This window comes from Lepisosteus platostomus, chromosome 1, assembly GCF_059453375.1.
Source record: "Lepisosteus platostomus isolate fLepPlt1 chromosome 1, fLepPlt1.hap1, whole genome shotgun sequence".
Taxonomy (NCBI): domain Eukaryota; kingdom Metazoa; phylum Chordata; class Actinopteri; order Semionotiformes; family Lepisosteidae; genus Lepisosteus; species Lepisosteus platostomus.
The window spans coordinates 11097875-11342894 of NC_142611.1; the positions used below are offsets into that span (position 1 = coordinate 11097875).

Sequence of the window (245020 nt, forward strand, 5' to 3'; positions counted from 1 at the left end):
ACAAATAATAAATTCCTTCCTTAATAGGCATCGATATGCAGGACAGGGAATGCAGTTTGAGGTTGGACATGATGGATTACAGCGTAAGCGAAGTTAGTAAACTAGCAATAAACAACCACAGAAAACAAAGAGCCCCTAAACTTTTGAAAAGATACAACAAGATACACAATTAAACCTTTCGAAAGTTTACAATGGAATCCAAACCTGAAGATGCTGGAGTCCTCAAAGGCTGGAATTTGACATAATGGCACTAAACTAATCAAGATTCCTAACCCAAACTGAGATTAAATCAAAACCTCACCCCACCTGCAAGTCATAAATTCCAGAGGTGTTTGGTATCTGCCACAGGCTTCAGCTCTATACCCAAGGGAAAGCCAACACAATCAAGCAAAGGACTTGAACTTTCCAATAGCTGTGCTGGTAGATGTTTTGTCTCAGTACAGCTCAAAGACCATATAGTTTGCTTGGTTCTAGGAGTGCATGTTACATACTGTCACAGTCAGAGCCTCCAATGCCAAGGCCTCCCAGGTTTACCACAAAGCCTGTCATACTGAATCACATTCGTGAAGATCAACAGTGCAGGAATTCACTGGCAGTTTCTACTTAAAGATAAGGAAGTCTGTTGTTTTTCTCCTTTTCTCTCTGAAGCACAGAGTCTGAAATGCACTTTATACCAATACTGTAACGGCTGTTTTTTTACACCTCAGTAAAACACCTTTTACACCTTTGTGATCTGTGTACAAACCATCACTAAACCTTTCTGAAGTGATTCAAAGACCTGTTGCAAAGTTACAGTATGAGCAACTACTCATTGCATTAATGTGCTGAATTATAAAAACCCACAGTTTCTCCGATTAGCCATATACAGTACATCTCAGACCCCAACAGAGCAGCACAGTTACTCATAGTATACTGTAAAATGGCATAGTCACAGTATGGAATCGCTACGTCTTGCACTCCTTAATGCATATACACAGCCCAGGCAGGAAGGAAGGTGCTTAGAAAGATCTATTAGCCATTTGGAACGGTGTTATTTACTAGCCAGTCACAAGACATTAGGGGACCGGCACAGAAGAAAAGTCTGGAAACACAGGGAATGACAATGACAAATCACAAACTAAAAAAAAACACCGTACGGTAATAAAACGTAAGGAGGAATGGCCTGCATTAATTGAAACTGCAAGCTCTTTGTCTGAGATGCTCCTAAACCGCCATTAAGATTTGCGTCACGTCGCAGGTCCGTCTCTAGGAGTCCGCAGGTGGAGGGAGAGATAAGAGACCGGCTGAGTAATGAGTTGCGCCGCGGCGAGGTGGGCTGGCGGGCGTCCCTCTGCAGCTGACAGCGCATAGTCCACAGTCTGCCCTCTGCGCCCACAAAGACTCCGCCAGCAGCCTTTATTGGACGATCTCGCCGCATTAATGCTGACCCATCCCAATCATTCGGAAAAAGAAGCCCACGCTTATACTTCACCGTCGCAACCACCCTGACAGGGGAGATAATCACTGGTTATACAGTACGTGTCCTCCGCTATACGGTTTAAACGCAAACGCAAGCAGTTACTTGTGTTATGTGAAAGATGACAGATTTGTGAAAGATGACAGTTTTTGCTTCACGTTGAAAAACCGGCTTTCAGTGCATACTGTATGTAGGCAGGACCCTATTCAACATTTTTATTTTTGATGCATTTCAATGAGAGCAATGAAACCCCAGATTTTTTTTTTATCTAATGAGCTCTGCTGCCGCTGTTGTGAGGTTTCCAAGAAGGCAGATGAAGAGCAGCTTGTTTGAGCCCCAGACTGGAAAGCATGAATCAGACAACGTGGTATTAATGAAAGCCTGAGGTAACAGTATAAACCTGATTATAATATGAATGTGTCCTTTAGACCCTTTCTCGTGACCATAGGCAGTGCAAAACTCAGCAGATACCAGCTGAAGTAGAAGAGGCAGCCAGATTTGGTTTTCAGATTACCCACAGCATGCATCTCCAACCCTCATCCCTTAGAGCCCCAGTCCAGCAGGTGTCTCAGGTCACCTTTAAACTACACATTTCTAAAGGTATAGAACAGGTGATCAACTAAACAGGTCAGGTGTTAAATTAAGTAATTTACAGATCATTTTGGACTACAATCTAAGTACTCCCCAGTCCTCAAGGTCCAGAGTTCTCGAAAGTGAACAGATTACTTGCTTGAGGTATGAATATCTTACAGGTGTTGACAGTCTTTAAAAACAGGTTTCCTACAAGCCCAACTGGAATGGAGCTCTTCTGGACTACAGTACGTCTGGAGGCCCCTGGCCTACAGAAATGTTGATTTGACTCCCTTTCTGATAAGATGGAAAAATTGGAGAATGTGCTGAGTCCAGCCTTTGAGTTTTATCTCGTTCAGCGCTGTTAACTGTAGCAGTCACGGTTCAATAACCAAAACCGATGCCCTGCTCTGATACTAGAGTCTTATCAGAAGCTGGTTTGCATAAAAAGCCAACATAATAGTCCTTAGAGTTGTGGCCTCACAGGTCAGCAAATAAACCAAGCTCGAAGCTAGAGGTCAGGTTGGCAGGTAGATTAGGCCTCAGGCTCTTGACCCATTTATCAAAATACTTTGTAAGTAAACTGTACAGATTTAACTGCGTTTCTGAAAGGGGGTGAGCAAGGTCTCTCTGGGAATCGGCTCATTTCCTTTCAGAACTCAAACTCCGACTCACAGCGAGGCTTCGCAACAAAGGCATCTGGTATTTCACACAGTGGAGTCGATTGATGAAGAGGGAAAACAATCCTTTCAATCAAGACAGGCAGAAGCCTCTGTTAATTGACAGACAGATCATCTGTTTATTGAAGCACATTCAGAGTTCAGATGTATGGAGAAGGAACCAGCCGTCTGCGAAGGACTTTACAATGTGATCTGCTTCTACGTGATTCATGTGCATAGAAATGTACATGTATACAAGCTCTCCACAGGGCAACAGAGGAGTCTAAGGTCATTGTCAATGAGAAGACAAGCGATGAAAACTGAGGTGTGCAAAAAAACATCTAACCCCGCAGGCTGGAGAAACTGCAAATTCTATGAACCAGGGAGTAACCTATACCATTTAAAATGCACAGGTTGTCTTGACTGAGACTGCTTACATATTTACACCATTATGCTGCATCAAAGACACAAACCCAAGAGCTGCTGTTTTACTGCTGTAATGGCCTGGACAGGTCTCGGGTTTTAAAATAACTTTGATCAACAAATGATTGAAAAAAAACATTACGAAAAGAAACAAAACTCGTCATAAACATGTCATACATGTCCAGTACCTGCAAAATGTATTTTCTATACAGTATCCACTTCCTCTCTGAAAGACTGCAGATAATTACAAATACCACAGGTGAGTTCACAATTGTCCTTCCTCGGCCACAAGCAACTCATTCTCCATCCCCCAAAAACCTGTAAAAATACATTCATTTCCCTGTTAAGAAATCCTTCCAAGCAGTAATCTGGAGCTGGAAAAGCAATGCAAGACAGAGAAAGTGACACTCTTCAAAAATGTTTTCATTTGGGTGTCAAAACCTGCATCTTGCTACCTCTACAGCCTTTAAAAAGCGTTTAAAAAGTTGAACCATAGCGCTCTGTGGCTCACATTGAGATGCAGCAGATTACCCTGCAGGGCTATTAAGATCATCAGGATCCTTTTACAGTGGCTCAGTGTGCATCTGAGCTGTTCTCAGTACAGTTCTCCAAATACCATGCGCTCCCTGCTTCTGTGCGGCATAACACATGACTGGGTGATGAGGACAAAAACAAGGACAACGGACTGAAAGGAGATTTTAGGAACACAGGCATTGCAGTGCACCCAGGTTATTATGAATAAAACTCACAATCCTTGCAATCTACAGAAATGGAGAGCAGAGGTCAGGGGGTAATTATGGAGGAGTAAACAGTGTGTGATATCGCCAGCTATGGGTTTATAACCTGGTGCTGTCTTTGCCGGACGGATTACAACACAATGCCTGAGACGAACAACATTACAGATGCCCCATAGTGCAACAGCTCATCTCTCACAACGGAATGCTTCTTATTCCAACACTGTGGACAAGTTACAGAGTCTCCCCATACCTACGTTGATTGAGAATGTGGTCAGGCTTTCCTTTTTATTCAGGAATTCGTCCAGTATATCTGGCAGTATGATATTTACGTGTTCTACAGCCATCTCTCCTGCTTACTGTATATCCTCATCCTGAATCACACAGTTACATTAAGCCAATGTATTGGAACATGGAAAGGCTTAGGATATAAGCTGAAAATGAATCTGAAATTAGAAACAAAGAGCACCCAGCCACTGTTCAAGGACAAGATGCCACCTCACACTGAAAATTCTTATTCCTTCACAGTAGTAGTCCCCTGTAGAGCACACACAGACACAGACACACAGTGGTTAGCAGTGTTGCCTCTCAGCACTGGGGCCCAGGTTCAATGTCAGACCTGGAGTCTATCTGTGAGGAGTTTGTATGTTCTCTCCGTGTTTGCGTGGGTTTCCTCCTTGTGCTCTGGTTTCCCCCCCACAGTCCAAAGGCATACAGGAAGGTTAATTGACTTCTGGACATCCTTATTCCTATTGCAGTCAAAATAAAGAGATACTGCATGCTACTTATAGCAGAGATTGAGAACCTGGGTCCAGGAGAAATGAAGAGTCTTTATTGCAGACTGCTGCCCCTGGGCTCACTGCCCATTTAAGATATGCAGGACCATGGTTGTCCTGGATCAGAGCAGGTTTGCGTACGTTCTCTCAAAAGCCAGCAGTGACATCGAGACACGTTGCCGAGATCAAATAACTCGAGATGGATTCTCCTGTGGCCTTCAGTAAAAGCAGACTTGATTCGAAACAGACTGAGGTGCTGCAACAGTTAAAACTGTGAGCTTCTGCAGCACTGAAAATGAGATCACCAAGAAACATCACTGTCTAAACTCTCTAGATTTCACCACGCTGGTCATTATCAACCCATTTTGTTATGATTCCTAACTGGAAGTGATTGGACGTTACGTCTGCTCCATATTTTGAAAGTACTATTCAAGTTCACATTTAACCCAGGGATACCTTGAGTTTTTTGCTTTAATTCCAGTTTGATCCTGTTATATAAGAAAATACTGTTTCTTCATGGCTTTTTTGTTTGTATTTCCTTTTAAAAGAAACACTGTATAATTGTGCAAGTACTGCGATTGTGTAGTCAAGAATGCAATATTGACATCAGGGGAACTAACCTGTACGGAGTTGCTTTTAGTCTGATATATGGTAAGTGTAATGCGTAGATGTTTTGTTAAGCACAACCTACTAGCCTTAAAAAATGAAAGGTAACAACCCCAAACACTCAAGGATTCTGTACTGGCTCTGAATAGTCTCCTGTTCCCCCGCAATCCTAAACTGGATGATGCGATTAGCAACTGGATGGAATGGTGACAGTGCATACCCGTCCATTCTTCTGAGAGGGTGTTCTGACGCCCTCTGCTGGCACATAGTGAAAATACAGTCTTGAAAACTTGAAAGCGACCCACACTGTCAAAACGCAGAAATTTGGAAATAATGCCCTGGTTTGTTATCTCCTACCACAATTTCATGATGTATTATCACCATCTTGGATGAATGTATGCTTATTTTAATGTCGAAAGAACTTAACATGTTACCTTTACTTTTATAATAAAGAATTAACACGACAAACGCAAAGCTTCAGAAAGAACTGAAATGATATGGCCTGTGAGAGAAGTAACCCTTTTTGGTTTATATTTGATGTTTTATCGTGAAACATATGTGTGGATTTTGCTTTAACTGTCTATCCAAGTGCATCTGCTTCATTGCTTGGTTTGTCTTGCCCTTATTGGGCTGTACAGGAGATGCTGTTCAATGGCCCTCTCTAAAAGGCAATAATGCAGCAGATATTTCCTGATCGGCCAAAGAAAAAGAAACAGTCAGCCAGTGTCAACTAATTCATGTCAACTAATTTATCAATCAGCGTACAGTGGTTTACATTGCAAAACACCTTTGAAATTGCTTTTCACAGGACTGCGCAGCAGGGGAAAACACACAAGGTTATTTCGAGGACAGCAGAGCAGCTTTCTGAACTGCAGTGCTCAATCTGTTCTGTATCGGAACAAGAGCCAATCAATACTAACGCACAGCTCTCAGCCATGCTTCCCGCAAGCTGTGACAATGCACGATCGGCGCTCTCTGAAACAAAACTCCCCCGAGCCGGACTGCTGTACAGTTTTTTAAAGACTGGCTCTCGTTTTCCACCAGAAGCGTCACCAACAAAAAATTGTAAAAAATAGAATAAAATAAAAAAGTTCTCAATTGAAAGGATTTCTCTTCCTCAGAGTAACACTTTGGTTGCCATCGCTTGCCATCCTTTGTTTAACAAGATATTAGGTAATTTGATTGGTCCTAAATTAATTATACTGGTACATCTAAATTCCTCATTCTTTTCTAGCCTTCATTGAATTTTAAACCTTATTTCTGAATTGGAGACCCCATAGTTCTGTTTAATTTGATTTATAGTAGTAATCATATGATTATATTCTGATAAATGTATATCTAGAAATGTTCATTTTTGGATGGTCACGCTGATAGTGTTGCAGATGTCAATTAGTTTTCATTTCTAGGCTAAAAGGACCAGGCTCGGAAACTTGTCCTGGAGTGTAGAAACAGAAACTACAGTATGTAACAAGGAGGGGCACTGCATGGCTCTGCAGCTACATACTGTAGGGATCTTATTGACAATCTACTGAAATGAACTCAGATAATTCATCTGGAATCTTCTCTGCAACAACCTGACAAAAGTAATCACTGTTTAATAAATGTTGCAGTTCTTTAAAAGTAGAATTAAAGTAAGCTAAGAAACTGCTGAATTTCACTGTTGCCAATACTTCTGTTTGTGATTACACGTTGCAGACTTCAGTTTCAGCAGGCTGGAGCCCCGGGCATCAGTGAGAATGCTGACTGATGGCTTTTTTAACCTTTGTCAGTTCTGCCTAAATCTCAAACAGTGAAGCTTATGAGGGACCCGATCCAATTATTCCTAATAAGTCATTAACAAAGCCGTTGCCAAATGAATTTCCTCAGTACCAGTGAAACAGGAACAAGATGTCACCAATGGAAAGGATGTGGAAATGTGTTTAAGTCTGGCAGCAGGTGGCAATTCTTTACACAAAGGGTTGTGGGAGTATGAAACAGCCATATTTTCAAAGCAAAGGCACTAGCTTGTTTTAAAAAAAATGCAAACTGGCAAGAGGAACCAGATGGCCTCTCCTCTTGTTTATAACCCTTCTTCTGTGCTTGTGCTTGATTTAGGTCCAGAATCAATATCTCAGCCCAGAAAGAGCCATTTCAGCAGTTTAATTCCCTGCACCATTCATCACAATAGAAGATTTGAGTTCTTTTCAAGAAACGTCCTGTTAAGGACAACAGTATGCACAGTGAATAGTTTCAATACAAAATGATTGAATTCCTCCTATATTGATTAGGCAGCAGCAATATCACCTTCCAACTCACAGCTGGCAGCCCACTGGAGCGAAGCAGGTGTGATCCTGTCCAGTACCTGGATGGGAGACTACCTAGTAAAGCTAAGGTTGCTGCCGGAAGAGGTGTTTGGGGGGGGGCAGTAGGGGGCACTCATCCCGTAGTCTGTGCAGGTGGAGACACCATACTATAAAAAGGCACCGTCTTTTGGATGAGATGTAAAACAGAGGACCCGACTCTCCGTGGTCATTAAAAATCCCTGGGCGTTTCTAAAAAAGAGTAGGGGTGTAACCCCGGCGTCCTGGCAACATTTCCCATTGGCCCTTACCAATCATGGCCTCCTAATAATCCCCATCTATGAATTGGCTTCATTACTCTGCTCTTCTCCCCACTGATAGCTGATGTGTGGTGAGCGTTCTGGCGCACTGTGGCTGCCGTCGCATCTTCCAGGTGGGGCTGCACAGTGGTGGTGGTGGAGGGGAGTCCCCATTACCTGTAAAGCGCTTTGAGTGGAGTGTCCAGAAAAGTGCTACTGTATGTAAGTGAACGGTATTGTTATTATTAAGAATTTAATGTGTCACAACTCCTATATTTAATGTAGTTGATGAGAATAGAAATATTTTAAAAATCATTCAAATTTAACCAGCAATTTTATTCATTCGTTTTTGGTCAATTGCTTTATTTTACATTCTAAAAATAAGCCTCTGTGATAAAAAAAAAGAAAAACTGTCAGCTGGAAGAGAATAACAGTTTTTTACGACTTCATTTGAAATGTTACAGACAGGGATATCTAGGGTGACTGGACAACCAAAAAGTATACAGTAGGTGCTAAAAAGAATCTCTGAAAAATATGCATGTTTAATATTCTCTCATTTCAGTAGCGTTAATAATAATGAGTGAAAGCATTTTGTATTGGAAAGACAGAAATGTATAGAAGCATGTCTGAGGCTCCATAAGATGAGACAGGTTGCTATAAAACCAGTACTTAGTTTAGGAAAGAAATACAGGCTAAAACTGGATGTGTCTTCTGTCCTGCACACCTTCAAAAGCAGATTCAGTCCCAAAATTGCATTTGTGGGTCTATTAAATAGTGTCACATTCAAGGGTTACACTCTAAGCATAAATAATTATTGTACTGTATATGGACGCATTCCATATACACAATATGACAGCCATACAGTTTAGTAACAACATAATATGCTTTTCAAAGTTACTTTACCATTAAATGCAAAAGGCTGCCTAAGTCTAAAATGAAAAATATGTTTATGTAATGTTTAGAAACTTGTGACAATTTATTTTTCATATGAGAGAATGCTAGAACCTTACTTTAGAATAGCTTTTAGAATATCAAACACAGATACATCCTATGGAATGTCTTGCTAATCTCTCGTTCTTACGAACAAGAACCTGTAGCACAATTTGTGAATTTGGTGAATTACATAGCAAACATGTTGTGTTGAATTAAACCTGACAGAACTGACGATGAACATCATAAGATCCCCAGGATGGATCTATTGCCCAAACTTTCAGACTTGGGAAAACTCACTCCTAGAAGTACACAAGTCTTTCACATTGAAATCTTCTGTGCTCCTTGCATTCTGTGTTTTAACTTTATGCCAAAACGGCACATCTACTCCCAGGCTTAGTGGTCAAAAAATTATCATGGGGTTTCTCATAACCCACACAGAGAAATGCCTGCTTACATCCTAAAGTATTCAATGTTTTACAAAAAAAAGTCATAGTATATCATTTTGAAGGGAAGGAGTGGAATTCTTCAATTTTGTATCTGTTAAAGAACACGCAGCAGCCCCGTTCCTGAACTGGGAGGTTGCCTTGGTAACAGCAGGCCTCAAGAGAGCACGTGTGTGTCCTGTCACTGGGGAAACATCACAACAAAAGTTCAGCGCTTGCCCATAAACATCTCGCACAGTGCAGAGTACAGGCCTCTGACATATGTCCACCTTTTTGTATGCTGATTTAATTTCTTCGAATGAATATATGGGAACAAAAACATACTCCTAAATGTTCCAACTGCTTCATGGATCATTTTTTCACAAAACAGACAATGCATCCCTCTGGGTGATATTTAAAAAACAATTGCACCTCATGTCTTCACCTCCTCAACCGCTGCAATCTGCGCCAGCTCCTCAGCTCTGTATGATCTGGGGAAAGTGAGGGTTGGTCCAAAGTACCCTAGAGGACCTATAGCCAGATGCTGAGCCCTCAGGTGACAGGTTAGAGGAAAACCCTACCATCATAAGCTCAGCCTGCAACTACTAATTCATTCTTGTCCGAAGTACTGAACCTCAAGATGTGCAAGACTGAACTTTTGACTGCATCTGAAGTATTGCAAGAGCCATTTCACATGATGAAATGTCCTCATTCCTGTGTGCTAAATAGATGATGTCTTTGTTAATGACATGTCATGTTATTTGCCGAATCGCTTTATACCATAAGGAGTTGTGGGAAGCCAGAGCCTACCTGGCAAGCAACGAGCGCAAGAGCAAGCAACGAGCCTGGACAGGGCACCAGTCCATCGCAGGGCAAGTGCAAGCCAATCATACATGGGGACAATTTGGAGGCCATGGTAAAGGCTAAGGGGGGAAATTTGACCTGGACACCGGGATAACTCCCTTCTCTTACTGAGAAATGCCCGGGGATCTTTAATGATGAGAGTCAGGACCTCGGTTTAACGTTTCATCCAAAAGACGGCGCCCCCTACAGTATAGTGTCCCCACCACTATACTAAGGGCATTAGGACCCACACAGGCCGCAGGGTGGGCTCCCCTCACTGGTCCCGCTAACACCTCTTCCAGCAGCAACCTTAGCTTCCCAGGAGGTCTCCCATCCAGGTACTAACAAGGCTCAGCTGCAGTGGGTAGCCAGCCAGAGCTGCAGGGTGATATGGCTGCTGGCGTTAATTGATTACATGTGCACCAGGAAAACTTTATATCTGCAATCGGGTCACGAACAAAAAAAAGACTTTTAAGATGTCAGTTTCTGCATCAGGAAACCAGTTGTGGGGATCTGCCTATGATTGAGATGAACAGAATTAAGAGTCAGAAAGCAGGAAAAGATGGTTACTTTGGATTTTTTGGACAGGGAATAGAAACAGCACATATTGTACGTGATTTATAATATTGGGCATTTTATTTCAAACATGTCTTCTTTCTTATGAACTCAACCTAAATATTTCTATAGAAATGCTAAAGAAAAATAAAATCCATTTTTAAGTTGTTCTTTATTAGGATTGTTTTATTAGGAACGACTGTATGAGATCCTCAGATTAGTTAGGACTACCAACCAAACAAGATACAGTACATAGGGCAAATAGCTTAGTCTTGTTTGTACCCTTTCTCATATTTTTAAGTCCTTTGGACATTTTCCACATACTGTACAAAACCAATAAGGCTAGAATAGGAGAGCAGGTGTATATTGTTATAGCAGTCTAGTGTTTCAAATCAGGCTGAGAACAATGTCAGTCCCAAAAAAACAGTGAAATAGCATTCTTTCATTACGCATAACACAATCTGAGCCAGCCTTATCCTTGCTTCAGCTTAGAAATCCCAACCTGGCACTCTAAGGTCTTGGGAAAGGGGCCAAGCCATCATGCTCGTCATGTAACTAAGCCAAGATCATTTCTTTCTAAACTGATCCCTGTTTCCATTTTGCACGTAAGGTAATGTTTTCCTCAGAGGTGGCCATTACAACAAGCTAACAATAAAAAGACTGTTATCTAAAATTGTAACCAAGATAATAAGAAATCGTTTTCCAGAATTTTTTTTACAGTTAAAATGAATGTTACTCTCAAGCCTCAGGTGTGTTGAAACGTGTTCCCTGTTTATCAACGGTGATGAGTGATCAGAGAATCAGACTGAAGTAACCAGGACCTGCACAGATCATCCTACAGGACATATACTGTATTCTGTATAGCAGTATTTCATGTATCAGGAACAGTGTATACCAAACTGATACACCTTGTACATCAGCTCTTAGGCTAACTGAACACTACACTTACCCAAGACTATTGCCCTATATAGCACATACGTTTCCAACATTTTAATTAAATCACTAGAATATAAAAACGGTTATAAATGAGGAAACTATTCAGCTCATCTAGCTCATTTGGCTTGTAGTGCCTAACTGACTTTGAGGAAATCGTTCAGCTGCTACCAGCTTTAAATCCTCTTGGGACAAAAAGTTCCTGCTTTGTGATTTTATTGATATGTCACATCAGTCTCGGGATAATTTTATTAACCAAACCATGGGCAACCATACAGTCTTGTGGTTTTGGTGAGAGAGCAGTGGATCTTGTGGTTGTTTAACCACAGTTGTCTCACATACAGTACCAGAAAAGTGGAAAGACAAAACACCATGTCAATAATGTCGAATCTCCTGTAATAGGGCAAAAAGGAGAAAGGGGGAAAAATAATTCAGATTGGCTGCTTCTCGCAAATAGACAGTGAATAATGATTGTGCTGCCAGACCTGTCCATTGTCTATACCAGGAGTGCCAAATTCTGGTCCTGGAGGGCTGGAGTGCTTGCTTGCTTTCTTGGTGTCTTTGCACCTGAATCAGCACCAGGAGAGCAAGCTGGATGGTGTTTAAATGGTTAAAACAGCTGGTTGAGCTCATTTAAAGCTGATTGGGAATGGCAACCTGAAAACAAATCATCCCTCCAGGCCCAGAACTGGACACCCCTGGTAAAGTATAAACCATACTGTATACAGTATTTGTTTAGAGACCAGTCATCACTACTGCAAAGCTACCACGATCAACTACCATTTCTTTAATCACGTTCAGGAAAACTGCCTGTCATGGTTACTCTGTCTCTTTAAATCAGGTGATCTTAAGTGCCACATCTACACAAAACTGGAACACAATTTATGAACATTTCTATTCTCTACTTTGTAATAATCTCCACTGCATTAAGTATGAAAATGGTCTTCAAAGCAATCAATCACTGAAACCCAATTTTACTGTTCATGCACATAGATCACTTGGAAAGATTAGTTTTTTGCCCATAATGTTCACTTTAGTCAGCTACCGTGTGGTTAAATATGTTTAAATCTTCATTTACCCTGTTAAGCGTTTGTTCCTAGGTAAAGCAAAATGTGTTTTGCCAGGTGTACTAAATAGAAATAAGAACTTTTCTTGATGAATTACTCCTAAAGTATAGTTCATTGTCATTTAGAATTGACCATATTTACAATATTGTGTACAATATTGGTCACTAGGTTACAAAATAAACTATTAGTGGTCTTGCAAAGAGAAGAGCAACTGATACACTACCAGGCGCAAGGGAACTGACAGGCTAAAAGAATTGCCTTGAATTTATAGAATTCAAAATCCTCAAAGGCACTGAGAGTCATTCCAGTGAACTTCTTCATAATAAACAGCGAAACTCAAATGATCGGACACAAGTCTGAACAATGTGGAAGTACTGTACATTGAGAACAGGAAGAACTCTTTACGCCAATGGTTGTGGAAGGGTGGTGCCAAACACTAATTGAAGCACAATTAGAAAAGTAGAGTAACAGAACTGTTAGTGTTACACGATCTGTACTGTAGTTGTGTGTGAGAATGAGCACAGCGAAATCTAAGCATCTTGTATCCATTTGGCCGCCTGCCTTGAGGTGGTTATTTGATCATGTGACGGACGAATCCACACAGTAAAATCACTAACTACATGAATGAAAAATTATCAAGTCTCGATAAATTATAAATATGACGAGGGGGTCCGCGTTGCCTGTTATCTACAGTTTATTTTTGACAACATGCACTTATTGGTATTTGACAATATGCATTAAGGAGTTAGGCAATGTTTTTAAAGAATGGAGTGATGACTAAAAATGAAGACCTGCACCAACTTGTATTGCTCAGTTCTTGACAATAATTTAAGCACTCCGTTCCTTTCGTTTAATGTACCGGAAAAAAAAACACGTCTCTCGCAGGCGCTGCACAGCTCTTTCGAACTGGCAAGCTCCCCCGTGGGTATTTGCTAGCAACTTCCAGACGAATCATGCGACCTGGACTGTGCTATTATTTCCAGTCTCCACAGAACTTGCAAACGTGGTGCCGCTTTCTCGCGAATCAAAGTGTTTCTTGATATGAGTGGTGAATCACCGCCCAAGCAATGTTGCTTTCGCTGGGGAGGTAAATCTGCTCTTCGATATAATCTAATTAGAAATTTCCGTCCCCCTCTCCTGTGCGAGAATGGGATAGGACCACTTCTATATGAGCAGCGGCGTGGGCACCCTTTGATACTGGTGATATAAACGGTGGAGCAGCCGGACAGAAGCGCTATTTCTAGCTCGTGTGACGCTCAAGCCCAACTCGACCGCAATGGAGTGGAAGCCTATGGAAATCAACCCTGAGGTACCTTCTGCTGTTACTCGCCTGCTTGCGGCAGACGGGAATGTTGCTGTCACTTGGAAGCACCTTGCTTTCCGAGACGACTGCTCACTGCGCGTTTCTCTTGTCTTTTCAGATGCTGAACAAAGTACGTGCTCGCTGCTGAGTCATTTGTGCATCGAAAAGCCTCTCCGAAGTGTTGCCACTTAGAGCCACCTGCAGCCTGAGCGGATTTGTTAAATGCGTACTCTTTACTCTTGTCATCCTCCGCGTTTATATAAGGGCGTGGTCTGTCTCAACTTGATCAAAATTGAATTAAAAAATGGATTGGGTTCATCCAGTGTCAGAGTGCACGGTTAAAGATTAGAAAAAAATAAGTCAAACGAACGAATATATTGCTTGCGGATATATTGCGAAATCTGATTGTGGTTTAGGGGTTCAGTGTTTTTACGTTATGCGCTGCCTAGAACGCCTATTCGAGGTTTGCTTTCTCCCTCCCCGCCCCAGGTGTTGTCTAAACTGGGCGTGGGCGACAGCTGGCGTTTCGTTGATGTCTTGGGGTTCGAGGACGAGCCTCTGGCCTCGGTGCCGAAGCCATCTTGCGCGGTGATGCTGCTGTTTCCTCTCACGCCTCAGGTAGGGCGCTGGTCGGGGCTCCGCCGGTGACGCGTCTGTGCGCCTCCGACTAGCGCAGTGCTGGGAAGACCTGTCCTAGCACAGGCGAAACAAGGCTTTTAGTGCATCCGAGGGATTTTGTCATTCAGGAGTGTTGGACTGTGGGCTATTCAAACGCATAGAAGCGATTAATCTGGCAATCCTCCGCAAAAGATGGTTATCTGCATCATGCGGTTTTGAAATCGGTTCAGTTCGGGACACGAATCGACAGGGCGTCCGGTTGATGCTATAAAGGAGGATGCGGTCATCCGTGCTAATGGTTTTGCGTATTGATTTTTAAGTATTTAGAAAGCACAGTAGAATGAAATCCTTGTCCAGCGCGGGTTGTGTGGGGTTGATGTTATGTACTGCATGACTGGATGAGTTTCTCAGACCTTAAAATCTTTCAGAGTTGCCCTGTGTGATTCAAAAATAACTGACCCTTTGTCCGATTTCCAGTGTGAAGCCGAGAAATCATTTTTTTTAATTAACTCTGCTGGTATCTTACCGGTCTTTAAATTTTAATATGCACCTACCAAGTGTCAAGTGCAGAAACGACCATAAAAAATCTTGCTGGAAGTGTTTTATTCCTCCCTCTGGGATTTGTAGTTGAAAGGGGAAGCTGGAAGCTCAAAAATGATTATGCAGGCACATCAAGAAAGGAAATGGACTTGGAGCCTAATGTGCTTTTGTCTGGCTTCTATGACCTACATCTGAAACCAATATTGATTGCTTCAACAGCCGGCTCTGTGAGATATTGGTGTTTTGTATCCACTAGGCAGCCTAGAGCTTGATGGTAAGAAAAAGCCATTCAGTGGCTGTACTGGGTTACTGGGACTGCTGTAATGGTGGTAATGCCTTCCTCTCTGGCAGCATGAGACCTTCAGAGAAAAGCAGTCCACAGAGCTGGCTGAGAAGGCCAAGGAGATCCCCAGCGTGTACTTTATCAAGCAGACCATCGTCAACTCCTGTGGCACAGTTGGGCTTCTGCATGCTGTAGCCAACAACAAGGACAAACTGGAATTCAGTGAGTTTTGTGATGGGGGGGGTGTCTAGAGGAGATTGGAAGTAGCAAGGCTGCCCGCTCCTGCTCGGAATAGATTCCTTGTTCTGGTTCGGCCCATTCCGCTTTTCTTTGCACCTGCCAAAGAAAAGTCAAGCTCTGTTCCAGAAGTTTTCAGATCGTGGGGGTGTCCCTTTTCAAAATGCACCCAAGATCTGAGAACACCTCTTCTAAAGATGAGTAGGTGGGATTTTCCCAAGTCAGTATTGACTTGATTCACATGACCGGTTTAAGTTGCACACATTTCTGGCTTATGATTTAGGATTTACAGATGGTAGTTCCATATCAAACACCAGTTTATTTTGTAGAACAGAGGAAATGGGTAGAACTGGCCCTGCAAGTAGAACAGCAGCAGCAGAGCAGTGATTATTTTTCTCCTCTCATCTTGGTTTTTGCCTTTTAAACATTTCCTCCTGCCTTCTAAAATGATTCCCCCCCCCAACCTTGGCGATTGCCATATGACTTCCTCGTGCTCTACTGACTGTTTTGGAGAGCAGTCACCTTGCGTTAACACTGAAAGCTTCCCTTTCTCAGAGAGTGGATCGGCACTGAAGAGCTTCCTGGATACAACCGCCAGCATGTCTGCAGAAGACCGGGCCAAGGAGCTGGAGAAGAGCCAGGTACGTATCCACAGGGTGGAATGTTCTGCACCACTTTCAGCATATCGACGGGTTTTGCCAGCAGTCAGTTCTTATGGTCTCCCCCATACTGGAAATGCAGGTTTTATTGTCTGAGTGGGCACTGGACCCAATCTTTACTAGTTATCAATCAAGAAGCTTACCTTGATTGGGTTAAAGCACAAACAACCTGTAGATAGCTTGCCAACGCTCGAATATTTCAGACCAAACCAGAAGACACAACTTGAAACTAATGGAAAAGCCTATTTTAAACCTAGGTCTGGAAGCTTTTTTTTTTTGCACTTGTGGTTACGTGGAAGACATGATTTCAACAGTCTTGGGTTGCTTAGTTTCTACTAATAAGATCTAAATTTTAGGAAAATATGCTTTGCAAGATTTGACGAAACTCCTTTTCTCTGACGTCTCATGTCGGAACGCCAAGCTCCTGAACTTCCAAGTGAAAATGTCATTTTTGACAGTAAATACAGCAAGGCAGGCTACCAGAAAATAAATGTGCATTTCTTCCAAGACTGACTTGATGCTTGTAGCACGTATTAGTGTTCAACTGCTTGGAGTCTCAGAAGGTGCGGAAGCCATGGGATTTTCCACTGCTCACTTGATAGGCTTGTCACACCCATTTCTGGTTCATGATTTACAGGCGGTGGTTCTAAATGAACACCCGTTTATGTTCCATCTGGGATCTAACAGAATTCAACCTTGCCAGCTTAATTGCAACTTTTTGATTATTGCTTTTTAACTACAGTGTCGTGTAAGAAGTTTTAATCTCCACTTTTCAAATGGGGAGGGTTGCCATAACTTCTATGAGCTCTGCTGGAGGAACAACCAGCAAGTGTATGGACCTGCAGGAACAAAACTGGAGCCCCAGCCTTAAGGAAACTGATACTGTGGCAGTGAATGTACAAAGAAATTCTCCATGGCTTGGTTTTGAAGCCTATTCATGACCCTGAGACCCCTTTAATTTAACCTGGCCTTGAAGAAGCCCTCTTGCTCCATTTTGGTGAACATGCCTGCCATCTGCACACCCAAAGTGGGCATTCTGGGTCTTGATGAAAGTGATTTACTCTAAACTGAAGCATCTGGACACCTCGAATGGCAGTACGGTATTTGTGTATAAACAGGTGGTCCTGCACTGTATATGTACAAGTCCACTAGAGGGCACTACTGCTGTTCTGTAATGGTTTGTCTCAGAGGGGTTCAAAATGTAGTAGTCTTAATTGGACAGGATGTGATGGAGAATCATCTTGTAATTCCCACACATGGCCTATAGTATTTCCAATATAATGGAAACTGGGTGCATGATGGGGAAATGGAAGCCAAGCTATGTTCATATTGGGTTTTTTTTAAAGGTTCTCTTGAAATTCAATCCAAAACCGTATTGGAGAATTACTGTGAATACTCCTTTTCTAAGAATCTGAATGTTTCTTCTCATGACAGGCCATCCATACAGCCCATGATGAAGTAGCAGCAGAAGGACAGTGCAGGGTATGCTTGCTCTTTTTTTTTTTTTTTTTTCCCCTATATGAAATTCACTGAAAACCTTCAAGTTAACCTTATGAGCAGCTGATTTAGTCTTGGTTTCTGTACTGAAGTTACTTTCCTTTTGCGTGTAGTAGGAAAGCTTAAACATGGACTTTGAACATATGTGGTTAGTACTGGATATAGTCTTTCCTTGTATCACACCTCCTGTTAGTCTTCAGGGGAACTGTAGTTGGTAGTTAACTCCTGTGGTGTTATGGCAGGGCATTCTGAAGCGATAGGTTGAGATCTGTTGTCTAACTTGTGACCTGAACATCCCATTAGGTAGAGGAAGATAAAGTGAATTTCCACTTCATTACCTTCATCAATGTGGACGGGCACCTGTATGAACTGGGTGAGTAAGGATACTTATTAAAGGTCTTGAGCAAGGCTTAACTCCACTCCTGCATTCTTGCATCTGCTGTGCAATGGTTTTTACTAGCTCTTGATCTCTGAAATCTCATGGTGGGCTCGGTGCTAATTTAATTCCACTGATGCAAGCATGAATCCAGCAACTGAGCTTGACAACTTGTGCCATCTGAAGATCCTCATTTCCAGGAACATGACTGTGGGGAACCTCAATATATTAACCTCTCTCTGATGGAGGATTAGTAGGTGCTGGTATTAATTAAGGCTTTTTTTTAAATGAACAGTTTAGAGTGACTTCCTCAGCAGACTAATCTAATAAATGCAGTGGTTACTCCTCTGCTGGTAGGCCAGCTTTATGTAAGCTTCTTGACTCGGGCCTTCCAACCACATGAACAGCCAAATGCTGCCACCATCATTGGCACTAACCCAGCTTCTACAAACCCATGTGATAAGCCTTAGTGAAAAGAGGTGTTAGTGGGGCCAGCAGGGGGCGCTCACCCTGCGGTCCATGTGGGTCCTAATGCCCCAGTATAGTGACGGGGACACTATACTGTAAACAGGCGCCGTCCTTCGGATGAGACGTAAAACCGAGGTCCTGACTCTCTGTGGTCATTAAAAATCCCAGGGCGCTTCTCAAAAAGAGTAGGGGTGTAACCCCGGTGTCCTGGCCAAATTTCCCATTGGCCCTTACCAATCATGGCCTCCTAACAATCCCCCTCTATGAATTGGCTACATTACTCTGCTCTCCTCCACACTGATTGCTGGTGTGTGGTGAGCGTTCTGGCGCACTATGGCTGCCGTCGCATCATCCAGGTGGATGCTGCACATTGGTGGTGGTTGAGGGGAGTCCCCATTAGCTGTAAAGCACTTTGAGTGGAGTGTCCAGGAAAGCGCTATATAAGTGTAAGCTATTTCTCAAAACTATTGAACAGCTGACCTGATGGACGCTGCAGTCTTTCAAGTCTCCTTGGAGGCCTCCAGTGGCCCTGCTGTTGCTCTTCCAGGCTTTGTCCGTCCTTAATAGTTAACCTGTGAAGAATGCAGAGCTGGATTCTGATTTCTTTTAACAATTTTCCTAGATGGAAGAATGAGTGTGCCTGTTGATCATGGGGCTACAAAAGATGACTCGTTCATCATGGTAGGTTGCACAGTTTGATTCCTTACCGTGATAAGCGTTTGATTATGTCTTGCGAAGGGGTGACTTTTTAGCAGCGGACTGCATTTCTATACACTGCATTTGTCTTGCATGCAATATAGTGCAGTATAATACTTGTAAGGCCTGAGCTCCACAGAGACACTGTGGAACTGGTATGAAAATATGGGCTCAGCTTTTGGTCTGGGTTTAGTAGTGACTTATAAAGAATTTTAGAAGTAAGATTTTTTTTTTTTGCTGTTTAGCTTTACATACTATACTAACCCATTTGGGGAATTCTGTTTTACTGATGTGGGTTTCTGTGTTGCAGGATGCTGCCAAGATCTGCAGGCAGTTTGTGGAGCGCGAGAAAGGGGAAGTTCGATTCTCGGCGGTGGCGCTGTGCAAAGCTGCCTAAGCCCGTAGTTGCGTGCTCGCGAGGGAGGGGAGAGATGCGGTTTGCACCAAAAACTAGCACACGCGCACAGCACGTAGAGCCAAGCTTGCAGAAGCCTTGTGTTTTGGTGTCTCCTACCAAGATGGGAATTCTTGTAGCAGTTCTTAAGTACTAAAATGTCAGTTGTCCCATCTCTTCTCTGACCACTTCCCACCTTTCCTTTCTGGTGTTGGAATAGTTGTTGAGGATGGGCCTTCTGGAGGGGGGAAAAAAAATGCTAAAGTGCCTCTTTGTGGTTTTGAAGTTGCCGGGGCGGGGGGAGAACATGCTGAGATGTTCCAGTTATGAGTTTCTACCTTTTGAAGGCTGCAGTACTCTGTTGCCTTTCTCGCCATGTCCATTTTGTTCACTTTGTTCCGTGTTTAGCGCTGAGCTGTTGTGGAAGACCATTAAATGCCTCTGGGCAACAATCTGGGTGTCCTGTTTTTTTTATTTTTTTTTTAACTGCTTGGTTTCAGGCATTGCTGTTGAAGCTGGAGCTTTGCCCTTGGCATTTTGGTATTATGCAGGTATTCCAGCGCTGCCATTATCGCATGCAGATTATGAACTACAGTACTTGGATGTTTAGCATCTCTTAAGATACCCAGTCTACTAGCCTCATGTGCCCAGGATGGAATATGTATGCCTTCAGCTAGTATGTTAAAAATAAGTATGGATATACTATAAATTAGTATGTTTGTAACTAGCCATCTCTGCACTGAGGCTTTGGGAGTTGAAATGGTCTTTTTAACAGTTATTGCATGAAAGACCATCAATGTTGTACCAAATCAGTTCTGGAGAAATAATATTCCAGAATCCTGGTGCTCTGGCTCTTACTTGCAGATTGTAATTAAATGAACAAGTAACCAGGCCCAAAAATTTGGATTAATCTAGTTCTTGATTAAAGGGTTCTCGCAATGCATCCTGGTTTATGCTGTCCTTAGTTACAAACCTTAAGTTACTGTATTTTAAATGGGACTAAAGTAAAATGCATAAGGAAAATTAATGCCTATTTAAAAAAAAAAGCCTTTTTACCATTTGTGCTCAAACTGTCTTACCAGGTGCTGTACTTAGTTTAAAAGGCTCTAGCAAAATTATGCTGACATTATGCTAAGATCCTTCATTAATGCTCGGGAGAAGGTACCTCAAGAAGTGGTCAACTGATTAAGACAGCCCCACTGGCCCCATCCAGTGGGGGACTGTCCTAATGCACTGCTAACTTAAAGTGTTTTTGTAAAAGACTGGAAGTTGATGAAAACATTGCTTGTGAAACTCCATGTCACCAGTAGATGTCATTGCATGCCACAAATCAAACTCTTGCCATGAATATTTACATGCATCTCTGGGTATAATTGTGAGTACAGGAGCAGCATTCAGATTTGTTTCCTCTTTGTAGTAAGAGGAGAATGAACTGCAGCATAAATTTTTTTTTAACTGTTTGGATTATCCTGTACTTGTGTGCTTACTGTTCTCTTGTCTTTGGTAATGTCTCAGCTTGCCTGTAGCACCAGGTTGTAAAGCTCTCTCAGAACACCACTACAGCTGTGGGAGGAAAAATTGACCATTTTAATTAAGAAATTATTCTTTGCAGAGGCATGCACAATTGGAGGCCTCCTTTACTGGGTGCTAGGAGCCCTTAATGACCCTGCCCTCTCATCTTTCTTTGTGCTGCTGTAGGATAATCAAGAGACCTTCTGTCCCTGGGTACTTCCCCTCTTCATTCTCGTCTCTGGGTTTTCCTTCCCCCCCGACTTGGTTCTGGTGGTAGACCAATGAGCAGAAAGCGTTCAAGCAACTGAAACCACAGAGAACAGAGTTGCATTTTAAAAATTTCAAAGCCTTTCTAGCACTTACTAAATTTATAACCATGTCTAGTTCTTGGCACCACACTTTTTTTCTAGACATTTCTTGAGCTTTACAAGTAATTGTAAGACATGCTATTGTGATTTTGCTTTCGCAGAGAATGCTTCACAGTTTTGATCTGCTTACAACTCGGAAGTTCTCTCGATCACTGCATTCCTCCTGTTCTTGATCAGTATAGTACAAAAAGCAGCACTGCAGTTATTTTCCTCTGTGAGAGTCTGTAGAATTGGAGTGAAATTGCAACAGTTACGTAAAACCATTCCTCCCGCAGAGCAGATATTTACTGCATTGTTTAATCCCCCCAAAAATTTGCTGCTGTTTTCCATTGCACACTGCTCCCTCATGGTGTCTTTGTGCCTGGACAAATTGCTGTTCTGTATGTGCACTATGTTCTAGAGTTTGGAACTTTTAAACTTTATTGTACTGCAATGACAGCACTGCTACCACATTATAGTCTGATCCCATCGGCTCTCGGAAGGTAAGCAAGGCTGGGCCGGGTCATTTCTGTGATGGTTGACCACTGAGGAAGACAAGGCTGGTGCATTAAATGGTTGTTGGTGGACAAGTAGGTGGGGATCTCCCTTCAAGCAGAATTCAACCTTCGGCTGAAATGGGAGAAAATGTTTGTGGGTCAACAATATCCCAGTGAATCCATAAACCTGGCCTTGGCATTTTATGGGCTAGAGGCCGAGTGTTACATCTGACACAAACTCAGTCAGTGAAAACCATTCCTAATGTCAAGCATAGTGGTGGTGTCATTAGGTTATAATTTTGCTTCTCTTCAGCTGGGACTAGGAATCTTGTCAAGACCTGATTGAAACACAGATGGAGCAAGGGCAGAGAAAGCTGATTCAGACCAAAAACTGGGACAGCAATTCACCTTTTCAGCAGGACAGGGATGCAAGGCACAAGGCCAAAGTTACACTGGAGTGGTTTAAGGAGAAGAAGGTGAATGTACTTGACTGGGCCAGCCCTGACTTGAATTCAATTGGGAATCTGTGGAGAAACTTAAAAACTGTCTGTCCATAAGTGATCCATAAGCACCCTGAGAGAGCATGACCACATCCATCAAGAACAATGGGCACAAAGTACACAAGGCTGGTGAGAAATGGATAAGTCTGGTGAGACTTATCCAAAGCTTAAGGGATACTTTTTCTTCCACAAAATACAGATCTATCAGGATATCAGGATCAGTTTTTTTTTTCAGAAAGAAGAAAACCAGAGTGAAAAAAACAATTATATGAAATATCTAAGACTGTTGCACATAAATGCATATACAATACAGTATGTATTTTGTACAGTATATAGAAACAAACTCAGAACTATACTGTAAGATTAATAATATCCATTTCATCAAACTCGAACACAATTTAGTACAAAAAACTGGAGCGGTCTGTCAGTTCCTGGTCTGGACTGAATCTGCACAATTGTATTTCTCACAGCAGCATAAAGTGCACCATGTACAAATGCTCTGTAGGCGTGAATGGAATCCTTTTTTGAGCATTCAGTGGCAATCAGCTTGGGGAGAATTTAACGCTCTGTGAGTCTGACAGTTGGTTCAAGGACTGTCTTTGCAGTACAGCATTTGATTTACATGCAGGCAAAAGGATCTCTGAGCTACTGAATCTAGCTTCTCATTCATGTATTCACTCAAGCCTAAAATGGCATGAACTCAAAGATGGTAAAATACATTCTGTTTTTCTAGCTACATGAGCAATGGCAAGAGATAAAGGGACAAAAGTTGAGAAAATGTAATATTTGCAAACTAGTGAGAAGCTTCTCCGAGCCATCAGTTTCACTTTATCTAAGCCTGACGGGCCTTCAGATCTTCCATGCAATTACGTCGCATTATTTTCCTATAACTTCTTGGCCATCAGGCATCTCTTTACCAAATCCCTCTTATGTAATATATAATAAGTTATCCTTACACTTATAATACGCTTTTCTGGACCCTCTACTTAAAGCGCTCTACAATTAATGGGGGCTCCCCTGCCCCACCATCCATGCCATCCATGGAACCATCTTGGATGATGCTACGGCAGCAATAGTGCGCCAGTACGCTCACCACACACCAGCTATCAGCGGGGAGGAGAACAGAGTGATGAAGCCAGTTCATACTGTAGGTGGAGATAATTGGGAGGCCATGACTGGTAAAGTCCAGGGGGAAACTTGGCCAGGACACCAGAGTAACACCCCTAATCTTTTTTTGAAACACCCTGGGATAATTAACGACCATGGGGAGTCAGGATCTCTGTTTTACATCTCATTCAAAGGACGGTGCCTTTTTTACAACATAGTGTCCCCTTCACTATACTGGGGCATTAGGACCCATACAGTCCGCAAGGTGAGCGCCCCCTACTGGTCCCGCCCATGTGCAGCAACCTTAGCTTTCCCAGCAGGTACCATCCAGGTATCGGACAGGCTTGGCTTCAATGGGTTGATAGTTGGGAATTGCAGGGTGATTTTCTTTAAAGAAAGTTCAATGGCTTTATGTAATGGATTAGGAAATCTGTGGATTTCTTGACTCTACCGTTGAAAACAGAAGTACATAAGGATTGGTAAGATAAGGAGAGGCACTTCTGCCCATCTACTTTATGTTTTAAGTATTCATCTTTTCTCAGTCCATCCAATTACGTCGCATTATTTGTATCAGTGCGAGATATGTGGTCAGTTGTTTCCCAGGGAAACGTCAAAAGTGAACTCACAGAATGAAACACATATTAAAGTATAAAAGAATACAAATCAACTGGGAATGATTGGTGAAGCTTGTTATTGTTAGAAATAAAATCAAGGTGATTTAATTGAATTTCTGTCTGTATATAAAGAAACAATATGGGCTGCCAAAGTATTTAAAGCAAATCCTGATTTCCATTATTCCACAACCAAACACATCTTCTGAGTTAACTGACATCCGATTACATTGCTTACCAATGACTTTAAAATTCCTATGGCCATATGAGAAAATGAAAAAAAAAACAATAATAGAGTTGATGAAACATAAAGAGGACAACAATGCTAATAATATAAGATTCGTTTTGGATTCATAAAAATACATCCAGATTATAAAATGGAGGAAGAGCTAAACCACATGTACACCTTGTAAGAACATGCTAAATCTATACAAAAGGCTCTATAAATTGCAGTCTAACTCAGGACCCTAGAGCAAAGAGGTAGGAGCAGAGCTAACTTCCAAGCCACACATCATAGTTTTAATAGAAACTAAATAAAAATATCTGATAAACATAATAAAAATCAGAATTTTTCACTTCTGATATAATAATCTGTTAAATATTAGATCAGTTAGGAGAAATTAAAGACTGGCAACACCTAAACAAATAAACAAGTAATATGTTAAATAAAGAGACCTCTGATCCTTGGAGGCTGAGAAATCATTCGGTTTTACAGCTAAATAATAATAATAAAATTATAATTGCTTACACTTCTATAGCACTTTTCTGGACACTCTATTCAAAGCTTTTTACAGGTAATGGGGGCAGCCATAATGTGCCAGTACCCTACACATACACTTCACATCAGCTAACAGTGGGGAGGACTGTCTTTGCAGTACAGAGTGATGAAGCCAATACAGAGAGAGGGATTATTAGGGGGTCATGATTGGTAAAGGCAAATGGGAACTGTGGCCAGGATATCAGGGTAACACCTCTATAGATTTTCAAGAAACACCCTGGGATTTTTAATGACCACAGAGAGCCAGCACCTCAGTTTTACATCTCATCTGAAGGACAGCACCTTTTTACAGTATAGTGTCCCTGTCATTTGGGGCATTAGGAACCACACACACCACAGGGACAACACACAGCATCTCTTCCAGCAGCAACCTTAGATTTTCCCAGGAGGTCTCCCATCCACATACTGACCAGGCTCACACCTGCTTAGCAGCAGTAGTGGTGGTTTGCCAGTTGTGAGCTGCAGGGTGATATGGCTGTTGGCTGTAAAGTATCTCCAATATACTTAATTAAACAAATCAACTGTGACCTGTAATACTGAATTATAAAGCTCTTTGGTTCAGCTTCTCCAGGAACAGAGTTAAAGTTCTCTGCTCAAGCATGTGCGCATCTGAATCTACAGAGTGTTTTAGTGTCTAAGAGAGTGTTGATCATTTCCACCTGTGCGTGGACATTATTACTAGTAACCTATTGAGAATTGTTTAGACAGAAATGAATTGTTTTCTTCCGTTTATGGAAACAGTATACTATACTGCATCTGGGGCAGCACTATTCTGAAACCAATGATTACACAGTACAGAAATAGGTTTAAAAGGGCCAATCAAGCAAGTAGTTTAATTAAAGGGAATTTATACAGGTAATCAGAGTTCTGTAGCAGTCACAGGAGTGGGCAACATCAGTCCTCCAGAGTTTTAGAGCTCTCAATTTTCATACCACCTATTTGAACTAATTAATTAAGTCAAAACAGCTGTTTTTAAGTGTTGGTTAGTTGCAAAGAGAAATGTAAACCTTGCAAGAACTGAATTGGAAGAGTAGAATGGCCTATTACTTTAGAACGATAACATTTAGCTTTGGTTTTCAATAAAAAAAGGTTAATTCTAAAATCAAGTTAAAAATTACCGCAGCTGAAGACTGGTGATTGGCATTTTGTCTGAGAGAGTGCCATGTCTTTTTTTTTGGTGGAATTCCAGCTAACCTTTTTGAACCCTCTTAGATGAAAAGGCCAGGACCGATAACATTGTAAAGGATTCTGTGGTTTGAATTTGCTGCAATTAAGATTAGAGCGCCGGTCAGTGTTAGTTATTGTCAGACTACAAAAAAAAACCCTCTTCACCACTTGCCTGCTTGTGTCAGATTGTACACTACAGAGCATGTGATAACGGGCGGCGGAGGAGGTGGCTGCTAGTTTTGCATTGGTTGAAGGCAAAGCTTCGCTCGTCTGCTTTATTTTTAGCCATTGGTTCGTCTCACATTGCAGTGTGTGTCGATAGCGCCTCACTTCCAGCGGTCGAGGCTGAAGGAGCCGAGCGCAGTGCAGTTTTTGCGGCGGCAGGTAACCGCAGCTTGGAGTGAAAGTACCGCACTAGCGAATAATATCTTGGAGGGGGTTCGGAACTTTCTGCGCACATTTGCTTTGCCTTCCCTGTTCACGCAGGATTGCCATAACAGTTCAATTAGTTCGGCCTCTGCGAAGGTTTGCCAATGGCCAGTACCGGGTTAGACTTGGGGCGCAACCAGCACCAGGACTCGTCTCCTGAACCAGCATTTCAAGAGGCACAGAAATGGATCGAGGTAAGGTTGTTCTTTTTTAGTCGGGAGTTCATTATTTTATATAGTTGACGCGGCCAAATGTTTAGTTCACTGTGTAAGCACTTGTCCCGTTTGATACGTACTGCACACACGAAGAACTCTCTCTCTCTGTGCATTTCAGTAACTCTATACCTAAGGGAACAAGTGATGAATAATGTACGTTCACCTGTTGTAAAAGTGTCACTAAGTTGCCATTTGCTGTGACTATTTGGTTACGTTTGTGCTTTGGCGAAACAATAGGGGCATCATGTGGAAAGGATTTATACCGCATTGCGAGTTTAGAGGGGGACAATCGTCAGACAAACGCGTTTTTGTTTTGGAGAGAATTTGAACCATGTGCCAATCATCATCTGGTAGTACCTTTAACTTTGGTTGTGGCTAGCGTTTATGAATTGCTTTATTTTTGAAATGGTGGGTGTTTTTACTCCACAGTTGGAGTTTACTTTCGGGAAATAAACATACCCTTTGTGATGTCGCATTGCAATTCTCTCTTGATTTTTTCCAGAAAACGTAACCTCATTTCGCGTTTGAAATCTGTAAAATGTCTTTATAAAACGCAGAAAAAGGGGGCATGGTACGTGACCATTGATTGCGTTGTTGTGTTGAGACAAACTTCATGTCCATTGAAGTGAATGAAGATATGGTTACTATAGTTACTCTGGTGTTGCTGTCGACCTTCTAATCCGGTCCATTTCATGCTTTTTGTGTACAGCGATTGAACAGATTCCTTGCTAAACTATGAACTGCAGGCAGAGCTGACGAATAAAAAAAATGCTAAGTACGTAGGCTATATCCACTAAGGCGATTGACGGATAGTACTGGGGATTATATTTTCATTGATAACGGCATCTGTTGTTTTCCTCGCTCCGGTTTTGAGAAGAGACCCAACTTTTAATAAAAGCTACCCCTCTCTCCCGAGAGCTCCCTTTCTGATCAATAATGCGGAACACGGGAGCACAAAGCACTGAACCGATATGCGCACAACTTCCAGATAGAGAGATTATTGTGTGATGACCTATTTTTAATAACGCTCTTCAGCTGTGGTAGTGTTCCGGTGGTGGAGATAACGTAATGATCAAACAAAAGCGCTTAGCTGCTGCTGTTTATTTTTGGGCTCTCTGTCGTACCTTTTTTGCGATGTCGGGGAACGTTTGCCTTTTATGCAACCCATATATTAACCTATTTAGCATAACGTTAACATATACTTGCTATGGGTTAGTTGTCAGTATTCTAAAACCCTGTCCTATATATAGTTCTGTCTCCTCTTGTATTCAGACAGAACTATTTTAATTTGAGGACAGCCTCGACTCTGGTGTATTGTTACAAAGTAACTCTTGTAAGCGTAGACGGTTGTTACGGAAGCATTTACATTTTATGCACTGGTATGCTTCAGTTGTTTAGGGGACCCATAGTACACCTGACTTCAAAACTAGGAAAGAATGGATGCAGTATAGTGGACTGCACGTATCATCTCTGTGTGGTGCCCTTTTACGGACTTCCTATTCCTCTCACCTCTTGAGGTCGTTACAATAAAGATTTGCCCCTTGCTGACTGCCTATTGGGGAGAGAGAGAGAGAGCAAGCCGTTTTTCTGCAAGGTTTGAAAGAACTGAAATAACACTGCTTGTGTCCTCTGGGCAGGTTTTATATGTTTTAAAATAGCTGCTGGAATATGGTTGCTATCATTCACTACCCTAGGAGTGGACAACTCTGGTGCTGGAAGTCCTCAGTGCTGTTGGGTTTATAGGACTTCTGGCTTATAAAGGCTTGTAACAACTTAGCAGGAAGTCTATTGATTTAAACTAAGAGGGTAAAACTTTGCTCGCGGTGGGCTGCAGGGACAGTGTCCCTTATAAAAAGGCTTATAAAGCTTTCAAGGACAAGACGGGTTCCTCTAGGTCTTTGATTTTAGGAACACTTACAGTACATTCTTTTGACTTGGAGAAATGGTATCTGAGAACTTGGCTGTCTATTTCAAGTGCATGATCAGATCTGAATCAAGTTTAAAGCTGCCTACAGATAATCAGTTTAAGATCAAGCGAGTGTGATGCCTTGATTCTGTGGGGATTTGTAAAGCACGGGCAGCCTTGGTCCTCAAGGGCCTGTATTTCCACCTCAGAATTTTACTGTTTTGAGAAAGTGGTTATGTTGGTTAGTTTCTTTTTTCCAGGTTACAAACTTTTAAGGAGTGGGTGGTTTTTGGCTGGCCTTGAGATTCAGTGGACACAGGTCAATATCTCCCCCATGTGAAAATCTTTTTTTAATGTGTGTGTGTGTTGCTTTATTAGCCCTATAAAATTTCTTGCATTAGGAATTTGTCTTTTCGCATACCCCAACTTGCTCTCGATGAGAAACAGACACACAGACAGGGAGAGAAGCTTGGGGTCAGAGCGCGGGGTCAGCTATTGTACAGCACCCCTGGAGCAGCTGGGGTTAAGGGCCTTGCTCAGGGGCCCAATGGAGTAGGATTCCTCTGCCGGCTGCGGGATTTGAACCGGCAACCTTCCAGTCACAGGCGCAGATCCTTAGCCACAGAGCCACTGCTGAGTCAAGTCATGGGTTTTAAGTCTTTCAGCATTCGGGAAGGGTTGAAAAGTACTTCAGAATTAAAAACGAGTTACTTTCATAGTTTTAACAAATGAAAATCTTATCCTTAACCATGTCATTGGTATCATTCCCCCTAATGTTGTTGTGTAACTTGTCACAGATGTGGCGATATGATTTGCTTCTGTAGAAAACTTTGAATTTAATCTTTCTACTTCACCTATTCCTGACTGTTGCTGTCGTCTGTTTGATTTGATCATGGGTTGTTTCCATAATGCATTGGAGAAGCCCATCCTTGTTAAGACCTGTCCCACAGGCCTGTTTTCACCTGATCTGCTTTGAAGTAACAAAAACAAATCGGATCACTTGGACAGAAAGCAATTCAGTCGAAACAAATTAGCAGCCAGTGTTTTGGGCTTCTTCAACTAGTGCCTGTTGATTTTTCTTTTAATAAGTGGAACCTTGTCGTCCATCCTTTAAAGGATTGATGTCCTTAAAGAGATGAATACATTTGCCAGCTAACTGCGCAATGAACTGATGTGTGGTGGAAACTGAATTAACGCCTGAGCTCATTTGCTTTGGAGGAGTATAAATTGTCCGTTTCTCTCGTGTCAAGCTCTAAACATTTCTAATACCTTTGGTAGACCAAAGTGTGGTTTTTCGCTGTTGGAAGATAGAAGTGAGCACTCCTAAACTGGAGGTAGCGTAAAGGTGTGTGTGTGGTCTAATATTTTTCAGAAGTGTTTAACCATATGATTCGAGGGAAGAGGGCCTAGATCAATCAAATGTTTAGATTTGGGATACAATTTGCCAGAAAAAAGACAACTCTTCACAGTACGTCGTCCAAGCAGGTAGCTGTATCAGCATGTGTAGGCTGCATGGAACAAGGAGAGGTTTATTCCATGCTGAAAAGAGAAGAAAGGAAACGCAACCAGGCACCCGAAGAAGGCTCCACAGCCGAAATGTGGTTCTTTTCTTCTCTTTTCGGCATGGAATAAACCTTTACTTGTTCCTTTGCAACTCTTGACATAGTTCTGGTGCTGCGTGTTTTTCACTTTCCTTGAATGTCGGTAGTAACAGAATGATCTAGCAGCACGTTCACTTAAAACCCTGTTATTTTTTTTTAGGATATTAAAATGTGTGTCGGATTTCTATCTAGGGTGTGCAAGCAGAACTAGATTTGGGAAGATGTTGCTCAGCCGCTCAAACGTGTAACTCGCGTATGGTTTCCCTGTCTCTTAAAGCTGAGAAAGTAAGGCTCTAATCCCACAGCTATGATCTTCTTAATCCCCCCTGTTCTTGATTTCAGCACTTCACTGCAGGGCTGGCTGTGTGTTGCCAAAATAATGGCAGCTTTCCTGCCTCTCCATTCCATGAGAGGCGAATTAGTATGCAGGGCTGTAAAAAAACCTTTTCTTGAGCACGACGCTCTGGGATAGAAAAATGAGCAGCCTTGATTTGGAGATGGTATGTGTGGTTGAACAGGAAAACGGGGCGCAGGCAGACCTGGGAAGTCTGCTGTGATGCGCGCCGCTGCTTCGTTGTTGGGGCGAATGCCGCCGCACAAAGCTGATATTTACTTAGCCTGTGCTAGGAGGGAGACGCACAGAAGACACCGTTAGTGCCTGGCTTTATTCAAAAAGTACTAATGGCCGTCCTTTGTACCCCAGCATCTACTTTTATGTTGGTTTTTGTTCCCTGGTCTGTTTTGTGACATCTCCAGCTCCTGTATCCACTGAGGTACTGTGCCTGTTCCTTGAGTAACATGGTGTGCCTACAGTGTGCGACACCCTTTGGTTTGAGAAGCTGTTGAGCCTCTGGGACTGGTATCTCGTGGGGTGGAAATCTGAAGGGTTGGAGGGAAGCGCTGTGGCTCGTGCAGGGTTATTGCATACCTCCAAGGAGCTATACGTGCTTCTTTGTTTGTGTTGGAGAGTGAAAATTACTCTGTAGGGCTTCGTAGGATTAAGTTGAAGTCTCACAAATGGGGTAAATGATTCTGCTTGCAGTGTCCTCTCTCGGAAAAGTGCCTGCAGATATTTCTTTTGCTCTGTGTGTTGCATTTTTGTTTCCTTTAATCCTCAGTAATTTCTTATTTTAAACCTACATGTGACCATTCCTCCTCCTCCTCCTTTTCCAGCAGAATGGATTATTAGTTGAAAGCCTGTTTCACCACAAATATGCCGTTACTGGAGCTCCTTTTTCCTATTTTAGCTCTGTGCTAGCTCACTAAGGCTGGGTCATGATTCAGTTTGATGCTGCCTCAATGGAGTTGTAATCGCCGGTTGAGGTTGTTAAGTGCTTTTGATTATCTTTGTTCCCCCTTTTTTGCGCAGGACGTCTTTGTGTTGAGCAAATGGCAAGGGTTCAGCGTGCAAGGATACAACGAATGATCTCTTCATTCTGTTACCCCCACCCCAGTCTTTGAAAATGTGTGTTGACTTTTGGTTTGGCAGCCCTGTTGTCACTGGAGAGCCTGAAAGTACCCCCACAAAGAATTGTCCACCACGTTCCTGGAGAAGCTTTAAGCAGGAGCAAGAAGGCACTGGTCTGCATTTTTGGGTGAAATTTCCTTCAGTTCACTATTAGTTCTTGTTCTCTAAACATTACATGAAGTAAAACAAATAGCTTCTCAGTATTATAAATTAATACAACACCACAAGGGTGCAGGAGATAAGGAGAAGACTGATAAATGAATGATTTGATGGATATTTTACACAATTATTCTCCTCTATTTCCCTCTGTTTGCCTTAAATGTATTTGATGTATTTTGTAGGCACACTCAGGCCTTTCCCACTCATTAGTGTTTGTATAAAAGTTCAATAATCCATTTAAGATATGTTTGGTGTTGGTTTATCGTTAAACCATAGTTTAACTATTGCACTATGTTTAGTCTTTGTACAGTAGCGACATATGTTTACAAATCTAAAAAGAGTTAACTTGATGAAGAAATATTAATTGTATCTCGACGTATGTGCTTCATAGTTAATCTCAACATGATGTATGGTGGTTTCATAAGATTAAATTGCATTCAAGTAAATGGAGCTCTCAACACTCAAGATTCCTAGGAATTATTTTTAAAAACAAGTATGCGAAAGACAAGTTTTTTCCATTGCTTGAATTTTGCCTACTTCAGAGAGACTCTAGTGAATAAAAACATCTTTACTTTTTTCAGTCATCTAAACCACTTGCCAAACAACAAGTTGGCAACAAAAACGTTATCCAGTCTGAAGCATAACTTGAACAGGAGGCGTCTGCAGGAACAAGAGATTTTCTTCAAGAAATGAAAACATTCCCCTGGGGGTGATAATTGTGATTAAACAAGTCCTTGTTCAGAGTCTTCCTGAGGTGAAATCAACTATATAAATTCAAAACCAGGAGCCATATCAACCTAGGGGTGCGCTCACTCTGCAGTCTGTGTGGGTCCTAATGCCCCAGTGTAATGTGGGGGACACTGTACTGTAAAAAAGGCACGTCCTCTGGATCAGATGTAAAACCGAGGTCCTGACTCTCTGTGGTTATTTAAAATCCCAGGGTGTTTCTTGAAAAGAGTAGGGGTGTAACCCTGGCCTCCTAGCCAAGTTTCCCATGGACCCTTACCAATCATGGCCTCCTAATAATTCCCATCTATGAATTGGCTTCATCACTCTGTTCTCCTCCCCACTGAGAGCTGGTGTGTGGTGAGGATTCTGGAGCACTATGGCTGCCATCGCATCATCCAAGTGGGGCTGCACATTGGTGGTGGTGGAGGGGAGTCCCCATTACCTGTAAAGAGCTTTGACTGGAGTGTCCAGAAGTGTAAGCAATTATTATTATACAGGAAAGGGACCCACTTCTTCCACCACTGAAGTGCATCTTTAACAAGGCTCTGTGCCATCATCAGCCCCCTCTGAAATTTAGACATTGTAAAACTCTGCGTTGGCAGAGAGTCTGGCCTCTTGGCCTGGTGGAGTTATCTGCTGTCTAGGCGCTGTGCATGCTCTGATCCTGCGAGGAACTGAGTTGAATCCTTGCAGGGACAGAGAGAGCTGGACACATCACCACACACACACACACCTGGGTTATACACACCAGTTGTTACGAGCCAGCCAGCAGCCCTAATACAGAACAGATCTGGAGAAATTGCATCATCAATTAAATTGACATGAGAGGAAACTTTCAAGCTAGATTGTACAAGCCCAGAGCAGAATTTATATAGGACGTCGGGGTTAATATCCCTGTTCTTATACAGTACATAGTGTCCTAGGATCATTACTGACTCCTAGGTAGTTGGGATCCACATCAGAGTCCCCAGTCGCCGTACTGGGGCATTCAAAACTCTGGTCTAGAGAGAAGAGTACCATATCCCTGGCCCACCAACTCCGCTTAGCAAAGCGTTTTGACTTGCTCAAGAAAAGAGGATGGGACCCAGATTTATTTGGTTTTGTGCGGAGTGTTAATTGTTTTTGGCATCGCCTTTATCTTTTCACACCTCCCCCTTGTGTGCGCAGCCTTGTCAAGCAGGAAAGGCCTAACTTGCTTAACGTTTTATAATAAGCCTATCGGGATGCAAATGTGTTAGAGCTTAGTGCCGATAAGGCTTGCCACTTGCACCTGTGATCCCTGGATGCTTTTAACTGCTGGGGACAAATTTTATGTTTTCCTTTTTAGAGAGACTGAATGCGTTCATACCGGTGACCTGTATTTCTGCCCTCATGCTATTTTTCTGTCACTGAGCGCATAAGTGTTCTTGCTTTTAGTTGCACTTTGAATATGGATAATCTGTCCGTCTCTGCCAAAATAACATCTTCGCTGCCTGCACCTGTGCTTAACAGAAATAATATATTGCAGTAGTGCTACCAGGGATTCTAGTATCGGAAAAAGAAAAAAAGCTTTATGGTACCCAAATAGATTCTGCACATTATGTAATGGGATATAGAATAAGTATTGGTTTGATAAAGGCAGGACAAGTAGAGGATTCACACAGCTGAGTCCCTAACGAGGCCAGAGTTAAATTACAGGCTCCAGAAGGGTAGCCTATTATGCAACAGCATTGCGCAACACTTTGAAGGGACGTTAAACTTTAATTTTGAACTAATCCAGCCAAATTGGAAGTAGAAAATAGCTTTTGAAAGTACAAGCAATCTTAAAGTAATTTTTCACATGTGCAGTGTATGCCCCGAGCAGCTCATAAACGATTTCCAGAAGTGGATTACTGGTCTGCCTTTACATGTATTGCAAACAGAACTGTAGTGCCCTTTCATCTTTCAGTGTAATCTTATATGAACCTTTTTCATTTTGTATATGAAGTAAATTTACAAATCGGGAAGCCAAGGCTGAAGTGTCTTCTCTTTCACCTAGTGTTTTTAGTGGTGAGGTTCTGCAATTGGTGTCTTTATGGCTGGTTCCGATATTTCACCCTCCATTCATTTCTTTGAGTCTTTTGGAGGTTTACCGTTGTAGCGTCTTACTCACGCATGCCTGAGCTGGACTGAGTTTCTTTTTGTTCTGCTGCTTTCTTTTGGTCAGGGTTATACATTCGCTGCCAGGCCTAGAAGGTTCAGCTAGAAACGGCATTGCTTTCCAGTGACCACATGGAAGAGAGTGTCCGAATACCCTCAGTGGTGGAAAGGACAATGCCATCTTTGCTGAATGGCCTCTTTCACTGCTGGCTGGCTGCTTGTGTTGCTGATTATGCATGAAGTGTACATGTTTACCAATATGCTCTGGCAGAGAAGCCTCATGACTCGGACGTGCTGTTTCCACAACAATGCAGCCTATTTCCAGGCCCAGGGTAGCTGATGGGCACAGTACTGAAGTAATCGCTTTCTTGTCTTTCACCGATGGGTTACAATACTTGATTGAATCTGCAGGGCTGGGGTGGAAAAAAAAAGAAGGCTCTCTCAATATAGCTGTTTGAGCCACTGTTTTGTTTTAGCAGGGTTTGGTGCAGTGGTCCACAGGAGGCTGTGAATGTGGTTTGTCCGATAACCTATTTTTGGAAACGTGTAGAGATGGACATAAAACCTCACCATTCATGTCTTTTTTTTTTTTAACTTCAGCAGTGCTACTTGTACAACTGTTTGCTACTTGCAGCAATCAAGATTGGCCACGCTCCCGAGACACGATGCTCTGATTTCATTCCCTATAATGTACATGCGAGAGGGGTTGGCAGTGGCGTCCTCTTCCTCTGGAGGCTCAGAACGTTGCGATGGGTCTGCATTGGCTTGGAGCTGATGCTCCTTGATCCTTTCTGAAGAAACGCCCCCCGTCTCATTGTTGCTCTGGAAGGGCCGGCCAGGTTCCACGCACAGATTCCTGCGGAAGCACTCCGGCCAGCTGTTAGGCCAAGCAAATTGAACTGGCAAAGCGTCCCAAGTGGAGAATGACTGTGTCTGGCACTTTGGCTTGTCGAGTTCTGTCCTATGCCACATCCAGAGGATTTTTCCTTTTGTTACGCTTTTTAATTGGTTAATGGACAAAAACTCCAAATGCACTTTTGGGAAAATGTTTTTTTTTTTTTTTTTTTTAACCGGTCAGTGGATCTTTTAGTTTTCCTCGGCTCGTTGTCCCAAGAGCCGTGTAGTGCCGCAGAAACACATGCGACAACTGTGAAGCAATTGGCTGCAGTTTTGTATGAATTGGACAACGTGGGCTTCTTGATGAAGTTCATCAATAGGTTATTCCTCCTCTTCTGATTTACCGTGCTGCTGCTGCCAGTAAACGTATGCCACTATTTCCAAGCCGTGCTATAAGTCTGTGCCGAGTTTAAAATGTAAAATGCTTATACAGGCTGTCTGATCTAATGCACTTCCCATACCATACCCTTCAGTACAGGGGTTAGAAAGGGCTGCATGATGTTTTCAAAGAAGTGAACACTGTCTGCTCTCTTTATTGATTTTTCATCATTATCCCATTTGTTAGTCTACATCGCCATCACGGTCCTTTTATTCATCATAACCTTTCCCACACCAGGATGGTACGGGTAATTGCTTTAGAATCTTCACTGGAGCAACATGGTTCACACTGCTCATTCTTAAAATATTGTGTGCATCCATTTACAGTGCCATGTTAAGTTTTAAAATGAGTAGCCTTCACAGAGATGAGTGTGTGCTAGCAATCGCAAAACGGAGCAGATACAAAGACTGCAGTGTCTGGGGCCCCGTGCTGTGGGTCATTGATACGGTATCAGCTGCGAAAGCATCAGGCGGACTTCCGTGTGCCGTATTGAAAACTTTGAGGAAGAAAGTGGAAGTGTGCAGCCTGTGCCGCCGAGGTGTGCTCATTTTAATGTGGCCGAGCTCTGTAGCCTGCTTGCGGCACTGCTTCTGCAGGCCAGGCGTGCCCGAGCTTTAGAGGAAAGGGCCCGACTGGCGCTGAAGGCCGTGGGTGGTAGTGTGAACAGGAAAACCCTGCTGAGCTCTCAGATTGCTTTGCCCTCTCGTCTTCTGACTAGAAAACGAGTCGGCTAGAGAATGTTCCAGCTCAGAGGAGGCTGTAGACGCCGGCCAGTCATGTGGCACGTCGCTAAAAGTGGAAGTGGCGGCTGTTCCTTTGGGATTCTTGGCATTCCGGAGTGGCCATGAGTGCCACCTCGCACACGGGTGATCTGGATATTGGCTGTGGCTCGGCGCGTGGCAGCTCCCTCGCGGTGCTCCCAGGTGCACCCGTTTGACTGCTCAAAGGGGAACTGATGAGGTTCTTCAGCAGGAAGTTGATAACAAGCACGCCTCGTCCTTTGACGGCCGAAACGTTTAAGGAATGTTTCCTAACTCGGTCTGGTCGCGGGAGTGTGCAAATATAAATCTGTTGTGATCCCAAAGAAGAGGAATATTCTGTTTATAGCTGGTATCCAAGCAGCCAGTAAGTGTGACGGGGGTTTCAGGTTCGAATGCCCAATTTAACCCTCGCTGAAATGGTGTTTAAAGATGGGACCGTCGGACTGCTGCGAACAAGCGTTTTCTGCCCGACAACTCTACACGGTGTAAAAGATCACTTTTACTTAAAATAGCAAGTGTTTACCCCCCCCTCTTGGAAATGAGTCAACGGAATGACATCGAGGTTGCTGAATATGACAACCTTTTTATATGAGAGCTGGAAATGCATTTAAGGAATAGGTTAACTCAACAGGAAAATATCTGGAAACCAGTGACTGGTTTCCACAGTTTGTGCCAGTACAGAAATCGCACCTGCTCCTGCTAAATTTGATCTTAAAGTCTGTACCAAACAATGGAAAAACTGCATCACTGGTAAACTGTGTTTTAAAGGCCCTGGCTTACTGTTGAAGAGCATGTTTTAATGTTTGTTTTACTGGCTTGCCTTTTTGAGTCTGCCTACTCTGTAGCACAGCTTTTTCTTACCTGTCGCCTTCTGGTCTAACAAACCTTCATTATGTTGGGTAGACTGAATAATTTTTCTCAGTCAAAACAAGGAGCATCTCTTTAAATGTATTATTTTCAGAGAAAAACAGGGATATCATGCAGTGTTCTGAGAATTCATTCAGTGTTAGTCTTTGCTCCATACATGTTATAGGTAGAAAGCGTGTAAAATATAATTAGTGAGTTCATTTACTTTCAGACATAGCATATAAGCAAGATGCAATACTTCTTGCAAATAGTTTTTCTTGGACCTGTTTTTTTTGTTATGGGTTCATATGGAGAGGTTCATTGTCGGTCATGTCCATCCAAGATGAGATTGTGTGTTTTTTCTTTTTTTAATGTCTCGTCCTTAGTGTTGGACAAAGGATCAAAGTGTGTCTTATTGCAACTGCTAATAAGGAAGCTCCTGCATGCAACTCCACTATCTCCTATGCTAATAAAACCTTCAGATTTTTAATTAGGAGTTCAAATTTTATTATACACTATGCTGTCTTCTTAGAATACATCCATGAGTTGTATCTTCAAAGTGTTTTGTTCCAGAGAGGTCAGGGTGACAGTTCAAAGGTGAAAGGAGAAGCTACAATGCCAATGTGGAAGAAGAGAATGAGCATAGGCCTTTAGCTTGTTTTGTTGGAGCTGGTTTCGCAGTAGAGCAAAAGCTTTTGGAAGGTGTCCTGATAATATCTTTGGTGTCCCTAGATGTAGTTAAACATTCATTAAAATAAATGAAAGTTTAAAAACCTCCACCCAAGTCCAATATGGATTGTTTGCAGACAGTGCAGACTTAGCGAAAGACTCGACACATCTGTCAACAGTCTTAAAACTGAATCTGCTTTCTTTACTAAGTGGGCGGCGTTTTTAATTGTGGTTGGGAGTTAACTTGTTTTAGGCATTTTTATTCTATTGCTTTTATTGGATTAGAAATCGAATGTGACATTTGTTTACTTGTCTAAAGAGACTCTATTCATTAATAACCTCCTGAAAAGGCTGAATCCATGTCTTTTTTTTTTTTTTTTTTTTTTGGAGCAGTGATGACGTGACAAATCAGGATATTTCTTTCAGACTTAATCCTGGGAAGTTCAAATGTCTATAAGAAGCTAGAAAATTTACTGGTTGAATAGGTGATGTACTAGGTTATTTATGACTACTGTAAGCCAAGATGTTTTTGAACAAAGCAGTATGCCAGTTTAAGCAAACGTTTGACAATAACCTTAATTTATGTAAGTGTTCTTGATTAAAGGGTAAATAAATTATATCTAAACAAATGTAGTGTCATATTTAGCTCCTGTGATTCCAGGGCTGAATGATGAGGTTGTGTTGTAACTGTAGTCATACAGTATGCTGACTGGTGTGTTCAAAAACAGCCAGTGGTATTCTGGTCGTGCTGAAGAACCCGTTGTACGTACGTCTCAACAGCAACTTATCAACCTGAATTGGCTCAAATTTAAATTTGTTACCGTTTGTACATTATGTTGGTACATCGGGGAATTGTGGCTCTTAACGGAGAATGTAATTTCTTGGGGTCAGAAGTACTAAGGATGAATGTTTAGATGTTTGTCAAGTATATGATGGGTCCAATGATACAGTATGTGGGGCTCTGTGATTATATTTTTCTTGTCCTTGCAGTGAGAGATTGTGCATCAGGAATGAAGAAATAAAGTTCAGTTAAGCTATTTTGCCTTTCAACAGTGTCCTTTAGTTGAGTGTCAGATGAGGTACAGTACATCTGGTTACAATTTGCAAGCAATGGTTGTGCCCATAGAGACCTTGTCCAAAACACCACAAGAGGTCAATGAATCACCTCCTGGGAGTATACCTGGAGTGAGTGATGTAATGTTAAAAATGCAGGAATTCAAGCCTGCATTGTTATTGCATAGTAATGGGATTCTAAATCTTCAACAATGGGGGGGGAAAATTGATTTAGGATATTTGGTTTGTTCTCCCATGATCCAAGATGTGTGAGATACTGTAATTGTGAAAGTTTCATGGAGAAGTGGCTAAATGACCATTTTGCTTTAGCTGTCTGGCATTAGATGAAACAAAGATGGCTCTATTTTGAGCTCATCAGATGCGATTTGATGCACACAAAGAATCAAGTGGTTAATAAGTTCAGCTTTAATTATATACAGACATTGGCAGTTCAGCTGATCAGAGAGTGTGTTATTGTGTCAGGGATATCTCCAGTGGTTTCTATAAAGACAAGATTAGTTTGGTATAGCCTGTCCATCCTTCAGTTCCAATAAGATTGTTGGCGCACTGTCTCTGAGGACCACTGAAGACCTGGCAGAGTACAGGCTGCAAAGTTTTCATTGTTTTCTGTTTAATTAGGGACGTTCTAAAATCCTATAGTGAGCTTGGATATTGATTTCAGTTCTCTGCCACCTTCTTAATCGTGAGAGCATGAAGTGGAGCACTGTTAAAACGGCACCGCATTGCTGTTTACGATACTGCTCGGTGTAACTGGAGATGTTAGCGATGGACGTAATCACTAAAGGACTTGGGCATCTGTTTCATGTCACAAAAGTTGCCAGCTTGTCTTCAGCTCTCCCCTATTAGAGCCCGACTGGCAGCATCTCTTTCATAGTGTCCTTATGTCGCACGTTAGTTTTCTCTTTATTTGCAAGCTGTGTGGAGCCCCATTGTCAGTTAAACGGAATTGGCGTTTTTTATTTTTAGAGTTGCTCACTCCCCCAACTGCCTCAGTCTGGATCCATAGCTGTCAGTCAGCTCTCTGCTTGGTGCTGTATCGCCACAGAGAGGAGGTGTCTGAGTCAGGACACTTTCCACTGCAAGCCCTACAGCTGCAGCAGGGGGTTTGGCATGGAACTATGGGACTGATGCAACTCTTGTCTGAACACTGCATGCTCAGTCACCTGGCAAGGTGGGTTGCCTGGCACAAGGACAGTTTTGGAAGGGTTAAGACATGATACCAACTGGCCCAGAGAGCACTTAGGAGCCCGAAGCAATTGCCTTGGGAAATTATATTTGGCTAATAATTAGTCAAGATTTGAACAAGTGATTGTATCATTAGGGTGTTTTGCTAACTTGCTCCTTCACTGGTTATGGTTCATATCTCAAATGGGTAGAGAGTGTCAGGCATCAATTCCTCTTTCTGAAAGCTTTTTTTTTTTATATACAGCAAGTTTCAGTCCATTCTGTCATCCATCAAGAGTTACCACTGCTGTTGCATTTGAATACATCTCCCATGTTGAACTTGGTTATACCTTTTCCGTTCGTATATGGCCCATTGTCATTGTCATTGACATTTGTGGAATCAAAATGCTGTTTGCTTTTTCACGGCTGATGACTCGCTGACTTCCTTTTTTCGGTTAACGGCCTCCGTTCCCCAACATTCCAAGTAAATAGTTTTGCTAGATTTTTCTGGATGTAATAGAAATATTGATCGATACCCGATGCCCCTAGAAGCGCCACTTTGGCCCACATCGGTACCCCCCCCCCAAATAAACCCCATTCAGTCAAATGTCCAAGGTTTCTTTCATGTGTTAATCTTAACATAATAATAATAATAGCTTACACTTATATAGCGCTTTTCTGGACATTCCACTCAAAGCACTTTACAGGTAATGGGGATCCCCTCCACCACCACCAATGTGCAGCCCCACCCGGATGAAGCGATGTCAGCCATAGTGCGCCAGAACGCTCACCACACATCAGCTATCAGTGTGGAGGAGAGCAGAGTAATGAAGCCAATTTATAGAGGGGGATTGTTAGGAGGCCATGATTGATAAAGGCCGATGGGAAATTTGGCCAAGATGCCGGGGTAACACCCCTACTCTTTTCGAGAAACGCCCTGGGATTTTTAATGACCACAGAGAGTCAGGACCTCGGTTTTACGTGTCATCCGAAGGAAGGCGCCTGTTTACAGTAATACTGGGGCATTAGGACCCACATGGACCGCAGGGTGAGCGCCCCCTGCTGGTCCCACTAACACCTCTTCCAGCAGCAACCTTAGTTTTTCCCAGGAGGTCTCCCATCCAGGTACTGACCAGGCTTACATCTGCTGAGCTTCAGTGGGCTGCCAGTTGTGAGTTGCAGGGTGATATGGCTGCTGGAACAATACCCGATGCCCCTAAGGTCTTAATCTTCTTCCATAATATCCAGAAAGAAAATGTTTAACCGAACAAAATGGATTTGATTAGATGGTCTTCTTTACTAGAAGCTGGTCCCTCTTTAATTGTTCTCTCAATATTTATTAGTTCAAAGACTAGCTTTATCTGTGTGGACAAGTCACCACAGATTCCCTCAAGATTATGGCGCCTTGTCAGCACTTCATTTTTAAGATGGTTCTAGGTGCTGAATGGAGGCTTGATTTTTTTTTATCGATTTACTTTTAACAAAAATAATGCCTTCTGATTTTTTTTTCTTTTGTTGTCATATTGAAAACTCCTTTACCCTTTCTTTTTGTTACATTCTGTAATTTTTTGTGTCTAGATTTGCCTTATTAAGGCTTGGAGTTGCCTGGCCTGTCTTCTGCTGGGAAAGGCTGTGAGAACAGGGGTCTGCGTGTCAGAAATTGTTTCAGAGCTGTTGGCAAAATCTGTGGTTCATAGATTTCTTACCGAAATCTTCTCTTTTCGTGTTGGTGCAGGCATTACCCTTGAGATGTTCGCCTGTGAGACGGCACTCGTCTGAGTTCCGAATCTCCTGGAGCTTTTTTTTTTTTTTTTTTTTGCCGTGCTGTTATGTGTTTAACCCATGGGAAATTAAACCCAGCTAAAGCGATCCGTCTTCTCAAACCCATAAATTAATTATCGAATCAAATAAGTCTTTCCAGAGTTTTTTTTTTGTGTGCGTTATTTTTAACAATTGTTTGTGATCATGGAACTTGTAGCCTGGGAAAAGGAAAAAAAACAACTTGCTTTAATCCTGCTGGACTAGTTTGGAATTGTGAAAGTAATCAGAGGGAAAACATCCTGCCAGAGATATTGAAATTTTAACCTCATGTTCACCTACGCTGTTTTGCATATTCAGCCTGTTGAGCTTTGCATCATTTTGGAGCGCTGCTCGAGTAGCAGGAAGATGTCATGTGTGCTCTGTTCTCTCCTCAGGCCTCGTTCAATAGATACCAGGGCCCAGATCCCTCTTGGCAGTTACTGGGCTTTTCTGCTGTTGGGCGGCGGCCTCCAGAGTCTTAACGCCATCACATTTTAAAGGCCCCTTCAATCTGTTCTTCGGCGTGTTGCTGTGAGAAATGGGTGGCATTTTCCATTTTCTCTCTTTTTGGTTCATGCATCAGGAAAGTGTGACACACTGGACATGTTCCATGAAAGTAAAATTTATTTTGTGATTTTTGCAAGCTCAGTGTACAGTAAGTCTGGGCTGGATACCTTTGGTGCTTAAGGGCCAGTGCTCTATTGAATTTATTGCTCTGACTTAACCAAATGAAAGTTACCTGTAAAGAGCTTCAATTATTCCTGGTAAATAAGCAATTAGCGCAGTCAAGTAGAAAAATATACAGTACTTAGGCTCTCAAAACTGAGTATTACATATCTTACCAATGATCAGCAATTCTAAACTAATATCTAAGAGTATTTTACAGTTTTAAATCTTGTGTACAAAACATTTTATTGACATGATCTTATTAACTTATGGAAAAGGATGACTGGTTTGGCAATAATTCAGGCAGGGCTCTCTGGAGTGTGCCTTCAGAATTGTTTTCAAAAACCTCATTCTAGGCTAGGATCAGATTTTTTAAAATATGGTCCCAGTTGTTATCTATTATCTATAAAAATGGTCATTTGCCTTTTTTATCATAAATGTCATTAAATGTGCTAAAGCATACGGCACACAAGCACCCATAAGCAACTGACCTTCCCCTGTTTTTACCATGTTAAATTATTTGTACATTTCTCTGTGTTAGTGGGAAAGTATGATTTCTAAATCTAAATGGGGGGGAAAAAATTCCCCTTCAGCAGGTTGCTCTTTAAATCCAAAGTCCATTTAAATCAAGTGTTTTACCATAGTTTGGACATTTTTACTTTGGTAAGAGGGTGCAGCTCTGTTCGACTTGGGATGTTATGTGGTCTGAAAGTTTTTTTTTTATTATACCTCAGGTCATTATTAATTGAGCCGGTTTGCTGGACTGGATCCGTTTAAGCCAAGATGATGCCAGTTGTCAAGCTGTGGTTTAGAGAAACGCTGGAAAGTTCCATGTTAACACTGCTGGTCTGTGGACTGGGGTTGGGACATCGAAGTGGATTCAAGTCCTGTAGAGAGGTTCGTACAAACTAAAATGCTTTGCAGTTTTATTCCCGTTATTAGGGTAACTGCTGATTGGTATCTTTGTGGGAGCTGGCAAATTAATTGTATCTTGTTCCATGTCCCCCCCCCCCAAACATGAACACGTTGGTCTCCGAGTACCTGCCTAGGGGAGTTCGCCGTTAACAAGTGTTGCTCTTTCAGTTCTGCTGCAGGCTTTTCACTGCCTGGGCTTTTTGTTCTCATCCGAGAGAACCTCAGCAGATTTAAATACGGCCCCCCTCCTCCCTCAAGCGCTAATGAGATTACCTCATTTTAATAGGAGGGTACAGTATCGGCGCTGGGCCTTTCAGCCCCGAAGGAAGTACAATAGCAGGATTTCTGCGTGCTCGACTGAGGAGGCCTCGGGGCACAATGGGCGCCTCTATGGTGGAAGCCAGCCCCGCAGCGCCCGTGAGGGGCTGCCGAGCTGGCAGGTAAAAGTGAGATTGGACCGAGCCCTGGGAAAATGTCTCTGATTAAATCTCCTGCTCCCCTGGCAGCCTGACAAAGGACAAGTCTTGGCAGCGCGGCGTACGCCGTCTTGTGGGCCCGTTGGGAGCGCCCTGTGGTTTCTCCCGTCGAGCCAGCGGCGGTTCGGCTCACTTTCGCGGCGCAACAGGCGTTCGCCGAGCTGCGTTCCATTTCTGTGTGCCTGCTGTGCTGAAGTAGCCGCAGCGCTGCGCTGTCCACTTCCGATTTCAAATCCGGGATAGCCGGATTTCTGCTTAAGAATCCTCCCGGTTTGGGGAGTTCCGTTTGGCTTTACGATGTCCAGGGCCAGAACGGTGGGATAATATTCATTTTTCAAATCCGCTGCCATGTCTAGCGGAGGGGGCAAGCTCTCCGGCATATGGAAGAGCCCTGAGTTGCCTTTGCCACAGGGGTCTGGAGAGTTTTAGTTCGCCGGTGGTTTCTTGGCTTTTGGTGCATTCGTCCAGTCGTGTGCCTCCTTTTGGAGACTCCAGGCCACAGGTGGTGGATAGGGGCAGGTAATCTCGCTAGTGCTTGAAGGAGGAGGGGGGTGGGCGTATGTTTAAATGAGAACAAAAAGCCCAGGCAGTGAAAAGCCTGCAGCAGAACTGAAAGAGCAACACTTGTTAGCGGTGAACTCCCCTAGGCAGGTACTCAAAGATCAATGTGTTCATGTTTGGGGGGGGTCAGGACATGGAACAAGATTAATTTGTCAGCCCCTGCAAAGATACCAATCAGCAGTTACCCTAATAACGGGAATAAAACTGCAAAGCATTTTAGTTTGCACGAAGAACCTCTCTACTGGACTTGAATCTACTTTGATGACCCAACCCCAGCACCCTGAGTTCTGAGTATAGATATGGGCAGGGCTGGCAACAGAGATATCCGGACCGTAGGGATCAACTGGCACAGTGCTTCTGCTGGTTGAGCCATCGGACCAAATTCTCTTGTACTGTACCGCTCAGCAGAGCGAGAAATGGACTAGACCCGGTTTATCCCTGCTTATGTCAAAGGTTGTGGTAACAGCTGCAGGCACACATTGACTAGTCCAGGAGCCCTGCAATCTGCTTAATTTATGAGCTCAGTCTGTGCCACGCAGTCTGTGTGCTTCCTGCTGAAACTGTTTTTAAAAAAATAAGAAGTGGCCGATATTGCTGGCTGCTGTCCTGTGCGCTGAGTGACCCTCTCGCAGCGTCCAGCCCTGTTCTGAAAGGTCCCAGCTTGTCTGCCGCAACGTGGCCAGGCATGTTAATCCACGTTAATAATTCTGCTTCTTCCAGCGGTACCGCACAACCTGCTTTTGTTTACTCCTCTCGTTTCATATCTTTCACATTTGCGATTCACCACTTCTAACTTTGACGGGTGGCAGTGCTTTTCCCCGGTTTGAAAAGTGTGTGTGTGTGGGGGGGGTCATGGAGCTATTTTCCCTTTTGTAATGTAAAAACGCCATTGGGTATCTTTCAGATGAGGGACAAAAAAAAGCTTATCACTGTGCCGTGTGACATTTTCATCACCATTCACAACACCTACTCAGTTTTATATGGAAATCTTTTCAGAGCTGAGGCAGGTTTAAAGAACGTGTTAAACCCCGTGTGTGCCGATAACTAGATCATTTGAATGTGTCTGACAACCTTGTTCACAGTGTCTGTGTAGGATGCTGAAACGGAGACATCTAGTGTTATGAAAACTTAATGTATTTGCTGCAGGGCTGCGGAAGCATCAGAATATTAGAGAATCATATCCCCAGTAGTAATCTTAAAATAGGCCGATTGTATTTGCCTGCATTTTTGTTTGGGATGAATTTTGTTGATCAGCACTTGGAAGAGTGCCCAAAAATCTTTATTCCTTCAAAATGCCAAGCTGTTTGTAATTTGTAAACTAGCAAAAGGCCTAGGTCTAGGCTTGCAAGTTGCATTAAGAGATTTTTTAATAAATAGAACACAATCGCTCACACTCAAAGATATCCCGCAATTTCCAAAGTCCCTGGAGTTTTCATTGCTTTCATGAAGAACATTCAGTCTTGAACCCCATAAAAAAGGAAAGCAAAGGAAAGTTAAAAATTGTTGGCCCTTGACTTTGCTGTGCTGAGCTCCATTTCTGTGCAGGATGTACAATCAGCATTCTTCCTTTTGTGCTTTATATTAATGATTTCCACAGGAAATGAAAATTGTTTGGTTTTTTATTAGAATGTTATTGAGACGCTTGCACACCTGCCAAGATCGGACTTTTGCATTTCAGTTTGCTTTTGTAGCGTCCGACTTGAGTTTCAGAGGGGTTTGAGTTTACAGTAAGCAGAGGATGCCCTGCTTCTCCTCCCTGCTTGGCTGTGATGTGAACTATGTCTTCTGCTGTCTAGGGAGACTTGAGTGGAAATTTGTAGTGAGTCATGTAAGCGAGTATATAATACCTGCATTCTCCACCGTTTGTAAGTAATGCAAGTGATGCTGTTTAAAATATTGTACTGCAGAGAAAGTGGAGATCCTCTTGACAAAAGGGGGTCTCCAACCCTTTCTGTGAAGAACCCCAAAACCAGCAGGTTTTATAGTTCATGATTAAGTAGCCTGTTTTTGACAAAACGGAAAAAGATTTTGATCAGTTATTTAATATAGGACCAAACGGATCATCCTTTTACCTTTTAAAGGCCAGTGTTCTTTTGATTGAACAAATTTCTTACTAAATACATCAGTATTTTTTATAGTCTTTGGAAAATTATGACCCGTTAGTCTTAATGAAACTGTCATTCTACAGAACCGTGGTGAGAAACTACAATTTTAAAATTATTTAACGAAAGCATTTTGGAGAATGAAGGATCTGATGATTTTCCTCAAAGTGTCTACAGTATGTCTGCAGTGCCTGTCTGTATTAACATTCAAAAGGGCTTGAACAAGAAGGCATTGTGTGTGTATTTTCTCCAGATGTTTGCTGAGAGCAGCATTTCTTTTTCCTGTGGCCTTTGTCACTAGTGCTAAATGCTGCCTGTAACTGATCTGCTTGCTGGTTGAGAGTATTTTTTGCTCTTAAAACATAGCTGCAGAAATACCCTAGTTGAGGTGCATTGTTTCCAGCAAGTCCAGCACACAGAACGTCATGCAGTCTTTCATCAGCTTGCTAATGAAGAATGTGCTCCCTTATTTGGATGGAAATTTCTTTTTATCGATGATTGATTTAATGCCAAACAGACACAGATGAGAATGACACCTTATCAGAGAGCTCCTACAGTTCTTCCTCCTTGCTTAAGTTCAGTTGGTTATACAACTGAAGGGGAGCAGTCCTGAAACTCCCGCTAATTAACAGAGTTCACACCGAGTCCAAATCCCATTCAGCTTTTGGAAAGCTGAAAGCTTTTTCGATGTGAAATACATTTCCCTGTGATTCAGAGCAAAATCAGACGAGACTGGGGTTAGCTGAGACCAGGACTGCGAACCTCCGGCTTAGAAGGGTCACTAAGTGGCTATTTTTAAGGTGGGTCTGTAAAACGTATAATTAAGATCACTTTATTGGCCATATACAATTTCTTGTTTTAGGAGTTTAACTCTTGTCACATACCCCAACTTGCTCTCCATGAGACACAGACAGGGAGAGAAGCTTGGGGTCAGAGCGCAGGGTCGGCCATTTATACGGCACCCCTGGAGCAGTTGGGGTGAAGGGCCTTGCTCAGGGGCCCAACGGAGTAGGATTCCTCTGCCGGCAAGCTTCCAGCCACAGGCACAGATCCTCAGCCACAGATCCACCGCACTGCCTGCAATATCGCAAACTGATTATGTACCACAGCATCAAAATGAGATGTCAAGCACCAGTTCATAATATAGCATAAGCCATAACGCCATAAAATACACAATGAAGAAACGGAGAGATGGGCAGCCGAGCCTCATTTTGTTATCCTTGGAGCACACTTGAGCAGTGAGTGTGCTGCAGAGCTCAGAAGTTCAAGACCGATCTGTGGGCTAGTGTAGAAGTACAGTGTTGGTGCTCGAACTAAGGCTGAAAGAGAAGTGTGTTAAATGTAGACAGGCTTTTTTGTACCAATAAAAGGTGATCAGAATTTGCACAGTCTTAAATATAATTGTAAATTACCTTTTTTTTTTCAGGCTCATAATCTTCGTCCTGCAGGGCTGATGCATCAGCAGATATTTTCTAGTATTTTTTTCAATTTTTTTTTGTGGTGGTTCAGCTTAGCCAGTAACCAGCTGGTTTAATACTTGCCCTCCAGGACCAAGACTGGACACCCCTGCCAAAGTGTCTCCCAGTTTTAACTTTTTGACTTGCAGTCGGCTGTTCTCCAACGTCTAGTATTTTGGTGGTTGCATAGGGAATGATCTCGGTCCTGTCCACACTGATTTAATGTGTGTTACCCGACACCTAGTCCCAGTTTGAGCTAGCTCTTTCAGGGCATGTTGAATTTTAGGATTGAATACTTGTGTTTTCTGCTGTTACTCACCTAGAGCTGATGTGAAGACAAATCAAAAGACTTTTTTAAAATTTAAAATGAGTACAGTATATTGTTCTCTGTCTGGGGTGCTCAGGCAGTGTGCAGGTCTTTTATTTCTTTGAGTGCCAATACCAAGAGATTAAAAAAAAAAAAGCAGCAGTCTCGGCTGATGCGATGTCAGTGAATCTCGGCGCAAAAGAAGATGACATTTTATGTTTGTACATGAAGTCAGTGTGAAACTCCCTTCTCTCCCACGGTTTCTTTGCTCTCGGTGGTAGAGCCTGTTCTGGTCAGGGGTTTTGGCTGAAAGTAGAAAACCGAGCACCTTCATTCAGCATGTTTCTAAAATCTCCTCAGTTCATGGGCCAGAGACCATATTTGTCATAAGACCACATCAAAGCCATCCTAATGCACTGAACCCTCCACAGCTGTCAGCACCCAAAAAGGCTAGCTTGATACATTTTCCTTACATTTATTCTGTCAAAACAATAGGTTTGGCAAAGTCTACAGGAATATAGGGACAAATTGGGGCTTGAATAGTCTTGCATCTGCTTAGAAGCTTTTTTCTTATTACTTTTGACCCCCAGTGTGGATTACATCTGTGCCGTTTGCCAGTAGACTTTTTCCTTGAAGAAATAATGAAAGTGTTATAAGTCTTTCCTCTATGAGATGAAAAGTGCAATGAGATCAAGTCACTATCATGATCATACAGTTTAGAAATTCTCTATTCATGTACTTCACCTTTTAATGTAAACGACTTCACCTGTAATGTGCATGTGAGTAAATTAGTTTTAGAATTTGTGGTTCATCATTTAAGATGATGGGGAAGAAAGTGAAAACCCACCATTAGCACACTAGCACCCATTTTAACTTCAGTGGTCTTTGTGGAGATCGAATTGTTTCCCAAGACAGCTGGAATGGAAAACGCAAACAAACGTGTACAGTACAGCACTGGGATAAATTTCCGTGCATGTTCACATTGCAGATGTACTGTATGTCCTGATACTTTGTTTAAGGCAAAGGAAAGGAAAGCAACAATTGAATGCAACAGTGTGCTTATTCATTTTAAGGGGTTATTTAACCTTCCTATATTAAATAAAAGCTGACAACATCAGTTATCAGACTCCAGTCTTGTGCCAGAGTGTATGAAATGAGCAAAATATATCACTCCTGTACTTCAGCCTGGCTTGTTTTAATGATTTCATTTACTAGCATGTGGTACAGTATGGGTTGGAGTTACCTAGTGGAGATGTAGGCACCCTGGTCTACTTTTGAAACCCCATGAATCCCCAATGTTTAGAATCAGTCTTGAACACCCAGGAGATCTGGCAAAGATTATGAATGGTACCGTAGGTCCTTCAGGCATCAGACTCCTTATCTTTGAAATTCTGTTATGGATATTCTGGGGGATCCTTGAATATGAAACTTTAAAAACGGCTAGACATATGAGCTGACTTCTGATTTTCTGTCTTTGAGCACTTCAGCAGCATTTCGGAAGCCTGATCAGAAACCGCTGTCATAGGTGTAGAGTTCTTGTACGGATTTCCAGTTTTAATTATTTGACACCCATTGGCATGGGTTTTAGGTTTTAGCTGAAGATTTTCAGATTAACTTTTGTGTTTGAATCTATAAAATTAAGGATATTCAGTATTTGTTCCAGGCTGTGTATATATATATATATTTTTTACACCAGATGATATACATTATTGCTTCTTTCTGCAACAATGGAATCCAGAAATGTGGAGACCAAAGACGGTTCTTGAACTGCTCTTTCTAGTTTCAACTGGACAGAGCTTCAGAGTCTGGATTTTGAAGTGAGGCACGTTGTCATTTTGAATGTGGTCCAAACTGTTCATTTACTGTAAATAACCTGATTTGCAACTTAGTAATTTAACATGATAAAAACAGACTTTTTTACTTTGGGGGGGGGGGGGGAGGGGATGGGGGTAAATTTTAGTGCATTGCTCTTAGAAGGCATTCATTAAACTGCATCGAAAAGCCTTAAATCTTTTGCAGTTCCTTTTTCGTGTTTTTGTGAGTGTGTTGGTGCGTGTGCGTCAGACCTTGTCTGAATTTGGGCCATGACTGGATGTCAGATAGTTTTCATTCGGGGTACAAGATGTCTGAGGTGGTCTGGTTTATTTTACTTTGGCGAATATAGCAATAATAGATGTAGCATCTATGTCTGAACTGACATTGCGGGAGTCCTCTGAATTAAAGCTTTCATTTTTGTTTCATGGATACTTAAACACTGGTTGAAAGGTGAAATTAGGCAGGAAATTAAACTTGGAGCCCTAACAGCCTTAGGACATTTAGCCAGTATAACGCTGGCTGTTAACCTGCAGCTACATGTGGTTTCTCCTTCCTCTTGTAAGTATTTGTGTGCTGCTAAGTCTCTATCTCTTATGTGCTTATTGATTTGGTTCTGTGGCTTGATAGCATGACATTCCTTCAGTCGGTGTTTTTAGGAAGAGAATCCCTACGGTCACAGAGGTGCTGTAAGGTCAGCTACAAAACATGCTATGCAAAGTTATCCCCCTTTTTTTTTCTCTCTCTCTCCTTACAGAGCCCCTTTTCAACAGTTTAAAATTAAAAATGTTTTTTCCACACCCTCGCCGTCTAACTTGGTTGGCATCTTTACACTTGCATAGTTATTTCCAGCTGATTCCGCTCCGAAGCGAGCAGCTTTGAAATTCTCTGGTCTCCTGCAGAGTTCAACTAGGACAGACTGTGCTGGCAGAAATGATTCAACCAGCCTGAAAGAGGCAGTTGTGGAGCTTTTGAAAAGAAGCCTTTTTTTGTACCCTACAGACCCCCACTTGTTCCCTTGGGTACAAATTGGGTAAAGTTAAACCAGCGACGACAGGTATTCAAATGATGTATCGAGTGGCACCTTGTGAAGCTTCATTTCCTGTGTGGCTTGGTTTTACAATGCTTTTTATTCTTTCCTGTCTGCAATTGTAGATGCTGGAGGAGGCATATGAGCGCATCTCGGTGGGAGAGGCAGTGAATCATGCTGGGATATGCCGCCTGCATGTGGTTTGAATATTTTTAGGCTCCTGCTACCTGCTGCACGAGCTCAGATCTGTGGGAGGTTCACCTCAGACCAGCAAGCACATGTGCAGCTTCAGTGTTGTGTTTCTCTTTCTTGCGTTAAAGCCCTAGCTGAGTATCGGCACTGTGTTATAAACCATAAAACAATCTCTGGGGGTAAGTGATGTGGAAATGAGTTATAGAAGATGACCACAGTGCTATAAATGAAGCAGCTTTGAGCATTGTAGTTTTTCTGCTCATTAATATATTTTAGTTTCATTCCATGCGAGTGTGACAGCTGCAGTAAGTAGACCTCCTCATGGATTTTGTCGTTGTCATATTGTAGTCTGTGCTGTTTATTTTACAACTGTGCCAACTGAAACTGTTTGAGGCAGGAGGCCGTCACTATAATTGATATAACTGTGCCTGGGCAGACCTCCATTAATGCCCATGTCTCTGTGTCTCAGAAGGGCATTATGAGCAGCTAATGACTCAACCTTCCAAGCTGTGAAGGAGAGAGCGCTCTAGTGAAATTTTACGATGGTCGTCTTGCTGAACATTTTGGCAGGTTGCCTATGTTAGTACGACACATTTACTTTGCTTAGCAGTTCCCCATAGCTCTCTATGCTACAGCAAGAGCTGTATAAGGACGTCACTTGAAATATACTACTGCTAGAGGTGCATTTGTTTTGGGTCTGTCCTCTCCGTTTTGTCCAAGTCAAATGGGCTGCTCTGAAGGGATTAAATCAGCACAAATGTTGCTCTTGGCACCAATCTTAACAGAGGATGCTGCACTTCAGTGGTGAATGAAGTACTTTCAGAGAAGGGACCTTTTGGGATGAAATAAATTATGATTAAAACCATGTGATAATTTTCCTGTCCAGGTATTTTGCCCATTTGTTCATGAAGTTACTCCAGTTATTTCATAGTTCCAAGCCCTGTTTTAGAAGCCTTAGTCTCTCGTTTTTTTTTAAAGTGCGGAGTGCTCCAAAATAACATTGTGCAAAAAGGATTTTTAAAATTGTTGCTAATCCCGAAAATTTGCTGGAAGGATTACTGTTTGGCAGTCGGAACGTTTTTGAGATTCTGTCTCGATTAGATTTCAAGCCCAGTCTTGACAATGTGACGGCTTTCTTCAAACAAAATCTAAAATACTTTTACGTAAACCTGTCTCATTCCTTTTTCTCTCCTGCCACTTTCAAACAAGGTGATGTTCTAGGGCATAATTTTGAATAATCTGATCAAATCTGTTTGAGGAACTCCTGGTGACAATGCTTCAAAATATGCATGAAATATTAATAAATTATTTAAAATTGGAACACAGTTTGCCAGTGCAACTGGCTCGGTGTCCAAGAGATGGATATAGGTCTTTTAGGTTCGAGGTTGGCAAGTCAGCGGAATGATGGGAAATGCTTCAGTCAGCTGTCTGATGTGGTTGATGTCCTACTGTTTCGTCGTTGAGGGCTCATCTGCGGGTTATTAATGTCACATTAATGGTGGTTTCCGGGCACAGGCTTCAGTTCTCACCATCAAACGCGTTATTTGGAATGAGATTCCCACTTCTGACATTACTCTCCTAATCTAATATTACCACCCGGTGTGCCTGTTGAACACCTGCTGCTGGTGGCTTCAAGCACAATGTGTGCTGGTGTTTGTGCTGTATGAAGCCAGCTGGCTGATGTACAGGTTTTAAGGCCTTTGTCATTGTGTGGAAAACCCATGCTGCCAGATATTGACTTCTTTGTTGTGTTTTCAAGAGCTGCAGGTCTTGGTTGTCGTGTGGGTTGCAGATAACTCTACCAGACTGAAATTCCCACCCCAGAATAGATCAGATGTGTGTTAAAGAGATTATTGGCTTGAATTTGCTTCCACACAACCTGCTATTTGTATCCTTAGCAATGTTCTGCTGTGCCTGAGTGGCCTGTTGGCAGGTGATGAACACGAAGGAACATCAGTTTTACTGTGCTAGACTTGTTTAATGCTTCAGTGGACTGGCCCGGTCTTCTTAAATGGTTACTGAGGGAGACGTCAAGGTATTTTATACATATAAGTTATGGGAGAAAAGTTATACTTCTAAAACTCAATACAGTTTGCAATGAAGGGGTACTTGTAATCCCTTACCTCTTTTGTTTTAATTGTCAGCTTTCTTTGATGGATACGCAGCTCTATAAATGACTAATTTCCAGTTGTCCCTCAGTGAGATGTATGATGTACAGAATCCACGCTAGTTTTGAAATTCCTACTTTTTGGGCCAAGTGTTTAAGGTTATATTATCCCTGGGATTGAAGAATAAAAATGAAACGGAAACCGGTTTTGGCCAAAATATCAACTGCTCACTGAAAGTAAAGGGATTATTTATTCATAAAGGTAACCTTTGAAATTCTTTCAAGGCTATATTTCTCAAATATGATTTTTACTTCCTGGAATTTTTATCGCAACATCTTTCATAAAAGGCATTTGATTCTTTTAGCAGAACTCTTGGGTTTTACTGGAACATTCTGGAAATACAGCCTAGGACAATACAGCCACTTTAGTTTACCTCCTACAACCTCAGTAGCCTTGTCTTTCAAGCCTATTGCTAAAGTGTCCTACTCTGACAATCCTAGTTCTCCGGTTACTCTACATCAGCGATCTCTAGCACTGCAGAACCTGAATTCCCCGCTACTGTACAACCATGAGTTTAAGCAGCAATCAATAATCGGCCATTTTGGATCAAGATGGACGTCTTTATTTACTTGGCACACATTTTAAATGAAGAGTTCAATTGGCAATAATTGAATAAAACAAAGCTGGCACTCAGTCTGCTAACATTAATCTTGCTCTATGAACACCAATTCAAGAGCCTTTGCTTGGTTCTTTTGTTCCATGAATGTAGTGTATTTCTGTTGCTGTCACTGATTTACTGAAAACATGCTGGTGATTCCACTTGGCACTGTATGGTCTGTTGGGACAGCAGTAGCAACAGTAGCTCTGAAGGTGGGCTTCAAAAAGGAGTCCCAGAAGGTTTCAGTGAACAGTGACATGAGACTGCAGATTCGAGGTGAACATGGCCAGAGTTAGTCTGCTGAAGGGCCAGATGTGAACAGTGATCTACATTATGTGAGCAATTCAGGCCATAAATGCTTCAGCAGTTGTTAACATCTGTAATGGATTTAATTCAGTGGATAGTCTTCTGTTAGCTCTCTTCTCTCGATTTTTCATTTTTTTTTTTCCTGACTATTACAGTACATCGCCATTTGTGCTTTTTTTTCTTATTGGCTTCTTTGTTTGAAATGAGTGGTTGACACTGAGTTTTATCTTAAAGACCAAAGCTTAATAGACAGGCTTTACACTTGACTGCCAAGTGCGAAGCTTCACAAGACCAGACTAATCTCTGCTGAGGCCCAAGTGAGACCGAGCGAAAGACTTCTAGAACATGTCAAATATAAAATATTAACACATAAGAGTATTCATGTTCAGGTTTTTGTGTTCTTGTTTCCTAGCTGCTTGTACCTGTAGGAACTGAAACATGATGGGAAGCGATGTAGCCTGACCTACCCGTTAATAACCTGACCACTTATTTTTTTTTAGGTCTGTGGAACTGAATTTTTGTGGGTGGCAGCTTCCCGTGTTGGAAGTGTGGGTCGTAGGTTAAGAATGTGCTGGGATTGGAAGCAAACGGTAGGTTTCCGAAGAAATTGATTTTGCAGCACATGGCTGAAAAGTCATTCAGGGCCTTTTTTTAAAGAAGTGCTCTTCAAGACATTGCCGAGAGGGAGATCGGTGTAGTCAAGTTTCTGTAAATGGTATGGCATTTAAACTGGTGCCCAGTTTTAGTTTTGACACCAGACGATGGCTTCGGCATTATAAAAATAAATCCCAGGCGGACATCCGGCTGAAATGCAGACAGGCGCCCGTCAGCCTCGGATCAGTCTGGTATTCACGGGCAGATTGCTTGCACTAACTGCCATGATGAGCGCTGATGGGGACAGGAGACACGGCTGTATATCGGTTCGACATGGTAGATGAGAATCATATCTGAACGGAGAACTTGGGTTCATCACTTAACAGTTGGACCCTGCTCAAGGCTGGGACTGCAGCATGCAAGGGGTGTGTGTGTAAGGATGGTTGACTTCTGTTTGTTATTCATCTATCCAGTTTCGGACTGCTGCTCTGTTTTAGGTTTGAGGGATTTACATTCACTGCTAAAAAAGGTCTTTAATTAGAGAAGACACTGCAAGTATTTTTTGTCTTTTTAAAATATCAATTTACTTACCTATGCAGACTTATATATTCCCAAGTATTCTAGATAGTCTAGATGTCTTAAGAAGGCCAGGTCCATTCTCAAGGACCCCAGTCATCCCAGTCACAAACTGTTTTCCCTCCTACCGTCCGGTAAACAGTACTGAAGCATTCGGTCCAAGTCCAGCAGATTACAGAACACCGTCTACTGTACCTTCCAGCAATAAGACTGCTAAATAGCCAACCTGCAGCTCCTATAGCAAATCACCTGTAATGGCTACATGAACACAGTTTTCACTGTATTCATCATACTGCACTACTTGTATATATTGCATACACCATGGACACATAGCAGCTCTATTCATATTGAGTTTTATTCAATTTCTATTACATCTATTATTATGTAACCTTAATTTTGTGATTTTTGTGATTTTTTTGTGCTCGCAGAAAAGACATTTCATTGCCAGCAACTACTGCTGCACATTGTATTGTTGTGCATTTGATAAATAAGCTTTCATTTGATTTTGATTTGAGAGATCTGTTCATCGCCACAAATTAACGTTCTTTGTTTTATTTAGCACATTTCATGAATTATGTGATCAAGAGTATTCTGTGGGTATTGATCTCTATAGCTCTATACTCACAAAACTACTGGATCTCTTAATACAAATAGGTACAGCCTGGTCAAGAACTCTTAACATTTTGTTTGAATTTAAATATACTTAAGACAATTACTTTGACAGGCTGCAGAAAACTTTACAGCTGCACATGAGCAGGCCAGTGTACAAAGCTTCTTATACAATCTATACAAGGGGTCAGAAGTCTTGTACCATCATTGGGATTGATGATGCCTACAGTAGTTTAACTTTCTGATCTGAAGTCCTCTTTGACTTGTGAATAAATGTCTCCAAGGCGCAGAGACTAGAAGTCAAGTTTTATGTAGTTAAATTTTAGCGGTTATGGCTTTCTCCACCAACTCCTTGTCCTCGTTGCGTTCTCAGGAGCTGCAGTCTTCTGCCAAGCGTGAACCTCTTTCAGTTTTAGTTTGTGCAACTTCTGTTTCTGGATATTTAGATAATATGCTCAGGTCCCTGACCTCCACTTTCACTTTGGCGTTAAGGGCCCAATTACGTGAAAGTGCAGCCTTAGAAATAAGGCTGGTGCTTGTGTACCAATGGGGATGTGTGGTACCCAAGTTCAAAACCTCCAAACACTTTCTTTGGAAAAACATATCCCCGATTGCATTTTAACAAGACTCTGAATGGCTGATTTATTTTTGACCTGGTATACAGTGGCTTCACAGCACAGCTTTTGAGATGTAGGGCAATCCAGAATCTCAAGGATTTATGAAAAGGACAGAAATACGGTAGGAACTGTGTTCAGCGGTAGACCTTTGTGGTGCTGAGTACACAGAATATCCCAGTAAAATAAATCTCACTTGGTGTTGCAGTGGATGCGTTTGTCGATCTGCTCCACAGGGCTGTTTCTCAGATACAGGCGTTTCCCCCCCTAATGTGGTGCTGCGGCGAATGACTGGAGCTGGGGTGTGCAGTAAGGGCTTGAGCTGACCTATTTTTCAATCTGGATGGCAGACAAAGCATCATACTGGGTCGGCCTGTTCCTCAAGCTCATTCTGGTGCTGGATGGCGATACAGGTAATGCTTAAAATACCTGCACGGGGTGGTGGGAGCATTGATTCTCCGATTCAGATTCGAAAAGCTTTATTGCCATGACTGATGAATTCCAGCGTATCTGCGTTGGCAACATTTAACAGCATTTCCAGTACAAACATATTGGACATTTAAATGAATCGGTTGTGTAGTTGTCCCTTTTGGGGGGGGAAAAGGAGGAGTTGCCAAGTTGAATCTGGTTCCAGGTGGTGGTTGCAGTTATTCAAGGTGGGGTGTGCGTCGCTGTCAGGCCTGTTATAACGCTGTGGTGGAAATTCGAGGTGAGGAGGTTTAAGAATAATAATGGGGTCTTGCAAAATGGCTGTCTTTCTGTTGTGGGACGTTTCCTGTGTGTGCGAGGGCATCTCTGAAAACAGGCCTGGCCGTTTTCATTACTCTGTAGCCAGAGTAACAAAAGTTACTTTTTGGGGGGTCTATGGGGGGCAGCCAGTACGCAGTGAGCCAGGACACCAGATGGGCAGCTCATTGAGACTTAACAAAAAAGATTAACAAATAAGAATTTTCTAATTTACTCAGTCCTTTTTATTGCAGCGTTTGTGAATTTCAGACTGTAATGCTGCATGGAGTAATTTGGCATCCATTACTTGTGAACCGTGTAATGAATGTGTTTTTCCTTCTTGAAATCAAACCATGATCCACCTGGCAGCAACTTTAAATGTGTATGTATATATATCCAGTAGTGTTTATATTCTCTACCCCACATTGAACAGATGTAATTTGCATATTTCTTCACAAAAGCTGTTTAGTGTCTTTCTGCAATAAGCAGAGTCATTACCAGGCTTCCTGATGCTCTTTGCAGTTGATAGCAATATTCTGCATTTTCTGAAGCTGAGCTGGTGGGCTTTTTCTGCCAAATTGATAATCTGCCAAACCTCCCCTTTTCAGGATCTATTTTTCATTAGTTTCTTTCCGTAAAAGTTACTTTTAAATAAGGTGTTTAGATTCTGTTTCAGCAAACCACGCCAGAAATCCGAAATAGCACCAGTGCAGCTCAGAACAGCCGTGGCTGTATTTTGAAATAAAGTCTAATACCAGCCAGGGGCTCTCGGACGGTTTATTAAAAGGCTTATTGCAGGACCATACAGTATCTTTACAGGTCTGCTTAAGAGGCCACATTCCCTTACAGTGACTGATACAGCATAGTTATATTACACTGAATGTGCCACTGCTGTCTTGTGCCTCTCAACGATTGTGTGAACATGCCCCTAAGCCTGATGTACTGACTGGGTGAATTTTTCAAGAAACTTTTACTAAGAAAAATTGTTGCATTAAAATAGTGCATTTCACATTTCACGGTTTTATAATGTACCTTGTGGGGGCTTATGTGGGGCTTTCCCAATAATTTCCACATGATGCTTCCGGTTGTCTGAACTCTGTGGATAATCACATGGAAACAGTTACAGGTATTCCCTTGTGGTTGAGGTACAAAAGAAACCACAACTGTTTACGTAGCTCGATAATCTTGGCGGTGATAGTCTTTTCAATGAGCTGTTCCTAAGTAAAGAGGGAAATTTTTTCAGAATTTGAATTTCTGGAAAGGGTAGAGACAGCGTCTTTTCAGCCTTGTGACCCAAGAGATTAACGTTTATGGCTTACCTTATGGAAAATAATGCCAGTTTCAGAAAAGTAATGTCTGTGTGACAGGATGTTTCGGCCTGTGTCTTGGAGCTGCTCAGCATATTTTTATCCGTGATAAAATAGTCTTTATTTTGTGTCCAAATGATGCACTCTAGGGTGTCTGGTGTGGCTATGCCATCACGGTTCTGTACAGCTGTGCGGGAAAATGTGAATGACTGTTGTTCTCTTACAGTTTGTAATGGAGTGGAACTCTTGTACTGTATATTGCATACTACTGTTGACCCAAGTGACATTGTCACAGGTTCTCACCTGTTGCTCTTTAGCATTTTGCATAGGTTTACCACATAAATTAAGTGTAAATTAAGAGACGAACAAGTGCAAGAGGCACGGTTTATTTTGATAGGGTCTGTACGAGTCATGAAAGCAGACAAGTGCCAAAAAAGCCAGTATTTTGTTCCGCATCACATTAAAAGTATTCATTCAGTCTGATGAAAATCAGACCTTTTTTGTCATTGACATCATGTGAAGCATACTCATCTGCACTCATTGGCCATTTGCATTTTACTTCAGATTTATAACAGTGTAATGTAATGGGAGGTTATGGGTCAACCACATTTACACATTTACAGTGTCTGTCCCAGTTAATGATGAACTACATTCAAATACCTTTTTGTGAAATGATTTGCATGGCAGGTGTGCTATAAGTCCTACCTTAGCTTTTTTTATTTCCCATTACTGCATCTTGTAAAAAGGCCAGGACCAATAAAGACTGCTCTTAAAAGGTTTGGGAAGAAAGAACTCAAGTTAATCAGTTTGAATTTCTATTGGTTTGGGTTTAGATGTCAGTTTGGGATTTTTTTTTCCTTTTGATGCATCCCCCCACTCTTTCGTTAGCGGAGCCCTCTGTTGCAGCCCTTGAGCACAGTGTTCATGTCTTCTGTGCTGATGCCTGTCCTCAGAAGAGGGCATCCGCTCCTTATTCACGTTGTGAGGTCTGCTGTGCCAGGGCAGGGCCAAAGCATTTCGAAGGAGGATGGGTACAATTGCGAGCTTACCAACAGGAGGTTATAGGTCTTGCCTGCTGCAGGGGTTAGGGGTCTGGACCTGTAACTGGAAGCTTGTGAGCTCAGATCGAGAGAGGCGCTGCTATTGTACCCTTGAGCGAGGTGCTTGACCCGAATAGCTCCAGAAAAAGTAGCAAATGTATTTAGCTTTGGATAAAAATGTCAGCCAAATTAATTAGTAAAAGTGGATTGTAACTGTTTGGTCCCGTGGATCTCTTTAATTTCGTTCGAACGAAAATGTGAAAGGGGATTACGAACCTTATGATGCTCAATTCAAACCGTTCTGCAATACAGCTTGTACTGCCCTTCATGATGATGATGGTGATGATCTCGGTGATTAACTGGCTTCCTGTGACCAGGCTATTCCTGCAGGGTTAAAATAGGCTCAGCGGGAATTTGAGTGGCTCAGCCCCGTGTGAGCTTTGCCATTTTTAAAGGTTTCCTGGCCTGACGCTGCCTGAGGATTAGAAACAGGTGTCGGTGGGAAAAGGTGGCACTTCCTTCCCTTCTTAGTCTGATTGGTTTTAAAAAGATTAAACCTGGAAATAGTTGAATGTCACATACCACATGGCAGGATCTATTTTCTAAAGCTTTTTTTATACACTTTAAGCACCTGTTTCTCCATCAGTGTGTTAAAGTATTAGTGGAATGATGGAAAGGCCATTTACAGGTGATGTATGTTTCTGCACCTCATAAAGCCGATGCATAACGAAACTTGAAGTCACGTAGCAGCTTAATTAGCGTTTAAACTCGGAGAAAATAAGAGTGGTTGCATTTTAGCTTGCAAAATACTACTGTACGTGTTCTGTAGAGATATTCATGTACAGTAATTATGGAGGAGTTAATCAACTAAAGTTTTGATGGCGGCAGGACTGTTCATTTTTTCAATGGGAAAAATATAACATTTAAAAAGGCATTTTACAGAAATCCTTGTAAGACCTGCATTGTTACTTGGAAAGAGTTCAACCTGTGCAGCATTGAACATTGGAATCTGCTGGCCTTTTCGGTGGCTGTCTAATTAAGTGTCTGCCCTGGAAACTGGAGAGGTGTGAATTTCCTGAAGGGCCAGTCAATGAATCAATAAGCTGTCTACCACACATATCAGACAAGTGCTTGTGTTCAGAGCAAAGGACCAGTGACACATCGGCCCCAATTTTGCTGTAGAAAGCCTTAAATCATTGGATCGAGACTGTTAAGTCTGCTGTCTCTGGTCTTGTGCCCAGTCCCTGCCTTAAAAGGCCAGCACAGATAAGGGTACAGTACCTTGTTAAAAGGAGAACATTTTGATCTTTAACCTTCATTGCTCAATCCCCTGCAGGAGAGCTGTTGTCCTACAGGCTTCATGGAGAGCTCAAGCCTCTACAGTGTTCAAAGGGTAGAAGTGGAAACAGTTGGAAATGATGAAATTTGGACCCTTTTAAAATCTCAATGGTTTCAAAGTATAGATTATAGATAAGGACTTTTATTTAATTCTTGACATCTAAAACACTTAAAAGAATAAGGATCTCCTTGGGTTCTGTATCCTAAACTGTGTTTCACAGAAGTTTAGTTCCCCCTTCAGTTCCTCTGTTCGCTCAAGGGTGACTTCTTATTTAATGTTTACATGCCCAGATATTAAAAAGTTCCTAAGTTTACTAGAGATTGGAAACCTTAAACCCATAACCACCATTTAGCTGGATCTTCTCCATGGAGTTAGTAAATCTCAACTAGTTAGTTGAGTTGTAGTCTTGTTTTACATCCTTTTCCGTTTTAAATTGTCAAGGATTCTGGGATTTCTTTACCCAAGACGCTGTGTAAAGTACAGTAAAGGTGTTTTGATCTGCTACGCTGACTGTATTGCAGAACTTGAATTGCATAAAATAACAGCATGAACAAAACCTACGTCTTGAAGCTGTGTAGAGATCATGCCTGCTTGTTTCTTTCCAGCTCTCAGGAGAAAGCTAGCCTCTCCTTTACGGCCTTGTGGGAGCCCAGATTTCTCACGTCATAGATCTTCCGTTTTGAAGGACCCACATGTCTGCTTGGCCTCCCCTCTGTTGCCCTGTGACTTGTGTGGGGGGGGCTTGCCGAGAAGCTACAGTGAACCCAGTCTGGGGTGTGATGAGGTCAGACAGCTGGTGTGTAGCTGGCTCTAGGACAGGGCCTGGAAGGCCAGGAAAATGTTACACACGCAGGACTGCTGCCATGTGAGGGTTTTTTTAAGGAGGGGTAGTTGGGCAGCACATGGTAAAACGGGATATTTTAATGTAGTCTTTCCTCTAATGATAGAGGATTTTATTACAACAATCTCGCACATCTTCTTTAATGTGCGCCATGTAATCATAAAAAAAAATAATGCATTAGTCTCTTTCCTTTTGTATCTGGGTTGGGCAGAGTACTTTATTTTTACTTCTCACACTTATTGCCTGGGATATGAAACTTGCTTATGTGGGCTTAAACTGAACAGTACAGTATGTTTTATTCTGCCTCATCGGAACAAAGAAAAGGTTCTAACCTTGTTCAACAGTTCAACGGTGAAAAGGTTATCGATTTTGTTGCAGGTCAACAGATGCTCTAGGAAATTGCTGCCCGTCTTCAAGAGTTCCATTTTCTTTGCTTCTGAAAAGTGCCAGAGAAAATGTTGAAATGAACAAAATTCACAGAGGTTTCATAGGTATGGACTCTGTGGATACATATACATGACGTTTTGTGACAGTTTGAGCCTAAAATACCTCAGTGGTGTGTGTGTGATTCAACAAACAGGTTGGTCGGTTTACACAGGACTTAGAGGAGTAGTTGAACAGCATTTGGTTCTTGTCTTTGAATTTCGAAACTGTTGTACAACTTCTTGGACTACTCACAGGGAAACACCAAAAGAGCAAACAAAGACAAGAACTTATTAATTAATGTTTTGTTTCCAACCAATTCATCTGCCTTTAGAATTTCCATGGAAACATCCCTGAGGGCAGCCAGGAAGTCTGGTATTAAAGTGGAGAATATTTTATTTTGATTAAAAGAGGTTCCTATATGCTTTCAGCAATCGCTTTGGGTGTCATAATTGGACAAGACTTGATATTGGGGAAAAAAAATAGCAGAAAATTTTCATCTATCTTTTCAGGTACATCTAAACTATAATCAGTGGATTTTGAAATATTCCGCGTTGCTTGCAGTACTCTGGTGTGGACAGTGTTTTTGTGATTGTACTCGGTGACTGAGCCATAATTAAAGACCAACAGAGAATATTTCCTGTGTGCCGACTGGCGTCAGGCCTGAAGAGTGCTGCTTTCCCAGTTGTTGATCAAGAGCCAAGGTCCTGGGGTTGTTGTGATGTGGTTGTTAAGAAGACAACTGTTGGTTGTGTATTCGTCAATATCCCACTGCAAGTATCTACATACAGTACAGCCAACTAACTGGTGATATACTGTATCTGCATGTATGCAGGAAATTACAGTAGTTCTAATTATTGGATCTTTCATTATCCTTGTATACCATTTTTGTACTGTCTCCAGGTAAACACAGGTAGCATTTATGAATAAAACCTGTTGTCTGTATAAATATCTACCCCATTAAAACAAATTAGCTGTGGACCCTCATTTTGGAATCTCCATTTGTGAGGCGCTTCGGTTTACGGGTACAAACACTGCTAGCGCACATGGGGGATAAGGAAGATCTTCTGCGATCTGCCCACCTTCAGGCCCTTAGTCTTTTTTATCCAGAGGTTCAACACCAGTTAGAGTAGAATTGCATATCTTGCCCTCAGCCCAGATTGCTTGAGAAGCTACAGGGGTTACTGTGTAGTCGAGAGCTGAGAGAGCACTGGCTGGCTAATCCTACCTTACTCTCCTCGGTTGTTGGCCAAACATGTGCCACCATTTGGGGAATACCGATCTGTATGACCCAGGCTCTCAGACAAGTTTTTTTTTTTAATCAAGACTAACTTTCTGTTTCTATTTGCAACTTTTCTGTAAAGACCAGAATGGGCCCCTCTAATGGAGGGAGAATGGAGTTCTCTATGCTGATTCAGCTAGTTGTATACTGTGTAGGCTGTGAAAGGGATTGCAAGGAAATGGAAATGTGGCCACTTTCAAATCTGTGCATGTAGAAAGAAAAGTAAAAAGCTGTCATGTGCCATATTCCAAATGTATAAACCTTTCTGTTCCTTTGCTGCCTATACCTGCTGATTTGGGTGCTTCTCTAGACTTTGTTACTCACCTCATACACTTGTGGAACATTTGATCTTCTGTTTCCACTGCCTTGAATTGGGTCCTGTGACACAAGTCCTACAGGATTGAAGCTATGTTCCCTTCACTTCCTCGAAGCCTGATCTGGGCGGGTCTGGACCTGCTGGCATGAAAGGACTTCGAGGAGAATCGGGTCTCTAGTGAAAGATGGCACTTGTCCATGAGGTTCTGCCTGCCCCACAGACGGCGAAGGTCCCATCGCGCAATTCACAAGATCAGGAGTATGAATGTGCAATCCAAAAGCAGCTTAAGAGGTCTAATGTACAGTACAAACAGTCCCCTAGGTCTTGTATCATTGCACCCGGGCGAAGGGTTTTAATATGAAGAGCTTTGGGCTGCCTGTTGTGAGGAACGGTGCTACAGTATGCAAGCCTGATCTGCTACATGCCTATTAAGTACAATGCGTTAACACCTGCCAGCATGTCACATTAAGCACTGAGAAGAGTTGTGTGGCCCGCTGGCATGTCACGGTACACTGAAACCAAATGCAAGACCCTTGAGGCCTTCCCAGTTCTATACTGTGGTCATTGTGTCCTCCTCTCTAGACCCAAGGGGCTCACGTCAGGAGGACGTTGTATAACGTTGGAAGGCATCCTGCAGAAGCTTCCCGTGATGATCTGATTGGCGCGAGGGTATGAAAAAGAGCCTGTCATGTGCTTCAGTAATTTGGGATCTCCTTGTTTGCGCGCTGCATTCTAACCAACCGAGGGACTGGGCATGCTGCTGGAATAGGCCTGGCAGTGTATGTTGCCGAAGTGCTAAACAAGAGAAAGAACACTGCTAGGAGTGTTGTGCCTAGATCCACTGTCTGCAGCAAGCTGTTTTACATTCATCCCCACACGCAGCTCTGGGTAACTCCCCACGCAGGTGTCTGGCCAAAACTGCTTTATAAAAGAAGCTCTGAGAAAAATATCTTGAAAGCTGCTTTTTTTTTTAGTATTTTGTTAGAGAATATGCTGAAGGAAAAGGAAATGTACCAAAGCAAATTGTTAGCAGAGATAAAACCCATCAGTTCTGAATCCTTGCATATCAAATATATGTTTGGACACCTGGCTTGTGAATTGGGCAATGTGCCAGAAAGATCTTCTCCTATGTTTTGAAGATTGCTTGTGATTCAGTGAAATGTTTTTAGGCGGCTGTGGTCAAATATCTGGTTCATTTCAGTTCTGAGGTGCTCAAGATCCTGGATTGGCAGTCTGTCTGGGTTACTGTTTAATTCTAGAAACCCCCTTATGGATTTGTGGGTCTGACTGTGGACAAATGCCACTGGAAGTGCCTCTTTTCTACTTGGCCAGCCCCTGTGGAAAGTGGAACTTCACTGTGTTGGAAAAGGCCTTTTACTGAACTGAAGCAAGGTTAGAATGTACATTGGACATTGGTAGTTGAGCTTGTGATGGATTTTTTTTTTACTGAAAATTGAACTGAATCTTCATCTCCTACATACAGTACATATGGATAGTTAAAGCTTTAATGATAGTGGGTAAAACACATAAATAACACTCTATTAATAAATGGATCATGAACTGTTAATTGTAAAAGCAAAAAAAAAACATTAACATTTGATTAGAATGAACACCCGTGTGTTTGTCAGCAGGAGTTATAAAAAGAAACTTATCACATTAACCCAAATTCTCTTCAGGAGGGTTAACATTTGGGACTACTGGCAAAAGCAGTATCCTGTACGAAGACTAGAAAACAGACTAAGGAGACTTGGTACCTCCAACTCCCCAAAAAAGGTATACAGTTTCAAGTGAAATAAATATAAAAGAACAATATACCCTGATGGAACTGATCTATTTTATTCTGGAATTGAAGATCTGCCACAAGTATTCAAAATCCCAGAATCCTTAAAGATTTGACAACGTTCAAATGTATATCCTAGCCTCTTTCACAGAAATGCCTTCTCATGATCAAATGGACTAGACAGGCCAAATGGCTTCCCCTCCTCTCCTTTGTATGTATGCAAGTTCTTACTGGTTAATATGCTCCATGAAAATATTTAAAAGATTACAAGGCCTTAGTTTTCTTTTATTATAGGGCTGATAAGAATAAAAAAGGCTTCCAAATTTTAGAGAAAATTACCTATGTTGATCTCTAAATACAAAGTACCCCAGTTCTGATTTTGCCAGATTCATAGGTTGGAATGTTGTGAATGCAATGCAGCTGACTTTATATTAGAGTATTTTTCTTATTTTGCAGAGGAAGGTTCAGAGCCCTTGAAAGTGCTCTCCTCTTGTGCTGCTTATGAGATGTCAGACCTGTGTAATGATGAATAGTCTTATTTGATGACCAGGGACGGACCACACTTTGCACGTCTGTTTTTGCTCAATGTTTTTTTTTAAACATGCCATGGTGATGTTGTGCAATTTTTTAGCATTCTTTTTTTTTTAGTTGAAAGAACAGCTGGAGGAAGAATAAGCTTTAAAGCTTAATACATTTAACCAGATGGAATTCATCTATAAAGCTTTGTACCAAAAGGTTGCTTATTGTAGTGTCATTTGATTCGTTTACCGAGACTTACTGTAAACACAACAAAGAAGGGAAGGGTTCAGTCTTCATCATTGATGTGAATGAAAATGTAGTGTCCTCTTGTTGCACTTTTGTTCTGGAAAGGTCTCGTTACTTAGATATTTTCATCAGAAAAGTCGTGTTTTTGTTAAGAAGTCCGTTGCCAAATTGGTCCATTCACTTGGCCTGGTCTCGCAGAGCATATTCATACTGCTTGTAGTCTTCAGTGTTGGGCAGTTCTGTAGTGAACTGATTATACCTGGACAGTTTTAAAGCATATTGCTTTTCTTTCTTATTTTTGTTTAGAGAGTCACTGTCTGTTGGGGGGGGGAAACACCCCAGTAGTTTTTAAAAATGATTTAATTGATGTCTGCAAAGCTAGACCTCAAATCTTGACCTTGATTTGTTGAAATATATTTCTTCTTTTGTTTTTCCAGAAAAAATGGCCTTCATACTAACCAGAGAATTCCCCGAAGATCATGTTGTAGCTTCTGGCATTCCTTTATTAAAACCATTGGACTGTTTTGATGCCACCTCTTGATGCCATAATCCTAACCAGCATAAGTGAACCTAAAACTGATGTATGGTGACTTCATATTTGTCTTTTACTGTATTACTGTACTTCATCATCTTGTTGTCTTTAGCCAGACATTGCTTGTGCACTGCATTACGTTGTTTCTCGAACGTTATTTTTCTCGATCTCCGTCGTAGAGATGAGGAATCGATTTATGATTGGGTACAGAAATTCTCGCTTTTGTCCAGCAGCTTTTCTGTGGATCACCTGAATAAAATTTTAAATGAACCTCTTGAGAATATCTGCTGTACAGTATAAGTATATAATAAAATGGTTTAGAAATGCCAAATACAACTCTTGTACCCCCTCTGTTAGCATGCAAGGATTGTGAGTGGTGCCAGCCTTAGAATGAGTTAGCTATTGGTAGTAATAAGTGTTAATACAATGGAAAAACAGATTCCCTGCTTTATCAATGCAAAACATCATTTAAGGTGCTTCATTATAAACTGTTTGTATAGTATGACTTTTTCCTGAATCACTTTTCTAGCTTGTGGTTTTTCTATGTGCAGCCTGTTTACGGATTTTAGACATTGTCTAAAATATACCATAAAAGCGTTGGGCTATAAATAAAATCGGAAATAGTTTAGACAAAATAGTTTGGCTACACAGAGTGTTAATCTCATCTGAACTTTTTCCAAATCTTCCTCGGCCTGAAGAGCCCTGCTGTCCTGTTTGTAAACGTCTCGGGCCTCCTCCGAACGCGAGGAAAAGGGCTCCAAGAGGGACAACAGCTGGGAAAAACTTGAATGGCTCAAGCCATGTAAAAGCACAGAAGTTTGAGCCATTCAAGGTTTTCCCAGCTGCAACCCTTTGGCTGCCGAAGCAGAAAAACGACACGTCTGTTGATCTGCGTGCGACTGTCTGTCTAGTCAATTCGATTTGGTCTTGAAATATCTGGCACCGGATGATGGCTTGTGTGGCACACAAGATGGCCGCCGGGGTCACTGGTGCCGAGTGATGTGGGTAACAGAAGGTGAGGACACTTGGTCTCAAGATGGCCGCAACTGTGATTGACTTTCAAAGAACAACAAGCATACTATGTTAAGGCTTGCTATAAGTCATGTGAAGTGCGTATGTAATTTTTTAATCTTATTTTGGATTCTTTGGGGCTAGGGGTTTGTTGAAGGCACTAACGGAGCAACTGTCAAGCTACACTGAACTTCTTAACTTCTCTGAAAGCTGGAGGATTTGACCTGAGTTGTTAACAGCTTCCTGTTGGCTGCATGTGGCAAGGATAAATCAAGATGTCTCGCCAACAAAATGTCAGGGGAGAAATTAATGTTTGTTGTGCTGTAGCAAGTTTTTGGCTCGTTTTTAAAATGAAGCTGATCGCATAACGTAAATTATGCTATATGTTTTTGTGTAACTACAAAAACTACCGTACCTCCGATTTACTCATCCTTGATTAATTCTGCCAACCAGATGTGTCCGCTATAAACCCAGCTTTAGCTGTACGACCATTTAATTTTCCTTAAAAAATTAAAGACTGAGCTGTAACATAATCAGTTTAGCCTTGTTTATGAAGTTCCATTTTGGCTGTGAAATGTGGTTTTATCCCAACAAATTTTTGTTTTGTTTGTTGATGCACTTTTATCATTGGTAAATGCGTATTAAATCACTCAAAGAGCTAAATCAACCTAAGCAATAAACTTTTTTCTTTTGTTACATTGTGTGACATTTTCCATTAGCTCGCATAGCATTACATTTGACTAAATTTGGATTACTGATGCACAGCTGAGCTACATTTTCTCAGTATAATACCTGAACATCTATTGATTTAAAATAACTTGTCAGTCATCAATGATGTGACTGGACACTGGGGCTGTTTCTGCCATTAGTTGAGTCTTGGTTCCAGCAAACCATAGAATTGTAAACCATCTGTTCACCCTTGGTGTTTCTTAATAGCCACTGATGGTGATCTTCTGCTCTCCATTTTTCAACAAGAATGTTTCTTGACCGTGTCTTATTGGAAGAGATGGCTTAAAGCTACTTGCAGCAAATCCCAGACTGTCACATGAAAATGATAGATCTTCTCATAAGAGAGGAATATTGCAATAAAAATCTGCCAGGAAAAGAAAAAAGTTGCCAAACATCCAGAGTGGTTCTGTGGTTTTCTTTAGATTTATAACAACTATTTGTGTCTTTTAGATGTAGAAAGAATTTTATTATAATAGCAGTTGCTGCTATTATGGAACATCCATCTAATTAAAATATTCTATGGTAAGAGTCAACTAGCTATTTTTTGGTCCCAGAGAACATGGCATTGCTCCTGAAGAAAAAAAAACATACAAAATTATATAAATATTGCACAAAATTATAATATAACCCAAATATTTCTTAGTTACTGAAGATAAATAACCTGCAAGTGTACATGGTAATGATTTAAAATCCTTCATATTAACATCAGACAGCTGTGATATCACAGTAACGGTTTGCCAGAGAAGCTGTCTTGGCCAAGCCCCTGAGAGAGAATGGAAGAAGCAGGTCTTAAAGATGAGATGTGTCTCCCTACGGGATAGTCTGCCCGGAAGAGAAGGCAACCTGTTTTCCAGCTCTCCTCTCCCCAGCCCCTCTCTCTCTCTCTTTCTGGCCAAGCAATGCTGTTTCAGGAGATGTCGTCAAGCTGTGCTATTCAAGGAAAGTAGGGCAAAAATCTTCAGCCTCAGTCATCAATTTTCATATCTTCCCTGCGCCGGGTCTCTGGGGTCTGGCTTTGCTGCAGATACCGCAGTACGGAGCAGAGATTCCAGTTTCGAAGCTTTTGTATCGCACGATTTCTTCCCAGGGATTTATATCAGGTGACTAACTCTGCCTCTCTGTAACCAGTAGTCTTTTGGTTTACAAAAGGACTACTTGGGTTGGACATACTGGCTCTAAGGTTAGTCTGTAAAGTGTTTTTCTGAAAGCATTGACAATTGTTCATAGCTGAGAAACGGCGTCTCTGGCATTTTTCAATAAGTTTGTCTTTTTTGAATGCCTCTGGTTGGTTTGGTCAGGTAAGGTGGGTTTTACTCCAGACCAGTGAGCACATTCTGAACACGCAGTGACCTTGTGCTCCAGATATAGTTTCAGCTGTTCATCTTGGGTCCTAAAACTAAGCCTTAGTTTGTTCTGCTCCCTCAGCTGTTTCCTCTTCCTGTCTCATTTGCTCTCAGGCCTCTCCTGTTAAAAAAGGATTAACTCCACCTCTTCACAATTAAAAGACAGAGACTGGCTATGATACAGACAGGCCATACTGTATTTTGTTCCATTTTAAGATGCTTTTCACAGATCTGGATGATCCAAGCTTTGACAAGTAATTTCCATGAAATGTTCTTTAAAAGGATAGCGGTACAGTTTACACAACTGACTGAAGGTCCTCTGAATGCCATTGACCTTTAAGACCTTTAATCAAGTTGAAAATGAGAATGGTCTTCAAGGGGAATCAGTCTTTCTAATTTTATTTCCCAACAAATTCCAAGAGATTATTTTAAAATAACAATAAGCAGGATTTTAATAAAACGTATTGCTCTACTGATAAGGAATAGGGGGGGAAACCCAGGAGATCTGCAAAAATAAATGTCCTAGAATAAATAAGAATAATACTTCTCCAGACTTGGGATATACTAAACAAAAGACAAAATACGTACAGTGTCTGCACCAATATGAAATGATTTAATGAAATTCTAAATTTTTACTCGTTGCTTTGCTTGGACTCATTGTGGACAGAGATCTGACCCCAATGAGAACAACTTTTTTTGAAACATTTGTTTCCACAAGCAATTGAATAACTCTTCAGCTACTGTACATGTCCATTATTTTTTATACTATACACATCTTTAGATCCAAAGAGTGAGCTATTATCTATGCTTTGAGCCTCTTACAAAAAAAAAAAGTGTGCCGAAGGTTTTATGATAGAACCTTGTAAATATGTACAGTACCAGGCTTCATTTTCAAGCAGAAATGAAAGGTAATAATTGAAATTGTGTGGTCTATAAAGTCAAAGAGACGAGGTCTTACATTCCTCATTCCCAGCACACTCAGATCTGACTTTAAGGACCCCTGGTTACACTGATTCAAACCCTCATGCAAAGGTGCATAGAAAGGTCATCCCTTCTCTGACACTTTGGCAGTGATGGAACCCTTGTGGTCCAGTCAGCATCTCTCGTCTGCAACATTTAAGACAAATCCAACTGCTTGATGAACTGGGCTGAGTTCAGCAAGCCAGCTGCACGAGCCCTGCTTAGAGAAGAAAAGGCTGCCGTTTTTCTTCAAGAGCCCTACTTGGTCTGGTCTTCTGTTATACAACACGTGATTGTTGTGTTGCCCTTCGAGGTGAGTTGCGGTGATGAATAATCATTCGAGTGCGTTTAGGGTGAAAATGTGATGCGTTCTTGTTGACTTACACTCCCAGGTGAATGGCACTTGACAGGCTGGACATCTCTCTCTGGAAAGGTCACTAGATGACATGTGTATTCCTGGCCTGATGGGGAATGCCCCACCAAGGAGTGAAGAGAGCACCATTCTCCCTCGGTTTATTAATCTCGGCCTCTTAGTTGGTGCACACTTGAGGGACCTGTTTCATTTGCAAATGTGTTTCAATGATACTGTAGAGACCTCTTTAATCTTAATTAAAATACATTTTTATTGGTAATGGTCTTTCTGGGCATGGAAAGCAAACACTCAGTTTTGAAGCTGATGAATGGTATATTTTTTGTGCAGAAGTGCTGTGATTTTTCTGTCCTAAAGAAGAAAAGTAGACTGGGGGGGAACCTTCAAATCACATCAGCCTGTCAAGTCAACTAGTGCTCTTCAAAGGCTATCACCATTTAACTGCTTAAATATTGTTGACACTTTTTTTATATTTGGACTCTGGACTTCCGAAATCACATTTTTGCTATGTTCCTGTCGTATTCCCTGTAGGGAATACTTTTTTCACTTCCCTTTTGAAGTGTGATCTTTGCTTCCGAAGTCCCTCCTCAAAATCGGTCTCTTTGAAGTAAATTTCAAACATATACAACATTTCACTCCATGAATAATTTTGCTCTTCTGCATAATATGTATGTTAAAGGTCCTTGGAAGAGAAAACTTGGGATCTTAACAAGGGTGTGTCTTTATGAATTGAAATTGAAACATTTACGTCTTCAGATTGGACACTTCTGTTTTGTAGTGTGTGTGTGTGTAGTTTTATCCAGCTCCATGTAAAATGCATTCATAAAGATGTGACAGTGATAGGCAAATTAAACCTGTGGTACTGTAACTGCCATTGTACTGTATTTATTGAGGTGACCTAAACTAGTCTGTTTACAGGTTGGGAAGATAATGGAGGGAATGATAGCTTATTAAATAGGTTATTTAACTGTGCAAATTAACTTTTTATTGGATACTTTGTTCTATATAAATCAACTCTGTGTTGATTTCTTGCATACTGTAGATGATAAATAGCCTGTTATTGTCTTTATAGGGAGAAGGAAATTACTACTGAGATAAAAGCGCACATATTGGTACTGTATATGTTTAGGTGTGTAGGCTGCAAAGGAACAAGTGATAGGTTTATTCCATGCTGTAAAGAGAAGAAAGAAAACGCAACGTTTCGGCCGTGGAGCCTTCTTTAGGTGTGAGGTGTGGACGAAACGTTGTTTTCTTTCTTCTCTTTTCAGCATGGAATAAACCTATTACTTGTTCATACTGGTATCGCTCTCTCTTTCCTAGCGTTAATCCCACATCAGCAGGGTCCGCTTGTCGGCACGCCAGTCTCCATTTGGTGGTTTGAACCAAATCTTTGAGCCGATGTTGCCATTAACTGCGACGAGAAATACTCCAACCGGCGTGTCGCTCCGCCTGCCGTCGGATTGGGGTGGGGGGGAGGTGAACAAAGTAATGTAGCCAATTCATAGAGGGGGATTATTAGGAGGCATGGGAAATTTGGCCAGGACGCCGGGGCTACACCCCTACGCTTTGAGAAACACCCTGGGATGACCACAGAGAGTCAGGACCTCGGTTTTACGTCTCATCCGAAGGACAGCACTTATTTACAGTATAGTGTCCCCGTCACTATACTGGGGCATTAGGACCCACCTGGACCGCAGGGTGAGCGCCCCCTGCTGGCCCCACTAACACCTCTTCCAGCAGCAACCTTAGTTTTTCCCCGGAGGTCTCCCATCCAGGTACTGACCAGGCTCACACCTGCTGAGCTTCAGTGGGCTGCCAGCTGTGAGTTGCAGGTTGAGATGGCTGCTGGCTCGTGTTTATACTGGTATATACCTGGTAATCTGTAACTGCACAAATTGTATGTACTGTAATCCTTGTACTGTATGTCATGGTGGGTAAAAGTACATTCTTAAACAAGTGCAATTTCTGATGTTTGTGTAGACCTGTCTGTTTGTTATATGGTAGAGTATTTGAAATGCATTTGGTACTGTATAGGCACATGCTGGCTAATTTGTGTGAACAAATTTGTAATTCGTTTTAGTAATGAGTGTATCACATACTGTGGATATTGGCAGGTTGAGAATGTCAGAAACGGGCAGTCATGGGCATCTAGAAGCATTTCACATCATGAGTGATTTCGACCTAAGCTGGTTCTACAGCAAGCATTGGTGTTCTGTCATGGCCATGTGAAAAAGGAAGTGCAATCATTTGGGCTTTTGGACAATGGAATTAGCTGCGGAGCAAGATCATTTCCCCCGTCCCTTATGAGCAGAGGGACAGATGTTTTCAGCTCGGCCTTAAACAACTGTTCCCAACTTTATATTGTAATTCAAAGCAGGTTACGCTTTCAGATTGCACAATCGGGTGCTCTTGTTTATCTGCGCCCAACTGTTATTAATTAAAAGCTCAAATAGTAGTATACATTCAAACCACTTTTAATTCTTTCCTGCATAGTTCTGGCCACCTTCACATTCTTTGTTTTATACAGCAAAATATCTATTTCCTTGCACTGTGTGCTGACGGTCCCTTAAAGAATTAGTTTTCGTCTTCTGGCAGGCATGTGGAATACAGGCCTGCTGTAGATCGTTCTGGTGCGAGCACTGGGAGTGGTATAAATGAAGAAGGAGTGGTCTGATGTGTGTGGGCAACACAAAAGATGAGAAAGCATCTGCTTGCAAAGGGTCTGTTAATTAAAGTTTTATGTCCCCTTTTTAATGGAGCAGATGCTCTTTAAATTTGTTTTTTTATTTGTTATTGCATGAAACATTACATATATTTTAAAAATTAGGTCATTTTCCCCAGATGTCTATATTTATTCAAAACAGTTTCTTAACAAAGAGCCTGTTTCCCCCCAGCCTATATGAAATAATTTGCTCCTCCGAAAGAAGTTGTTTTGATTTGCTAGTAATAAGCCTACAAATATTGTCCTTGATGTCCAACCAAGCGAAATGCACCATGTTAAGTCTATGCCTTAACTATTTAACCTTTCAATTTTAATTTATGGAAAGGATTGCTCCATTTTGAAAGGAGCAGTGTTTGGCGTTGAGTGAGGACTCGGCAGTTATCACAGCACTGGGTTTTATTCATTCCTTTTGGAAGAGGAAAAGTTTGTTCGGTGTTTCTCAGTGACTGATGATGCAGATCCCTGCTGGGACTCCATGCAGTGTAGCTATCCCAGGTAATGGAGCTATAACCAACAAGGGGAGGATACTGATAGTCTAGTCTGCTATCTGATTGGCTGAAGGGAACAAATACCATCGCCTACAGTTCAGCAGGTGTGCATTACATTAGCACAGAGTGTCCTGTGGAGCTAAACTGGCTAGAGTGAAAGATTAGTCCGTAAATACTTCAGTAAAGTGAATTATCTAGATTAGGGATTACTTGTGTAAAGTGGATGAGTTCCTGAATGAGCAGGGCATGAGAACTTGTTCAGATTATGCAGTTGGTGGTTAGGTAAGACTGGTTGTGTTCAGTGAATGTGCGTTTAGGCCCACGCGATGTTTGAAACCCCTATGTGGTGTACGGGTTAAATGTTGTGAAGAGGAGAAGGAATTCTTTTTTTTTTTTTTTTCTGCGCGTGGGTTTTTTTAAAAAGGAAGTTTTGTCCATTCTGGAAGGAAAATGCAGATGTGCTAAAAGGGAAAATGTCATGGGATTTCGAAGTGTAAGTAATTTCGTTGTCCCACAAGATGATGACCGTTCGGTTCTGCTTTTCCACTGGAGAGTTGGCAATTTAGTTTTGCACCTTTCCTGCTAAAATAGTACTTCCCCAGAGTGAAGTTAGTGGCAGGCTGATTCCGATCAGCAGTTCTGCAGCCACCAATTTAAGAATAGTTTAGATAAGTAGATTTTTTTTTTTTTTAGATGTTGAAAAAGCCACTGACTGACACTGCAAAGCACGCTCTGTACAAGGCAATGGGTCTGAACATTTCTGCATTTGATAATCTGCCTCAAAGCATTTGGTTTTAAAACATTGTACAGTACCTTCTGAGAAGCAATTCCACATATGAGAGAATATATGTAAGTGACGGAACATTTAAAACATACAGATGGCCAGTACTGAATGTTCTTATTGTTTTCTCTGTGTGCTTGTGCTGAAAGAGAAATATGCATTCCTATTTTTCCATCTGAATTGTCTTCTTTAGAATGTGGTTGAGGGAAATTAAAGAGCAGAATAGTACTTCAGTACCTAAGAAACGCAGACTGATGGGGGGGAGGATGTATTGTTCAGCAGCCTAGAAGGAGCTCTTAAGTGTTGTTGGCACTGGTTTTGCTCTTATTCTCTAGTCAAGTCTGAAGACATTGCGCAAAGTTTTTCTGAAAAGATTTTCTTTGTACCAAATTCGCAGTGGTGAACCTATTAACGAAACTGCTTCACTCTTGACATATTAATATGTAACATCCTCATTGTCCATTTGATTCAAAATATGTGGTTTTCTCTTCCTCTCTTGCACGTTAAGCGTTTTCCTTACCGTCGCATCTGTCCAAGGCCTGGAGTCAGTTTATGGCAGAGCTGTTCCAGGCAGACTGCACTCGAGCCAAGATGCAGAGCGCCGATTTGGTTCCATCTCTGATTAGTGGTCAGTGGTACGTTCTTGTGCTCAGGGTAGGGTAGTGGTGGTGAGGGCTGTGGTATTGTCTCTGCTCCAAGCGCAGGCGCTCGGCCTTCTTGTGCTCATGTAGGCTTGATCTGGTAATGTTTTTGTAATGAGGTTTGTCTTGTTACCCTCTTTATTGGCTTCATTTCTCCCTTTCAAGTTGTTCCACAAATGCGTGTTTGTAACAAAGTCAGAATGTCCTTAATTACCTTGGTAGCTATGATATTTAAAATGATACATCAGCCATTTTTTTAGAAGGGGCAGATATGGAGCTGTTGTCTAAATGCCAGGTTTGTCAATGTGGTCTGGGAGTAATCAGTGGTTTTATTAGCCAGTTATGTTCTTTCTCTGCACCATTTGTTGATTAGAATAGAGGTTTTCACTAGTAAAGGAGCTCAAAGTGAAGTCAAATTTAAAAAATAACATAGCTTTGTTTGCATGGCCAATGAAGTAAAGTTTTGCCAGTGCAATAAGAGCTGTATTATTATTATTTATAATTATTTGGGAGACTCTCTCTGTTCCTCAGGAGGTCACAGAGGACAGACCCATTGAAAACACACATGAAATTTCTAACATCCCAATCTTCTAACACTGTTGAGGCTAAAAGATTTCTCAAGAATGCCACAACATTATCCCAATTACTTTTCTCCACTAAAGTAGTTCATTTTTTTTTCTCCAAAGTAAGGTTCTCTCCAAAAACCTAAAAAATAAAATTTGAAGGGCTTCAACACCATTTTAAGAACATTTAGCAGCAGAGTTTTTTCAAATGTGACAATTCCAGTAAGGCGACTGAATGTCACCTGTAAACAGATTCCTCTTTTACTGTATGTATTGAATTCACTTGGCGTGAATGTACAAGCAAAGATGTCTTGAAGGAGTGGTGCTTTCTTCTCCTTGGGGGCAGCTGTGAGGGTATGACTTCAGACTGCTGCTGGACAGGGGGAGAAAGCAGTGATCAGTGGTGGGTCAGGCTGACCATGGGACTGGAACAGTCCAGATACTTCATGTAACACATGGTTTTGATTGGAGGAGAGACTGGGGAAAGCCTGAGACCAGGACAGGAACTCTGGATGGGACTTAACACTACTTATAGTACTTAATTAGGATTCATTGCATTATCACCACATTCGGGGATGCTCTCTTGAAGTACAGAATCATTACTTAACTTCTTTGTCCACGCATTTGTGGAACAACTTATGAAGGAGAAATGCAGCCAACTAAAGAGGGTAACAAGACAAACCTCATTCTGTAAAGCACTTGGAGAAGCCTCCTTTAAAGGTGCTATATAAAATAGTTTATTATTATTATAAGGCCTATCTACAAGGGTTAGTTTTTTTTTAATGCAGGAGTGTAGTCTTTTATAGCATTATAGAGGAGTTTATACAGAGTAGGAAAGTAAGAGTCCAGTAGTGTCTGGCATCCTTGCAGAAGCAGTAGTTTCTGTGGATTCTTTTGCTGATGGTTGTGGTAGCACACAAGTGAATTCAATACATACAGTAAAAGAGGAATCTGTTTACAGGTGACATTCAGTCGCCATAACTGGAATTGTCACATTTGAAAAAACTCTGCTGCTAAATGTTATTAAAATGGTGTTGAAGCCCTTCAAATTTTATTTTTTAGGTTTTTGGAGAGAACCTTACTTTGGAGAAAAAAAAAATGAACTACTTTAGTGGAGAAAAGTAATTGGGATAATGTTGTGGCATTCTTGAGAAATGCCAGGTTGGAAATGGATCACCGGGATTGTGCTGAGAGGGTGAGTTTCAATTTGACGAAGCTGCAGTTTTCTTTCGACAGAGAGCGTGAACCACGGGCCTTGCCAGAGCAGCTATCTTTGGTAATTATCCCAGTAATTTGGAAAATGTCCTCTACTGAGTCATTGGGACTGGAAACTGTCAAAGAACCTGACAAACTTCTTTTGTTTGTTGAAAGCCATTTGGTTGTATGTTTTGACCAGTGGGTGGCCGAAACTCCATGTGCAGAATTTCTGAGAAGGCCGTTTTCCGAAGTCCCTCTTTATTTATTTTTTTTAAAAAAGGATTTTTTTATGGAAACTTCCAGTTCTTGCAAGGGGTTTTCAGTCCTTAGGCTGTTTCCTCTAAATCCTGCCACATCTTCCACTTTGTGTTGGGATGTGCCAATCTTTACTGTGATTAACTACACTTATGCATGCTGTTCTTATTCTACCACAAAATCACGGCGTCGTGGCTCTTCTGTATTCAGCCCGTTTTAAGCAGCTCTTTTTCATGGTTTTCAGACAAGTAGTCAAAAATAAAGCCCATGTAACTGAAGTGGTTGTGAGTCTTTTCTGCCTGTAAGTATAAAGTACATTTCAAAGGTATATCCTTCAAAAAGATAAAGATACACAATTCTATATGAAGTTCAAGTAGGGAGCTGCGTCAGCATGCGTAGTCTGTAAAGGAACAAGTAAAGTCGATGTAGAGCTTTCTTCAGATATCCACCTGGTGAAAAGAGGCGTCTCTTTTTCTTTTCGGCATGGAATAATGCTTGTACTTGTACAATTCTATATGGTGACATCAATATACAGTAATAATTCATTTTAAGTTTCAGTGCTGAGAAATAAAAAATATCGCAGAGAACTAAATTTCAATGTAGGATTTGGAATTCATTAGAATGAGAAAGTTGATCAAGGGTCTGAATACTTTTGCAAGGCACTGTATAATGTAAACTTTTATATTTCGGTCGGTGAATTCAAAACCATTTTAAGAATTTTTCAAAAGCAATTCCCTACTTCTTGTAAGAAGGTCCATGTCTTCTACCTTGGTGGTGGGAGCGTCCAGTTTTCTTTCTTGTGGTGCCATCTTTGAGTCCCTGAGTCCCAGTTGACTCTTCAGAGTTCAACTCTTCTCAGTCTGACGTTTAAAGTCTTTTCTCCGAAATGAGACCGAGTGGGGTTTAAAGTCTAGTACAGGCTACTTGAAATCTACTCAAAATCCATTTCTAATAGTAAGCCAAGTACTGTTATGTCAGGTACTGGATGCCTAATGAGCTCATCAGTCTTTGACAAAATGCTGTCTCGTCCGTTTGTTCCCCTGGGAAGTTACACTTGGAGTGTTTGGTTCTGTGCCAGTTTACCACATTAAGTAATTTGTAAAGCTGCGTCAAGTCTTCACCTGCCTTCAATGCTGACGAATTCCTTGAAATAGTTGTATTATGGGAAGAATAAACAAGGCCATTAGCCCATCTGGGAATAATACACAATAAAAAAGGACAACAGCTGTGCTTAAAATTTGCATACATTAGTGCTTATTAATTAAGACAATGTAGTGGATAAGCAACTCTGTAGGCTATTTTATAAGGGATTGAATGGTACCCTTCCTGTATGATAGAGACCTTTTCACTAGCCTAAAAAGGGGGATAAATTTATCTTAGAAATGCTAAAAATGCTGAATTTTCAAATTCAGCATGGTATGAGGATGCCTTGAGCCCATGGATGACAAATAACATTCCCGGCGGGTAGCTATCTCAGTTTTGAATAGGTCCTGTATTTTCCATGGAGTCATCAATAGTTAATGAAAGGCAGTGTTATAAAAAAAAAAAAAGAGAAGCAATTATGCCCGCTGGTGCAGACATCAGCCTTCCACTCTCTAGCATGCCTTTTAATTACCTGAGCTGATGACGCTGCGTGTCTGCATCTGTGGGCGCGCATCATGGTCTGCCCGCGGGCTGGGAGAGTTGCCGTGGAGATCGGGGTACTAGTGCCAAGTCTGGAGGGAAACCTGCCTGCGTTGTAGGTACAGTTGAGCTGGCAGATTCTATCCCCCCTACAGAGCACTCTGATTCTAGGAGTTCCAGACCACTTTAATTGATTTAACCCCCCCCTATAAAATGCATTCTTTGCGGCTTTTTTATGTAAGTGTTAACATTTGTTCCTTTTCCTGTGGGGAATATTTGTTTTCGGAGCCCTGATGTGTAGGAACACAGTGCCATCCTTTGTCCGAAGGAAAACCTGGTTTTAGCTCACTTGCCAAAAAATAATGTCTCCTGTCCATTTTGGGCAGGCAGGATCACTCCTTAATAGTTGTATGCTGGATTCTGATGTTTGAAAAGGGGCAATTTAGTGTTTGTTTCATGGACGTCTTTTAAAAAAAAAAAATTAAATACTGTAACTTTTTTTGTAACTTCCTCAAGTGCTACAGCAGAAACCTGGCCAAAGTCTGTTTCCACTTGGGCCCTATGGTTCATGATTCACAGGGTTGGCTTTGTCAGTGTCTTTGAAGATTCTGAGCACTTGTCTCAGATCCCTTTGTGGCTTAATCTCTTCAAAACTAGAAAGGTTCAGTTCCTTCTGCCTGTCAGTCCGGGTCTTTTCCTTGAGCTCTGGAGTGTGGCTGATTGCTCTTCTCTGGATGGACTCCAGAGCAGCAAATAACGTGTCATTTCTACCATTAGTGTTGTGTGCAATGAATTTAGTGTGGTTTTAAGGCGATCCATTAAAATGAATTGTTTAATTTAGAAATGTTAGTAATTGCAATATAAGTCATTTTAACTAATTATAGTATGTTAATGATGAAATACATAAAGTGCTGTATAAAGATTTTTTTTCTGATATGATATTAAACATTGAACATTGCAGGGGTCACCAGCTGTACATTTTAAACTTATCCAGTTTAATGTACTGTGTAAGCCACCCCAGTGTCTTTCTCTATCCCATTTTCTAATCTTCTCTGTTACCCTTTAGGGATCATGTTTATTAGAAACATTATTTTAGTGTCTGGCTGATCAGGGTAATGTAACTTGCTGTGCATTAGTATCACAAAAAGCGCCGGAATCAAACGCAAATGTTATGGTTTACAAAGTAAACGGGGAAAGGGCTAGAGAAATAACGATATTGGCCTCGGCTAGCTCTCATAGTTGGGTCTTTGTTCTGGACCCAGTTTAGTTCATTTGGAGTGATTCAGTAGCAAAGAAGAAGGTTTTCATTCCAGACTGCAGACCACATGTATTGCAGAAATGATAAAGCTGGATTCAGTGGCTGGCGTGTTTCAGGGGCCAGCAGATCCATTTGAACGTTCCCTGGCCGGCCGAGGCGCCGTCTTCAGTCCCAGCTGGGGGGGGTGAGGTTCACATCGCTGGGAGCACAGCTGGCAGGTCTCGGCTGTGCCAGGGGGTGGGTGCCATTCTCGTCGTGGAGGGCGAGGACCGGTGGTTCGGACAGCTGGCTGTGCAGTGGGTGACCGAGGGGCTCCTTCCCTCCTCCCCAACCCCGTCTCTCTTGCTGCCTCGTGACGTTTCAGGTGTGCCTGTGAAATAAGGCGTTGCAGGCCTTGTTAGCAGTTTTTGTTCAGGCTCAGTGGGCTGCTGGGGGAGGTAGGAGATTGTAGACAATACAGTTAGTTCACATGATCGGGCTTTTGAAAACTTGGGAGGGATACAGTTTTGAGACATTTTCTTTCCGAAGCTCTTCCGTACTGTACAATGCTGTCCTTTTGTGTGTGTGTGTGTAACACCTACACACATTATTCAGAGGGAACATACATTATGCATGCGAGTAACCGATACGGTGAGGATAGGGGGATGACGTCCTTCCTGGTTCTGTCTAACTGCAGGAAAAGACTGAGGAAGACCCAGTGAAACTCGCAGGTGAAAATAGCATCCAGCACCGGTACAGTAAATCAGCTTTTCTTATTGAGAGCATCAGTAAAGGAATGTACTGTTTTTTTTTTGGGAGATTCCCATTATATGGTAAAATACTGTGAGTACCGATTTTCTTTTCTCTTCATTTATTTCAACATGTTAGGCTCTTATTTATTTCTTTGATAAGAAAAGTGTGTTAAGATGTTTTGTGTTTTTTCTGCGGTTCTAGGCTTCACTCCATGTTTGAGACCTTTTTTTCTTAAGAGCAAGTAAATGGAGGCCCAATTAACACAGGCAGTGATATCTCTGTGGGGACTGTATCATAATAAGGACCACCTCCACTTGCCCGATGTGTTGAAAGGCAAATAGGACAACAGCAGCTGGAAGTTGAACAGGAAGCAACTTTCACAGCGTTGTAGTCTAGAAGAAGAACTGCGCTATCGCTTCACACAGTGGGTGAAATTCAGAACAGATCTAGCAGAGTGCTGTCAGTGGTAATGTTGGATTTAAAATATGCCAGTACTTGCCTTTTGTTGTGTTCGGATACATGCAGCAAAAAAGGGCACAAAGAGCATTTCCCTCAAGGTGTCAGAGTAAGAAATAACGTGGTGGTGTTTTATGGATCGGAGTGATATTTAGCAGTATGTTGTGTTAATGGGAGTAAAACACGTTCCGCTGACGGTACTCTTTCAAGCGGTGCAAATATTTCCAAAATGTTAGGGAGTTTTATCCCAAGGTTCCAGCATTTAGTGCTTCTCTGAATTTTATGGCCACACGTTTTCTACGAGTTGTAGGAAAGTTATAAGTGCTTATTTTCCCACTTGCATTAGTTTTGTGATGAGGTGGACTTCGTTTCTTTGAGTTTTGTTTGAGGCAGTGAGAATTTTGCAGTGCAGTGCAGCCCTAAAGGAGGATAGTACTGAAGGGGTTTGCTGAGGAGGCCATAGCGTTTACAGTGTGGATGTGCTGCAGCACATGGTCGCCTAGCAACCAAGGTCTAACAGCAGACGGTGACCAACCAGAAACTGCGTTCTGAGGTGTTTAGAGGGTGCCTGTGTACTGCATTTTCAGTTCTTGTTTTTGATGAAGCACAAGATTACCAATGCCTTTAAGAACTAAGTCATCTAAGCACTTGGTCAGGTTTGTTGAGTAGCCTGGCTTGGTAAACAGGGAGCGAAGACCTGGTGGAAGGCCTGTTACGTTTAGCTAAGTGAAATGGTTTAACTTAACCCTCGCAGGCAAGCCAAATCGTTGATAGTGCCTCAACTCAGCAGGATTTATAAGGCCTCAGGTCTGAGCACCAGCAGTTGTTGTTCTGCGTTTTGGAGGTATGAGCAAGCTTGTGTGATTTTTCTTTTGACTGGGTCTATTTGTAGTCATGTTCTGCCCTCTGTTTAAAGTAAATAGCCTTAATAGGAAAGTACCACTATTTCAGGACCACTTTCACTGGTACTTCTTGCACAGCAGTTTAGAAGTGTATTTTATAGGAGAAATACTCTGAGAAATATATAAGATCATTTTCTTGCCTTAATCCTAGTTTGCAGCCATCGAATTGTTTTTCTGTTGTGGAAGAGAGATTGTGATGTAGAAACGTCTTTTCAGTGTAAAAAAGGATCGGGATTGTTTCTACTAGTTCTGGGTAGCCAGGAAGATCAAAGAGGAGTATTATCACTCTGGGGTTGGGAGGACTCCATGCAGAAGAGAGAGATGTAACAGTTTCCTTATGGTAGCAGTGACTGTGAATCCATGACGGATTGTGCAAGGCAGCAAATGATCAAAACCAGATCTCTGTTACAGTGAAAATCTTCTGGAGCTAGAAAGAAAAATTGGAAAATTAGGAGGCCGAACGTTGAAGACTTTTGCGATGTTGGAATAGTCTTTAAAAGCAAAGGGGGGGTAAAGGACATCCTCATCTGTAAATATGGTTTTTATTATTAAATTACTGTAGTTTGTGAAATAGCAGGTGTGTTTCCTTTTCACCCTACATTCCAGTATTATATAGGTTAAGATTTGTGCTAGTGTTTGCACACTCAGTTTTCAACACATCTCACAGTGCTTTCATTCTCCAGTGGGTTTTTATGTTTTCAGCAAAGGTTGGCTGATTGTGACTTCTGGGACTGTCATGCTTTATTGCTGATGAACTGTAACTAAACAGGGCTGCAGCAGAACAAACCCAAAAGTTTTATAGAAGCAAATTGTCTGCTTAATGAGAAGAAAATACTTCCGTATCTGTGGAGCTGCGCTCCACCGTGCTGCTTGACAAAGACCAAAACAAATTTCTGAATGCAACCAAATATCAAGTGGAAAATCCAAGACTGGCCAAGTCAATCTCCTGTTTTAAATCCAATTGAGCATGCATTTTCCATACTGAAGAAAATTGAAGTCAGAACCTCTCAGGAATACACAAAAACTCAGTGACAACAGTAATGCAACTCAGATTTTTGATTAACTTAGTGAGTCGCAGACGTCATGAAGTTATTACAGTGCCTTAAAGGGATATGCAAAGCATGTGTCCCAGTCCTTTCAGTCACTTGGCAACTGCTTGATTGAGCACACAGTATGATTTTGTTCTCATTGGTTGGAAGGGATTCACCCAAAACAAAGCGTATATTGTCCGTATGCATTCATTCACATTAATCTCATGATCGTAAATATAAATTACTCATCTGTGAAGCAAAAATAACTTTGGCCTTTGCTGTCCCGTTACTGTTTGTCGATATCTGACGTGTGAATCCTCTCGGAGGCTTCTGCAAGGACAGTGCCTGATGTGTCGTTGTGTTCCAATTGCAGGCCGTCACAGGCAGACGCTTCGGCGACAAGGACTTTCGATCTGGCCTGGAAAACGGAATCCTGCTGTGCGAGTGAGTACCCAGAGCCTTCGCTTTCTCAGTACCCTTTCTTTTTAACACCTTAAAAAAGACGAGACTGAAAATCCTAATGTATTGGTAATTCATACATGGCTACACCCCTGTGGAGGTATTGCCTGTCCAAAAAGACAGATAGAACACAATCTACAGTGTCACTTTTGCTTGCATAAAATTTCCTAAATGACGACAAACTATGACTTAAAATTACCATGGTATATATTTTTTACCATTTTGTTTTACTGTTACTACATACTGTATTATTTATCTTCTGGTATTCATATAAATGGATAGATTACTGTACATTATAGATTGTAGATTTGCTATACTGCAAAGACTTCCTCCTCAAGTTGATTGACCTGACATTGCAATTTAAAATAATTCAGGTCTGAGTGAGGAAAAGGGTGAATTTACTTATGCCCTAAGCCTATAAGGGCATTGCAAATATGTTTGACCTAAATAGACCATCTTAATAGACCAGAGAATATGCTTTCAGGTCTGTTTCAGGGCAAAACAGTATTTCTAACACCTGTACTAGTTACTTATTGTTTATATAGCAAACAAGAAGTAACGGATCTTATGAAGTGGGAAAACCTGTTGAGCTCCTTATTTTTTCACCTAGGCAAACAGTGTTTGGGTCTTTCCGTCTTTGTGATTCAGGTTAAAAGAAGAATTTAAAAAGGAGTAAAATTCATTTTAAGCACCTTTTTCAAAAGTAAATCTGACATAACTAAAATCAGGGAAAGAGTAGTGACATGGAACACCATAGGAAACCATACAGTAGTTGGAACAACAGCATACAAGCCAGGCTGCTGCAAGTCCTGGGCAGATTGTACTGCTTTCTGCTGAGTTGTCTGTGCCAGTCCCATACATGCAAAGCTGTGGGGTTTTGTATAAAGTTCCAGGAGTGTCATTGGGCTTTGTATTTATCATAAAGGAGGTGATGGCAAGTTTAGGATCCCATTGTAGTTGTAGTCATTATCTTTGTTGGACAAGGGTTGCATTGAAATGCCACAGAAAAGGTCACGTCCCTGTTTTGCGATAATTGTACTTCAGAAAATATGTTCTCCAGGCGTATCAGTTTCTGATGCTTGTGGTAATTCTATTTGCAAGGCTGATCTCTAGTCATTTCCTAAGTTGTGGTATTCATTCACTTCACAAAAAGCTGTCTCTCTCACTGTGAGGAACAATTTTTGGCTGTGTAGTGAAGACAGAGGTCTTCCATCTGTATGATATTAATACAAACTTTAAGTAGAAAAGCATTTTTTAATTTAGCAGCCAAAAAAAATTGACTCTTTAACTGCCTTTCCTATTAATGCCCTGGAAGGTTCATCGTTTCAGACCTGGTACAAAACCAAGTGGTGCCTGAGGCATCTGTGACTGATGCCACCTGAAATTGTGTCCTCTTACACTTCTTGTCCCATTACTACAAAGTTTCCTCAGACAGACAGGACCCTCTCAGACAGACAGACTTATCCCCTCTCGAGATAAGTTGGTGATGACAGGATCATTCAAGAGAACGATGGAATATACCATTTCTTATTGAAGCCAAGAGAGAGGCTGGGCTTATTGTGTTAATACGCTACTATAAGTGTCTTTTCCTAATAAGTGCATTGAGCACATGAATGTATTTTGATAGAATACTATAAGCTTCACTCCTTCTTACTGCTCTTGTACCAATTAGAAACTCCTCCTTTTTTCTGAGCAGGCTTAGGTTAGATAACTCCAAGAATTAGTTTTCTGTGCAGTTCTAAGAGTACAGTGGAATTTGTCAATGTTTGTCTGTTACAACATGTAAGAAAAACATCCACGTTTTATGCAGGCATCCAAGTGTACCTCTCGTCTAATACCGTCTAATTTCCAATCCTATATCTGACATTGTTGGGCCTGAACTCAGCAGAATCTGGTATGATGAGGCGGGGCTGGAACTGATGATCAGAGAAATTTTCTTTTTTTTTTTCACCCAATGTGTTTGGAAATTGTGCAGAACAGGATGTGGCACCTAGCCATGTGGTAGACAGACCCACTGAAAGGCTTTAATGAAAGCCTCGGATCAAAAGACATCTAGCAACCAGATTCTCAAAGATGTACAATATGGACTCTCTCAATTCTTACAGTTAGTAGTTGAGAGAGGACCTGGTGATTTGTCATTCATACCTACCAGATGCGCTTTGACTGTTATGCCACTCCTCAAAGGTTTTCTTGATTGTTTTATTTGAAATACATTTTAATGAGGAAAGCATCTTTAGGATCGGTTTTAAAAATGTGCCTGGTGTACAGCTAACCGAATGGATGCTCATTGTACCTGAGTTGAAAGCTCACATCAATCTGGGTGTTTCAGCATTTTTCCTCCGATCGAAGTACCAAGCAGCCTCTTTTGTCTGTTCTGTTAGGTGTGCTAGGCTGATTCAAAGTTCCTGGTATGTTACCATAAGCTCCTGCTAGTGCCTGTAGTACCTGCTGGTACCTTGCATTGCTTTCAAAATAAAGCTGGGCTTCAAATCGTTGAACAATAGTTGATTTTGATTCTGACAGCTCTAACAAAACTGGGACATTACCTAATTGTTCCAAACCGACCTCCTGCTGCTGAGCATATTTAGGGCAGACAAGCAGATAAAGGCAACAATCGTAGTGAAGCCACGTCAGGAAACACATGTAGCTGTTTGTTTAATCATTTTCCATATTGACACAGCACAATGAAGCAATGAAGGCCAAATGTTTGGATATTTAGTAAAGCGTGGAAAATGTAAATCCTAGCAAACAGAATATGAAATTTTCTAGTTGCACTAGTCATACACACTGGTCAGTGTATCTTGAGGTCACTACAAGCTGCTCTGAGAAGCTGAAACCAGGAAATATTCAGGCCCTTCTGCCAAAAACGGGGAATTCTCTTTTCCCTGTTTTTGGAACAGGTAAAGGTTTTTTCCATGCTAAAAGGAAAAGAAGAAGTTACACCCCTGAAGAAGGCTACACAGCCAAAATGTCTCTTTTCTTTCCAACATGGAATAAACCTTTATCTGTTCCTTTGCAAATTAAGAGGAGATGAATTTAGGAGGGTTAAGTAATACTTAACCTCCACCGCTGGAACAGGTGTTAGTGGGGCCAGCAGGGGGCGCTCACCCTGCGGTCCATGTGGGTCCTAATGCCCCAGTATACTGACGGGGACACTATACTGTAAACAGGTGCCGTCCTTCGGATGAGACGTAAAACCGAGGTCCTGACTCTCTGTGGTCATTAAAAATCCCAGGGCGCTTCTCGAAAAGAGTAGGGGTGTAACCCCGGTGTCCTGGCCAAATTTCCCCCCTGGCCTTTACCCCATCATGGCCTCCTAATAATCCCCCTCTATGAATTGGCTACATTACTCTGCTCTCCTCCCCACTGATAGCTGATGTGTGGTGAGCGTTCTGGCGCACTATGGCTGCCGTCGCATCATCCAGGTGGATGCTGCACATTGGTGGTGGTGGAAGGGAGTCCCCATTACCTGTAAAGCGCTTTGAGTGGAGTGTCCAGAAAAGCGCTATATAAGTGTAAGCAATTATTATTATTATTATTAATACAGTATGTAAAGGTTTGTGTTGTGACTTCCATTCAGCATTCATGTGTTGCCACTGATGTGTTGAAATAATATATAGTTACTATATTTGTGCACACTGCCTCTGTGCAGCCCTGGGACCTCCCATTTCCCCCAGCTGTCCCTAGTTTTATTTGACGCTATTTAAATAGATAATGAAACAAATCGCACTGGATAGGCTTTGAAAACGTGAGAAAGCGATTCCAGCAGCATGCACAGCCCCAGGAAGTGACATACAGTAGTCTTCCTCTCAGGAAGCCTTTTGTGTCCAGGTCACCTGATCACATTGTTGAGGTCTGAAAGGGATGTTGACCGTAAATTGCCTTGTAAAAAAAAATATATACAAAAACAAAACCGAAAGTGTCCCATTATCAAATACATTCGGCGAAAAGTAGAAAAATGTTGGGAAATTGAGATTTGAGAACTTTCTGGCATATGAAGGATACATTTAGAAAAAATATTTTAACAGCATGCATGTTTTTCAGAAATGATTAGTTCCTTTTTCCTTCCCACAGACGTTTGTTTATACAGTATTTAATAAAATTGATAAATGTACATATCCATGAATCTTTTTAATCAAATCTGGCTTTTATTCAATGTTGGAAATGTTTGACTTGCCCAAGTTGTATCATGAGGAGGAGCTACTGTAGGTGTGTTTTATACACCTCAACCAAAAACCAGGGTTGTCTTCCTGCCATTGTACCAGGGTAAGCCAGACTTTGTACTGTGAGTCTTTGTCATACGGTAGTAACAGTGTTTAACAATAAATGGTGCAGTAGCAGAACAACATTTAGAGTGAAGAATTTCAAATTAAAGACATTTGAAAGAAACTATATCAGTATTTTCCAATAAAAGGACTTTTTTTTAAATGAAAATTAGCTTGCAGAAGCTTAGTTTTAGGTCTCTTCCAAAGGCCAGAGAATAAGGAGGTTTAGTGACTTTGTCAGTACAGCAGGATTATCATGGTGGTGGAGGAACCAAGCACTGAACTGAGATCCTCCTGCTAATACAGTACATCCTTTACCGTGACTGGAGACCAGTGCTTTGGATTTGAGGCTGAAATTAAAGAGTCTTATTTCCCTGCAGGTTGCTTAGCTCTATAAAGCCAGGCCTTGTGAAGAAGATTAATCGACTGCCCACCCCCATAGCTGGACTGGTGAGTATCAATTAAACTAATTTTCTTGTATTTGAAAGCAGGGAAACCTGAAACCTAGGCAGCTTTGTCATTCTTCTTTAAGCATCATGTCCTCATGTTTTCACGCCCTTCATAAACTGCAACGAAAAGTAAATTTAGCTTGAAAATCCAGGTGTGTATTCAGTCCTATCAGAAAGTTATTTATGTCTGAATGCATGATGTGCAAATTGACTTGTTCATGAGTGGTTAGGATTATGTGAGCAGTGATAAATGAGGCTTACGTTTCAATGAGGCGCTTTGTGTAGTTCTTAAGTATCTTCTGAGAGAGATTCAGTCACTTCTGATGCCAGAATCTCTCCAGCTCCTCCAGGTGACCTAGACTACACTGGTAGTACTTGAGATATTCTGTTTAGACTGTTAACCAATCAAATCTTGTGAGGACACTTCCAGAAACTCCATTCTCAGCCACGTAATGTAATCCCATTTGATTTTAGGTTCAGTTACTATTTGGCTAGCTGTTGTCTTAAAATGTCACCCAGATTCATAAGGTCAGCTTTGAACGGTTGTCTTGGAGACATTGTATTCTAATGTCATTTTTTAAAAACTTTTCACTATTCTTGCCTGTGGGTGTGAGTTAACATTTCAAAACACTGTTCTGACAACACATATGGGATAAGCATTCTTATGCCTTCTTCCTGGTAGAGTAACAACCATCCCATTAACCTTAAGATTCGTAATGGCCTTAATGGGAAGAATTAAGTGCTAAAAGATTTAAATATTGTACTTCACAACTTCTGACAGCTCTTTAACTTTACCCATGATGGTGGTACTGAGTATTTTGCAATCATGTCCAGCTTCCTGTGGCGAATCGGTAAATTGTCAGTCAATGCGAGATCCAAAAGCTTCTATAAATTTCCTGAGATTTTGTGAATGTAGCAGATGTAAAAATACAACACCAGAATATTGCATGTCTACACAATACGAAGAAATTGAAAATCGTGCATTTTTGAAATTGTTTTGGTTATGGTATTAATATATTAAGTGCTTCTTATCGTGCATTTTAATTAATACAGGTGAAAAATAGGCACTTGCTTTTTCTTTGATACATCAGCTTTTAGTTCTCCTGTATGCGGTTTACTTGACACAGGAGCAGTATTGATGTAAGGTTACCTAAATGGCGATGTCGTGTGGAACTAAATGGAACATTTGAATTCTTCATCCATGTGTGTCCTTGTGCAATGGCAAAAATTCACTTGTACTTTGGTGCGGTTTCTGGGGGCTATCTCAGGGTTCTGTGGCCACCTGCGTCATTTATAGAATTATATACATCTGATTACATTTTCTGCCAATCAAAATACAACAGAGGTACAGGATGGAAAAAGCTCCATCAGTTACAGCAAGGACTGTGGTAGTTAGTGGTGACAGACCCAGAATTAATGCTCTCCTTCAGCATCATGCTCAGAGTATCAGCATTGATTATTACCTAGTGATCCTTTTCCAATTGGGTTTCAAACTGGTGAAAACTTATTGGAAACCAGCTTCAGCGCTCTAAGACCTGTGCTTGTGCTTCAATCAATATAGAAACATTTTCAACAGAGTGTGCAGCGGGCATCGGTAAACTGCAGTTAACCTCACTGATCCAACAAGGGGAGCATGCTAAGGTTTTTATTTAATGTTTGCTTTTGGTCTGTAAGTTGTCTCCCTGGAGAAAATGGACTCAAATGATTCAAATATCTGCTAATTTGAATGATTTACTGATTTACATTATAACCATGGACTATCCTAAGAGCCATCGCAGAGGATTGTGAAGCATGGTCTCCCCCTGTCTCTAAAGGGTCGTATTGCAGCAATAAGAATGCATATACTCTCTAGGCTCAAGTACTTATTTTTTTGTCATTCCCTCTTTTCCCAAAATAAAATGGTTTATAGCACTGGATAAGCAAAATCCTATTGGAGTCCTAAAAAGCCCAGAGTCTGGCTTGCAACCCTTAGGAAGAGGATATTAAATAGTGGGCTATCTGAACCACATTTCACTGTGTTCATATTGATGGAAAGAAGAAGATAGAGTAGCCATTTGTATCAAAGGAGAACACCTTCTTGGCTCGACATTGGAATTCATTTACCCTACATGATTTTACCTATGTAGAAACAATTGCTGTATTTCTGTTATCCTAAAAGCCTGGTGGAAAGTGAACTAAAGCCTGCAATATGGTCTAAATCTGAGTGCACATTCCCATATTAGACATTATTTGTACAGTATAATCTTTTCCAAGCCCTTTATACTGTATTTCAGTCATGGAGACAGGGGGGGATTACACATTTATACATCTAAAGTGGTGGTGTGCTACAACAGAACAATTACAGGAGGAGTTCAGCTTGACAGCTAGTAATTTCATTCAGCATGTTCAACTGAAGGAGATCCTAAAAGTTCGTGACTAATTAATGTTCCCATTATTCCCTTTTCCTGAAGAATATCCTACAGTATAAGATCTATATGTTACTCTCCTTCCTGGATAATGAGATTTATTTATTATAATTGAACATGAAAATTGACAATGGATTTAAATTCCATCTCCAGTAAAAATTCACAAATACAGTAACTGTGTTTCAGTACATTTTCCATTTAATTACACAGTTCACATACTCAAGTTCATTATAGAACCTTTTTTTCCCCATAAAATCCACTATTGTCAATACTGTGTTTGGAGAACAGTTATATTCATGCCTTCTAGTGTTAAAATCCTTCAGTCTTATTAGACAATTATAGATATCGGCCTTTTTGGTCTGTGACATTGCGGTCTCCTCCAGCAATTTCATGCGAAGGTCTTTTATCTATCGGCATGTCCTTCAACTTTTTCTTAGTTTTCACTTCCGTCACTCTCTATAGTAAAAAGTGAGCTAATTGAATTGGATACTGTAAGCCAGATAAATCCCTGAACCAGTGGTTTAACCTAATGATTGTGCAAACATCATGAAAGTATGTGTATGAAAGTGTACAGGATATGATGAATTAATTTAATAGTATCTTGAATCCTGGTACAGAATATCTTTTTTTTAAAGTGCAATAGTTCCTAAGTTTAAGGAAAACATTCCTCCTGTATTTGTACTGTAGAATTACTTGCAAAAGCATTCATCCTCTGCCATTGATATCTCATTGTGTATACAAATGCTTTATACCTTTTGTCTTTGGGGTCCGAACAGGAGACGTTTTCTAATGTCTTGTTCACAATTCGGGTCATTCAAAAAAATCGATGCAGTTTAACTGGGAGTGGTGCCTATGTTCATTTCGAAGGTTCTTTTTGTAGGATTTGATACATTGCATCTTGATTCAAAACTGTACGAATGAATGAGCCTTTTTTAATATATAGTTGGGGTATCTTTGGAATGGGTGGAATACTATTATATAATAGTATATTTCCATATGTATTATGGATATCATTAGCATGTCCTGTAATTGAAGATGACCAGTAGAGCAATTACCTTTCGTATATATTGCATGCCTTTTTTGTATGTTGGAATTAGGGAAAGTAGAAATCAGACAAAAAAAGTAGGTCAGACAGGATATTAGATTGCAATTACTGTGATGCACTGTGTGCTCCCAGCTTCCGAGCTGGGATTCCTATGGAACCGCACCTGAATCCTGAAAAAAGTTAGAGGCATGAGTCCTGGTCCTTAACCAGCAGTGGGTATACAGCTATTTCCATTGCAACCTGACCACACTAACACTCATTCCATTCCTGGCCTTTCAGAACGTGTCTGCAGCAGTGGAGTCCCACAGGTTTTTAGAGGGCGCTGAGAGGGCGCTACACTTTGTGTAAAAAAAAAAAACCAACTGGAAACAAAAACTAAGAAAAACACCAAGTAGAAACTGCCTTCAAGGGAACATCTGAGACGGGATTTTAGAAACAGACTGGCGGTGCAGCATCTGTGGCAAATCAGTGTTACTTGTTGTAATGGATATTTTGTCTTGGTAAGTCAACTTTTAGATTCAAGAATTAAGTTCACCAGACTTATTTCAGCTATGTGAGTTATGTGTAATTGTTATTTTTAAAGTCTCAAGCAAAAAGTTCAAGGGTGAGTTCCTTTTTGTTTTTTTGTTCCCATCAAGCGGCTCCTTTTCTTCCAAAACCGCAGAACTTTTTACGCTCTCGGTATATTAGCATACTGTTTATCAAGAGCATTCGGCCTCGTGAGTATGGCGACGAGCTTCCGATGGGAAGCCTCTGGCTGGGCAGCGATCGGTCTCCTACTGCAGTGCGTGTTGTGGGTGGTAGACAAAACGCAGAGCTTGTCCTTTACAGGTTTCTCAGGGGTTTACAACCGAAACTATTTCAGCAGGTCCAATTGGTGCCCTTTGAGTTTGAACATTGAAAATGCAACAGGTTTCATTCTGATTCTGTGAGTCTTTGGTGTTCTAATACATTTTCACAGTTGAAGCCTGGTTTTTTCTCTTCCTTCTCCCTGCATAGTTCATTAACAGGGGTCTACTGTTAGAGTAACAGACTAATAGGACTAACAAGAGATGCATGCTTTGCACTGTCTTGGCATCAACTGGATGATCAAAAGATATTGAGGTTCTATTCAGTTAAAATCTGTACAAGCAGCAGCATCTGATGAGCATGCACTGCTCCAAAATAATTTATTAATAAATATATTCATGAATAATTTATTAATACCGTATTTTGGAGCAGAGTGCACATCCAGTTTATTTTGATGCTTTTACCAAATGGATATCAGCCATTTCTTGCTATTGTATTACAAGTCAGTGGACATTTGACAAAAAGTTGTTAAAACAATGGGGGTAAAGAGAGTAAAGCAGTTTTTGGTCTTTATTTTAAATCACTCAGCACCCCTTTAAGTGTATAGTGATCTGATGCGGTTTAACAATTAAACATCTGAAAGACGTGTCTTCATTGAATTGCTGTTTTTCTCCTCCATTAGTAACTGAAATATGGCAGTCAGGTGATCATTCCCAAATCTCTCTCATTTTAAATCTACCAGAGCTTTCATTTGGCCTCCAGTGTGTCATTTGCACCTTTTGATTATTTTTGCTGCAATGGTTTATAACAGATCTGCTAGCATTGTAAATATCATTCCATCACAATACTGTATATCCATGCAACTGTCCATAACCAAAAACTTCAGTTTAAAGTGTACAGTGCTGTAGTGGTCTCAATGTACAAATGCTTTATTTTCTTAATGGAGCAATGGATGTTTCTCCAAGATCTGTTTTGCTCCAACAAAGGGAATTTCAGACAAATGATCCGCAAAACCTAAACTGATTTAGCAGTAAGTGTTTTTGAAATTGCTTTAATGATGCAATGATAACCTAAACATCTCATGTACTGTACAGTGTTACATTATTGAAATCTGCTGCCACCTCTGATGCACCGTGTAAGATGCTTCCAGGTTTTCCAATGAGAACAATGAGACACGGCAGGAAAGAGGAGCACAACGTTCGTGTCAGGTCTCCTTAAGCTCTAGGATCACCAAAGGGAGAGATGCAACGCAAGGTTTCTGATCCATGGATTAGCTCAGATAAAGTTCTGTCTCTATTTAGATTCATCAAGAGATTACTGGTTAACATTCTGATTTACTACTAATCATAAGTCTTATACAGTAGGTCCGTACGTTTGCAGCCTTCTTCAGGAACAATTGCCCAAGACCCTCAAGAGCAGAGATCACCATTCGCTGGTAGACCGAAAGTTTTGATCACTCCTGCCTGCCCTTGAAAAGAATATTTGAAAAATAAACCAAGAATAAAATGGATTTGTCTGACTAGATAGGAGTTGCTTTCTTTAAACAGTTTGGACTTTTTTCATATTTGACTTTGGAAACCTGAGCCACAGTCTGAAGAAAAAACAATCCAGAAAGTGATTGAGATGCACATGTTCAGTTTACTGCTGAGTAAGGGGTGGTTAAGATTTTGGAAGCTGCTCACTTTCACACTGTGCTGAGTTCTTTGGACATGTGCCTGCTTTACTTCAGCACTCTTAATGAATATTCTCTTTCATTGAGGCGCAAGGCAGCCTCATGGAATCTGAATCTTGTTTCTTTTTTGCCCATTGACCCTAAGGTACTAAAAGGCATTCGTTACTGTAAGAGGATTAGCTTTGTCTTCTCTGCACATCCAGTTACTGTGTATTAAAGGTGTCTTTTCCATGTAGGTGTTAGAGTGATCTGCATGTCCTTTCAGTTTGATCTTAGGTGTGATTAGCGCTGCCACAGAGGAGAGAGTGAGAGATTTTGATAGGAGTGCTATTTTAAAGGAGATGGGAAGTTTGCCAGAAGAATAAAGGTCTGAAAGCCCTGGGCTGTTTCTTAAAGTGCAATACCATGACCCTCTGTGTCCTTGCAGACCAGGAGGAAGGTGAAGGACACTTGAAGAAAGTTCTCCCTGAATTCTGAGGAACACACCCCAGCATTAGTTGCTCCTAAGTTTTGCAGGGCAGAAGGATGGAGGCAGGACGTGTGGCCACCAGGATGTAAGGATCATTCTGTGGCTCATGAACCACTAACTTTTAATCTCTCATCCAGTGTGGGGGAGATGCAGCTTCAGGAGCTGTTTCGGCAGGGGGGAAAATATGTGGTGTCAGATAATGGAAACATAAACAACTGTGAACTGCAACACGGGGCCTCTAAGAGGAAATGGACCTAGTAAGAAAGGAAACCCACGTAAAAACTGGACAAAAACATATTGTCCTACTTTGAAGAGAAACTGCTACTGCCCGACAGAGCTGCAAGAACGCTTTCAAGGTTTGCTAGAGCAGGGGCAGGCCTCTGATCCATTGCTTTCCTGATCCTGTTTCTTAAGGATCATCTGGGGGAAAAAAAGACGTGGAATGGATTTGACCCATTGTTGTAGAGCAGGGGCCCCCAATCCAAGCAAGTTTTCCAGGTCCCTTTTAAAGCATCAACTCCCGAACAGCTGTGGGAAGTTGATAAATTGGTCTAGGTAAGGCAATTTGTTTGGTCAGTTGGTTAAAAGCCAAGCTGAACTGTAGAGATACATTGGTCCTCTAGGACCAGGATTAGGTACCTGTGCAGTAGAGGCAATGGCAAAAACAGTTTGTCCTTTCCCTGTGTGTTCTCTGGTTGTTTTGACTTTGGAGTTGAATCCAATTTGTCACTTTGAAACTCCTCTGCATTTGATTAGGGAAAACATAAAAACATGGGATGCACAGCAAAGAGTTTTCCTCTCAAGAAAAGGTGATTTTCCTTGTAGATGTTCAGTTCAGATGGTTCATGTGGTTCTACAGACCAGTGTGACTGATGCGCGCGCACACAAAAATTACTTATGTATAAAACAGGATAGTCTCAGCTGCAGGAAAAATACAGGCTGATGCATCTTGTGTATTGTATTGACTTTGCATTGGGTTTTTAGGATCTGCTGTCTGTGTGGGTTGTTCATGTCAAGCCCTGAAATCTTCAGCTACAGGAGGATACAATGCCCCGCAAGAAGCGATTATGCCTTTATCACCCCCCAGTCAAATGAATTCGCCTTGTTTTCTTTAAGGGTGTTAGCATGACCTGCATCCTAAGTCCATGACATCAGCTCCTTGTGCTGGGGCCCCCCTAGAGAGCTATTCTAACATTGCCCTTGGTGTCAGCAGTAAGAGTTCCGCTGAGTATAATGTGAGGAAATAGCAGAGACCAGTGCCTGCATTTTCATCGTAATTGCTCTTCCTTAGCCTATTTAAGGATTTTTTAAGAGAACACGGGACATTGCAGAAGAAAATGAAAAGTTGCGCTTAATGCAGTGGGATTACAGGAGTGGAATGGAAGTGCTGGTGTGGCCTGGGACGGCTGTGAAGAGTTCACAGTGGTGAGGCTGTGGTACGCAGTGGGAAAGTTCACTGACGGACAGGCCCCTATTAAACTGTTTTTGAAGGAAGTTTGGTTTGGCAGGGAGGCTGTAAAAACATATTGGAACCTTACCCTGCTACTCTGAAGATTCCAACGAGAGACTTTGGGAGCTTTTTCCTTTTAATTAGAATGGGGGTGGGGGTGGGGGAAGAAACGTTTTAAATTATTTGTTTGCTTTTTTTTCCCTGAGATGTCCATCGCAGTTTGTACTATAGCTGCAGAATTTGAATCTGCAGAGATGATGATGTTTGCATAGGGTCCTTTTCTGAAAATCCTGTCCTTTTAAGAAAGCAGCTGGTTGGTCAGTTCTCTCTGAGCTTGTGCCCTCTTCCTAAGACGTTCTATTTGGGGTGAATGAGTTCTCTGTGTGTATGCGGTGGACTGGAGCATCCTATCCAGACGGTAGTTCTGCCTTGTGCTCTGTACATCCATGATAAGCTAAGGGTCCCACTGAACCTTAATGTGAGTTAGGTAGCTTTGAGGTAGTGTATGGATCAATGAACCAAGGACTGACTTTGGCATAGGAGCCTTTTAAAGGCTTGCAAAGACATTAATGCATGTTAAATAAGCAGCTTGTTCTATTACCTATGTTCCGAAATGTTAACGCATCTCTTTTCATTCGTTTCAGATTGGTGAAAGCCCAAGCAGTGCGTGGGCACCTAACTTAACTTTTCTAATCCTCTTTTTTGAAGTGACTGTTGTATAAGTTGTTCAAGCAAAAGCGGCTCTTAACTGCCTGTTTCCGAGGAGAAGCTGTGGATTTGAGTGTCAGTGACAATCGTGTAGATAAAACAACCACCTCTGGGCAAAGTCAGGTTGTTGCAGAAGTCAAGCCACTGCCTATTGGAAAAAGTCAAGTGGGATGAAGCTCGCGTTTCAAGTACTGTAGCTGAGGTTGATAGGCAAGACACCACAAGTCCTAGCAAAATATATACACAAAGCAACAAATGCTTTAATTATATGTTCTAATGACTTAATTGCAATCCGACAGAAGAAAGGTAGAGTGCTGAAACCCAGAGATGAAAAAGGAACACACAAGTGTCTTGTCGTGTCACCAAGGAGGGGAAAACAGGCTTAGTAAGTTGTGCACGCTGTCAAAGCAGCCCAGTTTTGACAAACTTTGACGTGCTTTAATTTCCATTGAGGGTGGGTAATTAAGTCAAAACGCAACGCCTTCTGGTGAGCAAAAAATCAGATAGTTTAGTGTGAAAACTATCTTGACATGGTAGATAATTTGTGCATGACTGGTTACCTGAATTTGTTCCAGTGGACCTCGTGAACTTTTGTCAACTTCTAAATTCCTATTCCAGTCCTCAGTTTGAAACAAGCTCGTTGCTCTTCCAGCAGGACTGTTGGAGAAAGAACCAGGATAACATCAGTCACTTTTGGCTTTGGGAGTTGTGTGTTGTTGCTGGCCGAGTGTCACAGTGGCTCTCGTCACCAGTTTTGCTCCAGTCAGCTGTGTGGTTGACAGTCTGGCTTCAGTGCTGAAGTATTTTGTGTCGGAACTGAAACAGAATCAGCTCTGTTCTTCGTACACAGATTCTCTCCCACTGTGAGAACAATGCAAGGCACAAGGGGTGAGCACAGCAGAATACCTTAAATGTTCCACGTGTCTATATTGTGATACAGCCTTGACTGAGAAGACCGGCTGAAATTCTAGCCTAGGTGCACTGAAAGCAATACAGGACTAGAGGTGACTGTGAAGGGCTTTTGGCCCCAAATTGTGAAAACCCCCCAACTTGTGATTTCTAGCAATACACCCGAGCAGCCGGTAGAATTAGAGGCACATGAATTCTTTATTCTCTGGCACACTTTTGGTGAGAGGAGTAATAATCCAGGCACACATGGTTAAACAAATATTTCTTACAATGACACAAGACAAACCACACTACACACAACGAAACTTACAACACACAAGTTACTCTATGTATGGTATTTACAAACAAGGCGTTTCAGAGGCCTAATATTCTGGTCACCCAGAAAACACCAGACTGCTACTAAGCATTAAAGTCTTAATCCCTACAGAGGCCACATAAGAGATGAGCTGCTTTCTAACCAAGTACAAAGCAACTTGGAACTTGCTCTCTCAACACCCCAGATGCCACAAAAAAATGGGAGCCTATATCTCGATCCATAAAAATGCACCCTAAGCAGGAAAGGCATTTCCAACTGAGGTATCTTTTACCCAGGAAACCGAAGCTCCCTAAAACACAGAATAGGACGCTCTCTCTAACAAGGTTCAAATACTTAACTCCAGTCAGGTTTAGTTTCATGATGGTCATGAAGCAGGGGCTCTAGTCTGGCGCAACTCCTCCGGAGTCCTCTCTCTTCCTGTACTTGTTTATTCCTCTTTCTCTCCATTCTGTGCTCTTAATGTGATCTTATATTGTGTGTGTCTGTACTGCTCCTTGACAATCATTAATCCACAGCTTAACTACTAAGGTAAACTCTTTTTTTCTGCTCAAGGGACCCCCCACACCTCAGCAAACATCCTCTGGGCTTTGAAGTGAGAAGTGTTTATTCTTCCAAGTGTCACAGACTTTTTGCCAAAATCTAAGCGCCACTTCTCAGACACCTAATGCTGTAATAGTGTTTTGATCAAAGGTGTTGAGACCAACAAACCTAAGTACTGTAGGTAACCTCCGGAGTGAACAATCAAAGAATAATTAGAAATGGATTTTCCTCAGGCACAGATACATCTAAACTAGTTACAGCCCTGCAAGCAGCGGAGTACAGTATATATCTTACAGCCCACACTGTGACAAATTACAGTAATGTATCTTCCATATTGCTCTACTACAGTTGCTTTTTCCATTCACCTTGTACTGTAGCACTGCTTGGAAGGATGCAGAAGCAGCAAGGGTGTTTTTAGGCACTGGTTAGGACCTTTGCAAAAAAATTTTCTAGAAATGAAATGCTGACCTACTGCTCTGAACCTCTTGCCTAGTTTAGTGACAACACTTTCCTGCATTTTGAAGAAAACTTCTTAAGTTGGCTGCTCTTTAGTAGATACCTTCAGACTTCTCGAAATCCCTAAGATCATGACATTCTGTACCCCTTACTGTGCCATCTGTTTGTGGTGTATGTGAGTGACCCCAACTTGGGATGAATTTGATACCTTAGCATCACAATAATGAGTTTTCTTCATTCCATTCATCAGTATTGCTTAACCCATGTTTCATTTGTCTGTGGTCCACCTACTGAGAGCTAAGGAAGTTTTTAATGCTGGACACAGATGCATGCCTGTGACTTCTGGGGTGTACAGAAATGTAAAATGCAGGATACTATTTATATCCAAATATCTACATGCTCTGGGTCTTTGTGTAGTTGGTAATTGGTAAAAATGGCTGACCACTGATCTCAGTGGCAGACCATAATAAACTTTGAAAATTATTATATTTGACCTTAGTGATTGATTCATAGCTCAGGAAGACCATGCTACTTAAGTAAGATTGCAACATGAAACCTGACCTCCTACAATGTTGGTATGAGGCATTACTTTCTGGTCTTGAAATTCTTACCATAAATGTGTAGTATTCTCTGTCAACAATGTGCTGTCTGTAGTTTTATTGAGTCTCCCATTTTGCTCTGAAACAAAACAGTGTTGGCTAGCAAATGGAATGTTTCATCCAACATTAACTCGATTAACAACTGTTTACTACATGCTAAAAGATTGTCGTAACTCCTGTAATAGTAGTTTTTACTGGCTGCCCCTATATTAAAGGAAGGCTATGGTTTCCAATGTTGTCAGTTTTTTCTGAAGGACAGTTTAGCTGTGTTTACTAGTTGTGATGTTTGACCCTTGGTTTATTTATTGTGTGTTGTTTTTGGCAGGAGAGAACTCATATTCCTGTCAGAAAAGGAAAGGAATTTATTGTTTGGGTTGGGAAGCTGGCGGCTGAGCAGGAATGAGAGAGATTTGTTTTTCCTGGCACTAGTTTTTTAGCTTGCTTGCTCTCCCTTTTCCCTCATTCTTTTCCTTGCCTGCCTCTCTTTCTCTCTCTCACCCTCCCTCTTTCCTGTTTCTTACTCCTTTTCTCTCTTTATGAAAGAGTTTTCTTCAGCTGAGTCCTGTACATACCTCTGACCATAGTACCACAGTAACAAACAGAGAGAAGGCTACAAATCTCAGCATGTAACTTAAGGACTTTAGAAAAGGTGATGCATCATTCAGTCTGTTCTTCTGGTTGCAGACTGGTTGCTAGTTCCACACAACCCCACACAGTAGAATATTGACATTTGTAGTTTTTAGAGGTCTCCTTCTTCCCTGAAGTTTTCTGGTTTTTATTCCAGATGAGGAATCCCACAGTGTACTGTACTTCATCTTATTAGGATTAGGTTTCCTTCCAGTTTATAGCTTGAAGGGTGCTGTTGACTGTTCCCTAAAGTACTGTATTAAATTCCTCCACTTCTTCAGGTGATTAGACCAGTTGGGTAAACTAAATCCTAAATGTACTTCAGGTCTCCAGGAAATGCGTTTGAGCCCCTGGCTTAAAGTGTATTCCCATGGTTTGACTGGGCAGTACTGTACTTTTTTAGGAATACAAATATATGAACAAAATCCCATTGTAGTCAGACATTATTTACAGTACTTCCAGTCAAAAGAGTATGAAATAATCACAGTGAGCTCAAAGCTTGAACAGAATTTGCATTTTAATTGTTCAGGAGCTCCTGTTCTAGTCTGATTTTGGTCTTACTTGTGCCGCAATATCATTTCTAAGACTAGAGAATTTCCCATACACCCTGCCCCAACGCCAGAATTTTCTGACAGCAGAAGTACACATGGACTTTGTTACATTGCTCTAGTTATACAGTACTTTCAGAAGCTTTCCCAAGCTTCTAGGGCTTGGAGCATGTGTGTTTGATCACAAGATGAAGACGAAGAACATACAAGAACACACAAAGTGCTGAATGACCTTATTTTATTCATAACCTATATAGTGAATTAGGCATTTAGTAATTGATCACATTCAGCTGTTTCTTGAATGAAGTCATGACATCAGCTAGGTAGCTTGTTCCATACTCCTTCAGCTGCTTGGGTAAAAGGTGCCTCCTATTTATTCTGTTTTAAACACACTTCTATGTACTGTAGCATGGAGAACTAGTTTAACACTAACTTATAGTTCAGTCATTAAAAGCCTGTTATCAGCCTAATGGATGCTGGGCCTTAGTGAACTGGATGATCCATTACTAGATCTTACCAATCCATAAGGAAGATATTATTTTGAGCATTAGGACTTGTAGGACATGATTCCAACTGTCTTGTACATCACTGTTTACAGCTCAAGGCACTCACTGGAGCCTACTGTATGTGCTCCAGTGGTTAAGGTGCATCAGTGTTTTTCTCGGGAGGTTCCCGATTTTAAATGTCTGCTACATGCTCATGGTTCTCGGCCCTGAACAAGTATCCATTGATGTTAAGAGTAAAGGAGAAGATTTCAATCATTCAGGCCCACTTGTGATGAAACTGCCTCTGAGTTCTAGGTGGATGTAGAGCCATACAGAGTATTGCTGCTCCAAAAAAGCATGGCATTGGATGAATATTTAGCTTACTATTTCTCATTGCTGAGAGGCAGAAAAACCTAAATAGTCTTCTGTTTGTTGCATGTAAAATCAAAGTTAGCAGCAAAGGATAGTTATTCAATCCTTATTAGGACTTACTAGTGCAACATAACTAGCTTTGGTAAGTGAAGTGGGTGTGTATAGGGTCTTACAAGTCATATCCTTGAAACGTATTCTCTGTAAGAGACCAACAGTATACAGTATATACTGCATATGCTTCAGACAGAATTTGTAATACCATGCCAGATCATCTGAAAGCTATTCTTGTCTACTCTTTGTGGTAATATGATGTTGCATCATATACTGTATGCAAACAGTGGACTGCTACTAATTACCTCCAGAGCCCTGAGATGGCCTGTGATTTGACATTCAGTGCACATACAGTATACGGGCTGCACAAGCTCTGCAGAATAGCAGTGCTCCAGGATAAGAATATCAGTTTTTGGAATGGATGTCCAACCCACCCTAACATCATTTCACCTCTCTTCAGAGCCCAGAGTTGCAGTCTTTAGTTTTTTTTATGCTTTTTGGTTTGCATTTCCTAAAGGAATTCAATTCCATCCTAAACCCTAAATTCATCTGCAAACCAAAATGATATTTCTTGTCCTGTACTCAAGTGTGTTTTTGTCAATCCCATGTGTATAATAACGTCAGTGTGGTAAATTTCACATTTTTGGGACGTGGGAACACAGTTTGTTCCTTTTAGGGCAATGAATTTAGTCTAATTCAGAACAGATTCACTGAAAGTAACCAATAAGATATATAAGTATAAGCAAGAGAGCTTTTAACTAAATTCAGTTTTGAAGAAACATTTATCTGTTAATTCAAACTGGTTATTTAGAGAAAAGAAACACATTTCACTGGTGTTAAAAGCTTTTGAAACCCAATCTCTTTTTTTTTTTCTTGGAATACATGTGCTAAGCAAAGTTGTTTCACACGCTACAGGTATACGAGTTTGAATAAGTAGGTCTAATTCTTATAAGGTACTTTTAAATATCTGTACACTTCAAAGGAGAAGTGACTATTGTGCATCACATACTGGGAGGGTTGAGTTGCATTTTCATTCTTTGACAGTGCTCAGTTTTACGACTAGGTTTGTGGTGAGGATTATCCATTGGATATTATATGGAGACCAGTTAAGGGTATTTCTGGTTGAACCCGAGAAGCAATCAACAATTTCCATTCCTACGCCCAGTCTGTGGTACCTCAATAAAAGGCGATTAAAGAACAACGTTGTCTAGCCCTGAGGCAGGAGGGGAGTAATGGAATGCCCTAATCCAGGCAGGACACCACCTTGACATCTATCAATATAACTCTGGAGACTGGATGTGCATACCTGTCTTGGGCACGTCTCCCAATGCACCAGGACTATACAGTACCTTTTGTGATGGAAGGCTAGCTCTCACAGGGAGTTTAAATAAGTTTCTGGGAATATCGTCACTATAGCTCATCTTGCATTTTAAGACTTATTACTTAGAAAGCATGTTCTGATCCCAGATTAGTGCAGAAATGTGCAACTTTGCAGGACTTGTTAATGCTTTCACTGCTTCTGCCTTAATAGGTAAAGTAGACAATCAGAATTTGGGGAGTCTAACAGCCAAGCCACAGTTCTCTAGACTGCTTTGCTTCTTTTAAATGTTTTTTTTTTCCGCTTGTGGATAAATCATAATGGATGCTTCAAACAAAATTAAAAAATGGTCCTTCATGCTTCTTTTTCGGCAAGAAAAAGACTACGTCCATAATGCACAAGGCAGTGTAGAGTCCTGTGATGGGCTGTTTGCGTAATCTCAGTTTAGGTTCAAGTACAGTAGGTGCAGAAGCAGTATTGTATTTATTTGGCTCATGCTTTTAACCAAATTGACTTAGATTATGCATTTAAACAGCTATGTGTTTTACTGGAACTGAATATAGTGCCATGGTCAAGAGTATAAAAGTAGACCTAAGAGTTCTAAACCCACAACACTCCTGTTATGAGTTCTGAACTCTTAACTACTGCTCTGCTGGCAATATTAATTGGCATTTTCTTCAGTCCTTTTTAACCCACTGTCAATTTGACTAAGAATAAAATTGTTTTTTTTGTTTAGTGTTCCAATTCACATTACTCTTTGTAAGAGTCTTTTTGATGCATTCCATTTCTTTGTATAACCTGACTGCAGTGAAAAGGGTATTCTTACTTTCCTTTTGTCATCTGACATCTCTTTTGTACGGGGCCTCATATCGAAAGAGGAGCAGTTCCTCAACTGATTTTTTTTTTTGTGGTTTGTGAGTCTAAGTGAATTACTAACTGACTGTAAATGGGGAAATAGAAAAAAAAACCCTCAAAAGCATGAAATGTCTTTGTAACACCGTGGAAAATTTTGATACCATTGTCTTCCTAGCCCAGAGGGCACTGAAAGCAGGTCCACTGTGGAGGTAAAACTGGGGCATATCGGGTTCCTCAGAAACAATAGCCTCAGTATCGCAGTGATTACCTGAGTATTTTCCCACTGCAGTGTTGTGAAGAACAACAGTGTGGGGCTGTTAAACCCTTTTTGTGCGCATTTCCTCTTTCCCAGGACAACCTCACTCTGTTCCTCCGAGGCTGCGAAGAGCTGGGATTGAAGGGCACGCAGCTGTTTGACCCTGGAGATCTCCAGGACACATCCATCCGAGCCAACCTCAAGTAAGTGCGCAGAGTGGACAGCCTGTACACTTCCCTTCCTGTTCTGTTAGTCGTAGAAACTCAAACACCACTTTGAGAACTTTGTCTTCAGAAGAGCGGTCCTATGCCATACACCTAAAGGCAAGTTGTGGGCTGGGTGTTTACTCAGTTTGTAAACTCCGAAAATCAAGTCTTACTCGTACTTGTGCCTTATCTCAGTTGAGCAATGGTGCTAGAACACAACTGATTGTGTGAGAGCCTGATATAAACTGAGAGTTATGTGAAACCAAATTAAAACAAAAAAAATCCCAGCTCCTGGAGGCAGCGGTGAAGAAAAACCCCCCGTTTTAAAATGTTGTGCGACTGACTTCATTCTCCAGCGATCTGTAGAGAACAAAAACGCAACAGCGAAGAAAGAACCAAAACAGTGTTCAAATGCTTTCACGGATCTGAGACGAGTATCTGTGCCTCACGGAGCTGTCTGACTCGATTCGTGGCAGAGAGCAGTGTGTGCTCCCTGGGGAGGAGACTGTTAATCTGTATGCTGGCGATTCCAGATCCTGAAATGCTTTATGCCAGCTCACTTCTTTGCTGTGTGTACAACAAGCTAGCCTGCGTAGCACAGATTTAATGACATGCATCAGCTCTAGGAATGCTCCCTCAGAGCCTACTCCCCGGGAAAGTTTTACAAAGGAAAGCATTTTTTTTTAAATTTATAATTTATTTGCACTTGTGTTTATCCTAAATCATCATTGCTGTTATTTCACCAGTATGACAATATACAGGCATCTTCTATGACACTTTTGAATTGTAATTTACATGTGGTGTATTTACCCTGGTTGGTAACATCTCCTGAACTTGCCCTTTTATCCAGCACGTCCGTAACAGTAATCCTTCTTTTTCTAACTGGTCAGATCGAGTGAAGAGGTGAACAGTGTTCCCCGATTTTATCTGGACAAAGGAGGGCAATGTGTTTTTTTTTCTAAAGCAAATGGATTTCTGGGTGACAAGAAAAGACAGACACAATCATTTTCAAATATTACAGGAGACTTGTATTGTCGTTGAGCCTTCTCCCACAATATTTCCCCAAAGGTTTAAAAATCTCCTTTATTAAAAAGTCCTCAAAAGTGCCCAGAGGTTACTCTGCAGAAGTGTTACATAAACATAACCCTCTTTATAGCCTACCCATTTTAGCTCTTGAATGGCTGAGTTATTCCTGTCTTGGTACACAGAAACTGTCCTAGAGTGCTTTCATTTTCCTCGGGCAATCAAACTGGTTCTTCAGGTGGAAGAAAACAAGGGCAAGATGGAGCACATGACAGCGTTCACAAAGACGCGTTCTCGTCAGGTTTATTTATGGTCAAGTGCTGTATTTAATCTGGAATTGCATCGTTTGTCGTTGTCTTCATTTACATAATGCTACTGCTGTGTCCTGCTACCTTAAAATGTGTATCCCCTAAAATACTTACACTTTGATGCTCAGCAGATCCATGTCTGTGGTGTAAGCACTTTCTGTAAGGGATAGCTTCATCAGACTGAAAGTGATACACAAGTCGACACTACTGGGTTAGTGTTGTGGTGCTGCTTTATACTGAGCCACACTTATTATCTTTAGGGTAAGGGTTATCAATTTTAATATGGCAGGGTTCTGTATTTGGTGTCTACACCTGACATAAAAGAAAAGTGTAGAGACGAAAGTCTTTTACTGAGAGGTGCAGTCTTGTCAATTCCTGCTGAAATATTTCAACAATCCTTTCGCTTTTGGTGATATCTGTCAGCTGTTGAAAGGTTGGTGGGGTTGATCTTGTAGGTCTGTCGGTTTCGGAGCAGGTATCGAACACCTGTATTCATTATGTTTACCCTGGAATGAAGACAAGACCAGAAATATGTGCGAGACAGAAATATGTAATACAGCTGGGTCTTGTTGGAAACCTGACTGATCTCCAATATGAGTGACAGGCCATCAGGGAAAGCGCTGATATCATCATAATGACCTCACTCCTCGTGGAATTTGGGGGTTCGGAGGACTTGATAGGATTTAATAACGAGCGAGAAAAACAATCTGCCCCAGTGTTTGTTTTTGTTAACCACACTTGGGAACAAAGGCACAAGGGCCTACTGTTTGGTGAGACACAACAGAAACGGCCATCCGACTGGTTTGCGTTAAAGCAGATCTTTTGCAGTCTGAGAATCGTTTGTGGTTGGCGTTCCACTGGGTGTAACAAAGCTTTCATCAGAACAGCTGCTAGTGTGGAGACTGCTCGTGTTATGGCCATTACATTAACAGTCTTGTATGCCCACCCTTTCATATTTTTCCCCCATAATTGCCCTCTGTGTTCTCAGACACAAGTGTTGAAGTGGTAACAGATTAATGTTACAGTTGATAGCTCATTAGAATACCATTGCCTTTCTATAACGATGGGTACTTTTTCTTTCTGGCACAGGAAAGTGCGAGTTGATCCATTTAGTATCATAGTGTTACCCTTAATTGTTACTAAAGGTAAGGAACACTTGCACATTATTAATTGAATTAATAAAAGGGTAGAATAAAGTCTCATTAAGTACTTCTCTTTTTTTTGTTTGGAAGATTCCTAATTATATTTTTACAGTGTAAAAGTTGTAAGAATCTCTCTTGAGATTTAATTCTTCACATGAAAACGTCTGGGCAAGTTTGTCTTTAAATGTTTTGTGAATCCAGTTTTGAAACATTTCTCTTTAAATGTATTAAGTTGGGGTGTTTTTGAGTATTGTTTTGTCTGATTGGAGACTAGTCCTGTCCTGTGTGCTAGGTATTTCTGTAATAATTTAATTTAATCAGCTGTTACAGTGTTCTATTCAGCATGGTTTGCTGTGTGCTTATTTCAGGAGGACCAGATCCTTACTGAACATTCCTTCTGGATGTCACAGGTGAAATGTGTGAGGCTGCACTCTTAATACTGTGAACATCTGCTTTTCATTTGCCCGCCTTACAATGCAGTGTTCCTTGTGTGGAATCCTTCAGCCCTGCAGGGCACAGAAGCACTGGAACTGAATACTTCATGTTTAAGTTTTAATATGATGAAGTCAACTGAGAGAGCACACCAAAACAGTTATGAAATTAAAAGATCTGAATCAGTAAAGTAGGTTAAAATTAACTGTTTATCTTCAAATATGTTATTTAATAAAAGGAATTAAGGTCACTAATGCCAACTGCCTTGCCAATTAGATCTGGAATTTATATGCAGTATATTTGCGGTGGAGGAGAAAGTTTACTGTTGTAAGAATTTAGTAATACTTTTGGTAGAGTACCTTTTATTAAATAACATCTTAATTCTCTCGAGTCATGCTGTTAGCCAAAGAGTGATGAATTTCATGTCTTATATAACTGACCATGAGAAAAAGACATGCTTTTTTAAAAATAAAAATGCAGTCACACTCCTGACTAAATAAAGAAAATTGGCAATAAGAATCTTAATGAAAAATTCACAGATCACAGTTGCATTAGGAGTAGACAAAAAAAACAATATAAAAATGAAATGGTTACATGCATTATATGTGACCTTTTGGAACAAAACTGTATTGCATATACAGTATGGATTTAAGAGGATGACAGGGCTCTTCACTAACACTCTTAAACATTGGGAGAGTTGAACCAGTAAGCTAATTTCTTTTGGACTGAACCAAGAACAAAGAGCACATTGTGAAATTCAGGATAAAGATGTACAAATTAAGAGAATATGCAAAGCTGGGAATTGTTTAATACGGAAGTGTTTTCTCTTCAAAGAGTAGGATGGCAAATTGTTCAAATAGGTCAGTGAAAGCTCCAAGCTAATGGGCATGGACCAACAGAATGATTGAGAAAATCTGCAACATCTGTTCATCAGTGGACATTAGCAGACGTGGGCCAGGGTTCCTTTCTCAAGAGAAATCATCTAACAAAGAAACTTGTTTGCCAAAATGTGTAGAGAGCCCTGCAGTGTAACTGATCCTCTGGTCTGGTCTGAGTCATGCATTGATTCAGGTTTTCAGAATCCTCACGGACAACCCAGTGGACTTCTTCAGAGTCAACAGTGAAACACAAACCCCAGGACACAAGTGGGAACTGTGTGAAAAAGACTTGAGAGCTGAGACCAGAGGGGACTTCTGTATGCAAAGCAGTGTGGGAATGTGGAACAATTTTCCAGAACATCTGCAGTCTTAGAAGAAGATTTTGATTAATACAAATCAAATGAGGGAACAAGAAGTATTAAGTGTATATGACTTTTGTCAAAGCATAACATGTCCATGTTTAAATTAATATAATGTTACTGTTGTGTTGCCCTATTGGTATTTTTTCCTGAATGGTAAATGAATTCATTTTAATGTTTTGTTTTAGTGTGTATGCATGTCTTGTACCCTAGTAGGCTGATGTTTTTGACTTTCTGTAGCAGGAGAGAGTAAAGCATAGCCTCTCAAAATTCAGAGCCTGGTTTTGAGACCTGAAGGAAGGCGGAATCCAAAGAGCACAAATGATTTGTAGGTGTATACGGGGTTAGGAGTTAGTAGTTAGGAGCCAAAAAGGTCAGGCCCATAAAGGTGAGCAGCAGTTCTTTGAGTTTTGTTCCGAAATCCACATGGATTTCAAGGAAACAAAAACCAGGAGGTAGTCATGCACTGAACAGTTTTACTTTGCATTTTTCTGAGCAGTTGAATTCTGAACATATTGCAACTTTCTCAAATTCTTTTCTTGGCTTGATTATTGTAATGCAGTGGTTACCAAAATGCAGGCATTAGCTTCTCTACATCACTTTGAGATGTACTGTAGATGCATGTGTGTAGTGTGCTAAAGGTGGGGAAAAAAGAACCCTCCAGGACAATGTGAAATTTCAAATTTATGTATCAAAGACAGCACTAAGATTACTGACCTGGGTTCCTGGACAGTTTCCAGCAGCATCAGTAGTAACTAAAAATGACACGTTTGCATAGTTGTTAAAGCGCCCATTAGTCTGTCAGTGTTCAGATGTAAAATAAATGATTGCATCCATTTTAACATCTTATTGAGGATGAGGGAAATACCGTAGTACCTTATTAATGACATGATAGTTGACAACACAAGTTTGGGTATCATCATAGAAATGGAATCTGCTACTATCCCCATACCGTTTGTTACAGGGTCTTGGAAATGTATTAGGTGGGTGAAGTATGGACAGCCGATTGCTTCTCTGGGAAGGACTACAAATCACAAGGTCCCTTGCTCTAGCAGTAATGAGACTTGCAAAGCATGTGACCTTTGTGGATGACTTAAAAATAGGATGCAGAGACGTTGTACGAGTAGACATCAGTGAAAGGGATAACTAAGAGAAACAGTTTTTCATTGGGTAGAAGACCAGGCTAGAGGAAAAATTCTTCTGAGCAGTGAGGAAAAGCTTCTTAACAAAAGGGGAAGAAATTGGTTAGTATCGTAACTTCTGCAAAGAGAGGGTGGGGAAAACTAAAGACGTTCAGCAGTACCAAATTAATCTGGACATTCATGATCTGTCTTTCCCTTTCCTGGTTATCTGCTGTACCTCAAGGTCCTGCCAGCACAGGTTTCCCCCCGTGTACAGTAAATTACTAGTATAGTTGTGAAATAGTCACTTTAAAAAAACTTGTATACTCTACATCACTTGTGATTCAGCAAAATATGGCGCAGTCATTGAAAACCTTTGTGAAGCGAAAAATTGTGGGACCAACAACAGAACCTTGGAGGATGGTGGATGTAACCGACCTTGTTGAGGAAGAACAATCCTGAATTTGAACCAAGCAAGAAAATTTGAGTTTGGAAGCAAGAAAAATGCGCTGAAAGGTTTAAGGAATGCTTTCATTTCTGGAGCAATCTAATGTGGGAATTTGTTTTCTATTGAAAACTGGATGTGTTCATGTCCTTTTACAAATTTTAGCATTTTTTCCCCTTGTATTTTGCAGGTATAATGTAGTGGAACATAGTGAAGGAAAAGAAGTCTCAAAACTCATTTCCAGTAAACTTAACTTAATGAGAATAATATTTGGCGCTTGTGCAGTGTTGACTGTTTATTAAATCTGGGAGGTATGCCCAGTGAAGATAAAAAGATTTGTTTCTGGATTGTAAATTTCTACAAACAAGAAGATAAAGTTCTTCAAAGTCTACAAGCATGTCCAAATTTGTGATTCCTTTGAGCTTGAAGAGAAAAAAAGAAAGATAAACAAGTTTAATGAGTGCTGTGCATTCTTGGCTGTCCTTTTGACCAGTACTGCCTGAAGATTCTATTTTTAAATGCCAAAACAGCATTATGGACTGGCTGAAGGCTGTGCTGAGGACTTCAACATTTTGGACTTCTTTTTGAGTGTTTTTTTTCGAGGGAGGTTTTAAGACTGAAAAAGTCAAACTAAGCCAGTAAGTCTCCTGCCTAACAGTAATTCTGTGCTTTGTCCTCTTCCTAGGGGATCGGATTGCAGCAGAAAGCTAAAGAATGTAAGTACCTTTCTTTTGCTCTAGCCTTTTCCCTGTGTACCTTATGCAAGACAACACTGGAAGCAGTACCTTCTCACACTGGTCTCTGAAGAGCTGGAAAGTGCCATTTTTCATAAATCCCGTTAAAAAGCTGGTTCAGTGTCCACTAAACCTGCCTTTTCTGATTCCAGGTTTAATCTGTAGTGACCTCAGTATAGAGCCACTTCGGTTTGTTTGCCCAGTGGTGTCGCTGTTGAGAAGATGGAAGTACTGTAAATTGGAATCGCCAAATCTTGTTTTCAAATGCATTGTTTTGAATACTATTCCATCTGTTTGTTATAGACATTTTTAAAAATCTAGTTTTTCAAGAGAAAACAAGTTGCAAAATGTGCTAATAAACCTGGGGTGCATTCTGCTTACCATATCAAAACCACAGCTGTTCTTGTGTGTAGCTGCGATAACCTCTATGTGTGCCATGTGATTTATGCTGATGGTTTTATCCAGTTGCATCTGGTTGAGACACAGAGGGTGCATGTACATTATTAGGAGTTCTGGTGTTTCTGGGTGATGTTCAATTGGTCTTTCTCAGCTTTTAGAAAACCGTTTGTTAGAGTTTAGATCGAGCGTTGAGTGCCCAGATGGTTACTGTAATACGCAAGCGCATGCTTGCAGAACTAGAGAGGCTGAGGTTTGAAGACAAAAGTTGAAAGTCATGAAGACATTAGTTAAAAACAAATATCAGGAAAGTCGCAACTCAACCATTTTCATAGCGTGCCCATAGATTTGAAAAAAAAAACCCACAGGGGCTACATCTGTGATCTCAAGGTTTCTGGAAAGTGGTTTAGAAGGTTTTAAACCAAAAGCTGCAGGTGATGTTCCAAGCTGTTGAGAGCTGGCAGGTTTCTTATCGCAGGGCTGGGAACAACCCTGCTGGGAGGTGGCTTGCAGCTCTCTGTTTTAGCTAGAGAACCAGGCAATGAAGTCATAGGTCAGCTATGCACCTACAGGAGTGTTGAGGTATGAGGTAGACTAGTGTCAGCGGATAGCTTCTCCCTGATTGCAGCCTGCAGGTGCCAAACTCTGCCAGCTCATTGGCTGGGGGAGATTATTGCATATAGAGATTACCTTTAGCAACGAGAGCTCTTCTGTGTGGGGTCTGAGTTCCACTCTGTGCAGAGCAAATCTCACCAGCAAGAAGACTTTCTACTGGGTCTTGGGAAGCAAGAACCCCCTTACCCTCTGGGGTTAGGAGATGTTCTGATCAAGGAAGGTGAATGAAGAAAAGTTGATAGGTAAATCAGCCTCTGTCCTGTTTGTGGGGTTGCATCGGCATTTCACTTTTAGATTAATCACTCGTGTAGTGTATTTTTATTCAAGGCTTTCAGCAGGTGTAAGTAAAAAGTGTGCCACACCTGAGACCTCTATGAAAGAGGGGTGAAGGAGTGAAAAGGACCTTACTTTTCCTGTGGTACCTCTCTTGTAACTGATTGTGAGTTGTTTTTTTTTGGATATTGCACAGCATTTAGAACATTCTTATAGCTGACCACTGCCCTGAGTCACACAAAGGAGTAATGTAATGTTTTATTTAATATGCAGTGTTATGCCAAGTTCAAGGCATGTCTGACTTGTGAATTGTAGTACTGTTTTTTTAAGTGTAGAAAGACTTCTGTTACAGTGCTTAATTCCAGAAATAGCATGTGATATGGAGTCTATTCAGACTATTAATTTTGAAACGAGCTTGGTGTGATTTGTTTTGTGTGAAATGGTATTAACAGTAGTGAAAATTAAATATCAGTAGCTGTATTGGCAAGAGTGGTTATTCACACTTGGCTGAGCTTATCTGGAGTTTTTCTTGCTTTACTTCACTTTTCTAGGAGATGTGGTTTTACACTGCAGTGCCTTTTATACTTCATGTTTGGTGGTAGTTGCAATAGATACATTTTCTAACTTTTTTTTGCTTCCATTTTAAAATGAAGGAGATTCATAGCATTTTTTGGATGACCCTGTGTTATTCACAGCTTTTTGGCAAATCTTTTCTCTTTCAGCCTCAGAGCACAAATATTAAATGTGCTGGTAGTTAGCATAATTTTGTTGATCTCCATCTGAAATTTGCTAACGTTATCCGTAAAGGTGATTCTATTTTGTAACATAACGTCTTCATGTGATCTCAGTTATTTTTTTGTTTGCTTTGATGTTCATGCTGTTCACCAAAACACTCATATTGTACAGAGTATGAGAGAAGCTTTGGTGTAAACAAGCCTTGACATTGTGTTGTATGTAGGAGGTAAAGCCAAAATATTTACTGAACAAACGTTTATACTCTCAATATACACCCTACATAAGTGTTGTTTCTTAAAAATAAGGAAAACATTCCTTTAATTTTCAGATGTGACTTTTGTGCTTTCATCAAGAGTTAAATTTCATGCTATGTTTGTATTCAAATGAAATATGTTTTCTTTTTAACTATTTGAATGAGATGTATGAACATCCAAAATAATTACTTTAAGGCATTCTCAAATGGCATCTTTGTTCTCTTGAATAAATCATGTAAGTTTGAAGCCAGCTGTGACATTGGGCCCCCAATCTCTGTTAATTGCAGATGCCTGAATTAACGGACAGTTATGATACACAAGGTCAGGGTTCAAACAGAAATACTTTCCATTGAGAAAGGGGGTGTTCTGCCGTGGAAAGCCTCCTTTGTTTTTCTTCTGTAGTTAACAAAGGCTCAACACCAAAATTGAATAATGGTTGTAAACACAGCAGGTATCAGCTGCTAGAAATACAGTATACAGCCTATTTGGCACCAGAAAATACTTGGTGTCAGATTAAAGAAGAATATGTATATATCCATTTTCCAAGTCAACAGCACCCAGAAGCTTTTCTCAAACCGTGTTTTACAATATCAGAAAATGCTATAGTGTAGGCTGGGTTAAATTTATCACCTGCCAAAAAGAAGAAAAACAGCTAACTGGCCTAATTTTTTTGTTTCTTCCTAGGTTTTGATCACTATTTACTGGTTGGGAAAAGCAGCCAACAGCTGTGCTTCGTATAACGGGCCGACTCTTGATCTGAAGGAATTTGAGGGCCTACTGTCGCAGATGCGCAAGGTACTGCCGGCGTGGTTTTGCTCTGTGTGTTTGCAGAGGGAATTGAAGAGGAGCTGGTTTCAAGTGCACACATTGTCAATTCAAACCCAAGGGCGGCGTACAGTATGTTGCTTGCATGAGCCCGTCTTCATACTCCTCTTTCCTGATTGGTTGTGCTCTAGTCATACGTGAAGGTATGGCTTAGGTGTCCATATCCTGCTCAAGGATGAATCTCCCTCACTTCAAGGAAAGCTGGACGTGTACGTCCTTATCCTTGAGAGGTTAAAGGTCATTCTGGTAGTGCTGCCAAGTGCCCCTTTGGAGAACATCGGAGGAGTTATTTCATTATTGTACATTTATTTCATTAATGCCTTTATCCAGAACGCGTACATTCAAAACAGCCAATGAACTATAATGCATAACAGAATACATACTAAGAAAGGCATAAACTAAAAGAAATGTTAATTGACCCTTGGATCAATTACAGTAGCCACTAACTACCAGAGGAGCTGGATGGGACAGATGCCCTCTTCTAGTTTACAACTGCTCTTATTTTCTCAATTTAGTCATTTAACAACCCAAACCAAGCACGGCACGGAAATTGTCTAGGATGAATCATAGGCCCTAAAAGGGCAGTCTACAGAAACTGAAGCAAAAGCAGTGATACAGCAATTGTACGAAGTCAAGCCGTGCAGTCTGGCAGGTTTTAAGCAGTGAGGCTTCAGAAGGTGGTGTTGAAGCTCAGAAACATCAGGATTCCACGTTCCGTTGCAAGGGTACAAATGTTCCAATTAAGAGGAAGTGGTGTAGCAGATCTCTGGTTCATTAGGTGGCTAGTAGCCCACTATTGCAAGGATCTCAGCCAGCTTTCATTTCTTGAAAGAGGCCAGAGTATTCTCTTCAACTGCTTGGCTAGTTAGCATGTGGAACTTTTTCCCCGATAGCAACGTATGTTTCAAAGAGTCTTTCTGACTCATTGGATTCTGATCACCTCATGGGCTGGTTTGGAAGACATTCGTGGATGGTGGTAGGATGGTTGGCTTTAACTGGCCCTCTTGGGCAAGGGCATTGGTGGGCACTGGAGGTTTTAAGTGTAGGTGACTCCGTCCTTGGCTAGAGTTGTGAACAAGGCAACATTGCCATCCAAAAACTAGGGTGGGATTCTCTTCTCAAGTGTCTATTTGGCATGACATTTGCAGTGCTTTTTCCCCTGAAAAAACACTTTCTGACCAAAATGTTTTCTCGTCTAACGAGTAAGAGTTGATTGATGTAGGCTCAGTACAAAACTGAAAATTTTCCAGTCAGCTGCTGCAGTTCCAGTTTGCTTCCTATGTGCGTTTCCTGCTTGTTAGCTGAACAAGAAGCCATTTATTTTAAGTAGTAAGCGGACAAATAAATTAAGCATGATGAATAGAGAATTACTGCCTTAATCAAACACTTCAAAAACATGCACATAGGATTTGAAGTGACAGTTGCCTGTCCTTGTTATTCTGGTTATGAAGGAGGTACAGGAGCTAAATGTGACTTTTTAAACTTGTAATTTTTTTTTCTCTCTCTTAATTTTCAAAATGTTAGTTGTTAATCTTAATGACTAACCGCCCCACTCTCATACTCGCATGGCAGAGAGTAGACTATGCATGTACACAAGCTCTGAAACATGCATGGGGACAGCTGTCTTCTTTTTGAGTTGTGAGCTCTACGGAGCAAACGGTGTCAGAGGTATACATCTGATGGAGCACTGATGCAGTTCTCACTGGTTAAAATGGGACTCTTGCAGGCTCCTGCCAAGTCAATGGAAACCTTGGCTACCCAACCAATCCTATCGTTGGTCTGCCAGTTGCATACTAGAGCCTGAGAAACATGCACAGATTGGAACTTGAAGTATAGAGTAGCTCTGAGCCTGGGCTATATGTGGTCAACAGGATCCCTCACCAGTAGAGCTCTACAGTCTGGACTTTTAAAGTAGAGAATCACTAACTTACAAGTTAGAGAATTCTGACTTTTTCTGGCATTAAGACTCAGCTTTGTCATTAAAATGACTCCCACAGACATCTCAGCTATCTACATGTTATAATTGGTGGTTTTCTAGTCTTTATCGAGACATATTTTTGGCTGTGAATCTGGTTGGTTTGCAGCAGCAGTGGACTAAACAGTCATACAAAAACATAAATGTATAGTTTTCAGTGGGTTATTGAAATGTGCCCTAATACATACAGAACACATACAGAAAAATATGCTGAAAAGTATCAAACTAGTAGGCTACCATCAAGATTTCATGAAGTGCCGGCCTGATCAAGAAAAGATTTACAAATGCACAACTCTCTAAGAAGGCTTTACATAATGAACAGTTATAACCTGCACTCCCTATTTTATCATGTAAGAAGAAACTCTCTTAAAAATCTAAAAAAAGCTCTGAATTCAGAAATTCTTTTTTGAACTTTGTAAGATCTGTTATATGCAAAAAAAAGTTTAAACAACTTTTTGATGCATTATGTCTGTCAGCTTTACATTACATAATTATGATGCATTTTAATTTGGAGCGCTAGCCTCGTGGATTGTCATATTGATGGATTTCCACAAAGGTGAGAAAATGAGCTCTTTTCTCAGGGAACTCCTTAAAGTATGACCTCATATTAAATTTTGGGGCCCCGCTCTGCTCTCTACCCATACAGCAGGGCCCAAAAAATACACAAAGCTTTTGACAACCAAAGATGAAAGACTAGGGTTTTAGTAATAGAATTAACTGTTTGAACTCAATGGCCTTAAAGCAACTGTAGAGTATACTTGATGAATCAAGACCCCTGGACACTGCTGGCGCCTGTGGCACTGGCAGTCATATCCACTGTCTTGTGGGTGAATTTATTTTGAGCAAGTGCTGTCATTTTAGTTTTTGCCTGCCTGTAATATCGTAATTCAACATTGTAAGTGCCCAACAAGAGAGAGATTGTGGCTGGGGGTGGCTTCCTTTGACCTTTCCTGGGGGGGGGGGGTAGGATTTCAGAGCCCAGCCTGCGTTTCTCTGCGCTGGAAAGAATTTCTAATGGCGGGCTCCTGAAAGGCTGCCATTGTTCTGCGCGCTCCAACCATGCGGGTCGGAGCCACAAGTGCCGCCGTATCCTCTGGAGCCCGGGAGCTTGGCACAGGGGGAGAGGGCTGGTCCCGGTTTGCTCCGAGGAGCAGGAAGAGCCGCCTCGCATAGTTGTCATTGCTGATCGCCGCGCGAGAGAGGCTCTGCTTTCATAACAGGAATTTCTGGGGAAGGTGGAGAGAGGCTGCAGGAAACACTGCCGCTTTATAAGACCGAGCATTTGCTTTTGGAATTGGAGTGGGAGCTTATATGAGCAGGGCTGGGTCTGCAGCAAGGCTGCTTTTGTGCGGAGATGAACCTTAAAGTGCCTCTTCTCTGGGTTGCTTCATCCTAAGAGTGCTGGGAGCACTTTTGTCCTTGTAGTTTGCACTATGAACAGTGGACAGGTATTCAGAGTCTCGCATTTGTTTCACCTGGATGCCTTTTTTTCCCCCTATTTTTTAATCATTGTCTTTTTGTGAGGGAAGGGGACTGAGAACTAATGTACTGTACAGTCGTCTTTTAACGCAGTTCATGGACGGAGAATGCCCCACTACTTTGGAAATGTACGTTACCCCCAGCCGTTTGTAATCTCTCCTCTCTCTCTGTCATCTTTTTTTTTTTTTTATCTGGCGGGGTACCGCGGTTAGGAGGCGGAGGACACGGAGAGCCCGAAGCGCAGCATTCGAGACAGCGGCTACATCGACTGCTGGGACTCGGAGCGGAGCGACTCGCTGTCGCCGCCACGGCACGGCCGGGACGACTCCTTCGACAGCCTGGATTCCTTCGGGTCGCGCTCCCGCCAGACGCCCTCTCCCGACGTGGTGATACGGGGCAGCAGCGATGGTATGAAACCGGGTCGCTGTCACGGGCGCGCAGCAGCAGCAGCAGGACGGCACTCCCGGGTGAATGATGGCAGTGTCCTGCGACTTCCCACGGGAGAAATGTCTCGTGGTGGAGCGCTCACTGCACCACAACATCCCGGTGGAAAAATACAGAGCTGAAACCTTTGGAGTTCGCAAACTGGCAGTCTAGTTGTTTTCCAGGCACGTTGAAACGTAGGTATTCCAGCTGAAGGCTTGAAAGAAGCTAGGGGTTGGTCGTTCCTGAGAACGGCAGGGAAGGAACTCGGGAGACAGGAAACAGCAGCTCAAGGCTCGTGCCCTGCCTGGCTGGTCTCCGCCTGTTGGATGGGAAATAAGTCCTGCGCTCCTGTGATTGTGGAAAAGGATTTGGAACACTAGGAGAAGTAGGAAGGATCTGAACTTCGGTTGTTTATTGCCGGTTATGAGTTTTGCAGTGATGAAGTCCTTTTAAATCTGTGTGTTGTTTAGTTCAATCTGACTCCTTATGGCACTAAATTGGTCAGTATTTACAGTGCAAGGTGGTTTTTCTCCAATCATTTTTGCCCTGCATTTATAGTATCCTTATGTGGTCAGTGAGCAGATCTTTCTCAGTCATGCAGACCTTTAATTCATTGCTTTCATACTGTACGTGTGTGTATTACAAAGGCCAGAAAAGTTGTTTGTTTATTTCTTGCCTTGTTTCTTTTGCAGTCTGGTTTGCATAACATACCTACAGTACGTGATATGCACATGAAGGGGCAGCTGAGATCTCTCATTGTTTCAACTGTATACAAGCATCTGCTTTTTTGTGGTCTTTTCTAGTGCCTAATCCATCTATTGGGTCTGTCTAATGAAGGTTTAGATGAGCAGATGTTGTGATCCTGTGTGCTGTAGAGAGAGGGACTATACAAAACTCAGTATGGCCACCAGATGCCCTTCTTGAAGGGGATCTTGTAAACAAAATTGAAGATTTGCATTGAAATAAGAACACCATGACCTCAGTGCTCTTTCAGTAAGCCACAGAAACGGATCTCCTCAGAAATTATGCAGCCATGCTCAGTACTACAGCAAACTATCTGTGAATATTTCAGCATGGAATAAACCTATTACTTGTTCCTTTGCAGCCTACGCATGCTGACGCAGCTACCCACCTGAACTATCTGTGAATATTAGATGCATACTGTAATACAAATATCTGTGTACTGTATAGTATGATAAACATTGACATGAGTGTGGCTCTTCTAATTGTATGTTTGCTATTCTTTACAAATTAATGTTAAAAATGATAGCTACAGTAGACTAGTACTTGGTTTTTAATGAAATTTTTAATATAATTCAGCTAACTTCAGCTGTATTGTAAAGCGTAAAGCACAAAAAAAAACATTTGCCGTGCCAACAGCATGTGCTTTGAAAGAGAGACCAATCATACATATCAAGTTAAGTCTCATAGATCTTTTTTTATTTTACTATTTTTACTAAACATCTTACAAACAGCCATGTTTTAACAGATGTTTCTAATTTATTTCGACTGCCATAAAAGAAATTCTAATAGAAAATGAAGATATTGAACTTTTGCACAACTGATAGTATTATTGCACTAGTATTAACAGGTTACTGAAAATAGTTCTGCTGTTTCACCTTTTTGTGTTGGAGTGGATAGCAATGATTTTTCAAAGCTCCCTCAAGTATGTTCAGACTTAACTCCAAATGTCAAGGTTACCATTTAAGGTTTCATGTCACTGTCATGTCTGCCTTGTGTTCTGTTTTGCCTGTTTGAAATAATTCACCAACAGTGACAATTGTCGAGGTTGTGATCATTAACAAACTCTTAATTGTGCATCTTTCTCACCCCCACTGTGCATTTAGTTCCATTTTGTAGGATTACAAGAAAATCTTAATCCAAAATTGTATTTCTAGAAATACAAACATTGTTCCTTTTAGCCATTGATCTGGTTTGTCAATGGCTAGTGAAGGCACGTTCAGGTGACTGAGACATACCTGCAAGTCTGGTCAGACCCAAGGTGATTATCCTCCATTCTCAGTGGCGAGACTGGGAACACCATGTTTCAGTTCACTGCTGCCAAAAACACAGTAAGGGGTGAGACTGGAGGCTGTTTTCAGAAAGCTTTTTTCCCTTGAGAAGAAAACCTCACATTGGGAGGGGTTAAAAAAAATGAAAACAAACCTGGAATGCTAATTACAAAGTCCAGCTAGTGGGTGACTTAAAACTGAATTTTTTTGGCTTGGTAACATGAGGAAGGGGAGCAGCATTCACCCCCTAATAAAATGCCATGAAGTGGACAGATCAGGAAAACACGGTACGGCTTTGCTCTCGAGAGCTCAGCAAGACGGTACGGCTTTGCTCTCGAGAGCTCGGCGTGACTATGCTGTCCCTATTGCTGCCTCCGGACAGGGCAGTGGTCCATTAGTGACCAGCATCTGCTGTGGCTGAAGGGATTGCCGAAAGAAGTAACCTGGTGTGGGAGAAGATCTCTACGGGGGACATCGCAGAGCCTGTCTGAAGATGCATTGAGCTACCTCTGAAATCCAGATGTCACACGGCCGTACTGTCTTGCGTGGTAGCTTCAGCAACTGGAGGGCCGTCTGTTTCCAATTGTGTCCCTTGGAGCCAAGCCAGATGCAGCTGACGAGATGCACCTCATGCTGAGTGGTGCTGCGCAGATCTGCAGGGGCATCTTAAACACCCAGATCTTAAAGAGCAGTTCAAAGAACATGCTGGGGAGTGTTAACGCGGGGTTTTATCCCAAGTGCCTGTTCCCCACATGTAGCGTGTGGAGTCGGACCCCAGATTTGCGGTGCCATTTTGGGCACGTCTCCAAACACATAATTCAAACAGCCCAGACACGCCGTAAGCCTGCGTTGCTAGATCAGTCCCCTGCTGTGGGCAGCGTGCATGCTCCTGACGCTCTTGAGTCTGGTGGAGTGATGTCTGTGCGTTAGTGAAATGAAACCTGACACACAAACCCAAGTGCTAAAAATGAGCTTTTTTTTAAATTGGGAGATCAGGGTACTGATTTTTTTGACAGATCCTTTCAGGTTGTGGTTGGTTTAAGAGGCAGCTGTCAGGAGAATTGCTCTCGTAAACACTCAAAATGATCTTGAAGAGCTGGCTTTAATTTTGTATTTAAGACCGGAGTGTTATTCCTGAACATTTACTGTACAGTACCCTTTACTAGATGTGACAGATCTGGACTTCTTCTGGCGATGCATTCTCACTCAGTGCGGTTTTTAAAAGACTGCAGGTTTTGTCCAAGTGTAGGTGAGAGTATGTTCATTATTCACCAAGTTTGGCAGATTTAAATCCTAAAAATTATAATTGCTTTTCTGAGAAAGCACAGTTGACAGCTGGGAAAGTGGGGGTTGATAAATTATGCTGTCGCTGTTCTGAGCAGCTGCTTTGAATATAAGTTTTTTGCCGTCTACAGCATCAACCCCAAAGAGGTTTGTGTATAAATAAACCCGATTTTATATTTTGAAAACATGTTTGCTTTTTTTACCAGACGGAGGAAGCCATTTGTCTTTTCTGCCAGTGTGTTGCGTCTGCGAGTAGGTTGTGTTGCAATGCATCACAGCCTTGTTATGCCACTGAGGAAACACTTATGCACAAGAGCTTGAACTCTTTGATAAGGCTGTTTAAACACCCTCAGACTCTATTAACAACTGCAGGAAGGGAGAGGTAAATATGGTTTGTGCTCTGCCACAAAATGCTGAAACCTCTTTTCTTTATATAAAGAAGTCATTAGAGAAAATGAAATTGAAAAATGTTTTTTTGTGCTGACATTTCAAATCCTTAATTACACTTGCAGGACGGCTGTTGTATTCAAACTCACAAGGCACTAATGTGAATTCAAACAGTTTCCATCTGGGCAGGGAGACAACCCACTTGAGTTCTGAGTTAAAGAGGTGTCCCTTTACAGTTATCTACACTACAGTTTCTGCCCACTGGTGGTGATTTTTTGGCCTTTTCTAAGGGTGTGCGCTAAGCAAATACATAAGATCTTTGTTCCGGGAGTTTTATCTGTCCCAAGATAGGCTGACTGTGTAGGAACTTGATTTTGTGAAAACCAACAGATGTTCGTATTGTAAAATGTAATGCAGAAATGTGGTAAACTCACACTTTGAGAGGTGGACTTGGCACCAGCTCTGTGGATTTTGAGTTTTGGTCAGAGGATCTGGGGAAAAAGGGAACTTTTAAGCATTTAAAATTAATGAAAAGTTTCCCTCACTGTGCATATATTAATTTTTGCATGTTTTTTGCAGTTTCCCCTTTAATTTCACGTATTGCATATACAGTAGCTTTTCAATCCATTGTTTCGAATAGATTGCCAGGTTTTGACTCGTACTGCATTAGGACTGGTAAGACCTCCCGATGACAGTTTAAAAGGAAACATGTCTATCTTTCCAAATTTCAGAGCACATAGCATTTTTAAAACTGCAGTACTTTTGATGTAATATTGGCTTCATAACGCATTAAATTGTCAAAATTGGCTAGGCTGTAGCACAACTCGGCTTGTAGTTTTCAATTAGTAGCCCTCTTGCACAGATTGTATGAGCTATTTGTAGGTCTCCAGTAATGTTTCTTTTCCTCATCCAAGCCTGGTACAGTATATGATGAATGTTCATGTGGCATTGCTTTAAGGAAAAAAGTGCTCCGTTTTGGTTTTCTCCAGAACTTAATACTAATTATGCAGAAAAAGAGAAATTGACTCTTTACTTCCTTTTTAGATGTGCTTAATGTCCATCAGTTATATTTTTATATTTGTGTAATTGCAAAAGATGCTTAGAGCTTCGTTTACATGCTAGAAACTACTCAGTTCCCCTTTAGAGATCCTTACAGTTTGTGTACATTTCAAAAGCACTCTGCAACTCGATGTGGTGGTTTGGTTATGTAAAGGGATTAGGGTATTCTTTGCCTTGAATTTGCTAAGCTGAGGGAAAATGACCTGCTACAAGGTCAAGGCAGTCACAACCCTGTGGGAGGAGAGAACCAAAGGGTTATTATAAGGTTGGCCATGGGTGTCATGGAGGGGCGTAAAATGAAAGATTCTGGGACAGAAGGATTAGGGACCTGTATACAGTATATATAGAGGAGAGAAACCACAAGTTAGGCCGGCGGCACCCAGTGATTAGTGCGTTCCTTCAAACTTTGGTTTGCTCAACTGTCTTTCCTTAACTAACATTTAGAGAATGAATTTAGAGAACATTTAACAGAGGGGTTTGTGACACTTAGTGTTGTGGGCACCACCATTGATAGCTTCCAAGGCTGCTTTCCTCTCTTAGTAACAGGAATTGGAAGAGACCAGACAGGAGAGCAGTGGCTGGCTTGACAGGAGGACCGATTGGCTGAAAGAACAACCTGCACTCAGGTTTCTCTTGACCAGCACGGAGGAGCTGTGCCACAGACGAAGAGCGAGCTCCCTGCAGGTTCCCTGCTGCAGAGGCCACAGTGCGGGTGGCATTTGGCCTTTTGAGTTCAGCTAGCCCTCAGACGAGAATGGTTTTCCTTGAACCGTTTCAACAACATGGTTTTTGAGCTGTAATTGACTGACTGCATCTTAGTCTAGACGCTTTAATGCTTAGTGAAGTATATGTGGTTGAAAAGATAAAAGGAATATATTTCTTGTTTGCCTGCAGCAGTTAGTGTTTACGGTAACAGCTTAGCTCTGCAATTGGTTTGTGAAGATTTAAGTGTGGAGAAGAGAGTTCTGAAGAGATGCAATAACGAAGAAATGGTACTTTTTCTCATTAGATCACAAAAATGTCCTAACGTAAGATGAATAACAGCAGGCTGTTTTGATTTTTTTTTCTCCTGCCCTTGTCGAAATGTGTGATGAAGGAGTTACTCCTCCACAAAAAGTGTCGGCAGCTTTTAATTCCAAGGCCACTCTTCAGAATCTGAGTCTTGTCAGGGTCAGCTAAGGAAAGGGTCTTCTGTGGAAAAACAAGAAAGGGGAAAATTATAGTTTGTTTCAGCCAAGCTGCATGTGTAGGTGTAACATAACAATTTGTATCCTTGATAGGAAGGTCTATTTTTATTTTCTTTGTAAAGGCTAGAGTTATCATCCAGGGAATTCAATTAAGAAAGTTCTTATTCTGTGTTTGATCTCTCTATAATAACAGAGCAACTGGTTAGCCTGTCAAAGAATTTACCATTTTTACTAAAGATCATTAGAGGGGCTGTATATTATAATAGAAAAGTGAATAATGGGTGTTTGTTATTATATAAACCTCCTTCTTGGCATGACCTGAGTGTGATCTGTTTTATTTTCCTGTTTTGTATTGTGTGCTCTGTGTGGTTCTGTCCTGCTGTTGCTTAGGTAAATTTCTGTCCAAACAGGTGTGACTTCTGAAAACACTCTACAAAAATTAAACTTGTCCAAGTGGGTCAGTGTTGGGCTAAATGCATGGAGCTTTTGCAGTAAAATCTTGTCAACATCCATGCAGTACATATTTGGTAGTGTTGGATCTTTCATCCACGTTAAACTGTCACTGTAAGCATTTTATCATAAGCATGTCAAATGTTTTTCCTTTGTTTCAGGGAGATCGCAGCAAGCCTGACATTTGAGCACATGGCAGTTCTTGATCTCTGCTTTGGGACTGACTGAGTGCAGACTAGAGTAGGGGTGGTGACCAATGTCATGCATTTTACAGGCAGCTTGTGCAGTATTGTTTGCCAGTATGAGCACTGCTGTGCATGATTTCAAATGGTTGCCTTCAAAGCAGATCCCGAGTCAGTCTTTTGCTGAAGGTGTTTGCTGTATCAGATTCCCGTTGCTCACGAGTAAACTAGTGTAATTTTGGAAATTATACCCCGAGTTTCATATTAGTGATATGTTTAATTGTAGCATTCTAAATTCAAACATGGTAAAGTTGGAGCTTCCTGTCAAGTCTGTAGGTTATTTGCCACCTGGTGGCTGGTTGTCAAAATTACATCTCAAACCGGGTTAGAATGACCCTGATATCACTACAGTATGTATTTAAGACTCTCTGTGTTTGCGAGTCCCAAGGCATTATGCTTTGTCCTTAAATAAGGATTGTGACTTGGTTTCTTATAGCATCAATGTCTGATAATATATAAAAGTCCTTGCTTTGTAACCCAAGAATCCATTATCTTGGCCACTATAAGAGAACATTGTTGCCCCAAGATGATAACAAGATGGACAGATCAAGCTGTGTTTTGACTTTGGAGGCACTGATTTTAATAGCTGAGGATTCGGGCTGTAACTAACCACAGTGTTTTTTCTTTTAGCAGAATATACACTTTCAGAGTGTGTTTACTGCTTGCAGGAAGAATCCCTTACATCTGTTAAACATCTTGGGGAGGAATTCACATGGCAGAAGAGCTTGTTTTATAGTTGTGCATAGTTGAATGGAAATAAATTCTGTTTCATGTAAAAAGCTGAAAAATAAATCTTTGGAGATGTCTCGTGTATTAATGCATTTCATTAAATTGAAATCCAGGCTTTGGCAATCAGCCTATTTTAAGTGAGAAATGCCAGAGGTTTTTTTTACAGCAGCTCTTACCAGACTGCTTAATTTTATATTGCAGTGAACACCTTGTAAACACTTAAGTAGCTAAAAACACATTTTTACTGCAATTTGCCATTTGTTGTTGTAACGTGTTTGGGTTGTTTTTCATGGCTTGTTAAAAAATCATCACCTCATGCTAAGTTTGAAAAGATTTTTTTGGGTGGAAAATTGGATAATAGTCCTTACCAAAGGGTGTACTGTGGGCCAGTAAAAAGTTGCAAATGCCAAAAGCACAGGACATTTATTGGGTTTCATGGTGAAACCATAATGGGAGGCAAATACTGGGATTGCTGGTTCAAGTACAGACCCGCATCACCTTGCTGTACTACTGTATATTCAGTTCAAAATCTGCAAAAGAAGCTTGATGCTGAAGACGTTTGAAGACTTTTAAATGTAGCAGTTAGTTAAATTCAGTCACTCCTGAACCACTTGGGCAAACACCAAACCCACCAGGTCAAAAGACCAGCCCCTTCCAACCAAAGCACTCTTGTGATGTCATCATAACCATCTCATGTGAGGGTTACAGTATGTAACTTCCATCTTAAGCAGAATTAGACCACTGCATTCCTGTCAAAATCAGTGTCCAGCTTTCGTTTTCCACGCCTTGCTGGGCCCTAGATTTCTGTCCATTTTAATATCTTGTTCTGTGCCTTATCTTGCACAGAGATGGTTGAATTGTCTAGCCATTTGAATAGGAAAGATGCTTCTCTAGGAAGCCTGTAAGGAATCAAGGTTCCACGTACAGTGTCACTGTATCCGATGTTTTCGATTTAAAAAACTAATAGGATACTTTAACCTCTAACAGTGGAAACTAAAGGCACAAGCTTGATCAGATGCTGTGTGATGTTGGAACGCAAGACATCTTGCAAACCAGGAGGCCATTTGAGCTTGTTTTTATTTTACGGATTTTGCGAGATGGAAATGACAGAGCATATGTGCTAAAAGTGCGCTGAATGGATCTGTTCTGCCACTTCTAATGTTTTGGTTTGCGGCAGTGCGGGCCTACCATACTACAGAATTGTAGTTGCACCGTTGCAGATGTAGACATTGGCCAATGTCTCTCCATTCTCTTCCTCTCCGTGCAGGCCGGGGTAGCGACTCTGAAACCGACACGCCCCTCCGGAAGATACCCGATGTGAGGAAGGATGACATGCTTGCCCGGAGGACCTCCTACCACGAGCCCCGGACCGTGGTGCCCTTCAACCAGTACCTGCCCAACAAGAGCAACCAGAGCGCCTACGTCCCCACGCCGCTGCGCAAGAAGAAGGCCGAGCGAGAGGAGTACCGCAAGAGCTGGAGCACTGCCACGTCCCCCATTGGCGGAGAGCGCCCCTTCAGGTAACGACCCCCGGGCCGGGGCAGTACCGGGCACACACGCCCCCCCCGGGGCAGCGGTCTTCCTCCTGGCACGGCGACTCTGCCGCAGGCTGGTTTCGTTAACCGCAAGCTGAGAAATGCGGGTGTCAAATCTGGGGGGAAGCAAAATGTGCTGGTCAAGGTTTAAATCAATAATCCCGTTTCCTGTATACATTTGTTTTTTTAAAGGTGCTTTCTCGCTCTCCTGTGTGAAAATATACTTGTTGATATAAATGATCTTCCGTTTCCAGGGTAAATGGTGCTAAATGGTGTGTGAAATGCTGTTTCGGTTGTAATTTTTGAAAAAAGTCCAAGTACTCATTTTACTGGTTATTTGCCACCTGAGGTCAATGGCACTACCTTTTATAGCACAAAGTACTGCAGCCTTCAAAATCCTGTTTTTCATAATGCAGATATAACCAAGACATTGACCAAACTTCTCATGTCATGAAGGGCCTTCACCTGACTCGGAAGAACTTTTCTGGAAAGTTCTTCTGTTTGTAAGTTACGTATGGTCTGTATATCCATTATGTTTGGAGTCGTAGACCGTGCAAATTCAAGATGGAAGCTGTTCTCTAATCGATGTCTGGACATCGGTGTGGTTCACTAGGTAAAATGCGAAAATGTTTTGTGTGAAACTCAAGTCAGGCGGATGTTGTTGGTTTTTTTTTTTTGTCATCTTTGTGCGTGAAGGTGACATGGTGCGCTTCTGTGACGGAACCCCGATTGTTTTTGCGTGATTCGGCGGTCACCTCAAGACTCGCAGCCCTGTCACAGAGGGTTGTGTGGGAAAGAATGAATAAATTTGTGGGGGGGAAGATGTGAAGTAAACAGGGCTGGTGCTGAAAGGTCCTCTCTGGTCTCTGCTTCTAATTAGAGGTCTCGGTAGCTGCCAGCTCTCTCTGAAGAGCTGCTGCTCAGCCTGGCTTCGTCCTCCCCTCGCACAGCCCCACAGCAGTTAGCACTTCACTGAAAAGCAACACACTCAGCCATGGCTGTGGGCTGTGTGACAGCACTCTGTCCACCCTTCATTTGCCCTGCTGCACCCCGCCGACTGCTCTCTGGAGTCGGATGACGCGACTGTCCTGGGAGGTTATTTTAAGTCATGCCAGTGAAGTAATTGTTTCATTTTTCCCCTCTTTTCCGCAGTTCCCGAAGTGTGGCCATGGTTATTCAAACATGAATATTTATTTTAGTACACTTCTCCCTGGCTTTCTCCCTTCGTGGATTCCTTGCTCTTGGTCTTTTATTGCTCCCTCTAAAAGTCCCTCTTTCAGCCGAGTACAATTTCTGTGCTCAGCTTAAATGATCTCAAGGAAGTAGTGCGCTACCATAATAGTACTTTTAATATTTTATCGTCATTTACAGTAATAACAGTTTTAGAAATAACTGAACAAAGTAGCATAATATAGTTATGGATTATAGTGCTTTCCAGGACACTCCACTAAAAGCGCTTTCCAGGTAATGGGGACTCCCCTCCACCACCAATGTGAAGCCCCACCTGGATGATGCAACGGCAGCCATAGTGCACCAGTAACGCTCACCACACATCAGCTCTCAGCGGGGAGGAGAGCAGAGTGATAAAGCCAGTTCATAGATGGGGATTATTAAGAGGCCATGGCTGGTAAAGGCCAGTAGGAAATTTGGCCAGGTCACTGGGGTTACACCCCTACTCTTTTCAAGAAATGTCCTGGGATTTTTAATGACCACAGAGAGTCAGGACCTCAGTTTTAGGTCTTATCCAAAGAGTGGTGCCTTTTTACAGTATAGTGTCCCCGTTACCCTGTCGGACCTTATGCCCCAGTATAGTATCTTTCATGTTTACTTCTGCTGTGGTTATTTGGGCTGCCTTGCGATTAACGGTTCAATCTGAACTACGCAAAACAGTACGTAAGTATGCTGTTCAGAACTTGCCTGCTTCCTGAAGCTGTATACTTGTGCTCCATAGACCTGCGCTCTTTCTCGACGCACATTGAAGTTTTTTCTTCTCTTTTTGATGCAATGGGAGCAAGGGATTGTGGTGAGGCACTGACTTTCCTGGACCAACTTTTTGCAGTCCATTTTCTTTAAAGAGCCAGCTAATTTTGAAAACTTTTTTTCAGTGTCTCCTTTTATTCGCCTGAAGACCCAGTGAGCCATCGATTCAAATTTAATTGAAGCTTTGTTCTGTTATTTCCTTTTGGATTTCTCACACCCATAGTAGGATATTGGGGAAAGAAAACAAACAATACAAGATGCTGTTTAATCCTGGCTCGGGTTCTTATCTGATTTTAAAGAAGAAACAGTTTAGGGTCTGATCTTGTTCCAAAGAGAGCAGAGGAATGTCTTTGAAAACATTTTTGCTGTTAAGCACTCAAAGACCAATTTAAATGAGCCAAATTCAGAAATCGTACAGGACGCTTTACGAAAGGGGTTTCTCTTCTTTTGAAGTGGGGGACAAAAGCAGATGTTTTCTATTGTTTTCACTGAAAGCCCTTAACATACTTAGCTGGATGGATTGAATTAGTGCTTTAATGTTTCCACTCTATATTTCATGTTCTCCACTACCATGAAACCAAGACTCTCGGGGGACCGTGTTGGTGTTTCACCTCATCATTCAGGAGGTTTTTTTTTTCGCTCCGCCCTTTCCATCTTCTTTTGATTACTACTGAAAAGCAATTTCTAGACAATTCCGGGATTGAATTGTTGCCCGAAAAGGAGTTAAACTGTGCTTTATGACTCGGCAGCCACCCCGAGACAATCCGCGAGGAGTACTGCGAGAGATCTGTGGGCCGGGAGGAGACGGAGGCTGGGGCCTGGCCCAGAGCCAGGGGCGCCGACCCAGCTGGGGAAGGCTCGGAGGGCAGTGGGCCGCACCAGTGGGCCGGGAAAGATGAGGAGGAGGAGGAAGCGAGAAAGCTCCAGAAGCTGGAAAAGGCAGGGATCAGGGTGCTGCCTGCCAGCGCGCGCTACGGCAGGTCAGCAGGATCGGCCCTGCAGCTTCTTAACCACTGACCTCGCCTGGGGTGTGTGTGTGTGTGTGTGCTGCTTTTATGGACACTGAGTTGATTAACAGCAAGTAACTGTTATGCCCGGTACTCCTGCGTGTTGGAGGCAACGCCAAAGGGTTGGGATTTGTCACAGAGATATGTCGACCACTAAGGCGAATTAGAATCCACTGCCGTACAAGATCTTTTGTTCTCTTCCTTGAATCTGTGGAAGGACGCATCACTTCCTCTTTCAAGCTGAAGAAAAAAGTTCACTTTGCATTCACCTGTGCCCAGACTACTGAGGGTGCCTGATGGTCTCATCCCTCGAGCTCTTCTTAGCAGCCTGGACAGGGGATTTATCACTGTGTGGCTAAACTGAACTTGAAATCATTTTACTCTTGTTTCTTCTCTTGGTTCCAGTTTAATATAAAGCAATTCCAGCTTAACACTTAAGCTAGAAGGGGGGAAAAAGACTATTTCACTTCTAACGGTTTGAATTGGTGCACTGCTTTCTGTTTGGAAATGTTTTTTCCCCCCCACGATCACGTGACCAGCCGCAGGAGAGCTCGATAGAAAGACAACTCCAACCGGTGTCAAACTCTACTACCAGCAGGATTGCAATTTCTTGGTCCGCAAGGAGCTTTTTGAGAAATGCATGCATTTTCCAGTTTGGTGTTCCGTAGCAAAGGCTTTGATAACTGTGCATGACCTCAAGGGTGCATCTGCAGTTTTAAACATTTAGGATGGCTTGAAGGACGGAGCTCCCCTTTGTCAAGCAGTGGAAATGCGCTTATTATAGTCCGAGAACAGCTGGAAGAGGAGCAAGTGTAGTGGAGTTCCAGTGGTCTACATTTGAGAGGTGTAAGTTTCAGGTCTCAGTGACTCCTCTGAGGTTTTCTTGTCTAGACAGTGCCGTTCTTGGCATTATATTTGAATGGCTGTAAATTTGAACACATTCATTTTATTGAACTAATAATTGCCCAGACAGGTTGTATCGCTTGCACCAGAGATATGGTGGCGATTTAACTTTTGCCTGAGGTGAACCTGTTTTTTTTAATGTATTTGGAGGAGTGCTTATTATTTTCTAGCCCACCTTTCTTTCTTGTGGCATGTGGTGCCAGTGACCATTTGTCAGAAATTGACAACTGACAAGCACGGTTTTGTTTGTTTTGCCTTGCTTTGTAAAACGGTTCGTTACTCAACGGTACGCACGTGCAGTTGGAGTTGCATCCCCCCCCAACGTTTGCGGGTTTCAATTTTGCCTTTTCAACTCAACCACTGCTAGCCCAAAGCCAGTCTGTGAAGAAGCCAAGCCCCCCACCCCTGACATTATCCTGAGGCGGGACAATGACTTTCTGAAGCACCAGGAGGAGAAAGCCTGGGACTCGGAGGAGGAGGAGGAGGAGGAGGAGGAGCAGCGGAAGGTCCCAGATGTGGAGAAGGATGACCTGGCCTCCAGGAGAGCCCGCATGAACCAGTTCAAGCCCAAAGTCCAGCCCAACCAGTTTCTGCCACAGCTGTGCTCCGAGAAGGACAAGGAGAAATGGGAAGGGATCAAAAGAGCCTGCCAGCAAGTCCAGCTGGACCGACAGCAGCAAAGGGCAGCCAGGTGTGGAGCATGAAGCCATTCCTTCTATTCCTCCTGCCTGCAAGTTTCTGTTACTCCGTAAGAGCCAATGGATAATTGATTGTGAGAAAATGGAGCTGTTTTGGAGACAGTTGTTGCCGAGTTGGTATCTGCCTTGTGCATCAGCGAGTAAATTCAAAATGTATGCGCACGTCCTATAGGCTTGTACAGTGAAAGCCATTCCCTTTCATGTAGTTGTGTGAAAGCTGAGAGATGGAAAGCTTTTCACATTGCAGCTAAAACTCTGTAGTGAAGTTATGCCGTGTGTCCGGGCTGTTTCTGGCAATCTGTAATCTGAACAAGGCTCCTTCTTTTCTTTTTATGGGAAACACTAAATCGCAATTAATTTAAAATCCACCATGAACCAGTGTTCTTGGTTTGCAGTTTTTGGAGCAGGTTGTGGTAAGCTTGTAGTTGGCAGCTGACTTTCCCATCACCTTTCCTGTTCCTTGTGTTTTGTTCTCCTGTTGTTCCTTTCCGTTTTGAGCTCACCTGCCACGTCTTTGTTTTTTCCCCTCTCCTTTTCCCTTTCCTTGTAACTGTCGCGTGCGTTGTTGGCCGTGGGCTCAGTGAGATCGAGGCCCGGGCTCCTGAGGCAGGGGACGACCTGTCACGGAGAGAAAACGCTCTCCTCCCGCCGCAGCACAGGGACTCGGAGGGAGAGGCAGGGAGTCCAGCCACATCGCCCCATGTCCAGAGAGATGACCTGGCCAAGCGGAGAGCCCAGAGGGGCCCGGTGCCACACAAAGAGCCCCAGGCCTTTGTCAAGGCCTCCATTACCCAGTCTGACCTGGAGAAATGGCAGAGGCTCACACTGTGCACAGACACCAGGTGCCCCCATCTTTGCCCTTAAACTGAAGTGCTTTTCACGTGGTAGCGTAAAACTCTCCTGATGTGATGTGTGGTAGACTTTTTTTTTTTACTTTTTCTGCCAACGTATGCAGGGAATTAAAATAAGTAATTGCACACAACAAAATGCAGCAGTACAGTTTTGTTTTAATGGATATAAAACTGTGTGGCAAAACATTAGTAACCCACTATAGAGACAAATGCCCTTTTCGTTTGACAATCTTCACATTTTTCCCCTGGCTATACTGTACTGTTTGTCCTAGTTTCACTGTGAGCTCTGGTATTGAAGGCTGTTCTTTCCTGGTGTCCAGCATAGTAATGAGTCACGTTGTGTTGTCCAGTTAAATACAATAGTACTTAGATGCCTGGCCCATTAATTTGCCTTTGAAATAATGCAGTTCATACCCAGGGAGCTTAAATTGCCTCTAAAAACTTGCATGTAAGTGCTACAGTTCTAGAGCCTCTTCTTAGTGTTATCGCAGGAATATACAGAATTTGCCCATGAAGTTTGTAAGTGTCCTGCACAGTTACATTGTGACAACCAACTTGAATCTTTTATCAACAGATCTAATTTTTAATGTCATTAAAGTGATATCTACCTTGAAATATCTAATGTTGAGTTGCTGGGGGCGATTCAGAGCATGTAATGTCTGTTTTCCTTCATTCTTGTGACTATGGCAGCATTTTGCAAAGCCGATGACTTTGTAGATTGAGGCATTTTATTACTTTCTTTTGAAATTTGGGATAGGATTAACAAGCTGTGATGAGGTAAAAGAAAATGTGAAAATTGATCAAGTTGATAAGGTAACACAAGCATCCCACTTGATTCCTCTTAAATTCCGAGCAGATTCATGTGACTTGTTAACGACAACCTGCTTGTCCCATAATGTATATATATTTCACATTGTGGGTCATCAGAGCTAAAATCAAAAGGGAAGGTCCCTGTAGCAAATCTTTCCAAGTTTAATCAAAAACTCAGTCTGTAATTGCAGCGGAAAATTAAAATGAATATCTATAGTCGGACGACTTTGAGACAAAAAAATCATATAATCGGTTTTCTGTGAAATGGTGAGATTTGACATCACCAAGTTCTTTATTTAATGTGTGGGCAGGATGGTGTCATTTTCAGAAGGTGAGGGTAAAATAATATTTTCACCTGTGTCACTTATTCCCCTCCTCTGTTTTACAAAATGAAGAAATTTCAACTTGACTAGAGCTCTTGGGCCTTGTTTCATTTCCCACCTTTCACTTCGTGAATGTGTATTCGTATTGCCCCTTCAGTGAGAGCGAAGCCCAGGTTCTAGAGAGGGAGAACCCCTGCCTCCAGCTGCAGCAGATAGACCCAGCTGGAGGCCCGGCACCAGTACCCAGTGCCCAGAGAGATGACCTGGCCAAGCGGAGGGTCCAGAGGGGCCCAGTGCCACATAGAGAGCCCCAGGCCTCCATTGTCAAGGCCTCCATTACGCAGTCTGACCTGGAGAAGTGGCAGAAGCTCACACTGTGCACAGACACCAGGTCAGATAGCATGCTCGCAGACTGTGCTGCTGGTGGCTGTGAAGGTACTGCTGACATTGGTGCCAATAAGCAATTGAGCAGAGTGTGAAACGAGGCCTGCCAATGTGATGAGCCTATTGAGAAATGCAATAGGTGGGCCTTTAAGCTGGTTTTGAAAAATATAATTTACATTAGATGTCAGTGCATTTAAAAGACCAGAGACTATCAGTTATTGCGGACGACAGTAAAATTGATGAAATTATCGCCAGAGCTGAAATTCACAAACAGAAAATTATTTTAAGCAATTTTAGGATGGGGCTTTACACTGAAGCACGTAAGCAACTGCTGTTTTACCTAATGTAAGTTGAAAAGGACATCGATTTTGGAAAACTAGAACATGTCACAGTGGGTCTTGTTTCTTTTCCATTGAAGATTTCCTGAAAGTTTCAGATAACTCCTTTGTTTTTGTTTTTTAATGCGGTCTATAATTCTTTTTATTAACCATCCCATGAACTTGCTGAAAAAAGTAATTTGGGTTTTACTCTAACCGTCTGGATCCACTGGAAGTGTGATCCCATCCAGGTTTTACTCAAACCGTCTGGATCCATTAGAATGTTGTTTTTGAGAAATGATTATGATTCACTCTGACAGTCATGGTCACCTTAACTGCTGAAAATAGTGGCCCATTCCGTCTGCTGCTTTGGCAATCAAAAGCTGATTGGCAACAGGAGTAGTCAGTGATTATACAAATTATAATTGTGTATTGGGGTAGAAAGCAAACATCTGCAGACTTATATCCTAGATGATTGTGCTTCTGCTTCACATTCTGAGTGCATTCAGGGTTAAAGACAGAATAACCTGTGTATCAAAGCATGATGTCTATGTTTGTGAGCTGCAAAGCCATTGCAGAGAGAGGGACTGGGAGTTCTGTCATTTTCTGCTGCATTAGCTGCTGTTCCTCGACTGAGGATGTCTCGTCTGCAGTGTTTTGTCCCAGCCCACGCTGGCAGACAATTTTGTCGAGCAACTTGTGAAGAAAGGAAAGGCCCAGCTGCAGCTTTTTCCTTAGCGGGCCTTTTTAAAATGGGGTGGTGTTGACAGGTGCTTCCTTTTTGTGACCATTGTTTTTCTAGATACATATACAGCTTCATGGGATATTTATGTACCGCATTGTTCTATAAAGAGAAATGGAAACCATATACGTTGTAGGCAAGAACAGGAGCAATAAACTTAGGACATTGAGAGGAGCAGGTTGTACGCTAGTCAGGGATGGTTCACTAACACCAGCGGAGGTGTTAAAGGTGCATCACTCTTTGCTTCAGCTGTGAGGAAAGAGCTGTTTCTCTTAAGTTTTAAGTTGTTTGTCTTTCACAAAACTCCTCCTCAAACCCTTTTGCTGCGTCTGTCCGCACAGTAGCCGTTCGTAATGCTGGAGCGCTTTATTGTGTGGTGTCAGACATCCTGCCAAAGGAAGCTAACCCCCCCCGCCCTTGTCCGTCGTCTCTCGGTGCTGTCTGACATGCTGTCCCCTGTGCTCCTTCTCTTCCCCTGGTCCAGCGAGGAAGCTGTCAAACCAGTTTGCCAGGCTTGTCTTGACAAGGCCCTCCCTACCGTCCAGGCCCAGAGGGCCGCGCTGGATGACCTGGCTGCGCGCCGGGCCAGAGCAAACAGAAAGGCTAGCGCCAGCCAGCCGCGCTTTGTGCGTTTTGGCCCGGTGACAGAGATAGATCAGGAACGCTGGGAGCGGCTCTGCATCGCCAAGGCGGGCGATGATGAGGACGAGCCGGGGGTGAGGAGCGAGTCGGAAACGCTGCGTCGGCTACTGTCATCTGCCGCCGTGGCAACCCCCTCCATTGGACTTGGCTTTCCAGGAGATGACAGGTACGCACTTGCTGAGGCGCAGGACAGGCGCGGAGCAGGACATGCGCCATTTGGACTCTCAAGAGTGGCTGTCCCCGAGGGTTTTAGAAAAGCCTTGTGGCCAAAGAATTGTCACCAATGTCATATTGTGGTGAATGCTGACTCCCAGGGGAGATTGAATTCCAAGTTTTCCTTACGATCCGTTCCCTGAAGCATTTTAGATTCCTTGAGCTTTTGCCTCTTGTACCAAATACCAAAATTCTCAAAAATTGGATCTTTTTTTTTTCCCCACTCGGCTTAGTACGGAGAATATAAAAATATGGATTCTTTTCATTTTTTTTTGGTGCAGAAAAGAGTTAAACTCGAGTGTCTTTTGTTATTTTCTCTTTGGGCTGAAAGGTTATGCAAAATCACTTTTCTAAGCTCTTAGCAAGTATTTGTGGAATACTTGGACTCCCTGGTCACAGAAACATAGATCTGTGCCAGCCTTTTGTTTGTTTTAATTTTTTTTTGTGAAAGTTCGCCTTATAGTTGCTCTTTTGTATCATGTATATTACATGATTTTTTTTCTGTCAAATTAACCCTAAATGAAACTGAGGTGTTCTACAACACGTTAAATGCCAAATTCTGTTTAGCTAGGTCTTCATAATTTTATACCCGAGTTTGCAATGTTTTTTGATTACTGCAGTGGTTGGACATTTTAGAAACGTGCGATCTAGAAAGCTGGGAACGAGTCTTTTTTTTATGCTATAGCAACGCATGACCACTTTGTGGCGTTTCTGGATACTCTGGAGCTTTGCGAATAGGGAAGAATATGCAGTTACAGTAGCGGCGCCTGGCTTTTGTTCTGCATCGTCACCCTGTTTTCGTTCTCTCTTCGGCTGGTGTTGTGCTGGCTGCCGGGTACGGGCTACAGCAACTCCGCAAAGTCACGCGCCCCTGACCCAGGGTCCGAGCGCGCTGCAGGGGTGGGACCTGTGGAACCTGCCTGTGAAGAAGAAGAAGCAGCAGCAGCAGCAGCAGCAGCAGAAGAGAGGGACAGGCAGCCCAACCCTGAGAAAGACGACATGATGGCCCGGAGAACAGGGGTCTTTCAGAAGACCGGCAGCCCGGCGTTCTTTAACAAGTTCCTGCCCCTGCCGGGCTCCCTGCTGCACAAAAAGGACAGCCCGTCCGAGCCTGTAAGAGGGAGCAATGAGCAGAGGTGGGACAGACTCTGCACCTCCTCTTCCTAAGGACTTGTACTTGATTCTAACATGCGGATTTTAGAACTTAGTTCTGCTTGACTCCTAACAGTCTGAAAGTGTGTCTTCGATCAGGCATGATTCCCGTTTGCAATAAACTAAAACCAGCAGCCAGCAACTCTCCCTACAACTCACAGCTGGCAGCCCACTGAAGCTCAGCAGGTGTGAGCCTGGTCAGTACCTGGATGGGAGACCTCCTGGGAAGAACTAAGGTTGTTGCTGGAAGAGGTGGTAGTGGAACCAGATGGGGGCGCTCATCCACCAGTAATGCCCCAGTGTGGAGATAGGGAAACCATACTGTACAAAGGCGCTGTGCTTCGGATGAGATGTAAAACTGAGGTCCTGACTCTGTGGTCATTTAAAATCTCAGGGCATTTCTTGAGAAGAGTAGGGTTGTTACCCCGGTGTCCTGGCCAAATTTTGCCCTGGCCTTTACTAATCATGGGCTCCTAATAATCCCCATCTATGAATTGGCTTCATTACTCTGTTCTCCTCCCCACTGATAGCTGGTGTGTGGTGAGTGTTCTGGCGCACTATGGCTGCCGTTGCATCATCCAGGTGGGGGCTGCACATTGGTGATGGTGGAGAGGAGTTCCCATTACCTGTAATGTGTTTTGAGTGGATTATTTTTATTAAACTCATCTCCTTTCAAAGGTTCCTTCCTGCTTTCAAACCCCAGGCTTGCAGATGAAGAGCTTGATAATAACAAAAAGGCTATCTTCACAGCTGGATGCATTGTGTTGAAATGTAGTGGAGAATTTATAATTGGACTAGGTTTTGTGTATGGAACAATGGTGTTTTTTCACTGTATTGAATACAAATTGCCTGGTTTGAGGAGCATTCAAAATGATTTGTGATTACATACTTCTAACCCATGACTAATTGCATGCTCATATCAACATTTGTGGACCAGTGTTCTGTACTTAACTGATTAATAAAATCTGAAATTGGTAATTTCCTGACCAATGAAATATTGACGCTTTGCGAGTACGCACAGTAGGGTTACTAGTTTGTGTTATGCTTTGCTTTACTGAAACAGCTTAAATTCTGTTTCTGTGAAGCTAATTTGAAAATATAAAGACTTTAAAATCTGGGCTACCGTGGCATCCATTTAAGAACACCAGACCCTTTTGCTTGGTTTAAAATAGAAATCTTCCTTTCAACCTTCCCCTTCCCCTCCACTCCACTGGTTTGGTTACTTCCATGCTGTCGGCTTTTATGCACCTGCTGGTTTTCATTCTTCCCAACTACATTACCTATTTTGAAGACTTAATTGAACTACCAAGTTGCTTGATTGGGAATTTTTTTTTGTACTTGCAAAACGCAGTAGTTAGAAGGCTACCTCCAACATGTTTGAGTGTTGGAACTGTAGTTTTGTGGATCTCCAGTACCCGTTTTGAGAACCCCGGTTATAAAGCATAGTGAAGTCCGCTGAGGACTCGCTGCTGGAAAGCTTCGGCTTCTCTTTCTAGGTTCCAGTTTCTTTTCAAGGATAGTGATGGGGAGGGCGACAGATACTGGGGTTTCAAAAGGAGGCGGTGATCTTGCATCTAAACACTTTGAGTCCCTGATTCCTGTGACCTGCAGGATGAATCTTCTCAGGTTTCCTAGGTTTGGGAATCGAGGCGTTTTGTGGTTATGGGTTGTTCTGCATTCTGTATGTTTTTAAATCTTGACTGCTTGACTCTGTGTGCATTTTAAAAGCAAATGGTCTCCTATACCCCAAAATGAAAGTTTCTTCAGGATTAACTGTGCTTTTTCCTTTTCTGAGTTGTAGGCATAAGCTTTATTATACTATGTTGACATGAAGGCTGTTGCTCTTAGTGTTGTGGGGGATTGTCAGGAGTGGAAAATGTCACTATAGGCAAGCTACTGCATGTCCAGAGTACTCCTTCTGCATGATGCAGGAATGAATTGTCATTTGCACTTTTATTTACACTTTGTGCAAACCATTTTTGTTAAAGGTCTTGTAACAGTGGTTGCAGCACAATATATTGATTGTATGTGTTTCCACCCTTGTTTTCATGTCCCATGTCAGTTTTAAACAATACTGTGTTCTGAGGTAGAAGTTGTTTGTGAGTAATCCACAAACTTGGACTCTCTTGGACCGCTGCCTGCTGAGAGATGTCAGCATAGCTTGCAACTTCCAGTTCCTCCTCAGGCTACGTTGTCTACATTCCCTGTTTTTGTGGGGGAGGATGTAGGAATTGTGGGAAGTTGGTCCTTAATCCCTCATACATTTAAAACATTCGATGTATTGGTTGTTGTTTTTTTGCAGGAAGAGGAAGTAAGGTGGTCAGGTTTGGTCTTTTCTTTTCCGTTTTTGTCTTGTACCTCTCGCGCCTTTTCCCCTCCTGACCCCCGGTGTATAACTGCGCCGTTTTCTCAGCAGTAGCTCCGGCCCGTCGTGTTCAGCGGAACTCTGCCGCCAGCCGCCAGCCGCCAGCGGGGCATGCGCCGTTCCCAAGGAGAGCCCCGAAGCTCCCTGGAAGGCCCCCCAGGGAAGTGAGGAGGAGTTGGGAAAAGACAGCTGTTCGGACCCAGGGAAAGAAAACCCAACCGAGCCTTCTCCTGGCTCCCCCAAACAAGCAGCCCTGATGCCAGATCACTTCGCCCCGGTCCCTGCCTCTCCCCAGGCAAGGGCTCTGAAGGCTGACGCCGATGAAGGCAAACCAAGCAGAAGGCCGTCTTGGTTAGACGATGACCTGCCGCCAATGTGAGCTTCCTATGATCTCTAACGAGGCACCCTGAGCCTTGATAAAGACGTTTGTCTTAAGTTTTTGTATCATCCCCTAGTGGAAGTTTTTTTTTTCCTGCTCTATGGCCATCTTCTTTCCAGAAATTCTAGCTTTTGAAGAAAGCGGCTAGGTCAGCCAACATATCGGGACCTTTGAATTTCATGTAGTTGTAAATAACTGCTAGTCGTCACTTAATAAACATGATAAGTACTGCTCCGCACTACGAGTAGGCTCTGAAGGTGAATTTAGCCTTTTGGTGCTCTGTTTCTCATTCTGGGATGTAGATGCTAAAACCAGCATTCGTCCGATTTCCAGAGAGACCCATTCAAACCACCTGCTGCACTTCTTGCTTCTGTACATGTCTTGATTTTAAAATAATTGAATAAGTGAAATCTCATTCAAAACAGGACTCCTGTTGAGTATTGTGATGGTAACATGGTACAGTGATGCTTTTCTGGATATATACGTGGACTGGTGCGACAGAACCTGCATGACTCTTCTTTGCTAAATGAAGATGTTTCCCGAATCTCTCCTTGAAACACTATCAGAATGGATTCTGTTTTTGGTTTTCTGTGTCCACATTCCTGGAGGAGAACGCGCATGTTTTTCTCTTAATCTCGCATGTGACAAATCCCCATGCTGTTTCTTTAGCATTGACGTAGACAGGCAACTCCAAAGTTCGGTTTCCTACCAACGTATTCTTGCCAAATACAGTAGCGGCACATCTCCTAGTGACGTCCTGTCTCTTGCATGGGTTACCAATGATTGAGGAATATCAACCTTGTCTCACACCAGTCCTGTCCCTGTGAAGGAACTAAACCATGACCAAACCGACTCCTCCAACTCGACTCTCATAAGCTCGCTGCATGGAACCCGTGTTCGGTTCTCGACTGAGTTGACTTGACTCTTTTGAAGCATGTATTGCAGGTGAAGAGAAGAAACCAAACCTGCCGAGACTTTCCTAATGAGATTGTGCATGAAGCCTGTCCTCCAGTGTGTCTTTATTCTTTCCCAGCTAGCCACCATTTAAAAATGGGCAAAAGCATTCCTGCCTTGTGTACCTCTTGCTATTTATTTTTTGTCTCTCCAAGCCATGATTTTTTGTTGCAGTGCACATAATATCCTCATACTAGGCACGTAAACCTTCTTAGCACCTCCAGAAAGTAAAAAACAGTAGTGCTGTATTAAGACTGTCATGTTACAGTATATCACACCATAGTGAACATAAACACATCTGATGAACAGCTGCATTTCACTATGTAATGTTTTGCATTTTTGTGTAGTTATATATTATGCATTTGCTTTTTGCATTAACTGCTGTTGTCAGGTTTCTTTAATGCTATCCATCTTCCAGCAGATGGTATGTTCAGTTAAGAACTATAAATTATAAATCCTCTGCAGGTTAGACTGTTTGGTTATTACATCAGTATCAAGCCCTCACTGCTAGAAAAGAGATTTCTCTTTGGCTTTGTGTGATCCAGGATTTATGCCGTCACCCCTTGCAGACAGATTAGAAGATAAAAACCGTCTGTTATTTTCAGGGAAGACTAACTCCTTCTTCCCACATTCCTGAGGTGTGGCATTCAGGTTGTGCAATCCCCTTTCGTTGTCACGCTTGACCGCGAAAGTGGAAAAAACAGCCACCATGATGTTGCATTACAGATGTTAAAGAGGTTTATAATGTGCTTTTCCTGAAGTTGTAGTAGCCTGATCATCTGATCAAGATTTAATCATTCATGAAATTGAGAATTCATGTTCTTGCAAACAGTTAAGTTGTTCTAGTGGACTAACCAATTCATTATGACAAACATACAGCTGTTATTGCACTGTTGTTTGGAAGAATGCATTAGAGAAAATTGATTCCCTCCAGTAAGCAATCCATGTGCTAGAGTACCATCACTAGACTTCAACTGTTTAAAGCTTTTCTGATTTCATGGAGTTCAGACTTGCATGTTACCCTTTCCTGCTCTAAAGATGTTTATCCGATTTGGTCATGTTTTTGTCATGTCCGGTTAAAAGAAAAATGTTTTTTAACATGTGCTAAATGTTCCCTTAAGGATTGATGTACTGTCTTCGCTGGTTTGTGTGGTTTCTTCACCGTTTTGTGAACTTCATCTGTTTTTTTTGTTTGGTTTTGTAGATACAGCCACAGAGCTAGTGTGTCTGATGATGGAGAGTAAGTCATTCCTTGTTTTTCAGCTGAGTGGAGCTGCATGTGTGTGCCTGTTGCTTCCATCTTACATCTCTAACCTCATGCCAGCCCCTGCATATGTGTTTGGACCCTTCGCCATGGTTCTTTAGCTTTGTGTTCCTTATTGCAACAAAGGGTATTGCTTGATGGCTACAGTAAGCCTCTTTCTGGGTCTGCCTGGAAACCAAGGTATTCATAACCAGATGGGGGTCAAGTGGGCTGTGATAACTGATGTGCCACCGGGACTTTGTTAATCCATCCATAAGGCGGGGAGGTACAGTATTAATACTCCTTCCCATGACGTTGATTTGAAAATAAATCAAAATGCTTTTGTCACGTTGCTATTTCGCAGGATCTTGCAAATCCTCTGTCCTGCTGAATTATTGCAAAGTGCCTTGCAAGTAAAAAATATTTTACCTTAGTGTGTCACTAGGATATCAGGTTTTTCCTGATATTCACAAGGGAAGCTGTGGAGTGCCTGGCTTCCAGTAGGGATGTTCCCAGTCATCAGAAGTGTACGGTGTTGATATAGTGGAAATATGACTGGGGTCAAAACTGTGGAGTGCCTTGCGGGTCAGTAAGTTGATTCTAAAATGCCCACAAGGATTTATGAGAACTGAGAGGAGATCCACGGGAATTAATGTAGGGCATGTGTCTGTGGGGAAGGAGTGCAAGTCCATGCACAGAATGACAGGGGTAAAAGATTGCTGTAAAGCTTTCGCCAAGCTGTTGTCTGGGATATATTACCCAGCTGCAATGATAAACCAGAACACGTGGCATCCTTTCAGAAAAGGACAAGGTCCTCGGGTCAATAAGGAAACAAGCAGCATGTGCTGAATTGGGCTCCTCTTGGCCTACTTTGTTCCGTTGGATTTTGAAGTGGCGTGTGTTTTGGTCACTCATTGTTATCCACAATGGCTGGCCGATGCAGTTCCCACATGTTTGTCATTTTAATTCAGCCTTTTCGCTATTTGATAATCCGGTGATCCAAATTGCTTATACAATAAAGCTGATACTCAAGACCAGTTCTGTTTAGGCTATCGGATGGCTTCCTGGCCACCTCGATTTCAACCATCAGCTCTTGATAGTCTAATAGCAGGTTTGTGATGCTTTTTCATCAGGAAGGCCTCGAGGCACTGAGGGATAAGAAGCTTTTTGCACTGTTTCTTTAACTTTGGTCTGTACTTGTTTTTCATTGTCTGCATTTCATCTCAGCATCTCTGTGGATTAAGCTCCTAACAGGCATGCAGCTGAATTGCCTCTCTCGAGACGGTTCCATTACTTTCCGTTTAGTTACTTACAGTATTCTTTCTAGAGTACGTTCTAAGGCGCTCTGGGTAAGTGTTCCACTCACTGATTCTAACGCCAATTTGCTTATTAACAGTTAACATATGACAACTGTTAACTGGCTATTGTTGATTCTGGCCCTGCTGTTGCAAACTGAGCCCGACGTTACGGTTTCGTTTATTTTGGAGGAGTGTTTTTTTTTCAGATGCTTGCACGGCCCCTTTGGTCAACAGAAGGATTCCCGGATGAGATGTAGTTAAAATAAATAAGGTTTCACTACAGTGAGGTCTCGGTTTATTTTAGGTGCTCATTTTAATTCCAGATTCTGTCAACAAACTCTCATTACCAGGAAGGTGGGTGCTGCCAAAGTTCTGACAGTGTGAGCTGGAATGACAAGTGGTCTCTTTTTCGATAAAGCATGACATTTAGGCAGGGTACAGTAATGCTCAGAGAACACTACAGCAAGGTTATCTTTTCAGCAAAAAATGATTGATTTATGTGAGATCTTGATTTGTTTTTAAGGATAGTAGCTGTTCTCATCTATAATATCGAACAACTAATCACATAGATTCTTTAGCATAGAAGAAGGCAATGCACTGATTTTGGTTTCTTTTACCATTAAAAGTGAGCACGTGGCTCAAATTGCAATTTTTTTAAAATATATTCATGATCCATTTTCTTGCATTGCAGATAGCAGAATAGAAACAGCTTTTATTCATTATGGAGTCTTTAACGGTCTTAAATGAGCGATGGAACAAAAGGTTATTTATATAGTTTCTCTGCTTTTTGGCCGAAGGCCTCAGCGGGGGTTTGGCGAGTTTGCCGTTGTCCAGCTTTTTTTGGAATCCGAGGTTTGTGGTAATGAGTTTTCCTGTGGCGAACGTTGAAATTCCGTCCCGATCCCGTTATGTGCAGAATGGTTTTGCGATTTAAAAGTTTTGCCGTGGCGTTTCGGATTTGCCCGCTGTGTGGCGAGGGCAGCTGCTTTTACGAAAATGAGGATTGGATCTCTTTTCCAGCAGTTGTGGGTTTGTAGTCATGTCAAGTCAGTGTCATCTAGAGCACGTTACACTACAGCACTGCCAAGGCCAACACGACCAAACTCCAGCGTCCTCCTCCTGTTTCTTTTTTCTCTTCACTTAATATTTCACTCATCCTAAACTAAACATTGCCGTCTTGCAGTGCAAAAATAACAAATATTTTGAAACAGTGGGATAGGTCTGATATGGATGGATAAAAGTTCAAAGTTGAGGCAGGCTTTTATTTTTTCTTGGCACTAGCTCGAGGGGAAACAGGGCTGAATTCTCACAGTTTTGTGTTCTTTTGGTATTCTCAGGTCTGGGTTGAGATAAATCTGAAAAGAAAGCTCCTTGAATTTGTGTGGTTGTAAAAGTGGGTTAGCTTTACTCAAGTAAAAAACAAAATCTCCATGATGCAAACCTGTTTTGGCTTTTTGTGGCTGAGCTTTAATTTTAGAAAAGCCAAAGAATGCTCTGTGTCTCCTTGCAGCTTTAAGTCTTCGGGTAAAATATTACATTCGGCAGCAAATTAGGATGTTTTTTAAAAAAGGCTATTTGCATAAAACCTTATAAAACTGCTACTCTTGTTTCCCAAGGCATGTTCTCTGATTTCAAGCATGCAAATCAGAGTTCTTCTCAGGCTAGCTCACCGCTTATAACGTGTAGTGGTCTCCTCTCCTTTGTGAAAATAAGGAGCAGCATTCTCCCCCCACCCAACCCCCCCGAGAGAAGTGCACGCGCTCCAATTCCTCTCCCGCCTCTGTGTTCCAGGAGCGTGAGCATGATCGACATGAGGTGCGAGGAGGAGGCCATCCTACAGCCACACAGCAAGGCCCGCCACGAGCTCCTGCACAACCTGCACAACAAGCTGAAGGAGGAGGAGGACCAGTGGCAGGATGTGAGTACAGCCCATGTCTGACAGACAGACAGGCAGGCAGGCTGGTATAAGCTTAGGCAGGCTTCAGGCCAGGTCACTGCTACACCATGGCTTTAAAAAGCACAGCGACGTTCTTTCCCACAGTTCCCCATCGGTTTGTACCATACTCCTCTGTGCTTTACTTTGCCTGTGCCTTTTCTTGTACTGTAGTTGGCTGACAGTTGTCGAAAGTGACTTACCTTAACTGTGTAAATGAACGGCAAATGTATTTTACTGGAACAGGTGACGTACCTTACTCAAGGGTACAACAGCAGAGTCTCACCGGGGATTTGAACCCACTGCCTTTTTATTATGGGCCCAAGACCCTGACCACTGCTTTCACCAAAATATGCCACAGGAAACATGTGTAAAGTGATCACAGCAAACTTGCCTGGGTGGCTTCTCAGCTCCTGGCCTTCTCAGCTTGGTTGAGGCCAGAATACGTTTTCTTTTTTTTTTTACTATTCTTTTATTTTCACAGTGAAGGGCTTGTTTGAAATTTTTTCATGTGTATCTTTTAATTCGATTTTCTAACTTATTTGCATGAGATCAGGACGCTTGTAACCTGCTCCTGAAGAACCTCAATCCAGTTAGACCTGTAGGTGAGGCTCACAGTTTTGTCTGTGGGAGTTGCAGCATCCTGTTGGTGCTTTGAAAGTGGCATTTGTGTCAAGAAGGTCGTGTTTTAGGGAGTGTGTGTGTGTGTTTATAAGGGTGTAATGTTGCAGAGGGTCAGATAAACCATTTGACATTTGGCTGTCCGTTAAATTGGAGACAACTAGGGAATACAAAAACTGACATTTCTACTTTTTTACCGAGGTAAATCGTGCCAATAAATACTACAGTATGTACTAATAAGAATCTGCTGCCTCTGGACATTCTTTGTGCTCATCCATTGTTTTCAGATCCTTTTTCGACAACATTTTGTTTTGCTCAAAACCGCAGGGGATTTTGAGAAGTGTTTCCGATTAAACGCTCTGGGGATGTTTTGTAACCCTTTAGGTGAAGAGTCACTTGGTAGAACCAGAGGGAGGTGTAGGAGAACATGGTGTAAAAATCATAGTTTGACATGTACTGTATGTAGACTTCCACCATGAAGCAGAGTGTAGGGAATATGAGTAAATTCGTGAGATAAACCTGGCAAAGCCGTGGCTCAAGTTAAAGCTGACTGATGTACCTGGGGTTCGTCTGCAGGACCTGGCACGCTGGAAGAGCCGACGGAGGAGTGCCTCTCAGGACCTGATTAAGAAGGAGGAGGAGAGGAAGATGATGGAGAGGCTGATGAGTGGGGAAGGCGGGCTATCGGAGAGGAGGAAGAGCATCAAGACCTACAGAGAAATTGTGGAGGAGAAGTATGTGAACAGCCAAGGGGCAGTGCGCTTCATATTACTAAACTAATCCTTGTGGTTCAGATGCAGCCCTCAATCTTGATTTAAAATATTCCTTTTCTAGTGGGTAAAGAGGTGGTGTTGTATTTTAATAACAATGGCCAACAGCTGAGTCATAGCTGAGCTACTTCCTAAGCCCACTCAGAAAATGAAAAATAAAATACAAAGGTCTTAGTTAACTCCGATTCAGTCTAAACAGTACATTCTTTTTTTTTTTTAGCGTTGTTTGTTCTAAAGGCCTTTCTGGTTAAGCGAAGGTGTGGGCCGTGCTTGCCTGTGTGGTAATGCCTGCCTGTCGTTGCCAGGGAGCGCAGGGAGAAGGAGCTCCACGCGGCCTACAGGAGCGCCAGGACCCCCGAGGAGGCTGAGGCCGTGCTGCAGCGCTACACCCAGCGCTTCACCATCAGCGAGGCCGTCCTGGAGCGCCTGCAGCTGCCGCGGTGCCTGGAGAGGAGTGTGTCTGTGGACCCCAGCGCTGGCTCCTCCTCCTCCTCCTCCTCCTCCTCCTCCAGCTCCAGCGCCATGAAGTACCTGCGGCAGCAGTCCCTCCCGGCCCCCAAGTTCACTGCCACCGTGGAGGCCTCCGTCTCGGGCGTGCCGAGCCAGCGCCGGGCCAGCTCCCCGCAGACCTCCCCCACCCGCGCGGTGACCTTCAAGACCGTACCCCTGCTGACCCCCAAGCCTTACTCCCAGCCCAGGAACTCGCAGTCCGGCCTGAAGTCACTCAAGGTGAGGATTGAGAGCCACCGCTGATCTTGTAATAATATAATGAATTCCATACACTTCTATAGCACTTCTCTGGACACTCCACTCAAAGCGCTTCACAGGTCATGGGGACCCCTCCACCACCACCAATGCGCAGCATCCACCTGGATGATGTGATGTCCAGAAAAGCACAATATAATTGTTATATATTAATATTGTCATCAGCATTTAGATGTAAAACCTAAATATTTCTCAGCCCTCAAGGATCAGATGTCCTTAGGTGGTGCCACTGTTTAATATCACATATCTGAGCTAATATTTCACAGATTTTATATCAGAAGTGGAAAAACTCTGATATTTATTTTATTTATGAGATATTTCTTTTCTATTTAAAACTATGATGTGTGTGTGCCACACTGGCTTGGTAGCTCTGCTACTTCTTTGCTCTAGGGTCCTGGGTTAGACTGCAAATTATAGAGCCTTTTTTTTAAATAGATTTAGCATCCTCTTACTGGGTGTACATGCGGGTTAGCTTTTCCCCCATTATATAATCCGAATGTATTCTTATTAATCCAAAACTAATCTGATATTATTAGCATTGTTGTCCTCTTTATTATGTTTCATCAGTTATATTATTGATTCATTTTTTATTTATTTTCCTCATACAGCCGTAGGAATTTTAAAGTCATTGGTAAGTAATGTAATCGGATGTCAGTTAACTCAGAAGATGTGTTTGGTTGTGGAATAATGGAAATCAGGATTTCCTGAAGGGTGACAGGTTTTTACAGTCAAAGAGAGACTGGCTTCATCCTTACTAGAACTGAGCTTCCTCTGGAATGCTATGGCAATGACCAGTTCACCTCCACTGTAAACTGTAAATTGGTGGCGGTGGAGGGGGGAGTCCCCATTACCTCTAAAGCGCTTTGAGTGGAGTGTCCAGAAAAACGCTATATAAGTGTAAGCAATTAATGAATTAAACAAGGTGGAGAAATGAGGATCTAATTCTTTCAAAAGAAAAAATGGAGGCAGTCCGGATTTGGGGGGAAAACGATCAAACTGAACTCTGGTCAGGACAGTGTTGAAAGATCTTTATTTTTTAAAAAACCACATGCTTGCGCTATGAAAGACTTGGCTCAAACAGCAGTCCTCAGGGATTGATTGTTCAGTCAGTGCTTTATTTTTTGGAAAGCCATCCAAGACCATTGATTAAAAATAGGAGCAAAAAAGGTTTGGTTTTCCTCTTCTTCGCATTTTCACTCATAAATTGTCTCATTCCTCTCAAGGCCTCAGCAGTCTTGTGTAGCTCCTTTGCTACAGGCTAAGGGAAATTAATTTAAGTCCGTGGCGTTTTGCTCTTAATCTTTCTGCCTCACCTCTCTGTCTGCTGGAGTATGTGAAAGCTTTGAAATCACAAAGACTTGAACACCAGTATATCTCGTGTATATGCACATTGTTGGTTTTTATTAGTAAGCTCAAGGTTTGTGAATGCTCTGAAGACTCTCAAACATGACCCAGGGATGCAATTGATTTGCTACACAAGGCCTTAAAGTTATCTGGATGTTTTATAGCACATCCTTCACTTTAAAACAAGTCTATGACCAGGATAAGGCGGATGTTTGCCAATTGAAGCAGCTTGGGTTGCTATGTGGTGGAACCATTCAGAACCACGGTCTTGTTTGATGCATAGATGCCCACAAAATGTTTTCAAAATCCTAAGAAAACCACTGTATTCTCTTGCCACACAATGTGCCAAAGCATATTTCCTGAGTGAAAAGCAGGTAGAGGATCAATAGAAAAATGCATCTCCACATACAGTAGGGAGTCCATTTTATTTTTGGTTTAAGACTAGGCACTGCAAAATCTAGACTCTTTACAAAGGTGTTTATCAGGGTTAGATTAAATTGAAGTAAAGACACTGCTGTTGCTCCAGACTCTTGCCACAAGACGTCCAGAGCCCTTCCTCTATAGTAGAGGGGCTTGGGTAGAAACAGCAGTGCAGACAACTTTAATGTATACGTTCAAGACATACTGTTCTCTCTGTGCGTTTGTGGGTGTTCCAAGCCATTCCAAGCCATTCCAGGCCATTCCAGCACAGCTATCTCATATTCAGACTTGTAGGTCCCTGCAGAGTAAATGGGAGCCCATTTAAATACAGTGGACAATTTATCATTTATCATTTTGTTATTGAGGTTATGCCATGCGTACATCTGAATTATTCTGTTTTTCACATCAGGATCACAGAGAAAATATCTGAGTTCATGTGACTTTTTTTGTACATTTTTTACAAAAATGTGCCAATGTGCTTCTCTGGTGGAACCAGGATACACTCACTCTAACTGTTGCACAGACTCTGAACCTTGACAGCAATTCACAAAGTGTTATAGGTAGAACAAAAAACCTACTGCAAAAAGTCCTGGATGATTCAGGCTATGATCAGAATTAAGGCTTTGTTGCTAACATGTAATTAATCTACATTATCACTTTAGTGTCACTCTGTTAGTACAGTGTTAAAATGATTCCATTCTTAAATCCCTTATAAATGGCATGTGCTGCCTCTAAGGCTTTGCTGTGGTTTTGGAGTCTTTTCCCCCTTCCTAAGTTGTCATGCCCTGCTGTTTTTCTTTGTTGCCCAGCTGGACAGCTTGGTGCGGGTGAACGGAGAGACGGGCGAAGTGTTCAACAGAGCCGAAGACGAGAGGGACAGCTCACCAACAAAGAGTCTCTCGTCCCCCACCTCTCCGCTGGTTTTTGAGAGCACCACCAGGCTAAACCCATCCCCTGCGATGTCCCGGGAGAGCCCCAAGCCAGAGACGGCGGCAGCCACGCCTCAGGGCAGCGTGAACGAGGGCCCCGTCCAGCCCACCCCCCTCGCCCAGACAGAATCCCACTCTCCGGTCGCAGATCCCAGGATCTGCTCTCCACTCAAGACACAGGAGAGCAGTGCAGCGCAGAGCAGGCGGGCTGAGACACCGGACGACTCCACTCCAACAAGACCGACTTCTCTTCCTGAGGTACTCCCTTCGTTTCTATGCCATTCCCATGACTTGATTCTTGTTATGCTCTGCAGACCAAGTTCAGATAAATGGTCTGGTAAAAAAGGGAAAGAGCTTGCAACCGGGAGATGACTGTTATTGCTGAACAAGTTACTGAACCTGATTGTTCTCTTAAGATCAGAGTCAAATCAAGATCCCACTGTCCACTCTAACTCTAACTTGAATTGTTCACCTTAGTGAGAGCATCTGCTCGATGAACATCAGTCCACTTTGTCTGAAATGGGGCTAGAAAACGCAATCATACTGTAACTCCTTTATAAACACCCCACAGCATGCGCAAATATTTCAAGCATGTGACAATTCAACATGGTTCATAAGGAGATCTAGTTTCAGCCAAAATCTAAGGGCAGAACTGTAGGTGGAGATGAGTCAAGTGAACATGAAGGAAGACGCCACTAAGGATTTATCTCGATAAGGACTTTCTGCAGATGCAGCTCAGTAACAGTAGTCCTAGAATGTTTGTGAATTGTTGTATGCTATATGCAAAATATTTTTAGGCATATTGTTATATTGTCTTGCGTTATGTTATGAAGGAGTTATGATGGGGGTGTTAACCCTCAGTCAAGTAAAGCTTTAACGGAATATCTTGTTGATACTGTAACACACCCTATGTAAGAAATACATTAAGAACAGTTGATTATTTTTGCTTTGCTGGAAGGAAATAAAGGTGTGAAGCAGGGCTTTCATATTGAAATGCATATTTGTAATCCCTTTTTAATATTTCTTTTAAATAGACTATGCTGGAGCTGAAGTGTTCTGTCCCCTTGAAGTAGTGCTTTAAGGGAGAAGAGCTTCCATTGTGCTAAGAGTCTTTTTTTTTATTGCGTCTCAGGAGCTTCAGAAAGAAAGTGCTGCATTTGAAGAGGCAGGTTTTATCCCAGCTCCTTCTCAGGAGGAACTGAAGGCCGGGGTTGCTGGGGAGACGCCACAGAAAGGTCTGGAATTGTCATGCTCTCACTGGTAGCTAAGAGAACAGTGACATCTAGAGGCCTTTGTAGTGCTGGCAAGCCACGCCTGAGACAAGCAGTGGAAGGCTGCTGAAGGCTTATTGGAAGCTGGGCTTTTGTTCCAGTATATTCTGAAAAATCGAGAAACAGTTGCTCCTTATCCATAAATGCCTATAGTACGATAAAAGATTTCTTCTATCGTTTCGTTGCCTTGAGCCAGGTGTGAAATATTTAACAGGACTTTCAGTGTGAGTTTACAACCCTATCTGTGCCTCACATTTTGCCTTAACAAACATTCTCTGCCTCAGCTCTTCTTCTGCTTGCTATCCGGGCAGGTCCAGCAGGTTGATGTCTGTGGTGTAATCTGAAGGAAGTTCCGGAAAGGGGCAGTAAGAGGGGATTTGAAACCCATTTGGGTGATTAGCCTTTAAATCCTCTGCCATTCCAACCTCTGTTTGCTCTCCTTTCAGAAGATCAGTGTGTTGAGAAGACAAGCACCTATGTGAACACTGTAGCGATTGAGCAGAACTCCATTTGTAAGACTAGTCCCACTGAAGAAGGCAAACCAGAGCGGCCCGCAAGACAGAGTTACCAGACCACAGTAGTGTTGAACGCAGTGCAGGTAGGCATTGGGATTTGCACTTGAATCTGTCTGCAGGCCTCTGATTGCAGAAATAAGTCTATAACACACTTATGATGGCCCTGGCATTTTGCAACCCTAGTATAACGTATCAACTGCAATAATACCCCTGTGCTGACTCACTGCTAGCATGATCTACTGCAGTTTACTGAAGTTAAGGGATTGTGCCTCACAGTAAATGAGCCAAAACCCAGTGCTTTGCTTTAGAATGTGTGACATTGCAATAGGTGGACGACCTGCATCATGTCTGTCACCTGAACAGTCAGGTGACCGTGATTGGTCATGTGACTGTACAAAACCAGGAAGCACATTCTTCTAAGAGCTCTCCAGTAATCTGCTGCCTGGATGTAGGGAGCAGGTCCTCACCCAATTCTCCACTAACTTTTGATGGCTTAGGTGGACTTCACAGTATTATGTATAAATCTGCACATCCATTGAATTCTGCATTTTTACAAAGCGTTTTTTCACACTGTGTTTATTAACATCTGTACATCTTTGTGTTTATAGTTCCCTATGCTATTTTCAAGGTGGTAAATACGTTTTTTTAAATTGTGAACATTTAAAAATAATTGTAGGGATAAGTCTGTAGTACATCTTAATTTTGTTTTGAACATGATCCACCAAAAGAGGGCGCTAGGTCCCCAGCCCTTGTGAGAAGGTTACGCCTGCACTTATGCTCTTTTTCCAGTAGGTTTTGATTTTAATCCAGTAACCTACTCTTCTTATGGAGCAATGAATTAATAATAAATAGAAAATAAAATTATTAATAAAATCAAAAAATGGTACATGAGACTTTTTTCCAAGTTAAATGCTTATAAAATGACATTATAAATAGTCATGTCAAGCGAAGGTTATGGTAAAAACAATATCAATAAAAATACTTCACACAATTATGCTAACAATCAACACTTTTCACCTGGAGATAAGCACGTACTTTTCAGTCAAAATCAGTGGCATTCAAGAGTAATCATCCTTCACACTTTTCTCCTCTTGCACTCCAAACGTCTTCCAGGGCTCAACCCTATATCATGTAAAACAATTGCTATACTCTAAAGACGACGTCAATTCCCATTTCAATACGTTTGGAGAAAATAAAAATGAAATTGAATAAACTTTATCAAAATCTTCCACCAAACATTACACCTGCTTTTGTCACCATTAAGAGCACTGTGTCCATAAGCGTGTATATCTAATTCTGCCTCAGTGTCTGTATTTTTCTCTCCACGAAAAGCTTAGCCCAGTAGATATTTTCAGGAATGTGGTATGCTTGGTGTAATTGTAAAAGATATCCAGTAAGACACCCTGTGTGTTCTACAATGGATGGAGGTGTGCAATATTCTGTCAAATTTTGTCTTTGGAGTTCTGCTGTAAGAATATATGAAGCAGTCTGGAACTTTAGACTTGTGTATTCATAATCATTTCCTCATAGCTAATGAATCTTGGGATCTCATGCAGATGTTTCTTGCAGACTCCAAGGGAATCTGTGCAGCAAACATTGCTGGGAAGCTCATTCCAGACATCCATCACACCGGGTGGCTGACTTCTTCCTCTGAGCTATACTTATGACTTTGATAGTCGTGAACATTCTACGAAGGCGCCATTTACACGTTAAAAGCACTTTCGGTTTTGCTTCCCGTTTACCGGTCACAAGAAAGCTGACCAAGTATCTTTTTATTCATTCAGCTTGATCAATCACCCAATGACAAACACCAGCAAAACCGCGAGGAATTGGTCACACCTAAGAGGACAGAGATGCCTTGCCCCAACACTCCGTCTTCCTGTGGGCCTGTGAAGCACCGTAAGACACCCTTAATTACTCCTGTGTTGGGCTTTTTCGGTTTTAACCTTGCTCCAGCTGTGCCTTCTGTCATATCAAGTTACAGTTTATCAGACACGGCATAATTCAGATACAGTGCTCTCCCTGAGCTGGAAATAGTCTCAGCTGTGTCATAGTTTACTTGAGGACGTCATGGATGAAATCACTTCAAGTTTGATACAGTATACTACAAAAGATAGCCAATTTCTCAGCTGTAAGGATAGTAAAGACTTGCTGAGGAGTAGATGGAGGCTTTAGAAGCTTTTCCCCTTAACTATCCTTACAGTCTTTAAACCTATACTTAAGCCATGATCTACAGTATATACTATTATTTATACTAAGTATATATTACCATATACTAAGGATATAGTATATTACCATATACTAAGGATATAGTATATTACCATATACTACTATAAACCACAAAAAGTGACCAAACAACGGTAGATGTTTTACTGATGTTTCCTTAAGGTAAAACAATTCAGAAGGAATTGGAGAAGGCAGCTGTTGTACCCTGCCCACTATACAAAGCGGTGTTATATCAGTTGTTCGGTTGTGTGTTAATTGGTATAGAAAAAAGCCAAAGAGTAGAACAAATTGAATATCACTGACAAAGTGTTCAGGCAGGTTGACTCTTCCCTTATAGGAATAGAAAATTAAGCACCCTAAATATTATATCTCTGGCAGTGGGGCATATATATCTCTGGAGGTGGGGCACAGCTGACTTCCGGCACCAAAGCTTGGTCGGTCTGGAGGACCAGTCTGATAAAAGTATGGTATCAGGGGAACCTTCCAGAGAATGGATCGCACAGAATAAGGTGGCAGGAACTGCCTGTATCTGAACAAGCTTTTCAAATAACATTTATCTCCTCTAACTCTGGTCTTTTTCAGTCCCACGGTTTCATTAACCACAAACCACACTCGCCTGTCAAGAGCTAAAAATTGATTCTTACTCTGTAGAATGTAAGAAACCTTTCAACCCAACCCTGTTGAATACTTGCTGGCATCTGTGAGGATGCTGGCCCCCAACATCCTGTGACCTTTCTGTTTGATCCCCCACCCCATGTGTTTAAGTTTGATCTGTCTAGGCCATCTTTCGCGACAGAACTCTTTTATATTGTCTGTTTCCCCTTTTTCCCCAATTCGCCTGGCGCTGGGCCCTCTCGTGTAGAGGAGGCTGGCAGTGCCAGGGTCCCGCCCAGGGTTGTGAACTCCTGGATGCGTTGGGAGTTCTTCACCCAGCCAGGTAAACTACACCTCAGTGACTGCGCTCTGCCTGTACGCTGCCGCACCAGAGAGGCTCATGGGGCTCTTTCCTGGGAGGGGCGTTGCTGTTAGCGGTGAAAGTCCATTCACACGGGCTTCCTCGTCTCGCTGTCCTTCGTTTCGTCCTGTATGGAGGGTTTCACGTGCGACTTGTCCAGGCGTGATGCTGTGTACGACAACATTCCTCATCTGCACTCTGAAGGCTCCCTGCACCCCTGGTCTCTTCACATTATATACACCTGGATAATGTGGTTGATCTAGTTAGTGTTTTGCATCTCTTCTCAGTTCTCTGTAATGTCTGTCTTTCACTTGGTATTTTAACAATGTGTGTATTTACAACCAAAAACATTTGTTCTTAAAATAATAGAGCATGATCTATCATACCATGTACTGGAAAACAGGAGATTAAACAGGGAAATCGAAGGGCGATAAGTTGCATCTTAACATCTCTTATTCACGCCTACTGTAAACCTAGTTCTTTCATTTCAGGCAGTGGTTCTCAGTCTTGGTCCTGGAATATCCCCGAGTCTGCTAGATTTTGTTTAATCTGGGCCCTTAATTACCAGTGCTAAATGAACATGTAACTTGATAGAAACCAGAGTTTTCGCTTCAGCAACAACAAAACAGACTTCCTTATTTCTACAGCCCTTGTTGGCAGTAAAGGATATGATATGCTTTCTTGGTTTAGACTGTTTTCTGCTCTTAGTGCTGGGTTTAAAAAAATCCCCTAGTTTAATGTGTATTATTTCCAACAACTGGAGCAATGAACAGCAGACAGAGATACCTCTGAGATGTGCCGATTTAAGTGTGATTCCATTACATGATCTATTGATGAGCAGTAATATTGGATCCATCTTTGGTCATTTTGGAGAGACAGTTTAGGGTATTACAAAAGAAAGTTACACAGCTCTGAATGATACCGTTATTATCCACATTTGTGTTTTTTTAATAAGAAATTTAAAATCTGTTATTTTTATACCCACCTGGTTTGGAACAGCTGCAAAGCCCTCGAGAATGAAGAAGCTCAGACAGACCCCTCTGTCCCTTGCCACTTTTGTGCCACTTGTCTTTTAACACCTCAGAAGCAGTGGAGCCCCCTAGGGGTGGTTCTGCGTCAATTGGAATCCCTGACCGACCGCACCTGTAAGCACCAGGAGGCTACAGGGGTCACCAAGATCCAAGCAAGAGCCCTTGCAGGACTAGATCAAGGACAAATCAGGCGAAGAATCGAATGATTTGTTTGCATATATAAAACAGTAAGGAAGCTTTTCCAGCCATTGCAATTGTACTGGTCCTGAAAGGAACAAAAACTTTGCAACACAGGATCAAATGACAAATAAATGGACCCAAATAAAAGCCAGCACCTGAAAAACATATACATCAACAGCACATCGTGTTTGAGTTCCTTTAAAAACCCATACAACAGCCATACGCTCTACAACGGAGAAATCAGGTTACGGTTTGGGGACCAATTTTTTCAAAAGATTGGAAGTGTATTCCGTGTTTGAACATATCCTGCCACAGGGAATCTGCAGGTGCATTTGTGTCTGGGAATGTTTGTCTGACTGGTGCCTTTGGTTTTTAAAGTTCCTACCTTCCCTTGCTACTTTAGTAATCTGTGCATAAAAGTAGCCATTGTCTTTTGCTCACAGTAGACTGTCTGCTTTGTGTCTGGGGTTCTGCAGCTATATAGGCCTAGCATCTTTTGCTACTTAGATAGATCTTTGCTCTGCATCAGCTTTCCATCATGTCTAGAAAAGTTATGTAGCTGAATGGACAAGTCATCCAGGCAAGATGACTTGTCTGTTGCAAATCTGACAATTAACCATGACAATTTTGCAAGCAAAGTATTTGCAAGATCGCTGTTGCCTTGTTTGGGTGATTTTTTTGTCATTGCATTGTTTGATGTACAAATACCAGCCCCAGTTACTGCTCAGAATTAAATTTGCTTTTCTTTTCTGAGGAAGGTGCTTAATAGGTGCCATAAAGAGCTGGGTTGTAGTCTGTTCAATGCTTCAATACAAGGTTTGTTTTGTGTGTTTTGAAATGCCAAATACGTGCCAAGTATGAAATGAGACAAAATTTTAAAGCTTGTGTTTCAAAGTGCGGTGTCTTCCAGAATGTTTGCAAATATGTCCCGTTTCTAGAATATCTGAAGTATAGATAACTGTAACAAATTGAATTTCATTTGGTCATTTTGGGCTGTTAGTTGTCACATGGCTGTTTGGCCAAGGTGCTGCCCTTTCATACTCGGTAAGCTGGTCGTGTGGTATTCAGTCTTTAACTGAACAGCTGCTGTTGCCGAGATCCAACTGATGTCTGTGTTCATGTGTAACTGAGTCTAAGTCCGTAATGCAGTATTTCACCATAATGAAATTAAACTTTTAACTTTTTTTGTCATCTTTTCACAGAAGACATGGAGGATGAAAGCTCAGATGTAAGTACCTTTTTTTGTTATATCATTCACGTATATCTGTTCATATCTATCTGTGGCTGGAGAAATTGTATGTGGAGAGCTGTAACTTTTGGGGTGCTAAAACATTTCATGTTGATATTTCATTTGGCTGTAATGGTGTATTTTAGTGGAGACCAGATTTAACACCCTGCATTAGGCATTGGGTTCCCAAATCCTGTTCTTGGAGAAGCTGTTAAATTTGTCTACTTACAGTAGGCGCGTGACAAGCTGGTTAAGCTTGTTAAGAGACAAGTTGTAACAAAAACTGTCCTGTTACCGACTTGTTTGCTATTGTCAGTGGCATACAGCGCTGTCACCAAAAGCTCTGGTTTTGGGTACTGTTAAGATTCATCTGTCTGAGGAAATATGCATCCCACAATGTCACATAAGGAAAAGGAAGCCAAGAGCTTTCAGGCAGAGAACAAACAATATAGGGAGGAGATGGTCGAAAATTATGTACATGTCTGAATCAATTCAAATGCTTTAAAATTTGAATAAAAACAGACACCATAGGCAGACAGATCATACAAAGCCTACGAGCTGCAAGCAAAAAGGACTCAAGCAAATTCAAAGAAGTTATAGTTTTCCACCACTCTACTTTTACTGTACTTTAAAGAAACAAGAAAAAACATGTAAAACCCTCTGTTGAGTGCCTTTAAATAGTGTCCCAGAGTAAGACAGTGTCTTAATTACACTGAGGACTCACAGTGTGATTGTTACTCTGCCTGAGGAAATAAAGGTCACTCTTATTTAGAGTAAGACTGGAGGAAGAACTGATCAGCCTGCCGATGTCCCTTGTTCCAGTCCTACTGTTGTCTTTAACCCATGGTTTAAAATAAGTGCAGCTTGCATCACATAACCAAAATGAACCCCAAATCTTTCAGGCAGAAAAGAAACCACACAGGGAGGAGACGCTCCAAAATGATGTTGATGTCTAAATCGCTGACTCCACTAGAAAAACAAAATCTTTTGTCATTTGCAATGGTCGCATCAGCCTCGACCCCGGTTATACCACCCCCTGCTAGCACGGGGTAGCGGAAAGCACCTTTTCGATCACGTTCCTTTCTCCCGGTGTGGCCCCGTCAGATCCCAGCCCCTCTGTTAAATCCGCCCAAGCACACCGACTGCTGGTCGTGGGACCCCGAGGAGGAGCGCAAGCGTCAGGAAAAATGGCAGCGAGACCAGGAGCGCGTGCTTCAGGTATCTTAACACGGCCCCCCGCCCCATCCCCCTGCACTGCCTCGCCAGCCCTGTGTGCTGTCTAACCAGTGCCATTGCGCTTGCTGCCGCCATGTCGTCTTCTGCTCTCGGCCCCGGAGCTTGCTGCCTGTTTTCGAGCGCTGATGGGAAGCAGGCCGCTGTCTGTTTCTCTTTAGTTCAGGCGTTTTTTTTATTTGTTCAGACAGATGTTGTGTCGGATGGGTACCTCACACTGGATTAAATCTGTTTGGGCTTTCCAGTCACGTGCATAATCTAAATGTCGTGCAGGTGTGAGTTTTTAACCCAGCCAGTGGAATGTACACTGCATTCTTTCTAGGTATTTCTGATGGGGAGTTCTTTCTCCCTTTTTTGTTCCCTCACCTCATGTTACCTATTGAAGTTTTTAAAAATGTCGGATCTTATTACAAACCAGCCTCCGGACACATGTTTTCTTTAGCTCTAAGAAGTGCAGTGCCAACTTCAGAAAATGTTCATTCCAATGATGTGTGTGGCAGTACATTACAACTAACTGATCGTCACGTTTTACTATTCGGTATGTTAAAAATGAAACCCATTTAATAAACCAATTACGCAATTCAGAATCCTGGGCTGGGCACCCAGCAGCTTAGCAGTGTAGCAGGGAGAGGTGTGTGTTTTCTTAATCGTGTCTTAGCTGGTGTTAATCGAGGAAGAGCTTGGTCTGGCCAAAACCAGCTGACCTCAAATTAGAGTGGATTTCTTGCTCCGTGCTTGATTCCTATTTTTTAATGGAGTGTTAAAGCAAAAACGAACTCTTAAATTTTATCATGGAAAATGAAAGCAGGCAGCATTAAATGCAGCTCATTTGACCCTTTTAGACATTAAGCAGTTAGAATGCTAAAAAAAATAGGAACAAGTAAAGGTTTATTCCATGCTGAAAAGAAAAGAAAGGAAACACAACGTTTCAGCTGTGGAGCCTTCTTTGGAGCCTCACTCCCAAAGAAGGCTCCACAGCTGAAACGTTGTTGCCTTTCTTCTCTTTTCAGCATGGAATAAAACTTGACGTGTTCCTTTACAGCCTACGCATGCTGACCCAGCTACCCACTTGAACTAATAAAAAACTAGACCTCTGTTAAAATATTGCTCAAGGCCTGTTTTGGAGAGCTTGCAGGTATTCTCTCTCAGAGCTCATATCTTCTGCTCTTATAAACATTTGCTGCATTATACCAAAGTATAGCAAAGCAGAGAAAAGAACGATTCAATCACAGTAAAGACAGAACAGAGAGATGTGGGAAGTAATGATTCAACCATGTGATGATCTTTTACACATTGTACTGAATGTCTGTAAGTATTACTTATAGTGCCAGAAAGTATTACCGCTGTCCAAGAAGCAGCATCTCCTGTACTCGTTTGAATTGTTGCCAAACAGGCAGTTCTAGGTGAATTGTCATACTATCATGGCTCTTGTCTGCTGTACGCTTGCATACGGGCTGTTGAAAGCATGAGGCTGTGAGTGTTGGCGCTCAAGGATGAGGTAATATTTGCATGGAGAAGCATGGGCTCTGTGTCACATTGGGGTACCAGTTGTTCCACCCTGTTTTACAGTTTTATACAATCCGTGAGTTCACAGAACTGTTCTGCTAGTAGCAGTCTTGAATTTAACCCTGAACGTGATAGTCTGCCATAGAAATCTAAATTTGGAAATGCTCAAAGCACACAGTTCCACTGGAGTGCGTCAATGTCAGGGATGTCAGCTCTGAGGTAATTATGGCAATAGTTTTTCACAATATCCTTTAATTAGAGGATTGGAATAACTTTCAAACTGTAAAAACTTAATATCACAGTGTTGGATTCGTGCATTGTTTCATAATTGTAATCAAATGTCTCACAGCTTTCCAGATCGCTTGATGAATTTACTGTGTTCCACTGAACACAGTGTGTTGTGCATTAAGAAATGATTCCTGGACTTCAATACATTCTGCATTGTCAAAGGGAACTTTCCAGGACTCATCCCTTGCAGTTTTCGTTCCTGTTGAGCTCTCAAATGATTTGTTTAAAACCTTGACATTGGTAATCGATTCCTAAATAGTCTGAGAGATTAAAAACATCTGGAGGTTTCATGTTAAAAGATCTTACTAACATTTAGTTCAATTAAAGCTTCAGCTAACTTGCTAAGAGCTATTCTGGGGATTAAGACACGAAGGGTTGAGAACCAGGGCTGGAAAACGTGAACATAGTAGCTCGCTCTCGGAGTACCATCAGCCCAAATATGTATTGAAGCTGCAGGCAGGAGTTTGTTTCCAGAAAGATCTGTATCCTTGGCGGGGGGATTATTAGAGACCTGTGCCGTGGTGCCTGAAGTCCAGGGAGTTCCAGGTGCAGTTTGGACCATAGTTCGTTTTCCTTGTCTTTGTGCCCCCTTGTACAGGAGAAGTACCAGCGTGAGCAGGAGAAGCTGAAGCAGGAGTGGGAGAAGGCCCAGAGAGAAGTGGAGGAGGAGGGGCGCAAATACCACGAGGAGGTGTGCCAGTCTTTCCACGTTTTTATATCGGAACACAGTGCTGCAAGACGGGAGAACGTTGAACGTTGACCCTCTGAAGCATGCTGGGCAGAGACAGGGGCTCTCTTCAGAGCGAGGAGAAATTAGTCAAGTTGTTAAATTCCTGGAACTCTTAAGCTACGATTGCTTGAATTACTTAATTCAATCAACACAATTTGACTTATTTCTTTAAGGTTGACAGTTTATTGGGCTAAATTAGTGAAGGCCATTAGCAGAGCTGAAGATTGACAATACTTAACTTTTACTGTGCCCTGATTCTGTACTGACAGGAAACTACCCAATGGGCTAAGATTGGCCAAGTGGCCTGCTCTCGTTTATAACCTTTTAAATTGTTTTATGTTTGAGGAGTCTAAATGAGGCACTAGAGGGCACTGTTTACTTTAGAGTCTGGGCTCATTGTGAAACATAGCATTGTTAGAGGGCTCACTGTCTCAACAGATGCATTAGGAAAATATGTGAAACAGATTGCCGTCTTCTAAAGGCTTTTAAGGACCCTGATAGAAGACCTATATTTGCCTGTCATAAAATTGAATGTGGTAGGCAGATATTTTAATATCTGCACAGAAGATATTTTCAGTACTCAATTATGTTAATTTTAAAATTGCCCTAAGAATACATTAAGGCAGTTTCCTTGTGAATCCTGCTTCAATGCCTATATTGCAAATACAGAAACAGCAGTTTAGGATTTAATACCCATTTTCTTTTCCTGCTCCACGAGACATGTCTACATGTCTCAGACTGATTATTCTTAGCTCTCTTCAGCTTTTGAAATGTAGGGCAGAGTTAGATATTAGAAATGGCCCTGTACTATACAGTATACTGTGTCTCATAACTGCCAGAGCTGAATTAGGTCTGGTCATATGGATACAATCTGGACTTGTCTATGGATGTGTTTAAGTGAAATTATGGACATAAATAATTTAGTCTCGCCTTCTTTTTTAAGCAGGAGTCTTAAACCTGCATCTGTAATTGAGTCATAACTGTATTTTAAAATCATTTCAGTAATTTGATTATTAATTATCCATTTAATATATCAATTTTGATTTGATTTTTCTTTAGAGGTTTTTAAAGTTTTTTACTGAGGGTGAAGGTAGATTTTTAAGTTTGGTGGCGATATTTAACTGTTTTCTAAAATGATCTCATACACCTTATAATAATTAATAATAACATTTCCCCATTACCTATATAGCACTTTGAGTGGAGTTCTTTTCCTTCTTTTGTCCAGAAAAGTGCTATAACAGAGTGATGAAGCCAAATCATAGATGGGCATTATTAGGAGGCCAATGATTGGTAAAGGCCAATGGGAAATTAGGCCAGGTCGCCGAGGTAACACCCCTACCCTTTTCGAGAAACGTCCTGGAATTTTTAATGACCACAGAGACTCAGGACCTCGGTTTTACATCTCATCCGAAGGACAGCGCGGTTTTACAGTACAGTGTCCCCATCACTATACTGGGGCATTAGGAATCACATGGACCGCAGGGTGAGCGCCCCCTACTGGCGCCACTAACACCTCTTCCAGCAGCAACCTTAGTTTTTCCCAGGAGGTCTCCCATCCAGGAACTGGCCAGGCTCACACCTGCTGAGCTTTGGTGGGCTGCCAGTTGTGAGTTGCAGGGTGATATGGCTGCTTATGAGATGGTTTCAGCAGAAAAAAGCAGACCGTGACTGATGAGAGCTGGAAGTGGGGAAATGCTTGTTTAAGAGACGTACTACTTCACCACTACCACCTCCATGGTGAATCATTGAAGAGGTGGTCACAGACGCACTGGTGTCGAAATAGACATCAATTACCCAGCCCAGTGCTGGTCTTTCCTGAGCAGATTCCTCTCGTCCCACTACAGGAACTAAAGATTCTGGAGGAGACGGTGGCCCCTTTGACCCCCCAGTTGTCCACCCTGTCACCCCCCGACTGTAGCGACCAGCCCCTCCAGCCGCTGGACCCCGAAGGGACCGCCGTGAGGTCGCTGGCCAACTGGGAGCGCAAGCAGGAGCTCCTGGAAGTCGGGAAGCCAGCCAGCCCATCGAGGGAAACCGTGTGGGAGGTAGGCGGCTGTTTGTTCTCCCAGCGTCGTGCTTGCAAGACAGCAGCTGGTCTGCTAGGATCTCTGTACGCCGGTAGCTGTTCTTTACAGCTGGGCTGTAGATCTCAAGCTTGGCACCCAGAGAAGAACTTTCTCCTCTCCTCATGGGCTCTACAGTTCTGAGCATTTTACAGCTTTTGCTAACTGAAAAAAGTGCATTACCCTTTTGAAAAGAAATGGAACAGGAATCAAAGGAATGCATTGGGTTGCTGAAGTTTACTGTAGAAAAGGGTGAGGTTTTGCTTGTAGGTAGTATGATCTTCAAAGATGAAATGAGAAACTCTGAAACTGGCTACTTATGGAAAGACTTGAGTGTTTAAAACATGGTTGGCACACAGCACTCGTCCTTTTTGATCTAGATAGGATCAGCCCATCATTACATTTTTTACCTCTGAGAAATCAAGCGCCTACACTCTGAAACACTGTGAACTGCCCACCTATGGAGATTTTGAATAGCAGCTGTATACATTTTACATTAGTCATTGAGCTCATTAGCATCATTATCGTCATCATTCCTATCCACAAAAACCCTCATTTTGAATACCAGCTCTAATCCAGTGATGTCTGACCACAGATGCTCTCTGTATCGTTGCACTTTGCAGTTGCCGCCATGCTTGTGTCTCTTTTAGCAGAAGGCCAAGGAAGAAGAGACTGAGAAGGGTGAAAAACAAAGGGACAGTGGGCGCCAGAATAACGTCGGGAAAGAACAGAAGCCCGAGGCTCCTGCGACAAAGCCAGAAAGGTGTGTGTGCTTATCACAATATGAGCTCTGATTCTGCTTACTGGCTTCAGTTATAAGGTCCTACTATTGTGATTTTACATTGCAGGGCTAGAGTGGGCAGTCCTGTAGCTCTAGTGTCAGTGGGTTTACTTCAAAGCTGGGAAGATGTATAATTGGTCGCATTAAGCCAGTAGTGAGCCGATTTGAGGTGGTTAAGAGCCATATTGGATTGAAAAGATGCAGGCCAACACATCTGCCCTCCAGGACCAGGAATTTGAGCCCCCTGCGGTACACAGTGAGACAACCCAGACTAAAGGAAAGCAAAAACCATGAAAATCTGACCAGAAGGAGGCCGAGGTGTGCCACCCATGAAACCAACCAAAACCCCATTCTCAACCTGCAAGAAATACACAGGGAAACGCAGCAGAAAGTCTGAATTGGTCGATAATCCCCATCTGGACATGTTCATTGGCTCTGATAGACAACAGTAGTAAAAAGCAACTAAAGATCCTTTGTCAAGCTTATCTCAGTGTCCAAAATTTAAAAGACCTCTTTAATGTATTAATAATTTGACAGAATTTTGTTTTTACTGTACATGTAATGCGAGACTAATTGCTAATACTTGATTTCAATAAGGAGAGTTGTCCACAATCTGGCTATAAAGGAGTTATTTTGTTATGATCTGGTCTTTTATCATTTGTTATCATCGTGTTGAAATCTGACACATCTGCTCACTCCTTATTTTGGATTTCATTTTTCCTCTCGTTCTTTGCAGGTACACTGTACGTTTGCTTGCCTTGACTTTCGGGGAAGTTTCGGCACAGGAGTGTGATTGTGCTTATATGTTTCTTTTCCTTCTTTTGTCTGTAGCTCACACTCCCAAAGCACCAGCACAGAAACAATCGGCAAGCCGAGTCAGGAAAACAGCCAAAGACTTTATCCAGATTCCAGTCAGTCTGCGGTGTCTGAGCTGCAGTTCACTCAGGGTGAGCCTCTCCATCACTGTGTGGGGAAGATAAGGGAACGGGGTCCTTTTGGGAGGGGGATCTCTGTTCAAAATTTCTAATCACAGAAGGAAATAAACTTCAAAACACCTGTGATGCCTCCCACGTCTACCTTTTCACAATCTGTTAGCTACAAAAGATTAGACGGAGAGACGAGGGTACCTGGGGATTCCTAAAGAGTCTCACAGATTTCCCTGTAACAAATTTACTCACAGACAGCAGGATCTCGTGAAGTCATTCAGATCTTTTTGTATAGCCACAGATCAATTTTCAGCATGTGCATGTGCAGTTTGGCCTTAACACTATCAAAGGCACAGCTTATTGTTTTGTTTTTTTTATTTGCGTTTTTTGTCCCCTTTCTTAATCACTATGTACAGCATTCATCGGTTCGGAAAGGTGTCTTATAACTAAAAGTTATCATCACTGTAGTCCTTCACAATCTGCTTTCTAAACCCATTCAACCCTCTTTTCTCTCTGGGTGAATGGAAATGAGCCAACCCCCTGCTCTGTAAACAGAACAGTTTATTCTGAATTGAAGCTTCAAGACTAACATTTCGTCTTTCCTCCCCAGAAGCTTCATGGAGCAGTAAGCAGACGTTAACCAAACAGCCAGAGGACACGTGGAAGAAGACTGCATCCTTGGACCGGAACTGGAACCAGCAGACAATGACAGGAGGCGTGAAAAGGTTGAGTTTCTTTCAAAGGTTACAGTGTTGCACAGGGTTACAGTTCTCCCGTGACTTACCTGTACACATTTTCCAGAGAAAATATACACGGTGTGCAACTCATTCAAGGAGGGTTGTTTTTTTTTTTTTTTTGCCTCATTAGGAGTCAGGATACTCGCGTATCCAAGAGGATTTAAAACCGTATGTGTATACATAAACTCTCGCTTGAGAGAGTCAATTATAGAAAAGGCAGGGAGTATCTGTTCAAGTGTCATAATTCTTCTATTGCTTTATATACATTTGGCACTACTATATTCTTTATGTATAGCTCTACAGGATAGAGGTGACTATATATTCTATAGCTACATGGTGTTGTAAGGACGTGCTTTTAGTGTTCAGCTTGTCAGTTGTATATTTCACTCGTGTCTGACTCTGTTAAACCTTCACACGACTGATGGATTGATCAGCATGGTGATTGAAGCAGCTACCAGGTCCATTGCATTCCTGGATCTTGATCGCCTGTGTGGTTTACTGCAGGCTTCCATGCTGTGTTTGCATTGACTGCCCTTTAGTTAATCACAGTTTTGTGTTTCTTAGGTCTGGATCCTTTGAAAATTTAGGATTAAATCCATCTAAGTCATCCTCATGCTCATCCAGCCCTCAGCCCCAATCACCTAACAGGTACGGAAGAGTCTCATGTGTTGCTGCAGTTCATCTGTGTGTCGTTTTCAAGCCTGGACCTGCACAGTGACTTGCTCTCTGACTGCTGGGATAATAAAACTGCTCTTTCTTCGGCTCTGAATGTATCCATTCGACTGGACACTGGATCATAGCACTACATCTGCTATGTAAATAGGTGACTGAGAAAGGTTCTTATATTTGGTTTTGGTAAAAGATGGTAAAAAACATGTAAAAGATGACTACTTTTCATTTTATTGGTCTTGCATGTTTGTTTTTTAGAAGCTGCTGAGTCGGGCTTGTCAGTTAAGTTGGTTTTTATCCATTAAAAACCAGAAATGCAGTATAAAATAGGTTATTCCATTGATGTTGACACCATTTTTACCTTGGGTATATCAAAAGGACAAGAGTATATTACCAATGAAGAATTAAAACAACTACAGGGACTAGGGTGCAAGTTTTAGTATTAGGCTTACTGAACACATGCAAATTGCATATTGGCTTTTTTCATCGCACAGTTTTGATTGTTGTGTAGCTTTATATAATATGAAAGAAAAAAAGCACACATTTATTTGTAGCAGTATTCTTATAGTTTATTAAGAAATCACTTACTTTTCAGAAAAACCTAGTGTAGGGCTGGTGTCATGAAAAGAATGGAAGTGTTTCTTATACAGTACATTATGATCAAATGATAGTTTTTTTTTAGTAATTTCCCAACATTTTCTGCACTCTTTTACCTGCACCCTGTAAAATTTGACAGTATTCAAGCTCTTAAGGTTCATCATCTTGTTTTCAATAGTGTTTTTGTTATAATTCTTATACAATATTTATGCAGAAAATAAAATGCAGCACAGGTACTAACAACCATGGAAAGAAAAGAACAACAAAGGTACACAGAAAATACAAAGTGTATAGATGCCACGGTAAAAACAATACCTGTGCTCTCATTACAATACGTTAAAAGCAAAAACACTGAAAAACATTTGATTTCAAGGTGCCTGTCCGAGCCCTGAAGACACTTACAAATAAGTACCATTTTTTTAAAATCGCTTAACATAATTATGTTCCAGTAGCTCGCTGGGGTTCTTCCTGTAGTTTTCCAAAATTAGCATTAGGGCCTAGTTGAGCAGTTTTTTTTCAAAGAAGTTTTTTTCTAGAAATCGGTTTTGGTTTAGATGCAAACCAAATGTTCATGTCTTCATCCTTATATGCTTAAAAACAATTTGTCGTGCCATGCAAGTTTGCACAACCTCTGCTGATGCAGAAAAACCTGACTGCCTGCCTCTGAAATTAAGACTGATACAAAATAGCACTGCAGCATCAGTCTGAGAAGAAGATGGGGTCAAGTGATCAGCATTTTGTGTGCTCTGAAAGCAATATGGCCTGTACACATCGAGATCTTTGGTGAAATATGTTGCTCTTTCTTTGAAAGTAAGCAAATGAGAATCATAATTCTAGCACTGTAAGTGCATCCTCTGCATTGCTGGTTGAGAGGACAGAGCCTTCAGGCTAGTGTTCCAATGGATCTGAGATGCTCCTGTTTATTGTGCATAGCAGCCTCTCATTTCCATCTGCTCAGTTTGGGCCTCATTAGTTTAAGGTTTGTTTTGTACGCAGTTTTTTTTTCCTTTCTTAATCAGTACTTTTTTTGTTTTCACTATGTTGGGTTTTATAATGGGCTTTAATTTCTTTCCGTAATTTACATATTTATGGAGATCGGGGAATTACTGAAGTTATTGTTACTCATCCTCCCCCCACTCTAATCTGTTTAATTACATACCGATAGCAAGAAAGCGAATTAATTTTTTGTAGTTATCCTTGGACATTTTCTACCCGAGAGCCCATCTGCATCGTTCCTGCACACATTTTTTTTTTGTTGCTTTGTGAAAAACAAAGTGAATATATGTTTTTGAATATCTGCAGGATGTTTTCTAAATTTCCTGGAGTTGTCGTGAAACGTTTTCCACATCTCTTCCTCAATCAGAAACGTCCTTGTGATTCTCATTTCACCTCAACCGAAATGTTGTAGCTGTAATGTAAACAAGGCCGGGATCTGAAGCCAGCTCTGTTGATGGGCCCTAGAGGATCATGGGGGAACCATCTTCGCTATGTACAATCGGAGCGTAATCTGAATCTGCTCGTTCTTGCCAGGTCTGTCAGCGGGAAGAAGCTGTGCTCCAGCTGTGGACACCCTCTCGGCAAAGGTGCTGCCATGATCATTGAAACCCTCAGCCTCTACTTCCACATCCAGTGTTTCAAGGTCAGTCATCTCTGTGACGGCTAGTCTGACCCCATTCCCAGCCAACCTGAGCCAGGTTGTTCACATAACTGTAGCCTGGGCATCACCTCACCAAACCCCTTAATACTGCTTTTCTGTAGCTCGACATACAGTCGGCAAACGTCTTCACCCCCCTACCAATATCAGGACAGGTCCAGACCGTTTTTATTTAAAACTGTAAAGAGAAGGTTGGGGCACAGATATGTGAAGGAACGTAAATATCAGCAAAAAAAAGAGGATTTAAGAAATGAAAAATACTCATTAAGTATTTAAGTCCAAGTCAAAATTAGTCTTAAGTCCATATGTCATGGAAATGCCTTGCAAATGTCAGCAGTTACTGCTGTTAGGTTTTGGGATAGGTCTCTACCAGCTTTGTGCACTGCCCATTTCTTCCTGACAAAATGCGTCCAGTTCTTACAGGCTCATCGGGAGTTGTTGATGGACTGCAATCTCCAGTCTCCTCATTTATTTTCACTCAGGACTTAGATTGGGCCTCTTGAGAACATGAGCACTCTTTTTGTCAAACCATTCCAGTAGCTTTCAGTTTGTGCTTTGGGTCTCTGGCTGTAAAGTTTCAATTTTTAGTTGCAGATTGCTTGGTGACTCATGCAGGTTGTCCTAGGATTCCCCTGTGCTTTGTTTGGTAATCAGTCAACTCCAGATGCTTTTCATCTCTAGGTCCCTGCTGATTAATAGCTGACATTCATGTTTTTTGTAGCTTTACTGGTTTGTAGAAGTGTGGATTCTAACTATAAAGCCCTATTTGAAGGCGTTCCAACTGTATGCTAAGACGTCAACAAAATGTGAAAACCTTGCAGAGTGGGGATGAATAATTTTCCAAAGCACAGTAAGGTGTTTCAAACTCTGCATTTTATTCTAGAAAATATAACCCTTTAGCTCAGACTGATTTTGGTTTTTCAGGTTTGTTTTATACATCAAAAACATTTTTGACTGTTAAGGGGGAGGGAGCACTTTTGGGGTGTTAAGGCTTTGTCAAAAGTCTTGTTGATTTTTTTATTTTACATTGTCACATTGCAGGTCAACCTGAGACAATCAGAAATTGCTAAGCTCTTTTTTTTTTTTACAGTTGTGGGGTAAATTGTTGGCACCCATGTATCTTACATTAGCTGAACAAAGTTCCGCTGTGTTTTCATCAACTCAGAAGAGTTGAGCAATTCTATCAGGCCTCCTGGAAGCAGCTAACTCTCTTTAGCAACTCCGTTCTGATCTCCTCTCCCTTAGTGTGGCATCTGCAAGGGGCAGCTGGGAGACACAACCACAGGAACGGACGTGCGGATCCGTAATGGACTCCTGAACTGCAACGAGTGCTACATCCGATCCCGCAGTGAGTGCACACCTCCCCTTCAGCGTGGTCTGCGCTGTGCAGAGCCCGAACTGGCTTCTTATAGCTCTGCCTAGATCTTTGTCCAGAACTATTCCATTCATCTTTGCCATCAAAGTCAATTAGTTAAAGGTCGATTAATTGAAAATAGTTCCAGCTGGACTGGAGTCCTCCAATGAAAGGGGAAGTAAAGGCATAGGTTGGCTCGTTTACCACTAATCTCCTTTGTCATTGGAGAGTCATATTCTGCTACCAAGAGTAGTGCTTGTTAGCACTATAACCTCACTCTTTTGTTTCCTGGGTTTGCACGTTGCCTGTGCCTGCACTGGTGGTCACCTGTCATCCAAAAATATGCTAGCTAGGTTGATTGGGGTCTCTTATTTTCCCCTATACAATAGGTGTGTGACCACTGCATTAGACTGATATCCCAGCTCAGGGTAGTTCTGTCTTGCCTGCTATATTTCCAGAATAGGCTCTGTGTTGCTGCAGTCCTTACCAGCATTAAGAAGTTTTCTTGTTGAACCATTTAAACTCTTCAGCCACGCCTCATACATACACACTCTCCTTCCTCTGCTGTAAATTTTGTGTGAGGGGGGAGTCGTCATTGCAGAATATGAACCATAAGCCTTCCTATAAAAGATGAGGTATAATTCCTCTCGATGCTGCATACTTACTCTATGTCCTTTATTTCAGCCAGTTACTTTAAAATGATGCTGGGAAGGCGTTTATTCAGCTGCCTGTTGATTGGTGATTTTAATGTCTTCTTTCTTGTTCTGCTTTCAGCAGCTGGGCAGCCAACAACTTTGTGATGCACCTAACAATCCCAAATTGCGATATCGGTTAAAGAATGCTTCATTGGTCGACACCTGCTTGTCCAGACTGTGTCCAGTAACAGGACGCCTTGCGAGGAGTGTCCTCTGTGAAGAACCTCATTGTATCATCTGGACATTCAGTTTCACACGGGGGATAAAAGGCTTCAAAACAGAGCTTCCAGTGAAAAGATGTTTGGTTTTCCCTCTACCCATCCAACGATAAATTAGCTGGCTGTTCATTTTACATTTCTCTTCTGCTGATTCCCCACTGAACAACACTTTTTCACAACAGTTTTTTTTTAAAGAAATGCCCGTTTCTAGAGTCGGCCTTCATGGTTTTTGCTGTATATATGCCGGAACCCACCAATGCAATAACTACGTAACTCCACCAAACATCCGTAAATATATGTGCAGTTTTAAAAGACTGATCATTCTTAATCGTGATAAACTGACTAAGAAATGGAGCAAAAAAAAAAAGAAGAAATTGGTTAACAAGTAACGTGACTGGGAGAGCACTTTCACTGGCATTTTAATCCCGATTTGCATATCCTGGAGTGAAGCGATATGATTTACAGAAGCAATCAAGATGTTTTGTGTCCACTGACTGTTCAGCCTAATTACTGCACCTTAACTTAAAGCTCTTGGCATGGGTGTTCTCTTCCATTCTGGAGACCAGGCGGTGTGATCCTCACAACTTGACTCCAGCAAACCTGAAGCATCCTGTTGGATCCATAGGACTGAGACTTAAAACTAATAGTGGCTAAAGTGACTGACATTTCAGTATTTCAGTATATAACTGGAACATACTAACCAGAGCAAGGGTAAGCAAGTAATACAATTAGGCTTTTTCAGACAGATGGAGTGAAGAAAATGTCTTTTGAACCCCTACCCACTGATCAAGCATTTAACAAGAAAAGCAAACAAACTATTTGAGGGAAGGGGGTTTGTGTCGATATAACCATGCAATGCCTTAATTCTCCTCTTTTACTGCAGCCGCAGTCCTGCGTTTTACTTCATGAAATTAAGCAGTTTTGATTTAGCGCGCAACTGTGGCATTTACCATTTACAGAACCTGAGAACGTGAGGAATCATGTGACACTTCCCCCCCCAATATCAGAACCCAGTTAATCTCTTTTTCTGGAATAAGTTTGCTTGTGAACCTGGTTTGTTATTAGTAATCTGCCTTAAAAGCGTTTTGCAAAGGCAGCTCACACATGGTTTGGGTTAATATTTAGAACAGACAGTTATTCCTCCACAGTTGTTTTTCTGTGTCAAACCTAGCTGAAAGGCTTGTTTTTGTTTTCTGTGTTCAGACAATAGATTATAACTAAGTTAGCCGTATTTGATCTAAGCCTTAGGGGCTGCGCATGTTAGCTGGTGGCTTCTGCAGAAATAATCCTGTATAGGTTTTTGTATGTTGATCCAAAACTGGTTTATTTTTCTTTTCGGTTAGAAACTCATGCATACTTGATCTTGATGTCATTGCATTGAACCTGTGCCTTAGAAACAAGTGGTTGCACGTTGTCAAATGGTTGAGTCTCTCAGGTGATTCCAAAGATGTCATCCTCTTAGCACCCGAGAACTAAAGGCTTCTCTCTTGAAGCATAAGGGCCTAGAAGGAGTTGTGTTTTCTGGAAGGCTCCAGATGGATTGGGAGGATTTTGCTGAAGGAAAGGTTCACTCTTGTATTTTTGTACGGATAGTTTTTGCTTTCCTTTTACAACTTCAGCGTTTTTCTTCCCAGCACAGAGCCTTCAGAGCCGACCCGCAGTGGCTATTTTCAGACGGAAGTGTTTGTATCTATACGCTTAAAAGGTCTTTTGTACCACTTTGTCACATGGAAAAGATATGTACAATTAAGAGTGCGTCCTATGTTCGCCCTGTAGCCTTTTTTTTTTAAACCGCAAGATGCTTCCTGCTGTTGTCCTTAAGTGGGTGAGTGTGCATATATGTTATTAAATCAGAAGCACAGCTTCACCAGCATAAAACCTCCTAGTCCATAAACTGTTTAGTTCCCCAGACGGAACACAGTTTAGCACTTTGGTGCTCACAGCTGCCAATTTATTCCACCCTCTCCCTGCGCCAGCTCTTTTTGACATGGCTCAGGTGAGGCTGCTTTTCTAAGCTATGCCCGTTCTCCAGAAATATGATATTGGCAGTTGTCTTCGAATTTAGCCCTAAATTGACGCAGCTTGCAGTTACGACACATTCAGTTTATTTAGCTATACACAGTTTGTTTTGACAAATATGCAGTATTCCTAAACTACAGTACCGGTCTGTGTATCGTTATGTTTGCTTAGGTCGAACACAGGTGTGAGTTGAGTGTGTGGGAGGGGCCTGCTGACATACAACACGGTGAAATGTCTTTGGGTGGGGTGTGACCGAGGAAGTGAAAAATGAAACGGAATGATACTTGTGTTTAAGTTCTATATTTATTGTGATATTCCTCTGAGAGAAAAAAAAGAACATTAATAGATTGAAGAAATGTTTAAATGCAGTGGCTTTTATAGCAAATGTATGTTTATAAATAAAATGTTTAAAATTGTTGTGTTTATAATTATTTGAAACCATACCACCCTTTTTTAATTTTTGTTTTCAGCGTGACGTTTATACAAATTTAGGGTATAAGATCTGCTTTGAAAATGCGCGGAATAAGGTGGGCGTGGGAATATCGCCATTTCCCGTAGCATGTTCATGAACGAAAACAAATGCGTTAGAATGTGGGGTTGGTTAACTCTACAGGACTTTTGGGTAGCGGTGATCAAGGTCGAGGCTATTTGTACCTCTGGTCCATCAGCGCATTGAAGCGACACGCCTGCGCCTTTAAAAAAACAGGGGTATTTTATATGCAACAAACGCATCCATTTACATGTTCCTAGCGGGCGGTCCAGCTCCGGATGTGCCGTAGAGGAACACCTACAGTAAGTATAGGTGCAGGTACACAGGTTTGCCACCGGTGGTGTATGCGAGGCTACTCTTAATGTCAATTCAGATTGACACAAAACAACAGAAGTAAATATTTTTCTATAGTGCTGGTCAGACTGAAAAGCACGGGAAAGGTCCCCGGCGGATGGTTTTGTTCGTACGATAACGCTCTCCCATATACAGTAATTGGACAGCACTGAGTCTGCCTAAATGAAATTGAAAACTATTGAATAGAAATAGTAACAGACCTACAGTAGAGTCAGTATCTGCACTTTCAAAGCACTCTTACGAGAATTATAGCTACAGTATGGCTATTTCCCTTTGAGGTGGAATGCAAACTTTTGTCACGTACTTCTTTAAGTGTACTATGAAGGCTAGAGATTTTTGCTGGGTTCAAAGATGCGTTCTTTAAAAAGAAACTTCTCCCCAATAAAGCGAATAGTTCAGGTTTGACAGGATTTTAGCAAGATATAGGCAGATATTAATAGAATCTGTATCAGCTTTGTAACCGCTGTGTTAGTAGTCATGTAGTAATGATTTAAACTACGACTTGTTTCGGGTTAATCGTGTCGCTCGTTTAAAGTGCTCTGTCCAAGGTTCTGAAATATATCTGCCTAAAAAACTCTCTTCAATTTACAAGACCTCCAAGGTATTGTTCCGATGTCCGGTAGATGTAAAATTGTTTTCAACACTGTATTTAGTCATGTCTCGAGTCTGATTGTGGGTCTACTTTTTTAATACTCAAATGTAAAAATTAATACTGCACAGCGTTGACGCGGTTATGAGCGATAGCCCGAAGAGGGCACCCTAGTGTAAAGCAGTCTTAAAAGGATATTTAGAAATGTCGAACTTAAATAATAGAAAATAAACCATTTTTAGAATGATTTTACATTTGATCATTTGATGCAAATTGCCTATTTCATATGCTTCATTTTATTAAATAAGCTAAACTAGATATGTTTCCAGGGGAAAAAAAAGATGAATGGAATTCGCTAACACCTAGGCAATATAATTTTGTATTTAGTATAGGTCTATCTATTGAGTAAAAAAGTGCTTTCAGGCTACATTGATTTCTATCCCGTGGAGAATTATTACATTTTGCGTTAAGAGAACAGCGAAAGAGACTTAATGATCTTATTGCTTTGTTGATATGGGTAACTGAATGAAACATATCTAATTGAAGGTCATGTCTATAATCTATAAACCTTGGGTTTGGGGCAATATTTAATATATATATAATATGTAATATATAATAATATTTACTTAATGGCAATATTTTCTTCTTGAAAATGCACCTTGGTTTTACAGGTGTGGTTATGAAACCCAATATTAAGCACAATAGTTTTAAAAGTTATGTATTATTTAAAAGGTTCATATATAATACTATAAATACAAAAGCTTTTATATAAAGATTGACGTACAAGAATTAAGGATTAAGAGAGCATGTTATTTCCTTTGAAATAATGCAGTATTTCGCTTTCACGAAAGCATAACTATAGTCGATTATATCATCGATAAATATTCGATTTGGAATAAAGAATTTGTTTTCTGTCCGTTTCAGCTAACGAATGATGTTTTACTTGACACTTAAAAACAATGGTCTCTACAAGGAAATAATTTTAGGCAAAGTTTGAGCTATTTTTAAATTGTGTACTTCGTTGAAAATTGTCGGTTAAAATTTAAGTTTGTTGTTAATATGAGCTGTCAGTATTTTTTTCAATTGTTTTGTTTTACATAAATTTGTTTTTACGTCTTCGTGTTCTTGACGACTCAATCACAATGGATTGTACTATGAAAAATTATGATGGGTAGGGTATTGTTTTTCCATGAAAGTTAAGAAATATTAATGAATAGTAATTGTGTTTTATTTTACATAAAATATTCCAGAACAGGCGAATGACCAAATTGTACAAAGACAAAATTAATTTATTGTAATGAATTGTTTACTTAAGGTACCTTATTTAATTTTAAATATCGAATAGAAGATATGGATAGGGAGATAATGGTGGCTGTATAAAGTATTCCGACATTTTTGTAAATAAAGGGGCTTTTAATAGCGTCTTTTAGCTGTGAAATTGTGGGGTATTAAATTCTAGTGTGGTTTCTGACTGGCAGAATGGAAAATTTTGGTGTTTAGGTCGATTTCTTTAAATTTCAGATTGTGAAGGAACATATCACGACAAACTGACAGCGACCCTTCACCGCAGGGCTCGACAGAAAATACACTTCGTGTTACTTTGCTGATCATTTTATTATTAACAACCAAGTTAATGGTACACTTCTGGAAAACTATATGCACATGTAGAAATATTTCCTTTTTAAATATAAGCATTCATTATACCTACATATAAATAATTTTCAAATCCTGAACAAAACATGAGATTATGTTCACCAAAAAAAGAACAAAACGCGAGAAGTCGACAGAAAATGAAGAGTAACATGCGAATGATAAAAATAAATACCATGTTTGAGTCCGATTTGCTTCAAAAGAAATGAACCCGTGATGACCTGTAAAATTTCATAAAGACTCTCCATAAACTACGAGGGTAAACATTTTCTAGGATCAACTATAGTAGACAATTTTATACTTATATTAACACTATACAATCGAGTCACACAACACAGCTGTAGAAAGACACACAAAAACGTTTACGTATTCCTGTCAGTAGTGACATTTTTTTTCTTTGTGCCTTTGGGAAAATAAAAATAACAGTAATAAAATAAAAGTTTTCAAAAAACCGTGAAACGGTGGATATTTTACACATGTTCTACCGGACAGATTGTGGCTACGTGTTACGTTACAAAATAAGCAATCCCATTGAAATAAAGGACTTTTGCACTTCCGACGTCAGCTTTTGCGGTTGTCCCGTCTTTTTGATGAAAGTTCTCCAAATGCCATATTACAGGGAGATGTCGACAACCATGAAAAACGCAAATCTAAATGAATAAAAACCATGTTCTATTTTACAGATGTATAAAAAACTATCAAGAAACAATCTGGCACCAGTAAATAGATCACCGTGTCACAGCCAATATTCCTAACAAAATCAACACAAGTGCTGGCGTTAACCTCACCCCGTCCCCCCAAGAAAAAGTCTCTTCTACACGAAGTCTAATGTCAGCCAGGTCACTGGTTCGCTTCACTGTAGTTCATAACCAGTTTCTTTTCTGAACTGAAGCATAGTGTCTGCCGCTGACATTCGTGCCAGCCCGTTAACGGGTCTTCCTGATGCTAAAGTTTCCCTTTTTAAAAAACAAAAGAGGAAGAGCTCCCGGATTTTGGCATATCCCTCTTGCGTGGGTCACTTAGTCGACAGGTACAATGATACGTGGTGTGTAAAACGTTCGCGTAGCTCATTCAGAACATGCTGCTTTTTACTAAAGTAGCTTTGGTTCCGTTCGGTCTTTGAAGAGACGACAGTACGCTGGCGAACGGTCCCCCTAACGAGTCAGGAATGGAGGTGATTGTGCCCGGGGCGGACGCCCAGCCCTGACCGGGAGCTCCCCCGCCCAGGCCAGCTGCTCCGGAAGATTTAACTTGTTCGACTGCCCCGTTGCCCCCGGTATTTCCCTGTCCCCCAGTCGGACTGGGCCCTCCACAGCTAGGGGTGGGATTGGGGTTGGGGCCAGGACCTCCTGTGCTGTCGGGGTCGGTCGCTTTTGGCTCTTTGCTCTCGTCTTCCCTGGAGTCGGATTTCTTGCCCGAGGAACCGTTTTTGGCGGCGGCGGCGGCCGCAGCTGCTGCCCGCTCCTGTTTGCGGAACTTGGCGCGACGGTTCTGGAACCAAACCTGACGGAGCGAGAGAGGGGAGAAGGAGGAAGGAGAGGAGAAGTGAGATTCACATTTACAAATTCACAAGCAACAAGCAATGCCATCGATATCTTCTTCTGACTGAAAAAGGGACCCGTTTGGCGAAAGTGAAAGCAACATGACCGTGCCACCACCTTGATGAATGGTGAATGATCAGATTTAATTGATAAATACCACGCCAAGAATTTTGTTAAATATGATGACAATACCTTACAATAAGCGTTAATGAATTGTTTAATTATTTTGGATTAAACAGTCATAATAAGTAATGTAAGTCCTAATAATAATGAAACCCCATCTCAAACACAAGGCTCTATTTTTTTTTTCCTGGCAATCGTCTGAAAGAAAGGTATTTGAAGATGTCCCATTGAACACTTGCATTTCCATTAATTTTATAATTACGGCCCAAATGAGTGAGGATATTTACAAGAAACAAGAAGCTAAAATCAAAGTGGGAGTAGCCCGATGATTTGTTGCTAACGCAAAAAGAATAAAAAAAATGTAATTTTCTTAGTCCACGCAAACTATGTCCAAATGTTGAGAGGCAAGGTGAGATTCGTTTTCATGCGGTATGATATATGGTTAATCGCATAAAATGACCACTACTACCACCACCATCAGAACCACAACAATAACCACAACCAACAACTTGGTATCACGTTTATGCCTCCGTCATTTGACATTCTGGAAGAGTACTCCCGAACACCACTGTATTACAAGCATAACAACAAAAAGAAGAGCTGTGATAAAATATCTCTTATACTAACATTGTATTAGTTCCGATGGATCAATAAGTTAAAGACACATATTCGGGGGAAATTAAGGGTTAACTGCACAAACTGTGACAAGAGCGTGTAAAGGAATGTTTTAAAGATAATGGTATCGAATACCATTACTTTATTATTATTATTATTATTATTATTATTATTATTATTATTATTATTATTATTATTATGCGTTACGCCCTTATCCAAGGCGGCTTACTATATAAAAGGTTTACATTAAATAATTCATTTACATTTTTTGACATCATTAACATCAATGGTTTTCATTGCAAGCTGAGCAAACCATGAGCGTTCGCCTAATGTTAAAAAACAAATCGCACACCGGCTTCCTCGTTACCCCACTATGCAGCCCAGGGAGAACAAACCTGGACTCGAGCTTCCGTGAGGTCAATTTTCAGCGCCAGCTCCTCTCTGGTGTAGATGTCAGGGTAGTGGGTCTCGGCAAAAACTCTCTCCAGCTCCTTCAGCTGAGCGCTGGTGAAAGTAGTTCGGATGCGCCTCTGCTTTCTCTTCTCGTTTAAGCCTCCGTGGTCAGTGAAGAGCTTGTAGGGAACTGAAGAAGAATTGAAATAAACTGAAAGTTAAGAATAATAACAATTAAGGAGTTGCTGATATGGTCAACATAACGCCTAAAATGTCTGAAATGTTTGGAAGAAAAGGTCACTTTGAAAATGAAACCAAACACCCAGTTCAAGAAAGACTACCACAGGAAGATGGTTTAAATGTGATCATGCGGTACACCTGCAGTATGAATTCCAGGTTTTAGAAAAAAAAAGAATGAAAATCTAACCTTTTTTTAAAAAAAAAAATGTTACATTAGAAGAAAACACCGTTGCAAATGAACGTAGTCTTTCAGTAAAGGTATTTTCTGAGCATCGCGTTTCTTCGAACAACCTTTTTAAATCGGATTTTATTCCTTCTTCTGTAGATGCTCTGCATACATCTCACCACCTTGATGAATCAATTAAGTATACTGTATCATATAGTTGTTTCTTCAGAATTTGTTCCTAAAAAAGTTTGCAAATCGGTAATAATATTCGTCATCGTTTTCGGTCGTTGCTTCTGTAACTTAAAAGCAGTGCCAATAATGAGCCTTAGTCTTTGGTTATTTAATTATTTTCTAAGCTTTACGTCTCATCGCAAAGTAAATAAATTATGCCTATCATTTTGGCAGCTTAAGATAATTTTGTTGGCGGTTCGGGTGTGACTAGGATAGTGTAACCCTGTAACTGAATTACCTCTTGCCTGCAATCGCTTCTAACGTGATAAATTCTTTCATTTGTGTAAGCAAATTTCGTTTGGTAAATACTAAACACATTTCCATTTTCAAATGTAATCAAGGCTTCCTATATACCGGCGAAGACGCTCGACTGCACCCAAGAAGGCTGGAGACTCTTACCTGCTGCGTACGGGCTGCTCTGGTGGTCTCTGAGCGTCCCAAGACTACACGACCCGGGAGTGAGGGAAGGGCATCCCGAGGTAGCCCCGAAAGTGGTCCTTATAGGATTATACTGAAACCCACTGGCTTGGCTGCAGGAGCTGAAGTCCGCATAGGCTGACGCCAGGCTCGAAGTGTCCATCCCAGCCATACACGACTCGTAGGCAGAGGAATTGAGGTAAGAATACTCCATTTTATACATTGAAAAGGCTCGAGGAAACGTTGCACCAAAAGCGGAAAAAGAAAAAGGCGATGGGGAGGCGGCGGGCGAAGGTGCCGAGACGGTGAGTAGATGTGTACTGCTCAGCGCCTGATTCAAAACTGGCCTCCTTTATACGGGCAGAGCCTTGTTTTATGAAAAGCCTCCTATGAGCAGCCTTGCCTGAGGTCTCTAGAGCATATAGTCCTCATAATAAACTTGGCTCTTTCCACTTGGACAATAGCAAAGCGGTTGGTCTTATTGCTGGCGCTTTTTACATGACAATAACTCATCAGTCTATTGGGCTGGCACTGGGGGACTGAGCTGTCCAACCTCCCTATCATTGATTCCTGCATCTCTAATTAGAATTTAATACCACGCCATTACGCAGCGAGCCCCCTCCATCCTCTCTCCTAACCATCTCCTTGCCCTTTAATTCAATCACACCACTTGGAAATAATGAAAGTTGGGTGACGATTCTCCCTGATCCAATTTTCCCCAAGCTTTTAAGCCTTTTAACTGATCATATACCTTGGGCACAAATTTAGATAGTATTTTTCCCCTTCGCTTTTTTCTCTTTTTTTTCTCTCCCTTGGCTACGAGAGGAAGCTGGTGTCATAGTATAGCTTTCTTGTAAGAATGTTACACGCTCAATTTAACAACAAGCCTACCCCCCGAAGCGCGTGAAATGGCTTGAAAGCCCTGGACAGTGCTAGGACCTGGAGAGCCCTTACAATAGCATGAGAGGGCTAAGAGTTTTTTTTTCTTCTGTGTCTCTAAGAAGACTGGCCTTTTGTAAAACACCTGGCCCAGACAGGAGAAAGCACATTTTATTTTTTAGCAATATAGGCCATATTACGTCCCCTTCGTTAGCTTTATGATCACGTGAAAACATTTCGAGCAAGCGAAGCGCAAACAAGTTTTAATTTGCCATAATTTGCTCACCCACGTACGTTTTTTTTTTTAAATAAAACGTTTATCTACTCTTAATAAATGACTTCCTATACCTTCTCTGGTCTTATTTGGGACAGCTACAAACGTGAGAGCGATCCAATCTGGGCAGTGAGAGAAAAGAAAATTCTGGTGATGCCAGAAAATAAAAGAATAAAAAATTGAGACCGTCCAGAATAAATCAGTGATAGGATGAAGCGAAAACGTTATTTACTGGGTATTTGCTTTAGGAAGTTTTTAACTAGTCTGGCGATTAGAGCTTATTTGCATAGAGCGCTTGCTATAAACACATAGAGAATATTTTATATGATTTAAATGCGAAGGTAATTAGTTTTATTGCATTCATTACTCCCGTTATGTGCTCAGTAACAAGTCAGTAATTAAAGTAACAAACTCGTAAAGTCATCATTGGGGCAGTTAGGCCTGCGATATTTGCCAAGTTAAGTGGTTAATTTTGTTATGGCAACGCTGCGATCTTTTGTTGGTGTTGTCCTTGCTATCAATAGACTTTAGTGTGATTAAATTCACATCTACATTTGCTTAAAACAGTTTTATATTATTCGCTCTTGTTCGTTTCGGGAAACGGGCTTAAGACAGGAGCTTAACGGATACTACAGAAAATGACATTTGCCCATCTCGTCCGAAAAAAAGTAATACATCCGGATATTTATTTTAGCGCCTGTGTTCCTACACTGAGAAATAAATACGTTTACCTTGTTGAGATGTGCTCGAGATAATTGTTATATTTCCTGATAGTTTTATTGCTACGCCTGTTTTACTCAAGTGATAGGATAGGAGGAGAGCTCTCGGTCATTTATAACCTCTTTTTGTTCACAAGTGAATGAAAATAAATGTTCTCCATGTGACAGAGAAAAACAAATTGTCAACTCTAAACGGTTTCTTGTCTCCTGGTCCCCGGCCAGATGAAAAAAAGCGATGCAAAAACATCTGTCTGCGCTCACAGAACGTAAAGAACAGCAAAGACAGATGTGAATCCGAGAGTTATTATCCGAGGTATTCATCTCTGTTTTTACACCATGAAAATGAATACTTGGCCTAGGTTAGAATGACCTCCATTCACACCCCGGGAAAATAATCTATGGTTTTGGTGAAAGATATTTCGTTTTCTTAGCGATGTTTTGTGTGTGTGTGTGACCTGAGGTTATGGACTGACAAAACGGGAAAATGAACTATTCGATATACATTGTCGTATGCAGACTAATCGCATTTTACTCATTTTATATTTTCCGCATTTTATTGTAAAGACATATATAATATATCGGAATTAAAAATCTGTCAAGGCACAAAAAAATGTTTTATGGCGTGTTAAAACCTTTTAGTTCAACGGCGAGAGTGGACAACACTAGAATTTTAAGTGCATTCCGATGCAAAATATAAACCTCACCCTAAACGTATATCATTCGTTTAAACGCGTAATTAAACACGGTTGGGCTGTCTGTGATCAAAGGATGACATAATTTAAATGCATGAGTTTATTCGACAAAAGCAAAAGACTTAATGTTCTGTATAGCTACCGATTTTTTTTTTTGTTTGTTGTTGTTTTGTCTCGAAAGAAAGATAAATGACAAGAAAAGTTTATTCTTCCTTGACATATCCCGGCCCCTTTATGTTAATGTTTTTCTTTCTACACGCGAGTCCTGGCTAAAAGTTGTACCAAATGGTTAATTTAATTATTGAAACTGAAGACCAACTGCTCCAGCAGCTTCTCTCCACGCGTCTGGCAAGGAAAAAAGAAGCCATCTCTAAGAAATAATCTAATAAAAAGCAAAGAGCGGAGAAACCCCTTCTGATTTTCTACTGAGACAAATAGAATTATAGCTATGCCATCGGTTTTTTTCATTCAAACGACTCTTTTGTGCGATTTACGAGGTCTGAATCCACCAGCTATTGATATGAGATCTTTTATATTTTCAACATCTTTCTTTACATTATCAACTGGTAGCCTCCACACAGAACAGAAAAGGACAGAATTGATAAAAAGAGGTCATCAAAATGTTAATATCGAGATGCGCGAACAACAGTCCCGTTGTCAGTCAGGCATTTACACGTAAAACATTTATTACAAAACAGGCGTTTTATTGAAAAACATTTATTGCTTTTCAGTTATAACAATTTTTGTTCATAACATATCGTTAATGACAGGGCGGAAAGAATAAGAATGTAAGGGCCTTTGTGTTAAGGGGCATCATCTCATAGTGAAGATAATCACTGCGGCGCAATAAAACAAAATAAATTAACCGCTAATTCCCAGTAAATGAATTCCGTTTTCTTTCGAAATACATCAAGCAGGACATAAGAGTTTCGGAGATCCTAAATTTCAGTTTGGGAGCCGAAGACAATGGGACTGGACATTTTTAAGCCGAAAAAAGGAACTCCCTGTCTTTAAAATGGATGTTAGGGTCCCTGATTTCTTTGAAAGACGTGAGGAATGCGAGCAGGCAAGGAAACAAAACGACAAACAAAATCTCATTGTATTGGGGTATCAATACAAAAAAAGGCCTTGTCAGGTTTAACATAACGTCTCACTTCAGCGGAATTTATGTGGTGCACCCGAGGCAAAACAATAATTGTAAGGGGAAAAAATCACAGAACACGGGGGGATTAAAATAAAATATTAAATATTCCTCGGAGGTCTGTCGCCTGGCTTTATTAGTTGATAGCTCTATTTAGCACCGAGCTATTTTTTTATCTAAAAATCCTGCAACATACAGATATTTTTTTCCCTGCAGTTCAACAATGCAATAAGCCCCACTGAAAACACAATTATCCAAACATTTCGTTTCGTTTCGTTTCTTTTACTTTTGAGGAGATACAATCCAGAGATATTAATACTCTCTTGAAAAATAAATATTATTGGGATATCCGTTTTCTCCAAAATATGTTTTGTTTTAAAAATCCATATTTTGATCAGTAGATTTTAAAACATAGAACCGTTAATTAACAACAACAACAACAACAACAACAACAACAACAACAACAACAACAACAAACGTAATCATCAACATAATCTCAACAACAACATCAATAATAATAATAATAATAATAATAATAATAATAATAATAATAATAATAATAATAATAATAATAATAATATTAATAATAATAATGGAGGGTGCTGTCCTGAGTCTTAAACCCACAGGTACGTAATCACTCACATGAGATGTGTAGATACTTCAGTATGCGAATAAGGAAATTAACTTAATAAGACAATAAATTTATGGGGAATTGGTATTTTGTTTTTGACGTTTACCTTGTTATGGAGCCGATCTGTATAGGGTGTAGATTTATTTCAGCACCCAGTCGCTTGACTGAAGCTGTCTTGCTTAAATCATTAGGGTGTAGCATGTACTCTTAGAATAATGAAGCTCAACGTGTCTCGCTGAAACTTAATTTTTTCAAAGTTGTCACCGTCTTTCCTGTAGCGTGTCTTACTGTGGTAGCATCTGCTTGGGTTACGGAAACAGGGCGTTTGAACAGACGCACAGATGTAAAGTGACATCTGCCCCAGACAAAGAAGGAAAAAGTAAATTCAATTAGTCTGAGCTCTTTCTCTGTGCAATGTAACTGCCTAAATCTGTACGAAATCATTGCGTATTTCACTACAATGCGGCATTCTACAGAGTATACTTTGAATTCACTTTGTATACACTTGAAATTGATTCATATCAATATGTAGATAATACAAAAGGCACGCAGTGGCATAATAGGTCTTAAAAAGGAGGTAGTTGTTTGTAACACGGGGTTTGTCACTCGGAGAAAATGGTAAATTAAAGTGGTGATGATATTATAGGTTACGGAGTTGACCATAGTCTATCTTGCTTCGCTATTTGTTAGAAATAACAAGATTATTCCAAATAGTCTCTTAGCATTACTATAATTCACCAATATGTGGTAGGCTGGTGAAAATGGCGGTCCGGAAAGAGCCCGTGTTATCTAGCATAGGAATCCGTATTTGTGCTTTTCACCTCTGTATTGAGAGGTTTCAGCTCAATCATATGATTTTGCATCAGGGCATCCCAAGTGACCAAGAGACAAGGGATGGGGAGGATTAGCATAATAATCTCATTCTGGGGGATAAAATTAGCAAACATATTACCCTCAGATGTATGCCTGGCATTGGCGAGATGCCGGGCTTAGAATCAATTACTAAATTACTCTGAGCTCTAAGTCGACATTAACAGAAAGAATTGCCATCGACCGGAATGAAATAAGATCAAAATATGCGATCATTAAATCTCTCGCCAGTAATCGCGAATCTGATTCATAAAATTGTCCAAATAAGATAGAATTAAATTCTTAACGGAGTCCCCTGTCATCGTTTCATCTCTAGCTGTTCAGCATTTGCCTGTGTGTTTCTTTTACAGATGTCGTGAGCACCACAGCGAAGAGCAATCTGTCTTGAAGTTCTGTTGCAGCCGCGGTGAAGTAATTGAGGTGCTGTTTTGTGTGTGTTCATAGTTGGCGTGCAATTCACTTTTATTTTTACACCGTAAAACCGCCTTTCGCATGGGCGTCAGTCAAATATTTTGTTTTTCCTGAAATCCCTTTCACTATGAAATATATCATTTTACATTTCAGATACTTCGTAACACAAGCCGCAGACTGTTTCATTCAAGCTTGTCGGAGCACCGTGCAGGCCGACTGAGTGGGCCTGGTGGTACAGACAGTGACAGAAACAAATCTGCAACTTAAATCATTGATAAACAATTTTCGCATTTCATTGGTTTAGTAATGCTCGCTGTCTTGCAGTTTCAACTTCAGACCCCTTAAACACGCGTTTACAATCATGTATGTGCTCTACCTGTGCGTATTTTAATTGCGAATAGGAAGTTAGCTTTAGTGTTTGGGATACAGGCGGAGGCGCGCGTTTTTTTTTTCTCTCTCTTAGCGTTCCAGTATTATCCCTGCATCAGTAATTGACCATTATTAGCTCTCGGCCTATGTATCAGCTGCCTCTGTGTTATTATGGTTGAATTGAATCGCTGTTGGGGAAGTCAGGGTCAGCGTCATTAACCAGCTCCTGTCTCTGCGGTTAACACACAGAGCCCGAAGGCGAACTGGCTGGCAGATATATCTCTATATCTGCATGGCTACAGGAGGTGAGGAGGTCTAATCACATACATTACAAATGGACAACAAGCTTTTGTGTACGAAGAGGTTTACAGGAATTAACCGATTAGCACCCGCTTGCCAACGCGACCGCGGCGCTCCACATCTCAGCCCAATCAGCTGATGAAGCGATATTTGATGTAAATATTTCCAGAACCTACAGTGGGTGAAGCGGTCTGCTTTAAATAAATTATAATTATACATGTGATCAATCATAAAATATGAAACGGTTGTGATGGTTCGTTATTATCGTCTCCTTGCAACCTCGACAAATTTTAATGCACCGGTACGTAATTATTATAAATAGATACAAGGCTTTATTCTGATTATATGAAGTGTATCTGGGAAAACACCGCAAACATAATAGTCCTAGATATTGGCTGAGATACAGGAATTGATTTTATACACTGGCTAGCATGGAAACAGGCTACATAGACATTATTTAGTTCATATTCGAATAGTCGGGGTGTTTTAAGAGATTTTCACTTAATAGTCTTTAGACAAAAACGAGTCACCCCGGTTTGCTTTTACTTTTACCGTACGTGTAAAATAATCATTGCGCCCAGTGTTTTAGCTAGTTAAAAAGGTTGATTTGAAAAGCTGCAATTCTGTTGTTGTTGGTTTTTTTTTCCACAAACGTGCTCGGCGCTTTCATCGTGAACGCGCTCACCCTGACTGCGCAACTCTGCCTTCCCACCTGCCCTGAAGAAAAACGGTTTGGTTTGTGTGTAAGAGACGGAAAACTGGGAGAAGAGCTTCCCTCCGAATTAAAATTAAAACGTCTTTCGTAATATTGTCCGCTTTGAAAGGATGGTTCTATGTTTGCTTTCTGTGTCGTTGAGATTACCTTTTAGGATTTTATTAAAACCACATAACTTACACAAAAGTGCTTGAACAGAAATTTAATACCACAGAAATCGATCAAATAGTAAACAGTGACTTTCTATTGAAGACAGACCTATAATTTGTATGGCACTTATATTAAAGCGCTCCAATACATTAAATATCGAAATAAAAGCAGACATCATAAGCCATTATCCCTTATCATACCAGTAGACTACAGCATTGCAGAATTCGAGTGAAAACAGCGCTGAATGTTAAAAATGTTCATAAAGCATAATTTGTGCATACAGTAAACGCAGAAAATGTAAAAATACGATTCAGATTTATGGTAAACGTGCAGAAGGGACACCTTAAAGTATTTTAAAATTCTTCACGGCTGAATCAAACACCACATTGTGAAAGTGCTGGGCTGTCATGGAGCAAGTTCTAACGCTGATTAAAATAGGTGTGCGTCAGAGTTAGGTTGGGTATTTATAGCCTGTTCTTGGAGATATGAAAATAACACTCAAGAACACAAAACACTTGACTATCTTGCCTGGTTATTGGTAACAAATAAGAACACTATAATAGTTGCAAAAGAACATAAAAAAGTTAAAAACAATCAATGCCCTGGGAACCTTCAACAGAAATGAGATTTCAATTCAATGTCTTACTAGAAAGATGGTGAATGGGTCATTCCTATCTTTCTTTGCAGAATCTTTAGCTTTCCTTGGTATTTTTTTTTTTAGGTCAGGGGTACAGTATGGACCCTTGTTTAAAGCATCTGTAAAAATATACATGAAGTGGTTTAGATCTGGCTAAATCTTGCTAAACTTATTTCAGATAAAAATGAACCTGCCCATCCAGAGGCATTCAAATGGGGATGAAGTGGTTTCTGGGCTGTCAGGTGTTTACTGGTCAGAAGTATGGGTTCAGCGCGGGCTGGGGTCACAGGTGAAGTGACCCCAGAGGCCTTCAGTCCCAGTTACACCCTCACCTCACTATTCAGCACAATGGGTACCTGTGAGGGCATTTTGACAAGACAGGCTGCATGTTAATAGGTAGGGGGATGGCGCCTCTGTCCCTCCAGTGCACTTCAGCCCTGCCCTGGAGGAACTGTGTGTGAGAGGGGGCAATGTGAGAAAACATGGCCTTTGAATGATTGTGCTGAACTCGTTCTCTGGAGGGGCAAAATAAGACAAGATGTCTGATGTTTTGGCCTTTAAACCCCCCCTAAAAAATGAATGGAAACGACGCAACTGACACCGCCATCAGACCCATTCGGAACTGCAGTCATATTTTGCGATCAAGTTGACTGTGGCCTCCTTGTCCTGCCAGGCACATACAGGATGGAGGTCAAAAGTACGCCAAAGCCAAGAGTATCCCCCCCAGTGCTGGGTCTTCTGCTAAGACATCAATAAAAGAAAGGGCTGCATTTTCTCAGCCCAAAGTAACAATAAATCAAATCTGACCAATGTCATTTACACAGGACAGATTCATTTGTCTTGCACGGCATTCGTTTTTCAATAGTCCATTATCAAACTTGCATATGTCAAAAGTATACAGATGGTCAAACAGAGTCTGAACTCCCCTTAGAACTCCTTCTTGACCGGATCACAGCCTATAGCCTCCAGGCCTGTTATATCTAAGAAACATTTTCCATAAAAATATCCAGTTGGGACAACACTTTGGTACCTAGGGTTTTTGAAACAAAAGTTGGAATACTGAAGAATCTTTAACCGATCTTTGTGTTTCAAGATGTAAAATGTATCCCTTTCTTGAATGGCTGTAGACACTGTACATACTGTATGTGTTGAATAGGATGTGCAGTGCATGTGAAGAAATCAAACTGAAGTAGTTACTAACACTTTGCAGGGAGCATCTGTAACTCAGGGTCACATCAGTGTGGTAAACCACAGCGATCACTATAGTTCAACCATAAGCACAAGAGGACTTCATGCCAGAAAAGAGAGCCGACTAAGATTGTTGTAACGTTTGTAACTCTCATGCTGGGTATTAATGTAGCAGATATTGCAGATGTAAGTATACATTTTGACTAAATTAGTGAATACCATTGTGTCAACATGTACTGTATATTTGTGAGTTTGTAGGTCAGTGATACAAGGAAATGCTGCCGTCTGAAAAGCTCAAAGGACTAATGGTAACATAATGGGAAGAGTCAATGAATCAATTAATTATTTTGCTATTGTCCTTGTGCATTTTCCTGTGATGACTTGCAGAACAAATTGTTTTAAGGTACAGGACATAAGCAGAAGAACACAAGTGGAAACTGACCTTAAAGAAAGAAATGTTTTCAGTTGGGAAAAGAGTGGATCTTCAAAATGCATTTCTTTTAAATTAAATTCATGTCTTTGCCATGGAGAAGCTACATTTTAAGAATCAGAACTCCTGCATTATCTTCCCGGCTGACTAAGAATGCCTCAGTCTGGTGTTTTCATTTGTGTCACTGCAAATCACTATTAATGCTGGAATGATCACATGCAGGCACAGGTTAATCCGCAGATAACCAGTAAACTGCACCTCAAATTACAGACGCAAGGCACCTGTGTCTGAAATTGCACTATTTTAACATTCGCTTTTAAAACCCCCATCAAATCATTTTTTTTAATCTCTAAAGTCCTTGTGCTTGGAAGGAACTGAAACAAGTTGGGAAGGCGAAGTGTAGATTCTATATTTGCCTGTATGAAGAGCAGGAGAGGAAAGGGATAAACTAGCAGAGATCAAACTAATTAATCACACAGCCTCTTTCAACATTGATTAACTCTCCTTCAGTAGCCAATTAAAACTATGCCCATCCAAGCACAGAGCCATTAGCAAAGTAAAAACGCAGAGTGATTTTACGATGGGTGTTTTTTTTTTTACCTTTAAAGTGGCTTGGAAAAACTGTGTGAGGTACACTTTCTATCTGTCACTCCTTCCATTCATAGCTGGCTTGGGTTTGGAGTCAGCTGCAGGCATTTCAATTCTACAGCACAGATAATGTTACTGCAACATAAGCAAATGATGATAAAAAAACGAGAATGATCTTTCGTGTGAAATCCAAAAATAATATTTTGATCCGATCTATATCCCATCTAGGTGATATGCTTCGGTCTGGGAGATTTTGGTCAGCATTACAGCTGCAGGTGTCAAGAAACCTCAGATTTCAAATTATCCCCTCCATGAAAATGTTTCGAAGTGAAGCAATATATTTAATGTGCTAAAAGGAGATCATGTTCTTATTACATGTGGGATGAAAATGACTCCTTCGAATCTATATTTATAGCTTTGGCTCAGATGACAAACTAAGAACATTGCACTGCAGCAAATTAATGTTATTATTTGATTCTTGATGCTTAGAAGGACAGCCTCTACTGTGATGTTAAGTACTGTAATGTACTAAAATAACCACAGAGGAAGTATTTCCCTTCCTTCTGGGAACAGACGTCTTACATATTACTCGAGTAGTATTCCAAGTTCTTTAGGCAGTGTAAAGTTTTGATCCTTATTCAACTGTATCTACAGTAGGTTTCTTAACTTTCCCTGCACAGCCCCTGGACTCCTGTAAAACAGCACTTGAAATCCATATTACTTGACCATGAATATGAAATGCAGATTTCTGATGTCTAGTCTAATGTGAATGTATACTGTATAAAGCCATGAAAAGTTTAAATAAAGTTAATCTAAGACCAAAATCTACACTACTGATCATTGTGATCATTGTGTGGAACTGGATAAGACTACATGAAGCCCTGTGCTATCACAGAAATAAAAGTGACAAACTACTCAGACTGACTTTTGTGAATCCAAGCATTTTCATTAAGACACAGGGGAGAAATTGATTTTTTGATAGCTAAATAAGCAGTGAAATGGGAAATTAAATTGAAGAAGCCTGAGTTGAAATTAAGATTCAAGATAATCACACTTGACTCAGTCCAATGGGATTGCCAAAAAAACATCTGTCACATCTCTTTAATACAAAATATGCTGCAGAAGGAAACTACTGGTATCCTGTATCTGAGTCTAGGTATTTCATCTGGGCATCAAAAGTACAGTTTTCTGTGATTAAACAGTTTTAAATAAAAAAAACTACAAGCGTGAATATTGTTGTTTCCTGTAAATCTTAAATGTAGGTTGGACCAGCTAATTGGATTGCACTCAAAATATTTCCGAGTCCAATTTCTAAGTTTGCAAAGGGGCTTTTGGGAACACGCATGCCTTCCTCTAGACCAGAGAGATGGCCATGCTCTGAAGAGTGCTGCTGTTTTCTCACAAGATGCTTGAAAACGTCATTCTTCTTTTCCTTACTCACCACCCCCTTATTTTGAACCACAATATAATATCAGGTATCACTGTTACTATCGTTCCCATCGACATAACTCTGATATCTGTATAAGCACAATAAATAGTGTCAGAATCTTCCAGTACAGACAAACACACATTTGACTGCCCTGAAGAGCTGAGGCATCACACAATGTTACAGCTGTTTAAAAACCATGTGAAGCCATGTGTTTGTTGATTCTCTCCATGTTAAAAGTGCTTTCCACAGACATCCGGCATTCGGGAGCCAGCGAAAACAAGAGCCTGTCATTTTCATGTAATAAAAAGGCCCTGTATCTGTTGTGCTCAGTGAACAATGTTTTTTTACTTGTTTTCTGTGAAATTTGTGGGATGTTAGTTGGAAAAAAGACAACATGCATTAATGTGTATACAGCATCTATAATATTATGCACTAGCTAGAATGATCTTCCAGTGAAAATGTGTCCTTTTAGCATAAGTTACTGTGCCTTAGGAAATACAAATAGTATAAAACACATTTTTATTTTTTTAAAATAAAAATATTTGCTAGCATACTGTAGCTTACTACCTGCTGAGTCTTTTGATGTGCTATTTTTGCACAGAACGCTCACAAAAATGGAATGTTACCAGATAGATGTCATTGTCTCGGCACACTGACCTTTGCAGCAAGACCCACTACTGACATCACAAACTCTCACATCAATTTACCACAATTGGATGTGGCATCTTGCAGCTAATTTGATTTGGAAAGAAATGCACCTGGCTCTGCCTTTTCCCTATAGATTGCAGAGGTAGCTCTGTGATCCTCACAGATGCCTTTTCTGTGTAAGGTTCGTGTGTTTTCCAAGGTCTGGGCAGTACGTCTCCAAACACCAAAATGAAACCCATTAGTTCAGCGTAATCAGATTACTGAATGTAAAGAGGATGTTAGTCTAAATGCAGAAAAAAAGTTTTAAGATGCATTTAAGGTTGTTGGTTTTTTAGAAGCCATATGCATCTCTGCTGGTGCAATTTTGTTTTGCAATCATGATGTTTTGTAATGTAAGGGAAGCTGTCTTGGATGAAAAATAACATAGTTTAAGAACATTAGGTTAATTAGTTCAAGTAATCTGCATGCTGGGAAGTAAGAGATGAACATTAATAGAGAGGAGAATTGGACTCTGTTGTTTTTTTTCCTTTTTTAATTAAAAAGGTTAAAAAAAAGCTCAGAACTCAAGGAATCATATTTTTGTGCTTTCTGTGTGTTAACATATTTGCTTTTCTAGAGGAGTTTAAAGCTTTACATTAGTAGAGCTTTGTAAAAAAGGTGAATTAAGAAATTCACCCCATTAGTAAATTATGAATATACAATATAATAAGTGTTTTTAAGCAGTGTAACTCATTAAACAAAAGCAGTATTTCCAAGCAGAGGTACAGTATGTGAAGAACAATAATTATAAAACAACTATGTACCTATAATTGTGAAAGTCTTAGAAAGCTTTCACTACTACAGTAAATTTCTTTATTAGTGTTGCTTGATGTACATATCACCACATAAAAAAGACCTTTTCAGACGTCAGCTGGCACAAAGCAGATGATAATCATAATTACAGTAAATCATTTGATAGCTGTGGTTTTATTAAAGTAAAAACAAGCCTTGATTAAAAATGATAGCATCTTAGGCTACTCTTCCTCTTACATCATAATCTGGTGCAGGCTAGAGTAAATCTGGAGTGCGTTTTTATCAGGACACGTGGCACATTGGCAAACAAATGATGTTTTGTATTAGGACAGCGACTCACTCATAACCAACAACTGCTAATGAATCTTTTGATTGGTTGCAACTGATTCTTAGCATTGCTCTGATAAGCCAGTCCCTTGTATTTTTGTTTCTGAAGTTTCCAGATCACCAACCTACCCATCCATTTTCAGTTTAAATTGCAATTTGCAATAATTAGGTAGTGACTCATAACTACAACCCCAGCACCAGCCTGGGAGAGATGAAGGCAGCAGACGCTGGTCTTGAGAGAACTGAAGATTATCTAGTCACATGCTCCCAGATTGCAAAAGGTTTTCATGTTAAGGGAAAAGCATGATTTTGCCCTTTCTAATGCCCGCCAGATTCACAAAGACCAGATCAGAATTGTGGGTTACTAATGCGCAGTGACCTAATGATCCTCCCTGCATGTTACTGAATCCTTAATTACTGTTGCAGTGTGATGTGGAGTGTCCATTTTACATCATCAGGTGGCACAGTCTGGCTTGGAACCAGGAACCTACAAGCTACAGAATACGGCAAGCTCTTGGAGCATTATAGCATGATATCTTGTACAATTGCCAGAGAAAATAAACCTGTAAAAAGTTGTCAGATGGTAACTAATGGGAGGATGTTGTTTAAGTAGCTGTGGAAGCCCACGGTAGATACATAACACTCTACATTTTGAAAAGCTGCTACATTCACATTAATTGGGTCAACAAGACCTGAATGACCATTGACTCAGCCCTGCAGCAGGAATCGGCACTGGCTGATTTTCGTTTTGTTTTGTCGTCTGCTGATTTTGGTCTTTATCAATGTGCAAACAGATTACACTACAAAACTGACATGGTATTGGAATTCCTACTCATAAACAGTTTTGGGCCATATTGAAATAACCAAGATCTCTGTGTTGTTAACTTGTTTTCTGACACCTGTCCCCTGCACTTGTTAAAGGGCAGATGAAGATGTTTGTTCACAGACTAAGGGGTCAATTTGATCATCTGATCCTCTTGTCAGGAAACCCCAGACCTAGATTGTATTAAGGCATTTTGCAGCACTGGAGAATTAGACTAGACTTCATCGAGTACCTGTGTGTTCTGTTGTGTAAGAGGATTACCCTCAAGATGTGGCTCTCTCTTGTAATCCATGTGGAGTCCACAGTTAAAAAAGCAAAGCCTTCTATGTGAGTCTCTTTTATCAAGATTTGAATTGTTTGACAGTGTGAAGCCATACCGTAAATCTGCTTTTCCTCATTTTTAAAGATACCACAGTCTTCAGATGCCAGATGTCTTTGGGCAGAGAGCCAGCAAATACTGTGAAATGCAAAAAGCTTTAATTCACATAGTGTGCAACAGACCTCAGTTTTGTTCATACAGAATCCAAATGAATACTATCTCACACATTACTGGAATCATGTCTCTCCCGAATGCGCCTTACACTCGAAGGCACATGTGGAAGAGAAAGTTTGTAAATGCATAGTTAGAAAGCAGTCCAGTTACTTGTGGTGGGTCATGCAGAGTCCAAAACTGACTCCAATAACAACCTGCCTCTGGTTGCTTTTATTGCCCGCTATGGATTGTTAAGAGACTTCAAGCCACTTGACTGAAATCTCTTGCCAATACAAACCGCACTTCATTCAAGGCAAGGAAATGGGCAAAGACCAACCAGCAGGCAAAAACCAAAGGCTAACTCACCTAAATAAAATCTGAACTGCAACTGAACATGCAGGAGTGGAGCGACTGGAACAATCCAGACACATGAGATGGTAGAGCTCTTCAGACCTGAATCACCCTTTTGCTCACCGGAAGGAAGTATGCATTTGAGGTATGTCAGGTTTGACAAGGTATGCAGATTAGATCATATGTACTTCTCTACAGAAGAACGTATAACTCTGATGTAAGGAAATTAACAGCAAGGCAGTGTCACCACACTCAAGAAAAGGGTTAAAACTGACTGTCATCATTCTGTGATAAACTGGACAGCCATGACCACAATCCAAAGTCTGAAACCAAGCAGAGGTATTTTATCTTTACAAAATGTGTTCTGGGGCCAGAGCAGGGCTGGAATTAGGAGAGCTGCAGCCAGAGCAGTATTGTTGATTTAATTGTAGCTAAATTTACAACAATACATAAGCAAAATATTAAAATCACATTTCACTTTCCCCAATCGGGTTTACTGAAACATTGTGGACTACTTGAGATTGAAACACAGCCAAGAACAAAACTATCTTGGGTACTAGCGGCACTGCCAAGACTCATTGGTCCTATATTCAGCTGGGTAAGTCTGGCTGAAGCACTGCTGTGGAACAGCTCCAGAGCCAGAGAAGAGGGCTTCTATTAACATGGAGTCAGCCTGGATCTGAATTCATGGAGCCACTCCAAACCAGGAACCAGGAAACCCATAAATGTTTCTATTCATATCATGCCACCTAAAGAATAGAAGAGTACGTGATGATGATGTTAGTTTGTTTTGCAGACCCTTCAAAAAGAATCCAAGATGTGCAAGCCCATCCTGTAATTCCCTTACACATTTTTCCAAAAGCTTAGTTGACCTTCTGGTCTTCTGAGTTGGACTGAACAGAATTTCAATGACCAAATATAGTGCAAAAAGACCTGGGAATCATAAGTTGCCCTGAGATGAAACCTCTTGCAATGAAGATATTAACTTCTCATACGATTTCTTTACTGTATAATTCATATATACAGATTAAATGTGGGTATTCCACAGTATGCTTTTTTATTGTAAATCTAACGTAGCCACAAACTTGGCCTTTACAAAAATGTTTTCAAATTTCATTACTTCTTTCAAACATGCCTGTAAAGTACTGGCACATGAACTGTATCTTGTCAACAGTTTAATGTGATTTGACTTCTTGACTGTACAACTGCTGAAATTCTGGAGACCTAAAGTGGTTCTGCTGGGTAACGGACTTCATAATGGAAACATCATTCATTTTGAAGCTGGGACTGGAAATAGTTATAGAAATGGATTTGACACAAATGGATGTACACAAAAATGTTTTGTGCACTTCGCCCTGTGTGTCACCCTGTGGATTCATCCAGACATTACACAGAAAATGCTTCCTATTGATTTTATGCAGTTTTAGATAAATGGGCTATTTATTAGTCCTAAAAACGTTCTCTTTGTGGCCAAAAGAACTAGGTAAAAATGCTGAACAAGGGAGAAATACTGCAAAGCAGTCCATACTGACTTGTGACCTTTTCTTCTTTTTCTGATGAGATATACAGTATTTAAGATCCCTTAAAGCAGGGGTGTATAACTCTAGTCCTTGAAATGTGTAGGTTTTAATTTCTACTTCAGCTAAAAAATACCTAGGTCATGTAATTATTAGTTTACCTTGACCATGTCATCCTCTTTCACAGGTTTTAGGTGCTGGCATTATGAAGACACCTATTAAACCTGCTGGAGTTCACCATCTGGGACTACAGTTGTGTACTTCTACTTTCCTACCTTGTATAAATGCATAAGGTTTCTAAAAAGTTTGAATTGCCAATATTTTTTCATTATATACCTTCCTAATTTAGAATCACCCCATTTTTAATCAACCCAGCTCAACCTCAACCAATCAACCCGCATACTAGTATGGGCAACAATCGGGTTCTTGAATTTGTGTCATTGTAATACTAGCATTGGTTAGACTTGCATTGTCCTGCTTAGTAATTGACACATCCAGACTGAGGTGAAAAACTGTTGACTCAAGAACATCATCACTGTATTGCTGAGCATTAAGAATGCCCACAATTCCCTAAAAGTAGTCTTCCCCTCATTATCACACTCTCCCTACTTCAACAACACAACAGTGTGCATAACACTCACCATGTGTTCTCCACACATGTAGTCTTCTGCAGGTGTGTAAAGGGTCAATGGCACGTTACCACTTCAGATCATCTCTGGCCCATGGGATATGGTGAGTCTGTCTCTCAAATGCCACTGATAACCCTCTCAGTGGCCTCCAAGCATGCCAATCATGTCCGTGGCTGACTTTCCAACTATTCCTTCCTGGAAATTCTTGTGCTGAAGCCACTGCAATCTGAAACTGACAACGCAAGTGGATCACTGGGATGTCACTGGGTCCTGAATGAAGATGGTGACCCTATCTTCCATGATTGGGTCTGTCCCTCACAGAGCTCATTTCCTGCCTTCTCTGGCCCATGGCTTCAATGACATTAATAACAAATACATGATCTTAATTACCTAGGGCATTCATGGGGCATAGTTGTATCTTTTGCAGTTTGTACATTAAGTGAAATTAATCTTTTAAATGGTTGTTACCAAACATTGAACGACTGATATTTTTCTGAAATCAGATGAGTTCACCTCAGTGTTTTATCTTCCCACGGCCCACAGCCAAACAAGGAATCAAAAAATCTTTTGCTCACTATTTAGCACAGAAATAACATTACTCACGTGCTCAATTAGCTTAGGTGACAAAACTTCGATTGTTATTTCATAACAGTCCATGCTTATTCAACGTTTTTATCGATATTTGACCATTGAAGAAGAACTGTCAGAGGAATACTACATCACTCATCGCATCATCACGATAGTACTTTTTAATTTCCGTATGTCCTAATACCACCTTTTATGACAGCACATTTTCACTAGAAACTAATTAGAATAAACCAGCTGATCTAAAATCGAAGGTTATCCAACACATTCTTTCCCTTTCTCAGATGTCATCAGGCTATTGTCATCTCATTTGTAAAGAATCTGTACAGGGTTTTATATAATTTTGCACCTGAATAGATGTCAAATACGTAGTGAAATTCTGTTCCCAATGACCAGTGGAATATGGTATGGCCTGGACATACATGACCTACTGTAGGGCTTTTCTACCACTGCCCTGTAGGTCAATTATATCAAAACACCCCAGTCCCTCAAGTTTTTTTTCTGAGCGTCCTGCACACAACGCACTCATCCGCAAGCTGAGATATGGTTGCCCTCTTCCAATACATACAGCTCACCATCGTTCTTGTTAGTAAACTGAAATTACCAACAATATTTGGGGGGCTCTCTTTATGGGAACACAAGCGAGGTTACAAACAAGAGGAGCCATCTGGCCCACCTAACTCATTCCCCAGTTAGTAGTTAATTGATTCAAATCCCTTGATTTTAATTCTACACTTTCGAATATGTAAGCCTAAAATGTTGTTTGCCTTTTTTATTGCTTCCCAACATTGTTTTCCTGATGTAAGTGATGCGTCAACATAAATGTCCCATGTCTATTTCATAACTATTTATGCTGTCTTTGCACAAAGCAGCAAATACTTGTAAATTTATGTTCTGAATCATTCAAGCCATCCTGTCAGTTTTCTTTCATTTAAATGAATGTTTAAACGTTATTTTTCTAGATTCATCATCAGGACCCGAGGACACTGATTGATTTCTTAGTTTCTTTCTTCTGCCCATTATCTTACATGTTCCCTGGTATTCCCCGATATTCTCTTCTTTGTACTGAAACAATTGCGAACAGATGTGAACGCTTTGAAGTAAACCATCTCTGGTCAGAAATCCGATTAAGACAGCGCAAACATAACCCGGAAATTCAGGGCGCAGGGCTGGGCGATCTAGTTAAAGGAAAATGTATACGTTTTCATCCGGAATTTACAAAAATAGAATTCATATTTATTAGCACTTATCGTTATTTGGGATAGTTGTTATTGTCTGGCTTGTTGGAGATGACAGGGTTAATTGCAAGCTGAGGCGCCCGGAGAGAAACAAGGTGGCGGAACCACAGACTGCACTGACCGGTACCAGCGGGAGAATGACTTTCCTGCCCATCTCGGCTGTCGTTGAAGTTCACAAATCGAGTGACCCCCGAGTTGCTGACAATCATATCTTTAAAAACCGGACAGGGCGCTGGGATACTGAGCACATAACCATGCCCCTGACCCCGCCGCGTTCCTATTATAAACAAGTCAAAAAGCTTTTAGGGTCGGTGCAGCGAAAAGATTGATGGCGCAAATTGGTAGAGAAGAAGAGCAGGTGGTTAAAAAGTAAATGCACCGCTTAATGTGCTGCGAGATTCGTAATTTAATAATTATGAAAAGTACCTCGGAAGAATGAATGGCTTTTGATCGCCGAGACGCAGTTGTATTTATGCCAACGGCGGGACAAACAGGTAAAAGTTTATGTGCCGTCTCTTTGACAGCGCGTAGGGGATCCCGAAACTGTTGAGCAAACTCAAATTCCTATGTACTTTTAAGCATAACATTTATCAAATGATTTGAACAAAAACGCAGTAATTTCCACGTCTGCTGATTGCTGTATATGCAGTAAATCCTATAAGAGATGGGGAAATGAGTTTGAAGTTGTTTTAGTGCGCGGATAATATATTCAAGATGCTTTTATTTCCAGGAAATAGAGATACGGATCATTCAGCTGCATCTACAATATATGAAGGATCTGAGGCAAGAAAGTGAGTAAGTACAATAGTTAGCATTTTATCAGACAGTACTATTATGCATAGAATATATATTTACATATTATTATTGACTTTTGTGTTACCTCTATCACATCTTATTCACAACATTTATCTTAAAAAATCGAAACCTCTGTGGCTGTATTTCCCTATTTGAACATATCTTCACCGGTCTTCCTGGTGACTGAAGGTCCTCATACTGTATATTGTACTTTGCATGATGAGACCTGTCAGCAGTTTAATACGTTTTAAGATTCATTTCATCCACAGAATGACTCATTAATTGAAGCTGAAACTTGCTAACAGGTGAAATAAATAATAACAAGGCGAAATAAATAAGTCCAGTATCTGGATAGATTTTGTTGGAATTGGTCAAGATCTGTTTGCCTTTGTTAATATATAAGAAGTTTATTTCACTGTCATACTACTGCATATAATATTATTAAATTAAACAAAATGAGTTAAAAGAAAGTTTAGTGCACTAAGGGCAGTTTTATTTTAAAGCTCTTTAGGGTTATAGTTATAGTCATCAGCTGGAGGAGTGGAATGTTTATTTTCCAAGTGTGAACAGAAATTCAGATGCCTCTTCCATTCAAGATCATGAATTGTAATGAAATCACTGGAACAGCATCATTTCATGAGTTCAGAATATTCAATATAGTTATGAACCTATTGGATTTTACTCTTTTAGCACAAATCAGTATTGCTTGCTTTTTGGAGGACACCAGGCTTTTTTCCAAACAAAAATACAGGTCGAGGAATGATAATCCCAAATGATCTGAAATGTAGAGGAGCCATTTAATTTTGTACATTTTTAACATCTAAGAGATGTCTTAATGACTTCTTCCTTATCCTTTTTTTGTATATGTTTTGTGTGAACATAAACAGTTTTTGTGATGACAAACGTGACTGTGGGCACATTATGTCACGACTAAGTGGAGCATTCAATACTGTTTGGAGAGACTCCTGTATTTTCATTATGTGGGACTTTTGTCAGAAGACGGATGTATCAGAAATGATGTTACCCCAGAAGAATGAATTCTGCAAATTAAACCTTTGTGTTTGAAAAGGCACATTAGCTTCGCGTCTGGGCTCTGTAGGAGATCCGCTGATAAACAGGGGTAATTGCCAATATTTTATATACAAATGACTCCCCATGCATCTTGTGTGGGTGTAAAAATAGAGAGTGTATTGCGTTCAGTGTTATTACTGGATTTTTTTCAAAGATGCTGCTACCCTTTATGTTGGCTGTAGCCTGTATCAATTTAACAAACCCTGTCACTCACACATTCCCCCAATATCAAAGCCCTGGGTAGTTTCAAGAGACAAATTATTTTGTGGTATCTTTACTCTATTTTTTACTTGACTAAATGCTTTAGCTGTAATATTTTCTCCTACCCAAGGTCGTCTTCATATTTGTATCTTATTACTTTTCTTGTACAAGATTTATTGATAGTTTCTAACAAAAATATGATTTCAGTATATTCTACAGAGCAAAATCCAATATTGCTGCCACCAATTCAATTGCTTTTATCAGAGTAGAGAACAATAAAGAACCCAAAGACTTCGCCCAAGACTTTCAGCTGGAGCGTATTGTTAAAACAGAACTGATACAATTACAGGAAGCAATAGATATTAATTAAATCGCAACATGATTTCTCTGCGATGTACTTTTAAATCTATTATGTGCATTGACTTTAGATATGAAGACAACATGCAAAAACTTATGTAATGTCATTAACAGGGAAGCCTTATTGAGCTGTTTAAAGACAGTTTGCAACCAAAACCTGATTTACACACTAGTAGCATATGAGGTTAATGATGTAGGTAGTTTGCTCAGTGTTTTTCTGACAGTACTGAAGATGATTTATTGGCAAACGCTGGCACTGATGCATGTGAGAGATTTCTTTTTGTTCTTGAAAAATGAAAGATGGATTTAATGAAGTCAACGATGCATGTACCCTGCCTGCTTCTGTAGAGCTAAGTAATATTATTGTTTTTACAATTGTAGGGTCCAGTATATATGCTGGGGCTGTGCAAGACCCATTTGTCATCAACAGGTTTTCATCACGGGGAAAAAGTTTCAACTGCTGAACGGATGCAGGAGTTTAAACAAAGTACCAGGATTTCCAGTTAGTTGCTAGATGGACGTATCCCAGTTGACAAAGTATATACATTTTTTCTTGAACAATTAAAAAAATTAAGAGAAATCACATTTGATCAAATCCAACTCTTTTGTCTTCTGATGAATGCATTGGGAAAAGCTGTATGACCTGCAGTGATATTGATGGCAACTGTAATAATGGCAGGACCGAAAGACAATGCAGAGAAAACCGGCCTCCAATTTATTATCATCAGCGCATACTTTGAAACGCAGTGGCTTCATGCGAGAAGAAATCGGGTGCCATTTCCTCAATTTCACAGGATACAGCAGAGACTAGGAATCTGCTGCTTTACTTTCTTCATGTACGCCCTTGAGCCCAGCTTGATCATAACGCATTCCAGACTGCTTGACTGCACTTGCATTGCCTACTGATTTATCATTCATCCTTGCAAGATTATTGCATGTTTTTTTCTCAGGTCTGGGCACAGAAGGCTGCTTGGAAAACTGTATCTGCACGTCTAAATTAAAGTGGGACAGGTTACGCGCTGAATTACACCTTCTTACCATCTATCCTTTTGCACATTATCGCTAGCGTGTGGGTGATAATTCTAATGTTAACAGTGGAGGATAATATTTTCCCATTTAAGAATTATCACTATTTAATGCTTGCTCGTGTAACTCAGGCTCATACCAGATTGTGTAATGATTCCAGGCTGCTTCCCCCAAATAACACGCCACTTGCCGGAGAAAATGGTAAACAACATTACAAACTAAAAAAGGGAAATAATCTGATTTCGGTGGGGGAGCACAAGCCCGGTGAACGATGTGTGCTTTTATAAGGATGGACAAAGGAAAGCGAAATAATAACTCCCAACTTTGATTGTTTAAATATATTCTGCGATACAGAGCGCTCAGTGCAAGCTGGGGCAGTCGCGGGGCAGGAAGGTTAAGTAGAAGAGAAGGCACAATACTTCAGATTGGCAGCAAACTGCAGCAAGAATAATCTAATCAAAACCAAATTCAATTAGCCAGTCCCAGGGCAGCCTTCCCAGCCTGCTGCACTGAATGGCAGCAGAGCTCCTTCTAGACATTTTCCCCAGTCAAACGCGCAAGATGAATGCAGATGAAATTTGAAATATGAAAATCTCAAATAATTTATGGAAGTTGTCAGGAATCTGGCCTGCTGGTGGGGTAATTTCCTCAGAGACGGGGCTGGCTGGCTCATCATGCGCAGTCTTTCAGAATCTCCCCCCCACCCCCGGTACTTCTGAAGATGGATCCATCCCTTTAAAATGTTCTCGCAGACAAATTACAGCTCATTACAGACAGGCTTGCACCATCCCATTATGTCTGAGGAAATCTTTTTTCATTTGCACAAATTTGCTTGGAATTCTCTTATTTATTCGAGCATCCATTATCAAATCTGGAAATCGAATTAGCCCACAATTATTTTCTGGGCAGGCGGATGTTTCCGGATGTGTAATAGCTTATGACTGCTTTTTTTTCTTTCTTTTTTTTTTCGGAAACAACAACAAAATAAAGGAGAGACCCTATTTTATATCCAACCTGCATGCATTTCTGTATCTCTTTACTTTTCTGTGCTGTTCGGAAGAGAGGAACCGAAAGCACTGTGTCTTATTGTTTTATTGTTTTAAATGCCCTCATACACCCACCGATGACTCCAGTGCCCTTTTGCAAAAGCTTTCTTTGAAAATGAGGTTATGAATGTTGATTCACAAAGTTTCTTTCTAATATTGTCATTGTCCTTTGCGGTGCCACTGTAGGAGATGTTTGTAGTGTCTGGTGAGCAATATATAATCCCACAGTAATTTAACTGATAAATATTCCAGAATTCATTCCTGGCTATTGTCGTCTGTGGCATATAAAGCATTAAGGCATTGAATGTCAGAAAGATGCATCACAGTTCTTCTTTTCTCAGTTAAAATACAGCTGGATTTTATTTTCTCTATACCTTGACTTGTGTGTTGTGTTCTGCGGTCTTGTGAGTTTTCTGGATTTTTTTTTAGGATCTTGAATTTTTCTGTGCCGCTGCACATCTGAAAATGTACTGAACGAGGCAGGATACTTGTTTTGGTTGTATCAAAGCGCAGTAAAGCCAAACTGAGAGACGTTCTAGCCGTTCAGTGCTAGATGAAAACTGGCAGTGGTCACAATAAAAGTGATCTTCCCTGCTCATCGCTTTTATTTTATAAGGAAATGTTAGCCATGTGTGTATAATAAAGATATATGTCGAGAATATGTTGTCATTTATTTATTTGCCAACTCCCAAATAACCAAAGAAAACGTTAAGTTCTAAAGAGGTGAACTGGAGCAAAACAAAAGGCACAAGAAAATAGAGAAGCGTCCATTCTGAGTGCAATGCTGACACTGCACCTTGGATCTAGCTGGTTCAAATCCTGGTTGTGTCATTGGCCACCTGTGGCCAGTAGAAGGGTCTACAGAGGAAGATAAATAAATTTAGTGCTGCTGGGGTCGCATAAGGGAGTCTTGGCCCACTAAACCCACTATCATTCCTTCTATATCCTATTTCTATCATTGAAATCCTTCCATGATACCAGGGACTTTAGAGCCCAGTGAAATTTGTAAAAAAGAAGACCATGGAGGAAGTGTTTATTAAATCTATTTAATTATCTGGTTATTATCTCCTCTACATTATACTTTTTTTTAAAAAAAAGACATTCTACTTCTTTGGCAGAAGACAAGCAAACGCCTCTCACTGACTGCTGTTACAGGGCTATTTACTCATTGAGGCGCAGGCTTAAAGACACAGCATGCGTTTGAAACACTTATTCATCAGTGCTCTTTTAAAGGCTAAGCTATAAAGGCTAATTCTGACTGTATTCTCGGACTGGCATTCCTCAATTCTAAACAGGCCTAACATTGCAGTGTTGCTGGCCAAACCCCAGAAATAATCGATTTGAGGAGAAAAACATTTGAGTTGCCAACGTTTGGGCTGGTTTTTGGAGTTGCTTTCTTTCCCTTCCTGTTGCTGGACAGTCATGTTGCAAGCCGATATGCTTCTGTTCTACACTGTTTATGCAAAATCTCTCTTAAACAACCAGTTAATCGGCTGAAAGAGAGACTCCCAGGGTGTTTACACTGCAGAAGAGTGGGGTTAAAATAGACACAGAAGTCACTGAAGCTAATAAGTGCACATGTTTGACTTTAGGATCACACTGAGTAATTCATTACAATAAGTTAGTATAACATAAAAATAAAGCAGAAATTTAACATGTATTACATTCGGTTGTGTTGTTCTTTAATCCAAAGTAATTTTGCTGTTTTTTAAAAAGAAAACGCAGTGAAGTCTTGGTGCATTTTTACAGAAGTTTGACTATTTCTGTCCATCCTCTGGACTTAAGAGCGCAAAGGATTAGGTGGTGGTTCCATGCAAACTCTCTGTGACTCTGGTTGTGTTTGACATTGATTGACACAAGGGGTAGTAAAATTACAAGACACATGACTCAGGTCAGGCTGGCAGAAAACATCTGATCAGCGTTCAATAGTGACTTTAGGCGCTGTGTATGGTTTTGAAGAAACTGCGTGTAGCTCCAGGAATGAGAGCGATACTCATGTCTGTATTCTTTGTCCAGGCTCTGCTTAGTATGGATCCAGGTGGTACATATACTTGTTAGGGTTCATTAAAATGCACTTTTGACGTGAACTGCTTATTAAGTTTGTTTGCCTTTTTGCTTGACTTTCCTGTTCAAGTCAACTCATTATTGCTCTGGTGACTGAGGAAGGGTAACTGTCAACAAATCAAAGGTTTAATTGAAAAAAGTGAAAAAAATAGGATTAGGTTTGTTATGTCAATCATTCTGTGACCATCCCTTATTTAACTCAATTTGAATGTGTCAAAAAAATGCTTTTTTTGTTTTGGAGTACAAAAAGTCACAGGTATACAGGTGATAAGACAGAAAATGCACCAGGAGGAACATGATTTTAATTAAAGCTGCTGATAAAGAAGGGATGTTCTCCTGGGGCTTGTGTTTGGTCCATATGTTCTTGCCAATCATGGTAATAATGCAGGTGTGTTGATCAATCACATTTAAACACTGTCACAACTTTTGTCTTCTAAACTCATGATTTATAACTGCTTTATACAGTGTATTGTTTAGTAACATTTGAGGTGTAATGTGTAGTAAACAAGCTAAAAACAATAAAATAACACTGGTAGAGCTCTTCATGTAGAAGAGAAAACATTTACGGATTATTGCATTTCAGGAGCAAATGAGTGTGATTAGGCTTTTGTTTAGCTTAAATTCCTGCAGTTGGTCTTTAGAACTGATTCCCTGTTGTCTCCAGTGGTGTCACTCTTCATAGACTTCTTGTATGATTAAGAGACCAGAATGATACTGTATGTGGGAGTCCAAGTGAGGTTTGAGACTTTCTCAGTTTCTGAGATGGAGCTCATGAAGATGTATGTAAGGCAGCATTTCATTGTTTCCTGAATTGCGACGTTACTCTTTTCTTTTACTATATGTATTCATTAAACATTAGCTTTTGTCCCGTAATAAAAACTTAAGAAAGGTTACAAATAAGATTAGGCCATTCTGCCCATCTAGTCTGTTTGGAAGTTAATAGTTTGTTCATCCAAGGATCTCATTCAAGGTTTACTTGAAAGAATCCAATGTATTATGATCAACAAACTGGCAGGATACCATGTTCTGTACTCCTATAAGCTTCGTTCAGAAGCATGATCTTGCCCTGTTTTCTCTCAAAAGCAGTTTCTAACCTCAAATACTGCATAAATGACAAGGCTTTACTGCACATAGCACAGATCAGAAAAGGAATTTACTTTGCTAGTTCCACAAACGTAGGATAAAAAAACTACACACGACAGTTCAATATTGTGCTTTGATGATAGAGACTTGAAAACATTTTGCGTTCTTGTCTTGTCCATATTTCCAAACAATTTGTTTTCTGCTTAACATTTTTAGCATACATTTTCTGAGTTTCATGGGGTTTTTTGTGGGGATTTTTTTTTTAAAAGGTGTATAAAAGAAAGACAAACATATGCACCATACTGCAAAGACGCTCAAGAGAATATTATAATTTCACAACAGATTATATGTTCAATATTTCCCACTTTTTTATACAAAAGACATAAGTTCCATGAAAAGGGTAAAAAATAAGCTCCTTTATTACAATGTTTTCTAAGTATACATAAAAAAAACAGATTGTCATTTACCCCCTGGGCAAACTTCCCCACTGCTAAGTCAATGAATTAAATGGGCAATTTGCTCACGGTTTGCTCACTTGTGAAATGGGCCCCAGTGCATCCTTTGAAAAGTAAAAAGTTTGCGACCCAGTGGTGGTGCATTCGCATCAGAGTTCTTACAGCTGCGGTAACCGACCAAGAGCAGGAATAATCAATACTGTCACCCCCTGCCAATCAAACAAGTCACTGACAGTGGCTGTCTGTTTGCCAGACAGAGGCTCTTGAAGCCAAGCAATGGAATACCACAATGATACGCTGGCCTTCGGAGGACTGCATTGATACATCTTTTATAAAACACCGTGATAATCTCAAAATTATTGCAATTCTAGCTCTTGTAACCTCATGTTTGTATCTGCTCTGTAACCCAGTGGTTACTCGAAGCACCAGTGACCTCGCATCTGTAGAAAGGTGTTTGTGTTTAGAACGCCTCTTTTGTTAGCAATACGTCCTTGTGACTCTGACCTAACTGGAGGTAGACTGCAGGTAGCTACACATTCAGTTTTTGACAACAGAAAGACGAGAGAGGAAACTCGTCCAGCCGCTGGAAGAGGGGGTTGTGTAGGACTGAGAACTGTAACATCTGCTATCTGGCTGGAGAGAGAGCTCTGCCGGGAGAAATGGGCAGAGAAAGGAAAAGGAGAGAAAAGCTTTTTCTTCCTCTCATGCTGCTGTAGGGTGCCTTCACCCCAGCTGAAATAAAAGGCCTGATGATCGCTTCACCTCTGCAGCCTAGATTCTTTCCAGGGTCTCCTGAAGAGGAGGTGCCTTCACCTTGGAGTTTCCCACTGACAGGTAATTAGGAATTAATATGAGACCAAAACCCGATTGTCAGCGATTATTAATGAATGGCCAGCCCCCTGTGTTTATTTTAAGAAGTGTCTCTCCTGGCCCTGCAGATAAACAGCATTTTAATCTCTTTATTTTTCCATTCCGCTGAGAAAAACCAACGTGTTGCTGCAGATAACGTGACTTAAAGCATCTGACAAGTGAAAAAGTGACATTTTTGTGTTCTTTTTTCCCCTCCTTCGTTTTTGTACATACAGTACAAACAGCAGCGGTGATTCTAGAGGCAACACACATATCCGCAGACTCCATTGTTAGAAAGGGACTGAGCTTTGGTCATCTCGGGCTGGGGTGTGGAGTCCTCTCTGATATTTGTCAGAATCCAGTATGCTCTGACCTTACTTGTTTAATGAAGTGGTTGACTAGTGAAGGGGCTGTGGCCTCCTAGTTTGGCCTTACTGCAGGGTACTGTGTAATAGCACTTAAGTAAATAAAAGGGACTGGGTAGGAGATTATTGCTTTCATTGTGCTTTTGTAGATGTGTGCTACACAGTCTCCACACAGTTCAGCACAATTGCATGAATGTGAGACAAGACAAACGCTGGGTATGACAGTGGGGTGGTATTGAGAATTGACCCCATATCTGGAGGTCCAGGAATTATGGATCCATTGACTGCTGCTGAGTTCTGAAGCGTGGCGGCTGAATTTCGCCTGCGCGGTGCTGGCTGAGGGCCTGCCTGCCTGGGCAACAACAGAATTGAATTGAAACCGCAGGCAGCTTTTTTTTTTTTTGTGTGTGGCAAACATCAAGAAGCATTCTGTTTTCTTTCACTGGAAGTGACCAGTGACAGGATAGAGAGGCACCAGAAACATTTAACTACTCCGCTGCCAGATCTCCTTTAATATAGTTTCTCCGTCGTCGTCATTCTTAACGAGCGTTTTCATCTTGCATTTTTTTTCTAAACGATTTTAACTTTGCCCTGATCGAATCAAATACGTTTCCGTCATTTACATTTGAGGTATTTGGTTTATGATGTCGGTTAAGGACTGACAACTTTTTTTTTAAATGGAGATTTCCCACATTAGTCTGTGAAATGCGTGTTTGCATCCCAGGGCTCGTCAAATTTGAACTAGCAAAAATTCAAAGTAAAACTGGAAGACGTAATATTATAACACGTTTTTAATGGGGGGGAACATACAAAAAGGGTTTGCATGTACAAAGAAAACTATCCTAGCTTTGAATTTAAAATATTTTATTTTCCATTTAGTTTGGGTTTAGGAGGCTTCTTTGTAGTTTTCCAATCGGGCAATGAAGTGAAATAGACGTTGAGTCAAGTACTGAGCTAGGCGGGGTTCGCTGTAGCACACTGTGAGCGAAATCCTGTTGACACCAGTAAGTGCTGCTACTTAACACAGTTTCTAACGAAGCAGCACCCACCTGCTCTGTTTAATTCGAATCTTGCCATATATATTGAATTTTCTTGTTCCAGTTACCGAAATGTGTACAGCCGAAAAATCCGGGCAAACGCAAGCCTGTCGCCCCGCGGTTCACTGTTCCAATGTCCGAGTTTCTCTCCTCGCTGGGTCGCAGCCCCGTCGCATTCTTGAGAGCAGCGGCAGTGGCAGCGCCCATGCTGGGTTTTCAGGCAGCTGTGAAATGCGGTCTAAACACTCTTGTGTTCACTGCACGGAGCCCCGCGCTTCTCATCTCTCCCCCCCTTCACCCTCCCCACTTCCTCTGTAGCACTTATCCCGCCTCAGACGGCTGGTGGCTGAATGGCTAAACGGATTATCTAACAACAGAGCACCTTCCCTCCCTGTTTTCCCTCAATATACTCGGGCAGCAGCTATTGAGATGGCCCAGCCCAGCCACTATCCGGCCATTATTGAAGCTTCTATGGGGCTTTATACCGCGAGGGCTCGGCATTGCCCTGCGCTTCATCAATCATTGACATCAGCCGCAGCCCCTCTAGGAGACCACGGCTCACTGCCCCCATCAAGGCAGGCTGAAGATACCTCACTAGGAATGTCTGCTCTGTTCCTCTCCTGCGTCCTGGGATCATTCATGGGGGGGGGGAGTGTATATATACAGATTTTAAAATAGCTTTTTTTCTTTGGAATTGTCAAATTCCAGTACATTAAACTGCCGGTATTATTCATTAATAATAACAAAATACGCTTCTATAAATATATAGACGGATGCATAGTATCCAATATTTATAATTTAATATTACTATGAATAATATAATAATAGGCGTGCTTCTTAATTACTAGTTATGCCTTTTTCACAGACGGTGCCGTCTTTTTCTATTTTTTTCTAATTCTACTTATTTAAACTATCAGTAACTGTCCTATTCTGAACCCACGCAGCTTGTTTATATCTTTCGTTTAATTGATATTGATTCATCTGATTCATTTTAGTAACCGCACGCATACAGTCTATTAGAATCGGTCGAGCAGGTCCAAGCGGTTACAGTTGGTTGCTATGTGGCCTTGAGATCTCTGGTTCAGCTGAATTGCGGCCTAAACTTGACCTTGTTTTGCCCGGTCTTGTCTCTGTTGGATGTAGAATTGAGCTGAAAGCTGTTGTTCCCGCGCCGACTAGATGCACCACAGCCGATTTTTGTCAACTGGAGAGAAAGAAGGGGAAAAAAAAGAGAAATAATTTGTTAGTACAGCGTGGCTAGGCCACTGGACTCTGCGCCTCGGTCCGCACGATACCTTTTACCGGAGTGTAACGGACTCGCAGACAAAGTATGAGTAATAATACGATCAAAATGGCTTGGAAACAAAACAATTTGTGTTTACACTGGGTTAACACGCTTCTGTCCCGCTAATCACAGCACGATGCTTTATAAAGCACGTCTGTGCTACTTTGTTCAATTGCTCACAGAAGAGCGTGCTGAGGACACGCATCCTATTGCTGTCAACACAAGTCGGAACTCAAAACGTTAACAACACTTCGGGGTTTGTTTGGTTTTAACGAAGCTCACAACTTTGCCTTTTAACCACATCATTTTACTCCCATTTAACATATGAGGTTTCGGCGATTTATTTTTATTTCCTCAAGCTCCTGGGGGTACCAGGACGCCGTCGTCCGTGGGTTATAAGTCGCAGTGCCGTGCCGCTGTTTCTCACGACTAGCTTAAGTTAAATAAAAAAAAACAAACAACTGTAATGACGGAACCCTGTTTGCAAAACCTTGTTGTCGTGAGGCAACAATTATTCTTTGCAGAGTAACCCTCATCTGTGCGAAAGCCAGCAAACGACGTCAGGACAGGAAACGTGCAGCACATACAGTAAAGCGAAGGCCTGTTCTACGCTCTCTTACTGTGCCAGACCGCTGGTTGGAGCAGATGTCTTTTGCCTGGGTGCTGCAACGCCAACATGCAAGCTAAAGATTCGTTTCAAAAAGGCAGCCAAACTGCATGTTAGTTCCCCCACACACTTCACTGATAGATAAATGGACGGAATGGATAGATCACACAGGTAGGTCTTGAGAACTTCTATCCCAAATTCCATCATAAAATAAAGCTTTAAGCGCCCAGGTGCTAATACCTGATAATAAACACAATTGTATTGTTTACGAAAGAAGTGTTAAATGTCAAAGCCCTCGGTGGGATCTTTTTTTTAAAAAAAAAAAAACAGTATGCCGAATTCAAGTCTCCGCTTTAACTTTTTTAATAACGATTTTTCTGTGCCGTAAGCTCTTACCCATCCCTGGTGGAATTGCACAATCAGATTAAGGTTATATTTTACAGCAGACGGAATGGAGCAATAAAGCATGGAGCGCGGAAATGGGACTTCACCCATCAATTAGATCTCTATTAGCAGCCAATGCAGACTTCACCACAGGAAATGTCACATCTCAGCCCCAGCCAGCCCCTTCACTTTCTCCTTAAATTAAAAAAATCTTCATGCCGGCAAGTTTAACTCGAACCAACCTTTTGTTTTGTTGTGTTTTGTTTGGTTTCTTCTTCTCATACAGCACCTGCCCATATTTTCCCCACTACTGGTAGGCCTCTATGACCACTGATAATAACAGAAAGCAACGTCCCAGTGTGAGCAGAATCTCCAGGCACCTGCAGAACAGGACTGACTTAATTTACCACAGAAAATTATATCAGCCTCATTTGGTTTATTAATATTAAAAGCTTTATTATTTTGCTCGCGCGCCCCCACTTTAAGGCAATTAACGGCACAATGCACCACGTACTGTACCTTTGAATACCTATTCAACTGGTCTGCCCTCATCTATCATGTGTGTCAGACTATCCGCAACTTATTAATATTAATTATATTGTAGCTTACTGTTTACCCAAACAGTGTCGCAAACATTAACCGCCTACAGTTTATAGTCCTTCCATTTAATGATAGTTATTTGATATTACGTTACAACTTTTCATCTCCATGTTTTGTTGGCAGACGTCGGTGGAAATATCATTAACGTAGTTTAGTGTATATTGGAATAAAATCAGAAACCTACTATAGCCCACAGTAGGCGCGGGTGGGGGGAGTCAATAATATATAGACCTGTTTTTAGACATGTTTTTCTTGCATTTCAGCTGTACGTGTGCGATCACGCAGCCGTTTTCGGGATAGTATTTCTGGAACTGCTTTTAAAAAAGGTTGCAAGTAATAATTCCGACCTGTTGTCTCGTATAGCCTAGAATTCATTCCGCGCTTACATTTACATTACGGTTTCTGTTAAGACATCTGATAAGCAGCATACATTGGTTTGGGTACACTCGTTTAACTTACGGATATTTATTTCTTTTTTTTCCACTCTTAGCTGGATGTTGTTCACAATAACAGTTCTAAGCAAATGACGAGGATCATTTATCATCAATGACAAACTAAACTAAGACGCTGTGTCAAGTACGTTGTATAGAAGGGGGTTTAAAAAGACTGGATTTACCCCAAGAAAAGGGGGCACCAAAATGAAGAGCATCGCGCAACTGAAAAGTTGGGTTGATAAAGAAAGTACTGTTGCTTCATTCAGCAGGACCATGAATTGAAATGGGTTTTTACGTATCAGCTCTGCTGAAGCGAACTGCTCAATGCTTGAATGCTGCGAGACTGCCAAGATGGACATGCTCTGTGGTTGATATTATAATTTTCATAATGCTCTTTTATGTCGATGGAGTCTCCTTCGCTGAGGAGCCCGCAGAGTCAGTGAAAGGGGCTTTGAGGATTCTAGGAACGGGGCTGCGTGCCCCCTGCGGGAGTGAGTGGCATTCGGTGCCCCGGCCAGGGCGCGTCTACTCCCGCAACTCCAGGCTCCTTCTTCCGGCAGTCCCCCCCGCTTTCATTAGCATGCACGACGCCATCAGATCAGAGAGGTGATTGAGATATGGTGCGCAACACTTGATGAATAGAGGAAGCCGTAACTGTGCACAGGGCATTTACTGGTTACCCCTTCATGAAACCGTCATCTCGCGTACTTTGTTTTGGAGCTGCGTGAAAGGAGTACAGGAGACCGTTACACACCAAATTTTTGTTTTTGACTCACTAAATTTTAGTTTAATACAGTTTTTTTTCCCCCCTGAAACTCTTGTCTTTGTCCTGCCAGTGACGATGACTACCGGTGAAAATAAGAGACAATCAAGATTCCACTTTTCATTTTTTTTCTGCGTTTAAAGTTGGTTAAAGTTGTCTATTCAACCGCTTCCCGAGTAATAACATAACAAAAGTCCATTTTTGTTACGTAACAGACGTAACCGTCGTACCCTCAGAATCAGCTGGTGGACCTGACTTGATTCCCGTAGTCTTTGAACAATTATAAAATTAGTTTTGAAGCTTAATAGAGGGACTGATTATTCTACTGGCTAATCTATCCTCTTAATACAGGCCGTTTTTTCAACCAGCAAAATAAACATCATGCCGAATTTGCGATTATGTTTCAATTGCCACTTGAGAAACAGTGTTTACCAGGATCTCAGTTACAGTACCTTGCAATACCGTTTTAAAAGATTTAGTCTCCAGTCACTCCTGATTTTAATTTCTGCCTCTGGTGGGGCAGAGGTAGGTTATAGGGCAATTGGTCAAAATGAAAACGCGTCAATACAGATATTATGACACTATGCACGGTATATATTACACTATAAACATAACTTTTGGTTTTGAACACATTTCAAATAAATATTCACAATCTGGTGTCGTTTGAAAATACGATTTTAACGAGCCTTTCAGTTACAATGCATATGCCACGAAATAGATCACAAACTAGTTTTCTTCCTATTGTTGCCCTGAAAAGATATCCATTTATCATCTCACAAGACAGCACAGGATCTTTATCTAGTTTGCCCAGTTTCCGACCCAAATTCAGCATTTTTATGGAAAACTGCAGTCATTTTGATTGATGAAATCTAAAGATGTCTAAAACAGCACCAGGGATCCCCGACTGTGGAACTCCAAAGGGGCGCTTCAATGTTGGCATTGTTGCCGAAAAATAAAGGGAAAAAAGTCAGGAAAATGGGCAAAAAGTTAGTGATTTGAGTTAAAGAAGAAAGAGGCAATGAAATGAAGCCCTTGGTCCTTTATCTTGGTTCACACGTGCAAACAGTGGGAAAGTAGCGTCCTTTCCCGTTCAGATGGGTAGACAATGCCTATTTTCCACAAATCAGCGCCCTTTGTTTATTTATAGAAAACAAACATTGGGCTAAAAGTGAAAGGTAGTTTTTACAAGAATTCCTCCCATAACCCAAATGACAACATCCTATATTTTTTCCCCCGTGAAAACGTTCGATTTTCTAAAAAATTTAAATACCCTATGATATTATCCCTGGATATGAGCGTTATCTATCCATTTTACGCATGGGTATATAAACACGCAGATAGCAAAACAGGTATTTTAACCGCTACAAACAAAAAGGTTAGCAAAGATTTTAAAGACCTGGACATGCGGCTGTTTTTGTTTTTCAGGTCGTACATTTGGCAGAATTGGTGCAGTCTGTGTGCTATGAGCAGTACGCGAGCTAAATCGTCAGTAAAGCGGGTAATACCTTTATTGACAGAAGCATTAGTTTGCTTGCTTCCCGTCTTGTTTACCGTGATGCATAGCGGAATAATGTCACCTGCCTAATTGTCCTAAATTACCGCCTCCTGTTATTAATAATCACTGGAACGTGGCTGCTAGACATGCCACTGGGATAGCAAAATGACAAATAAAGACCCCACCAGGGGAAAGAGCTTGCTTGCTGTCTTCTGTCACGTCACCCAAAGGGAGTTACGATAAATCTTCCTTCATTTTAACTACATTTGCCCTTAAACTCCTTCAGGCGAGGGATGCTGTGTTAAGATTGCGTTTGTGTGCCAATGCTTAGGACCAGCTGCTCCTAAATACAGACAAGCTCTTGTCAATTAGCCATTGACGAGCAGGTCCTCCACCGCCCGAGGCGATTTTGCATCCAGCAGTGTACAGTCCCCACAATTAGTATCAATTTTTGCTGGGACCTCCGGGGAACAGAGGCACAGCACGGGCTGTGCGCAGAGTAAACTGGAACGACAACTTCTGAAGGGAAATAAGGACTTTGAAATGCGGGCCGCGTATGACACAGAACAGATGACGATCGGAGGGAGATGGTGGAAAAGTATATTTTTAGGCGCCATTTCCTGCTTCTCCTTCCTCGCTTTTCCAGTCCCGGCTCCAAGGCGGTGGCACGCACCCGAACAGCAGAAGCCGATGAATTGGGGACATTCACAAAGATAGGCCACAGCCCCTTCTCACCGTGCGCCTTTGTGGCCGGTGTCACCTCAAGCAGCTGGTGGCATCCCCTGCTCCCGCGGTCCTGCCCTTTGGCCCGGCTAGGGTTGGACAAGGCTGTCGGTTCCCTCTAACAGATCTGTGATGTCTCAGGTCACCGGGGCCAAGCTTCCAGCAGGACAAGCAAACCGCTGGCAGCTGAGCCGAACAAAAACTCCAGAAGATGGGCAGGCCGGGGGAATCATTAGTGGAGGTGTTTGTTTAACTAATTAGCAAGCTGGGTAGTCAGGGGTGGAAAAGAAAAAACCGCTTGTTAGACAAGGCACCTTGCAGGAGTTGCCGGGTTCAAAGTACAGGAAGAGGGCACGGCAGCATCGGCTGTGTGGCCCAGTGAAGTTCAAGAACAGAGCAAACAGCGCCTGCCGAAAGGGACAGCAGTCAACTGGAAGGCAAAAGATGTCAAACGACGCCAGAGAAAAATAGGATCCCGCGTTAAATATGGGAAAGTTTAGGGAACGGGGCGACGGGTCAAGAAAAGTCAACAAGAGAGCAGGCTTAATGACAGAAGGAATTTAATATCAAAAATACATAAATCTCCAAGTAAGGGCAGCAACATAATGGATACAAAGGGGGCGAGTGTTCGAGTCAACATTGATTTGTTAATGGCGACAAAATGGATTGCTCCGGGTTGTTAACATTTAACACAAAAGTTAACACTAGAATAGAAGTTGTGCGAAATAAAGGGGTTCTTTGCAAGTCGAGGCTATCATATAGGCCCATTGGAGACAAAGGACATAATGCAACTGAAACGTCAAGTCAGAAGAATTAATCCGAAGTGTTCAGGCGAAATCTCGCTGCAGTTGTTCGAAATATAGGCTTGGTTTAAAATGGTACAAATAAAGTGTCAAATATGTTCACTCCTTAGCGTTTCTTAAATGTTACAAAATTGCAAAGAATTTAAAAGACGGCTTCATTACTGTTATCGGTATCCTTAGTTCTAGGCGAGCTGTTGGCTATGTGGTGTCATTATATGTTTCTCGGTGAAATGTTGCCCTGCATGCCATATTTACAGAATCCTTTGAAAAGTGCTCAACTCGCACGAACATTGCTTGTTCCACTATTATGTATTTCCATTAGTTATCCTCACCGTAAAACATGGTACAAAGTAATTTTCCTTCCTGTAAAATGTGTTTACAGATCAGATTCGCTACATTTCTGCAAGGAGCTCAATAAAGCTGTTGGTGATCAATCGAGTGGTCATCCAAAGTTTTGAGTCTAGTTCTCTGTACGTACGGCACTTTACTGACTTCCATAGCTCCTAGGCGTCGCCTTCCGTGCTACATACCATAATTTCTAATCCCTGAAAGACCAGATTCACTAAGAAATAAGAGAAAATGCAAAATCGTACTTGTGTTTTGTCTCTTCGTTAGTAGTGCTCAGAGCTATGTAGTTCTAAGGGGACCTAAAGTTCTGAACTGAGATCTCATCTGTAGCACGGCTGTTGTACTCATGAGCAAGGTGTATCACTCAGATTGCTTAAGTACAATGATTAGCTGTACAATTTAGTACAAATGTGAATCGCGTTGAATCAGCACAGTACTTGAACAATCAATAATCGTGGTCCATCTGATTTGACAATGCTTTTAGAAAAACAATTATCCTACTTGTTTTAAATGCTACACCTTATAATACATGTGCAGTGAATCGCAATATAACAGGCATGTTCAACAGCAATGTGAATTCAGGTTGGACCTAGATTAAAGTGTTTTACATTAAAGTATTTTTTTAATCTTATGAGGCCATACACTACAGCATAACAGTAAATACTACTATAATATTTCCATGTAACTGCCGTGGGGAGTGAGAGTTCTGAATTTATTCCGCAGATTGACTTGTGTCCGAAGACTGGCCCTAAAACACATTTCTTTTTCCGTGAGACCCTGAGTGCTGTGCACTAAGAGCAACAAATTACAGATTGTCTCATCTCAGTGGTATGCTTCACTTTGCTGGGGTCAATGGTAGTCAGCAGAGTCAGTAGAGACATGTAATTGCCCCAGGTCTGACAGAATGTCTTCCACTTCTCGGGCCTTCATCAATCTCGATCTAATTATCTTTTTGCACAAAAATTACTATAGTACCGTTCGTCGACTCAACATTTTACCGGATTTCAAGCAGATGGTTATATTTGTGGCGGGGATTCTGTCTCGTTTCACGTTCTACACGATTTTAACGATCTCATCACGAAAACATCACCATGAAGTTACTTTACGGAGATTAAAAGAAATCTAGACTGTCTAAGACGTCTAGATGAATTAATTATTGATTCGAGGCGCAAACGTCTGTGGTCTTTGCTAGGTTAAGTTTAGAAATAGAAAAGCTAAAATGTCATTTTGTGGTTCTATAAATATAAAATAGGCCTGTTACGACCATCATGAAGTTGCACAGATCATTTAAAAATGATACTGACCAACCTGTAGAGTGTGGTCTTGCAAACGTTCTGTAATTAATCTTTTCTTTTCAAGAACACACAACTATATTCTAAACGAGAGGCCAAAAACCGACTGTAGTAGCTCAAACATTTTCCAAGCTTGTATTCTTCTTATAAAATATAAAACGTGACACACGAACAAGCTAATAACAGTTGTTACATTTGCTGTACCTTCAGTGGTCTATTTCTTATCATGTGCACGAAGCTCAGAGCCTTTCAGGGTGGTCTACCGGGTTAAAAAAAACATATGCAGGGCCTTTAATAGTGTACCTCGTGACATTGTACGAGAAAAACATCCAAATAAAACAAGAACTTCTTTTTCCATCATGTCAACATTGCTCATTTAGTGATGAACAAGCGACAGAGCAAGATTACCAAACCTGCTGGCACAAATATGGTTGCACCTGGGCGTACGGTTTCAGGAACGTTTCCTGTGGTTTTATCCTTAAACGGTGCAGATATTCGCCGGTCCACTGAGAGAGATGGTAGTTATTGGGAACTAGACATGACCTTTCCCAGTTTCTCAGTCCTTTCCTAATCGCCTCACCCTCCCTAACCCTTGTTAGTTCCCAATATGTCTCCAATGGCCTTAAATTCCATAATTCTTCATAAAAACGTATTATTAGGGAAATCCTTCCTTTTTGACATTTTAATAGTGCAAACTAATCATCTGCGTGACATCGGCCATTCATCTCTACAAAAGGAGGCACAAAGAGGGCGTTTCTTTCCAGACCCGTCCGATTTCCATTCTATTTTGAGAGAGGGCTCGCAGACAATAAAAGCGTTGTTAAACCCTAATGGTTATGTTTATGAAACCAACCATACCAGTGTATGAAGTTAATTTTCTGCTGAATTAGAAAATGATGTAAACCATAAAAATAACAAGGATGAACTGTTCGCGTTCCCTTCTCCTCTTTGAAAGAAGTGCACCGGCTCTTCAGATTTGCTTGTAAATTCATATCCCGAGAGAGAGAGAGAGCCTGACAAACTCTTCGAAACTATGTTATGAATTCTTTCGCGAAACAGCTCAATTTAGCAGCCGTTTAAAGCAATTTTTGAAACATTTCTCCAGCGGGAAATAGCCAGGATAGAACTAAATCCACCGGGATTTCACCTCCAACAACCCTCCAATAACGTCAGAGTCAGCACCACTCGATTAGGGTATAATTTTTAATATATATGCAATAAATGTTCACTTTGTTACCTTGAATGACAGAAAATAATATCGGCAAATCTTAATATCCATCCATTACTTGCAAATGATCCACACACTGGATATATCTCCGCTTGATTAATTTATTTTCAGATAGCGTTTGATAAAGCAATAACTATAGGCACGATCTTGACATTCGCTCTTCGGGGGGTTATCAGATAAACCTGCCTCATTAAACTGAGATGATGAAGTTGTTTAAATCTTATTAATTATTAATTGAATGCAATTAATTTCATTCTCATCTATAAAGCATTATGTTGCACACATAACAAAAAATGCTCCAAACTAAAAAAATGGAATGCAAGATTGTATGAAACATATATGTATCTGTCCAAACCATTCACAGTGCATGTAATTACGTATAAATGCCAAAGCTGTGTAATTATAATACAGACTAGTTCTAAATTGATTCAATAGGAGTTCAGTGGATACATTTTAAGTGCTACACAATACAGATTTCTTTAATTCTCATTTAATTCTTCTTTTAGAAGAATGAATAATCTTTACAATTAAGAGTAGCTGTTCTTATTCTAGTAGCGGTAGAATACAGATTTAAAATGAGTTTTCTCTTACTTTGAGGGATTTTAGAACAATTTGAAATTGTGACTCTTGTGCTTTAAAGACCTGCCTGGCGTATGGTTCTTTTTCTGCCTGTATAATGAAAGTACACTTCCTTCTGTCTTACGTCAGAATACACAGGAAACAACGGGCTGAAAGATACAAATTTTGACTCGTCGGACATGTTCGAGAAGAAAGCTTTTTGGAAGCTTTCATCCCTGAGATGATGGATTTGCGGAGGCGATGGATAGCTGGAGTGTGTTAAGGCTTCATCAAACTGTGAAGCTCCACCCCGCACTAATAATCTGTCACCAACACAGAGAACACACACTGGGATTCCAGGGAAACACCCAGTGCCAAAGCCCACAATTCGTTTTGGAAAGGAGAAAGATGCGTTATTCAGCACAAATAAACAAAACGGGGCGATAATCCGTTTCATATAGTGATAAGAAATAGAGGAAGTCAAGTGTTGTTGTTTTTTTTTAGCAAGGCCTCAGAGCTGAGACCTTTGTCTTGCACTAAGGCCTTATACTTCACCAGAGACACGAGGTAATAATCCACAAACAGGCCTACGCATTATTTGTCACAAAAATATGGCGACACATTGTGTTGCCTCGGCATTAAATACACTTGCTGTTTATCTACAAAATAAGACCCTGACAGCTTAATAGATGGTTCTTTCCATTTAAGGAGCGGTTCAAGTAGTTACCATAACGTCTATGTCAAATACACGCGAACATTGGCCGGTTGTCTCACAAGGCTGGTTCCTCTCACAACATTTCAGACCTTGGGCAGTTTGATTTGGTGGATTAAGATGCTGACAGAAAACGCTTCGTTACGAACCTACAAACGCTTCCTAAAGTCGGTCGTATTTTTTAGATTATCTAGAGGAAAAGGCTTACACTTTTCCGAGTTCAAAAACAGAAGTTAAAAAAAAAAGATTTTTTTCTTTTCCGATAGTCATTTAGTCCCCGTTCATTCTCAAGGACTGAATATATTCTTTGCGGCGGCTGTTCATGAAATATCAGTTAAAGCTGAGTGCGCTCATGAACTGAATGTCCTGCCCAGTCTGTCTTTTGTATCCTTGCATGTGTGAGACCCTCAATGTTAAAAAAAAATGTGCAGGCTGCGCACGGGCTACTTTTGGTTTATAACGTAAATGAACGTTCCTGTTATTTTTTTTTAAATAGCGTAATATGCTAATTCATTTGATATACGATTATGCCTGTCCTTGAAGATTGGAAAATTTGAAACGGGCCTACAGATTCTCACTTTTTACTGCAAAAGTTCCATTTCTGTATCAAAATGTACTTATATCTTGTTGGAAAAAAAAACAAGAATGTCTGTTCACGTATTAAAATACATATTTATATTATAGAGAGCTATTTCTTACAGGGTTTTGGTTTGAGTCTCAAACAAGGACGGCATTTATAAAATAAATTGCATCTGTTGAAATCAACGAAGAAGCGTGATTCAGCAGTGCTTTCTTAATCCAATTTTTATTCTTAACAAAGCTAGGCATTAATATAATTCATTCAGGCCCATAATTGTTAATTTTAGAAAAAAAAACGCAGTTCTAATCTGAGTACAAAACATTGTGTCGCTTGTTTTTGTTTGTCCAAAACATTTTTATCAATGACTCGGCTTTTGAAACCATGAAATCCTATCTAGCCTTGTATATCACCTGCGCCCTGGTTAAAACAATGCGTTGAAATTAAAAGATGATTAAAACATATTATTATTGCAAATGCATCTGATACATCCACGGATTCAAAATCGGTTATTAGGTTCAGCGACAACGCAGGCACATATTTTGTATACTGTAGTTGCAATAAAATAGTTGCCTGTGTTAGCATTCTAACGGCGAGGAAACAACAGATAACCTGTTTTGTTGAAATGTTTAGGACATTTTAAAGCCGCTTTGCTCCTTGTTTTCTGGAATGACGCACGAGAAAACCTGATTGAAAACAATATAGTAATAATACGCCAAAGTCACGGGAAAAAAAATAGCATTTTTTGTGAGCCCACGAACCCTAAGGGCGTCGGTGCAACATCCAAAATAATTCCCCGAAGAGTTTGGCTATAGTTATGTTTTGATATGTATACGTCCTTTTAACGCTCTAGCTATTTGTTTAAAGTAATTGTTAAGCCCTCATACCGGTAATTGCTTTGCTTACTACAAAGCAAAGCGCTCACTGGAGCAAAAGCGTTAAGAGAGACCAGCCTTCTTCGTTTGCGTTATTAACACGGCCTTTCTAAACAAATGCTTTCAAGTTCTAACAGAAGCTATTCATTAAGATGTTCTGTTTTTTTTACTTTTCAACCCTTTTCGTTTAATCCTGATTCTTCGTTTGTACTCTTCTGCCCCGTTCCACACCCTATTTGCTTTAGTCCTTTTTATTCCGATACAGCTGGGAGAAGAATTGGGTCCTTTTTTTCGATTAGATCCGAATTCCTATTTCTGTACCCTTGATTTCTCCTTTACCGCCTTTTGACTTGTCTTGTCAATCGCTTTCTTTTGTTTCCTCCTACATTTTCTTTTGCGAATTCTTCCGAAAACGCCTAGTACCCGCTGATGGATCAGTTTTCAAACGGGATACAAGGAGGGGAAAAAAAACTGAAGTGAGTGGTTTCCCTAGTAATTCCCTTGTTTTTGTGAAAATGCAGATATTTTCTGTGGTGTGGGAGTATTTTGACCCGTGTCGCAGTGGGGGGTTTAAAGCTAACTGTCAATTCTTTACAGGGGCGAAAAAAAGCAAACATAAATATATAAACAAGTTATCCACCTAAACGAATTCTTTCTTCAATTTCTACCGTTTGAAATTGCTTCGCGTTTTTAATATATACAGTAACAGTAAGAAGCAAAACATCGCTCATCAGTTTAATCGTTTTTCCCGTTTACGGGTGTCAGGTAGTCTGTAATCAAATTGATCATATTTGTGAACGTCTACAACATACAATAAAGTGATCCAAAAATCTGTACCGGATAGTGAAAACGAATGAGCTAATTCTCAGAACTTATCGAGAAACGCATTTTTTCGTGTTATTTCTATACTGGAGTTTCCAATTGAACGCCTGTTACATTAAGTTAAAGATTCTGCTGTTATTAAGCAATTTTCCCTCTACAGTATGTGTGAATATTAAACCTCGCATTTCCTGACGCGGAGGAACACGGATTGAGCTATATTATAATTCACCGCATAGAACATAAATTATTTTTTCCTGTTCTTTTCATGTTCCATTATATTCATTCGTGAAAGTTTAGAATTTATATCGTCCGGTTTAGCTGATTTCTTGTAATTTGCTAGTTAATCGGTAGCATACACATGCGATTTGACAGTTGCCAAGATCAACATAGAAATGAAGGTTGAAAACGCTTTTCAGATTCAGCCAAGAACATTCGGGACTTGCATTGTTTTTCTTTAGAATAATCATAAACTAGATCCTCCTTAATTAATTCACCTTAAACATAGTCCTGTTCGTCTGGCAGTGTAATTTTAAAACATACGACAAATGTCTTAAGATTACCATAATAATAATAATATTTCTGATTTTGTTTCGAGGCTCAGTTTAAAAAGTGCGTCTTGCCAGGTTGTTTATTTCACTAAGGAAACCCGTACATGACATGTCCCCAGTGCAGCACTAATAAAGCCATTCAGAAGCATCTATTCTCCAAGGTGATTTCACCGGCAGCATCTCAGCAGCGCTGCGTAAGAAACCGGGAGCCGCATAAAATACAGTGTACAAGAAAAGAGGAAGGCGAAAATACCAAAAGCTACATTACTGAGTAAGCAGGCGAAAAAAACGAACCAATTAAAAAAGACGATATCTTTACAGTACTTACATCGAAGGAGAACCGAGATGCGCTATATCCGCCCGGTGCCATTCCCTTACAGTAGGATATTTTGTCTCTTTCTCAGACATTCACTTAAACAAGTGGAAACTTTGCATCCTTCGGCACCATTTTATACATGATGAGCCGTCAGTAATAGGATTATTAAACAAAAACCGTCTCAGGCGCTGGCGTTAACCTTTTTTTAAATGCCTAATTAGGTTTTGCACAGAAAAAAATTAGATTTAACATTGCTTACATTGCCTACATTTTCTGTTGATGCTAAAACAATTTCAAATAACAGCATTATACGGATCTCTGCCAATCACGTAAACAGACCTTTTTTAACAAACATTAAAGTTATGGTATATTCTTTTAAAACACGTTATACTTATCCGTATGATCTAATATTATATACATATAAACTAATTACCTTCTGCCGCTGCCTGCCTCGATTAAGGGGATGTGGAAGTTTCCAAATCTCCCTCTAGTGGACAAAGTGTGTACAGCACGGGACCTGCTCCAACTCCTGCTACGTGCAGCAGACTAACAGCACAGAATAGAAGAACCTGCTCATCCGCGATGATGTTGCTAACAAAACCTTCGAACTTCAGTGGTAGAATCACGACTCATAAAAATAAAACTACATTTTTGCGAGACAACATAACATCGAGAGCCTTTTACAGAAAACGGACACCTGGAAGACATTGGTAGCCTATAATTAATCGTATAGCCTTTAATTGTGAAACGCTGTTAACTCTGGTCGTTTGCGTGTTTACTGGCGGAGACATGGCCTTATTGATGTTTATTGTAATACATTTTCAAAGAGGGGAACGCCTTACGAGTGTTTCGGGTTGTTTAATAATCATAATCATAATCATAATAATCATAATATATTTGAACTCAAAGGAGATAGACTTACCTCATTTTTATCAGCTTTTATACACGCTTGTTAGAGAAGAAGACTATAAACTGTAATCGTGATCTTTAATATCGATATTAAGTATAATTCAAAAACATTTTTTTTTATCTCGCTGGTTTAGATGAGCATAACAGCTTTGTTAGGGCTGCAATTTCGATGTTTGAGATAGAGATCTCATAGTGCTAATAGGCCGCCTGGACAGACGGTACTACCCGTTTACTCGATGATGATGCCCTGGGTTTTTTTTTATCAAGAAGCGACTGGATGAGATCCTCAGGGTTATTAGATACTAGCGATCAAACAAGCTAGATGTGCTGAATGGGTTAATCCGGCCTGTAACGTTTATCTTCTCGTATCAGTATCAGTACAATTTACCTAGTTATCAAGTTTAGTTTTCTCTTTTCTATCCTGTGAGATTTACGAAGCTAAACTAGTTGTTACTACCACTGCTGATTATTTTCTGTACGTCGACAACAGCAATATCAGTAAGCCATATGTGTATGAGAGAAGTAGCCTGTTTTATTTTATTTTTTTTTTGGGGGGGGGGTTGTTTTGAAATGGAGCTTAAAGCATTAAACACTCGTAAATGCAATAACAAGGACAGGTAGGCGATACAAAGTTGACAAAAATGTGCAATGACGAAATGGAAGTTGACCACTCTCCATAATGCGGTGTGTGTGTAGCAACAGCAGTAGCGCCAAGGACAAAACGTTTGACTGTTGTCAGCTCTTGTTTCGCAAGCAGCACAGCCTTCTGTTATCTACCACCGGGAGAGCCGTGATCTTCAGCAGTCAGTGCGCTACTGAGGTCAGATGAGCAACCGCATTGCTCTAACGCAATATTGCGGTAGCCAATATTCATACTTTTAAGAGAAAGATCAATTCACGAGTTGGGTTTTACATATATATATATCTCATCTCAATCAAAAGTTATTTGAGAACAAAGAAATCTATACACAGAAAGGAAAGAGTGTTACTTTTTCCGTCTTAGGCCTTCAAACCAGGGAAAATATTAACCTATAGGGAAATACAGAGATCACTGATTGGACGAGAGATCGGTGGGCCCCAGGTAGTGCACCCAGGTATTCACAACGGTAACCAAATGAGAGAAGGTTCAATAGCGCTTTACTGTGAGCAAAGTGCACGGGGGTAAAAGTGTGAGTTGTATCTCAGTTCCACAGAGACTTACTGAGGTACCAGTTCCCTCTGGTGGCAAGCTCTGGGTACTACAAGATTTCTACGCCTCGGCTCGCTGGGACTTGGAACAACGGTTCACAATCTAGGTCCTGGGTTAACACTGTCTCTTCTGGTTTTGGACCAGCCGAATTTCTTAATCACGGTGATTTTTATTTACGTTTTCTTGTTTGGGGCATATTTGGAAAATTTGTTTCCAGCGCATGGAAGGATTTCTAATTGGTATCGACCCTCTACCGAATCCTACATTCAGAAGTGCTGGCTGAAATGTAAATCAGGTGGGCCTCCGCAGAAGGAAAAAACGCTCTTTGTGGGCGTCTGATACAATGTGTCTTTCTCACCCTGTTCATCATCAATTCTTCAACTTGTAAGAGCTGCATCAGTAAGAAACGACGTCCAGTAGGCTTTGGAGGTAACAAAATACAGTAGCTGGTGGAAGTGCTGTACGCAACGGGCAACGCAGGCGAATTGAAGAGTAGATCACCGATGAGACAGAGGGAGCTCTGTTCTGCAGAGAAACTGGAATAAAGGTGCCGAATGATCGTGCTCCAGTCCAGAAGATGCAGAAACGGTGAGGCCGGCTGAGGTTCATCACTGTATAGGAGCTTGGCCGAAACTCTCTCGATCCCAAGAAGCGTTCAAGACAGCCCAAGCCCGGCCGAGACTCATGGTCCAGCAAATCAAATCCGAATCACAACTTTAAAGACAGAATCCAAACTTCAGCCAAGTGAGCCAGAGAAGCTCAGAATGGTGTAGATTTAGCCACTACACCCAAACTTTCAGATGAATGTTAGGGTTCCTTCCATTGGTCGGACCAGGCTTACTTGCTTAGTTCTGGTCAGTTACATTGTACGTCCCCATGGGTCATGACTGCTACGCATCTTTGAAAGAGGACTAATTTTGAGTCAACTAAGTGAATCCGCTTTATAACATTATAGAGTATATACTATTTATTCTGCTACTGCTATCTGTAATTACTTTTTTGCACATTAGAAATGAAATAGCACAGCTCAAAACATGTTTATATTATATTAAGCACATACAACAATCTGTACAATATTAAAAATGAATTAATAAAAATTACAGTAATGTACGGTCTTGTTCCTATGCTTCCAGGGTAGTTTCCAGGTTGCTGCAAAACTCACAAAGAACAAGTGGCTTTTTGGAACAAGTGGCTTTCAGACTCGAGTGGAAAATGACAGTAAGTGCTTCGCAAACAGGACGGAACAGGAAAAAATAAAAGCACCATTAACAAGTTACATTGCCGAATCGAGACAATGAAACACTAATGAAAACATCAGCTTTCAGGCAGCAGTGTGAAGTAGTGGTCAGGGATAGCCCTATAACTAGAGAGTTGTAATGTCAAATCCTATGTGGGGCTCACTTACCAGGTACTGGTAAAGGTACTTTCCTCTGTAATATGTTTAGTTATATAAATGTAGCTAGTATTCCATAAAGCTGTCAGACACATTAATAATAATGCATATTGTAATGCATATTGAAGGATCTAGAAGAGATCGCAGGTGTCATCTAAGTCGTCAACAGTAACAAAAAACTAGGAGTGGTGTATTTTCTGCTGAAATCAGTAACTGCAACTATTTACTTGTAAAAATAACTATTTAATCTATGTACCCCATGCTAAATCTACAGTATGTACCTGCGAGGACATGCTACTGTGGAAGAGAATGCATTAACCCACAGTAGCATTTAAACGATTATGGATTTAAATGTTTAGGTAATTGTACTTTTCCCATCTAAATGTAAATTGGACAGATATTGGCGTATTCCTAATCAAATTAGTATATATATTTTTAATTTAAGTGCCACCATGGGAACCGTCTCACACAACAGCAGGGTGTCCGGGGGACAGTAATCACAGCCGGACCAGTTCAACCTCGCCATATTATTATCCATTACTCTGCTGCATAATTTCCGCTTTCATCTGAGGAGGTATTATAAACTGTCATTTTCTGTTGGGCTTCTGATTCAAGTCCAAGGACCTTGATTATTCAGAAAAAAACATAGCAGGTAGGTCATTCCTTCATTGACCATTTCGTAAACCTCTTGTCGGTACAGCAGGTGTTGGCGGACCGGTGAGATTCTGGAAAATTCGGGATCGTTTTCATTCAGATTCCTGTGTGAGAGAGAGAGAGACTACACATTGACTCAAGAAATAAATGAGTGAAGCCTGATGTCCACAATGACTTTCTTTTTTTGAGGCTTTCAGCCGACTGGAGTCATGATGCCCTTTTGAAAGTGAAGCTTAGGCCCCGCGTTTGCAAAACGCCTGTTACAGATCAGAAAGGTATTTCGTAATAATCTTCCATCTTCCACTAATGCGGCAAAGGAGCTCTCTCAATAGCATGCGTCTAACTTTTTTAATATTTAAAGAAATTGTTGATACTGATGTGGTACGCGAAATCTGGTGAATGTAAAAGCAACGCGTGTAGTGCAATGTCGATATTTTATTTTAATAATCAAAGTCATCATCATTTAGGCCCGTGACAATTTGTAGGAATAACGCTGCTTCTGTGTCTAGTTATTTTTTTAACTTTAGTGCTTTTTCCTGATGAGTTGAATATTGGACACTAAATATCGATTTCGCTTAAGTGCAGTGGAGTTTAATACTGCTCTTTGTGCAAAGTGCTTTGTATTCATACACATAAATGCAAGTCATCTTTCTGAAGGAAATTTTCAAGGGAACAAGTAGAGGGGGACAGCTCTTCAGCCGCACTCTTCAGAAAAGCAATTTTCATTCGTGTGTTTATGTCCCCTTAATTCATCTCGTACATTCCCAGAAAGGAATCTCTTTACTGTTTGAGTGCAAAATAATACTGAGGATCTGCTATGGCGAGTATCCGATCCATCGGATTATTGAGGCCATGATACTCTATGTAATCTACTTAATTTAGAACTCTGTTTTAGAACGCGTTTCACAGTTCGTGGTCATCACTAAAGCTGGCTTCAATCACCATTTCTTCACTTGGACAATAGAAACAAATGGTGCAGGAAACACTGTTTAGCAAAATCATTAGTTGTTTTTAAATATAAGAAGTAACAGGAAGTAATCTAATAAAGACTGATGTAAACGTATTGTAAAACCATGGGGAAAAAGGTGACTTTGGAAATCTAGGAAATAGTCCTTCTGTAGTTATGCTTTGGACTTTTACTGTCCATACAGAAGGATGACGTGGTTGAATCTATCTGCTGTTTCTCCTGTACTTTCAGTTATTACTGTCAAATGTAATGCATTGCTTGTTGAGTTCATTTTTCTGTCCTCTTGGCATTATTTCTCCCCATTCTGAGTGGATTGTAACTGGCTTCATCTGGGCCTGGACTCTTATAACGCTAATTTGGATGGTGGTGCATTTGCTATTGAAAGAAATAACTGATGGCAGTAAAAACATGAGATTGAATATAAAAAAAAACATTACCGGGACCTGCAGGTTTAGACCAGGATTCTCCCAGGGTTTTGCAGTACGTGAATCTGTAGTGAGAGACTGTGCTGCACAGTGGCGTCATCTGTTTGAGAATATTACATCATTCACTCACCTTTTGAGCTCCTGAGACTAGGTGGCCTCTGTTCCTTTAGCAACTAATTGCATGGTGCTTATATGGCACAGCTGATTATACAGGAAAGTTATACAGGATTATAGCCAGTGATGACAATTGTATCATTGAAGCACCAGTTAACGTCTCTGTATTGCCTTTTCAGCTTGGGGCTCTTTTTCTTTGAGGGTGCAGCAGAGTTTCGGCGATGGCAGACACAGAGAACAGGAGCCCTCCCCCCCAGGTCGGGCCTGTGGTAAGTCCTGACCAAGCTCGCCTTGTTCTTGTGGGTGTCATCGGCAGTAGCCAGAAAACTCACCTGGAAGTCATCTGGCACAAGGGCAGGAGAACACACCTGAGAACAGAAAATGAAGACAGTCATTCTAATGTTATTAAATATTATTTCCAATATTGTAAGCTGCATATTCAGGGTTTTTTTTTTGTGAAACAGTTTTCAATGATAGCATAGAAAATTCTTATGTTTGGTTTCTTTAAAATGTGGCTTACTTGGTTTAATATTACTGAAAAAAATAACTTTCATTTAAAATAATTTGAAAAGCAGCCTCTTGTTGTTATGTTCTGTAATATCAGTCAACACTGACATTTTCATGTGTAACTTTTTATCTTTTAATATTAAAAACCTTAAATTATGAGTGTATTAAATAAATTTATTGAGTACTTTTTCAGTCTAGTACTGAAATTGAATTTATATCACCACGTTTGAGAGAGGTTCAACAGTGTACAAGTTAGATGAGAACATTGTGAAGATAACTTGGTTTTCATATGACATCTGAGCACAAGAACATTTCTTCTCTATTTCTGCCTCTCTACGGTTTATATGCAGTGCTTTCAAAATGTGAAAATGTATAAACATTATCAGAATTCAACAAAACAGTCTGCATAGAATGCTTTCTTTTAGTTTTTGCAAAGACTATATACATTTGAGCCTGAGACATTCTGTGTCTACGTCTGAAATCTAGGTGATCCAAGTCATTAAGATCCTGTATTGTTGCTTTACACTGAATTAAAGTGTTTGTCAAGTTCTCTGCAACCGACAGTGAATCAAGCCAGTCAAAAGTCAGAAAGCAGTCTGAAAGTCTTTGTATCAGCTCCTTTGTCCCACTGCACCAACTAGGACATTTGAGACATTTTGCTCACTCTCAGTTAGCACTCTCATCTCTGTGTACAGTAGGTTGTGTCTCCCTCTGACCTTTGTGTCATCACTTCAAGCCTGGGTCTGGGCTCTTGGTGATTCCCTTAGTGGTGGGACACAGCTGCCAGGAGATCTCTGCAGCTGGGGCTGGCTGTTATTTAGCCAGGATCACCTTGACCATCCAAACAAAGCAGCAGTAGCTTTTGTGACCCCTGTGAGCTTTCAGTGACATCAGTGAGAGATGCACCACTCTGCCGCCAGAAACTCTCTTGTGTGCACATGTGAACAGTTGAAATTTATCAACGGGGACATGTTGGTGACCATGCCCTCACTAAACCCCTCTTATATGAGAGCTCTGTCCACAAATGCTAGTCATAAAAGCAAATCCAAATCAGGTGTATACATTGTAAACATTGGTGCTGATTCCAAATACAACCAAAACTATTCTAGTTTCACTCAAAACTCCACTACAGATGTTAGCCCAAGAGAGACAAAATTAAGTAGTGTATATGGAAGTATTTATTTTTGATAAACTAAATCTCATTGCTCAATGCAGTGTTATCAGCAGAAACGTATTGGCACTCATTTGCAAAGTGTATGCGAACTGTTATTTCTGACAGGGTGTAAGTGTTTTGATGGTGTGTTTCAGTACCCTCACTCAGAGAACTGAGGAGTGAACATCTGCAATGTGAATGTTCTTATTGGGATATTTGAGCTATGATGTATGCCAGCAGCCTGCAACTCACAACTGGCAGCCCACTGAAGCTCAGCAGGTTTGAGGCTGGTCAGTACCTGGATGGGAGACCTCCGGGGAAAAACTAAGGTTGCTGCTGGAAGAGGTGTTAGTGGGGCCAGCAGGGGGCGCTCACCCTGCGGTCTGTGTGGGTCCTAATGCCCCAGTATAGTGATGGGGACACTATACTGTAAACAGGCGCCGTCCTTCGGATGAGACTTTAAACCGAGGTCCTGACTCTCTGTAGTCATTAAAAATCCCAGGGTGTTTCTCGAAAAGAGTAGGGGTGTAACCCCGGCGTCCTGGCTGTCATCGTAAGGTCATTGGCCCTTACCAATCCTGGCCTCCTAATAATCCCCATCTATGAATTGGCTTCATTACTCTGCTCTCCTCCCCACTGAGAGCTGATGTGTGGTGAGCGTTCTGGCGCACTATGGCTGCCGTCACATCATCCAGGTGGTGGTGGAGGGGAGTCCCCATTACCTGTAAAGCACTTTGAGTGGAGTGTCCAGAAAAGCGCTATATAAGTGTAAGCAACTATTATTAATTATTATTATTATTGTTGTTGTTGTGTTACGACTTCAGATTTATTTTTGCTTCTGTTCCAGCAATTCATGTTGAGCAACAAGCTGGAAACTGCCATGTGGCTCTCACGGCTTTTTACTGTGTACTGCTCCATTCTGTTCATTCTTCCAGTCTTGGGGTGAGTAAATAACGATCGGTTCATTTCTTTCCCTTTTAGCTGTATTTTTCCTTAGACTTGCTACTTTTTTAAATTCAGCTTTTTTCCATGCACAAGATATCCTAACAGAACATCAACCACATGGAGTTAATGTTTCCAACATTGACACATACTAACTGCTTTCTCATCCTGACCATAATTTGGGTGCTTCTCTGTTTAAACTATTGACTAATAAGCTGTTTTCTTCAAGTGTGGACCTGTAAAAAAGTCAGGCTGCCTTGATTCACGTTAATTAGCCACAGTGGGACAGATGCATCTTTTTAGCTTTTGAAAGGGGGTGTAACCTATGTCCTCCAGTGTAACTGAGTATGAGTCCTAAAAGCTGAAGAATATACCTTAAATTGTTTGGTGCTTATGTTGTTTTCTAAACATGAAAAAATAAGACTTTATTACAAAATGTTTTCACAGTTAGCGTTACCAAGCACAGTGTTGCTGTACCTGCAAGAGACACCAAAACATAATATTACTGAAGACGTGATACCCCAGTCAGGAAGAGTACTATGCAAGCTTTTTTGTGCATGCCTTGGAATGATGATGCAATACATCCAAAGTCACTTTAAATTCCCTCATGGGGTTGTTCATTTAATAGGAATGATAATCGGCGAGTTTACTGTCCTGCAACTTGTGTGCTCAGAGAGCCCGAGTGATTTGTTGTCTCTAGTTTTAGGTTTTATTTCTGTATTAATGTCGTTTTCAGGTCTCTCATACCCGACAGCCAGAAGATTATCTTAATTGACTGGTCTTTTGCATGAGTTTTGCGCTTTAATCAGCGTTTTCCACTGTCTGATAGTTCTGGCGTAGATGGCTCCAACAGGCAGGGTCAAGTCTAACTGCAGGGTGTGCAGGAGATGCAGTCCTGTCATGCAGCTTGTGAGCACCTGGGAGCAGCTCCCTGCTTCGGGTCCGCTGGTGATGTGTGTCCCGAAGCTGATCTTCAGTGGCGTTCGTTGACAAAAGAGAAATGAAACATATTTCTCTATGATCTTAACAACTGGTATCGGTGTTATGGCAGGCCAGCAGGTTGGCAGAGATTTTCTTGTGGAAGAGTACTTCTGAGGTGAACAGCGATTTTGCTGTTTTTTCAGATGGTCCTCTTAAGTGATAGGGATACAAGTACCAGCTATGAAGTCCTGCACTGCTCAAAGTGTAGCAGTGGAATTCAAGATTGGTCTGTGAAGGCAGAGTGGTAAAATACTAACGTTAGGTTAGGTAGTTACCTCTAACCCTTCTCACATGGCCTTTTTACTCTGTAGTGCAAGGGCTTTCCGTGGGCATGAACACATCCCAGATCGCTGGAAGACTCTCATTCTGATTGTGTGTTGTGTGAGTTCCTTGTTTAGTTTGTGGAAGAAGCATTGCATACTTTTCTCCCCTCTTAGGGCTGTTAAATTGACCTGCTTCATTTTTATTCCTGTAGCATCCAGGAGGCAGCTAGTTTCTATCAGCGTGCCTTGCTGGCCAACGCCCTGACCAGCGCACTCCGGCTACACCAGAGGCTACCTCACTTCCAGCTCAGCAGAGCGTTCCTGGCCCAGGCCTTGCAGGAGGACAGCTGTCACTACCTGCTCTATTCCCTGATACTCGTCAACTCCTACCCAGTGACCAGTATCCTTTAAAGAGTTGGTGAGACTGATGTCACGGACGTCCAAAGGGACTAACCGTGGGGAGCAGAAGAAAAAAGACCCATATGCGTAGCGGCGAGACGGGGAAAAAGGCCCGGGCTCATTAGTGCAAAGAGTTCAGGAATGCCGTATAGAAACCTATGCCCTCAGGGAGCGGACGTGGGGCGCCCTGGTGCTAGGCGGGTCTCAGGACATCCAACGTCAATGCTGAGCCAGGAGAGAGTGCAAGACCCGGAAATATATAGCCCAAGGGAAAGAGAGGGACAGGAAGGACAGCAGACTGGAAACTAGGGACAGGACAGAGAAGGAGCGCCCTCTGGCTGAGGGAACTACCCGGATGCTGTGTCTGCTAGTTTTTTTTGCTGGTTCATTTTCTGTGAATTGATCGGGAGGCTTTCTGCATTTCCCAAAGCCCCGTGCTTAGTGTATGAACTCCTTTTCTTTCCTGCCTCAGCCAGACTTTTCTTTAACCACTGCCTGCAGTGAGCATATTCCCAGTCTTCCTGTTTTCTTTGCTTCATGCGACCACGTACACAAAAAAGGTTCTAGACGTAAGTATGGCATTTTTTCCCAACTTTGTTTTGACCCTTCTCATGAGCAAAACAATAAAAAAAAAATGATTCCATATTTGAAATGTATTTTATCTTAATGGGGAGAACAGAATTGCGCATTGTATTCTAAATGAGGTCTCTCCAGTGCTTGGTGAAATTTTAAATGCCTTGCTTTATATCCTGGTTTTAAAGCATCCAGAGAAAAGCAGTCAGTTACATTAAAGTGGAAATTGCTCAGTATTCAATACAAAGGTTCTCTACTTAAAAAGAGGTCTCAATACAGTATGCGGTACAAAAACCACTGAGAACGAACATATTTGCTCCACCACTTAAAGGTTTAATTTTGGTCCCCAGTCACAGATTCAAATAAAAAATTGTTTGTGTGGAATTTTTATGTTCTTCCCGTTTTGCTGGGTTCTTCATTCTCCTTCCACATCCATGATGATCAGGTTTGATTGTCTTGTGTTTTCTGCCTTGTGCTCGGTTATCTGGGCGTAGTCTTAAACGTGCTGTGACCTGAATATCACCAGGAGAAGTGGCTTAAATGATGACGAATTCATAGACGTCCATACAGTAGAAACCCATTCTTTTCAAGTTTTTCAGTTCTTGTCACAGACTGACTTTGCAAAAGGTTGCAGACTAATTCTCTCTTGTGTGCCCTAGAACAGCTGTATGATGATGGTCATTTGTGTGCCTTTCAATTTTTCTGTAGACAATGGGCCCCACAAGTTTGGCCTTTGTGAGGAGATTTCTGGATAAACTCACAGCAAACCAGCAAAATATTCTCAAGTTTATTGCTTGTAATGAGATCTTCTTGATGCCTGCGACAGTCTTTATGCTCTTCAGGTAAGGTCAATCTACTTTTATCATCTTTGTCCTGGGCTAAAGTGTATTTTGGAATACCTTTGGAATAAAGTTGTGAAAACGTTTTGAGAACCAGTTGCATTTCAATAGTGATTCAGTTTCGTACCTGCTGTTTTTGAGGTTTTGCAAGTGTTTTTCAGTTTTTGCTTCTCAGGATTAAGCAGTTTGTACTGCTCAACAATAGGCAACACCATGGTGAGACTGGTGGCTGTAGTTCATGTTTGAGCTTCAGAAGACTTTCTAATCACGTTCCATTTGATTGTACTAGAACATCTAAACTCTTGGCTGTAGAACAAAAGAAATGTGCGTCTACTGACAAGTCTGTACCATGTATCGTTTCTTCCAGCGGCCAGGGCAGCCTTCTCCAGCCATTCATTTATTACAGGTTCCTCACTCTGCGCTACTCTTCTCGAAGAAACCCGTACTGTCGGTAAGAGACGTCCGAGAACGGCCGTGCAAAATAAAACACACCAGTCCGCCTCATTGAGCTCACGTGAAATGTTTGTGGTAAAAACGTCTCGTTATGTGATGGCAGTTTGTTGATGTCAACTGTTGTCTTACCAACCCCGATTTAGAAATACAGTATTCTTGACTTATTTTACCCCCCTTCGTAATACCACTCTCGCCTGCCTCCTCCTCCAACAAATGGGTTGGCACGTCAGTCATGTTTACATTTAACATCAGACAGCGAAGAAGACATTTGCATTTACACCTCAAAAAAAGAGTACGCAAAATATTGTAACTATCCTCTCAACACAGTGGGGTCACAGCAATTACACAGAGAACTGCTGACTCTTCTAATGAGAATAAACATTGAAGCTCTTTTAGTTAGAACAAGATTTGTTGATGAGTTTAAGTTCAATCCACAAAAAGAAAAAGTGTAAATTCAGCAGTGTACCTGTACCCGATGATTTTTTTAAATCGTCATAATTCACAATTGTCATAATCATACTATGTAATGCTAATAGTACTTTGACTAAAACCACGACCATCCTCATTGTTAAACGATTTTGGTTAGGATTGTTCTGTCCTTGCCTTCTCCCGACACTGATGTAGTTGTTCTGTTCATTCAGTCTTCTGTATTTTTATTAAGCCATTTGCATTAATGTCTCTTTTTTTCCTGCTCCTGGTCAGGACTCTGTTCACAGAACTTAGGATTCTACTTGAACACCTGATAATGAAGCCGTCCTGCCCTGCGTTGGTCAGAAGAATGTGTCTCAGCAGTATTGCCTTTGTTAGCCGTTTGGCGCCAACTGGAGCATAATTCTGCCAGTTTTGGGGATCTCTTTAGGGATTGACAAACACTTCGAATATTCGCAGCAGCTGGTGTATTCTGCTAATTGCTGTCTATAGCTAATAATGGTAATGCACAATGCACTGAACTGTCAAATGAGGTAGCCTCCTCTCCACTCCTCATGTCTTGTCAGATCTCATTTTAAGTGTCTTAAGGTCATTATGGTTCTGGTCAGCCCTTCTGAGACTTCTTCTTTCTTAAAGAGTCAGTGAGTGTCTTTTTTTTTTGTGAAAGGATTAACACAAGTTGTTTTAAAAAAAGATTTTCTCTTTTGATCTTTTTTATGTATTTATTGTAATTGAATACATTTGAATAGTTTAAAATTGGTTCCAGTGTCCTGAGGCCTCTGAAAAACCTTCACTGTTTAAGTCACTGTCCTTCCTATCAGAATGATCATACTGTTTGGACACAAAGCTTTCATACTGTTTGATTTGTTTGCTGTTTTGTCACATAACATTGATGAAATACTCTAAAGATAATTTAAGTAGAATTTGAAAGATTTCCTATATATATGTATGGTGTTTGAGGTATATATACAAATCTGTTCTGACCTTTAATCTTTTTTTTTCTTAAATTACCAACTCTGTTTTCAGGCATTTATAATACAGTAAGTGTTAGTTTTGTATAAGGAAGTCCACTTGAGTTGTTTTCTATTCCCAGCTGGTTTTGTATCCAAATGCAGTTTTTCCTACTGCAGGCTAGAGCTGTATCTGTCTGGACCACTAATGGGAGAAGCCAAATACCTTCTGTTATTCTTCACAGAAGTACTTACAAATAACTATAATGTATGTCACTTGAAATACTAGTGATGCAATATTCACAGCGAGGAAAAGCTAAAAATCGTTTCTTTTCTAATGTCACAGTGGGTGTTTATAGTCAGCTTACAGCAGTAGTTTTTCTTGTTTAACTCAGCCAGTGACACTCTGGACTCAGCATACAAAGGGGACTAATGTAATGCTTAGGTAGTGCAGTCACGCTGCCTTGTTAGAAATGTAATTATAGCAGTTTGTTTGGTTGAGAGCATGCTGTTGTTTTATTTGGGCATAGGTAAGCCATGTGTTCTGTCTACAATAGAAAACCTCCAGGTACAAAATGTAGAAATTAAATGCAATCTAATTTAAAATTCCTATTTAATTGATGTATTTTATAACTTGACAGATTGATTATTTATCAGCTTTTCAGCAAGCTGTTTCAGCAGTTGTGGGCGTGGCTGCATGAACTGCTGTTGTACAAGGCATCTCTTTTTTTCTCTGTCTTTCATTGTGTCTCTTTGTCTTGTTTTATGTCATTCTTCTGAAAACAGAATAAACGAATGCTGGAATTACTTGTGTGATCAGGTCCTTCTGAAAATCTGGAAAGTGTTAACCACGGCCCTATGGAAATGTTTTCATCGACGTAATTTGTGGTTTATCTGCCATTTTTGTTCTTATAGTTTCTGCTAAACACACTTCCTGCTTTTTTGACAATATAATCTTTATTGATCACTGTAATGCATGTTAAACATAAACATTGTGCCTGTGTTTCTCATGGAGAGCAAGCTGGGGTATGCGAAAAACACAACTTGAACTTGGAACAAATTCCTAATACAAGAAATTGTATGTGGCTAATAAAGTAATCTTATCTTAAAATAGCTAAACTATAAGAATAATTTGCTAAAACACTTATTCTTGCAAGTGAGAGTGTTTGAGGAGGAATTGCAGACTGAAAATTCCAACACTAGGAGATCAGGTCAGTGCAGATGTGTTTCAAAGCACTCCACTGTTGATTGTAATCTGTGATTGTGGCTCTGAACAATGTGTCTAGTTCACAGATATGGTGCTTTGCTAATACACTGATGCAACATGGCAGAAGCAAATCAATCGCAAAGAAAGCCTATTGTGCTTGTTGCATTGTGCTGTAGCTGGTGTGTGTTTGAGTGTGTCTATCTTGCTGCTGAACTAGGCCTTTAAAAGAAGTGCTGTCTGTTACTGGATGCTGTGCTAGTACACTAATGAGCACTATGGTTTGTTTCACTCTTCTAAACTAGTCTAATAGTTCATTACTACTTGACTAATAATCTTGTTCTCCAACGTTTGAAACCCTTTCAGTCTGACTTAAGGTAATAAACACTGAAGCAGCACCTGTTAATGCTGCAAACAATATGGCATCAAGTGTATGCTCTTCGGTGTTGTAAATCATGGCATTATGCTTCTTTGGCTGGAGAGCTTGGCATATCTGGTGCTGCCTTTAAATGGCTTAAATTACACCTTGCTGAATATCCCCAGTTTAGTTTTCTTTATTATATTACTTCTGATGTGTTACATCTGGAGTTCCATGGGGCTCAGAACTGGGCTCTCTGCAATTTAGTAATGATGTTTTCTCCCTTGGTCAATTATGGGGTAAACGTGGACTGAATTACAGTTTCTATGCAGATGATATTCAGATCCGTGTTCACACTAAACCTAGTACTCAAGTTAAAATTTAGACAAATGCCAACAATATTATTGGGTTCCTCCTTTGCGATACGTAAAACCAGAGCTACCACCATGTCATGGGATAATGCTGCGCTTGATATTCAATCCAATCCAATACAATACGCTGTTTGATCCTGGGTTGATTTTGGATAGCATTAGCAGAATATTGTCGAGTTAGAGACATATTGCCTTGTTGTGTACTATTCTGTGTGTGTAGCAGTTCAATCTTTAAAAAAAATAAATTAATGATTACTCCTACGTTTTACTAACAGGACTCTCTAAAACATCTCTGGAGTTGCAATATGTTCAAAGTTCAGCCACTATGCTCCTAAGGAGGCCATGCAAAAATGATTATATCACTCCTGTCTTTGAGTTGAGTCCTTACCAGGATTCCTGTCAGCTTTTGATATGATTTTAACATACTTTTGCTTATGTTCAAGGCTTTTAATGGCTTGGGCCCCCTGTACCTATATATAGCCAATATGTTATCTGCTTACTCCCCTCAGAAAGGTTTACTATGTGTTCCTGCTGTTGACTTACACCAGGGGAGTCAGACTGAGTTCCTGGACAGGTTAGAGCCCTCCTGTTTTTGTTCCTTCATGAGCTCTGTCACACACTGGGTCTAATTAATTACCTGCATATGTAAGTAGAATACTTGTAACATGGTTACTGTACCTTTAACGAAGTGAGTGTTTTGAGTGAGCAACTGAAAAATGACCTGGAGTTACATCCTGTATGTGTTGAAGAAGATAATAAGGTGAATTTGTTTAATTAACTACTCGGGCAGGAAGAATAACAAGTAGACAGTAGGACAATGGGTTTAAACTCATACCCTGGAAGTCCTTGTGTGTTTGGGTTTTGATTCCAACCTGAGAAGTGAATGAAACGACCTGATTATTTTCTAAAACGAACAAGATTTTTCTTGGGGTGTTTTACAGTTGGTTGCACAATACCGTCACTTCGTTAATGTTTTACACTCATGTGGCCAATTAAAATAATTAAACCAACAATCTTACTGAGAACAGGGGAAGAACAAAGACCAATAAGCACAAGGCCCACCAGGAGGTCAATTTTAGATCCCTGCCCTGCACTCAGTGGATCCTATTCCAAAAAGCTTAGGATCTTTGTCATATTGGGTGCTTTTAGCCCAAGCTTTTTTGAATGTTTTGCATCTGATTTTTTTTCTTGGACTTGTAATTTTCTTTAGTTTTGTTTCATGCATTCTGAATCTCCTCGCGGTGGTTGCTTTTATAGATGCTGTATGAAATTATTCATTACTATTCCTTCACTGAATCACCTCACCCTCTGTAACCCACTTTAAAAGCTGGTAAAATTCACCGTGTGAAGCTTGTCTTTATGGTGCGACCAAATGGGGTAGATAGTCAGATCCATGCCATAGTTTAACTCAAGGCTACCCTTCCAGTCCACTGCACTTCTGATCTTCACCTCTTGTTTTAAAGATGCTAGTGGATTAACCTTTAGTACTGTGAGCTGCCTTGGCTTATGACATTTTGAAGATCATATTTCAAGATCATATTTTAAAAAAAAATGTTTTCAGATCCTGCGTCATTTTTTTTCTACCTCTTCACATTATGGAAATTATTTTTGTAGCTGAGAACCATGTAATATTGAAACAAGGAAATCAAATCATGTATCAATCAAGATTGATAAAGATAGCACTATTATGAATCACGGATGTAATCAGTATTGATGTATCGTTCCTTCAGTCAGAAGGTGTGAATACAGTACGTCTTGAAGAAATACGTCCTGTGCATGAAGAGAAAAGTTCCCTGTCTCTGTATAATTCTGCAGTGAAAGTCTTCAGCAGATATCAGTGATAGTGCTAGTAACTTGAATGACCTTGTGTCGCGTGTACTGAGTTTGATACTAGCTTTCGCGTTTTTATCCAGTCTGGCGGCTGAGCTGTGGGTCTCCTGAAAAGGACTGCTGTGATACATACAGTACATCTGGGAGTCTTAAGCTGTCTGACCTGGTGGTGCCTGTGCTGTAAATTATCACAATAAATTGAAAAAAAAATGTATTTTCTGTTTTTATTTACTGGTCGTGCCGCAGAAATGCTAATATAGGCCTCAGCGGAAAAATATTGTTCTCTCACCCGTTTGCCAGAATGGAAAACCCATTCGGTAAAAATCCAATAAACACAATCATCGCAGCCTGCTGACAGCAAAGAAAAAGGGCCTCATTTGCTGTTCCGCATTATGCAGCGATTCGCTGTCTCCCTGTAGGATTTGAAATAAGATCAGCTCAGTAATTGAGCCGCTCTGTACCCTCAGAAGCAAAGCCCCCAGATCCATATGTGTTCTGCGTTGTGCTTAAATCAGCAAGAATGATAAATTTCATGGTGCAAAATTGGCAGTGTCTAGGGTTTACTGAGATGACTGCCCGGGATAATCTCTCCTGCTGTAATTCAGTGCCATTCTCCCCTTGTGTACTCTGTATGACAATTACACTTGATTTTAATGCAATTGTTTCTGTTCTTTGTTCGTCGCTTACTGAACTCCTTCTCATTTGAAACAAGGAAGCAGTTTTCACCTCTAGGTTCACGGAACATTTCAGATATGTTTTTTTTCTTCTTCAGAAAGCTTTTCAAGAGATCGGCTCCGCTGCGCCCTGTTGTGGGAAGACGCGGTTACGGAATACAAAAGTCTCAGCGAATGGTATTGTAATTGAGCCGTAGTTTTAAAATGCTCACGGCACCATATTGCAGATATATTTTAGGAAGGGCAAAGGGCAGTTCGAACGTTTCAAACTTGTACGTGTTTTTATATTCGTTTAACAATGTAGGTTTCTGTGAGTGGAGGCAGACCTGAGTCTGGAGTGCAATTGGTGATCAAGTCTAGCGCGTTTTTTTTTTCCTTAGGTAGATTTGATGGGGGGAGCAAGCAGATTATTCAGTAATGTCGATCTGTAATATAAAAATGGATTTAGAATATATTATTATTTAGAACTGGATATATAAACCATTTCCAATTGCCCACTTTTTCCGTTATTGTAGGGTGCGTGACTTTTTTTTCCCCCCTCTGTCTTCCTGGTTCCGATGCCAAACCTAACAGACCAGCCCAACAGAATCGAACACGACAGCATGAGCTGACCTTCCGACAACAGATTAATTGCACCAGACTGTAGCTCAAGTACCATTATATATTTCACTAAGAATTGCAATGCACAGGCACTAGGCATATTGAAAGGTTAATTTAACATTTAAGATACAATAATTTGGTTTAACCCGCTTGGTTGAGGCTGACCTCCTGGCCACAAAGGCGAGGAAGCTGGGACCCACATAGAGAGCGGAGTGACCAAGAGGTATCTGCTGGGGTGAAGGAGAAATGAAAAAGACGTATGTGAGGAAGAGGAGGGGAGTAATACGCACCACCTTTAAAATGTTTAAGGATTTTAAGGAAATGACATCAGGATTGATTTTGGACAGCTGAGGCTGATCGAACTTGGCTATTGTCATTCCTCTCGAACATTCGTTACTCAATCAATTTATATGTGAGACGCAATAGTTTGTAAATAAAGATTGAAAATGGTCAAGAATAATTTGCACTGGCCCTTTTTAAAGTATTCCAGGTGTTGATCTGTAATTGCGAAAAGACAAATATTCTGTTTAACTCACAAAGCCAACTACAGTGCAGGTCAAGCTTGGCTGTAGTCCTTGAGGTTGACAGACACCTTGGGTTTCCGGAGACTATACTTGAAAGAAAATATTCCTGCATTTAAGAGCCTTATCATATTTTTCATCAGGGTATGTTAGGTTCTGGGCTCTCAGCCAGAATGCTGTGGGTTCAAAACTGCTGCAGTTCCCTTAAACAAGGGGCTTCACTGAAATACCCAGCCGAGTAAAAGGGTGCAAATGTAAGTCTCGTCAAGGAAAATGTTGGACAAACAGATCAGTACAACAAAACTAAAGAGAGAGCCCTAACCTTTTCCCCAAATGCTGTTTGCTTTCAGTAGATTTTGTCACATTGGATAAGGAACAAGGATTGCTAAATGGCAACTGCATTCCCTGGTGATGGAGTGGGATTAGACAGCCAGCCTAGGATCTGTCTCGGATCTGAGCGGCACAGTGATCCTTGTAGGGCCAGAATAGCAATTTTCAAATACCTTTTTGAAATGGTTGGTGTTTGATTTTCAGTGTTACACCATTCGTCCCTTTGTCCCAGCCTATTCTTTTGGTCTGTGTGCTCCATCCCTTCCTAAAATACACTTAAGTACTTTAATAAAGGGTTAGCTCCACCTAAGCAACAGAGCGCACCCATAAATAATTCCTGGTGTTAAAAAGAGTTACACAATAAGTTAGTTAATGGAACAGTTTTGTGTTTTAGGTGGAGCAAGCCTTTTATTATTGTGTTTTTGTCCTTCGAATTGGCTGGAACTTGAAGAATAAAAGAGTGACAGGAGTTTGTCTGTATTGCACAGACAAGCCTCAGCTGGGCCAAAACATGATTGTAGTTACTAAATATCTTGACTGGCAGTTCATTTATGAGGTGACTGAAAAAGATTTTAACAAGTCATCTCTGTGGATTCATTTCTCCTTTAAGTCTGTGCCTCAGAGTGATTCTGGTCCTGTGTACAGTACATGTTTCAGAGAAGGCTGAATGACAGTTGTTTACCATGAAACACTCAAAAAGTGCTCTATTCTTGATATTTAAGCAATTATGTGTCTTGGGGGCATTTTGAATAAAAGGTCTTTCTTCAGCTGTTTGGAAAGAAAAGCAATCTGGGCCATGCACAATTCGTTCCAGCACAAAAAAAAATAATTTTCAATTTCTCAATATAGAGATAATCGTGCATTTTGATATTAAGGAACATAACAGTATACAGGATGAAAACAGAAGTCAAATGTGTAAGCAATAGCTCCTCTCCTGCTGAAACAGGCTGCGTTCTCTCTAAGACAGTGCTGAGGCAGGGGTACGTAAGACACTTCTGCTTTATAGTCCAGCCGAGCATTCAGTGACTCGATTGGCTCAATCAGTGGTTTAATTTGGAGTCCAGATCTTTGCTATCTGACCATTTAAAGCTGCCTTGAAACTGCAGAGGTTTAAGGCTCCTTCTTGGGTTGATTGTTTTTCTGTTGGGATGCTCAATACCACCGCCTGTACCAGTTGACGAGAGTGGGGAGTATACCGCCCTGGGGATGGGGAGATGAGGAGAACAAGTGGTAGCCCGTGATGATTCTAAAATCCCATCTGTTATTAGGACACTGTTACATTTTGTTTCTTAAACATCCAAAAAAAGTATTATCCCAAGATTACCAAAGGAGTCCGAAAAAGCTTCAGACAGGTCACAGCTGATGCAGAGACAGTCTGAGTGTGTGAGGTCTGAGTCCTTGGTCAGGACTTCTCTTGGTGCAGAGAGCAG

The 245020-nt window shown here is 41.2% G+C and overlaps 4 protein-coding genes across 23 annotated transcripts; 3 read left to right on the top strand and 1 right to left on the bottom strand.

Annotated features, from left to right (window-relative positions):
* Positions 1-13710: 13710 nt before the first annotated feature.
* uchl1 (ubiquitin carboxyl-terminal esterase L1 (ubiquitin thiolesterase)) lies at positions 13711-20078 on the top strand. Of its 2 annotated transcripts, XM_088623584.1 has the most exons (9): positions 13711-13864; positions 13977-13988; positions 14348-14476; positions 15368-15521; positions 16092-16177; positions 17630-17677; positions 17996-18065; positions 19159-19217; positions 19543-20078. In XM_088623584.1, exons 1-9 carry the CDS (start codon positions 13832-13834, stop codon positions 19627-19629), a joined length of 678 nt encoding a protein of 225 aa, XP_088479710.1. In that variant the 5' UTR covers positions 13711-13831; the 3' UTR covers positions 19630-20078. The 2 variants fall into 2 exon arrangements, with proteins under 2 accessions (XP_088479710.1, XP_088479701.1); XM_088623575.1 differs by lacking the exon at positions 13977-13988 and having other exon boundaries at positions 13722-13876.
* A 6104-nt stretch (positions 20079-26182) lies between these two features.
* Positions 26183-174646, top strand: limch1a (LIM and calponin homology domains 1a). Of its 18 annotated transcripts, XM_088623597.1 has the most exons (36): positions 26185-26529; positions 26632-26768; positions 85130-85200; positions 89861-89930; positions 105896-106002; positions 112399-112429; positions 115405-115515; positions 119212-119407; positions 128043-128295; positions 131040-131270; positions 132568-132891; positions 133480-133740; positions 135040-135273; positions 136810-137133; positions 138029-138316; positions 140746-141072; positions 143235-143270; positions 146363-146489; positions 147702-147859; positions 148201-148624; positions 151234-151611; positions 152486-152588; positions 153071-153222; positions 154924-155038; positions 156228-156302; positions 158734-158759; positions 159864-159977; positions 162385-162477; positions 164361-164561; positions 165230-165342; positions 166192-166307; positions 166897-167011; positions 167588-167671; positions 169820-169928; positions 171189-171291; positions 172072-174646. In XM_088623597.1, exons 2-36 carry the CDS (start codon positions 26679-26681, stop codon positions 172095-172097), a joined length of 5586 nt encoding a protein of 1861 aa, XP_088479723.1. In that variant the 5' UTR covers positions 26185-26529; positions 26632-26678; the 3' UTR covers positions 172098-174646. The 18 variants fall into 18 exon arrangements, with proteins under 18 accessions (XP_088479777.1, XP_088479767.1, XP_088479805.1 ...); XM_088623651.1 differs by having other exon boundaries at positions 26183-26768; positions 172075-174646; XM_088623641.1 differs by having other exon boundaries at positions 26183-26768; positions 153074-153222.
* A 2611-nt stretch (positions 174647-177257) lies between these two features.
* phox2ba (paired like homeobox 2Ba) lies at positions 177258-181555 on the bottom strand. The gene is made up of 3 exons (XM_088623772.1): positions 181021-181555; positions 179987-180174; positions 177258-178815 (listed from the first exon to the last, which is right to left on the bottom strand). Exons 1-3 carry the CDS (start codon positions 181259-181261, stop codon positions 178384-178386), a joined length of 861 nt encoding a protein of 286 aa, XP_088479898.1. The 5' UTR covers positions 181262-181555; the 3' UTR covers positions 177258-178383.
* Positions 181556-228545: 46990 nt separating this feature from the next.
* Positions 228546-238509, top strand: tmem33 (transmembrane protein 33). 2 transcript variants are annotated; one of them, XM_088623862.1, is made up of 9 exons: positions 228554-228705; positions 228897-228982; positions 230393-230482; positions 232721-232815; positions 234272-234459; positions 234960-235027; positions 235740-235873; positions 236238-236321; positions 237026-238509. In XM_088623862.1, exons 3-9 carry the CDS (start codon positions 230435-230437, stop codon positions 237153-237155), a joined length of 747 nt encoding a protein of 248 aa, XP_088479988.1. In that variant the 5' UTR covers positions 228554-228705; positions 228897-228982; positions 230393-230434; the 3' UTR covers positions 237156-238509. The 2 variants fall into 2 exon arrangements, with proteins under 2 accessions (XP_088479978.1, XP_088479988.1); XM_088623852.1 differs by lacking the exon at positions 228897-228982 and having other exon boundaries at positions 228546-228705.
* Positions 238510-245020: the final 6511 nt, after the last annotated feature.

Excerpts from the sequence above, each read along its gene's own strand:
- phox2ba (XM_088623772.1), bottom strand. The coding sequence starts at position 181,261 with ATGTATAAAATGGAGTATTCTTACCTCAATTCCTCTGCCTACGAGTCG. Across the intron at positions 180,175-181,020 it reads GAGCAGCCCGTACGCAGCAG|TTCCCTACAAGCTCTTCACT; the intron begins GTAAGAGTCTCC and ends ATTCTTCTTCAG. Across the intron at positions 178,816-179,986 it reads TCACGGAAGCTCGAGTCCAG|GTTTGGTTCCAGAACCGTCG; the intron begins GTTTGTTCTCCC and ends TCGCTCCGTCAG.
- uchl1 (XM_088623584.1), top strand. The coding sequence starts at position 13,832 with ATGGAGTGGAAGCCTATGGAAATCAACCCTGAG. Across the intron at positions 15,522-16,091 it reads CAAGGACAAACTGGAATTCA|AGAGTGGATCGGCACTGAAG; the intron begins GTGAGTTTTGTG and ends TCCCTTTCTCAG. Across the intron at positions 19,218-19,542 it reads AAGATGACTCGTTCATCATG|GATGCTGCCAAGATCTGCAG; the intron begins GTAGGTTGCACA and ends TCTGTGTTGCAG.
- limch1a (XM_088623597.1), top strand. The coding sequence starts at position 26,679 with ATGGCCAGTACCGGGTTAGACTTGGGGCGCAACCAGCACCAGGACTCG. Across the intron at positions 151,612-152,485 it reads GACCGACTTCTCTTCCTGAG|GAGCTTCAGAAAGAAAGTGC; the intron begins GTACTCCCTTCG and ends ATTGCGTCTCAG. Across the intron at positions 171,292-172,071 it reads GTGCTACATCCGATCCCGCA|CAGCTGGGCAGCCAACAACT; the intron begins GTGAGTGCACAC and ends TTCTGCTTTCAG.
- tmem33 (XM_088623852.1), top strand. The coding sequence starts at position 230,435 with ATGGCAGACACAGAGAACAGGAGCCCTCCCCCCCAGGTCGGGCCTGTG. Across the intron at positions 232,816-234,271 it reads TTCATTCTTCCAGTCTTGGG|CATCCAGGAGGCAGCTAGTT; the intron begins GTGAGTAAATAA and ends TTATTCCTGTAG. Across the intron at positions 235,874-236,237 it reads ACAGTCTTTATGCTCTTCAG|CGGCCAGGGCAGCCTTCTCC; the intron begins GTAAGGTCAATC and ends CGTTTCTTCCAG.